Raw genomic sequence first — 238,754 nt, 5'->3', positions numbered from 1 at the left:
CCATGTGTAAATAAATAGGTTTTTGGTTAGATTTCCAGAGGTTAATAGTGTTTCTAGCTGAGATGCCACTCAAACCAAGAACTTCTAAATAAGTAGCCATTTCCTTTGAGTGTTTGTACCCCCTGACAGTGAGGTGCTTCAGCCCTTGGCCCCTCATTATTTTAGGAGAGCTGGAATGTACATGACCAGAAACTTCAAGACACAGTTGACTCTAGAGATAAAAGGTAGGGCGTAACAAAGGTACAAGCTGCAGGTGAAGACAAAATGATTCCCAGGAAACATGAACGTGTTCCTCTCAAATGACTGTGAAAGGACGACGGGGAAAAAAGGTAGTAGATAAGGATGCTACCATGAGATCACATATCACCCCATAACCTTCTCGGAGGTGTAGGATTTTGGTGAAGTTGCTCAGGACCACATCACAGGATTGGCTATTTAGGGCCTTTGAAGTGCCCTCCCAGATCCCTGGTCCATTCTTCCATGACAGCATACTTTGTTCTGGTTAATGGTTCAAGTTTCTGTGTTCTGTGCTATGCTGCAAGCCCAGTACTGCACAATCTCCAGCTACCTTTAAGGAGGAAGACCAACTCTTGACATTTGACCGAAGGCTCTACCGGTGTTGGCCCTGCCTACTTCTCCAGCAGAACGCGATGCCCCATTTCTCACCTCGCTGTACGCAGCTGAATCAGCCTCCTTTCATTCCACAGTCAGGCCATGCTCCCATGCTCCCCGCCTTTGCGCTGTACGCAGCTGAATCAGCCTCCTTTCATTCCACAGTCAGGCCATGCTCCCATGCTCCCCGCCTTTGCACATGCAATTCCCCCTGCCCGGATGCTGTGCTTACTCTCATCCCCATGTCTACCTCCTTCCACATAACACACATAGCAAGCAGCCAGGTTACATGCACCCATAACAACTGGTTTCTTTGCTTCAGCATCCTTGTCTACAGCTATAAACCAAATTGAGTATTTGGTAAATGCCAGTTTCTCCCACTAAACACATTCGACCATGGTGCTTGCATCATCAGAAGCTAGCACAACATCTCGCCTAAGAAAAAACAAATGATTCCCCAGGCCCAGCTCAGGCCCATCACCTAGTTGGGCTGCATAAGACCTTTTTCAATGAATGGATAGATTACTATGTGGGGTAACTGGAATTCATGACCTGTGTCGTTCCGGTCATCACATTGCCTCTCTGTAACAACATGACAAACCATGTACGGACCTTTCCTCTTTTCCAGCTAAGGATCCTTTTGAAATGAGAAATATCCAGACACAGAAAAAGTGAATGGTGAGGGTTTTGTGTTGGTTTTTGTAGTTGTTGTTTAAATTTTGCTTTGAAGGGAAGGCTAATTGGATACATGGAAAATGCCAAGAACTAAAACAGAAACTGCAGTGGGGACAAACTTTTTCCAACATGCTACCAAAGCCAGTTCTGAAAATTGTTCACTTGTGACATGTTTCCGGTGTCAAGGAATAGATAATGTCTTTAGCCTCTATTTCAATTGTTATCACCCTAGGTCCAGAGGAACTGTACTCCTTGGCTGTTTCTAGAAAGATAAAAACTGGACACATATTTCTGCAAGGCAGCATTGTTGACTCTGACTACGGATACTTGAGCCTCTGGGCAGTGGCAGGTTGGAGTTTCTATTATTTATATTTCACGTTAAATTTCCAGAAGGGTTGTCAGCTGTCATCTGGTTCTCTCTCCTCACTGTGATCTGGGTTTATAACACACAAGGTCTGGGGAAGTCACTGTCCCTGAGGATCGTGCTCAGGTAAGGAGGGTTTTGGTAGGTTTGGCCATCAGAATCATGTGACCCTGAGCACTCCTTACTCTTAGCCAGGCTCTTCAGAGAGGCCTTGCAAGAAGGGCCCCATTCAGCTGGGAAGAGAAGTTTTAGAGCTAATTCATTCATGCATTCAAACATCTTTGAGTCTGTCCCATTCAACAAACACCCTTTCAGAATCTACTGGGCTGGGACAAAATTCCCACCCTTATAGAACCCACTATCTAATGCAGGAAACTGATAAATGGGTTACTAATACAGTTATAGATGTGTTAAGTTTAATAAAGAAATAAACAAGATGATGAGATGGCCATATTCATAGGATTCCTTGTAGAAAAAGCCACAGAGTGCAACAAATGATTTTTATTCCTCCCTGTCTTTTTTCTCTTCTTCCTCCACTTCCTCACTTTCTTGCTTTCTTTTAAGGGATTTCACTCTCTAGGAGTTGGAGCCTATTCTCTTGACAGCCTCTGTCTGTGCTGCTTATCCAAGGCTAATCCAGTCCAGTTCTACAGACTGAGTAAGATAGAGAAACCTCATATACCCAGGCTCTGCCCTCAAGGTGTTTACAGTCTGGAAGAGACAGTCAAACCTACAACTAATTGTAGTAATGCAAAAGGGAGCCAAGCGCATTAAGTGCCACATTGTGGCTTAGGAACTAAATAAGTTGCTAACAGGCGGAGCAGACTGTTAAGACTGTTCCCACAAAAGGAGTAAGTGATAAAAGTTCATGCAGAAAAGCTCTGGTTATGCCAAATCCAAAGCTTCCTATTTGGGCACACTGAGTCTCTTCCACCAGTAGGAATTCCTCGAGACTGGGATCCCCAATGCCTGAAGGTCACTTTCTTTTCCCTCAAAAAGAGTGACATCTAACAAGAGCTTGCTGTTACTAGTGAATTCTCAGGACTTAGATAGAGGGTTCCTTGGCTCACTCAAGATGCCCTCCCATGAGAACATGGTTGGTTTGCAAAGGTAGGGAGAATTTTTAGTTGGTTGTACCAGACACTGGAAAGAAGAATGAAAGAGGTCATGTTTTGATTCAGCTATGGGAATTTTTACATATAAAATGAGCTTAACTCATATTTGCAAGTATGTGTATTTTGGATTACATAAGACAAAATTGTTCGAAATTACTTAAAGTCATCTCTTGGTCTTGAAAACCCCATTGCTGAGAGCAGGCGTATTTTTAAGACAGAGGAAAACATGAGATTCATTCATCTCATTAGTTTCCATTGAGCCATTTCAAACGACGTCTAGGAAACATATGTTGACAGCGTAGTGTCAGATCCACATAACAGTATCAGAGATAGGAAGGCCCCGCTATTTTGAGGTTGCCTTCTCCATTTTGTATTTTGTGTTTTTTTTTATGTTTTCCAAGTTCTCCAGGAGGAACTGGGACTCTATTGTCCTTATTTAACAATATTTTAAAAATAATACTGCTGTTTGTGTGTTTTCCTTTGTTTTTAAACTTTGAACCAATCCAAGATTCTTAAATAAAAAGATAAAGTCCTTGGTCTTTAACCAAGGACTTAATGTCCCCTTAAGGGTTGGAAATAGAGGCACGAAGGCTATATTATCCATTATGTTAGCTTAGCACTTACTATGCCCCAGGCATTAACCTCAAAACTTTACATGCTGTAGCTCAAAGAAATCCTCAAACTACAGTTTTGAGGTAAGTAGGTGCCAGGACTGTCCCCATGTTACAGAAGAGGAAATTGAATCTTCCAGATGTTAAGAGATACTTCCAAGTTCATAAACCTTGTGAATGGTGAACCTAGATTCAGTCCTACATTGACTGACTATCCCTCCCTTGGTAACTATCAGCTACAAGCATTCTACTACCAAGGCAGTTCAGCTCCTATCTCTTATTTCTACCTCTATGAAGTATGGTAAGCCCTGAGCATTGTCCTCTCTATACCTGAGAAAAGCGCTCTGCTGTCTCCAACCTCGTGTCAATTCAAGAGCTAAAGCTTCCATGAAAGTTCTCAGATCTCCTTCCTGATCTTCAAGTTAGAGAGATCTTCAAGATAGATTACATGTATAGGGTTTCTCCCTATCTTGGAAACAGATACGCCAGCCCTCCTCAAGCCTTCAGATGACCGCAGCTCCAGCCAACAGCTTGAGTGGATCTCTTGAGAGGTCCTGAGCTAGCAACATCCAGCTAAACTGAATTCCTTACCCTCAGAAACTGTGTGAGATAATACATGTTTGTTGTTTTAAACGGCCGTATTTGGAGTAGTTTGTTAATGAGCAATTGAAAACTAATACCCCATTCTATTCCTGGGATCTGATACCACAGAGCTGAACCTCTGACAATGAAAGGGTCACTATTGGAATAAACCAGGTTAAATAATGCATGTAGGGTTAAGCCATAGCTCTCTGAATTTGTTCAACTACGGTGTGACTTTGTCAGCGTGAGACACTCAATTCACACAGAATTATTTCCCCTCCCTCATTTATTTGTTCCCTACAGAAGAGAATGACTAATTATATGGGTATGAAGTTTAGAAAATTGGGGTTCAATTCCTTTGTTTGCTGTTTATTAGGAAGTCACTGGAAATTGATTTAACCTCTTTGAGATCTGATGCTTCAATATCAAATAGGGAGGGTAATAGTACCTTGTGGGGTTGTACAATTCCAGGGGCCACCTGGACGTCATAAGGATCCACTTAAATAATGCACATCAAACACTTAACACAGGGGCTGGCACCTAATAAGAACTCAAGTAATAGTACTATCATTATTATCAGTAATAAAAATTATCAAGTTTCCTGATACCAGTCAATAGAAAGTTTCTTTAATTCTAAAGGCTTGCCACCATTTAACATAATCCTGATAGACAATGTGTCATAACAGCTAAGTGTTCTAAAAATGTGTTCTACGCATGGATTTTCTGCATTAGAATTCTCTGAAGTGTTTATTGAAAATGCAGATTCCTAAAACGAATCTCAGAACCACAGAGTCAGAATCTTTGGAGTGAGAGTTGGGGAAGGAGCAGTGGAAATCTGCTTTTTTTAACAAGCTCGTGCAGCATTCTAGCGCTCAGAAAAGCTCCAAGAGCACTGTTGTAGAAGAGAGAAGATTCATCTCGAACTGAAGGGTCCAGGGTTCAAGTCTGATCTCTGACATTTACTAGTCAAAATAAATTAACCTTTCTAATTCTCAGTTTCTCATCTGTGAAGAGTAAGCATAAATCTGCCTTTCTTAGCTCAAAGAGCAATTATAAATATCAGCTGAGATAATAAAAACATTAACTGACTTGTATCTAGTGTGTACATAGTTGACATAGTTGCTATTCCTATTTTGTCTCATTGAAACTCATGACGGTTCTGTGAAGTCAGTCTTCCTCCCTGTTGAAGTTGAGAGCAGAGGTAGCAGAGGTTACATTACTTAGTTCAGGTCACACCATGACGGTTACTGCATAAAGCAAGGTCTTACGATACTAATTCAAGACGCATTTTTCATTCCCTAATGTTGACTAAAATCGAGGTGCCATGTCAATTTGCTGTTGCTGTGCATTTCTTTAACTGTGACTACTGCTTTGTTGTGTTACCTAGCCCAGAAGAAAGAGGCCAAGGGAGGGATTACGTTCTAATTGCCCAGATCACAATTATACATGCAAAGAGCAATAATTATTTTAATACAAAAACTGTGAGGTCATTGAAAATGCATTTCTTTAGCAATGACATTAGAGAAACTGTCAGTCTTGATGCGTCAAATAGTTCTAATTTGTGCACCATTAAACTAACATATCTTAAATTATGAAACTGATTACCTTTGTTCAGTTTTTCTGGGTCATTATTTTGTTTCTTCTTCATAGGGTTTATGCAAGGGAAAAACATTTGGAAAATTGTTTGTATCCCCTACATGCTCCGTGAATAAAGAAAAGAGCTTCAAATGGATGCTTTATATTTCTATTAGTAACATTATCTGCTACTATACTATGTGAATTGGCTGGATAGGTTTTCACTGAGTTTGGAAGGTAAGATTCTGAGATGGTTTTACTTAAACTATAGGATGTGGTGTACACGTCAAATAGATATTTGGGTGCTAAGGGTGTGGGCTCCAAGAAATAATCACACATCTTCCAGAGTAGCTAAACTGAGACCAAGGAGAAGCCTCTGTGACCAGGAAAAAGCAAGCCATATATATTCAATGCATTAAGCAGAGAAAACAAACCACTTTCAAATGTGAATACAGCCCTGAAGTCACAAAGTAACATACTGAACTGCCCGTGCTGATTTGAGATCCAGTTGATTCTCACATGGTAACTCTAGGCTGATAGTTCCAGGATGAGATCTATACTTAGCACAAGTGTCTTCGGTCAGATTCACGCAGGAGTAGACCTAGAGACAAGGATTCGAGTGCAAATGGCTTCTTTGGGATGTGTTCTCAGAGGCACTGGAAGGGAGATGGGCAAGTTTAATGCGGAAGGAAGCATGGAAGCTATACTAGGGTGCATGCATGGAAGTGTAGGATTTTTATGTGAGGAATTGTGGCTTAGTCATAATGGGATCTCTGTGACACTGAGTTGAACACACTTCAGAGTTACTGACCCAGGGAGCAAAGAAGCTGGAAGGTATTTATCCACCAACTCCCACCTATCATGGATGGTCCCAGGGTGTTAAGACACTGGCACGGCTGACATTCCCTGAAGTGGTCAGATAAGACTCTTGAGTGGAGAATGAGGAACGCTTGCAGTTAAATGCCCTTAGCTTCACTGGCTAGATGAAGAATTTCCTATAACCCAGAAGGCTGTGTCATGGCTAAGTTTTTGAGGGATAAGAACTATTATCAATTTGCTTAACTTGAATGATAATATCATTACTAGAGTAATGATCTCTACACTAGTAATGCAGCAATAGCCATTTATTGAGTGACTGCCATGTGATAGTTACCATAGTAGGTCCATTACATATCTCATTTAACCTACACAATCATCTCCTATCGAGGGCATTATCATTCACATTTAACAGATGGGGGTGGTGGGAGATTCGGAAAGCTTCAGTAACAGGCCTAGGATTACACAGTTGGAAAAGAAAGCCAGAATATGACCCTAGGCCTTTGAGCATAGGATACATCCTCTCCACATAGCAGGTTGTGCATATACATTTCTTTAATAGATGAATTGAATATCCATAAAGGGTTCTTTTTAACTTTTGACACTTCAAGTTGGTATCTTTGTTGACTTGCAGCTGTCTTGACCGTTTTCCAAACCTCACTTCTCACCTGCTTGTTTAACCTTCCTAGAAGGCTGAACTGTATTCTGTAATAAAATGCAGATACTTTTAGTCATAGATGAACACGTTTGTACCTTCTGTGTGTATATAAGGCCTCGGGAAATTGACACTGGAAATTTAGGGCCAGTCAAAGAGGCTCAGATACCCTATTACGGACTCTGTATGTAAACACAGTCCCCTGACTCTCTATGGCACCTTCCTTCCTTCAAGTTAAGCGAATGTGCTCCATTTAGCTTTATATAATATCTAGCTTTTTTCCTGTGCTGGTTCACAACAAAGATTATCAAAATTTAAGAGAAATACGTTGGCTCTCCAATAAGGTTTGAACTATGCAGATGTTGCTGGGATAGAATTTAAGAGATAAGCTGTTTCCTACCACAGGAAGCTTCTGCTACTCGTAGTGGGTTCATAGCTGAAAGATAAAAGTTCAAAAAAAAAAGGTTTGAAATGCTATGAAACTCTTTTCCTAATGCAATCAAGCTGAAACTCCCGGGTAACCTGGTCATAGGAAGAAAGATTCTCCAGGGTGATTCAGCTTTTAATCTCTAGGAGTCTCAGCCCCTAGCATGCTGTGTTCATCAACTTGAAGCCATAAGAAAATGAGAGTTTGGAATAGTAAACTGCATAACCACTTCTGTGTACCTCCCGCCCATCCACCCCTAATCCCACTCCCAAGATGCAAGAGGGAAACCAAGGCCATTTTTTCCAAATGGACCAATGTCTGAAATACTGGCTTCTATTTCTGAATAGCTCACTTCTGAGCTTGTTTGCCCAACTCTGTAGTTCAATTAATTTCACGCTTCAGGGATTTGTAGGCAAGTTGACCAGTCTAACGGCAAAAATGAAATTTTATTGGAAAGGGTGTTTGTTGGGAAAACAAAAGACTCAGGGGCTAATTTGGTAATAGGCTGTGGAGACTTTCTTCTCAGGTCATTGGTTCAAATCTAGAACATGCTTGGCAGTGACGGGAAATCATTACTATTTGATGGCTGCCTGACAGGTAGCCAGGAATCTGTTGGTCTCCTGTCCAGCAGCTCTCTAGGCAAAACAGCAACAGTGACAGGAGGAACACCAACAATTACATGGAAACACAGGAACTGAATTACCAAGTTTCTCCCTCAACAACTTGTTACTTAACTGATTAATAGCTTTGTCAATTTAACAGATAATGACCCACCAAAAGATTCCAACGCCTACCTCTTAGGTGTGAAATCTGAGTAAAACCAGGAAAAAAAAAAAACTGGAACATAATGAGAAATGAAGAACTGAAGAACAACAGAAAAAAAAATTACAAATCTTTCTGTCAATCAGAGACTTATAACTGAGCTAGAACATCTATACGTTTATATAAAAAAGGCCAAAAATCTTAAAAGGCCAGAACCGGTACCAGGAAAACCTGCAGAGACAAACCCCAAATAGAGTGACTGCGTGGAAAAAATTGGCAGATTTCTATCCAAAAGGTCCTTATGACACTTACAAGGCTAAGAGCCACGTACGGCTTATTATGGGAAGGTTGGCGCCATAATAATTTCGGCATAGCCATTCTCAGCTGGAACCAAACCACCAGATTGGATCTCCACAGGAGTCCATTCCTAATGCAAGCTGGGCCAGATAGTGAGAACTTGATTCTAAGCAGGGGAATTTCCTTATGTCCATGGGCTTAAGTCAAAACCTTTAAAATTATTTTAATGTCATTTTTCTTTTTAAAGGGACATGAAAGTACTAAGAAAATTTTAGGCCCTGAAAGGGTTTCTTTGGACTTCCCCTCCCTGCTTTTGTAATTGCCTTTTACGGAATGGAACTTTCAATTTATTCTGAATGTTTTACTCTGATATGAGCAACTTGACTCAAGCTTCATATTCTGACATGGGTTTCTTGTACTTCCATCTAAATAACACTCAAGACAATCACAAATTTGAGCTCAACGTGTGTTTATTCCCTTAGATTATAAACCAATGGAGTTTCAGAGAGGTTACAAGATTTATCCAACATGGCTGTTGGCCAAAGAGAAGAGTGTGCTACAATGACTTAGAAATAAATGTGTGAAGCCGGGCAACTGGTTATTTTGCAGAAAGCACCAGAACCTACCCATCTAAAGGAGGCTCATGCCCTTCAAAGTACACCGGTGAGAGACAGCGTGTTGGTTTCTATGTGGGTTACTGCCCCTGGTTTTGCTGCAGTGATATCATGAACAACCCTCCAAATCTGAGTGATTTACAAACACACCAGGTTTGCACGTTGACTGTGGCTCAGCCAGCCTCGGCCAGGCTTCACTTCACGCCAGCTCCAAGTGCCTCTCATTTTAGGTCCCAGGTTGCAAAGGCAGCATCTCATAGGGGAGTGTCCTTCCCATCGCAGTGGGCAGGATCAAGGAAGGCAAGCAGAAACACACGGAGCCTCTTACAGACTTGGCTTGAACTAGCTCTTGATCACATCCGATCACATCCCATTGGCCAAATGGGAAACACGACCAAGCCCAAATTGGAATGGTGGGTCAAGGGGAGAGAGAATGTTTGCTGAACTTTAATACAATCCACCACAGTCATATAATTTAAAGTCCTCTGCTGAAGAGTGATACTCTTTTATGACTTAGCATGTGTACTAACAACTCTAGTGCTAACATTCACGGAGCAACTTTCTGCTTAGTACAGGAATGTGCTAATCAACATACACATCCATTACACCATGTTATCCTGTCAACAGACCTCCAAGGGAGGAACTTACCCCCATTTGACCGAGGAGCAATGACAGCCTTGCGCAGCGAAACCCTGCACTTCAGCCCTAAGACCTGCACAGAGGACCTGGGATTGAAGCCCATGCATTCTAGACCCAAGCCTGCGCTCTTCTGCAGCCCCTGGCTCTGTGCTGAAGACTGGACTGGTGGGAGGAGGGCAGCAATCCCCCACTTATCGATGGGAGATTTGGCTGGGACCTTCCAACCAAAGCAGGCATCACTGTCACTCAAAGAAGGAAGGATCTATTTTGGAAACAATTGGAAGATGTTTGGCTAACAATGGAGGCTAAAGTGACTGATAAAATTTGGTAATCTCACTTGAGGTCTGAAGTGAGATGTGACTATAAATTAAAGAGGCTGACTTTATGTGCCTTGGTACCTGGTTTAGAAGAAAATTCTGAAGCAGTATCCCCATCCAGTCATCATCCGCTGTCTGCAATGGAGATTAGGAATACCTTTACTATCGTGGCTCATGCATTATTAATTGTATATAAAGGAATGAGTCTGCTACTCCAACATAAGTGTTCTGAAGGGCAACTCATTAATATTTTACATGTATTTGACAACTTTTAAGCATCCAGTACACACTGTACTATGCATAGGACATTAAAAACAAAAACAGAGACGGTGTCTGCCTTCAGGGAGCTTACAGTTTATAGGTAAAGACAGACCTTTGCTAGATAAGCACATTACTGGTCCTATAATTACAAGCTGGGTACACATTTTTTATTAATATCTGAAAGAGAGGGTCACAGTTCCAGGAGAGCATATAACCAAGATGAGGAAGTCTTCCATAAGAAGTGACAGAAATCTAAAAAAGGAGAGGGCCCCACATAGGTGAAATGTGTATGTGTGTGTGTGTGTGTGTGTGTGCGCGCGCACATGCATGGACTGTTTCTGTGACTGCGTCTGCATGTGTTCATGAGTGTGTGTTCTGTGCATGCATGTATGACTGTGGAATGAGAGACGGGGAGCATTCTAGACTGAAGAGACAAGATGTACCTAGCCCTTGGGTGGGATGAAAGGAGGACAGTGTTGTCATCCAGCAGGGCTTATGTAAAGGGCTGGTGCCTTGAGTTTCCTCTTTGGCTGGGACTCTCCCAAACCCTCTGTCATGCAGCTGCCTCTGAAGAAGGCCAATTGCCTGTAACTCTCCTTAACCTAAAACCAAGTTCAAAAAGAAAAGATGTCACCCCTACTAAGATAGTCCTCAGCATCTGCTGCAGTCCGTATTTTGCAAAGGGAGACACTCTACAGCTATGACAAATTAATTCCCATTGCCTTACAAATAATTCAGGTGTGGCTAAGGAACTGGACCCTACACAGGTTAGAAACTGCAGTAACAGAACCAGCCACTTGCCATCAGCTAGTGGGGTCAGTCCCTTGCTTAGGGCATTCAAAGCATGTTGCCAAAGGCTCACTATGTTCCAGATGCACAGGAGAGAGAGAAATGACAGGTGCAGCCCTTCTTCCCATTAAGGAGTTCCTGCCTGCTGGAGAAAACACACCCACAAGCATGCCACTAAATACAGTACACTGAGATAGGCTCCAAGAGTTGTGGGCAACACTAAGAAGAGACCCCTCACTCACATTACGGACTGGGATGTCAGAGAGAGATTCTTGGAAGAGTTGAGGGTTCAGAAAACTTACGGACAATTACTAGTAATTCACTAAGCAATGCAGGGGCACAGGTAGCTCTATCAGAAAGAACAGTAAGTACAACATCATGGAAACATGCAATAAATAAATAAATATCCATACGACACACACACACACATACACACACACACATGAAGAACACATTAGAAAACACAATATATCACAATATAAATTAGAGCATTTAGCCTGCAGATCAACATTTCACGTGGAACAAGTTTGTGAATTACTAAGCCTCTTGTTGCTCAATCTGCAGCAATATTGCTTTATGTTTTCCTTGCTAAAGAGCAACTGTGCTTTTTGCTTCCAAACTCATCTCATAAAGCCTCCTTAAAGTGCCACTAGAATTACTACCTAAACTCTTGTCTGAATATTGCATATTTTTGGAATCAGGATTGCATGCGTGGTTGATTTTGGTGTTACCAGCGCGGTTACTGTGTGTGTGTGTGTGTGTGTGTGTGTGTGTGTGTGTGTGTGTGTGTGTGTTTTCTGGGCTACAGTGTCCCTGAGCCCTAGAGGACTTCTGCACAGCACATAGCACCAACAGCTGCAATGGGCCAAATAATAGGATTCCTTACCTCCAACTCTCAGTTAAAAGTCATCTGCACCAAGAAGACTTCATCCAGCCAGGAGTCACCTTTTTTTCTCCTTTGATTGGCCATGGGAGGACTTGCTTCACTGTGTGTCCTATGTACATATATAATATCTCCTACTTGACTGGGGGATCACAGGGTGCCTTGCTTAATCCATTTGGGACTTAGTATAGGGTGATAATTACAGGCAGAGCTTCAAAGTTCTGCTACATTTCTGCCACCAGATTGCAGGCAGGTAATCTTACACGCCAAGCCCTGTGTTCTTCCTTTCAGAATGACAGTTCATCAGAAAATATCTTTTAGGCATTTACCATGTAGCCACTATTGTGCTAGAGGGAAAATAGACATAGATCTGGCATGGCTGATTAGAGAGAGAAAGAAAAACAGAGAGAGACAAAATAGAAGTAAATAATATTTGAAACAGTAAAGGGAATATAACTGAAGATATATTACAAATTTGGAAATTGTGAGAGAGTAAAAGAACCATTTTAATAATAATACATTTTAAAAAGTAGATTAAATAGACAAATCATTAGGAAAGAAAACAAGTTTGAACATTTTCTAATAGGAAAAATTTCCAAAACTTCCAATACAAAACTGAAGATTTCAAGGGGACTTGTAACATTAAGAACTGGATATATATATATTTATTTTTTAATTTTTGAATATATATATTGAATATATATAATTTTGTCATATATATTCTGATTGCATATATATAACATATATTTATACTCTGAGTATATATAACATATATATTCTGATTCAGTCAGAATATAGCTATATCCTATTTTATCAGATTATATATATCTGTATATAACAGATTTTATATACAAAGGGTATCTAAGTCTCTCTGTCTCTCTCTCTCTATATATATGTATGTGTGTGTATATATGTGTATATATATATATATATTTACACATATATACACACACACACACACACACACACATACACTGGTATATATGTCAAGCTAGTCAAGTAAAATTTATAGTTTAATCTTACCTATGAATAAAAACACAAAACAATCCAGAATAACACCTAGCAAATCAAGCCTATTAATGTGTTACCCCAATAAAAAATAATAGTAACAGCAGCAACAACAACAACATATCCTAGTCAAACAGAATTTACCATTGGAAAGTAAAATTAGTTTAATAATGAAGGTAAAAATATCAATCAATACTATTAATTATATTATCAAATTAAAGGAGATTACTTATAATCATCTTGATTGAAATGGGAAAAGAAAACAAAACCACAAATCATGATTTATTTTAAAAAATCAGTAAATTTAAAACAAGAAAAAGAAACAATGAATGAACAATTCTTATAATCTAAGGATAGAATAATTTTCCTAAGCTAACAATGAGTACCTATCCAAAACCTAGAGCAACCGTCTGTTCTTGACAGTTTAACTATATTATTGTTGCATTAAAATCAGGATTGCAATAAGGTTACTATTACACTTTCTGGCTGACATTTTCCTGGAGGTACTAACCAACTCTGTAGGACAAGAAAAAGAAATGAAAGATACAACACAGGGAAACAAAGATAAAAATCTGTAATTTTTTGCAGATGAATGGTTGTTGACAAGTAAAAATCCAAGAGACAATAGGCTACTTAGTATAATACAATTATTAAGAGTTCAAACACGTTACAGTCTGTAACTTAAAAAATGGAGAATGCTTCTGTATACAAATAAGTAGCAATCAGAATGTGTAAATTTAAGATATTATATTCTTAATAGCAAAATTCCATGCAATAAAATAAAATTTAGGCTACTGGGAATAATAAAATAATATAAAAATATGATAGATATGTGTCAAAGTAGATAAAACATTATTGAAGGACATAAAACAAGATCTAAATCAATGCAGTGATATATCATGCCCATGGTCAAAAGACATTGTACCTTTGGGATAGTAATTCCTTCAAATTATTCTATAAACATAATAAAATTTGAACAAAACTAAAGTGTTTGTGAAAGGAGTAGACACATTTTTTTTCTAAAATTTATTTGGAAAACTAAAATGCTGAAGAGGAATTTTACATCAAGTGAAAATGTCAAATGATTCAGTAGAAAGCATTCGGACAGAGACTCTCCAAATAGGGAGAGGGATTAATTTTGATCTCTGCTTCACTCAATATTCAATAATGAATTTCAGTTGGATTAAATATCTCCATATGAAATGCAAACTTTAACTTTTTTTAAAAAATTGAAGTCTAACTTATGGTTTGGCATGAGAAAAGATTTCTTAAATAAAGTGTAACAAGTAAAATCCTTAAATGCAATTTTTAAAATGTGAGACTAAACAAAATGTTAATTAAAAATCCACAAACTGGGGTGAGGCCAAGATGGCCAACTAGAAGCAGCGGCACTCAGAGGCTCCCATCAAAAAACCACAATAAGCATGTGAATCCTTCACCAGCAACCAAGGTATCCAGGTTCTCTCATCAAAATTGACTAGTAGGTTAGTGTGACCCATGGACAGAAGGAAGAACAGTGTGGTGTGGCAGCCCACGTGTGAGTCACTCGGGGCAGGGGGAGCCCTCTCGCCACAGCCAAAGGAAGCGGTGAGGGAGAGTGCGACCCAGATGGGGAAGCTGCTTTTTTCACAGAACCGTGCAATCCACAGATCTAGAAATCCCACGCATGAACCCACGCCACCAGGGCGTAGTGTCCTAACCCTGGAAGGCGCAGATTCTTACAGCCTCTCAGCTGAAATTGGGTTAAGCATACCGAACTCAGAGATGGGGAGGCTGGTGTACACTGCACTTGGGGACCTCCTCTTTCAGCTTTAGGGCCCCCCTCTGTCTCTGTATGGGGGAGCTTCTTCCTTCTGCCTTCTCCCTTCCTTCTGGTCTATTAAACTCTCCACTCTTTAAAACCACTCCATGTGTATCTGTGTTGTTTTATCTAAACCAGCATGAGGACCAAGAACCCTGGTGTTCCTCCACTCATCAGAGCCAAATCAGTATCAACAGCTGAATTGACCACGCGGAAGAAAGGGTATCAGAGTTTGAAGACCACCTTATTGAAATAAGACATACAGACAAGCATAAAGCAAAATGAATGAAAAGGAATGAAGAAAGCCTCTGAGAAATATGTGACTTCATTAAAAGACTGAACCTACGATTAGCTGGAGTACCAGCAGGAGATGAGGAGAATGGAAACAAGCTGGAAAACACTCTTCAAGATATTATCCAGGAGAACTTCCATAATCTAGCAAGACAGGTCAACATGCAAATTCAAGAAATACACAGAACAAGATTAAGATACTCCACTAGAAAATCCACCCCAAGACACACATCATCAGATTCCCCAAGGTCAAAATTAAGGAAAAACTGTTAAGGGCAGCCAGAGAGAAAGGCCAGGTTACCTACAAAGGGAAGACCATCAGACTAAGAGAAGACCTCTCAGCAGAAACTCTAGGAGCCAGAAGCGACTGGGGTCCAATATTCAACATTGTTAAATAAAAGAATTTTCAACCCAGAATTTCATACCCAGCCAAACTAAGCTTCATAGGCAAAGGGGAAATCAAATCCTTTCCAAACAAGCAAATGCTGAGGGATTTCATTACCACCAGGCCTGCCCTTCAAGAACTCCTGAAAGAATCACTAAATTTGGAAAGAGAAAACTGGTACCGGCCACTGCAAAAACACACCAAAATTTAAAGACCAATGACACTGTGAAGAAACTGCATCAATTAGTGTGCAGAATAACCAATAGCATCATGATGACAGGATCAAATTCACACATAATAATACTAACCTTAAATGTAAATGAGTTAAATGCCCCAATTAAAAGACACAGACTAGCAAATTGAATAAAGAGTCAAGACCTATTGGTGTGCTGTATTCAGGAGACCCATTTTACATGCAAAGACACACACAGGCTCAAAATAAAATAAAGGGATGGAGGAAAACATGGAAAGCAAAAAAAAAAAAAAAAAAAAAAAAAAAAAAAAAAAAAGAAAGGCATAGGTTGCAATCCTAGTCTCTGACAAAATAGACTTTAAACCAACAAAGATCAGAAAAGACAAAGAAGGTCATTATATAATGGTAAAGGGAACAATTCAACAAGAAGCGCTAACTATTCTAAACATACATGCACCCAATACAGGAGCACCCAGATTCATAAAATAAGTTCTTAGAGACCTACAAAGAGACTTAGGCTCTCACACAATAATAGTGAGAGACTTTAACATCTCACTGTCAGTATTAGACAGATTAATGACACAGAAAATTAACAAGGCTATCCAGTATTTTAACTCAGCTCTGGATCAAGTGGACCTAGTAGATGTCTACAGAACTCTCTACCCCAAATCAACAGAATATACATTATTCTCAGTGCCACATGGCACTTATTCTAAAATAGGCCACATAATTAGAAGTGAAACAGTCCTCAGCAGATGCAAAAGAACGGAAAAAATAAAAACAGTCTCTCAGACCACAGTGCAATCAAATTAGAACTCGGGATTAAGAAACTCACTCAAAAGCGCACAATGTCATGGAAATTGAGCGACCTGCTCCTGAATGACTCCTAGTTAAATAGTGAAATTAAGGCAGAAATCAAGAAGTTCTTTGAAATCAATGAAAACAAAGAGACAGCATTTCTGGGACAGAGTCTCTGGTAGATGGCTAAAGCAGTGTCAAGAGGGAAATTTATAGCACTAACTGCCCACATCAGAAAGCTAGAAAGATCTCAAATAGACACTCTAACATCACAATTAAAAGAGCTAGAGAGCTGAGAGCAAACTAATCCAAAACCTAGCAGAAGACAAGAAATAACTAAGATCAGAGAAGAATTGAAGGAGACAAAGACATGGAAAACCCTCCAAAAAAATCAATGAATCCAGGAACTGGTTTTTTGGAAAAACTAATAAAATAGTCAGAATGTTAGCAGGACTAATAAAGAAGAGAGAAGAATCAAACAGACGCAATAAAAAGTGATAAAGGGTATATTACCACTAACCCCACAGAAATGCAAACTACCATCAGAGAATACTGTAAACACCACTATACAAATAAACTAGAGAATCTAGAAGAAATGGATAAATACCTGGATGCATACACTGTACCAAGACTAAACCAGGAAGAAGTCAAATCCCTGAATAGACCAATAAAAAGCTCTGAAATTGAAGTAGTAATTAATAGCCTACCAACCAAAAAAAAGCCCGGGACCAGATGGATTCACAACTGAATTCTACCAGAAATACAAAGAGAAGCTGATACCATTCCTTCTGAAACTATTCCAAATAATTGAAAAGGAGGGAATCCTCCCTAACTGATTTTATGAAGCCAGCCTCATCCTGATACCAAAACCAGGAGGAGACACAACAGAAAAAGAAAACTTTAGGCCAATATCCCTGATGAATAACAATGTGAAAATCCTCTATAAAATACTGGCAAACCAAATCCAGCAGCACATCAAAAAGCTCATTCACCATGATCAAGTCAACTTCATCCCTGGGATGCAAGGCTCGTTCAACATACGCAAATCAATAAACGTAATCCAGCACATAAACAGAACCAAAGACAAAAACCACATGATTATCTCAATACATGCAGAAAGGGCCTTTGATAAAATTCAACATCCCTTCATGTTAAAAACTCTTGATAAACTAGGTATTGATGGAACATATCTCAAAATAATAAAAGCTATTTATGACAAACACATAGCCAATATCATATTGAATGGGCAAAAGCTGGAAGCATTCCCTTTGAAAACCAGTACAAGGCAAGGATCCCCTCTCTCATTACTCCTATTCAACATAGTATTGGGGGTTCTGGCCAGTACAATGAGGCAAGAGAAAGAAATAAAGCGTATTCAAATAGGAAGAGAGGAAGTTAAGTTGTCTCTGTTTGCAGATGACATGATTTTATGTTTAGAAAACCCCATCATCTCAGCCCAAAAACTTCTTGGACTGATAAGCAACTTCAGCAAAGTCTCAGGATACAAAATCAGTGTGCAAAAATCACAAGCATTCCTTTACACCAACAATAGGCAAGCAGAGAGCCAAATCATGAATGAGCTCCCATTCACAATTGCTACAAAGAGAATAAAATACCTAGGAATACAGCTAAGAATGAATGTGAAGAACCTCTTCAAGGAGAACTACAAACCACCACCCAAGGAAATAAGAGAGGACACAAACAAATGGAGAAACATTCCATCCTAATGTATAGATAGAATCAGTGTTGTGAAAATGGCCATACTGCCCAAAGTAAAGATTCAATGCTGTTTCTATCAAACTACCATTGACATTCTTCACAGAATTAGAATAAACTATTTTAAATTTCATATGGAATCAAAGAAGACCCCGTATAGCCAAGAGAATCCTAAGCAAAAACGACAAAGCTGGAGGCATCATGCTACCTGACTTCTAACTATACCACAAGGCTACAGTAACCAAAACAGCATGGCACTGGTACCAAAACAGACATATAGACCAATGGAGCAGAACAGAGACCTCAGAAATAGCAACACACATCTACAACCATCTGATCTTTCACAAACCTGACAAAAATAAGCAATGGGGAAAGGATCTCTTATTAAGTAAATGGTGCTGGAAAACTGGCTAGCCATATGCAGAAAACTGAAACTGGACCCCTTCCTTATGCCTTGCATAAAAATTAAGATGAATTAAAGACTTAAATGTAAAACCCAAAACCATAAAAATGCTAGAACAAACCTAGGCAATACCATTCAGGACATAGGCATGGGCAAAGACTTCATGACAAAAATGCCAAAAGCAATTGCAAAAAAAAAAAAAGCAAAAAAATGACAAATGGGATCTAATTAAACTAAAAACCTTCTGCACAGCAAAAGAAACTGTCATCAGAGTGAAACAGGCAACCTACAAAATGGGAGAAAATTTTTGCCATCTACCCATCTGAGAAAGGTCTAACACCCAGAATTTACAAGTAACTTCAACATTATTTCCAAGAAAATAACAACCCCATCAAAAAGTGGGTAAAGGATATGAACAGACACTTCTCCAAAGAAGACATTTATGTGGCCAACAAACATGTGAAAAAAAACTCAACATCACTCATCATAGGAGAAATGCAAATCAAAACTACAATGAGATACCATCTCAAGCCAGTCAGAATGGTAATTATTAAAAAGTCAGGAAACAATAGATGCTGGTGAGGCTGTGGAGAAAGAGGAATGCTTTTACACTGTTGGTGGAAATGAAAATTAGTTTAACCATTGTGGAAGACAGTAAGGTGATTTCTCAAGGATATAGAAGCAGAAATACCATTTGACCCAAAACCAAAGGAATATAAATCAACTACTATAAAGACACATGTACACATATGATTATTGCAGCACTATTTACAACAGCAAAGACATGGAACCAACCCAAGTGCCTATCAATGATAGACTAGATAAAGAAAATGTGGTACATGTACACCATGGAATACTATGCAGCCATAAAATGGAATGAGATCATGTTCTTTGCAGGGACGTGGGTGAAACTGAAAACCATCATCCTTAGCAAACTAACATATGGAAAGAAAACCAAATACCACATGTTCTCATTCATAAGTGGGAGTTGAACAATGAGAACATGGAAACAGACAGGGATACAACACACACCGGAGCTTGTTGGGAGGTAGGGGATGAGGGGAGGGAACTTAGAGGACAGGTCAATAGGTGCAGCAAACCACCATGGCACATGGATAACTATGTAACAAACCTGCATGTTCTGCACATGTATCCCTTTTCTTTTTAGAAGAAATAAAACAAAAATCCACAAACTAAGATAAATATAATTTTTATATTATATCCAAATATACAAGTCGTTCTGACATATTAATAAATAAAAGACACACTAAACAATGGGAGGAGGAAGAGGGAGTAGTTCAATGACAAATGAAATTCAAAGAATAGAAAACCCAAACATTGGATAAAAATATTCCCACCATTTTCCTTGTTGTCTTACAATGCCTTCTAGGACTTAACACCAAACACTGAGGTCTGTCTCTAGACTCGCTGCTGTTTCTGTGGTCTACTGCTGGTCTCTGCGACTTCATCACAATGTTTTGATACTCTAAACCTGTGCTGTCTGGTGATGGGTCACCACATGGGTCACAATGACATGTAGCTATTTAAGTTCAATTAAAGTAAAAATTAACTTCCTCAGTCAGTCTAGCTATATTTCAAGTGCTCAGTAGCCACATGTGACCCAAGGCTACCATATTAGAGTAGCATAGCTAGAGACCATCTCCATGATTGTAGAAAGCTCTGTTGGACAGCACTGCTTAAATGTATAAGTCTTAGTATCATTATAATAGAGCAAGTCTCCTTTCTTTCTTTCTCCTCTTTAAAATTGCTTGGGCTCTTTACTTTTCCAAGTAAATTTTAGAATAAGTAATCAGGGAAATGTAAATTAAAACAACAATAATATTCCACTCTATGGCAAGAAAAATGAATGCATTACATGCATCCAAATAGAGAGACCTGAACATAATGTAAATGCGTGAGAAGAGCAAGTCGCAAAGTGTGTGTGTGTGTGTGTGTGTGTGTGTGTGTAGGTGTGTAGGTGTGTAGGTGTAATGCCATGAAATAATTTAGATGAAACTTAAAAACACACCAAATAGCCATTCTATTTATTTTTCATGGATCATAATAACAGTTAATAAATATTAAGCATTTATTTTTTTCCAGGCTCTGCTCCAGACACTTTAAATGTATCAACATTTGATGATTGCACATACAGTTGATTTACTATCCCCTTTTTTATTTGACTGAGACAGAGCAAAGTTAAGCAACTTCTTCCAGGTTACTCAGCTAGTTGTTACAGAGTTGGAGCTGAGAGCCAGGCTGGCTTCCAAGTCTGTGCTCATAAACACGGTGCCATCCTGGATTCAGACCAAACGACACCAAACATGGAAAGGGATGTTTCTAGACGTGGAGAAAATAAAATAGAAATGGTCTTTGGGGCTTTACCTTCTATATAATATATTTTAGAGAGAGAAAGAGAAGAGGATCAGGGAGAGAGAGAAAGAATGGGATATCCAGCTACTCGGGAGGCTGAGGCAGGAGAATGGCGTGAACCCAGGAGGCGGAGCTTGCAGTGAGCCGAGATCGCGCCACTGCACTCCAGCCTGAGTGACACAGTGAGACTCCGTGTCAAAAAAAAAAAAAGAAAAAAAAAAAAAAAGAATGGTACATCCACAGAAAAGACAGGGGAAAATGTTAACATCGGTCAGATCAGATTGGCCAGTATATGGGGGTCTATCACTTTTTGTTTGAGTAAAACATAAAATACTTTTTAAATTAACAAGTTAAAAAACAAAGGTTATATTAATGGGTGGCATAAGGCTTCCCAGACTTGCTTTTGATCTGTAGTTTGCTAACTAGACTTCTATGTTGCCAAGCGTCACCACTCTCGCTTTGCAGAGTGAGATGTGGAAGTTGAAGGGTTTTTGAGGGGCAGCTGAGAGGGACACAGAACCAGGTGAAAGGAGAGACTGCAGACGAGGTGGTTGGGGTACACCAAAGGGAGGAAGCAGCAGCTGTAGGAGGAGTGGGGTCAAGGATGTTTACAAGAGACTTCCAGAAACCCTGTGGGGTTTGATGTAACCCCCTCTTCCGTTTCCCCAGGAAAGCTTCAGTCAAAGCTACACCACTTTCCATTTCTTCAGCTGTCAGATACGGTTTTCTTTTGGCACGTGGAGAAAAGTTGAGACTTGCCTCAGAGGGACCATGGCCTGGACAGCTGACCAAGTGGGTGCAGTCGTGCTCAGGGTCTATATCCACATAAAGTGACTCTTCTGGGTACCTAGCAGGCCTCTAATGTGGCATCACTGCATCCCACGGAGGTCTCTTCTCACCCGAGGCTTTCTGTCATCTGATGAGCTAGGTGCTCAGGTTTCATGCCCATGTCACTGCGCTCCAGTGGCTGCCAGGTAGCCTCTCCGCCCCAGCATCACCACAGAGAGGCTCTTTGGCTGTCGCCCTGATGCCCGCTCACGTGTGGGGCTTCTTGCACAATTGCTGTCCTGGGAGCAGACAAGTGGGAGTGGCAAGGTGGGGCCCACACGGGCAGGTCTGGGGCAGCTCAACCGTGTGAATGGCAGACAGCCGCCAGGCCTCCAGGAGCTGGGGAGCTGGGCTGCTGCAGGACCAGCGGGAAGGTGGGAAGGCAGGATAAGTTGGTGGTGAAAGGGCCTTTGGAGGGAGGTCCACACTGCATCCTCTGCCTACTGTGAGCAAAGGACCCAGCCCCAGCCTGCTGATTTATGGCTTCTCTTCTGTGAGCTCATCAGTGATTTTGGAGCAGGTTCATAAGAAGCAAATGCCTTGTAAAGGCACAGTCTAGCTCTGGCTCTGCCACAGCCTCTCCTGGGAGCGAAAGGAGGTTTCCCATTCCTGGGGCGTGGTTGGCCTGCACTCCCCTGCACACCAACAGCAGGCCTCACGCCACTTTGCAGAAGCCGGAGACAGAGCTGTGTGGCTGGGCTTCAACATGTGCCAACACGCTATTTACAAGGCGAGAAGCTCTGGAGGAAAATGATAAAATGTTGTTTTTTAGGATATTTTGCAATTACATTAAGCCCTGTGAGCCTCAGTGAAGAATGCAGCACTGTGAAAGCTTCCAGACCTTACCAGACAGGGATTTGGGGCCAGCTGAGAGGTGATACCACCTGTCATCATTTGTTCTTTCTTCTGCCTGGGCTACCTGCTCCCGGACACCTCTGTACCCTAGCTCGAAGCTTTGTCTCATATTTCAGGATCCGCGCAATAGGCAGGATCAGCTAACCTATAGAACACAGCCTCTGGGTTAGACGAAACTCAGTGAGGACTTGTCTTAGTTCAGGTCCTTGGTCCTTACATTTTCTGAGCTTCAATCTATTCATCAGAATGGAAGCCCTCCCTGCTTTGACGAGTTTCTAAAACTGGAAATAAGAGTATTTTCATGTAATTAGCCTTCCTCATTAAATCTGTTAAGGACAATCAAGGACATTAGTTAATTTCCAGTTCTTATAGTAGTCCACATATTGTAGAGTCAACCATGAATTGTTCCTATCAGTTTGTTTTATTTAGTTATGATTAATGAAATTATCGTAGATAGGCACATGTGTTTTTAAAGTCACTTCTATCTCAAAAAATAAATATATAAAGAAAGAGATGAACTACACACACACACACACACACACACACACACACACACACACATCAAGTAGTACTGTGGGAAAATAAATAGGCTCTAGACAGACTGACCTGGGTCCTACTAGTCTTTCTAACATATCTTGACTTTGTGATCTTGGGCAAGTTGATTAACCTCTCTGAATCTGCTTTTGTTTATTCTGGAGACAGTATGCACAGTGATTAAGGGCTTTGACTCTGGAAGCAGATGATCTAGGTCTGAATCTCAGATCCATTACACACTCACTTATTTGTACCTCCGTTTTCCTGGTTGTAAAATGGAAGTGAGACTAGTACTTATCCCACAGAGATGCTGTGAGGACCAAATGAGCAAATGAAAACTCACATGATATAAAGGGCTTAAATGGTTGCCTAACACATAGTTATTAAATGACTGCAACATGGGAATAATAATGGAATCTACTTTAGAGGGTTGCGGTGAGGATGAGATGAGACAATGCACGTGAAGTACACAGCTCAGAGCCTGACACCCAGGTGCTGGTTACAACGGGAGCTGTTGCGGCTGTTATTTTTCCTTCAGGGAAGGAAGCAGAGAAGTTGGACTATGCACAGGTCACACTGCACACTCCTGTGGTGTACTGAGATCCATTCACAATTCTACATCACCAGGATCTAGGGATATAGGGGGGAGGGTGGACACAGAAGCGTGGGAGGAGAGGTGCTAGTGTCCCGGGAGAAGGGTCCAGAGAAGGCCAGGCTCTGACAGAGAGAGAAGCTGCAGAGGCCACAGACAGCAGCTACCTGGGAGGCTGTGCTTATGCTGCACCCAGTGCAGGACCATTTTGCTGATCTCCCTCCTGCTGCCAAATGTTCCAACCAGAGCTCTTTGATCCACTGCCAGGCCTCGGGCAATGGAGCCAAGGTGTGTCTGGATTCATGCAAGGCCCTCGGGTGAGGGACTGTCGATCCCGACAGCCATGCCAGCGCAGGGCCAAGAAAGAATGTCCTGGAAGGGTGGGGATGGGTTGGGCTTTCTGAACCCTCCCACCTCAGGAAGGCAAAAGACACAGATCACAGGCAGCAAGGGGCTGCCATTTCTGATGCTTATACCCTCCACGGTGGCTACAGGAGCCCGCACCAGCAGTGGGAGGAGCAACATTCCAGAAGCTGGTAATGATGCACCTGGGTGGGTCCCCATGACCAGCAAGTGCAAAGCTCCCATTGACAGGATGAGAAAGCAAAGGCCAGAAGAGGTCAGGGAATTTTCCCAAAGTCCACGTTAAGGGAGGGTAGACCTTTCAGTCACTTCATAGTTTCATTTCTCAACCTTGGCACTGCTGCTATTTGGGGCTACATAATTATTCGTGGTGGGGTCCGTCTCATGCATTGTAGGATATTGAGCAGCACCCCTGGCCTCGACCCACTAGATGCCAAAAACACTTGGCAAACAAAAATGGGGTGACAAACAAAAATGTCTCCATGCATGGCCCAGTGTCTCCTGGGTGCAAACTCAGGCCTCAGCTGAAAACAAGCCTCTTGGTGAATTGAATGCTACAGAAACATTAATTGAGGTCCAACTGCATCCCAGGGGTCTAGGCTAGCCACGCACATGCATTATCCTGTTTAACACTGACAACTATCTAGGGAATAAAATTTCTATTTTCATTTCTATCTATGCAGCTTCTCTCTGCACCGATGCAGAAACTGTGCCTGCCAGATAGTAATGATCCAGCCGAGGGCACCAGGCTACAATTTGCAGAACTGGACTGAAGAATGGCTGACATAGCCAGCTGCAGTGGCTCATGCTTGTAATCCCAACAGTTTAGGAGGCCAAAGCAGGAGGATCACTTGAAGTCATGAGTTCAAGACCAGCCTGAGCAACATGGCAAGACCCCATCTCTATAAAAAATACAATAATTAGCAGGGCATGGTCGCACATGTCTGTAGTCCCAGCTGCTTGGTAGGCTGAGGCGGATGGATCATTTCAGCCCAGGAGGCAAGACTGCAGTGAGCCATGAGTATGCCACTGCACTCCAGCCTGGGTGACAAAAGAAAAAAAAAATAGAATGGATGATATAAACTTTATTGTTTACTGTGGGGTTGCGGTGGGGGGAGGCGTTAGTTCGTTCTTCTTTCTCTCAATACCTTTACAAAGTCTCTGTTTCAAAAGAGAGCGCAGATTATGCCTGCTACCCCAAGTCCTGAGTCAGAATTCAAAGGCAAATATGGTAGGGTGATGAGGCAGAAAGGACTTAGGCAGCAGGAGAGCTGTGATTGGTGGAAGGGGCAGGCAGGAAGAGTTTGGGTTTGGAGACACTGGTTGCTGAGTCAGAACTCCAGCTCTGTCATTGCCTGTGTGACTTTGGGCAAGTTACATGTGATTGTTGGAGCTTCCATTTCATTTGCTAAATAATTGGGATCATAATACATACAACGTGGAGTTGTTAGGATGTCACGAGAGAATGCACAAGAAGTAAGTACTCCCGAATTGAGCTATTATCTACCTCAAAGGATTACTGGAGAAATAGAAAAGGGATATAAAGAAACACAGCAAAGATGCTTCATAAAAGGTAATTATTATTATTGTTATGAACACCCTTTGAAATTGGTTATTCATTTTCTGAAAGCCACTCAAAGATTCCGTTCGTATCGCAGAAGAATTGGATAAATGATTTCTTTGATAAACTAGCTTTTCACCTAGGGGATCTGGTTTGCTGATCCTACCCAGATTAGAATGACTGAAAATCAATTTGATTTGACAGCTGTGGAGAAAAGGAAATGCACGTACTAACTGTCAAGCAACGCAGCTCCTCGGTGCGGATACAAAGCAAGGCACGGAAAGGGTCCTGCTGTCTGGGATCTTGCTGCCTGGTCACCCATCACGGGTGACAAGATCCGACCTCCTTCCTGCTGCACTGATGCCCCATGGGCCAGCAAATGCCCACCAAAGGCCAGGCACTGAGGTTCTGGCCTGTTTCTCTGCTTCTGGGGCCTGGCCTTGGAGACTCACCCTAGACTTGCAAACTCTTTCAAAAGTGTTCTTTGTTCCTATGTAGCACCCATAGCAATCACTCAAAGACAGAAATGACTGGGGTCTGAGAGCTGCAGCTGCAAGAAAGAGGAAGGGAGATGAAAGGAAATCCCGCCACCTGCTCCTTGCCACAAGAATAGATGACTCGAGCCCCTGCTCCCTTTTGGCCTCCCCTCCACTGAACCCCCATTTCTGGATTCCCATATTCTTCCAGGTCTCAAATGCTCCAGGCATGTCCAACTGCCAAACTCCTGAAATGAAACATCCTCTGAAGTCACAAGGCATAGATTGGGCCACTGTAGTCCTCCTGTGACCCCAGGAAAGGCCCCTGGCCTCCTCAAGCCTCAGTTTCCATGTTTGTCAAGTGGGGAGAATAAAGCAGCACTAGCACTGCCTGCCTCATGGTTCTACTGTAAGAATCATGGGGCAGGTTGAAGGCAGAGGGACTTCCTCGGCTCAGTGTGCCTTCAAGTGGGAGCTGGGGAGTATTAGCCATGTTCCAGAGCACTGCAAATGCGCTCCTTTAAGAGTAGAGACGCTACCTGTGGACCTCATTTTCACTGTCATTTTTCCATGTGTTCTGATTTTGTCCTATTTGCCACAAGAGAGGGATGGGGTTCTCACTGCGTCAACTCCACAGAGGGCTGTTCTCCCTGAGTTTTTAGCATAAGTAACCCAGGACCCAAATGAGGAATTTGGGTGTTTAGAGGTCCTCTTATGGGTTTATTTTGAACTAGCTGCTAAGAATAATCATTAATCATCATGAAATAAGTAAATTGTGGGATGCCGCCCATGCAGCCTGCCATATGGAGTTGCCACTGTTAGAAGCAGGATCTTCTCACAGCAATATCTGCCCCTGGAGAAGGACATCTGCCATTTGCCTTTTTTGTTTGTTTGTTTTATTCCCTCCTCTCTCTCTCTTTTATCTTCATATACCATCAGTTTCTTTCCTAATCAATAAGCCTCATGGACCATCTACTATTATCTCAGTTTGAGCTATTTTGCTTATTTTTTTTTTAGTACAAACTACCTGGAATTCCTACATACTACTTAGCCTATATTTAAAGCCAGATCCTTCTAAACATGCCCTCCAAGTTTGAAGAATATCCGTTCAACCAGTTTTATTTACACAAAAAGAGAGGCTTGTTTAATTTATAGGGATATGTATTGTAACTATCTGTCTCCACCCTAGAAAAAATGCTGTCCTAGACAGCCCTGGACAAGTTGCTGAACTGTGTTCCAAGAAAGTGCTAGTTACTTGTCATTTATTGAGAATACCCTTTGTTTAAAGAAAACTGAAAGCATACCAGGCATTGTGGTAATATCTTGTTTAGTCATCAGCACCTCCTCCAACAGTTAGGTACTATTATGATTCCATTTTACAGGTGAGGAAAATGAGAGTAGAGAGGATGAGACAATGAGAGTAGGAGGGATGAGGCAGGTTTCTCAGAACCGCAAGCTCATAAGTAAGAGCCAGGGTGCAAATCAAGGCCTTCAATCCACTTTCCAGGAGGCCTGCTGATGAACTCACAATGCTCTCCTACAAAAGGCCTGTGGGCTAGGTGCTGGTATTGTCCTCATTTTACAGAGCAGGGGGTGAGCTCAGAGAACCTTGGGTGTGATGAGTTGAGTAAGGAGAGATGAAAGATGCTCTTGAACCTCAGCACACAGAGGTGGCCTCCAGGCTTCAAATGGATACTTTATATTTCTATTAGTAACGTTACCTGCTACTATATTATGCGAATTGACTGGATAGGTTTTCACTGAGTTTGGAAAGTAAGAGTGTGGGATGGTTTTACTTAAACTATAGGATGTGGTGTACATGTGAAATAGATCTTTGGGTTCTAACATCTTTGGTACATGTGAAATAGATCTTGGGGCCTCCAAGACATAATAACACCTAGGACCAACCACCCTCTCAGCAACTGAAGAACACTTTGTGTTTGATTATGCGTAAGATTGTTTAATCAATCGCTTTTTTCCCCTGTCACAATATTCCACCTTCACGAAGTGTCTTTCATCTTGGATCTCCAAAACAGGAGTAAAAGCTGTAATTAGTTGCAATGACTGTTGTGTTTTTAATAGTTACCTGCTGTAATGTCCATTTGACAGATGAAGGGGCTGAGGCTTTGGGTCAGAGTATGATATGCTAAATGTGGAGATCCAAGACAGAAGCTAGCCAAGTTCCTCCCACCCTGGAGAGCAGGGCTCCCGGGAGCCCTACAGGAAGCCTTGATATGTCACAGAACAAAAAGCACCATAGATGGTTTCAGCCTGTCTCCTCCTGCCTTGAGGCAGGGCTCAAGATTCTTTCTGGATTGAGAAAAATAGTTGACTTTCCACCGCATTTTAAAACAGGTATAATTTGTCCATTCCACTAAAAAATGAAAGGGGGTTTAAGATTTAAGATGCTACTGCCGCATGTACCAACCTCAATTTGCTCGTGATTCATGATAAATCCTAAATCACAACCAGCTTTTATTGAATTTGTGTGTGTGTGTGTGTGTGTGTGTGTGTGCAGGGAGAGGTAGAGTAGGTTGACGTTTGGGAAAAAAATGAAGAGAACTTTCTCCTACTTTCAACTCTAAAAGAGCAAGATCCTCAATGCAACCCTGTGAGTCAAACAAGAGACACAGGATTTGTCCAAAGTCATTACTGGTAAATGGCAGAGCCAGGATTCAAACCAAAGGGCTTCTTCTAAAACTACAGCAGTGTGTGCAAACGAAGAAGAGAGGGAACCCTGGCTGAATAGCCGTTTTGGGGGAAGTCAGGAAGTGGAAACTCGCACTTTGGGGAGAAAAAAAAGCACTCAGCAAAAAGAAACAAGGTGTCTTCTTTGGAGCAAACTAATAAAAATATTTTAAAAATCAGAAGGTTTGTCATGGGAGTAGATCTACGGTCGCTCGACCCGTCTTCAGTTCAACTCCTAGATATGTACTGTAGAAAAACTCTTATTCACATCTGTTGAAAAACATGTACAAGAATATCATATAGTTGTATTAAGTTGGTGCAAATATAATGGTGGTTTTTGCTGTTACTTTCAATGGCAAAAACCGCCATTATGTTTGGACCACGCTAATATTTGAAAACAAACAAATACACGAAAACCAGGCAACTAGAAATGGCCCCTATATCTAACAACAGGACAATGAATAAATGGAATAGAACAGTACCTAGCAGGGAAAATAAATGAACCACATACAGGTACATGCACCAACATGAATTAAACCTAGAAATCTAATGCAGAGAGGAAAAATTGAGTGATGCCAGATAATATAAGATATGGTGACATTTTTACCAAGTTAAAAACAAGCCACACACATACACCTACAGTTCAGTGATATCTACCTGAAAAATACAACTTTTAAGAAAAGCCAGAGAATGGTAAACATAAAGTTTAAGGTAGTTTAACTTGATGAGGAAAAGAGAAAGGACTTGGGAAAGAAGTTTCACCGATACTGGTTTATGGTTCTTGAGACATTGTTTTCCAAGTTGTTTATATACAGTTTCATGACTTACATGTAGATTACATATATAATTGTATATGTCTCAAAATACATATTTCAAGAGAGAAGTTTCCTAGACCAAATGGCCCAAAGGCAAACTGTTTTATTCAGTGAAAATCGGTAAACATGAACTCAAGAAAAGTACAAGGAATATGATATATTTGTGGGGAGTGTTGATGGGGGCCGGGGGAGCATGGGGAGTGGAGAAAAATGGGAAAAAAGCAGGAAAGCTTGGAGAATAATTGTGTGTGTGTGTTTGTGTGTGCGTGTGTCTTGATTTTATTGATTTTATTTCTCCTTTCTCCATAAGATACTCTCAGTTGCTGATGATCTCTTCTTACACCCTGTAAAATATTTGGTTAAGGACCCATGGAAAAAGGGAGAAAATATAGACCTACCCTCCCCAGGACAAAATGCTTGTCCACCGTCAGGCTGATAAATGCACAGGCTGGAGGGAGAACTAAACGTGGTGTCAAAAACCCCAGAGTCTCATTTCTACTCGAAAAGTGTGACCAGGTGGGGGTATTCATGCCTTCGAATAAATGGGGCATCTAGTGATAAAATGTATGTGAGATCAAGTTGTAAGCTGTAAAATGCTATGTTTATATAAAGGTCACGGTGACTTTCACTAGACCCAGGATCTTAAGTTGTGTGCTTCTGCAGATAAAGACCCTAGCCTTAATTTGCTGAGTCTATTTTCCATTTCGTACAAGTCCCATTTTGCTATGTTTAGAAATACCTTTTTAGCTTTGAAAATCAGAGTTTGAAAGAGATGGAAATAATCCTCCCCAAACATTATGACTGAAGCTGTATCACAAAATATTATAATGAAAAGTGAAAAGAAAACTGTCTGGATATCACACAGATCTACTAGTGAATATCATAAAACACTTATGTTTGAATCGTAGGCTTCATGTGATTTTGAATTTTTATGTCAATTAGACAACCAGTAAAGAACACTTTAATAATTAATAATAATAGCAATAATAGCAGTATTGTTTGGTAATGCCAAGAATGTACCACACACACACACTGAGAAACTCCCAATATGACACCCTATTTATTTTCAAAGCTATATTTTGAGGTCATTATCAAGACCCATTTGCCAGTGGGGATTGGCAAACCCACAAAGTTAAATCAACTTGCCCAAGAACACTCAGCAATTAGAAAGTGGCTAAGCTGAGATTTCAACCTCAGTATGTCTGCAGATAAAGCCACTCACATTATAGCCAGGTCCTGATACGTAATTTCCAAAGATGTAACAGCCAGGAGAATGTGTCAGCCAAGCTGAGAATAACCCTATTTTATGAAGGACTTCAATGTATTTAACACATTCAACTACTCAGAGCAATGGATAAGCATTTGGGAGCAGCCAGCCTTCAGCTCCAGCTCTAAGAAGGGAGGGTCACAAAGCCCGGGGTGGAAGGAAAAAGCGAATCCATCCCGATTCCAATTGCCAAGCCACACAGCTCCGTCCAGAAACCCAGAGCTGCTACTATTGGCACAGGGTGTTCAAAAGCTGATGAGGCCTTAAAGGGAGTGGATCTCACATTCTTGCATCCATTGCCTTCCCTCAGCAAGTCCTGTGTGCTCCCTTTGAACTTATTTCCAGGTCTGGTGCTAAGGGACATGCACCGGCGCCCCTCCAAACCAGGCTTGGGCTAAGGTGCTGACCACAGCGCTTTGTGTTGGGTCCACAGCACACAGCCGTGGAAGCTGGGACTTCTAATAGGCACCTCATTGATGGGGAAGCTGTAATAGAGAGAAGAGGTTGCCAAGGTCAAGCAGCACGCAGGAGGCCGGACAAGGAGTGGGAGGGCGTCCGTCTGCTCTGAAGCTCATGATCTTTATAATACCACAAGCAATCCCTAAAAGGCAAGGGTTCTAAACTGGGGGAAACTGGGTTCTCAACCCAGGGAGTTTTGGTCATCATAACTCAGGTGGGCAGTGCTCCTGATGTCTAGTTTGTAGAGGCCAGAGATGCTGCTCCACATCCTTCAACACATAGGTCAGCCCCTGGCCCCAGCACACACACATACCACAAAGAACTATCCTCCCCCAAATGTCAAGAGTGCCAAGGTTGAGAAACCCTGGCTAAGTTGCTGTTAAAGAAACAGAAATGGGAGAGAGTAAAGTCCACCCTAGGAAAGGGGCCTAGTAATAGCAACTCGCCTGCATTCTAAGGACCCAGGCACTGGCCAAACCGACCCTTAGTAAATCTCTGTCATCATCTATGCAGGATTGTTTGAAATGCCCAGAGACAGCCGAGAATACCATTCCCCACCTTAAATCTCTTTCACAAGAGGTCTACAGCTTTGAAGAACTGCCAAAGATAGGGAGGTAGAGGCTGGGGGGCAAAGACGGGAGTGGAAGGGATTATTTATTATTATTATTACTATTTTCTGGATACCCAGAGCAACTAGGGACAGAGCAACACTGAGAGCACCAGGTTGAATCTCTAGGGAAACACTCTGCTTCCCCAGAATCACATCTCAGTGTCCAAAGGGAGCAGGGAAATGTGTCTGTGAAGGGTTAAGTATGTATCTTCTCTTGCTGGCGTGTCTCCCGGGCTAAATGAAGGCTGTTTCATCTCACATGGATATGAAAGACAAAGTGTGCAGATTGAAAACATCTGTACACCGAGTGAATGGACCACATGTCCACGGTGCCATGCCGGGGTTTAGCTAGATCAGTGCCCTTTTTGTTTGACTTTGGAAGAGCAACACAAATAAATACAGTAGGTTCCATTTAAACAAAGAACTCTGATCAATAGAGGTTTGTATAGCTTACGACCTTCAACCGTATGCAGAAATTTGAGGTAAAAATCCACAAATCCCAGATCAATTACCAGATTATTTACCCTCTTCCACCGCTAATGTTCCAATCTGCCTTGCATATTAAATAGCCAGGGAGGAAAAGGATTTATATTGCAGAGAAGAGGGAAGGCTGCATGGATTTATTAGCCGTGGTAATCAAAGCGTGTGCCATACGTTTTCTATATAAACACGGCCGGGGTGATTGTGCAAATCGGCTAAAATGAATTTTCAATTCCAAGACTTTTCAGGCAATGTTACCAGTAGCTTTAATAATCTTTTTCTATTTTTTGAAGGGGCGTTAACCATCTGCCACTAAACTGTTGCTGCATTTGGTTTGCCGTAAACGAAAGTACGTGTTTTGCGGGGCTCTTGGATGGGGGCACCAGGAGATAGCGGCTTCACTCCTTCTTATTCTCCTTGGTAGCCGTGAATCTTTGAGAAAACCCCTGCCCTGTGTTGCTCTGGGCTCAGTTTCCTGGGTATAAACTTGGGCTTTTACCCCCAGCACTTTGTCTGGGGTTACACACTGGCAGTGTTGCTGGGGCAAGTTGTATCATCTTTTGAAGCCTCTGTTTTCTCATCTGTGAAACAGAAAAAAAAAAGCAGCACTGTTTACCTGCTGGAATTGTGATTAGAAGTAAGTAAGATGCAACATATAAATGCATAGCTCACATCGGGACTACAGGAAGCGCCGCTCCACGGGCAGGAGCTACCGTTGTTCTTCTCATCACCATTATTATCAGTGTCCCTTCTCCTCTGAGGTCCTGAATTTCAGCATATTCATGATGATTTGGAACGGGCCCTCTGAGCCTAGGGCTTAGGGGAGCAGCTGGAATGAAGGAATGGAGAACTATTAGGGAGAGGAGTATGTAGTGCCACTAGAGAGGGAGAGAGAGGGAGAATTTTTTTTATCAAGTCATCCTGAAGACCCCAGCAAGGAAAGGCCATGGGAGCCTTCAGACCACTCCACATCCACTCCAACCTACCCATAGAGACCTTCTGGCTTGGATATTTGTTCATTGGTACCTATAGATCTACTCCCTGCAAAGAAATAGCTTGGGCGCTCCACCCATGACAACCTTCTATGGGATGCCGGTATCAGCGAACACAATTTCCACCCCACCCACTACACTGTAAGTCCCTCTGAGGGGTGGGGACCATGGTCATCTCATTCACATCTAATCTCTAGTCCTTAGCCCCATGAAGGATTCATAGTACATCTCAGTTTACATTTGTCAGACAAATGTGTTCTCTGGGATGCCCAGGAATGTCTCCTTTCTCTATCCTGGATTGTAGACTCCAACTTTCTCCTCTTATTCTCAGACTTCCTCATCACTCCCCTACTCTGGCCTCCCAAGCCAATCATGGAGAAAATGCTAGGATTTACCCTATTCTCTGTTTCTCTTCCATACAGCCATAATCATAGGAATGACAGAGGAAGCAATCTGTGCCTAGCCGTATTGAGAGCTTGACATATATAGACTCATAAATTCACATAGCAACACCATTTTTTTCCACATTTTACAAATAGAGGGAGTGAGTGTTAAGGAGATTATTCATAGGCTGCAAAGAGGCTGATAGGAATCCACATGAGGTGTGCTTGACTCAACTCTTAGGCCGGTGGCTCTCAAGCTTGGACAGCATCAGAATCATTTGGAGGGCTTGCTAGAACACAGTTTCCTGGGCCCTCTTTCAGAATTCCTGATTCAGTGGGTCTAGGGTAAGGCCTGACAGTGTACATTTCTAACAAGTTGGGTGGCGATGCTGCTGCTGCCCAGGGATGACTCTTTGAGAAACACTAAAGCCATCGTCCAATGGGAGACAAGTTCAATCACTGACTGTTTTTGCTTTTTTCTTCTTGCATTTTGAAAGAACCAAGTTATTTTCCAATCGTGTTCTACAATTCATCCTCAAGTATGACACTAAAAGTGAAATTCTTATTAACCAAGTGTTGTGATCTTCTCTAGAATCAAGGACAGGATAGTGAAGAAATTTCTTCTAACTTAACTAAGAGGTCTAATTATAGCAGAGGTTAGCCAACCTTTAAAAGAAATGAAGAAATAAATAGCAGAGGTTAGCCAAACTTTAAAAGAAATGCAGTTTCTTGAGTTGTAATTATTCTACATATTATAAAATGTGGAAAGTTATGGGTTGGGGGAAGGAGGACTAGAGGCTTGCATTCCTTAGTAATGAACTACAGAAGTAGTAAAAGCCCAAGTTAGAGTATTTTTTCCAATCTTTTACTCAATAAATATCCTGTCTCCAAAGTATCACAAATTCCAAATTAGCAGCGTGTGGATTCATGAAATCCATTCATTTCTCCATTCATGCATCCCACAAACATTTATTGAAGCCTCTATTCCATGCCAGGCATCTGCTGGGTGCCTGGCCAGGGGAGAGACACAGAGAGTAGGCAGTTCTGGGATGCTGATGTTAAGAGAAATAATATACAGCCCCTATCCTCCAAGAGCTCACAGGACTGTGGAAGATAAGAGTCATAAAGCAGATGTATGAGACTGCGCGTGTGAGTGGAAAGTTGGATAAGGGGCTTCCAGACAAAGGAAATTGTGTATATTTATGGAAGCTCTAGTGGACTGTGTTGGTGCTGCATCCAAATCCTCTGTTCCAGGCCATTCCATTCATCCCCCAGTTGCTGTGCTGACTGCTAAGGGCTCCATGTTACCTCTTCTTGGCCAGCTAGAGCCACTTGCCAAGGAGGTCACAGCACCCCCCTGCCCAGAATGTAGCCTGTTGACTGACTGTTTAACACAGGACTACTTCGGGGTAAGAGTCCTCTCCCAGCTGGACCAATTATTTGATGCAATTCTTACTCCAGAGCTTTTGCTAAGATTGAGCTAGAACTAGACTACAGCAGAGGCCACATCCTTGCTTAGCTCCTGCCCTGACCTCTTCTTCTTAGTAGCTTTTTTCCTACTGAACGCACATCGTCAATAAATCATGTACCTCAACCTAGCTCAGTCTCTGCTTCCACCAAGGAGGTGTAGTGGCTAACTGCATAGCCTCTGGAGCCACATACCTGCTTTTGTCATCCCGGGTCTGACACTTGCTAGTTGTAGGATTCCAGGTAAGTTACTCATCCTTGACTAGAGTTACCAATAGGAACCCAATAGAAACGATGCGTACATTTACCAATAGGTACCTCAGGCGGATCCCCCAATCCCCATCTTTTCTTTGCTCCATCCCTTTTAAAGAGCACCATTGTGTCTATGAACGTGTGTGTACACACATGTACACACACACATATGCACACAAACCAGCCAAAATAAGAAACAACAGGATCAACCAAGTGGCTTGAGGACCCGCAACATGGATGCCCTCTCCCTAAAGACTTAAAAGTTAGACTCTGCAGTGCATCCTGAATCTGATCTAGGGTTTTGTAACTCTCTGAAATGTTCTTTCTGGCATTCGAACAATGTATTCTCGGATAGGCCTGTAAGACCCATCTGTGTCAGTTTAAATGCTTTTAGAAATAAGTCATAAAAACAGCCGGGCGTGGTGGCTCCTGCCTGTAATTCCAGCACTTTGGGAGGCTGAGGCGAGCAGATCATGAGCTCAGGAGATTGAGGCCATCCTGGCTAACACAGTGAAACCCCATCTCCACTAAAAAAAAAAAAAATACAAAAAATTAGCCAGGTATGGTGGTGGGCGCCTGTAGTCCCAGCTAAGCGGGAGGCTGAGACAGGAGAATGGCGTGAACCTGCAAGGCGTAGCTTGCAGTGAGCAGAGATGCACCACTGCACTCCAGGCTGGGCAACAGAGCGAGACTCCATCTCAAAAAAAAAAAAAACAACAAAACAATAATTAGTAAAAACAAACTAGCTTAGCTTAAGCAATAGGATAACACATTTTTTGGTATCACACATATTGTTCAGAACTAGGGCAGATTCCAGGGCTAGTTGATTCAGTGGTCAATGATGTCAGCAACGCCTTGGACTTTTCTTCCATTTTTCTACTCTGTTATCACCAGTGTTGGCATGCATTACCCATATGACGTGACAATGAGGAGAACTGAACTTCTGTGTTCCCACTTGCAAGCTCCAGTCCTTTCATCTTTATGACCTATCCTAGGTCATGTGTCCACCCTGAACCAGTAACAATTCGCAAGAAAATGCCATGCACTGCTCAGATTAAACAAATCAAGACTTGCCCCTAGAGCTGGGGATGGACAGGAGGCAATACAGCAGCTTGACCAAGGAGCCAGAACACTGGCACTCAAATCATGCCTGTGACACTTACCAGTTTTATGGCTTTGTACATATCATTGATTTATCTGTTCCTTGGTTTCCTTATCTGTATAATAGATATAGCAAGATGCCAACTTTGCAGGGTTGTTCTCGGGATTAAATGAGTTAATAGATGCCGGGTACTCTGAACAGTACTTGTCCATGTGCACGGCATGCACAAATGTTAGGTGTCATGCTATTGTGTTGTGTCTGAACAAAAATGGGTGCTGACCCAGCAGTCCCATTACTGGGCATATACCCAAAGGGTTATAAATAATTCTACTATAAAGACACAAGCACACATATGTTTATTGCAGCATTATTTACAATAGCAAAGACTTGGAACCAACCCAAATGCCCATCAATTATAGCCTGGATAAAGAAAATGTGGCACATATGCACCATGAAATACTATGCAGCCATAAAAAAGAATGAGTTTATGTCCTTGGCAGAGACATGGATGAAGCTGGAAACCATCATCCTCAGCAAAATAACACAGGAACAGAAAACCAAACACCACATGTTCTCACTCATAAATAGGAGTTGAATAATGAGAACACATGGACACAGGGATGGGAATATCACACACTGGGGCCTATTGGGAGGTGGGGGGCAAGGGGAGGGACAGTATTAGGACAAATATCTAATGCATGTGGGGCTTAAAATCTAGACGATGGGTTGATAGGTGCAGCAAACCACCATGGCACATGTACACCTATGTAACAAACCTGAACGTTCAGCACATGTATCCCAGAATTTAAAGTAATATAATAATAATAATAAAAACCCTGGGTGCCAATAGGAAAGACAGGACAGCACGTGTTAGCTAGGTGACTGACAGTGTCTGCTGTGTTATCTCCTGTTCAGCTCAGCATTCTGAGTCACAACATCCTGACCATGTGGATAAGGTTTAAAAACCACTTTGTTTCTGAGATGGTTCTTGGTATTCAAATTACCTCCAAGCATTTGGAAATTGTAGCTTTTAGCCCTATTCTCAGTAACATTATCTCTCACCTGAGCTCCACCTGTAGCCCATCATTACGTTTCTCTTGAATTTGCGTGGGGGTGTCAGCTCCAGGAGACGCTACCTCATAACAGGGGGGCTGGGACCCACCCGTCTGCTTGTCTTTCAGGGCTGTGCCACCATGAAGAGGTTGTACTGGGCAGGCCCAGTTTGGTTTCAGAATCTATGAGAAGACAGACTAAGCTAATCATATGGTGCTATGGCAGTCCCTGAAGACAGAAACCCTTTCACTCTGGAGCTGTGGAGGCAGGAGTAAGCATCAGGCTGCCCCGGAAGAATGTTAGAGACAAGAAAAATCAGGACTGATTAATCATGGAGATAAAAGTATCAAGAGATGGTGGAAGTACCTCCTGGTGAGGCTGTTTGTAATGCCCAGTTTAGTTCACTGTCCACAGCAATCCTCAAGCTGGGGAACTGTGCATGGGGACACTGGAATGGGTTTCAGATGGTTGCTCAATTCCTTGCTAATATGCTTGTGTGTGTGTGCCTAGGTCTCTGGACTTTGCTAGTGGAAAGGGCTTCGGCTGCCAAGGGACTCTCAAATTTGGGATGTCCAAAAGAGGTTGAAATCTACCGTACTGGAGTGATCTCCCCACATCAGGAAATTAACCACCTCACTTCTGTGTTCATTTGTAGATGACTTCTCACCTTCAACAGGGGTATGTTAGCAAGCTACATCTCTCAGGTCCAATAATCCACCAACCGGAAGTCAAGGAAGCTCATCACTAGGCACCAACATGGGTCTATGTTTTGCATAAGGGTGAATATTAGTGAGACACCTGATTTATGTAGCCACCCAGGGTCCCATTTCTCAGGATTCCACCCACAAGTCACATGGAATAGCTACTCAGGTGTGGTGTGGCTATCAGAGTCCCTTACCAGTTCACACCCAGATAAATACAGAGATGGATAGTGCATATTTAGGAAATTTATTCGTAATTTGGCACAGTAATTTTATATCTACCTAATCTAATAGTTTTTAAATGGGGCTTGTATTTTGCATGTCTTGTATGTTTCATTTCTTCTAATTATTTTGGTTGTGTTTTATAAAATTATTATTAGTCTAAAATGCATATGAAATTTTTTTTTAAAAAACTATTTTTTATATAGTTTGGGAAGGATTAACCCAAGGAATCTTCACCAGTTTCCTGCAGTGAGCTAAGGGCACAACACAGCTCTGTTCTGGGACCTCTGGTCCCACTCCCACATCTTTTGGGCCGCTGTATGGGGGACAGGGGATAGATGAGCCTGAAGCAGAAACGCAAATGTGAACTTTCTTTAAAGGCTCCTGTTAACTTGAAAAGTCATAGAACTTGCACCACATTCCAAAATATATCAACTTTTGTTTTAATATAAAACCGAGTCTTTTTTTCCTTTATTTTCCTTCAAGACGTCAAACAAAATTTTAACTCCAAGGAGATGCACAAAGAGTTGTTAGTTGGTTAGCTAGTTAGTTAATTAGTTAATTAGTTTCATCCTGTGGTTTTATATGCCTTCAGAAACACCACCATACCCTCCTGGGGAATGGCAGTATTTGTTATTTTGTGAAGCAGCTTTGCAGAAGATATACAACAGTATTTAGGTCTCAATTTCAGATTTAAAAGTAACTTATATTCTTATAATATAGCAGTCAGTGTAGCCTTAATACATAAGAGCAAACCTTTATATAGCATTTATTATGTGCTAGGGAATATTATAGGCACCTCTTCTACATCAGCTCGTATAATCCTGAAAGCGCTCCTTTGAGACAGGTGCTATTAATATTATTGCCATTTTATAGGTGCAATACTGATGCACAGGGATGCTAACTCTCTTGCTCAAGGTCGCACAGCTAGTAAGTAGGTGGTAGAGCTCAGATTTCCACTCACGCAGCCTGGGTCCGGTTCTTGCTTAGACACTGGACTGAACTTCTCGTAGCCTTCCAAAAGGGGCAATCTCACAGGCTGTGTCAACTCAGTAAACTACTAGCTGCATGAAGATAATGCATTTGACCGAGGACCAAAGACTTATAGGGAAGTTACAGTTACACAGAGTTCTACGCTAGACTCTGCTTGGATTAAATTGATTGGGTTCTGAAAAAGCAAAATAACTTTTAATGCACATTTTGCTCCATATTCTGCTACCTAAATGATAGTCTCAAGTTGAGTTGAAGAGGAGAACAATTGTGTTTGGGGCTGTCCGGTTCAAGGCACCCTGGCTAGAGCAATTTACTGGAAAATTTGGGGCAATTTTATAGCCACAAGTAGACCCCATCATTTCCACTAAATTTTTTGGCCATGCCTTATTTAGTCATGGGTGTGAAGATTCAGCCTTTGTGAATTATCCACACGCCAACCCACATCAGCATTTGATTTGGTGTTTCAAGCATCCCATTTGGTTTTGAAATTAGTAGAAGAGGATGCTATTTAGGGGACATGTGAAAAAATATATAATCTGTCTTGTGTTTATGAAAAAAAAATTGCTGTGTTCTGATTAACTACACGTGACCCTGAGATATATCCCTGTGAAAATGACCTCCATTTGCAGCCTGATTTTGATTTGCAGGCTGTGGAATTAAATTCCACCTCATTGGTTTTATGTTTCTCTCACCGTTTGTCCATTCATTCACCAAATATTTATTGAGCACCAACTATAGCCAGACCCGATGCTAGGTGCTTGTGTGGAAGAAGAGGAGGAGACTATTCAGTGATGAATAAGACATGGTCTCTGCCCTTGCGAAGTTCATGGTTTTGTTAGAAAGACAGATATATACCCGTATAATGATAGTGCAGGGTATGTTCAAATCCCAGGCCAACACCTATCACAGATCCCAAATTAATTCATTGTTTAATAGCTTGGTTACTTTGGTCAAGGAAAATACCAGTTTACACTACCTGCAAATTAGTAACTGAACTAGTATTTATTATTTACCTACCTTGAAAATGAAAATAGTCGACTGAATGCCTATAAGGCTGACTTCACGATGTTGAGTACAAGTGGTGACATTTGTCTACTTGATATACTCATGTCAGAAACAAAGCCAACAAGCAAAGACCAGGAAGTATTTCTCTAATGCACCTGCATTTATCCCAGTCTTTGTTACTCCATTTGCTCCCGTCTTCACAAAACACTTCTATATCTATAACAGAATTGCCTTGTGGCAACAATCTCTGAAGATAGGCATTCTCATCTAGGGAGAAGTTAAGTGACTTGCCTAAGGCCACCCAGCTAATTCATGGTAGAAGAGAGCCCTTGAAGCAAGTCTTCTTATTCCAAGAACTGTGTCTTTTCTGGTTCATCGTGCCACCCTAATTATTTACTGAACACCTATTGTACATTCAGTATTAGACTCACTGTATGATTCGACGGCGTAATTTTAATATCCAGATGCTGGGTCTTCTAGGTCTCCTGGCCAGTTGTTTTATGAATGTAGGTTAACAGGCTATTCTATACCCAAGACAGGAATGGCCTTTTACATTACCACTCGTGAAGAACTCATTAAGGAAAAGTAGAAGCTTCCAGAGCTAGCTCTCTGTAGTGCACTCAGAGAGGTACCTTGCCTTCCCAGCCTCACAACTTTAAGTTTTCCTTCATTTATAAACCCATATGATTCTCTGGAGCCATTGGGGATGGTCAAACAAGACAAAACAAAACAAAGAAACACAAACTATTTTTTTCCCTTTTTTTGTTATTGGTTTTGACTTAAATGGAAAACTCAACTCAGCTTTTTGAAAGTCAAAGTGGCCTTTGTGTTTGGAAATTAACTTTTACATCCCCCAGGGGGTAGTTATTACTCACTGGATACTTTTAAATTTAAATGTGATCAATTAATTGATGGTAAAAATTATATTATGTAAATGCAAATTCAGAATTGAGTTTCGTGTTCACAGTGGCCTGAAAACATTTTAAAAGGTCAGGTTAGGCCTGAGGAAATTGGAAGTTTTAGTTCCTGCTATTAAAAAAGAGAAAAAAAGAACAAAAGAAAGAAAAAATGAGTTGGCAACAAACTCAGTAATGAAGACCGGAATTTTTTTTTCTTTTCTTTTTGACAATGTTATCACAATCTAACTGTACCATAGAAACTTCAATGTAAAGGAATCAGGCGAGCTTTTGATCAATGCTTTTTGTTAGAAATCCTACTCTACAAGCCTTATCAAGCTTATAAAGCTCATAAACACTGGAACCCCAAACAACTTGAGAAGATAGAAAGACAAAACCTGAGAGAGAAAAAAAAATAGAAAAGAATGGTGATAAAATGAAATTGAAGAGGGTTACACAAAAGACTCTGGAGCCATTAATTTTTATAGCTGATGCAGCTACTAATATTTTATGAGGTTTGGAAATATCAGTATAAAAAGCACCCTAATATCTGCCCTTGTTCTCTTTCTGTTGTTGTTTTTTTACAAAGATAAGCCCATCGTATTTGTACCTTGAACACGGCCTTATTACAGTTAAATATGGTAGAAAATGTTGTCTCATTGGAATCTTTCCAAGTCAATGTTTTCGTTTTTGTTTAGTTTGATTTTCCACCTTTTCCAACACAAATTCATCGACTCCTTTATGTGCCATTTCTTTCCCTTGTTGTTTTTTTTCTTTCTTTCTTTTAACTTATCAGATCTTATTTCCAGTTAAATCGCAGCAGGGTTTATGTTTACTAGCTTTCCTGGACTGTACTGCGTGCGATGTCTCCATTTAAATGTAGATTTTGACTTTACACTGGAGAGGTAGGTGAGAGCCTTTCCGCTGCAGAATTAACATCAAGGTGAAAATATAAGCTCAAAATAGATGCTATGTTTCCATAAGTAAAGCTGTGTAAGTCCAGTTTGAGTATTCTGAGCCATTTATTCGCAAGTTCCCTTGTACCCCATAGGGGAAAACATTGTACAAATCAGATCTATGTATTTATTGAGGCCATAACACAAAACTTTAGGTTAAGGAAATCAAATGCTGAAGGGTAGCCCAGAAACTGTTACAGACACTGATCCAGTTGCAGTGGGGGGCTCTACCCATGACCTTTGGAATTAATGATAAATAGGACTAAGAAGGTGTATTTAATAACTGTTCACATCTCTTTTCCTTCTTCAGGAGCCATTTGCACTATGAAGAGATGGAATACAAAATATATACTCTAAATAAAGCTTAACCAAGTGCAGAACATAAAGCATTTTGAATCATAGCCCCACCCACACACATTTTTTTAGATTAACTGCAGTAGATATCTATGAAATTCATTTTAAAGACAAAAAAGAAATAATATTTTACCCTCTGTCTTTTGCCCCATTTTATTGATAGGCCATTAAAGAGGGCAGCGAGAGAAGTTAAGTATCCATATTTATATCTAGATAACTTATACTGTGTTTCTTCTCAGCTATTCATGGACCAACCCTACTCCCAAATGACATGGATGTGGAGCTTTTAGCACCATCGAAATAACTCAATGAAAAAAGTACATAACTTTGTTGTGAGCTCTTCCAAAAACCTGCACCATTGAGCCTGTAAGTAAGTTGTCCTTATAGAAGCGTATCTTTTGATTGGGTTTATCAAAAACGTAGTGCCATGCTTCTCTTAATGACCCAAGTAGAACCCTAATCATTCCTTCGGGAAATGTTTCCTAGCCTAAATTATAATGTATATTAGTCCACTACCATGGTACAAACTATGTGGTCTAAAAACACTGTGTGTCCTCTGGACTCCAGTTTGCCCATTTGTAAGCTGAGAATAATAATAGTACTTATACCATGAGCTATTTGAAGAATAATGTCATTAAATGCAGGAAAAGGGTTGAGAACAGTGTCCGGTACAGATAAACACTCAATAAATATTGGAAATCCACTTACAAATACGCATGGATATGTGTAGATACAGAATTCTTTCTTGAAGACTTCAGGAGCCAGAGAGAAAGGAGTGGCTCTAACTAAAGTCAAGTATCATTTACTCTCCTGGAAATCTCGATTACAGGGGTGGAAAAGAACTTCCACAAACTGTAGGCTAGTGATAACTAAATGGTAGGAAAGTAAGGTCAAAAGCAGCAGACCCTGGCAGAAACAGGGGGGCAAGAAGTCAAAAAGATTTTAAAGAGGGCCCCCAGGTGCCTGACTTAGCTCACAGGCTCCGGGATCTTCGGATAAATTCAGGGCTAAGAAAATGAAGATGCCCTTACCACTTTGACAGCCTGACCAAGAATGCCATCCTTTGCACCTCATCTGGTCTAAATACTCAGTTTACAAATGCATGTTGCTCAGCATCATGTGTTATAGATGCTTTATGTTTATTCAAGAACTCAGTTTCCAGACATGCGGTTTACCGCAATAGACAGCTGTTGATACTCTGATCCCATGAGCATTATAATATGTTTTAAAATTGCGACACTTTTAAAACCAGATGTTCTACATAAATTGTACGCAGGGGGAGAAAAGAGAAAAAAAAGAAAGGGGAGAAGGAAAAGAGGACAGGCAGATCTGTCAGTTGGCAAAACACCGGAGCTCCTCAGGCTCACAGAAAATTCACAGCAAAACTAAAGTGAACCCCATAAAGCTTGTTCTGGGTTTTCTTCTGCAGAAAAGATTAAAGGAAAATTGTTTTAGCAGAAAGAAAGCTCCATCCTCAGGAAAGGCAAGCAAGGGAGCTGCAGCTAAGGGAAGGTAAGCCCCTGGCTCTGCTGTGGTTCTGAGGTTCTTGTCTCCAGCTGTTTTCCAGGATACGTGGGGTATGCACTGAGGACTTCACTGGTTCCTAATCTCTTCTGAGGTCCTACGGGTATTGCTCAATTTTACAGCCTCCACTTCTCTCCCAAGAGTTCCTTTTGGTTGGAACAGAGGCTTGTAGGGTGCAACATTGTAGGTATATGTTGTGAGGTCATGTGGTTAAGAGGAGGGCCTCTTCCTTAGACTACCTGGGCTCAAATCCTGACTCCACCACTTAGTGAGCTCCCATGGCTATATTACTTCATGTAAGTCTCGGTTGTCTCCCTCTGTAAAATGGGACCATGATGTCACCTCCCTAATAAGGAAGCAGAAGCATTTAGCATAGTGCTTGATGAACTGTAAACATCATATATTCTAGATACTTTATATGTAAGACCTTTTTACCAATTCAAACTACTTAAGACTGAGTTGCTTTGAGAGGAATTTGGCATCTTTACTTCTCCCCTGGAATAATTGTATAATTTTGGGTGTCCTCAAGTCAGTCCTGGAAATCACGAGTCCACCCAATTGGAAATGACCAGTTTGGAGAGAAGCGGAGTGGTAGCATGCAGTCACGGAAAGGCGGCACCATCAGACAGATCTGGGTCCTCACCCAGGATCTGCACTTTGCAAGCTGTGTGGCCTTTTCCAACAGCCTCAGCTGGCCAGGCCCTGACTTTCCACCTGAATTCTTAGGAATACATTTCAATCTCAGAGAAGGTGTGAAATTAAGAGGAGCCAATTCAGGTTAAGTATCTCGCATACAGTAGACACTCAATCACTTTTATTTCTCTTATTCCATCATCTACATGGCTCCTGAAAATACTTTTTTGTATATTTATCAAATAGCTTCTGCCCAAGTACAGAATTTATCAAATTATATTTCTATTTGCTCATATACCTCCTCTGCAAAAATAAATAAATAAAATAAAGAAATGCAAACAAAAATAATAACAAAGCAACAGCATCCGAACAAAATAAAACAAAAGTTTTAATAGATATACACTGACCCCTGCTTACCTCTCCAGTCCAATCTCATGATTCCACCCCATCCCGACCTCCTACCCAGCCACCCTGAAACCAGCCACCTCCTTCAAAACATCTCCATCTCCGTCACCCTTGGCCTTTGCATTTCCTGTCAGATTTTGGCCTCATACCCTTTTCACTGTTCATATCTCAGCTTAGACTTCAGTTCTAGAAAGCTTTCTCCAATATTTGCCTCATTTCTTTGTGTTCCCTTGATACTTAATTCTTACCCTCATCCCAGCTAAGAGTTCACTGTATTATCTTTTCCCGTTTAATTGTCTCTGTTATTGTACTATAAAACATTTGAACGAGGGGGTGGTGTCCTGTTCACCATGTTACCTTAGCATCCAGCACAATTCTGTTCCTAGAGAATTGAATAAATACTTGGTGAAGGTATAAATACATAAGCGCATGGATTGAAGTTTGGATGGATGGGTGGGTGGGTTAGTGGGTAAATTAATGACAAGGGAGGGGATGAATGGATAGATGGATAACTGGATAGATGAGTGGATAGATGGATGGATGAATGGATTGATGGATGAATGGGTGGGTGGATAGATGAATGGATGAGCAGATGGATGAATGGATGGACAGATGGGTAGATGGATGGATGAATGGATGGATTGATGGATGGTTGGATGAATGGGAGGATAGACGGATGGATGAGCAGATGGATGAATGGATGCACAGATGGGTAAATGGATGGATGAATGGATGCATTGATGGATGGATGAGAGGATGAATGAATGGATAGATAGATGGGTAGATGTATGGATGAATGGATGGGTCAATAGATGAGTAGATGGATGAATGCATGCATGGATGGATGGATGGGTGGATGGATGGATAAATGAGTGAGTGGATGGATGAGTGGAAGGATAGATGGGTGGGTGGATGGATGAATGGATGGATAGATAGATGACTAGATGAATGCATGGATGGTAGATGGATGGATAGTAGGTGAATGAATGGATGGGTGCATGCATGTATGGGTAGATCGATGAATGGATGGGTAGATGGGTATGTGGATGCATGAATTAATCACTTAGGACTGGAAAAGTGGGCATCTGACGTCAGCTACATTTTCTGTAGTTTAGTTGTAATGTCTGCCAGCTGAATGTGGCCAGGAAATCAACAGTGATAGTGAATTGACTATGTGATCAAATCTTTTCTTTGTGGTAACGACTTTCTCTTTCTGGTAAGTTCTGAAGTCCTCCGTGTGGCCTACTTCGCTGTCACAGGTCAGCTCTGCTTACTTCTCCAGCCTCATTTCTCATACACCGTTATCTCTGCTCCTCTTCATCTGCGAGGTCTCCCTGACTACCATCTCTTAGCCATATCCTTCTTCCACTTTTGCCCGCCTGACTCCTACTCATCCGTTTGGGCTGAGCTTCAGTGTAGCTCCTTTAAGTGAGTTTTTCTTGACCTGTAACCACCTTCTCCCTAAGTCTCCAAACTGGATTAAGCCTCTCTGTTATTTGTGCTTACACCTGCTTCTCATGTTCAACATAGCAGTTACCACAATTCTAATTATGTGGGAATTGGTGTGATTATTGGTTTAACGTCTGCCTCCTCAACTGCAGTGTGAACTCGAAGGACCAAGTTGATAGTATTCACTGCTGTAACACCAGGGCATTTCTGGGGTCTGGCAGAGTATGTACTTAAGAAAAAACTCTTATTGAAATTAATATTTCAGGGGTTGGGGCCTATGAATCCCATAATATTATTTCTAAAATGCAAAATTGGTAGTAAATGGCATGAATTAATATAAACGTACTAGATGTTTATAGCACATGTCCCCCTGGTCAGTCAAATGTGATTGATTAGTCACAGGGATGGCTAATACATGAAATATGAAATCTCAGATTTCATATTAGTTTTTCAAAGAAGTCCACAATAGATCTCCACCTTGGAAAAATGAAGTGAACATCCACCACTCTGGCATCTGAGAAAAGCCCATATTATGAAAGATTCTTGAAAACTATCAGGGCCCCTGTCCACAGTCCCAGACAATGTTGAGGTTTGTGTTTTCCATCTGTGCCAGATTCCCCTTGACAAAAGCGTCCTTCACAGCTGTATGTTACACACGAAGAATATTCTGGGTCACTTGAAGTCATCAATGATTCATGCCTGTGGAATCAATCTGTCACCAAGAAAGACATACATGGAATAGAGCAATGTGCATAACAGATTCCCTCCTTCAGGGAAGAAACTCTCCAAAAAGTTTGGGGGAGAAACAGACCTTAGTGGTCCACAGGACAGATGTGAACATCAGCCTCAGCCATCACCAGGGTGTCAGGAGGAGGGAGAGGAGAGGGAGAAGAAAGCAGCTAGCTCCTTTTAGAATGAGAGTATGCAACCCCAGGGTGACTAGATACCAGGTCACACACGTCACATAAAAGAGTCAATGACAGTAAGGCAGCAGGTGTTGTTTACTATGTGCCAGACACTGTGCTCAGGGCTTGCCAGGCATTCTTTATCCACTATTTACTTAAATTCTTACAATCACCCAGTGAAGGCTGGTACTGTTATTATCCCCCTTTGTGTAGGATCAAACAGAGCCTTCCTTCTTTTAATAATGGGGAAATGGAAGCAGGATGAGATTAAAGGTCTTGCCAAAGGCTACATAGTTACTAAGTAAGTAGCAAGACATAATTTGAATCCATTTCTGTGCAATACTAAAGCCTATGATCTTTCTTCTGTCTGCTATTATGTCTTGACCCATGCCAAAGTTTCTGAAACTCACAGAAAAAGGAAAGCTTTCTGGCAACTCAGCAAAGGCAATTATGAACAAACCCAGACTGTACTTCGTAAATGTGTATGTCTGGCTGGAGTGGACCGTGAGTGTTGGGGAGGAAAGTCAAGCAGGTTAGAAAAGGCTGACTTGGTCAAGGAGCATCTCAATACTTACAGATGGGTTCTAGCTTCCATCCTCTTTGCAACAGGGAGCCCGTGACCCATTCTGAGTGGCACTATGGTTTGTTAAGAATTCTTTTTTGGATTGAATTGTTACAAGAGGATAGAGGCAGTGAAGCCAGCCAGAAGGCTGTGCAATGACTTATTTGAGTAGCCCCAGACTCATCTGGTTATCCTTTCACAGAGAAACCCCTGTAATTGCCCAAGACTTTGGCATCAACTCCTCACCAAGACATTCAAGGCCATCTACCTCTTTAGCATTTTCTAATGGCTGTCCCGCCACTTGACACTTTAGACCACTGATCTTCTAGGTGTTCCGATTGGCTACACCTCTGCCCAACTCAAGAGCTTCATACATGCTGCTTCCTTTCCTCTAAAATACTCTGAAGGTTCTTTAGAGGACCAACTCTTATCTGTCTTATGAATCCTTCCAGCTGCAACATCAGGTGCGCTTCCTCTTTGGGCATCTTTCTGACCCTTCCCTTCTGGATGGCCCTCTTCTATGTATACCTACAATACCTTGACTTTTGCTTTCACCTCATTTATCGTCACTGTATTAGTTAATGAAATAAGTGTGCAGTTACCTCATTAACCTCCCTCCACCCCATCATTCTCCCTCTCTCTGTATTTCTTGAAGCTTTATGATGTCAAGGATGATGTCTCTCTTTTTCATTTTCATGTCATCTCTCCTTAGCACAATATTTGTTCAAAGAATGGATGAATGTGGTGAGGATTCAGAATGCTCAAGCTGAAATGGTGGAGTGGGAAGAAGTGGGTTTTGATTGGGATGAAGTGGGTTTTCATCAAGATGAGTGAAAAAGGAAGGGTATTGAGCCTGGGCTCAGAGCACAGCCTTTTGTTCCACAGCCAGCTATGGCCAGCTGCCAATCTCAGCAGCAGGAAGTAGACACTCAGTGATTAGCAATTAATTCACCTATTAAACTAGCCAACTATATGAAAGGCAGAAAGAAACACCCATAGCATGTGGCTAGCAGAAGACACCTCCAATCACCACTGCAGCCATGTCTACGTGCTTTTCGGTCTCTTGTCTATCTTGACTGACGTAGCAAGCCATGTCAATAGCTCCATCTTTTTGAGGTAGGAACAGGAATATATATGTTAATAATAATATGAAACAGCCAAATTGTCTCTTCCCAAATATCCAAATGAAGAGACACTTTCAAATCCAATAAAGGAGAACAACATTTCTTGAGTTGTTGCATGATAAAAAAAAAAAATCTCTCTGTTACCTTTGTATTTGAATGATAAAATGACTGGCTGTAAATTTTAGGTGTAACATTTTCTTTCCCTGAGGGTATTTTACACATTGTCCCACTGTCTTCTAGTATTGAATTATCACTGACATAAAGTCTGAAACCAGTCTAATTCTTGTCTCCTTATAGGTGACTTAACTGGCTTGTCATGAGATTCTCACTTTTTCTTTGCAACTTGAGAACTATGCCAAGATGTCTTAGTATTGGTTAATTTCTACCAATTTTTCCTGGAGCACATTATGCTCTCTCTTAAATTATATCTTTGAATTTTTTTCTATTTCACTTATGTTGTTGAATCCTTGCCTTAGACATACAATTGTGTTATATTTAATCTTTTTTGTCTTCCAGAGTCATTAATTAATTTCTAATCTCTTTTAATTATTTCAAACCGTAAATTCATAAGTATTATATTTTAGGAAAACATTCTTGATATATGTCATTAAATATGTCTTTTCTTCTAAATTTTTCTTATTTCTTTAGTGTAGTTTATAAATATCAGCTCTACATATTCTTAACATACATCAGTTACGTCAAATATGCTTGTATTACTTTATTCCATTGCTATCATTTTATCTTGAATCCCTTTTAATTTTTGCCTTTTACTATTATTTTTATCTTATTTATTTATTTATTTTGAGACAGACTCTTATTCTGTTGCTCAGGCTGGAGTGCAGTGGTGAGATATAGGCCTGGCTAATTTTTTCTATAATATATTTAGTAGAGAAGGGGTTTCACCATGTTGGCAAGGCTGGTCTCGAACTCCTTGCCTCAAGTGATCTGCTCGCCTCAGCCTCCCAACGTGCTGGGATTGCAGGCGTAAACCACCATGCCCAGCCTATTATTAAATTTTAATCACTTGTCTCAAGTCAGTCTTTCTGTTCTTAATAATTTGTCAGCAATTCTTCCTTTAGTGGCTTACAAATCGGTTTCCAAAGGTATTGACTTCTATAAAGGCCTTTTATTTTTCTCAGCCTTCCTGAGTTTGGCCATCCCATTTCTCATCCGTTTCTACTATTTTATCATTTATGTCTCAAGCCCTTATAGGTCTGTTTTGAGGTCATTCTCTGCTTAATCTCTTGGAAGAGTTGACTAGTGTGTATAGTTACTAATGCCTGGTTCCCTTGAGACAACCTTCTCACTGGATCACACTGCTTGAGAACGTCCTACCACAAGATGCAGGTGTCTTGATTTCCCACTCAGGGAATGGGGAGTTGGCAGGATTTGGATAGAAATACTATGCTCAATGACACAATCAGGACTGTCATTAGCCGAGATATGTACTAGAGCCTTCCTGAATGGGTACACCTAGACCAGCAGCATCAACACCACCTGAGAGTTGTTAGAAATGCAGATTCCCAGGTTCCACCCCGCCAGTCCCACAATATCCAAGTCTGCATTTTAACAAGATCGCCAGGTGATTTAGGTGCACATTAAGGTCTGTGAAGCCCTGTCATAGGACACTACCACAGCAAAGATATTGCTTTAGAGATTATTCACTCCTTTCCTAATGTCCTTAAAAAATGGTTTTTACCTACACTCTGTGAAGAATGTCTTAGAAAGACTGCTCTCAGCTGAGAGAGAAGGCTCGTGACTGTATTTGAAGTTCCAGAGTTTGTTGGTATTTTTCAAAGTGTGAAAAGTTGTCAGCTGAGATTTACTGCCTATTTGAAGGGGAGAATGGCTGCCTGAGTGAACATGCTGATCAATAATTCAAATTAAGAAATCCCATTTTTAACACTCACACCACACCAAACTGATGGCTGGGCCCATGTTGTAATTATTACAAACTTCAGCTATTAGAGATTCCACTCTGATTCCTGTAGCCAAGAAAAGAGAAAGATGAGAAAAGCCACTCTGCTTCTCTTAAGACATTGTGCTACTTTAAGACATGACCAATGGTTGGTATTATCCCTGCAGAAATCTTTCACTGTGGGCTGTATCATATTTTTAAAAAGTATGTACTGGGTCTTCTTTAGTGAAGATGGAGGCACTGGGTTGAGAGTAGAATATGAAGCTCACAAACACAAGAGACTGCTTCCTGAAGATCCAAATATATCTAACATCCTAAATGTGGTTTTGAGGTGCTCAAATCTCTTGGGCTGTGATTTGTTTTCTGAAAGGACAGTTCAAGAGAACATGGTTTTGCAGGGCACCATGAGAAATGTGAGTTACACAAAAGAAAGCGCTTCCTCACAGCATAAGACAGAAATCAATGAGAGGTTTGTCTATGAGTGCCTCAGCTTCAGGAATGTCTTTACACACCTAATGGATGGCCAGGTGCATCAGAAGGATATTCTCACTGGAGGCTGAAGGATACAGTTGACGACCTTCAGAGGTATTTACCAATTTTTCTGAATTGTAGCTATGTGACAAAGCCAAAATATTTTCTAAATTTTTTGAGAAAACATAAACCTGTGGTTCAATGCTTGTAACACAAAATTCAGAATGTTGATTCCACTGACTTCAGTACCCTTTTCAGAGGAAGTGGAGAAATTGTCCATGAAAGTAGAGTGTCCTTTTGGTATCTTAGAGTTCACTGCTTCCCAACCTTCAATCCAATTTCTCTTTCTTGATTCACACTAGATCCTCATACTAGATTAGGGTCCAAGTAGTGCCCATATTCTTAAAAGTGAGATGATGTAAAAGTGGGAACATTATATAATTGAGGACCTAGTATGTTTCAATCCAATTACAATGAAATTAGACCATCCTCTAGGATGGTCCTCTGATCAATTAAAAATAAATGGGATTGAAGGTTGGGAAGCATACTAGAGCCTCAATTATACAATGTTCCCATTTTTATATCACCTCACTTTTAAAAATGTGGGCACTGCTTGGATGAAAACCTTTAATTCTCTTAAGGGACTTGGAGGCAGATACTGTTATTATCCTGTTTTATGGATAAGATAAATGAGGCTCAGAGAAACTAAGTCACTTCCTCAAGATAACTTGCCTCAACTTCTAAATGTCAGAACTTGAACCCAAGCAATTTAACTCCAGATTCAGAGCTTTCAGTCACTACATGAAGCTGCCCCTCAGCTAACAGTATTGAGTGCCAGGTGCTGTACTATGTTTTTACATTGATAAGAATAGAATATACAGGTGCTGAGAAGGTCTGGAGTGGAGCTGGAGGAAAAGTCTTGAGAGTAGCCCTTGAAGAAAGTTAGGAGCCCAGATAGGCATAAAAGGTAGAAAGCACCATTATCCAATATCCTGTCATAGTAGTAGTTAGACGTATTTAGATACTACACATATGCTGGCCGTATTCATGTTCTGTATATCATGAGGAATGCTTTCGTCTGCAAGTAACAGAACACTTGATTCCAGAGGTACACACACATGAAGATTTAGTGTTTCCTTGTTGCATGAAGTCCAGTGGTAGGTAGTATCAAGCATTAGTCTAATATAATGGTTCTCAACCAGGGATAACCACCTCATCCCTATGGGACATTTGGCAATGCCTGCATGCATTTTTGGTTATCACAACTGGGGGATACATGTTTTGGTTGTTGCTAAATGCTACTGGCATCTAGTGGGTAAATTTCAAGGATGCTGCTAAACATTCCACAAGGAACAGGACAGCTCTCCAGAACAAGAATCATCGGCCCAAATCTCAATAGTGCTGAGGCTGACAAATCTGGATCCAGTAGTAAATATCATTAAGGCCCATCCCTCTGCATTTCTCTTGGCCTTTGCCTCATGGCCTCAGATGGGCTGCTGAATCACATCCTTATTCCAGACCAGAAGATAGCGGATGGGAGAAAAGGTACCTATCATGTCTTTGTCTTTTCCATTTTTCAGAAAAAAAACTGCCATCTCAGAACCCTGAGAAGACTCCACTTCTAAATGATGGCCAAAACTGTGCCCCGTACCCCCCCCCCCATAGAGAATTTGGGATGGACAATGTCCTGCATAGGATCTTGCTGTCCCAAACAAACTCAAGGTCTCTTAGCAAGGAAGAAGACTCCTGAGCATCCCACAGTTAGTGTGTGCCATATCAGGCCAATGTGTTAACTGCTATTCTTCATGAATGCAGATGATTCTTTTTCCAATCAGCCCTGGAGAAGCCATACAAAGTGCAGTGACCACACCCACTTTAATGGTGTTAAAGCAGGCTCCTAAGTCTGCCAGCACCTCTTTACCCACATCCCCCCAAAGAAAATGTTTTTAAAGTGTCTTTTCCCATTGATAAATCATCTGAGCAGAGACAGATTGAATTATTTATCTGGACTCTGAAAATCAGGATGGTTTATTCTCAATGCGGCTGCAGTCCAATTTTAGAAAATGTATTTGTGGAGCAATAAATAACAATATTACTCCCAGCCTCCTTTTATTGCTGTTTAAGTCATTCATTCAACAAATATGTAATGGGCTCTGATCATTAGCACTAGGCTTGAGTACATATCATAGATATGGTAAAACTTCTAGAGTATAAGCTTTTTGAAAGCAGGGATTGTATTATCCTAATATCCATCATAATATCCCCAGAGCCTAGCACACCAAATGGCTTATGGTCAGATTGAAATATATTTATTAAATGAACGCATGCATGCAGCATTATCTTCAAGAGGATTATATTCTAGTTAAGTTGGTGGTGGTTACAGAAAGTGTATATTATAATAATGTACTTCGTTTTTTTTTTGTTGTTTTTAAGACAGACTCTTGCTCTGTCACCAGGCTGGAGTGCAGTGGTGTGATCTCGGCTCACTGCAACCTCTGCCTCCTGGGTTCAAGCGATTCTCCTGCCTCAGTCTCCCAAGTAGCTGAGACTACAGGTGTGTACCACCACACCCAGCTAATTTATGTGTTTTTAGTAGAGATGGGGTTTCACCATGTTGGCCAGGATGGTCTCCATCTCCTGACCTCATGATCCGCCCACCTTGGCCTCCCAAAGCGTTGGGTTTACCGGCGTGAGTCACCACACCCGGCCATATTGCATTAATATTTTAAGAACATATGGATAATTTCATTTAAAAAGATAAACAATTCATTATAAGATTTTCACATTTCCTCCAAGTTCTACCAACTTGTGAGCCTATGATTTCGGTTCAATATTTCTGACTTGAACGAATATCAAGATATGCTTTCTTTTGGAGGTTTCACCACATACCAGAGACAGAGGAGAAAAGAAATGGTCGATATTCAGACTGCCCTCAGAGTATTTTACAGAGGCTACCTCTCTGGGTAAATCAGAGGAGCTTCTTGCTGCCAGCAAATGTGCTTCCATTTCTTCTACTTCCTGCCCTCCCACGTCACCCTTTTCAGCCTCCACATTCTGGCGTGGCATTATCCAGGAAGCTGTAACCTTCTTACTGACAGCTGAAGGTGGGACACAGCCTGGATTTCTCACACAAAGCTTCCCCCTGGGGATGCTTTTATGACGTCCTTTGTTGGGGCAGCTTCTGTGGAGGAGGGAACCATAATTCTCTCCAGATTAAGAAGCAACATGCAGGTGTGAGGAAGGCTCCATTGCCAGGGATGAATTCACCAAGTGAATGACTCATGACTCAGATCCAGCCTGGTCACTTCACAAAGTTCTTTGTGGACCATGTGGCCTAGAGAAGAACTGCTGTCACTCCCCACCCCTGTATATGCTTCTGTCAGCACACTGATGAGACTGTGGCGCTGGGGTTTATCAGGTCCATCTCTTGCTGTTATTTGTGAGCTCTTTTGTTCATGTGTTCATCCCACCCATATTTATTGAGCACCTACAACGCGTTTGCTGTGCACTACATGGAATGAGACAAACACAGGAGTCCCTGTCCTGATGAGTGTTATATGCAGGAAGGGAAGGCAGTGAATGAAATACTAGATTGTACTAAAGGGCAATTGGAAACACAGGTGCACACTTGGATGATATTGTTCTCTGGCGACACTTAACAATAGGTCTGGCTTATGGACCAACTCAGGGTAGGCTCCACGAGAAACGTGTGAGCCAAGGACAGCGAAATCATGACAAAGGCTGTCTTATTATCTGTCTTGTGTCTCTAGAGCCTAGTAGGATACCTGGAACAAAAAAAAACATGTGTGTTAACAGGACTAAATAAATGACTCTCCCACCGAGGTGTCTTCTGGATCCTGCTCCAGAAGGTGGAGCTGAGACCTTCACCGTTCCCTCTTCTGTATCTAGAGGCCTCCTCACCCACCTTGTCTTGCACAGCATTCCCCACCCTCTGCAGCGATGATACTTTGCAATCACAAAGTGAATCATGTCACCCCTGCACAAATCTCCCTGTGCTTCCCCATGGCAGGTAGGGAAAGCCACCTCTTTTGAGCTCTCTCTTTCCATAACATAGGTCTTCTTCTGGATTCCTGAATTCGTCACACATTCTTTCTATTGCAACTTTGAACATGCTGTTCTCTTTGCCCTATGCCCTTTCCATTTTTCTTCACCCAGCGAACACCCTTGCATTCTTTCAGAGCCCAAACATAGAAATCCTTTTGGTTATGCTTTACCCAACTCATCTCATCATAGGTAGGCTCCCTGAGGATTGCATCATGACTGTTCATGAACCTTGCATTTCCACTAGTCTGTGGGAGCCTTCTTCAAGAATGCAGGCATTATTTTAAGAACCTTTGTTTCCCCAGCACTCTGTTTAAAAGGCCAGAGGGACTCAATGAATATTTCTAAAATAAATTGGGCATTTTTCACTGCCTTCCAGAAATATTCACTATAAGACACAAAATAGTAAGCTTTTTGTTTTCTAAAAGTGGTAGTTACCATTACAAGCAAATTTTATTGTTATTTATGAAATGTAGAAAATGCTTTTTAGGAGCAGCATTTGGCTTTTGTTTATACTTTATATGCTGTACTTCAAAATGAATATTCAGCGTGGCAGTGCCCATGCCAAGGCTTCTTGCCTAGAGAAGATCTTCCAGGTGTCTTTGAGGATCACCAAGGCAAACAAACACATTTCAAGAGCACCTTATAGACAGTTACCCTTCGTCTCCCAAGAAAGTTCTTGCCAAAGGCTTTATTCTCCAACATTCTGCTTGAAAACTGAAGTAGGAGCAATTGGATTGCCCTTCTGAGTGACTTTCTCAAGAAGATAAGTCCATAGAAGTAAGCAAGCCCCAACCTCACTACTGAACTAGTTTGAGACAGCCCTAGAGAAAAGATCCCCAGAGAATGCATCAATTAATTTGGATATTTTCTTTATTGGTTATCAAGAAATGATATGCTATGTATATGTACTGTACTGTGTATCACTGTGATCATTTTGCAAGGCCAATTTATCATTGCCATTTGCACCTTCAGTGGAAGGATGCTGTCGCTGCTGAGCCCAAAGTTCTAATGAACTTAAACTTTACAATAGCTACAGGAAATTAAGCAATGTGATTTCAGAATACGCTATCCCATTCATCAAGTTAATGCCAGGGTTCCATGGACAGGATGTTCAGGGATTGATACATCTTTTGAAGCATGTAGTGACTCAACAAAAATAACTTTGATAATTTATATAGTTGACCATGTATGACACATATTTGCCTGAAGTTTCCAGCAAGGTAGCAAAGAAGTTGTTTTTGTTTCTGATTTTAAACCCACTCCACTTCATCAGAGAGTTATTTGCAAACAGAACTGTTGCCTGTTTCAAGTGGCAATTCACAATGTTTTCAAAATGTTTTCCAATGAAATTGGAAGAAAGAATTATTATTTGATGCTGAGATCACTTTTTTTCCTTAGGTTTAGACAAGAGCCGTAAGAAAACTTAAGAAGATTGGTGAATTGGGATTAGGAGAATGAGAGACTTTCTCTCACTAGTATTGTTGTGTCGTAGTCATTTTTAATGCCCCAGATCTCAGGACCATCATCCATAAAATGAAAAGATCAGATTGAAAGGTCTTAGAGTCTCACTTCCACTCTATCTGATTATATTTCAAATGAGGGTAGTGACAAGATAAAAAGTTACAAGTTGAATAACATAACTTCCATCCACACCATGCTTTCATCCCTTGTGAGAAAGGGTGGATAAAAGTCGAGCCTAGTTAACTCAACCTAGGACTCTCTCACCACTATAAGAGAGTGAGAAATGTCTATCCAGATCTTTTGTCCATTTTTTCTGATTGGATAATTACATTTTTTTTCTATAGAGTTGTTTGAGCTCCTTATATATTCTGGTTATTAATTCCTTGACAGATGAGCAGTTTACAATTTTTTTTTCCTATTCTGTGTGCTATCTCTTAATTTTGTTGGTTGTTTGCTTTGAGGGGATGGATACCCCATTCTCCATGATGTGATTGTTTCACATTGCATGCCTGTATCAAAACATCTCATGTACCCCGTAAATATATATACCTACTATGTACCTATACACATTTTAAAAAATTAAAACAAAAAGAGCTTGTAAAAAATGAGGGAGAGGTGCAGAAGATGAATAGGGAAAAGAGCTATCTGTAGTTTGAAAGCACTAGGCTGGGGCTAGAAGGCTTGAATTTGAGTTTTGATGTCCCCTTAACTCTTTTTATCAGCTTTGGTTGCTTCGTCCATCAAAAAGGCATCTATCACCTCCATCCTCCTTGTCTTGGGATGGGGGAGGTTCTATGAGCATTAAATGATGTAACAGACCCGAGAGAGCTAAACCAAAAATGATAATCAATTGTACACATGTTAAGCATTATCACATTTATTAAGCTACAAGCTCCACTGACTGTTTATGCCAGAGTTTACCATGGTGGGTTTTTTTTGGTAGATATTTGCTGAATGAAATAATAAACATATTTATTCCAAAATCCGATCACTATTGGGTGAAGAAGACTATTGGTTGTGATTGGGGGATGAGTTCTCCTGAGGATGGTAAGAAGAAAAAAACTGGACGTAAGAGTCAACCCACATGCAGCGGTGGCAGCCCTGGTGATTTGGGGAGTATAGTCCTTCAATCCCCCAGAACGGTGATTCTTCCCAAGCTACCCCCAATAAACATGCTAGCTATGTAAAACCAGTGTGCCTGTTATGCAAGCACTGCTTCTTGGCTTTTCTAGTGCTTCTACAATAGTTGCTGTATGAGCCCTGAGTTGCTCCTGCAAAATTCTGAAGCTGCCAGTCCCCAAAGGGTAGTAGTCCCTTTCCTATTACTCAGTGATGGATCAAGGAGCCTGCCATGAAATCTTCCTGGTATTCTTTCAAGAAAGTAGAGATGGGGGTATATAGTGGAGGCCCCCTAGGATCTGAACTGAAGAAGCTCTGTGATAAGAGACGGAAGGGTGAGGAACTCCTCATTTACCTATAAGGTTCAAGTCACAACTCTAGGGGCATTCCCTTGACTTAAACAGTACTTCCACCTTACGCTGGGTGGCCTGTAGCATTCTTTCTGTGGCTATCGTCCTAGATAGAGGGGAGGAATTATTTTGAGTGTAAGGAAGGAGGTGGCATCACTCAGACACCACCAGACCAGAAGTCCTATTTCATAAAAGGCTTGGGCGTTCCCTGTGGGAGCTCCCTCTGGACTGTGATCCTGTGTGAGGAGAGACCCCACTTCCTCATCATGGTAAAGACCCAAGAGCAAAGCCAAAGAAGAGGAAATGACTGTGGGTCATATTCAGGGTGGAGTACAAACAAACAAGCTGCCCTTACCCAAAATGCTACACATTCCAAAGACAAACATTCTGTTGTACCTTTTTAGAACCTTAGTTTAAAACTGCACATGTTTTGCTGTTGAAGGACTAATTACTTGGTGACCAGAAGGCATTTCTGTGCCTATTTCTTTAAGACTTGATCCAATCCAGGATAAGAAATGAAATAATATTTATCACCATCATGTTCACATGAGAATACCTACTTTGAGTGCTTGGTGCAAGTCAGGCCATTATAGCTACTTTACTGGCATTGTCAATGAGCCTTGCAACAATCCTGAAAAGTAGATATCATTATCATTTTACAGATGAGAAAACTGAGGCTCATTTTGAAACACGGTTTCTCAGCCTTAGCATGACTAATATTCTGGGCTGGTTAACTCTTCGTGTTGGAGGCTGTGTTCATTGTAGGATGTTTAGCAGCATTCCTGGCCTCCATCCAAGACTCTGGGAATGAGTTTCTACTTTTGCTGTTGATGTAAACACCAACCATTTTGTATAAAAATTACACTTTAATAAAGCTGTTAAACAAAAAAGCAAACAAACAAACAAAAAAGTCACTAACCAGGTAGCACTGTTGATCTTTGACAAAGAGGGTTGAATCTAAATTGTGTTGAAAAAATGTAGCAATCAGCATTAGATAATTAACCCAGTGACCGGTTTTTTGGTAAATTTTGAGCCAAATTTCGCCTTATTATGTTAGCCTCTTGCTGAGATTCATATACTAAAACCCTTAAAGAGGATCTCAAATACCAGAGTGATCATTTTCATCAAATTCCAAGAATTTGTCCAGTCTGATTCCGCTGGTGATAATGTTAACAATATATCTTTTAAGAGTTCCAGGCATGAATTATTTGCAACAGAAGTTTGATGGCAATAGCACACATTATACATTAGTTCTTAAAGCTGAATAATGGAAGGCTTGTGCAGTATGGGTCGATAGAATTTGGATTTCTTCAAATCATTTTCACTTTGCTCTCCCACTAAGCAGGCAGTCCTTCTGTGAGGTCAGTCCACTGCTGTGACAGCAGGTTAGTGCCCTCACCTTCTGCAATGCAAAAGAAACAGTGATACACCCTTATTTCAAGACCATGCCTTCTGTGTCCCAGGCACCACCCCCAGAGCTCTAGAGAACGGTTAGTAATTAATTGATGAGAGTTGGTTTTCCAGACACGTTAGAACATGTGCTCCTATTGCTGCTTGGGTAGGAAGAGTTGAAGTGGAAAAGAGGATGTCAGATAACACTCTCTTTGCCTAAAGAAAAGGAAAGGAAAAATATATCAGGGTAATAAGGCTGAGAGGGTGATAGTCACTTCTGGAGTTCCCCTAAATGATCGTGACTTTCCCGCCCTTTACTTTTTACATATTTTCCCCCGTTCTCTGTCCACCTCTGCATCATCTTACTCTCCATCTACAGTAATAGACTTTTCCCTTGGGCTTCCAACAGGTTTTTTTCACTGCTAAATGCCTAGCACCTGGAATAGTACCCAATATATAGTAAGTGCTGAGTAAATACTTTGGAATGACCGGAATGTATGTATCTTGGATAGGATGAAAGGTCTGTAAGTTGATACAACATGTCTCCACTTCTGCATGAGAAGAATGATGGCATCCACTTCCCCAAAGAAGGATTGGAGTGGTTCAATTGGATATTGCTGTCTCCTCTGGACCAGGCCCTATACCAGGCTTCCCATATGCCACTGGCTTGTCCATAGCTTGGGCACCTTGGGATGAGGGGCTCTGCCCTTGTGTAATTATCTGTGTTCTAATGGGTGAGATGCAGGCCATCAAATGGCACCTTCTGCTTAAGGACCAACCTTGGGGCATTGTTATATGGACATGACAAGCATTCAGATATTCTGGACACTTGTTTAGAACTCCAACAAATTTGTATAAATCATCTATTTTGTGCTCAGCACTGTGCTAGTTGCTACATATGTCATGAGAATAGAAAGAGTGATTTAAAAATGTTTCCTAGCCCGGGTGCAGCGGCTCACGCCTGTAATCCCAGCACTTTGGGAGGCCAAGGCGGGCGGATCATGAGGTCAAGAGATCAAGACCATCCTGGCCAACATGGTGAAACCCTGTCTCTATTAAAAATACAAAAATTAGCTGGGTGTGGTGGCACGCAATTGTAGTCCCAGCTACTCAGGAGGCTGAGGCAGGAGAATCGCTTGAACCCAGGACGCAGAGTTTGCAGTGAGCCAAAGTCACGCCACTGCACTCCAGCCTGGGAGACAGAGAAAGAGTCCTTAAAAAAAATAATATATAAATAACAAAAAATGTCTCCTAGGCAAGAAGGGAGGATTAGAAAGGAACACAAGGAAACTTCTGGGAGTGACAGATATGTTCATGGTCTTAATTTTGGTCATGGTTCCATGGGTGTATTCAAAGGTCCACACTTATAAAAATTGTACCCTTTAAATGTATTCAGTTTATTGTACCTCAGTTACATATTAATACAGCTGTTAAAAAATGAAGTAAAAAAGATGCCTTCCAAAATGGTGAGACCATTGTTTGTCGGGATGAATGCTTTCATACCTCTCCCATTCCATAGTGTTTGTTTGAATGTTGGATGAGAACAACCTTGGTCTGAATTATAACTGCTGGGAAGAATGGGCCAAGTCAAACAGATGCTCTTTAATAAGGAACAATGTGAAACTTCTTTTATTTGTGACTGAAAAGCTAATGACACAAGTATGGGATTGGAGAAAAATGTCTAAATACAGAAAAATACATAGAAGAGATGGAGAATGTTTAATTGACAGTAAATTCAACAGTGCACTCTGATTGCCAGAAAAGAAAAAACAGTCAGATTTTAGGATGCATAATCTAGAAGAAGGAAGGAGATCATTTTGTTCTCTTGGGTTCTGTATTCAGCTGGAAGATTGTTTGTTTCTGGTGGATCATGAATTAACAGGGACATTTGGGTAGGATTTTTAGAGGAGACGAACCAGGATGGTAAAAATAAAAAGATTTAAGATAATGTAGCATGAGGAACAGTGGAAGGAGCTAAGAATATCTAAACCAGAGAGTGCCTTCAAGGACCTGCCAACTCCTGGGGGAAGAATACTTGGCAGGTGCCAGGCACCCTGTGAACCATACATCACATGGCTTAAATCATTAACCCTGCAAAACAAGCCTGTGAGGGAAAGTGGGCTCAGTGTAGTCATCAAATATTTCTGGCTCTTCACCTTCTGGGTCATGTTAGGATTGCAGTTTAAAATCAGGCATAGTTGAGTAACTTTCGTTGGCCAGGAAATGTCAGTGCACAATTTCTGGGTGGAGTGCCTATCAATACAGAGTCACCATCAGTGAGCTGGCCGAGTGAAGGTAACAGAGGTCAGGGCCTCACCCTAGCCAAACTAATGTAAGACTTTTCTTCTTGGTCACTTTGCAAGCCAGGGATCCCCTGACAGTAATGCTCGACCTGGTCCTCACTCAGCCAAAGCTGGCATGCCCCCACTTGCCTGTATTATAACTTGTACCCACCTTCAGTGGTTCCTGTGCTCTTGTACCATGCCCAAGAAGAATGAGGATATGCTGGACATTGAAGGGTGAGGAAGGCAGAGAAGAATTTTATTGAACAATGAAAACAGCTTTTGGTGGAGAGGGGACATGTTGGTGGTGGCCCCCCTACCTGAAGATGGGAAAGTTCCTCTGTGTGGCTAGATCCAGAGCCTTTCATGGACTCAGAATGGGGGGTGCATGCTGATCGGTTTGTGAATATGTAGAAAAGGTTAAAGCAAAGACCACTCAAAGTTGGGCATGACAGTATAGAAAACCAATTAGAAAAGGTTAGGTGTATATGAAATAGGTGAATGGCAGGGACCAATGAGAGAAAAGCACACTAAACAGGAAGACAAGTTCTCAATCCAGTCGGAGGATTTAATGTGGAGCTTGGCTTTCAGGCTCTAAACTGTCTTCGGCTTGGAGATGGAGTTTCACGGGGAACCTGCCCCTACCTGCCTAGGCATTTGGCTGCCTCCTGTCGCTATCAAAACTACAAAGACGAGGTGTTATTTAAACTGGTCATTTAGAGCTACTAAGAGTTACGATTGTCTGTTACTGCAGCAGAGCAAAGCTCACCATGATTGACAACTGATGGTAACTTATATCTTCATATTTTGAGCGAGTAAGTAACTTGCCTAAAACCTGACATTTGTTATCCCGCATTTGTTAACCCTGGGTGGGATCGATTGCTTGGCGGGTGACACTATAATGACCACAACCAAGTAGGATTTAACAAGGGTATTCTATTACTTGCAAAAAGTGAAGAGGACACTGCGAATAGTTCCCAAAGCGGCACCTCCCCCAGCAAAGGTGAAAACAGGGCTTTTATTCAGCAGGTTAAATGAGTCATTGTATGTAGAGGTAGGGTGAAGGCAGCACGCATGCTGTCGTAGATCATGTTTCCACACACATTGCATGAATAGAACATGGTGAATAAGCTCCTCTCTGAGCAGGGTTTTTAGTGTGGCAGTGAGGAGCGTTGGCCAAAATTCATCTCCACTTCTGGATTCAACCAGTTTTTGTTTTTTCCAAGGCTAAGCTTCTTCTTGGAACTTTCTAAAACAACAACAACTCAGGGAGTAACAGTTACAAGTAGATACTTTTACACAGCGCGTTCCCAAAAACCCAGAGACCCTGGGTTACACTTTCAGTCTGTGATGAGTATTCCCATGAATCAAGCTACAAACTGCATGCACTTCATCAAAGGCTTCATTTAATCAGTAGTCCTGAGGGCAGAAGAAGGAGCAAAACCAGAAGTTAGAAGAGGTCCAGTTTTTGGTTCAATGTTAAGAAATCACTTTTTAACAACTGCAGTTATCTGAAATGGAAAAGGTTGCTTGGAAGGTTTGTATCTTTCCATCTCTGGATGTGCTGAAGGAGAAGCTTTCTAGCTTCTTTTCTGGGACGTGGTGGTGAAAATCGAAGCATTGATAAGGTGTTTTTGCTGAAAGTCTTGTTAGTTTCCTTCCAGCCCTGATGTCCTAGGAGACTGTACCTCTTAAGTGGGAGAGATTCCCAGAGGGCATTTCATAAACAGGTGCTGACTGCAATAAAACATTCTCAACTAGAGTGGAGAGAAGGGCAGTTCTTTGCAGGGTCTAAGTAACTGGTATATTGAATCAATGCTGATTTCCTATGCACCCTACATAAGTTCAGCAGAACCCAGCTGAGTCCTCAAATATTAATTGCCGGGAATGACTTGTCTGCTCTAAGGAGTGATGCATAGCTTGGGGTCCATCTTTATTGAGTAATATCACCCACAAGCAAAATACATTTATTTCTTTTTTTTTCCCTGACCCCCCCCCCCCACCCCGCCCCCGCCACACACACACTGCCCCTCCTCATGCCAGGTTAATAAACACCAGCGTTTTGTTGTGAGAGGCAATTCTCTCTGCATTTTAGATTCCGTCTTCTTTTGGTGGGATACTAAGACCCATGCTCCCCCAGACTAAAACTCTCAGCTACATAAATCATAGAGCAAGGGGATTTTTATGCAAAATAAAGCACTTTCCATGCTTTTTCCCTTGCAATGATTACATGATTTTCCCCTGAAACCGAACAATGTATGTTTCATAAATAGATCTCTCTCTCTGTAAGAAAACCTTGGAAATAGATTATTTGTTTGGTTTGCATTTTGTTTCCCAGTGTTGCAGCAACCAGAAGCCGGTTCTCATAGACACACCACAAAGAGGAGGAATGAGAAGGGCTGGAAGTCATCAAAGAGCCTGTCCTTTACTTAGGGACTTGCTGTCTCTGAATGGCATATTGCTTATTATAACTTGGATCGTGAGACAGTCAGAGAGTGTTGAAAGGGTCCATTTCTAATCCTGGGGTGGGGGATAGTTCCCAAATTATTGGTGAGAAAAAAAGGAAGAAATGTATATTTTAACATCTGAAATTTCATAGCATTTCTAAGCAGATGTTTATTTTTAATAACCTCATGTCATTTTTGAGAAAAACTAAGAAAGTTTAACATTTGAGAGGTATTACCAATCTCTGCAGAAGGTACCAAACTATAGGAAGTCTGTGGCATTCTTCACATAGTAGCACGTGTTAAATACACAGACTGTTGAACAAAAAAGACAATGCGGATCCCTTTGAAAGAAATGATACATTTAATATCAGGGTTGCAGGTGGTGTTCGATTGCAAAATACTTCTAAAAGGTATTTATCCTCCATTTCAGAGAACACCTGTGGTGCAGAAGTCCCCTCCCACTGTCAGAGATGGAGATGTAGATTACATCTCCTGGCTCTCTGACTTAGCATGGCCAATGGCCATGTGAGAACCAGGGCTCCATGCCCAACTTCTCTAAAGAGACTAAGTCATTTGATTCCCAGGACAAAGGAACTCCAACAGAGTGGACACAGCCCAGCAGGGAAATCCTGACATCACACAAAACAGAGACAACCTCATTCTTCTGGAATGTGAGGGGTTTAAAGGATAGCAGAGTTGAAAGTTTTTAAGTATCACTGAGAATATGGTAAATAATCTGATCGCCTGCAGTATGTGAAACATTTGATGTGAATTACAGGTGGGTTCATTTCAAAAGATCCTCTATGTCTCAGGAAGGTAATATAGCCTCGTGGCTTCAGATCCTGGAGCTCTGAATGTCAGACCTCTTGAACTCAAATTGCACTTCTCCTACATGGTACCTACACGATAACTTTGCAACAAAATGCTTCTTTGAACCTCATTTAACTCATCTGTAAAATGGAATAAGAATGGATGATTGTCAGAATGTACACAATTCTTACCTGATAGTATACACATTATGGTCATACCGTCAGCACTCTCATCAGTGCAAAAATAGATTTCCTAAATATTTTGACTGGCCATCCTTTGCTATGGCAGTGACACTAAGTTGAGAACCCATACACATTCAAAATTACAAAAATTCTAGACATGGGAATAAAAAGCATCCAGGGTTTAAAGCCTGAGTTCTCGAGTTCTCTACATGCAAGTGCATTAGCATGTGTTTTGACACGGATGTTAATTTTAATGCCTGTGATTGAGAGAAAGGGCAAAAAGCAGGGCAACTAATGTACATGGCAAGTCCAATCCCTGTTACACAGCATGGTTAGCATGGTTTTGCCTTTCCATCAACTCATGGCCAAGTCCCTGTGCTTGACAAGCCTTTGAGAATGCAGGGAGGGATTCCAGGACCAAGACATGCTGTCTGGTTGTTCTTGATAAAGGGTCTCTTGGAATGGGGCGTAACTCTAGTATCTGCTATCCGAACCCTCCTCATTCCTTGCGCCATACTTCAGCTACCTCTGGCCATAGCATTCAGGCTACTTTCCCTTCACTTCCTGGACTACACGTTTTAGGAGCAGCTGAAGGGTCTAGGTATCTTTCTCATCCCCAGTGTACAGAACACCAGCAATGTATGTGTGTGAGTGTCAATCGTTAGGTGCGTAATGAATGAATGAATAATGAAACATTGCCTTTCCCTATTGTTGAACACAGCAAGCCATATTACATGTATTGATTTAATTACGTCTTTTTAGGCAGCACGTATATGCTGGTTTTACTTGGTGTCATATCCTCAGGCTGAACACAGTGCCTGGCCCATGGTGGATGCTTAATAAAGGTTGTGTTGTGAATGAATGAAGGAGTGAATAAATGAGTAAACCATGGACTGGCTCAATAAATATTTAATGTTCTAGGCTAAATAAAACATTTGCCATCTGATGACTTGGGTAACTTGGGGTATATGCATCAGCTTATTAAGTATATGGCAAAGAATCAGTCATTAAGCTTGTCTTGTTATAAAATAGGATTTGAGGGCTGCAATAAATGCAGAATTATGCATGCATGAAATAAAACTTTGGTTGTAGGCTTTCTGTAGCAATTCCATTCATCTGAGTTCCATCCTGACTTGAGGGTCTTTTTTTCAAAGCCTGTTTTGATTGTTTGTTTGTTTGTTTGTTTTGTTTTTTCCATTCCCCATCTCAGAGGCAGACCTGTAAATGCCAGTATATGTTTTTCGTAAACGCTTTCTCACAAAAAGATAAAAATAAAGCATGATCGGGTGTGTGATTATTTTCATAGACACAATTCAGGCTTTATTTTATAAAGCAGAGAATGTACAAGGGGCTTATCAAACACAAATGTCAGGACATCCCTAAGTGTTGGCAAGGATGTGAGAAGAACTGTCATACATTACTGCTAAGAATATAAAATGGTAAAACTACCTTAGAAATCTGTTTGTAGTTTCTATTAAAATGAACCTTACAACTGCACTATAACCCAGCAATTCTATTCATAGGAATATATACCCATATATTTGCATATGTCCAAAAATACATATATAAGAATGTTTATAAATGACTTACTTATCTTAGCCAAAACATAAATAGATGCGGTGTTTCCAGAAAATGGAATACCATATAGCAATTAAAAAGAACAAACTACTGGTACAACAGTACTGTCCATGTATAACTTAGTCTGGAAGAATCCCACACATATTTTGTTCAGTTAAAGAAAGCAGACAAAAACTGTATGTGTGTATGTGTGTGTGTGTATGTGTGTGTGTGTATAAATGTACACATATATACTTATATATGTATATATATGTGTACATACATAAGTATATATATATACACTCTTTGTTATATGTATATATGTATATATATATACACACATATATAAAACATTCAAAGACAGGCAAAACAAATCAATGATGATGGACATTTAAATAGTGGTAGAGGGAAGAGTACAGTGGTGGAGGGAGGCACATGGTAGCCCTCTAGAGAGTGGAAATGTTTTCTATCTTGCTCTCAGGGATGTGTACATGGGTAACCTGTCTCATTAAGTTGTATACTTAAGATTAGCATACTTTACGTACACCTGGCTATAGGTATATTACTCCTCATTTAAAAAACTAAATAAATAATGTCACCTGGACCAGTGGCTCACACCTGTAACCCCAGCACTTTGGGAGGCTGACGCAGGTGAACTGCTTGAGGTCAGGAGTTCAGGATCAGCCTGGCCAACATGACAAAACCCCATCTCTACTAAAAATATGAAAATTAGCTGGATATGATGGTGCGTGCCTATGATCCCAGCTACTCCGAAGGCTGGGGCAGGAGAATCCCTTGAACTTGGGAGGTAGAGGTTGCAGTGAACCGAGATCACACCACTGCACTCCAGCCTGGGTGACAGAGTGAGACCCTGCCTCAAGAAACAAATTAAATAAATAAATAAATAAATAATGGCAACAAACGTCAGGATACTTTTGCTATACCAAAATTGCTTAATTCCTTCTTTCATAACTGCAATCTTCTTCTTGGTCCAATTTAAATAACAACAAATGGCCTTGGTTAGATTTCCTAGGTGTTACGTTAACAAAATCAGTTCATCTACTCTGATGTTGGTAACATGGACCTGTTACTGCAGAGGACAGTTGTCATATGCTGCATCTAGCTTTGACCCAGTAGCCATGTGACTTGGGTTGGTATTTTGGCTTTGCTGTATATTATCTATGGGACCTTGGGCATGTCACCTTACCCTATTCAAGTCTCAGTCCATTTATCTAGGAAGTGGGAGTAATATCAGTATAACCTCATAGGGATGAAATGAGAAAATATATGTGAAAGTGGTTAGCTCAGTGCTTGGCACAGAACAAAATTTACCTAGCCATGGTATCGAGAGAATTAATACCAGTATTTGTGCTAGCATAAAGAGCAATTGCAAAGGTAGTAACAGAATTACTAGAGTCACATTGACCTGTGCAGACCATAGCCTAGACAGCTGTGTTTTGAGCTACAAGGATCACAGTGAGGGGAATATGAGTGCTGGTAGTTCTAATGATATTGCGGCCATATCATGTCAAAATGGAAACCTCCATTCTGGCTGGGAAAAAAGGGAATGTGGCCTGTAAGATATTTGCTCCTGGATCTGGAACAGCCCATAATTAAGGTAGGGCATTTATCCATGTTCCTGGTGTCACCAGACCCCAAAATAAAGCCAGATGTGCCATGTTCCTGCCTGCACCCCCACCTGTGGTTCAGTGGGCAGATGGATCACATAATTCTCCATAATGATTCTCCCCCAGTGGCTGCCACAGGACAGTGTGTGATTACTGTGCAGAAAAGGAAACCAGGGGTTAAACCTTGGTGGAACCCATGTCTGGTTAGATCATTTATGTTGGTAATTACTTTCCGTCACCACAATGGAGTGTGTCTGGTTGTTCATTATGGGAAAAGTGATTTGCTGTGGTGTCCACATGGAGAAGGCTGTATGACTCATAGGTTGGGACCCAGATCAGGGAATGACAAGTCCTGGATAGGGCTGATTCAGCCTGAGATGTTGCCACGTTTCCTGACAAAGCTTTAACACTCAGAGGTAAGAAAGGCGTGCACTCAATTAGCACTTAGAAGATAGATGGATGATTCTCCCAGCAGGTCGTACCCTTAGCAACAGCAATGGAAGCTGCCTTTTGTGTAGTACTCACTATATGCTAAGCACTTATGTGCAGTGTGGCATGATGACCTCGCATGGTCATCTATTCTGTCTGTCTAGGCACAATTCATCCCCACTTTAAAGATGATGAAATGAAGGATTATAGGAATGAGGTCAAGCTTGTAGGTAACAGAGCCAGATGTCAAACTCTATCATGCAGGATTCTCAAGTAGGTGCTTCCCAAGAGGACCTGGCTGACTCTTTGAGAGTCTAAACTTCTGCTGGCTCTGACTAGGCTCTATACTGAGGCTCTCCTTAAGGATGATCAGATTGCTTTACTCAAAGGAACTTTGTCTGTATTGGGCCAGTTATCCTTGTCCTATATATCAGCTCTCAATCTCCAAACGAAACATTACATTTATTCATGCAGGGTTGTAAGTTGATGGTGGCTTCTGGATTTTTCCAAGAAGGCTGACCACACAAAGAAAAATCTTCAGGAAAACGCAGATTCAGAATAACTCAGCTTTTACAGGTGAAATCTCACACACATTTTTAGATTCCTAGAAGATCCTAAGATGGAAAGAAGAGATATGAAACCTTACGTTGGCTCCACCGAAACACAAGCTCACATCTCAACGCACTAAAGTACCACAATAGTTTGACACTAAGACAGTATCCAAAAGCTTTGATGACAGAGCCCAATAAATAAAAGTAGTTACAATTGGCTCTTATGCCTAGTATACAAGATGTGTTCAGTGAAGTGTAGTAATTGTTTGTCATTCTGTAAAAGATAGATAGGTATTAGTTTTTATCTTCTGCAAGTGAGCCAAGAGCCTTCTTAAAATAATTCAGCTTCCAGACAAGACTCTATCCCCCACGAGAGTCCCACACACCATTTTGCATGGAGGGTAGATTCCACCTTTGCCCATGGGCATCAAGTTCTCCTGGACCAAGTTGAAACCCACTTCTTCTACAGAATCATGGGAGCAATGTGTCTTCCAACCAGAGGATAGAATCAAGCTCTTCTTAATGATATGGAAGACTGGAGGAAAAAAACAAATGCACAAGCATTTGATTGAGAGGAACTTATGCCTAACTTGCAATGGAATTTATTTATTCCCATCCACTCTGGGGCTGCTAGGAGCCACTGTGGCTGGCTGGTGTAGGGATATTCTCCACCAAGCCATCTCCAGGGGCTGCAGACATGCACTCACAGAAACAAGTTGCATGCATACAGAGGGTGCTATGGTGGCCTGAGATTGTAGCAACTGTGCATTGAGAGACACTAGAAGTTGAAAAAATGGCAGGCAGGGGTGAGTTGCAGTCACATGTCCCAGATTCACATCTGGTTAGAATATTTTTAGCTCAACACATTTCTCGTCACTGAAACTGAGCATGAGCTGTCACATACATTTCAAGATAGGGCCAGACTTGACTCTGTTTCCTATTTTTCAGCAGCTAAAGGCCCATACTTCAGAACTCATTTGGGTGATTATAGGAATGATGAAGTCATGACAATTTCATCATCGGGAAGGCCTGCCATGTCTTGTAAGTGATTTGATGTTTACATAGATCGGGCTTGGAAAATAATAAACTCTCAGGAAAGATATGGACACATCTCCCTAAGTCACAGAGAAGAAAATGCTAATTGCAAGGAAGAAACCAAAGCAATGTGTCCCCAAAGTTGCTCTGTGGAAGCCCAAATGTAGCTACCTTTCATGAAAAGACAATGGATGCCTATCATAGCATCATTTTAGAGATCCTCAAACTATATCAGCAAACAAAAGGCTCTGAAGTCCAGCAGTTATAAAACCTTCATGGCAGGATTTCCAAGTCTTTGCTCATGAAAACGTTTTTTTGCCCAAGGAACACCTATTACCTGGAATGACTTCTAGGAAATGCTGGGCAACAAAATGGCTTGTGTTGTTGCAGACGTCCAGAAAAATATTTTCTCCTAATTTGCAAGTCCTTAGAGGTGCCTCCCAAACAAAAGTCCTGCTGAATAGATTCTATCTGGCAATAATTAGTTCACACTGATTTTCAGAGAAAGAACCAAGAGGCTGGAGTTAAATCACACTCAAAAATAAAAGAAATCCCACTTCCGGGTATATCCCAAAGGAATTGAAATCAGTATATCAAAGAGATAGCTGCACATTAACGTTCATTGCAGCATTATTCACATTAGCTAAGATATGGAATCAACCTAAGTGCCCATCAACAAATAAATGGATAAAAGAAATGTGGTCTATATAAACAAAGGAATACTATCAGCCTTTTAGAAATAGTAAATTCTGTAATTTACAATAACATGGATGAACTTGGAGGATATTATGCTAAGTGAAATAAGCTAGGTAAAGAAAGACAAATACTGCATAATCCCACTTGTATGTGGAATCTAAGAAAGTTGAGTTCAAAGAAGAAGAGAGTAGAATGTTGGTGACCAGAGACTGGGGAGGGGTGTGGGTGGGGAAAAGGCAGATATTGATCAATGGGTACAAAGTTTCAGTTAGACAAGAGGAATAAGCTTTAGTGATCTATTGCACAGAATGATGACTATAATTTTTAAAAATGCATTGTACATTTCAAAATTGCTAAAAGGATAGATTTTCAATGTTTTACCAAACAAAAAAATACACATGTGAAGTGCCAGACTTGGTAATGAGGCTCATTTTATTACAAGGTAGCCATATCAAACTATCATATCTTACCTTATACATATATACAATTAGTATTTGTAAATTAAAATAAATATAAAAAAAAATGAATGCTTAAAATATGAAAGAGAAGTTCTCAACTTTCTTGTGATTGCCATTCAAGTTCCTTTCTCGGAAAGGAAGTCAAAACTCCAGGTAGAAGGCCAGCTGCAACCTTCAGAAAGTTCTAAGCAGGGCCTTGGTCACTGACCGTGGTTCTAAAGTTGGAAGAATAAGTTTCTAAGTCCTTTTTCCTTTCTTAACTTCAGTGTAACTTCTAACAACTTCCTTAACCTCCTCAACCCTCCCCATCCTGATCTTTAAAATGAGAAAAATACAGTAATACCAGCAGCACCTACTTGTTTGATTCTCATGTGGATAAAAGGAGGCAACAGAAGGAGAACTGTGAGCCTGTTGTTAGCATCCATCCAATCCATGGTGGCTATTAGGACAATTGGCCATTTGTGTTACTCTCCAGTGTTCCCATAGCAAGCTGCACTGAAACCCTTTAAATGGTGAAACTTCATTATTTTTTTCCAGGGCAATGAAGAAGGTGGCAGCCAGACTGAAGGGAAGAGGGGCTGCAAGACTTGGAGTTGGTGATGGCAACCCTGGAGAGGAAAGGAACATGGCCAAGAGGTTGGGATTCATGCTAGATCAAGAAGGAAGAACCCAGAAGCAGCCCAGAGGCTTCACAGCTACATAAGAAAAAAAAGGGGGCCAGGCACGATGCCTCATGCCTGTAATCCAGCACTTTGGGAGCCTGAGGCGGGTGGATCACGAGGTCAGGAGTTCGAGAGCAGCCTGACCAACACAGTGAAACCCTGTCTCCACTGAGAATACAAAAATTAGCCAGGCATGGTGGCACACGCCTGTAATCCCAGCTACTCAGGAGGCTGAGGCAGGAGAATCCAGGAGGCGGAACTGCGGTGGGCAGAGATCACGCCACTGTACTCTATTCTGGGTGACAGAGTAAGACTCCATCTCAAAAAAAAAAAAAGGATGTGACTATTGCCAAAACCAACTTGTAAAACATCACCATGATATGTCACCAAGCTACCTACGAGATGCTGGGCATACCTTCGGTGGAAGAAAGAAACAGCTATACAACTTTGGGTTGCTTCATTTTTCTCTTGCATTTCTAGTTCAGGTTGGTTTTGGTGTTCTGTTGTTGTTGTTGTTTTGCATTCCAAAAAAAATAAAAAATAAAAAGAATTGCTATCATGTGAGCCTATGGGTTTTTCAAGAATATGTAGCCTGCTCATTGCTTATATTACATGGGGCCTGGGCATGCAAGCCCGAGTGAAAGGAGTACTCACCCCTGCTCAGAGTCCACGAGGGGTGCTCAGATGGGCACTTGGGAGGTGGGTCGGGGCTTCACTTGTGTGTGGGTTTTCCATGGTGCTGTAACAAATGATGAGAAACTGGGTGCCTTTAAACAAGAGATGGAACCGAAGTGTCGGGAGCTCGTGCTCCCACTGAAGCCTCCAGGCGAGAATCCACCCCGGCCTCCTCCAGCTTCTGGTGCTCCTGGCCTCCTTTAACTCCAGGCAGCATCACTCAAGAACACAATGAAAATAGTATTATGAGACCCATTTTACGAATAAGGAAATTAGAGCCCATATTGATTAAGCAATTTGTAAAAACGTGCATAGATGTTTAATGGTGAGAGTGGAATTTGAATTCATGCATGAGTGGCTTTAAAGTTCGTACCCTTAAGCACTAGTTCAGCTGTTCTCAAACTTAAATACGCATAATAATAGCTTAGGGGAACTGATTCAACATAGGTTTCCAGCCTCAGAGGATTTGGAATCACTGGTATGGAGTGGAGCCTGAGAATGTTCATTTTAGCAAGGAAGGTGATCTTGGCGTGATTCTTAAGAATTACACTCTGTACAGAAAGTTACACTGCATGCTAAGCTCACGCCCAAAGTAGGGCGACCAGCTGTCTTAGTTTGCACACAGAAAGTCTCTCATGCCAGGGAAACTGGGATAGCTGGTCACCCCGCAGGCCTCACTTGAACCTACACAAAACACTTTTAGCACAATGCCTGGCACATGGTGGACCCTTGAAAAATATTTGGGGAATGAATGAAGGAAGGAAGGAATATAGCTCCCAGTGGAAGCCTAGGGTTGACTGGCTTGGCTTCCCTGCAGCAAGAGATTTGAGGAAAACTTCAAAGGCTAACTCAGAGGGACAGCTTCGCCTGCTGCCCTGAGGAGCTGGTCACAGCCTTGGAAAAAGTGGTACCTCATCATGTTCCCATTTGTGCTGACGTGTGCAGGCGACGCTTGTCCTTAATGCAAAAAGAAAGGAGAAGAAGGCTGCAGTAAATCTCTTCTGTCATGATTACTCTTCCTGCCTTTTCACTGTCTAAACCCTCTAAACCCTCAACCCTCCCTTTTCCCTTCTGCAGAGAGACCTGTCTACTGAGCAGTGGGAGGTGAGGGAGGGACCCTGGCATCGGGAGAATGAATTCCGTTCACGCTCAGCCTCTGACCCATTGGTGCTTCTTCTTGGCAAATCAGTGAACCTGTTGGGACCTGAGAAATGGCACTGAAAAGCTATGGGGATTGAACTCCTTTCTTTTTTTTTTTTTTTTTTTTTTTTTTTTTTGAGACGGAGTCTCGCTCTGTCGCCCAGGCTGGAGTGCAGTGGCGGGATCTCGGCTCACTGCAAGCTCCGCCTCCCGGGTTCACCCCATTCTCCTGCCTCAGCCTCCCAAGTAGCTGGGACTACAGGCGCCCGCCACTACGCCCGGCTAATTTTTTGTATTTTTAGTAGAGACGGGGTTTCACCGTTTTAGCCAGGATGGTCTCGATCTCCTGAACTTGTGATCCACCCGCCTCGGCCTCCCAAAGTGCTGGGATTACAGGCGTGAGCCACCGCGCCCGGCCTGAACTCCTTTCTTATGTCACAAGGTTGGCCTGTGGTATGTGCGTGTGGACAGGACTATGCTAAACCAGCAAGGCTCAGATAATAAAATGCAGTTCTCTTAAACATCCATTCATTCATCATTCCCTTATGCAATGGGTGGCTTGAAGGCCGTGTTCAGAGCTAAGGCCAGCACAGGGCTTTTGGAATCTTACTAGTTCAGAACTTCTGTTCCTTGAGGAAGACTAGCATGTAACAGATAATCATATAGACCAGATACATAATTATAATCATTACATCATGACGTGTACTAGAAAAAAAAAAAGACAGATTCATCAGACCACCTAATATGGGGACCTGACCCAGTCTTGTGGCTTATGGAAGATTTCCCTGAGGAAATAACATTAAGATGAGGTCACAGGTTGAGTTGGAATTCGCCAGGTGAAGAAAGGGTGGAATGGCATTCTAAGACAAGGAAACAGCAGGAGCAAACACGTTGTTACAAAGGATAGCACAGTTTTTCAATCCATCCATTTTTTTATGTTTCCCCTCTTGCTCCCTCTCTCCCTCCTTGTCTTGTTCTCTCCTTCTCCTCCATGTCATTCTAACATCTTTCTCGTTTTACTTCTAACGTGGTCAATATACATTCATCTGCTTACTATTGGTGTTGTTAAACAGATATTATTGCTGGATCCCCAATTGGCACAAATGCTGTGATGGACTTTCCTTCCAAATTTCCATCTCTAAGCATGCCCCAGCATAAACACTGGCATTCAGTGGTGTGAAAGAAAATACAAGGCCACAAAAAAAACTCCTCATTCCATTGAGTTTTGCATTACATTGCAAATCACTCAAAAACACTATTTCTGGTACTGACCTTGAAACAGCTTCCGAGGTGTCTTGGGCTGCTGGTGGATCCTGAGGTCTTCAGGTGGGCAAGGCAGCCACAGTTGAGTTGGTTCAGCTTGCAGATTTGGTAAAGAGCTTGGAAGACATTTCCCCTGGAGTAGAAACAAGTGGCATCCTTCCAGGAGAAACAGAACTCTTTTCACGTCGTTCGCTCTGATTTGTGCTACATTAAAATAAACCTTCAGTGTCAGCTTCTGGTGCGAGCCTTAGGACTCTTCTAAATGCATCATCTTCACAAAGACATTTTCGGTGTTAATCAACAGAGCGCCATGGATTTGACGCTCTGGTATTGGAGTACAGGTTTTGCAGTTATTTATTTACTGAGAGGGAAACAGAACAGTGGTTCCATTTGCCACTCCTAAATTTATTGTCAGTCCTTCTGCGTGGGGTAAAATTGTTAGCCGTCTTCAACAGCTCTCAGAAATAAGCATTCCAAATATATTCGCCTACTGTACAAAGATGTGCTGATGCCACTCCTTGCAATTTTGCCAGAGAGGATGGGAAATAGTAGACGTAACTGGTAGGAAATCAATCTTGGGAAGAAAACAAAAACCTAGGACTTTTGCAAAGGCTATGAAATAGCAGGAATTGCAAAGGTGCTTCCTGGCACAGCCTACTTAAAAATGCCCGGGTTAATCACTACAGGCATAAAACAGAAGAGAAGGAGTGTTCCCATATTAACACAGTGGGAAAGGGCAATAGGATGAACTTTCTGTGTAAGATGGTCCCAACCAATGATCAACCAATGGGCCCACCAGCGCTTCCATCTGCATCCACTACCTGGCAACTCATACCCTTCTCTCTTCTCTGCCAAATGAAAGAAAAATGGTCTGATACCGGCCAGAAAATTAGAATTGTGTAAACTGAAGCAATCTGGAAGTCCCCAAACCTTTCTGCCCGAGGGAGAAACTTCCCAAAAACAAACAGGAAGTGGAACAGGGATTTGCAACTATTTTACCACCCAAGTCAAAGGTGTGCTGGAGTAGAATTGCCCCAGGTCACGGGAGCTGATTGGAAAGATCTCTTCCCAACTCAGCATTCAGTAACCTCTTATCGGCAGCGTGAAATCGGCCATGATTACCAATCAGGACTAAGCTAATTTATCAGCACACTTCTGCCTAACATCTACGGTTATCCACTTCCTACCCCTAGATTATATAACTATTTATTCATTCATTTAATTCATATATATTGAGCCCTTATTAGGTGCCAGCCCTCTGGAATAGGAAATCCAGTCCCCATTTTACACATGTAAAAGCTGCAATTCAGAGAAGTGAGTTGACTTGTCCAGAAACACTTAGTGCCAGCCCTCTCCCAGGCACTAGGAATACAGGATGAAAAAGACAGATTAGGTCGCTGCCTACGTGGATTTTAGATACCATCCCCTTTAAAATCTGCATTTATTATATAATTATTCATTTATTTTTCATTTTTAAGAAATGGCATGAAAGCATGTAAAACTGCCCAGTGGAACTTCCGATCAGTTGAAAGACGCAATGTGGTCACAATGAACTAAAGTCCTGTCACAAAAAGTAAAGGCATTTTATATGGCTTTGTGGGTGTTGAAGATGTCTAAGTGTGTGTCTGATTTTCGTTCATATTGCCAGTCACCAAAAAGAGTCATAGATAAGCCCTCGGGGTAGGACTCCGAGTTTCCATTTTATACATGTGAAATGGGAGCGGTTACACCTTTAAGAAGTGGGAAGTGCCAATATCACATCTTTAGGAAGTGGAATGGGAATAGTGATTGACACCAGAGACCCCCAAAATGAGGCTACATATTCCCAGGTAATTTGTAAATTAAAAAGTGCTTTAAATTGTCACCACCGATTGCCATAATTATTAGCGGCTGGCATTGTTATTACTACCACCTAAAAGCATAAGGTCTTCTAATACCAAACCTGATCCTGAGCTTAGCTTTCTAGAAGAAAGAACCAATGTTAAATTTTTAGGTGTTGCTGCCTCCATAGCAGCCCTCCATAGAATTTCCTGGAGTGGTAGGGAGGCGATGGGGGAGAAGGGGGGTTAGACAGCCAGGATTTTCTGAGGGCCAGTGCTCTGCAGTGTCTGAGATGATAAGCAGACGGAGATTCCATTAGCACCACTGATCCAGCATTGGGCTTTAGCCAACAGCAGACCCATCACGAGACCCCGGGCCAGAGATGAGCAACAGCTGCTAGAAACCGAGGCTTCTCTCCCCATCCACACAGTAAACCACTCTTCCTAGCGAAACAAAATGTTCTCATTTAAAATTATTTATTTATTTTTTAAAGAAAGCCATGCGAGGCATTAAAGTTGTGCTGAAGTTGGTTGTGTTCAAAAACTCCACAAATGATAACAAATGTTTTTATTTTATTTCATCTTATTTTCCAAACCATATGGATGTGCCAGCTCAATGCATCACCGCTTGTTTATGCCACAGCAGCTGTCGGCACCCTGATAATGCTATATAGCATCACTCAAGTGCAAATTGCCAAACCAATGGAAATCATCTCACAAATTGAAAAAAAAATACAAATGAAAATAAAACCCCACTTCAAACAAGATTCCAACTGTAAACTTCTGCAAGAAAGAGTGTTGGGTGGGGGCGGGTGGTGTGTAGAATCCTATAAGTAGTTTTAAAATTCAGTATTGTTTTAACCAGGATAAAGTGTGACTCGTCTGGTTAATCACAACTAGTATTTGACCTTTACAAAGGTACAATTTATGTTTCATGGCCAAGTGCAATTTCGTGTTTTCTTTTTTTAATTATAACACTATGATTCAGAAGTCAGCCGCAAGAACAGAGTTTGGAAACTTGATTCCCTATAGGTTTTAGGCACTTTTTATGTATTTATTTGTTTTGACCATGAAAAAGTAACCACTCATGACAGGGGTAAACAGCCAAAGACACACATCTCCGCCTGGTGTCCTAGAATCACCCGAAACCTTTATTAAAGTCAGTTCACATGTCCAGCCCCTGCGTCCTACATAGATGAGAATAAGTTAAGCAGAGGATTACACTACAAAGAAAAGTCCTCCAGCTGGAAGGAAGCGAGCTCTGAAAGAACACATAGAACGTTGCGCTTGTGTTTGGCCTCTGTGAGCCAAAATTCTACCTGCTGGAACTTCCTTTATTGTCAATATTTTATGCTTTCATGCTGCAGACAGCTAGAAAGAAAGAGGAAGAGAAGTCATAGGCACAGCCCTTCAATGCAGGAGGCACTATGCATGATCTCATTCAATCCCTGACTTCAGCGATGTAGGCAAGATTTTGCCCATTTTATAGATGCAGAAATGGAGGCCTGGAGTGGAGAAGTCACTTGTCCAGGGTTGTTGTGAGTTGAACTGTGTCACCCAAAATATGTGTTGAAATCCTAACCATTAATACCTGTGAATGTGACCTTATTTGGAAATAGGGTCTTTGCAGATATAATTATGATCCAAGTTAAGATAAGATTGTACTGGAATAAGGTGGGCCCTCAACCCAACGTGGCTGGTGTCCTTATAAAAAAAGGAGAAGAGACACACACACAGAGGCAAATGTCATGTGAGATATGGACATGTACAGAAAGAAGAGGACAGAAGGACACATGTGAACACCATGTGACAATGGAGGCAGAGGTTGGAGCAATGTGTCTACAAGCCAAGGAAAGCCAAAGATTGTTAGCAACCACCAGAAGCTAAGAGAAAGGCAGGAATCAGACCCTCCTCTAGAGTCCTCAGTGAGAGTGTGGCCCTGCCGGCACCTTGATTTCAGACTTCTAGCCTCTAAGCTGTGAGAGAATAAATTCCTGCTGTTTTAAGCCACCTCATTTGTGGTAATTTGTTATGGCAGCCCTAGGAGATTAATACAAAGGTTAATATGGTTCAGACATCTTACAATGGCCGGATATCTTTTACTCAAAATGAGAAAGAGAAATACTCTTGGCTGGGAGCAGGGGCTCACACCTGTAATCTTAACAGTTCAGGAGGCCAAGGCAGGAGAACCACTTGATCCCAAGAGTTCAAGACCAGTCTGGGCAGCATAGTGAGATCCAGTCTCTGCAAGTATTTTTAATCAGCTGGACATGGTGGTACTCTCCTATAGTCCCAGCTACTCAGGAAGCTAAGGCAAAAGGACACTTTGAGCCCGGGAGTTTGAGGCTGCAGTGAGCCATGATCCCACCGCTGCACTCCAGCCTGAACGACAGCGTGACCCTGTCTCAAATAAATAAATAAATAAATAAATAAATAAATAAATAAATAAATAAAATATATAGAGAGGAGCAATTTCTATGCAGGAATTTTGGTGCATTTCAAAGAATTTCAAAGATAAAGGAGAAATATATGACAGGGAATGGGAGAATTAAGGAGCATTCTCCATAGCTGTATTCATGACTCGGTATTGAGAATGCCTTCTCCATGCCACGTGTCTCACCAGGTATTGAGGATTCAGAGCTGAGTCCATGGGCCCTGCCTTGGAGAGCTTAGCGTTCGGTCTACAAGGCTGGGTAGTACTGGAAATGCCAGTGATGGATTTTACAATGCAGCGAGGCACTGGAGGCATTCTCACTAGAGAACTCACCTTTGCATTAGACTTAAAAGGATGAACAAGATAGTGCATGATGGAGAAGGCATAGAAAATTGCCAAGCAGATGGAGCTCTTTGAGCAAAGGCCTAAAAGCAGAAGGTTGCTGGGTTTAGTAACAAAAGAAAACCAAATTACAGAATTCCAAGCTAAGTTTGAATTTCAGATAAATCATGAGTTTTTTTTTAGTATAAATATTTGTTATGCAATAGTTGGGACATGACTTATACTAAAACAGTATTCATTGTTTATCTGAAATTCAAATTTAATTTGGCATGCTATATTTTCTCTGGCAATCTGATTGAAGCATGAACAGGAGCATTGTGTCCAGAGAACCACTAAGGGTTCCATATAACAGGGGGAAAGAACAAAAGTGGGCAAAAGTCTGGCAGGAAAAGAATCTGAAACAGCAGGGGAAGACCAGGTCTTGAAACGGTTTCCATGCCATGCTATGGCAGTGGAGAGACAACATTGTGGTTAAGAACCTGAACTCTGGTGCCAGAATGCTTGGGTTTGAACATCACCTTCACTGTTTACTCATGATATAAACTGGATCCTCAGTTTACCCCTCTGAAACTGAGTGATAAAATAGCATCCAATCCAGACCATTGCTGTGGCAAGTAAATGAGTGGGTACATAGTAAGCATTCGGCCATGTTAAACTGCTTTTTTTGACACTGGGCACATGCTCATGTATAAAAGCAAGAAAGAAATGCTTCTATCCAAATCAAATTGTTATCAGAAGTTGATAGACAAATATTGAGAGCACATACTGTGTACTTGGGATACAAATGTTTATGATAAATTCTTTGCTCTCCAGAGGTATGCATGTGTTTGGATACAAATTACCTAGAATATCAACTATGACAGTAGGTTCAATTATTTTTAAAGTACTTGTTGCCAGCTATGATTTGTTGGGCACTTTCTACGTACCAACTCCACAGCCAAATGCAATGGAGTCTATCAACTCTGACAAGCTCTTTACAAAATTATCTGGTTTAATTCTCATAAGAATTGAGTGATGTTGGCATCATTATCCCCAATTTATGGATGAGCTAAACCAGAATGGAGATGGAATCGTAACAATAGGAGTTTGGATGCCAAACGTCAGTGCAGGCAGGAGCTGAAGACATCTTCTTCTTAATAGAATGGGGGATGTTTAAGGCAGAATTTGATGGGTATGTGGAATTAGATTAGGTGACAGGAAGGGTGGTGATTGAGGAACAAGTGCAAGTAAAGATCCCTGGCAGTGATTCACGCATTGGGGTGGTGAGGCAGCACTGAGGAGGAAGGTTGATTGATGCAGAAGCCACGTGTTAGCAAAGAGAAGACTGGCATCTTTGCAGGAGGGCCTCCATTGGCAGGGTGAGTGGTTTTCTGTGGCTCTGGTGATCTGCTGCAGGTTTTACAGAGAGGACAGACAGACTGGATGCCTGAGCTAGTTCTAAATGACAATCTGGAAGCAGGGTGGGAGCCAGAAAAGTCAACCTCTTGCCGAGACTCATCCCTGGCCAACGGCTTTCTCAGGTTGATTTATTTCTCTGGAACCAGTCTAGCCAGTGTGGGAGCTCTGGATTCACTAGCAGTGAGCCAAACCTGTGAGTGCCCAAGGCCTGATATATCTACTTGCCCTCCTCTCAAGGGATGTGACATCATCCAAGCACCAGAATGGGTCATTTTGATAATGCGCTACCTGGCGTCATTTGGCAAGAAAAATCCTACCAAAGAGAAACTGCACCCCAGTCCGGGGACCTATGAGTAGTGGGTTTAAGGAATGAAGAACCGTTTTGCTCACATGAGAAATATGTGGGTCTCTTCAAAGGCAAAATGGTTTTACAGGAGGATAGCGTTCTTTGAAATCTTAACATTTACTTAGCAAACAAGGTTTACTCCTCATTGCATGTTGCAGTTCAGATTTTTTCCTGGGTTTAAGACTTAAACCAATTAGTGTGAACACATAAATCTCCATATTTTTCAACACATGTTTATTCAGTGTCTATTTTGTGTTAGTTTATTGAGTATCAATTTTATGTCAGGCACTATGTTCGACTTTTACATACTCTTTGAACATTAGTACATTCTCACTTAATCCTAATGGCACCAAGAGTTAACCCTATTTCATAGATAAGAAAACTAAGATTCAGAGAAGTTAAGGGACTCATCCATGATTAACTAGCCTGTAAGTGACAGAGCACAGACCTTGAATACAGGTCTCTTGACCCTAACCCTTACCTTTTTACCCACTTTTTATCTTTACAAAGGATTAAAAGACAAATAATGTTCTCTATTTTCTAGATGATGAAAGAAGAGAACTATAGCCTGATTTTTTATTGACTCAGAGAGACAGAAAACCCTCTCAGAATATCCTGCTCTTCTGAACTCTATCAGCTTAGAGATTCATCCTGAAGTATTCCTATTGCCAAACACATAACACACATACACAAACACACACACACAACTGAAGCTATAAAAACATCTTTACTCTTCAAAGGGGTCCCGGAAACAGCTTGAAATCAAAGATGCCAATCTTTTAACACTTTGTCCTAAGAAAATGTGGTGGGTAAAAATCATGGCAATGGGTTTCGGGTAGTGAAGTTAACAGGTGTCTCTTACTCTACATAGTAATTTCTTTGCTAGAAGTTGCATGTAAATTGATTCTTGCTTAATTCGATGTGATTTAAAATTCACTTGCAAAACTTTAATTGAAATTAGTTCTACAGCATCTTGGTTTATAAGATGAATAGTCCTTTTGTAATCTGTGCATTTACAAATTGTGATTCCTTTAAATTGTGTTATAGGAAACCTGTGACTATCTATCTGCTAGAGAGGTTGATCATTTATTTTTTCCTCTTCTTGGAAACAACTCTAACTTAAGATTGGTCAATCTCAAAACATTAAGAGATGTAAGTCTTCTAAGTCTCCATGAGGCACGTAATATAAACTCTTTTAAAAAATTCACTTGCAGTTAGGTGTAGACATTCCAAGTTCTTGGGTCTCAGTGTTCCCATCTAAAAAATTAGATTAAATATTCTTTTCATTAACTTATATTTCTGTCAAATGCTCTCACATCTCCCAGGCTCTCTAAGTCAGAGTTTCTGGATACAGAAGTATAGCATAGCCTAGAAACGATGAAGAGACTCCTTTTCACACACATGAAAAACGATAAATTCTAACTAGGAAAGAGAAATGATAATAAACAGATTACTGGAGCCGCCTGTTTGCAGAACTTTTATTATTCAGACAAGAATGTCAAGCTGCATAGAATTCACTCATCAGAGTCCTTACTGCAGACTTAAGCTGCATCCAGAGAGAGCCAAAGAGTCCACGAAAATAGCAGCCATTCAAAGATCATCTCCTTTCCTGACAAAAGCTCTCACCAAATCAGGTGCAACAACAATGTATGTCGACATAATAAAGGCCATATATGACAAGCCACACCTAGCATCATGTTCAACAGTGCAAAGCTAGAAGCTTTTCCCCTCTAAGATCAGGACAAGACAAAGATGCCCACAGTCACCACTGGCATTCAGTGTAGTACTGGAGGTCGTAGCCAGAATAGTTACACAGGAGAAAGAAATAAAAGGCATTCAAATCAGAAAGAAAGAAGTACAGTTGTCTCTACCTGCAAAGGAGCAATAATTTGGGGGTGGTAGTGCTAATGGTGATGATGGTGATAAAACTGATGATGGCAATAGTGGTCATGGTGATGGTGATTTTGGTAGTAATAGTAGTCATGGCAATGATGATGTTGATGGTGGTGGTGGTAGTGATGATGATGGTGCTGGTAGTAGTGATAATGGTGGTGGTAATGATGATGGTGGTAGTGGTGGTGGTGATGGTGATGGTGGCTGTAATAGTTGTGGCAATGATGGTGGTGATGATGGTGGCTGTGATGGTGGGGATGGTGGTTATAATAGGTGTGACAATGGTGCCAGTGAGCATGACAGTGCTGGTGGTGGTGGTGATGGTGGTAGTAATGATGGTGATGGTGGTAGTGATGGTGGTGATGGTGATGGTAGTAGAAATAGTAGTTGTAGCAATGATGATAGTGAGCATGATGGTGGTTGTGGTAGTAACGGTGATGGTGATAGTGGTGGTGATGATGGTAGCAATAGTAATTGTGGCAATGATGCTAGTGATGTTAATAGTAGTGGTGGTGGTGGTGATGGTGATGGTGGTAGTAATAGTAGTTATGGCAGTGACGGTGGTGATGATAATGGTGGCGATGATAATGATGGTGATAGTTGTTATTGTGGTGGTGATGGCAGTGGTGATGGTAGTGGTGGAGGAAATGGCATGGAAACTGTTATTTTAATAGCCTTGGAACTAATACATACTCTCATTCACTGCCCTTGATTCAGCTTCCACTCTCCCAACACTCAACCTCTAACCAGCATCCTTCTCTTGGTGTCTCCATACAACAACCCACCTGATATAAGTCTATCTTGTCATCTCCCTTTCTCGTTATTCCTCTTTTCAAATCTAATTCTCCAAGCAGAGACCTGTCTCATCTGCTCCCACTGAGTCCAAATACTTTATTAGTGCCCCTGTATTTCTATTTCTGCCATGTGCACTATTTTTTCTTCTCCTTTTGATCTTTTGAAATGACTTCATTGATTCTACCATCTTTTATTTACTTTCAGACCTGTCTTCTGTGGATACCATCATATCGGAACAGTCTTCTTCTTTTAAATGGTCTCCAAAATTATTTGGCTATATGGTGTTTCTTTGGAATAAGTCCTAAAATGGCGAAATGTTTTCTCTTTCTGAAACTTAATGTCTGTCATAAAGGCCTTTATGCACTCCTAAAAGCTCCCCTCTCCAGTTCCAGAAGGCATCTGGACTGGCGTAGTCCACCTGTCATGATATTGTGCTAAGAAACTATTACTGCTTACATATTCTCCTTCATGTTTTCTTTTCTAAAACAAATAGCTGAACCAGTTAGAGAATCCTAGCTCCTCCAGTACATGCAAAATGCCCTTTCTACTCTCTTCTATTAACCGAAGTTTCTTTGGACTTGGGTCTTCTCTTATGTCATGAGTTTATACCAATACTCTGTGAATCTAGGTTTAGCATATACAGTTGTTGTCTATGCCGCACTGTGATCTTGCATATGTTAGATTCTCCTCATCCAAAAATCACTTTTAAGGATGGCTGTTGGAGTAAGAAGTCAGTGGGTGACTGAATGAGCAAACACTGATTCAGTGCTGTAGACCTAGCACAATGGTCCGCATCCATTGGGCACTCAGTATTTGTTGACAGACTGACTGATTGACTGAATGAATGAATGAAAATGAGGAACTCAGAAAGAATGAGAAGACATGTTCCAACCATTCTCCTTGAGATGATCAGAAAAATTGTTACAAAGGAGGTGAGGCGATTTGCTTTTGGTGGCTAGAATTTGGATTGACAAAGAAGAAATGGATAAGGTGATAGGGTCCCTAGGAGGAACAAATAGGATATGAGGATGGAGGTAAGAAGCAAGTCTCATCTCTTTCCATGAGAATATTTCCAAATACAGTCTCCTTCTCTTCCTCCTTTTTCTTCTTCTTCTTGGATAATGGCTCTTTTCACTTCTTTTTTTTTTTTTTTTTGCCTTTTATGTATTTATTTATGATTGTTTTAACTTTTATTTTAGGTTGAGGTGTTTATGTGCAGGTTTGTTATATAGGTAAACTGCTGGTGGTTGGCTTTGGTGTACATATTTTGTTGTCACCCAGGTGATAAGCATAGTACCCAATAGGTAGCTTTTTAATCCTCACCCTCCTCCCACCTTCCACCCTCAAGTAGGGACCGGTGTCTGTTGTTCCCTTCTTAGGTCCATGTGTACTCATTGTTTAGCACCCACTTTTAAGTGAGAATATGAAGAATTTGGTTTTCTGTTTCCTGTGTTAGTTTGTTTAGAATAATGGCCTCCAGTTCCATCCATGTTATCGCAAAGGACATAATCTTGTTCTTTTTTTATGGCTGCATAGTATTTCATGGGATATATGTGCCACATTTTCTTTATCCTCTAATCAAATCATGCCAAGGCCACTGACTCCTAGAAGGTGCCTGGAGTGAATAAGGTGGCTCTAGCCATTTTCCCGTGGTTTCTCACAATCCACCAGGACTCAGCCGTCACTTGCCTGGCCACATGCACAGTGGTTCTCAGGGGCCACTGTCAGTGTTTTATATTCCCACAGTCTCTGGCCCCATTAGCATGGTGACAAAACCTCCACTGTTGGTTCCAGGTGGTGACCCCTTTTTGGTTTCTATCACATTGCTAAGCTCCTGAAGAACAGGGAACCCCCGGCAGAGAACTCTTCTCTTCACAGGCTAAGGGAGCAGAAGTTGGTGAGCAGATTAGCTCGTCACTCAGCAAGGCAACAAGGAAAGAGCTTTGCTGTCTGTTCAGACCGAACGCACCCAACTCATACTGTCACACTGAAAGTTTATCTCCCCAACTAGTTGTACATTCCTTAGAAGCAAGGACTCTGTTTCTTTCAACTCTGTACTCCCACAATGCCTAACACATGGTTTGAAAACAGTAAATATTTATAAGAACAAATTGGTGAAAGCTTATCCCTTAAGCCGGCCTGAAATGAGTCATCATCAATGGTGCTTAGGATGATACGGTATTTGAGACTACAAGCTTTGGACCCAGAGGGACCAGGGGTTATGTCTTGATTCTGATCCTGTTGAATGACCTTGACCTTGACAAGTAATTACAATTTTAAGTGTCAGCTCCCTCATCCACGCAGTAAACACACCAGAACCTACCTCACAGGGTCAGATGAGGATTAGATAAGACAATATACTTAAAATGCCAGATAGCACCTAACATATATCAAATGTTTAGTAAATATGGCCCACAGTTATTCCTTATGTTATGGCTTAAATATATAGAGTATAATCCAGAAATACCCATAATAAGGCCATTCCCCTGTTCAACTTCACAAAGATGCTCAAGATCAAGGCGATCTAAGATGACAGACCCAGCAGAAATGGAGGTCCCAAATGATGATCTTGAGACCTCTCAGACAAGCAGAGGTGCAGGGAAAGGTAAAGTACATGGAGTCGAGATCTGAAAAAATAAGAAACTTAGGCCCCTCTTAAATTACCTTTACCCAGCATTAATCACAAAGGATGCAGCTTAAGGTCTATTTTTACACCAACACTAGAGGTCATCGACAGTGGACATTTCAGATTTTTTTTCTCTACTTCTCAAATTACTCAGGACTCAAAGTGGAAAAGACGACCTGTTGGTTTGCTGACGGGATATTTTAGGCAAAGTCATGGGGCACTGACTTTTCTCTCCTCAGGACAAAGTAAAGTGATGCTTTGTCAACCACCTGGCCAATTTTGTTGCTGTCGACAGTGGATCCTAATAACATGGTCGGCAAAGTAGGCTGGGGGCTCCTGTGTGATCTACTTTAGCTCCTGGATTCCCTATACAAGCTGTCTCCACTGATCAGATATAATCGAATAATGGCTGAAATTCTGCATCTCCGTGGGCCCTACTGGCCATTTCTTTATGACATGACCAAATTGGCCATAGCGCATTCAATTTGTTTTAATGGCCAACACAGATGCAATTAAGCGGATTGACTGTGCAGTGATCCAAATTGTCCATTAAGAAGGTGGCCGAAATAACTGGACCAAAAGCCTGTATCCCCCATCCACTTATTTTGGGATGTCTAGACTTGGCCACACCTTTAATTTTCTTAAAACCCCTGTTAACTAGCTCTGTTTAATGTTGATGCTACAGTGTTTTTGAGGATGAAATGAAGCAGGTTTGAAAAAATAAAAAGATATTTTTAGGGTTATTCTAAACCTTCTGATCTGAATAAAGTAATAGGAAGTAAGCACCTCATTCGAGCTCTGAAGATTTACAAGGATATGAGAAATTAAAGGCATTGGTGCAGATTGCTACTAATACTCGTTTTATGAGGAGGGATTTATCTTCTCACATTAGCAGCCCCCAAGGTTTCGATCTGTCTATATAATATGTACCTGCATTTGAACAATTGACAATTGACTTCATCTGTTCCTACTTTGCTAATTCAATCTGTGAAGAATAACTACTCTTGCAGGAATTTTAAAGATGAAAAACACATCCATTATATTATTGAATACAATTGATCTTTGAGTACCTGTGTATGGTAAGATATATGCATTTGATTCCTTTGTACAACTATCAGACAGTCTATATAGGCAGTCTCATTTATTAGGTAGAGGCAGAATGTGTCTGCTAAGGTATTTTCAACTAGATACTTAGCAGTACAAGACCAGTTATTGCTAACAGAAATAGGCAAAAAAAAAAAAAAAAAAAAAAAATGAAAAAAATCAATCTGATCTATCTTGAACTTTCATGTTTAAAGTCTCCATTTTCCATTTCAATGAGCATTTTTCTTTTATATATGTGTCATCAATAGTCATGGGCAAAATCCAAAAAGAGATGCATCAAAACAGAGTAACAGCAAATAAATAAATGCATCTCAGCTGCCTTCCAAGCAATATATTTCTCCCATCATTTGCTATAATTACTAGTATCTTAGATCAATACTGTGTTTTTTGACTTTGAAAACACATTTTCACTACAATCTCATTTTATTCTCCAGGACTTCTTCTAAGTCAGGCGTGGCTATCCCCATTTGGCTGATGAGGGAAGCACAGCAAAACTGAGGGGCTTACCAAGATTACATGGTAATTAGTGGCAAATGGAGGAACTAGGGCTGCTGCCTTAGAGCCTTGGTCCCCCTCCTGAGAAGGCAAGGAATGCTCTGTAGTCACACTGACTATCTAGGCCCAATTCTCTTATAGACTCAGAGGAGGATGGTTCATCTCAACCATACTATCCCCAGTGTCTCAATTCTCTTGATCCCAAGCACTTTTCTCAGAGGCAATATGGTGTCATGGTTAAAAGTGAAGTATCTGGATTCGAATCATATCTTCACTTTTCTTGGACATAAACTAGAGATAACAAAAGCACCTACCTCATAGTGTTGTTCTATACTATCTCCTGACTGGGCTTATGAGTTCTCTCCTGTTGACCAGTCTATACTGATTGGGCCACTATGAATACCCAGCATTCAGTAAATATTTGTTGAATGATTAAATGAGAAATAAACAGGATGAAAATGTCAACCGCCTGTCATATAGTCATAAATACTCTACAAATATTCGCTATTGCTAATAAAAGTCTTTGTAATAGATTATATCAGAAAGACGGAGCCTTAGTTTCTTTATCTCTAAAATGGGCTAAATAATATTGCTCTTTTAGGGTTGTCAGAACTATTTTAGAAAGATCTATACAGGGTGCCTGATATGGTATTTAGTCTTAGTGCTGCTGAGCTGTTATTATTACTGTTGGTGCTGGTGGTATTTAAACACTTTGGGATCCCTCTAAGATTTTACATATGTAAAGAAAGTGAAAGTGGAAAAGAAGCAATTCAAAAAGGCTATTAGTCATTGGGCAAAATTAAAAGAAAGAGGCATCAAAATAGAGTAGCTAGCAAATAAATAAATATATCTCAACTGCCTTCCAAGCAATATATTTGTCCCACCATTTGCTAAAATTATTAGTATCTTAAATTGATACTGTATTTTTTTGAGTTTCAAAATACATTTTCACTGCAGTCTCATTTTATTCTCCAGGACTTCAAAGCGTTCACCATATACCACATATTTAATGTACAGCACAATAACTAGTCTATGTGGAAAATACCTGTTTTGCAGGTTACAGAAGCTGAGGCTCAGCCCTGTGCAAGGTCATGGCCGATAGAACTTGGGTGCCATTGTGCTTTTCTCCAAAATCTTTGATTTTTTTGAACTATATGTCCCTCGACTAGTGCTCTTGCCCTTCCCCATACTGAAGCATATTCTTCTCTAGGAATTTAATGCAGAGGCAAACTTTGAGAGCAGAGGCCATGTGAGGCTATTGTAGTTGCTCCCCCATTGGTTTGCAGGTAAGGCAAGGACTAGCATCAAATATCTGACATACAGCAGAGGCACAGTAAATATCTGCTGGATGATTAATAAATTCCTCCTTATCTGGGAAGAAGATCAGAGGGGTAGAAGTCTCAGGGCCTCCTCACCTGCCTTGGGTATCAAGCAAACCCCAGAGGCTCCATGAGAACTCAAGACCACAGTGGATCTCTGTCATGCTATTGCTACTGCAAACACTTTTCAGGATATATTTCATATTTTCTCTCAATTTAGAACGAGAGATTTCTTTAGCAGCCCTACATTAATACCTTCCCTTCTGCTCTGCCCCACAGCTCCAGCATTCAACAGCCCCCAGTAGACCCCATTTGTAACACACGGCAAATTTAATGATACTTGCGAAATATGAACCACCTCCTCAACTCTTCTATTTTTTTTTTATGGTGACACAATTAGCCAGATGACGAAGCTCTTTAAAATGAAAGAAAACACTAAAAAAATATTGATTTTTCTACAAAGCCATAATATTAAAAGTATCATTCCAAACTGAAGTGGGGACTAATTTAGAGGCAATGCATAAATCTAAAACTATCTGAGTATGGTGACAATTTTTTTAAAAAGCCTTAAAAAATTACATATATGGAAACTTGTCTATCATTAAATTACTTGGTTTGGATTTCCACTAATAAAATATAAGGACTTGTTACTATATTAGGCAAGTCACTCCCATTATTAATTTGTTAGATAAATGGCTCCTCTATCTTGCACCTTTAAATGAAATGGAATTCACTAATCCTAATTGCTTTGCCTTCTACTGGAATTTTTTCCCATTAGTTCAGCATGTTTTTTTTTTCTTCTTCTTCTCTTTTCCACTTGAAGAGGGGAGCCTTCTTCAACTTAAAGCCTTAGGGTATACTTTATGGGTTTATTAATTATCAGGTATTCATCAAAGGGGTTAATTAAGCAATAACTTTCTATTGACTGCAGTATACAAAGAATTAAAGGCTTGAATTCACCTGCTGATTAAACACCTAGTGACCGTGCCTTCATGTTCCTCCCTGTGGTTGGGTGAAATAAAAATCTTTGACCAGTTCTGGTCATGGGTTGCAAGGCCACTCAGGAGGACAGTTAAAACCAGTTTGTATTTACAACTCACGCTACCTTGAGATTGCCCAGAAAGAGAAAGGACTTCTGCTTCTCAGGGTTTCCAAGGAGAAATTTTGTCCCTAGCATCTTTGGCAAGAATCATCATTTTTTTCCTGCAGCATGCTTTTCAGCAATAGAAGGTGAAGGATGATTTCCTTCCCCATCTCTGAGGAGTTTTATAAAATTAAAACAAGTCAACATAATAACCCCACAGGGGTGATAGTAGTTTACACACCAATCTTGGAATTTTTTGAGATCATTTCAAGTTCAAGGTACATCTAAGCTTCATGCCCAGTGGTTGCAATTCTCCAGATCAAACTAGTGACAGAGGCATATCATACTTTCAAGGAAGATGGGCTCTTTGAAGACTGACCAACAACTCATCAAACAAGGGAAGAAGGAGATGAGTGTTCACTCAGAAGTTTCCACAAATTCAGCTTTTAGGAGGGAATAAAATAAAGCAGCTTTAAAGTCATGGTCTTCGGATGTGCTAGGATGTTCTTCTGAGAAGAGAAAATAAAAGCACAGTTCATGAAAAACCCATTCAACAGATGCTTCTGATTCACGGCCAACCCTACCCCAAAATTATGTGGTGATAGGAAGAAACAGAAAACTGCGTCCTTGGGTCCCCGGTATCATCCTTTCCTACTCCTTCCTTTTCCAGAATAACTCAAATGTGATGGTACTTTATCCAGGAGGACCTACAGCATACAGTAGGGTGTTCACAAACATGGATATGGAATGATTTGCACTTGGATTTGAGCCACAGTTCTCCCATTTATTAACTGCGTGACCTTGGGCTGGTTATTAAGTTATCTGAGACTCACACACATACAAGCCCATTCATTCCACATAAAAATTTCATAAGGTAGATATTTCTCTAGTTTCCATATAATTGATGAGGAAATGGAAGAATAGGGCATTTAAGTGGATGATCCAAAGCCACTCAGCTATCTCAAAGGTTGAAATAAGATCAAATAAGACGCATGTAAAATCTTTGGCGCAGGACTGGTCCTACTAAGCACCTGATAAATGTCAGAGGTTGCTATTATTATTACATCACTCTTGTCAACTTAGCCATCTTTTTCTTAGCTAAATATACTCTAAAAGAAATAGGTACATACAGGGTAACCATATCTTTTTTTCTTAAAATGTAACAGAAATAAATCTATTAAGTTTTGCATGTAATTTTGACCTCACAATACACACATACGTACACACACACACACAAATGCACGCATACCCACACAACTAATCTTGCTCATAACTCTGTATTTTATAAAATGTGCAAAGCATTGCTTTTAATGGCAAAAAACTGCAATTACTTTTGCACCAACCTAATATCAAAAACACGTAGAGAATCCATTCTCTGTATAGGGAGATGTACATATATAAGACCACATAAAACTATTGCAATACACACCCTCGAGAAATGACATCATGGTACTCACAGTGGAGAACAAAAATCCATATGCTATAGTGACTCTCTTCCAAAGAGTACAGTATAGAAGGTAGGGGACATGAGTTACTGTACAGTGGGAAAACCTGGCAAACAATACTTCAGCCAGGTAATCCAGGTCAATGGCAACAATTTCAAATCATGTTGATAGTATGTGCCCTTGATGTGGTGTGATGAGAAGGGCATTTTACCTCTGGAGTCTTTCTCCCAAGATCCCTTAAATGCAGTTCAATCATGAGAAAGTCATCAGAAAAAATTCCAGTGGTGGGACATTTAGAAAATAACTGGCCAGTATGTCTCAAAACTGTCAATGTCATCAAAAGCAAGGAAAGTCTGAGAACCTGTCCCAGCTCATAGTAGTCTAAGGAGATACAGCAACTAACTGGAATGTAGAATATTGGATTGGATCCTGGAATAGAGAAAGGATATTAGGGGAAAAAACATGGAAATCTGAATAAATTAGGGACTTTAGTTAATAACAATGTATTGATATCAGTTTGCTGATTGTAACAGATGCGCCACACTAATATATTAATAATGAAAACTGTGTGCAGGGGGAGGGAAACAGGTAATATGAGAACTCACTACTATCTGCCCAATTTTTCGGTAAATCTAAAACTGTTCTTAGTTTATTAATAAAAAATATAAAAATAAATTTTTAATAAACTTCAAGAATGCGTATAGCAAACAGAGGCCTGCCTTACTGCCCACATGCCAAGCTCTCACTACCATGACCAGGTTAAAGGGGGGCCCCAGCCAGCCAAATGTTCAGGAGGAGAGTTCTTTTGCATGTTCATTCACTCCCTGAGACTGGAGCCCATCTGGCCAGTAGGAGCATCCGTAACCTAAGGGTACCTTTGACATTGGAAGTCCCCAGAGCAAATCTTGGTACCTTCTGAGGAAGGCGGTCCTTTAAGGACAATGCTGGGGACATAGTGAATCCATGACTTCCAAAATCAAGTCTGTGTCCTTTGGTCAAACCTCCCTTCTCCATTTCTAAGTAGGTTGGAGAGGCTGAGAAAAGAGGCAACACTCACTTATGCATTGAAGTATCCTAAAAATATGTATTAACTGGTAACCCTGTGTCAGTCTCTGATCAGAGCAAGTGCCTCGCTTCAGGGAGCTTAAAGTCTCCTGAAAAAGAACAGGGAGGTGGCCCTAATACAAGGTAACACCAAAGCTCTGCCTTATAAAAGACCCCAAGACAATGATCTGTGAAGGGCAGGACGGGATTATAAATCCCCATGTGCACTAAAGGGAAGGGTCTAGAAGGTCAATGTTTAGATATGAGGTCGCAGTGGTGCACAGACCTGGAGTCTCTCCCATGAGCTTGCAGCCCTCTTTCTATTTGCCTTGTCCCGTCTTTCCGGGATAAAGGCAAGCCTAAATTCAACATTTAAGAGAACAAAAGAGAAGCAGTGTGACCCAGAGACTACAAATGTTTTTCTTAAGCAACCACAAGGGACAGGCTGTTTGGTGAGCACACTCACCAGATGGCTGGGGCTCGTCAGCTGCTTCCAATCAAATCTTGCACCACTGAGTTGGTGCATCCCACACACTCAGCAAGATTCTGCTGAGGTGGGGGGGAAAAACACCCTATTTTCTCCATACCTAGAAAGTGTGCTCTTGGGGTTTGCAGGGCAGAATCCAAAACTAACAAGAAAGTATCAGGAGAAGGCAAAAGGAAACTGAAGACAGCACCCTGTTCTGGGCCATGTGTTTTGGTTTAAGTTTATGATTTTGGAGTAAAGGCAAGGAGAGAAACTGGTTCTTCAAGTCTGTGTGGGCAGAGAGAGGCAAGAAAGGGTTGGAAGAGGAGATGGAGGGAGCTGGCTGGGAAGAGATTAATGAGAAAGAGGGAACAAGAAAGAAATTAGAACATCTAAAGATAATTTGCAAAGATCACAAGGTGCAGAAGCTCAATTTATGACGATTAATATTATTTTGTAAATTAGATCTTCTTTACTTAATTTCAGATATGGAGAAAAACAAAGGCTGAATTTATTCATTTATATATAAATATGAATGTTGTACATATGGATATATATTCACATGTGTGCATATAAATATGCAAACATACAAGTATATACACACATATATATAAAATAGGAATTTTGGAAAACGCACCTTAGTGGAAATTTTAAAATATATATCCAATACCCTACCTCCTTAAAGACCAGAATGTTTCCTTTTAAAGAAATGACTGTTAGAACAAATGTTCTTCCATGAAGGGGTTTCAGTGAGGAATGAGATGCAATTCTAATCATTGAATATGATGATGTTTGACTTTTAGCACCTCCCTGTCCATGCATCCACAACAAAATATAGCTCCTGAGTTTAACCTATAACCTAGACAGCACATTGGGCTTTGGAACACAGAACTCCCACAAAGATTCCAGTAGAAACAAGTGGACATTAAAATGCTGCCTCTAACAGACACTCCCTCTCAATCTGTCTCCTTCTCAATCTGAATGATGAGCTTTTCAGATTTTTCCTAGAAACAGAACATCTTTTCGGGCACCGGAACGATGCTTGCTGAATTGGACACCCCTACATAGTTCATAGGCTCTAAAACACAGGGAATTGCAAAAACACCCAGGTTTGCTGAGGACATTCAGTGTCATGTAGGTATGCACACCTTGCCACGTCCTGGGGCCACCAGGCTTGTTCATACCTGCTTATCCTTCCAAGATGCAAAGCAGGCAGATCTGTCCCTACGAGACACTTACATAAAAGAAAACGCCACACTCTACCTGGAACAGAACACATGCCCCATCCCAAGCTATTCCAGACAGCAGGGATGGAAGAGGCCTTATTGGAGTTCAACAAAAGGCTTAGTTTTTGCCTTCTTCTCCTTTTCCTCCACTAAATCACGGGAATATAAAAATTAAGCCGAGCAATCTCTTACAAATGCAAATAAAAATTATCACTTAGATTATATACCTCCTGCTATCCAATGCTTCTTCCAAGCCCAGTATAAAAGCACCATCAGACAGGATTTGAGCACTGGACATGCTAAGGTTGAAAGTGTCTTAGTATGGCCGGACACAGTGACTCACACCAGTATTCCCGACACTTTGGGAGGCCAAGGTGGCTGGATTACCCGAGGTCAGGAGTTTGAGACCAGCTTGTTCAACATGGTGAAATCCCGTCTCTACTAAAAATACAAAAATTAGCCAGGTGTGATGGCAGGCTCCTGGTAATCCCAGCTACTCAGGAGACTGAGGCCTAAGAATCGCTTGAACCCAGGAGGAGGAGGTTGCAGTGAGCCGAGATGGCACCACTGCACTCTAGCCTGGACAGCAAGAGCAAAACTCCATCTCGAAAAAAAAAATTGTCTTAGTATGAACTGGACACTTGTATGTATGAACTGGAATATTAAACTGGAAAGAAGAAGAGTGGAGAAGAAGGAAGGAAGAAAAGCGCTGCTCTTTCCTTTACTCAGGATGGAATACTGCCTTCCAAATTGGTCAACTTCTCTTTGCCCAGGAGTGGCTGGAATCTGTGTACTTTTACCACCTATGGTTTGATGGTTAGAAATCTGTCCCTAAAACTTGATCAGTAAGCTATAATTTTCCCTCTCCAAGATTGCTCCATTGTGTAGAGATTTTGCTTGCTTGTTTGTTTGTTTATTTGTTTTAATTCTGATGAGATGCTAAAAATATCATGGGACTCATTGTTGACAAGGGTTGCTAAGTGTTTCTAAATCAGGATTTCAATGGATTTTGCTGCCATTATATGTGAGCTTTCTCTGAGAAAGAAGAAGTATGATGAAAAGGGCCAGGATGCAAATATACTATCCTGTTTATTTTATTTTAATTCAGTCAAGACTTTCCTCAGTCTTTTAAGCCAGCCAAAAGCATTTTAAATATTACAAGATCCCAAGTATCTATATTATCATTCATCAGTGGGTTACTAGCCCTTCACTAAAGTGATTCATAGTATATAATAGATGACCAATAAATATAGACTTGGAGGAAAAAGGGGTGACTGCATAAAAGGATGACAGAATTAATGGTAAGTGGTTTCAAGGTTCTGGCTAGTTCTTTCTCTCTTCAATTCATCACTCAAAACTCTATTTCCTAGAAAAATGCACAAATTATACAAGGTGAGCCTGATTGTAGGCAATCTCTAGGCTGTCTCTGGCTTCTCTCCCACAAACTTTTCTTAAATAACCTGTCAGAGTGCTTGCTCCTGGTTTGTACAGAGCATGTAAGTTGCAGGAGTGTTTCCAGACTCCTCTGATCAGAAACATCACCTGGGATGCTTACTAAACACACAGCTTCCCAAGTTCCTCCTATGGATTGCAACTTCGGTTGCACATTAGATTCAACTGGGGAGCTTTTAAAACTCCTGATGACCAAGCTGTCTTTCAGACCAACTCCAGCAGAAATTCAGGGTGTGGGATTCAAACATCAGGAGTTTTAATGCTCCCCAGGTGATTCCCGTGCGCAGCCCAGTGTGAGTACCACCGTAGAGACTGTGAATCAGCAGATCTGCTTTGAGACCTCAGAGAATGTGCAACAAACCCCAGGTAATATTTGCCAGTTTCACCTAGAACCAAATGGTTTAATCAACGAAGCCATTTGCTAATAATTGTTTTATTTTTTATTTTTTCTGAAACGCCAAGCAAATCATTAGACTTATATTTTGGCTAGACTGAGATTTTTAGTCGACATCAAATAAAATTTAAATTGGTCCGCAATGTCAAAGGAAAGTAACACATCATCACAATAAAGCCTCAAAAAACTTGAGACAAAACTGAATTAAGAGCAATTAATGACCCAAAGTTAGCTTAATGATGACCATAATAGTTAACTTCTGTTTGGTAGGACAAGACTCATTTCTTTAATCTATATTGTCATTAAAATGGGCTACCATGGCACCATGATAATTTGAAAGGTTTAATATTGCTATTTAGGAATGAAGAATAACAGAGTTTACATCTTGGCTAATCCATTAACAAGTTGAGGGACTCTATGCAAGTTACTCCACGACTTTGTGCCTCACTTTCCTCATCTGTTAAGTGGAAATAATGCTGCCTACATTCTCTCAATATTATCCAGAAGATTCTCTTAAATGAGATGATATAGACAAAACAAGAGCAAACAGCAACCACTAATACATACTGGTAACCTTCCCTCGTGACCCCATATGGTTATTTATTAAGTCAATAACCTCTCTTCACAGGAACTGATTACATAATGTTTTATGGTATTTTTCTGTTCGTACAGAAAAGCAAGAAAGAGCCCTGGGTCAGAAGTCGGGCAAAGTGGATTCTAACCTACATATCACTACCACCTAGCTGTGTAACCTGTAGTAACTTAGCCTATTTCTCAGGGCCTCAGTTTCCCTCAACACCAAATAAAGTGCTCCAAAATTTGGAGATGGTTTCAAAGCCATGTCAGAGTCCCTTACAACTGCCACAGAGTGTGATTATCTTTGTTGGTAAACTAAGTGTCAGGGAAACACTCAGGCTTTCTTCTCATTTATTTCAGACTTTCACGCCATTGGTGATTTACTGATCATTTCATCTCTTAACTAAGAGAATTAGATCAACATAATCCAGAGAATAAAAACTAGGCCAATCTTTACTAGAAAAGAAGATTCAGATTTCAGGGTAACACAGATGGAAGAACATGTGGCTTTTCTGCCAGGCCCAGTGGAAGTGTATTCAAGGTTTGTTCCCTCCAGGGATAGCCGGCATCACACCAACCTCACTCACAGTCCAGTGTTTACAGGCACTCGAAAACCTCCTAAGAGTGTATTTCATAAAAGCAGGGCCTGTCCAAATCCCCTGTAATGTCTCCAAAGTGAAAGGATAGAGTCAATAATCAGGACTGTATCTGTGTGTTGTAAATGCCCCAAACCTCTATTCCCTCTCTGAGTTCTCACAGGCACGTGTGCATGCACACACACACATAAACACAGCCATAAATATATACACTCCCATTTAATAGACTGGAGATTCAAATTACAGTTATAGTGTCATAAAACTATCTGTAGGGTGTGTGCAGAAGTCTAAGTGTGTGTGTGATGTGGGTTGGGGTGGCAAGCTTACAACCTTCCTCCTTCCCTTGAGGTTCGACATTCTCAAAACGTGAGATTCCTCTGGGACATTTAAATAAGCTGTATTCATAGGGGCGGCTACATAATTTGCAGACCCAGTGCAAAATGAAAACACGGGACCTCTTCTTCAAATCGTATTAATAACTTCAAAACAGCAACAGCAGAGCAGTAAACCAAGTGTAAGACCTTCTAAGTACAGAATCTGTGCATTTGGGCTGGTCACACACCCACAAAGCAAGCTGGGGTTTGAGGATAACACATAGAGAGAGTCTGGATTCGATTTTTGCAATATACACCATTTCTTTAGGAAAGTTCAAACTTTCCCTCTGAAGGCTCTAATCTAAGTCTGCTGAATGAATTGACAAGAAATTAACAGGAGAAAAGCCATAACAAAGCTATTCAATCATAGTTTTATGTGACATGGGAGCCCTCAAAATGAAGACCGCAAGTCCCAGATAAAAATAGATACCCCGGGTATCTGTTTTTACCCGGGCTTAAGTTTGATGAAGCATGGATAGCCAGGTAGAAATAGGGTTAGACAAAGAAGAGTCTGATCTAATAGCAAGAGACTGAGGCAGAAAACCCAGCACGGCCTGTCTGTTCAAATTTTTCTTAGCTTCTCTATGTAGCACGTCTTCCTCTCCAGTATGGGGCAGGACCTACAACCCACAAGGTAGGTCAGAGAATTTCTTTATGGCCATTTCTGAAAAGTGCTTGCAGAGGTTCCTGGCATCATGAAACCAGAGTGTCTTGGGAATCAGACTGGCTTGGGTTTGAATCCTGTGTAACCATGTACTAACAGAATTTCTCTGACACTTCCACTCACCATTTTGAACTTCAATTTCCCATCTATTAAATGGAGACAGGGCAACCCACTCTCCGAATTACAATTAATTAGAGGATTAAATGCAATAAGGCATAGAAAGCAAACAAAATTCGAGGTCAAAGCCCGGTACATAATAAATGTTCCAAATTGCCCTTCATTTTGGGCACAGATCTTGCAGATCAGTTCAAACAAAAACACACTATATATTAAAAGTGAGGCTATTGTAATTGAAGACCAAGAGAGATTCGGAAACCTGACAAATCGTTTTCAACCTGTCCGTTCTTTTGCCTCTAATGAGACTTCTCCTTTGGGTGGGAAGAGATGACCTTCTGAAAAGGCCCTCCGTCCGCGTCAGAATTTGGCGACTAAAGCATGCATGAGCTGGGAATGGTGACAAGTTGCAAAGGGAAAGGGGGAGGGTAGGCAGGGTAAGAAAGAAAACTTAGGGCTGGGGTGTGAAGGGTCTCTTGGTTTGTTTTCCTGGCTGGGACAGCGAACTTCTCCGCAGCCAAGTTTCTGGAGCGGGGCCGGCCGCTTCGCGGCTCCCATTGGTCCGGCCGCGGCTGTTGCTAGGCGGATGGACCAATGGCGCGCGAAGGGCGTCTGGGCTCCTCCTCTTCTGGGCCGCGGCTGGAGCCCGGGAAGCGGCGGCGTCCGCGCTTCTCCCGGCGGCTCTTTCTCTTCTTCTTTTTTTTTTTTTTTTTTAAGGCGGGGCGGGGCTGGGGGCGCGGCGTCGCGGAGCTCGGGCCGGTGGAAGGTTTACCTGCTAGGCTCGTCCCACCTGTGTGGAGCTCCCATCGCCCTCCAGCGTTGCGCAGCCTGAAGGGACAGGACGGACAAGCGGGTATTTTTTCCCCCTCACGCAAATGTGTATTTTGTGTTTTAATAATTTTATCAACTCGGTGAACTCTCGCGAGAGCACTCGCTGCGTGTCTTGCCTCTGTCGTCCTTCCCAGTCTCTAACCGGCCCCTGGGCCACCTCTCACAATTGAGCCCCCAGCCCTTGAACACACGCACACACGCACACACGCTGAGCTACCGCCAATGCTTGAGCCCCCAGCCCTTACACACACCCATACACGTGCACAAACACACACACACGCTGAACCAACTTCAACACTTGAGCCCCCAGCCCCTAGAGAGAGACACACACACACACGCTGATGCGGGAGCATTTAGCACAGTTTCCTTGCTGAAAAAGCAGGACCTCGGTTTAGAAAATGGAAATTGCCCAGGAGGAAAAGAGAGCTGAGATATATGCAGCCCCAGGTACTTAGGGTTAGTAATAATATTGTTAATAATACTATCGTTTCTGAGGGGTTTCTACCAGATACTGTGTTGAGTAGTTGCCATGCTTAATCCTATTTAGAGCTTGGTGTGCCCATGGGTAAACAGAGGCACTGAGCAGGGGAGGCAGAAGCAGGACTGGAAACTGTCTGTGTAACTTTGGAGCTCTTGGTTCTATCCACTTACTGGTGTGGTTGCATGGCTGTACAACTGCCCATGTGGTTATGGCCCCCATCTGGGGATAGGTCTCAGTAGAACCTACATCGCCAGGGCTATGCCAGCCTTATGCAGTCCTATGCATAACTACCAATTCTCAGAATGAGCATGTTTATCACCCTTGGCCCATCCTGCCCCATCACTGTATTTAACACTTGCATCTTAGGTGGATCTTCCTCAATAATCCTGGAATGAGTAGAAAAGACCCATGTTCTGTGTGTTTGGGGAACATCTTATCTTCATCCTGCAACACACATCCACCTCGGCAGCTTCCCCTCAACTAATGTGGGAACCACAACTCAGAGAGGAAAGTGACTGGATCAAGGCTACTCTGATCAAAGCTGGTCACTTCCCACATCTGTGAGACAGCAGAGCCAGTTCTCTGCTTGGTGAAGCAATTCCGTAAAAGCATTTCTCTAACAAGTGACTGCAGACTTCACGTGAACTCAGCTGCATACTGGAAGTCACTGTGATTCTAATTTTATGAAGAATTATCAAGTTGAGCATATTTAAAACTGTGTGGGGCTTTTTTTCTTATACAGTTTCCTTTTTTCTTTTTTTCAAGGTGCCTCCTTCTAATTCATCTTCACCATTGTGGTTGTCAATATGGCATGCAGAATTATCCCTCTTTCCAGGTGAGGACGCGGAGACATGGAGACACATGTAGCCCAGACACATAACAACACAGTAGGCAGGCCCAGTCTTGGAGCACAGATTCTTCCTCCCCCTCCCCACACCTTAGCTAGCTTCTTTGCTCTCCCTGAGTGCCTATGGCTTACAAGTTATCCATTTACAACAAAAGGTTGTTTATTCAGAATGTAGGGACTGGGAATACAGAAGCCAAAAAAAAAAAAATGAAGTGAGAAATGAAATCCCTTCTGTTTTGTTGTTTGGAAACTGCCTGGGAAGTGGCCTGCCAGCTAGGAACAGGGTTGGCTGGTGAAGAAGCCCCTGGCATGACATTTTTCTGCTTAGCAGATGCCTGTGTGCCACCCTCGCCCTTGCTCTGAGCCTGGCAGTCAAGGGAAACGTGTCTGTACTCACTGTGCTATTGTCTAAAAGGCTCAGCAGAAAGGCCCCAGCTAGCTTCCTTCTTCCCTTCGCAGCAGGAGAAGACCTAGGCATGCCCACCTCCTACCCTAACAGACAGCACCTAAGAGATGGTTCTTTTGATAACTTAAAGGAGATATTTTTGAACGTCAACACAAGACAGTATCGCCCAGCAAGGGAGAGGTTTTCGACTCCACCCATCCCCAGAGACTCACTTGGTCTCAGAGAGAGAGTACTGTCTCCTTTCCTTAAATCCCCCTAGCTTAAAAAGCCTAGCCAGAACCCTGCCTATAATCTTTCGCCGTAAAGTTTATCTTCTAACTTTTCTTTAAAACCTATGGAAAATAAAAATCGGGATTGGAGCAAAGCAGATTATTCTGTTTGCAGAGGCTGATATAATTGCTGGCTGTTTTCCCTGGGATCGCACTGTAACTCTTTAGGCAGCCCTGAATTTTAAAGGATGTTTGCAAAGCAGCTTTCTTCCTGAACACTGTCCTAAATCCCTCCTGTTGTAACCCTCCACTCCCTCTGTTTGCCCGGCTTTGCCCGGTGCAGTGAGACGCCTATCCACACAATGGTTTGTCTCTCCTGCTTTCAGTTTTCTTTTCAGCCAACAGCCTCACAAGCATTCTTTCTCCCTTCTGCAAGTATTCCTGTGGAGTGTGTTCTGCCTCTCTGCTAGACGCTGGGATATAGGGAGCCAACACAGACAGGGCTTACAGTCAAGTGGGAGAAATAATACCCAAACTTTCACAAACCCCAGCTTAACACTACTACAAAGATGTATGTTCATGACACAGTGACAACATACGCTAAAGGGACTTAAACCCAATTAGAGCAATCAAGACAGGCTTCATAGAGGAACAGACCTGTGAGGTCTCATAGATAGACAGAGGGTAGAAGTTGGAGATGAGAGTAGATAGAAGTAGAGCTAGCACAGGCAAGTGCCCTCTGCTGGGCTTCGCATCTGCCCTGAGAACAGTTAACAGAGCCTGTTCAGGCCAATCCACTTTCCATGGATGGGAAATTACTTTTTATGGAGACTGGTAAAAATTAGCTTCTCTAAGAACACTGGTCTTTCCCTTGAGACAAGAAATTGGGACCATATGTTTAGGCCTGGTCTTGCTAGGTGGGTGTACAGCTCACCAAAAGAATAAAATCAACACATTTTTCACTGCTTCCATAATCAGGGAGTGGGAACGTTGGAGTCCTACTGATTTTTGCCTTGGCTCAGGGTAGCTTATATTATTGAGAAAGGCTAAACTTTCAGTGCTCCTGTATTGAAAGAGTTCAGATTCAAATTTAACTGAGATTTATTAAGTGCTGACTAGGAACCTGGTATTTCCTAAGTATTACCCCTTGGAAGCCTTACAAGAATTCTAGGAGGTAGAATTTTTCAACCCCTTTTCACAGATGAGAAAACCAAGGACTAGAAAAACCCCTGGATCCTCATCCCAAGTATTTGTCATGGATACATAAGAGGATAAAGTCTTCTTTGACAGCTCACCAAATGAATGTTTTATGTCACAGGCTCACAAAATGTCAGGTTCAGACAGCATTTCATACAAACATTTTTTTTTCAATTATTTGCCACTGTTTGATCTTTAACATCCTTGACATGTCCAGCCTCAAGTTGAATCTCTCTTCTCTTAGGAAATTCACTGCCCTTTTGATGAAGCCAGTTTGACTTTCAGATCTTTGATTGTTCAAAAAAGCTTTTAGCCTTCAGACTTCCAATTGGCTCAAACAGGAAACATAACCATTTTAGGAATGTTGTGGATATAATGTTTAAGCAAAGGTAATGGGCCTAAACAGAATCAGGGTACTAACAGCAAAGCTCATTACTTGGTGATTATGCCAATTTTGCAAATAAAGGAAGAACTCAGAGTAACTTCATAAACACCATAATCTAAGTGTTTAAGAATCCCTGAGGGCTAGGCTCATCTCCTCTTGACCCTACAACCTCTCCTGCGTTCTTGGGATTCTAAATTGCAATATTAAGTCATTGAATTGACCATTCTTCTCCATGGCCTAACAATGGAAATCCTTCTATACCTAATACCACCAAATTGCTGCTCTGAGGTTTACCTTTCCACACTTCTATGCTGGGGTTGGAGCAGAAAGGGCCATGAAGTTGACATATTCGGAGCCAATGATGAGCCAAACCTAGAGTCAGTTTCCTAACTCCACCGGCAACCTATGTTCTGCTTCATGTTGCTTCTCCAGTTGGGTGCTCCCTTGATAGATACCAATTGGATTGCACCTGTCTTAAGTATCAATCACAGCAGTCCCCTCCACCACTACCAAATAGAACCTCTCTTAATTCATCCATCCATCCAGCAAATATTTACTGAGCTCCCACTATGTGCAACAGTGAGGGGGTGAAGTGAAAAAGCAGCCCTGTCTCCACTTTCATGACATGTGCAGTTTTGTGGAGGAAAAAAGATAATATTTAAAGGGCAAGTAGTGAAATGCCAAAGTCCAATGATTATGCATAATCAGATTTTCCCTTCAAAAGTTTATCTTTGGTTCCTGAGAATAGAATGGAAGACAGAGAAGCAGACTTTAATCTCAGTCCGTTGCTAACAACATTGACATTTTATGACCTTTACTAATTTTTTTCAAGTACCTATCAGGCTGTGAGGTTATTGTGTATGTTGGCTTGTTTACCACTTGATGATCTTCCTTTACTGCATTAGAATGAAAGTTCCATGAAACGAGGAACTTTTCTAGCTTACTCACCTCTGAACCTCCAGCCCCTATCAGAATTTCTGGAACCAAGTAAAAACATCATCAGATTTTTTGAGCTAACACATGACTTTCTCCTTAAACCTGACTGAGGCAGGAGCGCTAGAAGCAGCTCAACATCCAGGTGAGCAGGAGTTTCAGCAGGCAGCTTTCGCAGCCCTTACCTATCTGGAGCTTCCTGCTGCCATTTTGTGTTATTGTCATTCCAAGAGCTCTAGTTTACTCTTTAGCAATTCCTTGGGGATTTGGAGAGAAGGCTATTTTTGTTTTAATAATTTAATTACTGGTTAATTATTACATCGAAGTTCAGAGATAACTTCTTGAGTCTGCAACTGAAAACCTTTTTTTCTACTTTCTCTCCCTGACCATCCACCCATCTCTTCCCAGAAATAGGTGCCTAACATAAAACCCATGTACTTGGCAGCTGGTCATGGAAGCATGTGAACCTTATCCCATGCTAATCAAGGAAGGGAGAAATGGAAAACTTGATCCCCAGGTGGCTTCATAGGAACCAAAAAAAAAAAAAATAGAGGAGATGCTGGCATTGTCCAGTGCTGATAACATTTTCCTTTTTTAAAACAATCATTATGTTTGTGCTTGCAGCATGCTTTGTAATCACTTCTGATCACCATTCTTTACATCAGCACAGCATTTTATCCATTTTGAGGAAGCTGCAGTTGAGGTCAGGAGTGGATGAGGGCCTTCTCCTTGAGATAGGACAAACAGCTCTAAACCTGGAACAGATCCACATCCACAAAAGTCTCTGCTGTCCCTGCTACCATTTCCTCCAAGGGTTAAATCTCCCACATGATCAAGTGCAAAGGGGAACATCCACTTTCTGAGTAGGATTTGCACATGAAGAAAGAAGCAGCATCTCCAGGAAGTTGTTGTCAGGGCTGGAAGCGGGGGCTATGCTCAGAGCCCAACATCCACCCCATCTCTATAGTGTGGCACTGGCAATTAGGGAAGTTGTCTGTCATCCCCAAATCCCAGACTAGGAGGGGGGCAGTTAGATGTCACTGGAGGAGACAGAAGATGGATGGTCCTGGGAGGTTCCTCTGTCCTATCGATGCAGACACACCCGTCTCTCTGTCTCATTGCTTACATCACCTTCAATTTGACCAGATGGACATCATGGGAGGATTTTCGTCTGGATCAGGATTCTTAAAACACTAGCAAAAAGAGCTGGCTCTTGGGAGAAATGAGGATGGGGCTATTAGAAGTTGGGAGCTGGGGCCATTAGGAAGCAGCCAGGCTGTGTGGAGGCACAGGGGGATTTCTGCTCAATAATGGGAAATGTGAACACAGGTTAGTGCTGTGATTACAGCATCCTGGAGCGGGGGCCTGAGAGGCCAGGAATAGATTATGACTCACTCAAGCAAAACGTAGGGGAAGGGACTAAGGTTGCCCCTCCAGAATCTGAGAAAGGCACCCCTGTGGGAAGAGATATTCCACTCCAGGGTGTGGATGGGAAGGGTCATTTCAGAGCATCACACTGGAAAGTGGCACGTAAGTATTCGTGGACCTGGGAGAACTAGACCAGATTGGATCAGTTCAATGAAAGCACAGAACAGAACTCTTTAGAGAGCTTGTAAAAGCATCTACTAGCCCTGGAGTGGCAAGATCACTGAATTGTGGAGTTTTCACCCTGTTTCTGGGGGGTAATTTGGCAACATACATCAAGAGCCTGGGGGAACAGACTCAAAAACACAGATTTATTCCAAGAAAATGTTTAGATATACACATAAAGATTTATACGTAAGAAAGTACATCCGTGGGATATTTATGTGGGTGAAAAAATGACAAATAATCTAAATGTCCCACAACAGAGGAAATTACTTAATCAATTTCAGTGCCTTCCTACAATGGTACTTAGCAAACCTTTAAATATAAAATTATGTTTTCAAAGCAATGTTAATGACATGGAATAATGATTATGACATGCTAAGTAAAAAATGCAGCTTACCTTATGAAAGCGAATTGGATATAATCCCAATTTAATATAGGGAAAAAAAAACCCAAAAGGAAATAGGCCAAACTGTTAACAGTGTTTATCTGTATGTAGCAGAACTAGGGGTAATATTTTTAAACGGTGTTCAATGTTTTCTAAAGTATCTACATATTAATATAGATTGATAAGTATGTGTGCATAACTAATATATATATTAAATACACATTAGTTTTTCTCCGCTCCTTATCTTTCTTGCCCTGCTTATTCCTCTCCACACCAATGTTCACCACTTGACATACTATGTACTTAGTGGTTTATTTGCTATATTTCACTCTTTGCTCTTTTTGTCATCATAAAAATTAAATATTCTTAAAATATTTTAGAAGAATAATTGTAATTGCAGGAAGGCTAAGCTTTCCCCATTTTTATAACTATGACAAATCGAGACCAGGATACAGGATATATTAAGCTTATCCTTTGTCATGGGGGCTGCTTAATGACAGCCATTAGTTTCAGTCCCAAATGGGGAAGTAGAGTAAGAGGCTACCCCAGCAGTAGAAAGATAGGATCGATGACCCCAGAGTAGAAGCTCTGAACCCTGCGATTCCACTAGGAAAAAGACTAAGTCCTTAGGATATAAATTCCCAACGTAAGACCAGTAGGTACCAAGGGCTGACTGAGGCAATGAGAATTTAGTCAATTCATCCACAATGTCCAAGTTCTCCCCTGAATGACTGTTGCTCCAATCACAATCGACCCGTGACACGTTTTGCTTGAAGGCAGGAGTTTAGATGTTGCATGGTATACTGAAAAGGGTCAAATATATATGTTGATTTAGAATCCTGATTTCAGTACTTCTTAGCCATGTGACCTCACTGAAGGTATTTTAACTGCTGTCCTAATCCTTAGTTCCCTCACCTGCAAAGTAACACTAATCTCCCTAAGTTATTTTAAGTATGAAATGAGACTATAGATAAAAGTTCTCGCACAGGGCTGGGTATAGGGTCCTGCCCCAAATTCACCCTGGCCACTGTTCTGAAAGTCTAGTTTTCTAAGAACAAACCCAATCAGTAATAGCTTCATACAACACATATCAATCTCCACATTGGCTTAATCATGATTTAATGATTTCATAATCTCATTGCAGATTGTAATCAGGACATAACGGGATCTTTGAGCAGGGAATTCCTCTATTTCAGTGTGGTGTGGGGACCCCCAACATCCCGACTCCCAGCAGGGCTTGTTAAAATAGGGCACAGGTTAACAGTGAGGAGTTCCTGGCCTCACTGGACATGTGAGTCACAAGGTCTAGGGGTGAAACCAGAGAATCTACACTTTTAGAGGGTCACCAGGTCGTTCTTTTGCGCAATAGAATTTGAGATCCACTGCAACTAATGTTTCCAAGAACCGGTAGAGGTGCTCATGACCTTTTTTAGGTCAAGGCACAAACTTTGCATCCTTTCTCCTCTTCCAACCCGTAATTGTTTTTGTTAGGGTGATGTCTAAGAGAGTGGCCTTGCAGAAAGAATACAGTCATTTTCCATGTAGTATTTGCGATCCTTCGAAAGATTCTTGTTCAGTGGCAAAACTGTGACATGCTGAGCCTGGCCTTGCAGGGCTGTGGTTAGCCATACAGTAGTCCTGAAAGTCCAGGGTTCAACATGGGTTCATACAGGCTGTGCTTTGGTTTCAAGATTTGTACAAATGATCTCACTGAAATCAGAATCAAAGAAAGAAAAGATTTATCTTCATTTTCATAGCTCCCCACAAATTAATGTTTTTCTCTGTTTCACCATATTTCTTCCTTGCAGGCCTTGAATACTTAAGTTTTATAAATTCATAATCATTACACTGATATGCTTCTGAGATACGGGTCTTTTAATTTCATGATCAATATTCTTTCTGCTTTCCCTTTTCTGGTGTTCCTCCCACGCTATAGAATTTCCTTGTAATAATTAATTCTTAACCTTTATGAGACTTTGCAGTTCTCGCAGCATTTTCATGCCCATTATCTTATTAACAGAATAATTTATTTAGATAGCTTTGTTCCTTCTCATGAAAAGTATCTCAACAGAGATTCACCCAGCGAAGTGCTTAGAAGCATGAGCTCTGGAACCACAGACCCAAGTTTAATTCCTGCCATTTAATAACTGAGAGAATTCAGACAAGTAATGTAGCTTCCCAGAACCTGTTTCTCTTGTCTCTACCATGTAGGTAGATAATCACAGTACCCACCCAAAGTGTAGGATGAAACGAGATAATCACTTGTAAAATGCTTAGCGTGATGCCCAGCATAGAGTAAGGGTTCCATTAATGTCAATAATTATTGTCATTATCATTGTTATTAAAATATTAGATAAAGACTTTTAATGACTATAGGAAGTAAGAGGAAACTAACTTCATTTGACCGGATGTGACCCCCAAATCTAGCTTACACCAATCCAGTTTTCAGCCCAGAGTTCAGGAAAGAGAGGACAACATTTTAGGCAATGCCCATCACTGATTGTTTGTCTAAAGGAGAGATTATGATTCCATATTGTAGAAGTAACAGCTTCACCTGGGACAGAGAGATAACTTTTGAGTTTTTACATCAGACTTGGATATAGCTGGTTAAAATTAAATCCAAATTTTTCATAGCTTAGAAATGTTTGAAACCTGCTTTTCATAGTTTTCACATGGTTCTTTTTAGACTGGGTATGAGAATGAGGAGAGGGGGTTCTTATTGCCAAGTTTCTCATGGGGAAGCATGTTCTTGCCGGCCCCAGCAAACTTACTTGGTTCCAGGAGTTCAGGCCCAGGTAAGCTTTGGACAAACACCTGAGGCTCTGGGAGGCTTAATTGAGATGAGCCTGAACTTAAATGTTTTATGAGGTACGCCCATTGCTAATTTTCTTGGCCAAGTTTGAGTCTGTCTCACTCCTGCTAGCATCTGACAAACTCAAGTCTTCACCATGAAGCCTTGATTGATTTCACCTTACTGTTTCTTTGAGCACAGTAGACTGTGTGTCTGTGTGTGTCCTGGGCACCCAGCACTGAGACCTGCAGCCTCCTATCCTTTCAACCTGGGAGTCATTACTGCCTTTGTGCAACTTGTCTGGAAGTTCCAGAAAAGCCAGGCCTCATGTCTTCTATAGCAAGGTCCTCAAGGACAAGACCAAATTCTCTCTCAAATATAACAAGTCTGGTGAACAAGGGAACGTGAAATCCAAGCATCTTACCAAGCTTCCATGTGACTTGGGAGCAAAACAGCCTGTTTTATACAGGAAGAAAAAAATACCCCAGCTAGATAAAGCCCGTGGGGGTGATCTGAGAGAGAAGCCAATTACTCTACTGAGATTTGCCATCTCTTTTTGGTTTCAACAAGCTTCTCCCCACCTAAGTTCAGAGTCATCTGGAAAGCTTTTTCTCAGCTACCTCCAACCTTCAGACTGTATATCCCTCAGTTGATTTATTTTTTGTTTATATCAAGGATCACTCATACATATGCCGACAATATTATCAGAAAACTTACACCCAGAAAGCTTGAGTGGAACAATACGTATGGGTCCATGCAATTTTCAGAATGTTTTTCAGGCCAGCAGGAAACAAACTGAAAAGGCACCAGCCAGTTAGATAACAGCACACTGACATTTCACTCCTACATGTGTATTGCTGTTTGGAATGTTCTAGATATTCTAGATTAGTTATGTTCCAGCCAGAAGAAGAATCAAAGCCTAGGAGCTCAATGGCAAACATTCAATATGGGAAACCATATCATAAGGTACAAAGACATTAAAGGGTATGAGGAAGCAACCCACAGATTTGCAGCAGCTAGATTCTCCTAGGGCTGGAGAGACAAAAGGATGTGTCTTCCTCAAAACTCAAAAGCCAGAGCTGTGTGGCAGCAGCTTGGATGATAGAGGCTTTCTGGGTGGAGCTGGAATTCTGGAGGAGAGACAAGCATTTGCTGGAGATGCTGATCAGAGCATAACAAGAAAAGGAAAAATATCCTGACTACTCTCTTTCTCTCACATTCCCACTGCAACCAGTGGTTCCCATTGGCTAAAGCCAATCAGGAGCCAGTTCCTAAAGGAATGGGGGAAATATAGTTTTCAGGATTCAGTTTTCCCAAGGAATAGGTCTAAAAATAGTCAGTATACAGCCAGCACACAGGTACGACCAGTGCCATTGTATGTAATTTTTATACTTGTTACCTAAAATCAAAGTTACCGAAGAGCAAAGTACATTTTTTTCTTTTTTTTCCTTTTTTTTTTTTTTTTTGAGATGGAGTCTCACTCTGTCGCCCAGGGTGGAGTGCAGTGGCACGATCTCAGCTCACTGCAATGTCCGCCTCCCAGGTTCAAGCAATTCTCCTGCCTCAGCCCTCTGAGTAGCTGGAATTATAGGTGCCCGCTACCACGCCTGACTAATTTTTGTATTTTTAGTAGAGACGTGGTTTCGCTATCTTGGCCAGGCTGGTCTTGAACTCCTGACCTCGTGATCCACCCGCCTTAGCCTCCCAAAGTGCTGGGATTACAGACGTGAGCCACTGCGCCCAGCCAAGCAAAGTACATTTTCAAGTGCATTAGTATGTGTTGTCTCTATATTACTATCTTCACATGTTGCGGTAGATACTTTATTCTCATATTGTCAATACCTAGTGCATACAGTAAAGCCTCCATCAATGTTTCTGATTTAAGAAGGAACACCAAGTCTATGAAGAGCACATTTTTAACTCTAAGGAGAGACAGCAGGAACGTAGGTGGTGAGTGGACTCCTGGGCTGACGGAAAGATTCCGTGAGATGTTAGATTTATATATGCCTCATAAGTGTAAGGCCCAGACAAATACACACATTGTCAGTTCTCTTTGCTCTGTGTGTGCCAGTAAAACAATCCAACATCTTCTTTTTTTCAGGGTGATGTTGACACATGTCAAATACATTAACATTCCTATTGAAATGACTCATTTACAGGGAACAGTCAGCTCAGAAGGATAGGAGGGGAAGAGTGAGAAAAGCATTTTACAATTGTTCAAGATTTTATGAGCAGCACGTCTTTTGTTTTTTGTTTTAAAGACGGCAATCATGGTATTACTGTTATCATATCATTATTTTACATCATCACGATGGTTGTTGCTGTAATTTGTATGTTGCATTAACTGCACCAACTTAGAAGTCCAAAGGAGGTCACCGAGCTAGAAACTGGACGTGAGTGACAACACCTCGCCTGCCGGGCTGCTGTAGCTCCCCACGCTTGCTAGGTTCTCTCTCTTCCTTAGTATGTCGAAAGTGGCGGTGCCCTAAACCTTCTCTGGCATCTGTGTGGCTCCTGCCCCGTCCTCCTTTCTCTCACACTCTGCTGAGACCTCTGCTCACCCTTCTCAGGTGGGTGCTCATCCCACGAGGATGAACTCTGGGGTTAGGTTTTGGGGAGCTGCCCTCCCTTCCCTTCAAAGCCTCCTCCGCATAAAGTTAGAACTTTGCTGTTGATGTTGCTTGGTTGAGTTGCGTTTTGTTTTTAGGAATATTTGACTGTATCTGGGGCTGTAAATGAAAGGAAACAAGAACCTATCCATTTTTGCAACTCACGGTGAGCCTGTTTAGAACACCCCCACCCTAGGCCTAGACCCTTCCTCATGAGGTCTTCACAGAGCTGCCTCGCTATGTGCATTCTAAACTTCTCCATGCAGGGAGAGCAGCTTCTCTCTCTAGGAAATAATCTCAAGCATGTCTTAGTCCCAGAGTCCATGCCTACTCACCATGGGATGCAGAGGCAGGGAACTGTGCTTCCTGCATCATGTTTAAGGCCAGCTTTCTATCTCTCCTAGTATTGACGTCAATCCTGGATGATAGACAATGGGGATTTCCATTGTCTTCAAGAAAACACGTCTCCTCCCCCATCGTCCTCACCTGCCACCCACACATACACACATAACGCTAAATAGGTGGTCAGAATGCACTTGTCTGACATCCAGGCAGTTCTCCAAGCCTGAGCCGTTAAATGTTCAAGAACTCTGCCCATAGATTATCAACACAATGGTTTAGGGTGGTCTTTGACCAGGATGGTCGACTTTCTGTTTTTCACCATGCCTTTTCAAGATGACAGGAGCATTCACCAGCCATCTTCTGCCTTATACATTATAACAGAAACACACTAATACCACCAAGGACAAGCCCTGGTTCACAGGCACAGTGCAAATGGAATCTCAATGGAAAAAAAAAATTCCACTTCTGTTCCACCACAAAATATTGATAATGAAAACAGAGCTATGGCTCAGCCAAACAGTCCATTTTAAGTTACCAAACTTCTAAAAATGTGTATTCAATTTCATGACTCCTTACAGGTTTTCCCCAAGGACCCTGGACAATGCTGGTTTTTCCTATGTGCACCACCAAAGGGCCTATCCAGGTAATTTTTCTCAGACGAGAAAATAGGGTACTATGTCCCTAAAGGGGTAGTCATGTTTTCAGCAGAAAACTGCTTGCAGATCTGAAATGATAGAGCTTCCAGCTTTGACAAGACCTAGGCAAGGACTTGAAGGGCAGTTTTAGTCCTGACACTTATACATCACTGTTGCTCAAGTCTGGTGGCTTCAACAAGTGGTTACCCTGCTCGGTAGTGACCCACTGTGGCCGTTGGCCCTGTCTTCACTTGATTTACCCATCGCATGCTTCCCCACCTCCCCCTCATATGTACACGCCATTGCAAGGCCTCTGCACATGTGATCTAATTTAGACCAGCTGCCTTCCCTGTGTTAGTCCAGATAAACATACCCCAGGAAAGTGCTCCATCAACTTGCCCGTGTGAGAAGTGCAACTGCAAATCAACCTCTCAAGCCTGGAACATTCTCTCCTGTGACATTTGATATGTCTTTCCTGCTTGAATGCTTTGGGTTTTTTGATGTTGTTGGTGATGATTTTCTGTATATAGCATCTTCCGTATCTGTGCCATCTCTCCTACCAAGAGATCACAGGATCTTCCCTTGAACTTCAGCTTCAGCTACTTGGAGAATAACTGTCTATTTCTTAGAAACCTCTGTAACCCCTACACTGAAATCTTTATGTGCCATAAAGCTTACAGTGGAAGGAAACCCATTACAAAGAAATCCTGAAAATTTTGTGATATTGTTTGACTGTCTTTACATGATGCAACAATAGACAGGGTTTTTAAAAAATGGATTTGTGGTAGAAAGCAAAAGGAGAGGGTGTTTTTAGAAACTGTGACTCGCCTTGAGAAACTGTTCTTCCACACAGTCAACTCTGTTTTGCTACCGTCTTGTTTCCCTGGGATTGCAGGGTAGGTTTCGCTGATTTCAAAGCCTCATCTCTTTTCACGTTACCACACTGCGTACCATTTAGTTGAGCAGTTGTTTGACAGCCATGTCTTAGTTCTGTGATGCATCACTCAAATCAAAGTTTTGAATTCTGTGGTCAGTTTACCCAGAAAAACAGCCAGGAACAAACAGCCTCAAACTACCCTTCCTTCCTTCCTTCCTTCCTTCCTTCCCTCCCTCCCTCCTTCCTTCCCTCCTTCCTTCCTTCCTCCCTCTCTCCCTCCCTCCTTCTCTTCCTGCCTTCCTCCCTTCATTTCTTTTGTCCTTCTTTTCTTACTCCCTTCTTCCTTCTTTCTTTTGTCCTTATTGTCTTACTCCCTTCTTCCTTCTTTCTTTTGTCCTTTTTTTTCTTTATTTTGTCACTTTTGGTAATTTACCTGGGTATCTTTTTTTTTAATTTTTATTTTTTATTATTATTATACTTTAAGTTTTAGGGTACATGTGCACAATGTGCAGGTTAGTTACATATGTATACATGTGCCATGCTGGTGTGCTGCACCCATTAACTCGTCATTTAGCATTAGGTATATCTCCTAATGCTATCCCTCCCCCCGCACCCCACCGCACAACAGTCCCCAGAGTATGATGTTCCCCTTCCTGTGTCCGTGTGTTCTCATTGTTCATTTCCCATCTATGAGTGAGAACATGCGGTGTTTGGTTTTTTGTCCCTGCGATAGTTTACTGAGAATGATGATTTCTAATTTCATCCATGTCCCTACAAAGGACATAAACTCATCATTTTTTATGGCTGCATAGTATTTCATGGTGTATATGTGCCACATTTTCTTAATCCAGTCTATCATTATTGGACATTTGGGTTGGTTCCAAGTCTTTGCTATTGTGATTAGTGCCGCAATAAACATACGTGTGCATGTGTCTTTATAGCAGCATGATTTATAGTCCTTTGGGTATATACCCAGTAATGGGATGGCTGGGTCAAATGGTATTTCTAGTTCTAGATCCCTGAGGAATCGCCACACTGACTTCCACAATGGTTGAACTAGTTTACAGTCCCACCAACAGTGTAAAAGTGTTCCTATTTCTCCACATCCTCTCCAGCACCTGTTGTTTCCTGACTTTTTAATGATCGCCATTCTAACTGGTGTGAGATGGTATCTCACTGTGGTTTTGATTTGCTTTTCTCTGATGGCCAGTGATGATGAGCATTTTTTCATGTGTCTTTTGGCTGCATAAATGTCTTCTTTTGAGAAGTGTCTGTCCATATCCTTCGCCCACTTTTTGATGGGGTTGTTTGTTTTTTTCTTGTAAATTTGTTTGAGTTCATTGTAGATTCTTTACCTGGGTATCTTTCAACTCCTATCAAAACTTAATTTGCTGTCATCTTTTACCTAAGCACATGAAAATTAATCTTCTCACAGAAGTGGAGACATCTGTGATTCATTTCCTGAGCTTCTCCAGCTCCTGTCGAATTGCTTTCACTTCACCTCTGTCCCTACCAGCCTGAGCCCAGTCTAGGAGAAACCTTCAAAATCACCTCCACAAACCTTTTCTCTCCTTTTTCCTATGAACCCAAAATATCAAAGGCCTTTCTAGAGAGAATGGCCATTTTCCCCTGTGTATGCCTATTGTCCTTAAATGATTATTTCAAACGTGCCCTTTAACTCTCAAAAGTGTCCTGATTTTCTGACAAATTATGCAGCCACTCAATTCCTAAGAGATCTTTCAACTTGGCTTAGACCCCAATTTCATGGCTTGGGGCAAGCAAGCTGAAGCCCTCCCCGGGATTTCCCAGAAATCCCTGGGTTCCTGAGGTTCACTCCCGCTTGCTTCTTTGTGCCTCCCTGAATTTTCTTTTTCTCTCCTACCAACCTGGATACAAAATTCAGCTTTCATTGCATGACTCAAAATCTCCACTAATGTAGATCTTATAAGCCTTTTGATATACTTTATTTAAATTTTGAGAGAGTGCTGGGAATAGCCACATTGTGGTTTATAAGCCCCTCCCAGTTGATGTTTCTGGTCCTCTCCCACTTCCTGGGCCTCAACCTCCCTATCTCTCCTCCTCAGCTCAGGAGCAATAAACACATTCCTGTCTGCCCCCTACAGAGCCTTGCTGTTCATATCAAGCCCCTAGAGGCCTCAGCTCATATCCTAAGTACTTGCCAAGAAAGTTTTCTAAATAACTTGTTCTTCCTGAAAGAAAGCCTGGTGAATTCATTTTTCATCATGTAATTAAATCTAACTACCTAAATACATTTGATTTCATTGTACTTATCTTGGTTGTCACTGGCATGTGGACAAGAGTAAACTTTGGCAGAAAATATGGGAGAAAAGAAGAAGTGATTAAAACTTAAAAGAAAAAAAAGGCATGGTACAGGAAAAAGGAGAGGAGAGGGAAAGAGAAAGAGGGAGGAAAGGAAGGAGAAAAGGAGGGAGGGAGGGAGAGAAGGAGGGAGGGAGAGAAGGAGGGAAGGAGGGAAAGCAGGAGGAAGAGACCCTTTGTTCTGCAGTTTAAGATGTTATCCTCCTGAACAGTGATTTTAAAACTTTTCTGTGAGTAGGTGTTCCTGGGAGTGTTTGTTAAAAGTTTAGATTTACAGAGTCTCACACTCAAAGACCTCGACCTGGTAAGGCTGACAAAAACCATGCTTTGAAAACTGTTCTGGAACATGCCTAAGCTTAAGGGAGATAGCAAGGTTATATGAAACTAAACACAGCTAAATCAGAGAGGATCACAATTATTTTTTCTTTCACCAATTTATTTGAACTCTACAGAGATCATCCTGTCAGGCTTGATACCTCCTTTTAGCCTTAGAATATGAAGTCATCTTGAGTGACAAAAATATAGAACACAAGCATTAGAATATCAAGGTCCTTTGCAAATCTGACCTTAGTTTAAACAATGTACATATTAGCCTTATCCAGTATCTTTGTAAACAGACACAAAGCCAGATCATCCAGGAGAGCATTGGCCAAATTACTGGGTTGTTTACTGAGCTTCTTTGAAAGAGCATGTCAGGGAAATATTAAATAGTACATGGAAAGTACCTAGTATTTTGCCTGAAATCAAGTATTATTATGTTGGAAAGGACAATGATTTTTCTGATGGAGACAGCGAATGACAAGCTTCTCAGCACATGATGTCCAATGTATTTAAATGATATCCTGATTATGAGGAGTGTCCCTAGTCTAAGTGGGTGGCACTGACAAAGTTGACATTAGCTGGTTTTGAAGGGGCCATCACAAAGGCTTTATGTGACCCTTGCTCTACTTGCATTCCTTCTGCAGTTGTCATCCAAGCAATTGTCCCCTGCTCCTTCATACCCATGCTATCCCTGGCTCCCTCCCTCCTTCATTGCAGAGCTGCAATGGGGCAGACAACACAGGTGATCAGAGCTCACCAGTCAAATACGAGGAACAGAAGACCATACCCATAAAACTCAAAGACCTAACACATGGGCATCAGAATACAACTGAGAAAAGAAACCCCACAGTAAAGAGTCTGTATGAAATTAGTCCAGTGCGCATTGTGAATGCCTTGGAAAACCTTCTTGAAATGGACACTTCCTGGTCTGCCATCTTGCTATCTGATTCTCACCATACCCCCAATGCCATGTCTAGCTCATAAACTCTGCTTTCTTGGTTTTCCCGTCTTTGCTTTCTACTTAGAGCTGGCTTCTGTGCTACATTCTTCTATATATCTGCCCATAAAGGGGGAAGATCTGTACCCCTCAGCCAGAGAACTAAATTCTCTTTTAAGGAAAATCCAAAGACTCCCAATAGCATTGTGATAAGTCTTCTGTTGATGTGTTTTTGTCTCCACACCTCCTTCAAGGCTCCTACAGGTTTGTTACCTTCATTCTCCAGGAAGTGGAGAGCCTCCTAAGACCTCCCTGGGGGTCCTTAAGCAGATCCCCTCTCTCAGTTCTCACAAGTGTGAGAGATCACCAACTCTCGTTATTTTAAGATAATAAAGTCAGGTGTTGTTCTTCATGCAAAAGAGAGGTTGAATGTCTTATCTGGGGCCAACCAGTGACTTTGTGCGAGATCAGATCTGGATGAACAACAGTTCTATAAAGGACCCGTACAAAGGTCAGCTCTCCCTGTATTCACTTCTAGTCTCCTGGTACTAAAAACAAGTTTGAGCAGGATCTTTTTCACAGGACCTTGCTCACTCAGAGGCCACTGGGCAGATGACTTCATCATCTTTCATGTAGATATTAAATTTCAAAATCCCTAAGCAATCATATGGGAATACTTATTTTGAGTCTCATAATTCATTGCACATACATTCATAATCACAAAGAGAAATTTCAAAAAACCACTTTTTGGTGTGAACTGAGCTTGATATGTTTTGAGCACTATCTGATTCACAAGAGTTACTTAAAATAGATGAATGCAAAATGATGTACCCTCCAGAGGGATTTTCATACTGGCTTGCTATATAGCTGTTTGATAAACTGGACTTGCATTAGCATTTTTGGGGTCATATTGAGAGGGCTCAAAATATACCTATCCTCATGACATGGGCCCTCCCCTTGACCAGGAGTGTGAAAAAATGCACCCACAGCCTCCATCATAATGTTTAACTTGACTTGAGATCTTTCCCTCAATACTGGGGATAGTCTAATGTGACATATCTGCAATTAAAGGGTGATGTCAGTTGACACCATGCCACAGAGACCAGTTAAACATTGTTCCTTAGAAAATAAGAGCAGGATTCAATCCTAAAAAACATTGGTAGTAGTCCAGAGACTGAGTCATTTGGCGCACTCGGAGCGTCTCAGCTAGCTGGAACACGTCAAGAAGCACAAGCTCCCTTCACACCATGGAAGCAGGAAAGCAAGAAGTAGGAAAATGTAATTTCAAAATAACATACTGTTCTAGGCATCTACTATTTCCCTCACAATTCAGGTCTAATCTTATTCATGGGTATTAACCCTGGTACTGCAGTTCACCACCTCTGCTGGGTGGAAAAAGTGAAGAGCTGCACTTCTATATTCTTTCCATATTCAACACAATGTTAGGTGCTTGCATTTTTTTCTCTTCTTTGCTTCTTGCAAAAGAGCTGGGAATTGAAAGATTAAATCTACTTTGATTTATGGGCACCTCCCATTTTGATGGGAATACTTGGAATGTACTATATACTTGTAAAATAAATGACTTAATGGAAACTTAAAAGTGTACCCAAGTGACTCTGTGCTCATGTTTGCTGGATTGAAATTTCATGCAAAAATAAAGATATCTAGTATGGAAGAGAGATACTATGGCTACCCCTCTAGGGGGAGAATGCAGTTAACTTCCTGCAGGAGTTTTTTTATGGCTGATGTAGCGAATTACCAAAAACTTGGTGTCTTCAAACAACAGATTTATCATCTTAGAGTTCTGAAGGTCAGAATTTTAACATGGGTCTCACTAAAATCAAAGTGTCAGCAGGACTACATTCCTTTGAAGCCTCTCAGGAGAACCCATTTCTTGCCTTTTTCAGCTTCTGGAGTCTACCTGGATTCCTGGGCTCATGGCCCCTTCCTCCATCTTCAAACCAGCAATGGTGAGTTGAGTCTTTTTCACATCACATCTCTCTGTGATCATCTTCTGCCCTCTCCTCCATTTTTAAAAACCTTTGTCGTTAGATTGGACCTGCCTGAATAATCCAGGATAATCTTCCTATTTTAAATTGAGTAGATGAACAACCTTAATTTCATCTGCCATCTTAATTCTTTGCCAAGGAAAGTAACATAGTCACAGGTTCTGAAGATTAGGGCATGGAAATCTTGGAAAAAGGGCACCATTTTGCCTACTGTGATTTCCAACTTATCCTATGAAGTAAATCATACCACGTAAATTCCAAATGCAAAGGAGTTCTTTTCCATCTGTTTTTCTACAAAGAAAAACAACTGAAATTGGCTTCATACAACAATTACATGACTAAACTTCCAGTTATAAATTTATAGTAGAAAGAGAAAGGTGTTTTCTGATAATGCATTTTGGTTAAGAGCCAAAGAGTCTTCACTAAACATTTGCTGAAAATACTGTTATAAACAATGACTATTAAAGTTAAATAGTCATCAAGTTAAGTAAAATTCAATTTAACTTAAATATTTATTAGGAGTGAAAGCCAACATAAATGTTGAAAACTCAAATCCTTATTTCTCAACTGCCTCCTCATTTTTCCACAATGTATTTCTGGCTGTTCGGAGGTAATTTCCTAGGTTTTATTAACCTGTAACAGAAGCAGTTTACAGCTGAATCCATGCCAGAGAAAAACTCATTTGCAACCCGATGTCGCAGCATCCAGGGCCAAAGGGATTGAAAGAAAAAAAAAAAGCATGAACTCAGAAAACCTAGTTGCCTGGAAGCTGCAACGGGACTAGAAAAAGAGGGCCACCCCAAGAAATGTAGGTAACCTGATCCATTAGCAACATGTCAGCTTTTCTTTGCTAAAAATTTCCAGATAAATACAGTATACATTTAAAAAAATTATTAAGTGACTAATTTATGCCTAGCATGGTTTCAGCTACTGAGAATACAGTCATGCTGTGAACAAGGAAGACCAGGTTTCTCCCTTTGTGGGGTTTATATTCTTGTAGAAGGTGTTAGACAACAGAAATGTAAATGCTGAAAATAATAAAACAATTTAATTGTGAGTTTTAACAGCTAGGTCTCTGTCTCTGTCTCTCTCACACACACACACACGCTACTAAACCCATGACACAAATGGAATCATTAAGGAGAATTTCATACAGGACTATTCATAAAGGTATGAGTAGGTCCACAGTGGACAAAGGAAGGATGGTGCAGTACCCCAGAGCTAGCAATTGCAGGGAGCTGTTAGCAGAACCAGGCTTGAAGGAAAGGACCACCCGATTCAAACCCAAACTTCAGAAGCAGCGCGTCCTTAATCCATGGCAGCCCAGGAGGAAGGGGACTGGGGACATCATTATTCTGATTCATACTCCTATTGCCTGACTGCCCTCCCCCAGCTAAATCCAACTGGAAGCCTGAGATTCAGGGAACCCACTACTGCAGTCCATAAGGATCAGCCTCCCTTGGCACAGAAGAGGATGGGGAAAGGTGGAGCCTGTATAGCTAGATGAGCAAACCAAAAACTTCCAGCACGTACTGGTATGTGGAGATGCACTGGAGTAACAAAATGGGGTCTGGTTGGGTATGGGATGGTGCACTGAGATTATTTAGGCGGAGTTCAAGAAAGATTTCTTTTAGAGGGTGACATTTGAGCTGTGGCCACAAAACAAGAAGAGGCCACCAAGGTACGGTAGTATGGGCAAAAAGGACCAAGTGCAAATGCAAAGGACCTAAGGGAGGAATGAACTTGGTGTGTTGAGAAGGGAAAAAAGTTCAGTATGGGTGTAACCTAGTCAGGTAGGAAGCAAAGTGTAGATGAAGTCAAAGAGATAGGTGGCAGCAATGTCAAAAAAAAAAAAAAAAAAAAAAAAGCCTTGTCTTAGGTTGGGGCTCGCCATAAGAAAACCACAAGATGAAGGTTTGAGTACAAACAGCTATTTGGGAGGGCACAATAAGGTGAGTGGGAAGTGAGAGAGGGAGGGGAAAGATTCCAATTAAGGGTGTGTTATTGACCTGGCTACCATATGGGGCTCAATCCTATGGGGCTGTACACAGCACGTTGCACACTGCTTCCTCCGGAGAGAAGTGGGCTTCTTACTCCTCCACCCATCTTAGGCTCCCTAAGGAGCCTAAGATTAAATTTATTTGTACTTCCTGGCTCTTCTGAAGAAGGCACAATCCCCAGGTGAGGAGTTGCAGGTGTTTGCAGTGGGATGCTGCTGGGCAGGTGTGATCAGGAAGGGTAAGTGCTGGATGACAAGGGTCGGGCACCCTCAGAGTCTGCTAAATGTCTGAAAGTCATTTGGACTTTTTCTAAGTGTGACGGAAAGCCATCAGAGGTGATAAATTATTCACATTTGCTCTCTAACTGGGCTGAGTCATTAGAGTATAGGGGTATGAATGGGTTACTTTTATTATTATTGAGATATAACTCACATACCATAAAATGTACACTTAAAGTGCACAATTCAGTGCATTTTACTGTATTCATAGAATCATGTAACCATCATCACTATTTAACTGCATTATGTTTTCATCACCCCCAAAAGGAACCCCATACCCATTAAGTCATTCTTAAATGGTCATATGGGGAAGATGGTTAATGATGGTCTCAGTGTCCATAAAGGAAATATTGGGATAGAGAAAAGAGTATTGGCTCCTGAGTCAAACACCCGCAGCTTTTATTACTGTACCTCTTTCCGGCCCTGTATCTATAGCATGTTGCTTCCTTCCCTGACTTCAGTGTTCTTATATATAAAATGGAGGTAGTAGTGTCTCGGTGTTATAGTTTTTCTGACAATTGCAAGCACTCTTGTGAATAAGAGTGCCTGCCCCATAGTCAGCTCTGACGCACTTTAGATGCTATAATCATCACATGTTATATACAAATTGGGTTGGGGATGTTTGCTTCAGATAGGAAAGACAGTCCCACGAGAGTGTAAAGTCCTATGTTTGGGAAGAATGTAAGACTTAGAAACAAAAGAGTAATAATAAGTTATAAGGGAAGTTTTGGTGAGTTGAGGCAGGAAGCAAAACTTCCTGAGAAGGGCTGGTTTGGGGTGCTGTTTGGAGTGTTGTCTTCCAGTCAAGAAATACAGAGATAGAGTGACAGATAGCAGCAACCCCAGGCAATATGGAACTTGCACACCCGAGACCAGAAGTTGCTGGTGACCCATGGAAAATCACCTAGCTTTGTCACAGACAAGGTGAGCTCAGAAAAAGTGCTCTGGCCAGGGTGATGGGGAAATGGACTGATATTAGGAAGAGGTATGAGGTCACTCAGGGAGCCAGGGTGGGGCAGGGCGTGACTCAGGAGGGAGCTAAACTCAGTAGCTGGGCTGTTTACCTATCATTTATAGGCCCGCATGTATCCCCTTCCATGAGTCTAAATACGTGGCTTGGCCAAGAGTGGTGTTGCAAATGAACTGACACTGAAGAGGGGGAAGGATACAGAACAACGTGGCAAAAGGGGTGACGTCTACTCCACAGCACTTTAAAAGCAAACACAAAACTCTATCCCCAAGTCAAGGAGTAAATACTATCAGTTTTTCTCAGATGCTCTGAGAATATTGTAATTACATCAAGTTCCCATACCTCTGACTACCACAAATAATCAATGACACTTATTTATAGAGTCCGTACCAACTTTATCATGCCCTGCCCACCATTCTGGGAGCTTGTACAATAAATGATTCATAGTTATGAAGGGTACCCCATTTGGCATATGGGAAAACTAAGCACAGAAGTCTAATAAGTTGTCCAAATTCTAAATAGAGCTGGGATTTGAACCCTCGAAGTGTAACTCCACAGCCTGCACTCTTTGACACCAATGAAATATCAAGATGGGAGTATTTATCTAAGAAGTCACAACACAACAAGGTGGACGGTGCCAAATTACCCATTTTTACAGAGACGCCAAGATGTTAGACTCTCATGCACTCACATTTTCTTCTTCCTCCTCCTCTTCTTCTTCTCCTCCTCCTCCTTCCTCCTTTCTCCTTCCTCCCCTTCTTCCTCTTCTTCTTCTTCTTCTTCTTCTTCTTTTCCTCCCTCTTCTCTCTCTTCTCCCTCTTCCCTCGTCTCCTTCTCCTTCTCCTTCTTCTTCTTCTTCTTTCTTCTCCTTCTTCTCTTCTTTTCTTTCTGGTTAATTCCTTCAGTGTCCTAAGTACATAATATAATATAATTGAACAACAGAAATAGAACCTACACCCTGGAATGTGGGCAGTAATAAAAACACCAAAATCAACCATCCACCCTTCCATCACGGCCTCACTGGCTCCTCCTGGTGCATTCTGGAGCCTACAAACCAAATTAGGAAACCATTCACTTCTCAAGGCTGAAGCTCACCCCTTAAGAAAGACCTCAAAGAAGAGACACAGGAGTAGAGATGTTGAGCAAACATTCAACAACCCTGCTTTGAACGCTCCGTATCCCCTAGCTGGAAGCTTTACAACATTACACCAATTCTGAGGCAAGCGGAGACGGTGAACATGTACCCCTGAGGCTCTGGGGACATCACCACTAACTGCCATAATTTTGGCAGTTTCATCACATAATCTGACAGTCCCAGTTTCAACTTCAAAATCTTGCAGGTTTTGCATTCATCTTCATAATGTGGCTATAAAGTTATTGTTTAACAGTGAAGGTGCAGCTGGGCGTGGTGGCTCACACCTGTAATCCAAGCACTTTGGTAGGCTGAGGCGGGTGGGGCACCGGAGGTTGGGAGTTTGAGACCAGCCTGACCAACATGGAGAAACCCTGTCTCTACTAAAAACAGAAAATTAGCCAGGCATGGTGGCACATGCCTGTAATCCCAACTACTTGGGAGGCTGAGGCAGGAGAATCACTTGAATCCAGGTGGCTGAGGTTGCAGTGAGCCAAGATCATGCCACTGCACTCCAGCCTGGGCGACACAGCGAGACTCCGTCTCAAAAAAAAAAAAAACAGTGGAGGTGCTTTTTTCCAAATGGCCTGGGATTGGGTTGTGGCTCCAACAATTTCAGGTTGAATAGATATGAAATTTAATTTCTCTATGCCTCAGTTTTTTCCTCTTTATTAAATTATAGAGATGGTATAATGTTGTTGTGAGAAAAAAGGTAATAAATACCTGAACCCCGCTAAGATCAAGGTCTGATGTATAGTAAGCATTCAGTACATGTTGTCCTTTATATATTTACCCAAGAAATAGTAAATAAATGTTAATAGAGACTTGATACTGTCCTGGGTTTTGGAGAGACAGCAATTTTAAAAAATTGAAACAGTTAAAGAAAAAGAGTCCCTGTCTTCCTGGAGCTTACAGTCTAGTGGTAAGAGATTATAATAATCTCCGATCTCATGAACAATTTAACAGAATGATGGTGTTTTATATTTTTACTAATAAAGCAGCCAGCCTCTACCCTCTTAACTTCTCAATCTTCTTTGAAGATTGATAATGTAGAAGGATGCCCAAGTTTTGTTTCCTGCATTCCCATACTTGCTTGCTGTCTGCCTCCATTTAAGGAGCCGGGGTGCTAGGGGACTTCGGTGAAGAACAGAATCTCTACTAAGTGCCTCAAGAGCAGGATCACGGGACCTAGAATCAGACTGCAGGGCTTCAAATCCTCACTCTGCACTTTCTAGCTATGGGACCTCAAGCAAGAATCTTGACCTCTCAGTTTCCTCATTTGTAAAATGGAAACAATAATAATAATACTGATAATACCTATTATATATCCGAAGGTTGCTTTGATTACCAGTATTAATTCATTTTGCAATCACCAACATGATTGCAAAATGAACCAATATATGTAAAGTTCTTAGAAAAAGTTTTGGCATAAAACCAGTTCTCAGTGTGTATTAGCTTCTACCATTTTAATTATTATTGTTTTTATTATATATCATTATAATTATTTTTATATATTCAATGCTAACCATGAAGTGTGTACTTAATAAATCTTTACTGAACTAAATAGGAGATGGTGCCTGGCATGGAGATACTCATGGTCTAGTGAGAAGAAAGACATGAGGATAACATACAAACATCCAAAGCAAGCTGATGAGTGCTAAGGGTGGCCTGAGCCAGCCAAGGCCAAGCGCACTGGTGGCACGATTTGCCTTCCCTCCCCACGGTTCATGCTTTGTCATATATTGAGAAACCAAAACTTGTGAAAGTCTCCTTCCCAATTCAAGGAAGACTCAATAACTCATCTTCCCACATCAGGGAAGATGATGTGGGAAGATGAGTTATTTGTTTTGTTTTGTTTTGTTTTGTTGAGATGGAGTTTTGCTCTTGTTGCCCAGACTGGTCGTGCAATGGCACGACCTCAGCTCACTGCAACCTCCACCTCTTGGGGTCAAGTGATTCTCCTGTCTCAGCCTCCTGAGTAGATGGGATTACAGGTGTCCGCCACCACACCTGGCTAACTTTTGTTTTTTTTTAGTAGAGATGGGGTTTTACCACATTGGCCAGGCTGGTCTCAAACTCCTGAGCTCAGGTGATCTGCCCTCCTCGGCCTCCCAAAGTGCTGGGATTACAAGCGTGAGCCATCACTCCTGGCCAGAAGATGAGTTATTATTTCAACTTATGTTATAAAGTGTGATAAATTTTTTATTATGTATTATATAAATTGTGATATTATTTAACAAATTGTGATGAATTTCATATAATATAAAATTTACCGTTTCAGACAGTTTAAAGCGTACAATGAAGTGGTTTTTAGTATATTTTTGATGTTATACAATCATCACTACTAATTTCAGGACATTTCCATCCCCCTAAAAAGAAATTACTTACTTCGCAATTACTTCTTCTCCATCATCCACTGGCTACTACTATACTATTTTATGTCTTCCTGGATTCATCTATTCTAGACACTTAATATAAATAGATTTATACAGTTTTTGGCCTTGTGCATTTGGCTTTTTTCACTGAGTAAAATGCTTTTAAGATTCATCCATGTTGTACTATGCATCAGTGCTTCATTCCTTTTTATGACTGGATAATATTCCATTGTATGGATAGTCCACATTTTGTTTGCCCATTCATTGATTGGTAGACATTTGGGATTTTTTCCATTTGTTTGGTATTATGAATAATGCTGCCATGGCATTTGTCTACTAGTGTTATATGGATATATGTTTTTATTCTTTTGGATATATATTTAGATGTGGTATTGCTTAGTCATATGGTAACCCCATCTTTAGGTTTTTGAGGAAGTGACAAAATTTTCCACAGTGGCCGCTATATTTTACATTCCTATCAACAGTGAATGAGGGCTCCAGTTTATCCACATTCTCACCAATACTTGTTATATTTCTTTTTTCTTTTTAATTATAGCTATCCAAGAGACTGTATACTGATATGACATTATAGTTTTCATTTGCATTTCCCTGATGATTGATGATGTTAATCATTTTTTATGTGCATTTTAGCCGTCGGTATACTTTCTTTAGAGAAATTCCTGCTCAAATCCAAGTCCATTGCATGTATTTTAATTAGATTGTCATTTTATTGCTGAGTTGTAAGTGTCCATCATAGATTCTGGATTCTAGACCCTTATCAGATGTATGGTTTGAAAATATATATATTTCCTTCCATCTGTGGGTTACCTTTTTTACTTTCTTGATACTATCCTTTGATGCACAAAGTTTTTAATTTTGTTAAAGTACAATTTATATATTTTTTCTTTTGTTGTTTGTGCTTTTGGTGTCATATTTAAGAAACAATAACATAATCCAAGGTCATAAAGATTTATATCTATGTCTCCTTCTAAGAACACTATGACTTCCGTTCTTATATTTAAGTCTTTGATCCATTTTCAGGTTCTTTGTATAAGGTGTGAGGTAGAGGGTTCAAATTTATTCTTTTGTCTGTGCATATCAAGTTGTTCCAGTACCATTTGTTGAAAAGACTATTCTTTCCCCATTGAACGGTCTCAGTTACCTTGTTGAAAATCAATTGACCATGGATATTTAGGTTTGTTTCTGTATTCTCATTTCTATTCTGTTGATCTATATGTCTATCTCTTTGCTAGTACCACAAAGTTTGATTAATGTAGCTTTGTATTACATGTTAATATTAAAAGTGTGAGTCCTTCAACTTTGTTATTCGTCTGGACTTCGGTTATTCAGGGTTCCTTGCATTCCCATATGAATTTTAGGATCAACTAGCCCATTTGTGCAAAAAAAAAAAAAAAAGCAGTTATAGTTTTGATAGCAGTTGTACTAAGTCTATAGATTAATTGGGTACTAATGTCATTTTAACAATATTTTCTAGTTTTCCAGTTCACTAATATGAGATGTGTTTCTATTTATTTAGGTCGTCTTTGATTGCTTTCAAAAGTGTGTTGTAGTTTTCGGTGCATAAGTCTTGTACTTTCTTGGTTAAATTTATTACCAAGCGTTTTATTCTTTTCGATGGTATTTTAAATGTAATTGTTTTTTAAATGTTGTTTTTGTATTGTTCATTGCTGGTGTACAGAAGTAGAGCTGATTTTTATATTAATCTTGTATCCTACAACTTTCCTAAACTTGTTTATTAGCTCTAATAGTATTTTTTATGGATTCTTCAGGATTTTCTCTACATAAAATCATGTCTTCTGCTAATAGAGATAGTTTTGCTTCTCATTTCAATCTGGGTGCTTATTCCTTTTTCTTACCTGACTGCTTTGACTGGAACTTCCAGTATAATATTGAATAGAAGGTGGAGAGAACAGACATCCGTATACTGTTTCTTATAAATAAAATGTCCAGTCTTTCACTGTTAAGTATGACATTAGTTGTGTTTTTTTTTTTAAATAGAAGCTCTTTATCAGATTGAGGAAGTTCCCTTCAATTCCTAGTTTATTGTGTGTTTTCATCATGAAAGGTGACAGATCGTGTCTGATTCTTTTTCTGCATCTATTGATATGATCCTGTGGCTTTCTCTCCCTTTATTCTATAAATATAAGGTATTACATCAATTGATTTTTAACAAACCTTGCATTCCTTGGATAAACTGCACTTGGTAATGATTTATAATTCTTTAAATAGGCTGGTGGAGTTGGTTTGCTAGTATTTTTTTGGGAATTTTTGTGCTAGTGTTCACAGGGGATATTGATCTATAATTTTCTTTTATTGTGATTATTTGTCTGACTTTGGTACCAAGGTAATACTGGCCTCAGAAAAAGTTCAGAAGTGTTCCCTCTTTTTCTATTTTTTGTAAGGTTTGAGAAGAATTGATGTTATATTTTTTAAATGTTTGGTAAAATTTACCATAAAGCCACGTGATCCTCAGCTTTTCTTTTTTAGAAATGTTTGTTGGATTGTTGGTTGGTTTTAATTATTGACTTAATATATTTACTTGTTATAGGCCTATTCCGATTTTGTATTTCTTCTTTAGTCGGTTTTGATAGTTTGCATGTTTCTAGAAATTTGTTATATCCAAGTTATCTAATTTGTTGGTATACAACTGTTCATAATATTCTCTTTTAATTCTTTTTATTTCTGTAAGGTTGGTAATGATGTCCCCACTTTCATTTATTATTTTAGTCATTTGGATCTTCCCTTTTTGCTTGGCTAGTCTAGCTAAAATATGCCAATTTTGCTGATCTTTTCAAAGAGCCACCTTTTTGTGTCATTGATCAGGGTTTATTTTTGAAGGGAGGTTTTCACTTTATAATATCTGCTTGCAATTTGAGGGAGATTATATTGGTTTCTGCAATCACAAATGTACTGTTCTCTAAAGTGCAGTGTTTAACAAGTGATGTCTCTGTATTTGATGAATGGAGTAATACATGTACTGACTTACAGAGAAAATTTTCCCCCTTTTGGTTAAATGATGTTGGCTACATTCTGACAGATGAAAACTTGAGCAGTTAATAAGGAGAAATTATTGCTAAGGACACTGAAATGTGTTACAATCATTTTAGTGCTTATATTTTCTGCCAAAGATAAGTTAAACCAAATATAAATCTGCAAATGTAAACAATTACTTTATGTCATCTTATTCTCAAATTCTTCCTCAATTTTTTATTTTTTATTTTTATTTTTATTTTTTGAGATGGAGTCTCGCTCTCTCACCCCGACTGGAGTACAGTGGCATGATCTCAGCTCACTTCAATTTCCACCTCCCGGGTTCAAGCGATTCTCTTGCCTCAGCTTCCTGAGTAGCTGGGATTACAGGTGCCTGCCACCACGCCTGGCTAATTTTTGTATTTCTAGTAGAGACGGGGTTTCACCATGTTGATCAGACTGGTCTTCAACTCCTGACCTTGTGATTTGCTCTCCTCGGCCTCCCAAAGTGCTGAGATTACAGGTGTGAGCCACCGCGCCTGGCCAATATTTTATTCTCTAGGTACAGCACTACCTTTTTTTTTTTTTCTTTTTTTGTTTTTTAACAGAAGGCCCATTTCATCTTATCCCACAAACCCATAGAAATCTCCCTTTGGGAGGTAAAACCAGAAAAGAAGTCCTGACAAATAGCTACACGGCCTTCCCTTTTCCAGATCTGAAACTTTACACAGCCTGTCTCCTCTGCCTCATGACCTGATCTATATCTAGCAAATTCCTATCCATTTTCTTACATCTTTCAGAATAGAGAAGGGTCAAGAATGCTGGACTTGTTTTTGCCAGAACAATCTTTATGAAGAGCATAAAGCAGGTGGACCTTGATCTACTAATTGCAGAAAAGCAAATACATGGTCTTGTGCACGAGGCAGGTCAGTCATGCGTGAGTGATGGTCTGGGCAAAGGGTTAGTGACAGGAAAAGCTGAATTGAGAACCAGACATCACAGGATAGCTCAAGATCTGAATATAAAGTCTAAAATGACCTTCACCTCCCTGCCAGATACACACACATGGGTGCACGAACACGTGCCATACACAAGTACACATACAGACCACGAAGGCCTTCCTTTCAGTCACACAAAAACATATGACTACCTGTGATCTGAAACCACTTTCTTTTGCATTTGTCTCCAAAGGAAATGGAAATGAAAGCAAAATGGAAGGACGTGAGGTCCTTATCCTTGGAGATCCTATGGAGTCTCCACAGACATTCCTTGAAGAAATCAGGTATGATGGATGCTAATGCAGAGCCTGGCGTTTAGCAAAAGGGAGTCCTACATTTCGTGAGCTGGATTATGTGTGTTTGTGTGTGTGTGTTAGATCGTCTACATAAACAACCACCAGCAATTCCTCCCATTCCTGTACACTCATGCCACTACTTCTATCAAGAATAGGAGTCTCCTTCTCTTGAATCAAAGCTGTTCCTGTGATTGTTTTGACCAACACAGTGCAACAGAAGTGATACTGTTTCTTGGGAAGCCTGAAAGTTTTCACGTTTGCCTTTTGGAATCCAGCTGTTATTGAAAGAAGCTGGATAGACTACTTAAAAAAAAGAGAGAAACAATGTGGAGAGAAAAAACTCATTTGCTTACTTCTATAAGATCTTAGGTGGTTTGACTTCTTAAAAACATGGCTTTCAATTTGAAATAAAAGTAAAATAGCTGTGTCTGTTAAGTGCTAGATAGGGGTGCAACTGCACACTGGTCTGTGAAGTCATGTCTGCATAGCCTACACACAGCTTCCAGAAATAGGCTTTCAAGACTTGGTTCAAGATGCCCTTAAATATGTCTTTGTTTTCAGGATGATGAACATAATGTTTCTTAGAGAAGCAGAAAGTCAACACTTGGGTCACATGTTCATCTCTTCTAGTCTTGAATACTTCTTTGTATGGGGAGCTCATCAGCTTCCAAAGCAGAAGTTCTACATAGAGACTACTCAAATGTAGAGTGAAGTTCCAACAGAATTCCAGCAGAGCCACAAAATCAATCCATGTCTCATGCGCATTCCATTCTCTGTTCACACTAATCACTCCAAAGGAGAATTAAGGGACTAGGCAAAACTCGTTAACTTTCTCAGGTCCTCTGGGTAAATGTCAAATGACTGTGAAAATGGGACTCTAGTGAAGGAGAGAATGGGGCTCTCTGGAGTCTGACTCATTCCAGCTAAGAAGGTTGGGACTTTTGAGGAGGATCCAGGTTCCTTGACTTATTTATCCAGATTTATTCCATTCTTACTCATCCATTTGCTCATTGCATAAACATATATCCATTATTGATCAAGTGCATGCATTGGGAAGTATCTTTAAATACATTAATGCTCATCTTCAAAACACTGTACAGAGTAAGTATTTTTATCCCTTTTACAGTAGATTCAGAGAAGGACTTTGCAACAGTCACACATTTAGCCATGGCCAGAGTCAAAAATCTTACAAGGTCTTTGTATTTCAAAGCTCATGTTGACTCTGTTACCCTTGTGTTACCCAAGTGACATTAGACTGAAACATCTAGTTTCACCTATATTACAATTTGCTTATTTAAAAAAATTTACTCACTCTTTATAAATAAATTTATTTTAATAAACTCTACATGGTTAGCAAGAGAAAAATCATACATCGTTTTAAATATCATAGCAATATTACTGACCACAAATGGAAAGGAGCAATGAAAATGAAGCTGAATTGTTGGGTTTTGGTTAGATAAGAGGCATTTTCAAGGGCTTGAGCCTGAAGTCTGTTCTCACTGTTATAAAGGGAAACTAGCAAGTGGTACCCAGAGGTATTAGAAACATATTGACACACAGCTGAGACTTTTCCCCCCTATTATTTAAATGAGGAAGAATAAAAGAGAATTCAAAGGGCAATGAGTTCTCAACAGGCGTTAGCGACCTTCCTTTTGTGCACCTTCTAAAACCACCCCCATATCACTGTCAAAGAACTGCGGCTGTGTACGGTGTTTCTTCTCTCAAGAGTGCCTTGAAAGATCTTGAAGAGACAGACAAAATCCAGACAAATGCCATGCAGTATGAAAAGTATAATGTCATCATGCTCTCCAAACTTTTTGATCACGAACTCTTGTAATAAATTTTTGAACCTATGCTCTCTACATACATTTATAGTCCCCCTTTTAAAATGAATATATGTGCAAGGGCATGCCAGTATTTTACGCATCTTGTAAAGCGAACAAAAGTATAATTTTTTTACAATAAATATTTTTTTTTCCCAAATTACTCAAAAGAAGGCCATGAGTTGTCCCATTTGGGAGACTACGGGTTAAGGTGGAAAGTGTAGGGAGCACAAATGGAAGGCACCCAGCTCACCAAAAAAGATGAAATGGAGGCTCAGACAAGGCTCTCTGATGGGGGGTTCACATGAAATGATCCTAGTGTCAGCAAGATAGACAATTCAGAATAGAAGGGGCCAACCCAAGTGGGCATCCATACACATATACACAGGCCACAAATGAGGGAGTAGGGAAATGAAATGGTAGAAAAAGGGGAGGAAAGAAAGCAGAATCAGTTCCTGAATGGCTTTGCAAACTGAGCTGAGCCAAGAGGCAATGGGGAAACGTTGAAGGGTTTTAGCAGGGAGCAATCCAAGCTCCAGAATATCTTTCCTCCATTCTCAAAAACTCACACATGGGTGCACAAAGCCACCCTCACCCTTACACAAACAAGGAAAAGAACTGCCTGCCTACCAAATGATTAAATTCACAGCAGTCATTTCTGCAGTCATTCAGCACACATTTATTAAGTGCCTACTATGTGCTATTTGTAGTGGGTAGTCAGAAGCGAACAAAACATCATAGAGCTTTCAGTCATGTGGGGAAGATAGACTAAAAGGAAGTAAGTAATCAAATTCATTCATAATCAAATTGCAGAAAGAAATAATGTGACTATGAGAGAATGGGAATAGCAATTGGCAGTATCCTGAGGTGAATGAAAGGGTATTCATTGAAATCCTTTCATTGAATTGAAGCAGTATCCTGAGGTGGGCTTCTCAAGCAAGGCCTCTGGGTAGGAGACGGGTAAGCCAAGATAAGAGTGAATTAAAATAACCAGTCTGTAAAGGGGTTGGGGAGGAGTTGTCCAGGCTCTAGGAATGTTTTAGATGAAGAGACCATGAGAATACAAAATCTTTGCATAGGTGGGGAAACAAAGAAGCCTGGAAAGCTGAATTAGAATGAGGGAGGATGAGATCACAGATGGTTTTATAAGATGGGCAGAGACTTGATGCCCAGGAAGCAATGGGAAGGCAATGAAGGTGATTGACTGGGAGGAGTGAGTCTTGCATTACATTTTGACTTTAAAAAATGTTTTTAAAGAGATGGGGTCTTGCTATGTTGCCCAGGCTGGCCTTGAACTTCTGAGATCAAGGGATCATCCTGCCTTAACCTCCCTAGTAACTGGGACCACAGGTGTGCACCAACACTGTGCCCAGCTCACATTACATTTTGAATAGCTCCATCTGGCTGCTGGGAGGCCTGGTGATTTTTGTTGCTGGTCTCCTTCAGGGGAGCTTGCTTGGCAAAAGGTGGTAGTCATAAATGAAGAGACAAGTAGACATTTGAGTAATAATATGGACAGAACTTGGTGATTGTAAGAGTGAAAAGAGTAGAATTTGGCAAAAGATGCAGAACTCAAGCACATGATGTCCAGAGAGCCCAACTGCATAAAACAAGGAGAGCCTCAGCCTGCAGACAGCATGGGGGCAGGACTGTCTCATGTCACAGCAACAGGGCATCTCACTGCTTCTGGAAGGAGACAAATCTCTCAGAGGATCCGGGGTGTCCTCAAGTCCAAACTCAAAGGGTGGCTGGTTACATTTTTCTTTGTCTCCAAAAACTTATGCATGCTTGATGCTGCTTTTCAAAACAACATTGAAGAATTAAAAATTATAATGAAATCTGGAAATGTGGTACTGATCAGGGGTGTTTTCTTCCTTCATCACTGGGGTCTGGAGTGACTCAGAGAGAGCTCAATGCAGGCATGAATTATCTTTTCCATCAACACTATCGCCCATAAGGAAGCCACATCTGCAGCACTACTCACCAACCAGTTTTGGGGACCACCTGGGAAAGGGGTGGGGGGGACTCCAGCTGATTACTCAGGACAGACCACCCTTTGGTAGGAACTGCCCCCAGGAAGCTGATCTAGCCCCCAGTGTTTGCTTTTTCCTTTGTTTTCTTCTTCTTGCTTCTTCCATTGATCCTAAGTGAATAGCAGTGCTTTGAGCTCTCTTGGAGAAAAGGGAACTGGCATGTTTTAAATAAGAAAGCACTTGCTGCAACCAAGTCCCTGAGTTAGTGACTTTACATGGCTTATCTGATCAGAGGTTCACAGCAAAGTTCGATGTGGGAAGTATTACCCCTGTGTTACCAACAAGAAAAATGAAGTTCAGAGATGTCAAGAGAGGTATCCAAGGGTGTTGCATCTAACAAGTGGTAAGGCCAACAAGACCACAGATAATAAAATCAACAGTGTCCGTTTTGATAGTTTTACCATGGGCTAAACCAGGGTTTAAGTGGTTTACACACACCTACCTAAATAATCCTCACCCTCAGTCCTCAGTAGGAGGCAATAAGGAGGAAAGACCCCCTATGAGGAAGGTGTTCCTATTATCCCCATAGCCCGAGGTCATCCAGATAATAAGAACTGGGATTTGATCTCAGCCATTCTGGGTCTTCTCTCTGCCCTAGATTTGCTCAAATTTGTGCCCTTTTCATTGTACAACTTTGCACACAGAATCACTTAGAAGACAGTAATTCTAAACCCATTATGAGGACCTCAGTGGGAGTCAGGAATGAGAGATAATTAAAGAAACACTTTCTATAATGAATGTCACATGGGCCCACTGCCTGGGTTTGCATATGTTTGCATATGTCAGCCACATGGGTACATTTCAAGGGACAGATAGCATGAAGTCTTGGAGGCTTTTCATGTTTTTATGTGTGAGCTAGAACACATGGTTGAAGCTTTCTGTCCTCAGTTCCCTCAGTGTTAAAAAGAGGCTAATTTCTTCTACATGAGATATATCCATGGAAGTGTTTTATAACATCTAGCACATAGAGGCATAGACACACAGATTTCAGTCCCTTTCCCACTTCTAAGGAATCAGTGTGTCAAGAAAAGAAAAGTGGAGGAGAAAGAAATGGACACACAGGTTTTCTTTGGGTTCAAAATGGAAACACTTACTGAAGACACAGTGCCTACAAGGGAATTCAAAATGGAGATATAAGAGAACCCAGAGGAATCAGGCAATGATTGTGATAAGAACAACTAGAATAGCAGAAGAAATATTATAGTGAAAGAATCTCTTATTAGTCAGATTGTAGGGAAACAAAGGGTCTGGCCTGCCAATTTTTTTTCTTTTTTACAATCTGCATATGCCTCACCCAGACACACGTTAGGCCACCCACAACAAGTATAATAGGCTGTCAGGCTAAAGAGAATCCCTTCTGGGGGGTATGAGTTGGACACCCAGATGTTTGCATATTGACTTATTCAGAGTAGAGATAAACAGGGACGTAGAAAGAGAATGTCCCCAGCCTCCACTGGGGAAAACTGGCCACTGAGCAGCATAGACAAGAGGAAGGAGTAAAATCCAAGTATAACATGGGAAAGAAGATATTGCAGAACAAGAAACCAGGAGGGGAGAGTGTGGAGGGAAAAGACTCAGGGATGTGAGGAAAATGAGTGAGGTGTGCAGGATTCAGGGTGGGTTTGGGAGGGTATGAGTTTTGCGGAAAAAAGATATTAAGGAGTTACTGAAAAAAAATGGGATAGAATTGTAAATTCTCAAGAGTTTTCCCTTTGAGTCAAAATGAAGTGGTGGGGAGCAGGGCATTTTGTGATACCCGTGATTACTGCTCAGTGTAGGATGTCCTCAGGGTAAGGACTGTGTTTCATTTGCCTCATGGCCCCTGCTATCCAGCAGGATGTGGACACACAGTTGGCGCTGTTAGTGCTGAATGAATCAGCACCTATGGTAGGAGGGGAGTCATCTTGATCCATGGCCCCTGCTATCCTGCACCATGAATGCAGGGAGCCCAGAATCCCAGCAGCAAGGTGAGGGTGGAGGTGGTTGGGTGGGGGAGACGGAAACCCCCCAGTAGCCAGTGCTGTGTGCTGGAAGGAGAAGCCCTTCATCTCTTTGCACTGCCCACAGGCACCCAGTCAGCTGAGGGGCGAAGCTGTGTGCTCTGCACTAGGGCAGGAGAAAGGAGGAGAGGTAGTAGTGGTGGGATGTTCTCTCTCCAGGGGTGCTGAACCTGCCCAGACCTCTCTCAGTCTCATGCCGAACCAGACTATGTGGCTTTCCATCCCTTCTCCCTCCCACAAATAGATCCTTTTGTTTGCCTTTCTTTTAGTTTTCTCAGAGTCAACTTGGACTCCCAGTGGTCAGTATGGGCTCACCAAGATGTTAGTCTAACACTATCACAGACTAGAGTCAGGGCAAAGACTAAGGGCCAGTACTGAGTCCTCATTATGTACCAGACACTGTGCTAAGGGTTGTACGTGTCTTCTCTAGGCTTCATAATAACCAGAAAAGATGTTGTCCAAGTCCATGATGAATTGCATGAAGATCAGAGTAGATTCACAGCTTGCTCAAGATAACCTCGCTAATAAATTTGGTCTTTCTGGCTCTTAAATCTCCTCCTATAAAACCACGTGGGCATTCAGCCATTTTGATATTAGTTTTCGGGGTGGTGATGGGGTGATAATGGTAGGGATGGGGAAGGTGACAATAATCATTTCTATTATTTTATCATGATAATACTGACATAATTATAGATGAGAAAACTGAGACTCAGAGAGGTTAAATCATTTGCCCAAGATCACAGAATTGGTAGATGCATCCTTAAAATACACCAGAAAACTACTTAGAATGTGCCACACTGCTGATACACAGACATAAATAGAGATTGAAGAGTGGAGGGTGATGGGTTGAGGTTTAAGGCATACATTTTCCTCCTACACCCAACATGTTGCATTCAGACAAATTACTTGTCTTTATGCTAACCAGTAGTTAGGTATGCTGTATGGCCTTACTGCAGCCATTTTTGGGGGCTGTTTCCATGTGTATTTATCTTATTCCACCACCTTGGGATCTCACCGTAGTGGGTTGGAAGGGAATGAACAAGTCTGCCCAGAGACCCAGCTTGGAGAAGAACCCTTGGTAGCAGAAAGTAAATCTCAGCCTTTTAATATCAGTTTTCATTTCTTATTGATCCATTTTATTTTCCTTTTATAGAAGAGGAGCGCCCCTGCAGTCTAGCTCATCAGTGGACCTTTAAATGTTTCCTATTGATCTGTGAAACTATTGTCTCGGTCTGCATTACCCCTTTTGGAGACACCCTTTGCTTTTGGGTCATGTTCTGTATTTAGCTTGCCTTCCCAACATGGCTTCTTTTCTCAGAGCAAATAGTAGACATCTTGTGCTCTAGCTTACAGATTGATCTGTTGTGGTAATGCTGCTGACACCTGTTTTGGGGCTCCAGGACATCTTCAATTCTGAAAAGCAGTGGGCAATGTTGGTAGAGGGGTGAGGGTGTAGTGAGGACCCAATGGCCTCATTCCAAAGGAATAAAGTAAGGTTAAAAACAAGAACTGCCCTTTAGTGAGCACTTTCTCCTTGCTTCATCCTCACAACAACCATGGGAAGAAAAGTTATACAGATGTAGAAACTGAGGCTGAGACATATGTAGTTGTTTGTGCAGACATACTCAGCTTTGAATTGTTTTTCTAGAGCTTGTCTGTGAAATCCTTGTCTCCAAGATGAGAATCATGATAGAACATTCTAGGGGCATTCTAAGGTTCCCATTAGGTGATATATCTGAGGCCCTTTATAGAGTGTCCAGCACAGAGGGCGTACCCAGTAGATACTTGATGAACGAAAAGATACCTCTTTCAACCCATTACAACAAATTATAAAATTCATTTGTCTCCTCTACCCCCGTCATTAGAGGGAAATCCATTATTCTTTCTAAAACTAACACTTTCCATGAAGCGTATCTTCCAGATTATTTTTTTTTTTAAAGTATTTGAAAATAGCTAGTTTAGTGCCTGGCATACAGTAGGTGCTCAATACATGTTGGTTATTTCATTTATTCTTCCTCCCCTGGCTCCTGAGAAACTCTATGACTCCTGTCTCCAGCATCCTCAAATTTCCTTATCGTTTACCTTCAGACACAGTCTTCCTAACGTTCTTTTTTTTCTTTCCAACTTTTATTTTAGGTTTGGAGGATACAAGCACAGGTTTGTTACATTGGTAAATTGCATGATGCAGGGGTTTGGCATATAAATTATTTTGTCACCCATGTAATGAGCATGGTACTGAATAGTTAGTTTTTTGATCCTCATCCTTCTCCTGCCCTCCACCCTCAAGTGGGCCCTGGTATCCATTGTTCCCTTCTTTGTGTCCACGTGTACTCAATGCTGATCTCCCACTTACAAGTGAGAACATGTGGTATTTAATTTCTGTTCCAGCTTTAATTCACAAACACTATTAACCTCTCTCCAATATTTTTTTCAGCCATACTCCTTGAGCCTTCATCAGCACAAACTTTCTTCCTCACAGCTCACTCTTTTCTTCTCAGCTCCTAGGAATTGCCTCTGACTTCTCCTAAGCTCCTATCTCTTCAATGTTCTATTGACCTATTCATTTCTTGACATTCATACTTGTCTTTCTCAGCCTCTCTCTTGCCTTTTATAATGTTCGTTATCCCCTCTTCCTTGACAAAGTGCTCTCTTCTCTTGGCTTCTGGGTCATTTCATTAGTTCATTCATTTATTCACTCACTCCACCATTTCCATGTGCCTTTGTGTGCTATAAGAGGCACCAGAATTAAACATAGCAACTATTCAAGGAGCATTGAGATACGATGGTATACTCTGAGCTTTCTTCTCTCTTCTGCCCTTCTGCCTTCTGTCCAACCCTGAAGGATCCTTTCAGCCTCCCTACAGATGTCATCTCTGCAAAGACATCCTGATCATCCTTAGACTGGGACCATTGTTTCTTTTTGTCTTCACTGTTCCTATTCATTCAGCTTACTTCAATCATTGCCTACATCCCTTGGATGGAAATTCTCTAGTTTTGCTTCCAGCTCACACTGTGTGTTCCTTAGAGGTATGGAATAGGCAAGGCTTGATAAGCATCTACTGAGTTCAATGGAATATTGCCAGTAACTCCTTCACTTTCTCCCTTGCTTACTCTTTTTTGTTCTGTTCCATAAACGGAGACATGTCTTGAGAAGTTCAATCTTTGTCTCTTCATGCTCTTTACGTGGTTTGTTTATTATAAAACAAGCTGGAAAAGACATACTCTATTTATTCCGTTACGGTCTTCAGCTATTATCTTGTACACAACCATACAAATAGAGTCTTACCATTCTTTCTGACCTTGGCCCTCATTTTCCAGGGCAGCACTCATACATCCTTTAACCAGGAATCTTCACCCCGGTCAGTTGTGTCTTGCATTCATTTCTCAAGGCTGCTATAACAAATTATCACAAATTGGGTGGTTTAGAACAACAGAATTTTATTCTCCTGTAGCTCTAGAGGCTGAAAGTCTGAAATCAAGGTGTTGGCAGGGCCGTGCTCCATCCAAAAGTTCTAGGAAATAATCTGTTCCATGAAAATCTCCAAGCAGCTAGTGGTGGCCAGAAATCCTTGGCATTCCTTGGATTGTAGCCATTTCACTCTGATATCTGCCCTTCTTACCTCTGTCTGTGTCTGTATCTTTACAAGGACACTAGTCATTGGATTTATGGATTTATTACCCACCCTAAATTATTATGACTTCATCTTAATTTCATTATATCTGCAAAGACCCTATTTACACATAATCTCACATTCTGAGGTTCTGGGAGGACATGAATTTTGGGAGGACACTACTCACTCTCCATTCTTCAATCTATCTTGCTACCAAAATCACATTACCCAGTCACTGCATGGTCATATCCTTCCAGGCCTCAAAAAGCTAAAAACAACTTTGCATGTTCCCACTTTCTTGACCACCATAAGGTACCTAAGCAGTCTGTTTCCCAATCATAGTGCACATTAATTTTAAGTACTTAAAAGAATTATGACCCTGATAAACTGTAAACTCTATGGGAATAGAAATCTAGTCTGCCCTTTTTATTCCCATTTCCAAGCATGCTGCGCAGCTTGTGTGTAGGTGTTCAATTGCTGTCTCTTGAATGAAGACGCGGTGAGTTGAGCCTCAGTTTCAAGTCCTCTACCTGACTTCAAAGAGTCCTCTATTACCTGTCACTGCACCATCAGCTCCCGTCAGCATTTGCTGAGCAAAAATTAGGTGCTCTCAGTAGATACTTGCTGGTTGATGGATCAATCCATCAACCAGGTTTCCTGCTCTGAAGCGTTTTTAATCTGGGTCTCCAGAGGGGTGAGGTAAGGGGCATAAGAGGGGCAAAAGATGGACAGTAGAGACACTTGATCAGCATTCCCACCTTAGAACTTCTGGGACTTGCGCAAGGTTTCAATTTGCCTGAGAATCCACTTGTAGTCCTTCAAGGAGAGATAAAAACAATGACCTTTGGAGCCATGGAATGTGGGGACCAGCACATGGACATGAAGATTCATATGAAGAGTATGGTATGAATTAAGATTCACGTTTCTCTGCAGAGAATGTTGGAGAAAGGCAGGGTGCTGACTTAAGTTGGAGAGATGCCAGTAACCTGCATTCTCACCTGGATCACCAATAGGTCTGTGCCAGTAAAGAAAGTTTGTGAAAGTTACACTGGATGGCCACACATCTTCTAATACACACCACCTTGGCGTGACTTGCACCTGGGTCTTTAAAAAATGATGTTCTGAGACTCTGGATGAGGTTGCCCCTAGAATGAAGCTGAGACTAGTGGAAGCAGCTGTTTCTGATGTAGCTAATCTTTCTGTCAGTTGGCTTCTGCAGAAAATGTTAATGTCTATCTAGGATGATTACAAAAAAACAGAAAGAGCAGAGGAGAGGTTGGGGTACCAATCACTTTACTGTGAAATTTGGTCATAGGCCATCACAATTGTTACCCACACCTGAGTCAACTCCCCTCCCCACCTCTACCCCAAGCTGATGTGTCCTGAAGCAATGAACTTCAGACATCTAGTAAGTCAAAAGACATGTGCATCTACTGTTTTATTTTTCCGTGTTGGTTTTTCTTTTGTAAGTGTCCTAAGTCACCCATCCTCTTAGCACTTATTTTTTTCAGGGATTACAGAACTAAAGCTGGCTTTATTTTGTTTCAGTTCCCTTGTATCCATTTCAATAGAATCACTAATACCACTCATTTTCAGATTTTGTGTGCTTAATAGATTGGGAATATGAGGTCATGTGTCCAAAAAGATAATTATCATTCTGGGCAATGATTGAATGGTTTCATTGTCCTCAAAATATACTGCAGGCAAAAACGACTTTTGTTATGGCATTACCTGATGTGTGTGTGATTCCCGAAACTTCACATGACTCAATTTGCCATTCTAGAATAACAAAAAGTTAACTTTGCTACAAGGAAAGTGGAATTTTAATAGCAGATACGTCTGTATTATCAGGAAATGCAAGCTATGCAAAAATTGTGTTCACTACTAGTTTATCAGATCCTGGTGAGTGAGAGTTTATCACATGTGCCTATAAGTTACTGAATTTATTTATTTCCAAAATTCTCATCACTTGGAGCTGGAGGGATGAGCAGCACCTCCCCTGGCTTTCTGTAGTAAGAACATTGGTTGACAACACTTCTTTCACAGCCTCTTTTACTTCCTGGAGGCAGAGAGAGCCTCAGCTTTGTGCTCTCCCGGTGGAATGTGGATGTGAACTGAGGTCACCATTCCCACAACTCTTTGAATCCCAAAAGGACTGACATAAAGGATTCTTGGAAAGAATGTCCAGCTTCAGGCCAAAGCAGGAAATAGGAAATGCCAAAGACTAGGTGCATAGATTAAATCATGACGAGCAACCTAGAGCTTTCCTTTTCAGTATTTCAACTCATCATGTTGCTGCTGAGCTCAACATGGAGGTGCCAAGAGTGGCCCCACTTAGAGGTCTGCCTCATCTGTGTGGCTGTGTAGCTTCCATATGGCTCCAGACTTCCCACTGCTTCTGACCTAACCACAGCAGCATCCAAGACAACAGGGCACCATGGACAGGGTTTATGTTGCCATCTCTGGCCAAGCATGTTTCATTCTCTATTTGGTTTCTATCTCTTCAACATCACCTTCAACTCTCATCATCAATCTGCATCAATGTAGAGTTAATCTTCAATAATAATCAAAGATGAGACCAATCAGTCAAAAGACTGGATGTAGAAACTGAAACTTTTGGGTATGAGTCTCACTGCCTCACTTACTAGGTGAGTGAACTTAGGTAAGTGACTGAACACCTCCAAGCACTCACAATCCTAAATGTCCTCCAATAGAAAACAGGTAACAATACCCACCTGACACAAGCTGAGATTCAAAATGCCTGTACCACATGCCATAATCCAGGGGCAGGGTGGGAAAACCACCTTTGCTGCTGGAACTTTTGAACCATGTGCTCTCATTGCAACGACAATCTAAAGTAAAATTGGCGAAGCATTTTCTGCACTATCCGTATGACCCTTTATATTTAAAGAACTGCCATTGCATTTTAATGCCGATGGTTGCAAAGAAAGTTTGCAAGATCTTATACTAATTTGTTTGGCTCTACTAGCGAAAAAGGAATAAAAGGGAAATAAATTTAAAATTATGCACTGTTGTCAAATCAATGCCAAGTAACATCATGATGCCCAGTATAAATGGGGAGCAATCATGGGACACTTGAGTCATCATACCACGTGTAGGCTTGGTGAATGGAAATGTCCTGTACAGCAGCATTCAATACCGCTTTTGCGTAGTAAGTTTTGAATCAGTTTCATCAAAACTATATCATCTGTTGCATTTAAGTAAAATTTATATAGCTTTGTTTGCATTCAATTTATTAATTTATTTTGTTTTATAGTTTCGTAACAGCAATAAGCATTGGGAGGTAAAACAGAATTTTGCTTTCCAAATATTTTTTTAAAACATCATACTAAAAAGAATATGTCAGATTTTATTCTGTACTTTAAGTGGAATCTGTGTGTAACTAAATTGGGGAAGCATTCTAATAACATACTTGAACTTCTACATAGTAAATCACCCAGAGAAGATACATAAGAAATGCTGAGTTTTCTTTTTGGAGGTGTGTGTAATGGCAGTGTATCTTCCACATGGTGAAGGATAGGAAGGATAAAAAAAATGAATAGTCATAAATCTGTCTATTCATCACTTTTTATGTGCACCTAGTAATATGCTAAGGATGTTGCTTAGATTGCCTTTCTAATCTTCATAACTATTTGAAGACATAGGATATTCTCCATTATATTACATTGCCTTCCTGCCTTCAAGGATCTGACAGTCTACTCAGGAAATGACTCATGCATAGAAATCATTCATTTGAGGTTATGAATGTTAAATGCTAAAAGAAAGGTACGTGAGAGCTCTAAGAAGAGAGGGATCTGTCAGGGTGGGTTGTCTGGAAAGTTTCATGAATTGAGGGTCAGATATGGATTGATAGCATTGCAGGAATGTTCCATCTGTCCCTCCAGACTCACTGTTCCCCTTCTGCACCCTCCTCTGAAACCCCAGGAAGCACCTTTCATAGATGATAACAACAGTTTCTCTTGCTAACTACCTGGTTTCCCTTTGGGCTCCACCAAAGGGATGGCATCTTCTTGTTCCACAGAAGCTTGGAAGAAAGTTTTCTCCTTTCAGAGGTCATCTTCTTCTGGAAGTCTCTTAGTAGGTTTCATGGTCAGATCACTAGTGGGACTGGATGTCTAGAATGGAGGGTCCCGTGAGAGTTCCACAGCAGTTTCAAAATGATTTGCATGGTGTTGCTTTTCATACATTTAGCCTCTAAGCTGCGTGCCAGGCAGAGGTGTATCCATTGGTGTCCCCTCAGGAAATGCAGCTTTATCATGAGCATGTAACATGGGCACATAAGATAGCCGCCTGCCAATATCAGAAAGTTGGTTGAAATCAATCAGAGGAGAAACCAAGCCAAGATCTTGGCAAAAGCATGAGGAGGTCACAGGAGTGTGGGAAGACAGGAGTCAGGCTATTTATTCCTTGGCATCCCCCTTCTTGACAAGTTGGCTGTTCTCTCTACTGAAAGCCAGAAGCTTGGGGGGGAATGTACCTCCTCAACCCCTATCCATGCCACTGTATGTTATTTATTCCTCAAGTCCCGCCCTCACCTCAGTTAAATATCCCTTTAGTAAACTCTCCTCCCACTGCCCAGTTTTTGTATGTATCTGTTTTCCTCTACCCACTGCCTGATACACAGAGGGATGGGGTGATGGAGACCCCATACCAGGGATCTCAGGTGGGCAGCGCGTGGGGGCTTATCTAGGCAGGTACAAGGTGTATGTTAAGGTGCAAAGGATGGTGAACACTGAATAAAAATAATAATTATTAGTATTGGCATTTGCAAGCCTGCTTTTACCTAACTGGAAACTAGAATCTTTAGCTCCATAAGTTTGAATCCTGGAGAGACCAGAGCATTGCTACTTCCATTTTCCATAGGAGGAAACAGAGTCACTGCTTAGACCTAAGGCAGTTTAGCTATTAAATGGCAAGGTCAAAATTCAACTGAGGTTCTATCTATCTAATTCTGTCTCTGGATGCTCATTCAGACCTCTTTCAACCTCTCAGTGACAGAAACAGTCTGATGAGAATAAGATAAATACGTGGCTCAAGTACCCAAGTAAGTATCCCAGTCTCCGTTTAGAGGAGTTAAAAGGAAGAAAAACCTTAAACCCACCTACCCTTAGATCACAAGGGTCCTCTCTGAGGCCACCCTTTGGAGGAAGGGCTAGTGGAGCCATCTCTTTTGTACAAGGAACTTCCTTGAGCTCCTTTAAACTGCAGAAAGCACCCCGCCATGTTAACTGGAACGCCCTTTCCAAGTGCAGCCAGAATCAGATTTTAGAAACTCTCTGGGCTTCTCTGAGTTAATAACTGTCTATCTTGCACCTGGCTGGCCTGCACGCCTCTGGGTCCTGAACTCTGGCCAGCAGCTATATCTGAGCTGGGGCCCACCTGCTCCTTGGAGAGTTGAAGCCTCCAGAATGAGCACGCATTAATGTGATTTCCTTGTGGTTAGGATGCTGAAAAGGCCTAGTGTGGCTCTAGAAGAAAATCATGGCATCAGGCATGCAGACCTGGCAAAGAATGTGCTGGAAAACCTGGCTGTGTGACAAACTTTTAGAGAAGGGAAGAACTTGCATCAATAAAATTTATTGCATTTTTAAATGTTTTTACATGTTTGTTATTAAATTTCTGGGAAAGATAGTACAGTTTAGCGAAGGGGGTGAAAAACACTGTCCCCCATCTTGAGTATAGCCTAGGAATATTTTTCTATATTTCTGTATAAATGCATATACACATTTTTTATTGTAAAAGTGTACATCCTGTTTACTCAAAGTGGAGTCCATGGACAGGTAGCCCTGGAATCACTTGAGAATCCACTGGAAATGCGTAATCTTGGGCTGACCCCAGATTTACCAAATGAGAATTTTAGCAAGATCTCCAGGTGGTGGAAGGGCACATAGACTATAAAGCTGAACAGTGTCCAATGGTGTGAATGTGCCATGAATAATTTCATTAATCTCCTTTTAGCTCGAAAAATTATGCTTTGTCTAAATTTTCATGATCACATGCTACAATACAGTGAAAAGTGCTACAAAATAGTCTTTTCCATTCAACTTTGTACAAACAATAATGATGGTGATCACCATTGTTACTATGATTTATTAAGTGCTAATTACTTGCTAGGCCCTGTGATGAAAGCTTTACAAGAATTCTCATCTCATCCTTATCATGGCCTCCTACAAAGGGGCTATCTCTCATTTAGAAGTGATGTTACAGAGGCATATTTTAAATAAAGTATTTCAAATAATTATGATATTTTAAATATTGATATTACTATGACCGATGATAACGGTGATAGCATGTATTGGTCACACGCTACAGAGACTGTAGTAACTGCTTTATGTTCATTTTCTAAATCTGAACTTCAAAGGCTGAAGAGGCAAGTGTTATTAAACTCTCAAAATCAAGGTAAACAAGCTCAGAGGTTAAAAATCTTGTCCAAGGTCACATCTCAAGATCACAGTAGAATCCCAGTCTGGATGTGGGCTTGCCCGTTCCTCCACTCTCAGTCATCATGGTGCAGGAAGAGGAATGTGCTAATTTGCTTTCAGTTCTTCAGTGCATCCTTGGGGCCTCACCTCTCTGTCACTGTTGAGCTCCTAAGCAGGCCATTCTTCTCCCCAAACCTTTGTGTGTGAATAGAGAAGGGGATTCACTATTCACACTGCACTGCCTCCTTGGGGGGATGGGCTTAGAGAACAGAGGATTTGTTCCTAATCACACATCTCCACAGCAGAGCTGCAGGCATCGGAATCCTCAGACATTCAGACTGGCCAGCCGTGTGGCAAATATCCCAGGACTTTGCTGGGAACAATGGGCACTGAACTGCAGGTGACCCGACCTGCTAATCGCTGCCTGATTACCAGCTAATCAGTGCCTTGTTTGGGACACTGAATCCCAATTCCCTTTGGACTGGGCTGGGCCTTGGCAGACAGTCACCTGGTTAATGTGGCAGGGGCGAGGCAGAGGGTCATGTGCTCCAGTGCACGGAGTGGCCAAAGGCCGCCTTTGGGGAAATGGTCACAGGGTCAGTCTCTCCCTCTGATCCTGGGCAACTATAACATTTGTCAACAGCATGGAAGTGAATCGAGGTGGAGAAGTAAAGGCCAGTGCCTCTTTCCTGAAACCTATGGAAAAAAACAAGTGAATCGACCTTTAAAGGCACAGAGAAAACGGAAGTGTTCTTTTTTCAGAATTTCTCAAAAGAAAATATCATCTGGGAGGGTGAATTAACCACCGTCAAGAATCCCATAGCTACCACCTCCATAATCAATATCATCACCACCTCATCACTCTTATCACTTCTGTCATGGTAACCATCACCCCACCCCTATCCTCACCATCACCACCACCTCCACCACTACCACTACCATAACCATTACCATCATCACCACCAGCAACAACGCTTCTATTTCCACCACCACCCCACCACCAGCCTCACCACCACCACCACCACCACCACACCACTACCTCAACAGTTGCCACCCTCTCTCCTACCATGGCGTCCACCACCACCACCACCACCACCACCATTACCACCAGCACCATCACCATCATGATCATCATCATCCCTCTCCCACCATCACCATCACCACCACCACCACCACCACCACCACCACCATCACCATCATCATCACCACTGCTGTCACCATCACCACCCCCTCCCCACCATCGCCACCACAATCACCACCACCACTATCACCGTCACCATCACCACTGCTATCACCATCACCACCCCCTCCCCACCATCACCACCACAATCACCACCACCACTACCATCACCATCATCATCACCACTGCTATCACCGTCACCACCCCCTCCCCACCATCACCTCCTCCACCGTCATCACCCCACCCCCACCTCCACCATTACCACCACCAGCACCATCATCACCATGCCCTCCTCACACCTCCCACCAACACCATGTCCCTCATCACCACCATCACCACCACCACCATCACTACTTCTGGCCCTGCTGCCACACCACCACCACCACCATAGTTATCATTACCATTACCAACACTGCCATCACTGCTACAACAATTACTACCACCATTATCACTATTATCACCACCCACACCACCATCACCAGCACCACTTCTACCACCACCAACACCATCACACCACTATGAGGACAACCACCTTCACCAGTTACTTATCATCATTAATTTCACCACCACCAAGAGCAGTGAAAACAATACCATCACTGCTGTTCCCACCACCATGACACCACCACGATAGCTGCCACGCCGAACTCACATTGCCATATCCCAAGGAAGCAGTTTAGAGTAGTATTTTTAAAACACTGGTTTGAGAGTCAGACCAATTTAGGATCTATTCCAAGAAGTACTAGTTGTTTGAGTTTAAATAATCAATTAACCTTTGAAACTTAATTTCCCCCCCACAAAAAAAAAAGAATAGAAACAGTAATAGAGCCAGCTCATAGGAATGTGGCTCATACTGAACATTTAACACAATGTTTGACCCATAACTCAATGAAAGTTCACTATCTTTATGATCATTATTTCTGCCCCAACTCCTTTTTAATACACAGCTGCTCCCCTAGCATTTTTGCTTGAAAATGGGTGAGGAAAGGACAATTTATCCCTTTATTTCTAAATGTCATGGGACCCTCTAGGCTGCCTGACATCCCTTAGAAGCGGGGGTGTGGTCATGGCAGTATGAGCTGAAGAAAGTTCCAGATTTGGACTCAGCTGTCTGGGTTTGAATCCAGATCTGCTTTTTAAAAGCTCTCTGACCTTCAAAATGTGTCTGTCCTCTCAGAGACTTCCTTTTCTGAAAAATGGGGAATGATCATCTTTTCCTTGAAGCATTTGGGGAGGATTCTATGAGATAAGATAGAGAAAAGCCCCAGCAGATGATGGGCAGAGAGTAGGTACCCAATGCATTGAGTAGACTTTGATTTGCTGGTATTTCAGTTTTGAATAAATAATTATAAGGAAGTGAAAAACGTATGCACTGCTCTAGAGAACCTTCTACTGGGGAATAAAATCAAGTCTTTCTCTCTTCCAGATGGAGCTGAGCCTGACACTCTAACCGGTTCTCTGGGTGTACTGCAAAGGTCTAATAAAAGGCACCTTTGCCCGGTTGCTTCAATTCTAGGAAGCTGTTCAATGTTTGACTATATTTCTCCATACTCATTTGAAAACAGTTCATCAGGTTAGTTCAGTTGAATTATTGCTCCTTGGGAGTTTTCCAAACCCTGGATTTCCTTCGGAGAGAGCTAGATTCTATTCCATTCTTGGAATTCAGCTCCTTGCCCTTCTCTGTGACCCCGGATCGCGAATGCAGTAAAAATAAAAATATCCTGCTGCCTCCTGCACTAAGAAAGGACTCCCTGGCCTCCTGCTTAGAGATGGAATCTCATCTCTTGGGATTTTCAGAGCAAGAATGTTAGACAAGCTGTCCTTTTTCCTTCTTCATTTCTACATTTTGGTCACCGACATTTTGGTAGCAGACACTAGCAATAATGGGTACTCCTAAAAGTATATATATGGTAAGAAGAAGAAAGGGAAAAAATATTCTATCCAATCACATTTGGTTCCTCCATACCCTGTATGAAGTGTTACTTAGTAGATTTTGTTAACCACGGTGAAAGAACTTTCAGCACAATTCCATCCATGGTCACTTAGCACAGACTACATATGGGGGAGTTAAGGGAGGCAGTGAAGAATTCTGAACCCACATAAACAAATTCCCTAGAATTAACTTTAGCAAATGCAGCACCTGGCTGGGGCAATTCTCAGATCTCCTAGGGAACACCAGGACAGGTAGACTGTCAGCCAGAGATGCAGTGTTTCATGTTCTGAGTTTTCTTTCTTGTAAAAGTCTAGATTCCACTACCAAGTAAGAAAGAAAGGATGCAGGAAAGAAAATTTATTAGCAGGTAGTCCACAAAGTGTCTTTCGAATCGTTTCAAATTTCACTTCCACCTCTATGGTCTTGAGTCCTTTGTCAGGGTGGACTGACCCCTCGAATTCCCCACCTACCTCTGGATAGGATCTAAAGTCTTATTTGAGCCAATTGCTACATCAAGGGTTTTATTGCCATTTAATTCTCCAAGCAACCCTGATTGCTTTGCCTTTTCTTATTTTTTTACCCAGTACTGCATTTTTAAAAAACTTCACACTCTGCTAATCAGTGATTCCAGATAATTGCTTCTAACTGCCGCATGGTATTCCATAAAGGGCACCTCTTTAATTTACTTTCCCATTTCTGCAGCTAAGGACCCCCTGGTTGCCTCTGTGGCCCAGCAATCACAGGTCTTGGCTGCATGAAATCCTCTTAGATTCCCTCTTCTGGACCCAAGGACCCAAGTGGGGATTCTTTGGGATATTCTGAAAGGGAACTACTGATTCTAATGTACATGGATGCTCAATTTTTGTGAGCTTATTCTTTAGATTGGCTTCACTTCTACAATCCTAAGAGCTGGACGTGAAAAGTCATGTGTTCTGACATCTTAGACTTGGCATTATCCAACTTGCCCATTTTTACCAATCTGATGAGTATAAACTTATAGCTCATTGGATTTGGTTTGCTTTACCCTGATTTTGAGCTTTGTATTATTATGTGAACCATTTGGATTTTTACCTCTGTGATTTACCTGTCATATTCTTTGCCTCTGTTTATTTTTGCTTGTTTGTTTCTTTTTTTATTTTTATTTTTGAGACACAGTCTCGCTCTGTTGCCCAGCCTGGAGTGCAGTGGCGCGATCTTGGCTCACTGCAACCTCTGCCTCCCGGGTTCAAGCAGTTCTCCTGCCTCAGCCTCTTGAGCAGCTGGGACTACAGGCACACACCATCGCACCCAGCTAATTTTTGTATTTTTAGTAGAGACGGGCTTTCACCATGTTGGCCAGGCTGATCTCAAACTCCTGACCTCAGGTGGTCCGCCCACCTCGGCCTCCCAAAATGCTGGGAGTACAGGCGTGAGCCACCATGCCCAGCCCTTTTTCTTTTTATTTCTTTTTTTTTTTTTTTTTTGATAGGGTTTTGCTCTGTTGCCCGGGCTGCAGTGTGTGGTGTTATGCTAGTTCAATGTAGCCTTGAACTTCTGGGCTCAAGCGATCCTCAAACCTCAGCCTCCTCAAGTAGCTTGGACTACAGGTGCACACCACTACACCCGGCTAACCTTTTTATTTTTATTTTTGTAGAGACTGGATCTCACCATGTAGCTCAGGCTGATATTGACCTCCTGGCCTTAAGTAATCCTCCCACCTTGGCCTCCCGAAGTACTAGGATTGCAGGTATGAACTGCCATACCCAGCCCTTTGCCCCTATTTCTGATGGATTTTTTGATCCTTTTCTTGTTAACTTACAGGTTACCCTCATATATCCTATACTGGCTGTTAGTCAGTTGTAAATGTTGCAGATATTGTGTTGCAATTTTTCAATTTTTAACTTCATCTTTACAATCTTTCATTAAAAAGAAATCCTCAACTTTTGTGTCATCAAACACTTTTTTTTTTTTTTTTTTTTGCTTTATATTTGGTAATTTTAGGTCTTTAGAAAGTTTCTCCCCACCTCTAAGTTGTAAAAATACTCTTCTAAATTTTCTTTTGTTAACCATATAAGCTTTCCTCTCATACTGGATATCCTATGCATCTGGAGTCCACGTTTGTGTACTATAGAAATATAGATGTTATTGGGCCGGGCGTGGTGGCTCACACCGATAATCCCAGCACTTTAGGAGGCCGAGGCGGGCAGATCACGAGGTCAGGAGATCGAGACCATCCTGGCTAACACGATGAAACCCCATCTCTACTAAAATACAAAAAATTAGCCAGGCATGGTGGCTGGCGCCTGTAGTCCCAGCTGCTCGGGAGGCTGAGGCAGGAGAATGGTGTGAACCCAGGAGGCGGAGCTTGCAGTGAACCGAGATTGTGGCACTGCACTCCAGCCTGGGCAACAGAGCGAGACTCCGTCTCAAAAAAAAAAAGAAATATAGATGTTTTTGTTCTCCATATGGTGAGCCAATTTCTCAATACCATCTACTAAATAATCTAACCATTCCCCATGATTTTTAAGCCATGTTAAACATATTTCAAGTCCTCATTTATAAAAAGGCCTGTCTCCTAGGCCTCTGTTCTGTTCACTGGTCTCTGTTCTCAAGCCAGAAGCAGACCAATTTTACGATGATGGTTTTGTAGAAGGTTAACATTTTGTAGGATAAGCCCCTCCTCCATATTCCTCTTCTTCACAGTTGGCCTAGCTCTCTGGGGGGACTTTACTCTTCTGTATCCATTTTAGCATTAATTTTTCTGTGTTCCACAACAAAAAATTTTAAAAAATACATCCAGCTGGAGTTTTTTTTTTTTTTGCAATTTCATTGCATCGCGTTTTCTTTTCATCCTTTAAATAAAACAAGACGTTTTTCTTCAGATGTTTTTCAGGTGTAAGCTGAGTCTTGGATATGTGCTCTCATTTCACATTGTAAGTCAAGGTGAAGGGTGTAACTCCAGTGAGGGACACTGGCACTTTTCTCCTGACCAGCACTGTCCCAGGGCACCCAGGAAGCCTTAGCTTTGGTACTGGGTTGGGATAGTTCTGTTAATGCCTGATCCCTTCTTGAGTAATGACTCTGCTCAGGAAACTGTGCCTCAGGGCTCAGATTTCCCTCCATTTAAGCTTGTGGCTTCTTGGCCTGGAGCTTGTTTCCTTCCCAAAATGTTTGTTAGTGCAGTGGCTTTTTATGGCACTTTATGGAAAAATTAAGGGGTGGGGTTGATGACCGTATTCTGCAAATCAGCCCGTCTTTAACCTTCGTTTACTGGAATTTGAGTCCTCTGCATACCTTGTTAGCAGAAAAAACTTCAAATATATTTTTTTCCATCCAAGCTCACAATTGGAATGTTCTTTACCTCTTAACTCAGGCCAGGACAAATGTGGCCCAGGTTCTGAAAAACAGCCTCTTATTTAAAAGGCTTGTACAGCAGCCTTCGCATAACATTTACGACTGCAGTTATCTACACATGGATCTAGAGGGGGCCTGGCCTGTGAAAATCAGAGGACAGAGGCCACTTCATCCTGCAAATTGCTCAGGCGGGCAGTGTTGGTGAACTCAGCCCTCACTCCCCGGAGCCCCTTTCTAGCTTTAAAATCATTCCTGGGGAACTATTGGATTAGAAAGGAGCCATTCAGAAGGTGGCAGTTTCTCTGCTTCTGGAAAAGGGGGTTAGGAGACTTAAGATACAACCCAGTCTCAGATAAAGGGTGGGAAGTCAGAGATATTGGCCGTGGTACTAGCAGAGGAACAAAGGCCAAAACAAGGTCTTCCAGACATGTCATGTTTTTCTTAGAACTAGGGCCTATATTACACACAAATTTGAGATTATCTCCGACATTTATCTAAAATTAACTGTGGTTTTCAAAAGAAAAACATTTAGGGGAGGATCAGATAAGAAGGAGGCCTATTTATAATACTTGCCACGGGGAGGGAAAGGGAAGAGAAAAAGCAAGAGCAAGAGCAAGAGCGAGAGCAAGAGAGAGAGAGAACGAGACAGAGATCCTTAAAATGATACTGAACATTCTTGCGACACCATAAGCCATAACTCTGACTCTCTTTCCCTGCCTTTTATGAATAACAGAAAAGAGAACTTTTATCCTGATCCGCTGTAGTTTCTTAGAGAAAATCCTGCTCCCAAGTAGAATGCTGGATTTCCATCTCATTCTAGTTATAGTCAGAATTGGGTTACAATCATTCTGAACCACTGAGTGTGGCACAAGTCAAAATGTTTGTTCCTAGAGATTGAGATATTAGTCAGTGATGTCTGGCTCTGAAATGGTTATTTATAGATTGGAACGACCTGGAGCAGCCAGCAGAGTGACAAATGAGGAAGAGGACAGAATCTAGCTGAAGAAGCTCTGGAAGATACCATTTGAAGTCTTGAGTGCTTGAACTCACAAAGAAAGCACATGAGTACACACTAGCACTTGAGCTCTTCATTTTAAACAGAATAAAGAATGTACTGCTATTATTGTCATTTTACAGATAGGGAAATTCAGACTCACCAGGGCTACTCAGATACAAAGAAAATGAGCCAGAATTTCAAGCAAGCCTGAGCTTAGAATCTACACTATTTTTTTTTTTTTTTTTGAGACATGGTCTTACTTTGTCACCCAGGCTGGAGTTCAGTGGTATTAGGTTGGCACAAAAGTAATTGTGGTCTCTGCCACTTAAAACTAGAGCCCGAAACTGCAATTACTTTTGCACCAACCTAATGCACTTACCAGAGCTCACTTACGCCTTGACCTCCTGGGCTCAAGTGATTCTCCCACCTCAGCCTCCCAAGTGGCTGGGAATGTGGGCATGCACCACCCTGCCCGGCTAGCTTTTCTTTCTTTTTTTTTTGTGGAGACAGGATTTTGCCATGTTGTCCCGGCTGGTCTTTAACTCCTGAGCTCAAACTATCCTTCTGCCCTGGCCTCCCAAAGTTCTGGGATTACAGGCATGAGCCACTGTGCCCGGCCCAGAACCTATGCTCCTAACTGCCACACCAATTGACCTCTATTCAGCCATTTTTATTTCTATAGCACTTGGTATAATTTCACTTTGCACACAGTATCTATAGATAATCATTCCAGGGCATGTAATCGTCATAAGATTATTTATGTTATTGCATGTGTATTACTGCATGTAATCTTCATGTGTTATTGCCTCTAACAAGTTATGTATTTCCATGTAGTCTTCATAACTGTGTATAGAAGACCATTTTAGAGATGGAAAACTGAGACTCAGAAGTGGTAATTGTCCTACTGGTCAGAGATTTAGCCAGGGTTTGGATTGTGGAATGCAGAGGACCACTTACTTTTCACTAGACCATAAATGCTCCTCACCACTGAGGCATGTCAAATGCCAGATATCTCCAGGAACCTTAGGCTACGTCTCCATTGTTTTTGCTTTTTCCCCCCTTAGACACAGCTTGGCAAAGAACAAATGATCCCAAACACCAAACAGCACACTTGGAAACATTTAACCCGCATACTTTCAGACTTTCTGGCATGGACCAACCTCTTGTCTTACCTTTGTTCCTGGCCAGAAAGAAATGGCATGAAAAGATGGACAGTTTTTATAACCTCTTTGAGCTCTAAACCATGTTTCCTGTGCACTTAGGAGATCTTAATAGAAACCAAGTACTTCTTTTAGGCATCTATACTCTTAATGCCGTAAGTCAAGTCAAGTACCCAGGTGGTTAAGATAACTGTACCAACAGAAACATTTTTAAAAAATATCCTAACACAACATGAAGTGACCATCGCGAATTCAAAGAAGCAGGCATATTTCTTAAAGGTTGAAAAGAGGTGAGTCTTTCACAAGATTCTAGCTCAAGGCCATATTTGCACAAGTATAGTCATTCCTCTAGCAAGGTTTTGTTTATCTGGCCATTAAAAAAAATTAAAACAACTTTTACTTTCGGCTGTTTGAACAAGAACTGTTTTTCCAGCTGTGCAGTCTAAGGAGGATACAAGAGGCCTGGTTTGGTTATATTTTTTCCAGAATAAGAAAGTTTCCTACACAATTCTGCTTGGGCTAAACTGCATACAGAGCAGTTTATTTATACTGTTTTATCGCACACCTGTTTGGATATGGGCTATTTTCTGGTATTTAAACATACCGTTTCTTGCCAATTGCTTTATCTTCAGAGTCCTATGGTTTGGCTGCAAATGTTTGTTATTAACTCAGAAAGAAACACCAATTGCTCTATGAACATTATTAGTGAGGACTAAGATAACTTAATTGTTACTTACTTCAAACATGTTATCACTGAAGAACTTTATCCCAGAAATCCATTCAAAATAAGGTAGAGGCCATTTCACTATACTTAAAGGGAAAAAAGGAGTTAACAAAGCCTTTTTGGAATACAATCTTTAATGAAACACTGTTTTTCTAAAAAAAGCCACCTGCTTATTTTGAGCTAGTATGTTGCAATGGAAGGAAAACATTGCCATTCTAGTCAGTAATGAGCTATTTTACCCACTAAGGAAGTTCTGGGATACACAGATGGCAGCCTGAGAATTTGGGCAAAAGCCCTGACTCCACTCACATGACTTTCTCTGAATCACTTAAACTCTAGGTACTTCTCTTATTATATCAGTAAAATGTGGGTCATAATAGCTATCCAGTAATTAGATCGTTTAAATCAACCCATCAATATTAAATAGCTATGATGTGATAAAGTTTGGTCTTGGCCTTGGGGTATAGAGATGAATGAGACAAAGTCTTTATATCTAGAAATTCACATTTCATAATGCTGCACATAGTAGGCCTCTCTTCTGTGTTAGGGGAATCTGAATATTTATGTGTAGATTCATTAGTAGCTAACTATAAAGTTAAAACGGAACCTATAGAGTTGCAATCTAACTGTTTATGTGAAGGGGTTAGTTTTATCTTGCAGCTAAAAAAGCAGACTAAAATACTAACTTAACAAACTCTATTAGTAGTCTATAACTGTGTAACAAACCATCCCCAAAGTATAGTGGTTTAAAAAAATAGGCACTTACTGCTCACAGTTTCTGTAAGTCAGAGCCCTCGGGTGGTTCAGTTGGGTGCTTCTGCCTTAAGGTCTTTCCATAGGCTGCAATTTGTTTGCTGGCCAGGGCTGCGGTCTCATCTGAAGGGTTAACTAAACGGAGATCTTCCAAGCACAGTCAAATAGCTGTTGGCATTGTTCAGTCCTTTGTGGAGGCTGCTGTACTGAGCACCTTAGTTCCTGGCTGGCTGTTGACTGGAAGGCACTCCCTCAGTTTCTTGACATGTGTGCCTCTCCATAGGGCAGTACATAAAGAGGTAGCTAGTTTCCCTGAGTAAGAGGGAGTGAGCAAAAAAGAAACCACATTCTCTGTGTAACCTAATTTTAGAAGTGACATTTCATCACTTTTTCGATCATCTGTTTAGCAGAAGAGAGCCAGTAGATCCAGCCCACACTCATGGGGAGTGGATTACACAAAGACAGGACTATCACAAGGCAGTGATATCTGGGGCCATCTTAGCGGCTGCCTACCATACAAATGGAAGCTACAATAGGTAAAGACCCATCAGCAGCCTCAACCCTATCTCAGTATAATGGGGTTGGTTCCATAGAGTCTCCACTTTCTGACACAGCGGGGCAGCCCCCTCCACATCTCCATGAGAAGCTTCTGTTTCACTTGCAGGGCAAATCTTCTGGGATATAACCACAGTGACCTCCCCTGAAACCATTTCATGGGGGTTTCTTCAAAGAAGAGCCATCTCTACACCTAGCAGCTCCCATCGTATCCTGAGATGATGGCATTGGGATAACACAGGCCCAGGCCTGTGGTCCTTGGGGTCTTCTTCTTTTCCTCTCCCTTCAGCATGGATCTCTTTTATCTTTTGAAGCCTCAGTTGTAAAATAGAAAGGCTGGACAACTTTTACCTCATGGAGTTGTGAGGATTAAATAACACAAGCAGTTAACAGAAGTGCATATTGAGTATTTCAGGTTGCAGGTCCACTATACTCTAAAACTCGCCCCTGCTTTCTGGATTTTAGAATGTTACCAAAAACACAAATAATCACTGCTCGATAACATGATTATGAGACAAATAATCATAAGGCAGAAATATGAGCAGGGATTATATGGGCCAATCAGAATGGATTTTGGCTGTAACCTCAGATCAGGGGTCTGAAAGTCCACTATGGTGCCAGAGAATAAACTTTTAGTTGCTTGATTTTGGAGTAATGGGGAATGGGCAAAAGGGAATGTTCCAAAGAGGGTCCGTGTGGTCAGGGCTTGGCACTGGGGGCTCAGAGCAGTAATAAATCATCAACAATTACAAAAGTATTGTCTTCAATGTTTTAACTGGTAAGCATACAGTGAGGGACACAGTTTTACTGATTGCCATCAGCTCTGAGAATGGGCATCGTAGAAATACAGGGGGAAATGACCTGACTTGTTTGGAGGATTTGAGAAAGCCTTCTCTGACAGAGACTTTAGCATAAAACAGGAAGATAAGTAGAGGTTATAAAGGTGAAAAGAAGGGGGAAAAGCATTTTATAACATGGGAACTTCCTGTGCAAAGACCCTGAGACTAGAGAAGGCATGACATATTCCGAGATCCGTGGACAATATGGGTACACTAGAGTAGGGAGGACAAGAGACAGACTGCGGCGACTCTAAGTCACAGGAAGGATTTGGACTTTGATTTTACAGGCTCCAAAGAAAACAAGCCACTGAAGGGATGTAAGCAAAGGCATGATAGTATCAGCTTTTCATTCCAAGGGATCATTCCAGCCAAAGATCCCAGCACATAATCATTGTAAGAATTATTATAATTTTTCCCTCTTTCCCATTGCCATTGCAAACACAAAGACACAGTTAGTTAAAGAACACATGGGCTCTGCTGCCTGCCCTCTTGGGGAACACAAAGTCCCTGCACCTTTGGATTCAACCCACCAAAGTCTGGGTCCAAGTCTCCAGAATTAGTCAGGTAGCACAAATAATAGAAATCCTATCCCCAATCCCTGCTGCCCTCGTTTGAGTAATATTTTAAAGGTTCTAGCACAAATCCTAATGTTATTTAGAGAATTAAAAACTTGATTGGGCCGGGCATGGTGGCTCATGCCTGTAATCCCAGCACTTTGGGAGGCCAAGGCAGGCGAATCACGAGGTCAGGAGATCGAGACCATCCTGGCCAACATGGTGAAACCCCATCTCTACTAAAAATACAAAAATTAGCTGGGCATGTTGGCACACAGCTGTTGTTCCAGCTACTTGGGAGGCTGAGGCAGGAGAATCACTTGAACCCGGGGAGAGGCAGAGGTTGCAGTGAGCCAGGATCGCACCACTGCACTCAGGCCTGGCAACAGAGTGAGACTCTGTCAAAAAAAGAAAAAAAAAAAAACTTGATTGTGTGTAATAAATCTTGACATAGCATCAGTGAGGACAGGAGACAGATCTAGCATTCTTGTAGACCAATATGCCATTCACGACACTTACGATATTTTCTTTAATCTCTACCACATCTTCTTGAGGGTAGAGTTATCATACACACTTCTCAAATAATTAAGAAAACAAGGTTCAGAAAGATTGTAAAATCCAGGACACTAAACTAGTGAATGGATGTTTATTTCAAAGCTCATTTTCCCACTTGGAGTAGAGTTTTTCTCAGATGACATTGGTGTATAGCCCAGTTTCTCAGCCTCGGTACCATTCACATTGAGGGCTGGATACTTCTTTTTTTGTGGGGAGCTATTCTGCACACTGTAGGATGTTTAGCAGCGTCCCTGGCCTCTACTCACTAATGCCAGCAGCATTACCCCCATATGTGACAACTAAAAAGATCTCCAGATATTGGCAATTTTCCCATGGAAAGAAAAATCAAGCCCTGGTTGAGAACCACTGGTATAGAATTTACTCCTCCAGGAAGGTGTTTAACTAGAGATGGCTAAAAATGGTGCATTTCACTGTGTTTTTTCATTGGCTAAATCAGGTCACATGGCCAGAACCAACATAAATGGAGCAGGGAAATACACTCTTCCCACAGAGAGGAACTGTAGGTCATACAATAACAGGCAACGATATATAATCTTCTTACAATACAAATAGTTGGAAAAGATAGTAAAATTACTGATTTCAGGTGTGATTCATGCTATAAGAGAGAGTATAGTGTGCTATGCAAATGATATCAGAGAGAAATAGACTAATCTGGATGGTCAGAGACATCTCTGAAGAAGGGAGTTTTAAACTTAGACCCAGAGGATAAGCCATTGTTAACCAGGCAAAGGTCAACTGTGCATAAAGGTAGTGTTTCTGGCAGAGGGACAAGCATGTGTATAGGAAGATGTAAGTACCTATGATGATTTCTCCAAAAAACTTAGTGGTCTCAACCAAAAGTCCTGATTTCCATTAAAATATGAAAACAACTATTATTAGTGGTGTTATTTGTTTAATATTAACTGTGTGCCAGGGAGTGTGATATAAATAATATGGAGTCTTGGCCACAAGATGCTCACAGTCTAGTTAGTTGGGCAGTAAACACACCACTAAATTGTCAGCTAGTAAGATATATCAGAGGAATGCACCAGGAAGTGGGTGTGTTGGAAATTTGGAGACTGGCTAGAGACTTGTAGTCTGGGGAAGTAGAGGAAATAGAGCTTTAGTTTAACTGGAAGGCTGGTGTATTAATTTGTTCTCACACTGCTAATAAAGACATACCAGAGACTGGGTAATTTATAAAGGAAAGAGGTTTAATTGACTCACAGTTCAGCATGGCTGGGGAGGCCTCAGGAAACTTACAATCGTGGTAGAAAAGGAAGCAAGTAAATTCTCCTTCAAGTGGTGACAGGAAGAAGTGCAGAGTGAAAGGGGAAAAAGCCCCTTATAAAACCATCAGATGTCATGAGAACTCACTCACTATCACGAGAACTGCATAAGACTAACAGCCTACATGATGAAATTACCTCCCACTGGGTCCCTCTCATGACACCTGGGGATTATGAGAACTACAATTCAAGATGAGATTTGGGTGGGGACACAGCCAAACCATATGAGTTAGGTAAAGATTCAAAGAATCAAGGGAAAGATGACAACATTTCTGATGTGAAAGGTAGCAAAAGCAAAGATGGGGGAAATGGGCTGGAAGGAGACCTGTGAAGCAAAGAAAAGAGTCTAAGAAGGAGGAGAAAAAAATTCAATGAGAAGACCACTGGCAGGTTTAAGCTGTAAATGCCAGTCTAAATTTCAGGGTTGAAGCTGATGGGTGACAGCCAATGGAGAAAAAGGAAGGAGACTTACAAAGTAAAAACAGTGTGTTCTAGGACCTGCCCCTCAAAGTGACATCCACGAACCACCAGCCTCAGCATGTGAGATTGCCAGATCTCAGGTGACCCTGCAGAGCAATGAACAGGGAATCTCATTTTCACAGGACTTCCAGATAATTCTAGTGCTTGTCATAGTTTCAGAAACACAGCACTTGAAGATCAATTTGAATAAATTAAAATAAGAAAAGATGAGGGAAGCAAATGAAGTGTCTTCTGCAGGCTTTTAGCATGAACTTCTAAGGATCTTGTTTGTGATTAACCAGAGACATGAGAAGAGACAAGTGGTAAGGATGAAGAATCAAAAAGGCCTGATACCTGCACAGTTAGAGTAGATAATGCACAAACAACACACAGGGTGGGCAACTGGGGGAAGGAGGAAGAAGAATGCTGGAACCATGATAGACGCAGGGAAGTCAAGGACAGGGTGGCATGGAGGGCAGCTGATATTTGGAGAGAGAGTAAACAATGGCCTTTTGAACACATTGATGAGAAATTTCCAGGACAGCCTGACCACGGAGGTCTTCAAATGATGTCATGGAAGATCCAGTGGAGGGAAGGGCAGCATGCATTCCCCATGAAGGGAGGACCACTCTTTGGGTCTCCACTCTATTTTCAGTTCCTACAGCAGTATTGGGCATAGAACTGGCACTTAAAAAAAAGAAAAAAGTCAATCAACCAGGAAGGGAAGGGTAGAGTGACGCACAAACCGCCTGCCTGCAGGTAGCCTTGGGAGCTTGTTATAAAGGCACCTCCAGGACCCACCCAAGCCCTACTACTTCCCCCTCTCTCAGGGTAGACCTTGAAATATGAACTTTTACCAAGCTAAGAGATTCTGAGACTTTCTCAAATCTGAGGCTTTCAATTATAAAGACAAAGAAATCAAAGCAAAGGAAGACTCAAGATAACAAATTTGGATGATGCCCACCAATAGGAGAACGAAGCGTTTAATGAATAAAGAGAAGTAAAGTGAAAGCAAAGGTGGCTAAAAATGATCACAATCCATTTGGATCTCCTCAGCATTCAGTATCTTACTTTTTCTGTAATGCATTCATAGTTGTATTGATCCACTTCTTGGGGGTAATAAGCTCCATAAGTTTGCTACCTGGTAGAGAAAGCCTTATTTAATTTTCTTTTGAGCACCAAATGAAATCTACCTTTATGAAATAAGTTTGACATGCAATGATTAAGCTCCTAGTGTGTACAAGTTGCACTGAGGTCAAGGGATATAAAAATTAGTAAGATTCAGTTCTTGCCATGGACACACCCATTGCCTATGTGAGAGACTCACAATAACAGCAGCAACAACAACATCAATAGTCCAAGTGCTGAGAAATGGTCAAAAGGTGGATTGTGTGAGGGCAACCAAAGCATCACGGAGTAGTGGAGTAAGCCTCTTCAGCAACCCAGGAAGGCTTCTTGGAAGTGGCAGCACACGAAGAATAAGCAGGAATTTGCTAAACAGAGAAGATAGGTACAGAGAGAAGAGTTTGGGAGAGAAAGCTGAGATCTGATCCCTGTGGTCCCTATGGGCATTTGCCCATGGTTACTGGGCATGATGAACCCGGACAGGCAGATGAGGATGGAGAAGAGGACTTAGGATTGTGGGTGGAGCCCAGCAGACTCCGCCTGTTGAGAGCCATCAAGGTGGCACACAGGTGGGGCTGGGAAGAGGGCTGCCCCTTCCTCCCACACCGCCAGGGCCTCCAGCCCAGTGTCTTGGAAGGCAAAGCCTGGAGAGAGGGAGTGAGAAAAGCAAATTCTGGCACCCCCGCCCTGTGACTCACTCTTGGCCTTTTGAGCTCTAGCCTTTGCCGAGAAGCCTGGAGGTGCTCAGGGAAGCTGCTGGGAAGTGAGGCCTAGGCTGGCCAAAGCCCTCCTTTTCCGTCCGACACACAGGGACAGGCAGTAGACAAATGCTCCTGAGGCTCTAAGATGCCATCAATTGCAGGAGAAAGTCAAGGGACATGCATGCCAGCTGAGGCTGACTGAGGGCTGAGGGGTCAACTGTTATAAGATGGGGAAACTGAGTCTTAGTGAAGGAACAGAGTTGCCAAGTCCATACAGTTAGATCTGAGCCAAGCTTGCAATCATTTCCAGGCCTCCCAATATGTATCCAGTGTCTCAAAGAGCATCTCCTTTTGTGAAATGAGAATAAATGAGGCTAACATATGAATTCAGGCTTCAAGCTATTTTGGTTGACTGAATGGTTTATCCCAGAGGCTGGTAAACTATGTCTCATAGGCCAAATCTAGACATGACCATCTATGTATTGCCTGTAGCTGCTTTCACGTTGCAATGCCCAGTTGAGACTTTGCAACAGAGACTATACTGTCCACAAAGCCTAAAGTATTTACCGTCTGGCCCTTTGGAGAAAAAAAATGTGTCAACCCCTTTTCTAACTCAATGCTTCTCAGATTTAAGCATGCCTGAGAATCTGGTAGGGAACTGATATGAAATAGTTGGTGCATTTACAGTAGGACCTAGGAATCTGAAGGTAATAAGAGTCTTAGGGATTTTGATGTAGATAACTCAAGACCACTCTTTGAGAAACTTTGGCCTATCGTTGGCTCAGGAGAGGCAGGGCTGACTCTAGGAGCGTCCTGGGCTTTGGGGACCAGGTCTGCAGTTCAGGCTACACCAGGTAGGACATAAAGGCTTCTTTACGGACGTCCAGAGCTCCTCCAGCTTCCACAGAGAAAAGCCCCAGCAGGCCTCTGCAGGGTTACTCACTTGGAAGGCACAGAGTACTGGCCACAGAGGAATGAACCTCTCTTATCAGCTATGTGGCTCTGGTGGAGGCATTTTCTCCCTGGGCCTTAGCATTCTCATCTGTAAAATAGACCACTCAAATCCTATTTATTCAGATGTCTTTCTGTCCTATGGTTGCTAATCTTTTTTTTCCTTTCTTTCTTTCTTTCTTTCTTTCTTTCTTTCTTTCTTTCTTTCTTTCTTTCTTTCTTTCTCTTTCTTTCTTTTCTTTCATTCTTTCTTCTTTCTTTCTTTCATTCATTCTTTCTTTTTCTTTCCCGCTTTTTTTTTTTTTCAGAGTCTCTGTCACCTAGGCTGGAGTGCAGTGGCGCGATCTCAGCTCACTGCAACCTCGTCTCCTGGGTTCAAGTGGTTCTCCTACCTCAGCCTTCTGAGTAGCTGGAAGTACAGGTGTGTGCCACCATGCCTGGCTAATTTTTGTATTTTTAGTAGAGATGGGGGTGTCACCATGTTGGCCAGGTTAGTCTCGAGCTCCTGATCTCAAGTGACCCACTCACCTCAGCCTCCCAAAGTGCTGGGATTACAGACGTGACCACCATGCCCAGCCCAGCTGCTGATCTATTATAGTGAATGACACACTAATACCAATGTCGCTGACATCCCCATAACGTTGGCAGAGTACCAGGAAGTGACGATGTGACTCGGCATCTGCTTTCTAACTCCTGGTCTCAGGGGCCAACAGACCTCATGAAAAGAGACTAAACGGAAAGTTGGGGAAAAGGGAAAGTTGTTGAGAGAAAAATGAATAACCTTCACTGCCAACAAGCATTTATTCACATAACTAACCATTAGACAGTCATCTTTTGTTGAGAACATGTGATAAACCTTGTGAGCATAAAGAATTACTACTGGCTCTGCATTGAGGGGCTTATCGTACTGAAGAGCCATAATCATTTTGGCATTTACAATACCCATGGCTTTAATTTGGCTCAGTGGTTACAGAAAAGAGAGGAATACTAATGTGTTAATTTGAAACACTTAAATGTGTTCAATGTTATTTGTATTAGCTAAAAAAATTTGTGATAACTTATACACCGAACGATAGAGGACTGGTGTTTAACTAAATGAAAAACTTTCAAACCATAGAACCATCAAAAATTACATCTACTGTGAGGTCTCCAACATTGGTGTTTTACTGACACTGGGAACTGGATCATTCTTTGTGGTGGGGAATGCCCTGTGTATCATAGGTTGTTCAGCAGCAGCCCTGGTCTTGAACCACTAGATGTCAAAAGCAAAACCCCTACCCACTACCTCTAATTAGTTGTCACTAACTGTAACAATTAAAAATGTCTTTACACATTGTCAACTGTCCCCTGGGGGATAAAATTGCCCCTTGTAGAGACTTATTGGTCCACGGAAAATTTTGAATCATCCTAGAAATTACATACACTAGCATAGGCAAGAAAAAAAAAATGAAAACTAGGCATAGAGTATGATCTTCTCTATAGAAAATAATAGTAGAAGGATGAGGAAAAGAGAAAAGAAAGGGGAAAAAGGATAGAAGAAAATGAAAAACTTAGTGACACAGAAAGGACTGAAAGGAAATAGCCCAAAAGCTTAAAAATAGCTGCTTCCAAGTGGTGAGATGATAATCACTTAGATGTTTCTATAAATGTTCTGAATATGATTTCAATAAACAGGAAGAACATGTAGAGGAAACAAGTTAAAATACTGAGAACTTGCACAAAGATAGATATTATTTCTGATTTACTTAGGTGTTACTTATATTAGCTACAAAAATTTGTAATCACTTACACACATTCAACAATAGAGGGCTGGTGTTTAACTAAATAAAAAACTTTTGGCTGAGGCGGGTGGATCACTAGGTCAGGAGTTCACGACCAGCCTGGCCAATATGGTGAAACCCCGTCTCTACTAAAAATACAAAAAGTAGCCAGGCATGGTGGTGCCTGTAGTCTCCGCTACTTGGGAGGCTGAGGCGGGATAATCGCTTGAACCCAGAAGGCAGAGTTTGCAATGAGCTGAGATCCACCACTGCACTCCAGCCTGGGCAACAGAGCAAGATTCTGTCTCAAAAACAAACAAAGAAACATTTCAAACCATAGAATTATATGTAACCATCAAAAATTACATCTCTAGTGAGGTCTCTCAACATTACCGTTGTACTGACTTTGGGAACCAGATAATGCTTTGTAGTGGGGGCGGCCATGTGTACTGAAGTTAAAAGACTGAGAACATGCACAAAGATAGATATTATTTCTGATGTATTTAGTTATTTATATTAGCTACAAAAATTTGTAATAACTTACACATCCAAAAATAAATGTAGACTGAACCACTAAAATCCTATTTATGCAAGTATCTTTGGACTTCACGTTTCTGAAAGTTGCGTCTTCGTTCGGATCTATCTGGGGCTTGGTGTTGATGGGCCCATGTCTACGCTGTGGAATCTCACCGGCTGGGAGGACATCTTATGGTTCTACTCACAGGGAGGTTTTAAACTGAGACCCATAGGCTAAGCCATTGTTAACCAGGCGAAGGACAACTGTGCATAAAGGGAGTATCTCTGGCAGAGAGACAAGCATGTGTGTGGGAAGATGTAAGTACCTTTGATAATTTCTCCAAAAAACTTAGTGGTCTCAACGAAAAGCTCCTATTTCCATCAATAAAATATGAAAACAACTATTATTAGTGATGTTATTTGTTTAATATTAATTGTGTGCCAGGTAGTGTGATATAAATAATATGCAGTCTTGGCCAGAAGATACTCAGAGTCTAGTTAGTCGGGCAGAAAATACACCCTTAAATTGGCAGCTAGTAAGACGTATCAGAGGAGTGCACCAGGAATTGGGTATGTTGGGAATTTGGAGACTGGCTAGAGACTTGTAGCCTGGGGAAGCAGAGGAGATAGAGCTTTAGTTTAATTTGAAAGTTGGTGTATTAGTTGTACTGACAGGGGAGTTCTCCCTATCCTCAACTTACAGTGAGTTTGAATAAAGTCACATTGATCTTAATGTAAACTTTTGCTCTTTCATCTCTATTGACATATCATAGAGACCCTAAACCTTTCTAGAATTTGCCCCAGTAATTTCTGAGAGGCTCCAGGAGATGTCCTATGGGATCATCAAGTTGTCCTTGGGACTCTGCCTAAATGCTATTGATGATCTTCGTCCAGAAAGACATTGGAAGATGGCACCTAACCCACAGTATTGTTGCCTCTTCATGCTCATATCTGCACCAATGCTGCCTCCTCCAGCTGTTCCTGAGGCAGGTAGGCCCTGAGATGCCATACTACTTCATGTCGCAAAGCTCTCATGCTTCACTGCCTGGACCAGCTGGTAGAAAAAAAAAAAAAAAAAAAAAAAAAAAAAAACCTCTGATTCTGACTCTACCGTCTTCATCCATAATTCTTGAACTCTATATCAGAAACTGACAAGCTTTTTTTCTACTCTAAAGGGCTAGATATTTCTGTCTGTGTGCACTACATGGTTTCTGTTTCAATTATTTAACTCTGCCATTGTAGCATGAAAGTTAGCACAGGCAATACATACAAAAATGCACATGAGTATGTTCCAATAAAACTTGATTTGTAAGCTGGGCACGGTGGTGGATGGCTGTATTCCTTGCTACTCAGGAGATTGAAGAGGGAGGATTGCTTGAGCCCAGAAGTTCAAGAACAGCTTGGGCAACATAGTGAGACCCCGTCTCAAAAGAATGAGAAACAAAACAACTTTATTCCCAGACTTTGAAACTTGAATTTCATAGAATCATTTCCTGTCATGAAATTGTATTATTTTTAAAAATGTCTAATCATTTAAAAATGCAAAAGCAATGATTCACTCATAGGCCAAAGTTTGTAAGTGTTAGGTGTCAGGCTAGATTTGGCCTGAGAGTCATAGCATACTAGCCCCTACTCTAATGCAAGGGGAGATGCCAGAAGACAGACCAAAAGGGGAATTTGGATAGGACTTGGTGGGAAGACTGGAGCAGAAAGATAGCATGGTTCATTGGTTCATGTGTCCATTCATGTAATGACAATTATTGAGAACCTACTATATAGGTGTCAGGTACTCAATGAAGTGCTAGGGTCAGAGTAGTGAGAAAGATAGCAAAGGACCCAGTGCTCACCAAGCTTACTATCTATCAGGAAAAACAGACTTTGAATCAACATTTAAAACTGTGCTGGCCGGGTGCAGTGGCTCACATCTGCAATCCCAGGACCTTGGGAGGCCGAGGTGTGTGGATCATGAGGTCAGAAGATTGAGACCATCCTGGGTAACACAGTGAAACCCCACCTTTACTAAAAATACAAAAAATCAGCCGGGCATGGTGGCGGGCTCCTGCTGTCCCAGCTACTCAGGAGGCTGAGGCAGGAGAATGGTGTGAACCTGGGAGGCGGAGCTTGCAGTGAGCTAAGATCACACCAGTGCACTCCAGCCTGGGCGACAGGGTGAGACTCTGTCTCAAAAACAAACAAACAAACAAACAAACAAAAAACAAAAAACTGTGCTAAGTGCTGTGAACAATTCCAGGAGTCCAAGAAAACATACGTGAGGGAGAATACCGGAGAGGTATTAGTTGTCTATCACAGCATAATAAATTACCATGAACTTAATGTCTTAAAATAACACATGTTTATTATCTACCAGTGTCTGTAGGTTGAGAGTCCAAGTACAGCTTAACTGGGTCCTCTGCTCAGGGTTTCACAAGGCAGCAAACGAGGTGTCCACTGAGCTGCATTCTCATCTGAAGGCTTAAATGGGGGGAATTTTTACTTCCAAGCCCTTTTGAGTTGTTGGCAGAATTGATTTCCTTGTGGTGGTAAAATTGGAGGTATTGGCCTTTCTTGGCCATTGACTGGAGGGAACCCATAGGCCCCTAGGGCAGCCCACAGTTCCTTGCCCCAGGGACTTCTCCATCATGACTATGGCCACTTACATTATCAAGCCCACAAGGAAAGTCTCTCTTTGGGAAGACCCAGTGTCTCTCTCAAAGGCTTTTACCTGATTTAGTCAGGCCCAGAGGGGCAGGATAGTCTTTTAACTAACTAAAAATTGATTTATTTTGGAGCTTAATTATATCTGCAAAACCTTTCACCTCTGCCATATTCTATTGGCCAGAGGCAAGGCACAGGTCTCACCCAACTCAAGAAGAGGGGATTACACAGGCTCTGAATACGAGGGCTGGAATCACAGGACCACCCTAAGGTCTGCTCACCACAGGAAGGGAAGATTTTTCATTGAAAGCATTATTTATTTTTGGACTGATAGATGAATATGATCTAGCTAGGTGAAACCTAGAGGGAACAGAGTTCTGGGAAGAGCAAACGGTGTGCGCAAAGACCCAGTTTTGAGGAGAAATGGCAATTCTGCAGAGCTGTAAAAAAACCAGTTTAGTAGAATGGCTCTCATTTCTGGCTGTATACATCACCTGAAGAACCTCAAAAATAGTCATTTTTAAAAAACTATTTTAAACCAATAAAATTGTAAAGTTCTTGGCTTAGGGTTTGGCAACCATCTTTTAAAATTTTCCCTAAAATCTCCCAAATTGTCTCTGGGTTGGACAGGGGTTAGGGGCTGCCCAGATGTTAGGAACAGAGAGATAAGCAACATTTCTGTTGACTCAGACCAAAAATTGCTCAGTGAGATTTCTCAAAGAATGTAAAACAGAACTACCATTCAACCCAGCAATCTCGTTACTGAGTAGATAGCCAAAAGAAAATGAATTATTCTACCAAAAATACACATGCACGTGTATGTTCATTACAACACTATTCAAAATAGCAAAGATGGAATCAACTTAGGTGCCCATCAGTTGTGGACTGGAAAAAGAAAATATGGTATGTAACATATGGAATACTATGTAGCCATAAGAAAGAATGAAATCATGTCCTTTACAGTAATATGGTTGCAGTCAGAGGCCATTTCCTAAGCAAATTAATGCAGGAACAGAAAAATAAATATCACATGTTGACGCTTATAGGTGGGGGCTAAACACTGTGTACTCATGGACATAAAGATAAGAACGATGGACACTGGGGACCACTAGAGGAGGGAGGAAGAGAGGGGGCAAGGTTGAAAAACTCACTATTGAATACTCTGCTGACTATCTGGGTGACAAGATCAATCATTTCTTAAACCTTGGCATCACACAATATAACCAGAAAACAAACCTGCCCATGGACCCTCTGAATCTCAAAGGAAGTTGAAATTGTTTTTTTTTTTAAAGAAAAAAAAAAATTTCTCAGAAGATGCAAAGAACAGCTCCTTGCTGTTTTCAAAATCCAGACATCATTTAAATACTCATTTAAGGAAATCAAATTCATGTTATTTAGAAAGCAATATTTTCTTTGGACCAACAAAGCTAGACTTTAATTGGAGACGTGCAGCACAAGTTTTGGCAGAGTTGCCCAAGGTGCTCTCCATTATGGCCGTCTCTGTTTTAAAAATATACAATCAAGCCGGGCACAGCGGCTCACACCAGTAATCCCAGCACTTTGGGAGGCCAAGGCATCAGGATTGCCTGACTGAGGAGTTCGAGACCAGCCTGGGCAATGTGGTGAAACTCTGTCTCTACTAAAATACAAAAAATTAGCCGGGTGTGGTGGCATGCACCCGTAGTCCCAGCTATTTGGGAGGCTGAGGCAGGAGAACTGATTGAACCCAGGAGGCAGAGGTTGCAGTGAGCTGAGATCATGCCACTGCACTCCAGCCTGGACAACAGAGTGAGACTCCATCATATATATTATACGGATATATATACACATATATATGTATCTCCAATCAAAATGTACTTAGGTTTTACTTAAGTCTGCATTTGATTCAAGAAGCTGTGTTTGAGACAAAAGATTCAAAAGCAACTTGCAAATGAAACTTTGATTTCAAAGCAATTAGTATGTATCACTCACTGACTGTGTGTGAAGTACTTTCCTGAGCATCTTTGTGTAGAATACAGTATTTAACACACACAATAGCACAACAACAGCACAAAGAAGATATTATCATTCCTACTTCACAGGCAAAGAAGAGGAGGCTCAAAAAGTAATTTGTGCCAGGCAAGGTAGCAGATGGGAGAGTTGAGGAGTTTTGGAAATAGGCAGTGTTGATGTTCTTCAAATCCTGGGCCCCTTTCTCATGGCCTTTGTGAGCTTAGAGAAGCTATTCAGTCCGTTTAGTTAAAAATCTTCATTTGTTAAATAGACAACAATAATACCAACCTTCTAGCATTGCTGGGAGGATGAACAAGGCAATCTTTACAGTCCTGGGAAGAAAAGGTGAGTTCTGTTTCTTAGTATTCTTCTGACCTACACCTACACCAAGTCATAATAAACAGATTCAGGATGCCTACCCCACGTTCTCAATTCCAAGTCCAGTGGACTTTGCATTGAGTAAAAGCAGAAGTACATACTCTTTAGCAGTTTTCTAGGAGAAAGTTTCTCGCCCAGGTAAAAAGGAAGATGATTATTCAAGTACCCTCTGGAAGTGGAAATATCTTTAATTTTTTTCATCCCTAAACATTTTACTTAGAAATCGAGCAATCTCACAGATTTAAGCTTAAGAATCAACTATGAATTCTTTTATGAATTCATAGTCTTTTATGACTTCTTCTGTGAGACTCAGATTTTTCACAATGAGTTAAGATAATGATGGCTACTGGATTTTTGTTTATTAGTGGTGCAATCATGGCTCACTACAGCCTCAACCTCCCTAGTAGGTGGGACTACAGGTGGTCGCAATCACACCTGGCCATTTTTTTTTGTTTCTTTTCTTTTTTGGTAGGGACAAAGTCTCACTATGTTGCCCAGGTTGTCTCAAACTGCTGGGCTCAAGTGATCATGATCCACACCCTTGGCTTCCCAAAGTACTAGGATTACAGGCATCAGCCATTGCGCCCAGTGATGCCTACTTGTAAATATTTTTGCAGCTCTCTAAACCCAATGCTCATGCAACTCTGACTTAGCTTGCTGTCTGGATCTTTGCAGTTGCTCAGTAAAGAGTCTCTGTTAATATAAGAACCAAATAATAAAGGGTGCATCAAGGAAAGTGGTGAAGGAGATTTTCCCCAAATTATTTACTGAACCGTTCCACTCATTAGTCCTTAAAAAGATGACTATTTTGATTCTCCTTATCTAGCACCCACTGCATGATGTGAAAAGATGTTAAACATAGTGAGACCCTGCATTATATAAATAACACACACTCTAAGGTTTCAGCCCACAGTTTATTTTAGGTCTCAATCTTCAGGTACTTGGCATCCAAGGTCAGGTATACTGAAAACCATTGTCCTTTCACCATGAGGCTGGAACATGTCATAGAGGAAGGCCTGTCACAATCATTATTAAATTGTCTGTTCACTCAAGCCTGGAGTACATTCTGAGGTTATGTTGCATATCACCAGCCCATGGCCAAGGATAGCCAAGCTCAACCCTCCCTGGCCCCCCTACCAGACCCAGAAGATTCACAGTTTTGCAATTTGAATGGCCCAAGACCTTTGGGCCATTGCATAGACTGAGTTTCCAACCCTGAATTCTTGCTTTTGACTCCAGTGCTATATTGGGAAAGTTATCTTCTAGAAAAGCAAACAAAAAGAAGGCCGCTTGACTCCTAAGGGTCATTTCCGAATGCATGTGTAATGCTCCAAGAGCAATGGAAAACAGCTGTGGAACTCCAGCTGCTGCTTTGAGTAGTAAGAGGGAAACCGCCAGGCTTGCGTGGACTCCCTTTGGTAGCCACGTATCTCAAGTGGCTTTTGTTTTTGAATGATAAGATAGTGCATGTGCTTCTTAATTTTTAAAATTCCATGTCATCCGCTGCACCAGCAGAAGCCCTGGCAATCTGAACTCTAAAGGACAGCTCAGTGCACCAGAAGTTGAGCCAGTGTTGGAAACATTGCCAAAGGATCTTTGTGGGTTTCTCATAAATATTGGAGTGCACAGATGATGCTGAAATAAAAGGAAAACAGATAATCCAAACTACCCATGATAGAACAACAACAAAAAATCTTTTAAGATTCCAGAAAGAAACCCTTACAATTATATTTCATTTTTTAAAAGAAATATGAAAGAAAATGACTTCCTCATTTCTTAGAAGAGAAATGATTGCAAGCAAGATATAGAAGAAACTGAAAACATGTTTTGCTTAGTGAGTATGCCAACTGTTGGTGAGAAAGGAAGGAAAGAAAGGAAAGAAAAGGAGAGGAGAAGGAAGAGAGAGTGAGCAAGAAAGAGAAAAGAAGAAGAAAGAAAGAAATAAGAAAAATAAAAGAAAGAAAAGGAGAAAAGAGAGGAAGGAAGGAGAAGAAAGAAAGAAAGGAAGAAAGAGAAAGAAAGGAGGGAAGGAAGGAAAGAAGGAAGGAAGAGAGGGAAGGAGGGAGGGAGGAGAAAGAAAAGAAAGAAAGAAAGATAAAAGGAAAAGAAAGCAAAGAAGAAAAAGGAAAGAAAGAGGAAGAAAGAAAAAGTGGAAAGAAAGTGGGAGGAAGGAAAGAAGGAAGGAAGGAAAGAAGGAAGGAAGGAAGGAAAAGGAGGGAGGCAGGGAGGAAAGAAGAAAAGGAGAGAGAGAAAATTAGAAAGGGAGGAGGAAAGGGAGAGAGGGAAGAAGTGGGGTTGCCTTCTCCACTAGATAGAAGAGGCCCATTAATTAGAGACTATGATACTTTTAGGGGTCCACGTCAATGTTTTAACTTTATTTTTCTTTAAAGTCAGAAGAAAAAAGTGAATATAATAATAAATATGTACTATTGAAGCCTACCTGTATCATATTTATTCATATACCAATGCTTTCATGAAATGCAGTTTTTAAATTTATTTATTGGAGAAAGTGACCCGTAAAGTGCCCAGGGCCTACAAAAGTCATCACAGTCTTAGGAAGGAGGAAAGGGGAGGGGAGAAGAGAGGAGGGAACTGGGGGCAACAAAAGAAGAAAAGCTAGAAGGGAAATACGGTAAGATTGTGAGATTTTGGGCTTGGTAATAATGGTTGCTAAAGATTCTTCCAGTGGTAGCTTCTAGATGGTTATCCAGTTGGAAAACCTGGTTTGGAGACTTGAATGCAATTACCTAAAACTGTATTTTAACTTTCCGGTGATCATTAATGCACTGGGGAAAGAGTTACAAAGGCAATAAGTTACTTTTTTTTTTTTTTATACTTCAAGTTTTAGGGTACATGTGCACATTGTGCAGGTTAGTTACATATGTATACATGTGCCATGCTGGTGCGCTGCACCCACTAACTCGTCATCTAGCATTAGGTATATCTCCCAATGCTATCCCTCCCCCCTACCCCCACCCCACCACAGTCCCCAGAGTGTGATATTCCCCTTCCTGTGTCCATGTGATCTCATTGTTCAATTCCCACCTATGAGTGAGAATATGCGGTGTTTGGTTTTTTGTTCTTGAGATAGTTTACTGAGAATGATGATTTCCAATTTCATCCATGTCCCTACAAAGGACATGAACTCATCATTTTTTATGGCTGCATAGTATTCCATGGTGTATTAAAGACTTAAACGTTAGACCTAAAACCATAAAAACCCTAGAAGAAAACCTAGGCATTACCATTCAGGACATAGGCATGGGCAAGGACTTCATGTCCAAAACACCAAAAGCAATGGCAACAAAAGACAAAATTGACAAATGGGATCTAATTAAACTAAAGAGCTTCTGCACAGCAAAAGAAACTACCATCAGAGTGAACAGGCAGCCTACAAAATGGGAGAAAATTTTCGCAACCTACTCATCTGACAAAGGGCTAATATCCAGAATCTACAATGAACTCAAACAAATTTACAAGAAAAAAACAAACAACCCCATCAAAAAGTGGGCGAAGGACATGAACAGACACTTCTCAAAAGAAGACATTTATGCAGCCAAAAAACACATGAAAAAATGCTCATCATCACTGGCCATCAGAGAAATGCAAATCAAAACCACTATGAGATACCATCTCACACCAGTTAGAATGGCAATCATTAAAAAGTCAGGAAACAACAGGTGCTGGAGAGGATGTGGAGAAATAGGAACACTTTTACACTGTTGGTGGGACTGTAAACTAGTTCAACCATTGTGGAAGTCAGTGTGTCGATTCCTCAGGGATCTAGAACTAGAAATACCATTTGACCCAGCCATCCCATTACTGGGTATATATATACCCAAATGACTATAAATCATGCTGCTATAAAGACACATGCACATGTATGTTTATTGAGGCATTATTCACAATGGCAATAAGTTACTTTAACTCATCCCATGTTTCCTGGTCTGTATTGTAGCACATTTGTGGCCTTAGATTACCTGAACCCTTTAAGTCTTTTTTTTTTTTTTTTTTTTTTTTTTTTTTGAGATGGAGTCTCGCTCTGTCTCCTAGGCTGGAGTGCAGTGGCGCGATCTCGGCTCACTGCAAGCTCTGCCTCCCAGGTTCACGCCATTCTCCTGACTCAGCCTCCGGAGCAGCTGGGACTACAGGCGCCCGCCACTATGCCCAGCTAATTTTTTTTGTATTTTTTGTAGAGACGGCGTTTCGCTGTGTTAGCCAGGATGGTCTCTATCGCCTGACCTCGTGATCCGCCCGCCTGGGCCTCCCAAAGTGCTGGGATTACAGGCATGAGCCACCGCGCCTAGCCGTCATATTTATGATCTTTAAACTTTAGGGAAGCTGAGGGCAAAGGAAAATTTTCACCCTCAGAGGAACAGACTTCCTTTTTCTAATGTTGTAAATTACTAGGTCCAATGCTTCGTTTCCTGAGTAAGGGATGGTTGCAAGTTAAGGAACTTATAAAAGCTCTGGCCTTCCGGGGCATCTCTCATCCTTTGACACTTTTTAAATCTTAATTTTCGAAATCCTTAGTCCAAGTAGTCACCGCCAAGCCTGGCCTCCCCTCTTCCGCTTGCAGAGGGGGCCGCATGAATTCTTTGGAAAACTGTTTCTCTGGGGTCCATCTAGACCTTTACAGACTGAATGCAGAAAAGAAGAATTTACTATAAGAATGTGTCCTTCTGAGTTGGACTAGAGTACAAAATATTACCACGAAACTCAGCTGAACCATTTGATTCACTGGCAAATATTTAGGTAAGTTGCTCTGTGCCTCAGCTTCCCCATTTGAAAATGTGACAAGCAGCATCTTCTATGCAAAATGATTGTCAGGATTAAAATTAACTTATGTGTATGAAGCATTTAGCACATGCTTGACAAGTTTTGGATGCCAATTAAATGATGGCTATTATCTTTACTATTGTTATTTAATTTTCATTTTTTCTCAATTATTAAAGAGATGATACCTATTGTACAAAAATTAAAAGTATTGAAAAGTGCAAAGAGTCAAATCAAATAGAAAATCACCCATAATCACTTCACCTAGAAGCAACTAATTCAACATTTTGGCATATCCCTATTCCACTCATATGTTTGACAGCATTTTAGATACAAACTATTGAAACTAATAGGAGGGTGCCATACAAAAATCAATTGTGTTCTTATTTATCTGACATCACATAATTACAAAATGTATTTATTAAATCGGGTGTGATTTATAATGGCAACCCAAATGTGTAGAGAAAAAAACTAACGAAAATGTACACTTTCTGTGGAAAAAAATAGAATATGTTACCTTACGTCATAAAAAAAATCAGTATCTGAAGATGTAGATCATAGTTATGGGTGATCAGATTATAAACTGACAGTTCTTCCCAAATGAATCAATATTTAAATTCAAAGTAATTCCTATAAAATCCCAACAAGGAACTTGAGAAGATAATACTAAAATTTCACATGAGAGATAAAAGAGGCTGTAATAAAGAAAATTTTGAATAAGTAGAAAAAACCAAGGGACTTACCAGGTATCAAGGTAAGTCATCATTATAAGGTGAAAATACAGACCAATGAGATTGAATAGGAAACTCCAAAACAGATCCAAGCATTTATGGAAATGTAACATAGAATATAATGGCCATAGAAATCAGCAAAGGGAAAGTGAACTACATAATCAATAGTCCTGGTGCAGCTGGTTTTCCAAAAGAAGATAAATAGAACCAATCACTTTCTCACTCCATGCACAAAAAATTATTCCAAATGGATTAAGACCTAAATGTGAAAATCAGAACCAAAAATGTAGTGGAATATGTAGAAGAGTATTATCTTTATGCCTCGTAATAGTAGAGTTCTCAACCATTGCTCAAGTGCATTATTATTTCTTTAAAGAAAATTAATGATAACTTTGCCTTTATTAAAATTTGAAAATTCCATACAACAAGATAAAACAAAGCCAAAAGGCCTCAGAGAAGATATCAGCAATCCACTATCTAAGGGCTGATATACGGAATATCTTACAACTAATAAAGAAATGCAAAGAAGGCAATAATAAAATGAGCAAAATTTATGAATGGACAAGTGTTAGAACAGAAAACCCAAAAGACTAATGCGTGAGTGAAAAGATGACCAGTCTCACTAATAACAAAGAAAATCAACACTAAGATACCATTCCACACACATAAGATAGTTTAGAATTGAAAAGTCTAACAATACCAAGTGTTGGCAAGAATGCAGAACAAAGAAAATTCTCATACTTTCTTGTTCAGTGTGTAAATTTTTAAAATCATTTGGGAGAGTAGTTTTGCAAAATCTAGCAAAATTAAAGATAGGCATAACTGAGACCCAGCAACTCCCAGGAATATGCCCTGGAGAAAGCTTTGTACATATGTATGATGTGCAGGTACTGGAATGTGTAGTGCTATAACCTAAGATGTTCATAATAGCCAAAAATGGAAAGCCCTGTAGACGTGCATCAATAGGAGAATAGATACATTAATTGCATATTTATGCAGTGAAATACTCCTAAGCAGATAAATCAACTAGAAATATATACCTATCAAAATGAATTGATCTGCCAAACATAATAGTACATAGAAAAAGAAGACTATAGGAAGTTGTTGGTTATGTAAAATTTCAAATATAAAAACAACACTATTATGTTGTTTATGGGTATTTCTATATTTAGTAAAAGTATAAAATTATGAATTAGATTAATAATCAGCAAATTCAGGGTAGTTGCTTCTGAGAAGAGACTGAGAAAAACAGAATGAGAAATTCAGTGGATTTCAACTGTCTGTAATAATGAATCATTTAGGAAAAAAATGAATGTGAATATGGCAGAGAAAAACATTTTAACAAAGTTGAGTGATGAATGCACTGGCTAAGTTATATCATTGTCTGCATTTTTCTATATACTTTAAAGATTTCATAATATGACAAATATTTTTAAAGCTTATAACTAATACCTATTGCAACTGCAGTTAAAGGAATAAAACCTAACTGTTCACAAATATGCCAAATGAAAAGCACATTGGTAAAAAAAAAATAGTAATAATAAATAAAGGTCTGGAAGAGGAGTAACTTCCCAGGGAGGGAACTGCTAAATGGAAAAGTTGAGTTTTTCTTCTTGACTGGCTGATATCTTCTGGAATTTTCTTGTATTAAGTGTCAAGCCATTTGTACTCGGTACCATGATGTGGGGAAACCTGGAGCCACAGGCATCCATGCATTCTGCATTTCCCCCACCGGCACCACAACCAAACACAAAACAAAAACATTTGGACCATGACCAGCAAAGCCAGCATGCACCAGGTAAGAGGTAAAAATGCAAAATATACCATGGTGTGACCCATGTTTGCTCAGTGAGATCTGGCTCTGAACTTCCCTGAAGTCAAAACAAAGAGGAAAGCATGGCCAATCCCAAGATTTGCAGCATCCAACTGGCAAAATCAAAGGGCTTATCAGGAGAAGTACAAACATTTCAGGAGATTAGAGCCCCAAAGAAAATTCTCCCTTGTTATGATAAAGATAAATAGAAAATGAGAAACAAAGCCACCTATCCAAGAAATAGCTTAAACACTGAGCACTGAATCTGCTCCAACAATACACACAACTTACTGTCTACACTGCGTGACTTGTATGATAATGCATACATTATCATGACTTTCCTGTGCCGTTGTCTTCACTAATGACTTCACTACTCAAGAGGACTTTTGTCCAGGCATTGATTGTTCATTACAGGAACTTCCCCAAAGACCTAGCCACTCTTCCCTTGAAAGCATCAACAGACAACTGGGGCCCTAAGAGCCTTTGAATCTTTATTGTTTCCCCAATACTTTAGGTAGAAAGAGGATACAGAATGGGTGCTGGTATCTGTTACTAGGTAACAAGTGTCTTCCACAATTTTAAATTGTATTACTCATATCAACAATTGGCATTCAGTGGGTCCTAAAGATTTTGCATTTATTATCTCATTTAATCATTAAAACATCTCTAAATGCTTGGTACTGATATTTTTCCCATTTTACAGATATAGGAAAGCCAAGGCTCAGACAGATTAAGTAACTGGTCCAATGTCAGATAGGCAGTAACTATCAGAATCAGGACTTGAATTGGATCTGTGTGCCTTCAGTGTCTCAGTTCTATAACCAATATGCTTTACTGTTTCTGTTGGAAAAAATCAAGTCTATACCACCAACAACTGGTTGATTCTAGACTCCATAAAAGGAAAAGGCATGGCCCTTTCTCCATCTTGAAAACTAGTTCCATGAGATAGCTATTCTGAATCTGACCCTGTAGTTCTCTGGGCTTTGTGACTAGCCAATGCCCCTCTTTAACACAGCCCCCTCTCTCCCACTCCATCCCAAGAAGAAAGCATGGCCTTTGTGATATAAGCTCCTGGAGCCCCCTCCATGAAAGCAGTGCTGGGTCCACAGACCCAGCCCAGGGACCATTTGGCGGGCTGAGCCATGTGGTCATGGGCCAAGGTTCACACAGGAGTGCAGAGTGATTTGCAGTCAGTTGGGAGTGATTACACAGTGTTTCTCATCGATAGGCAGGAGGGAGCCTTGATGGGATAATGAGATGCAGCTGATGGAAAATCACAGCTGACTGTCGCCAGTGAGCAAGCTCGCACAGCCCTACAGTGCTGCAGTCGAGTCCTCCCCACTGCAAAGAGCAGGAGAAAAATCTGTGGAATTTTAATACTAAGCCACCCCACAGTGCCAAGGGAAATTGACTGGAGGGTCCACCAGTTGAGTAGCAGATAATTGGGTAAGAACAGGATAGAGGGGATTCCTCTGGACAAACCACAAACCCTGCCAGGATAGGGCTCCAAATAGCTTTCCTAAAAAGAGAGAGCAGCAATGCACAGGCAGCCCCTGGGAAAGGGCTAAAATGCAGGGTACTAACGCATGGGGCCCCTTTATCTTGCCTGGCCCCAGCAAAACAAAAAGAGTTTCTTTGCCTCCGTGCATTACCTGTGCAGGGTTAGAAACTGCCAAGGAGTGTTTTCCTCACTGTGCTCAATGAGAGAATCTGTTTAAGCTATGTTTCCATAGATCAGTTCACTAAGGGCCAACTTGAGCCCTGTTTACCCTCCTGTAGTCAACGAAAGACAGCTGTTTGCTTAAATTGAGGTCTCCTTCTTCCATGACAGTCATTACTGCCTCCCCAGTTAGAGATAATAAGCTTGAATTTCCCAAGCAGATGTGAGTTGCTCAAGTCTTGACTATTCTTGTAAAGGCCATCCAAAACCCAGAGTGATGTTCTCGAGGAAGGTACTATAAGACTAAATCTTCATTACCATTCCCAATGGACGTACAAAGAGGTCCCTAATAAATAAACTTGCTGAGTGGACAACTCTGGCCCAGACCTTTAACCCCATTTCCTCACATAGCATTTCTATCGCCTACATTTAGGCTGCGTTGCCCCTGAGCAACTCACTGGACTCATTCATAAGAAAGGAGGTGGAATTTGGCCAATCAGTGCTTGGCTAGTGATTGCCTAAATAAACAAATAGTGCAGTTAGTTAAAATGAGTCAAACCCTTGGTTAACCCATTCAGTTTTGTTTTGTTAAGAACTTACAATATTACTTTTTTAAATTAAAGACTTTTTTTATTGTGAGAAAACTGTACATTCAAAAGCAGTTGTAAGAAATAATGCAAAGAGATTCCATGTAGACTTTACCTCGTTTTCCCCAATGGTAACATCTTGCAAAATTATAGGGTCAAATCACAACCAGGATATCGACATTGATACAATTCATTGATTCTCAGATATGCCTTGTTTCGCTCATTTGTTTTATGCAATTTTGTCTTACAGGTAGGTTCCAGCATCCAGCACCATGGTCAAGGTAGGGAAGAGTTCCATCACCACAAGCATGCCTTGGGTGCCTTTTTTTAACCCTCCTCCCTGACCCATCCCTAACCCCTGGCAACCATTAATCTGTGTTCTGTTTCTATAATTTTCTCACTTTAAGAATTCTATATCAATGGAATTGTAGAGTATGTATTATTTCAGAATTGACTACGTTTTCACTTAGCATCATTATCTGGATTCATCCAAGTCGTTGCGTGTATCCATAGCTCATATCTTTTTATTGCTGAGTAGTACTCCATACTATGGATGTACCACAGTTTATTTAACCATTCACTTGCTGAAGAACATCTGGGTTACTTCTGGTTTGGGGCTCTTTTGAATGCAGTTGTTTTGAATATCCACGTTAGGTTTTTGTGTAAACATATATTTTCATTTTTCTGGGATAAATATCCCAGAGAATAATGGTGCGGTCATATGACAATTACATAGTTAATTGTATAAGAAATTGCCAGACTGCTTTTCAGAATGGCATGGCCGCGTTACATTCCCACCAGAAATGTGTCAGTGATCCAGTTTCTCTGCATGCTCACTACCTTTTGGTGTTGTCACTATTTTTAATCTTAGCCATTCTGATAGGTGTGTAATGATATTTCACTGTGGTTTTAATTTTTACTTACCTAAGGGCCACTGATGTTCAACATCTTTTAATGTGTTTATTTGCCATCTGTACACCCTCTTCAGTGAAATGTTTATTCATATATTTTGTGAATTTCCAAATTGGAATTGGATAGCTTGGCTTTTTTTTTTTTTTTTTTTTTACTGCTGACCCATCCCACTTTTCCATTTATTGCTAGAGACAGAAACTAAAATCCGTGGCTTCAGGCTGCTAAAAGCCGAAAACAAAACAAAACAGAACAACAACGACAACAACAACAAAATAAGGTGTGTTGGAAAAGCTTGCATGAGTTTACATATATCCTCTCACTTAATGATCACAATCCTGTGAGTTAATTTGTGTTTCCTTTCTTATGTTACTGTAAGGAAAAAAGCTTGGAGAAATTGTGTGCCCAGGGCCACAGAACAAGAAAGTTGCAGAGATGGAAACCCAGGTATCTTGACACTATAATTTGTCCTCAAATGCCTGTATTATAATGTCTACGTGTGTATTGTTTAAATTATTTGACAACATGAAGTCATGTCTTTTGTAATCACACGCAAGAAAATATTGCTGAAAATAACTTAATCTTGTAAACCTGTAAAAGAAGAGATATGTCCTCTCTTTGACTAGCTTAGCTGCAATGTCAATTTACCATCTGTGGGGGTGAGTCTGTGGTCTATGTACAGCCTATGGGAATGTTCCCTTTAGGACATTTTGCCCATAAACGAACTTCTAAAATTTCTTGAATATTCTAATGACTTACAGTCTCTAAAAAGAAATCTTTTTTTTTAAGTATATAATTTTTTTCCTTAAAATGGATTTGGCTGCTTTCTAATAGCTCCTGAGAATTAAATGGTCTCTACAATGTCTCCTCCATATTCCAAATAAACAAGTCAAAGCCCGAAAGCCCTGTGGTGGGACATGACCCAAACACACAAGTCTTTATGGCCTAAAGTCACCTTGCCAGAATGCACTGAAAGACAAACAGAGAGCATTCTTTAAATATTTCTAGTTTAAGAAAAAAAAAAAAAAACCTTATTTTTTTTAAACTAACAAGCCCCTAGAAAGAAAATAGTAAATAAATGAAAAAGTAAATCGTAAATAAAATGTACATTAATTAAAATAAGTAAGTATTCGCTTGACAAAAAACATCTCCAGTAACCCAAAATCCTGCAAATGAAAGAAGTGGGGGAGTGGGGGCTTGGCATAAATATTCCAGAGCTCTTCCTCAGTCTCTTTATTTCATACTTTTCTGATCCGCTGACACCTCCCCACATACTCAAACCTCTACAAAAAAAAAAAACACTAAAAATTAAAAAAATAAAAATAATAAAAATAAGTATGATTATTTTTCTAAGGGCTGTTCATTCTACCCTGGAAATATTTCTTCTATTACTAACATCCTTTCTGTTGTGATGACCACTAACTTAGTTGGGCTCATGTCGCTCGTTTCCTTCTGGATTCTTCTAACAATCTTCTCCTAACTCCAGTTTCTTTCTTCTTCAACCCATCTTACCCAGACTGCCATATTAACTGTCACAAAACACAGCTCAAAGACCTTCAGTGGCTCCCCACCACCTGCTGATGCAAGTATAAACTCTGCAATTTGGAATTTAAGGATATTGAAATAATTATTTCAATCTAACTTTCCCTACTTTTTCTCCCACCTTCATTCTGTCCAACCTGGGGGGAGAACCATTTCCAAGCTGACCTTGCTATCTCTGTGCCTTTCTTCTAGCTGAGCCTTTAGCCTGTGCTGTCCTCAGGGAACATGTGGCCATTCACTGCCTTCTTCAAAGCCATCAGAGCCCCTCCTCCGTAGGATTTTCCTTTTCTCCTATAAGTCAAGACCTGGAACATTAGCTAATGGTAATCCTCAGTTTAGCATAGCTGCCTGCAAAGATAAGCATTCTGAAGGCGCTCTTAGTCTAATCTTAACAATGATATGAGTTAGGCAGCGGTGTGCTGGTAAATGTTTAACAACTGGTTCTTGGGGGAAGAGAGGGAGACAGTAAATGCATATATTTGCATACATACATTTATTGTAACTGTTGTTGATATAAAGGACACAAAGCCCCCTTACAAATAATAATGAAATATTCAATACTCCTTTTTGTAAATTCCGTATAGCCCCTCGATTCTTAAGGAATATTTTGTTGTTTTTTGGTCAAATAATTATATCTATAGCCAAACTGTGGTTGCAAAGGACAAGTGAGGATAATTCCAGCATAAATATTTGTTGATAATTTTGTTTTCATTAGTGAGTAAGATGAAAGTGAAATGTGAAATGCTGGAACTTCACTTACTTATTAATGACATGAGTGAATTCTTTGCTAGCTTAGATAATAGCGATGAAATACTGAAATAATATTTGCTCAAGTTGTTATTTGAAATACTATATTCTTAAAGTAATAGTTGCAGACACTACACAATTTTATGGTTAATTTGCATCATTAACATCATTTCTAACACTTACTTAAGTCTAGAGAATCAAAATAGCAATGAAGCCCTGATTTGCCTATTTCCATGGTGTAAATATTTCCATCAGCACTGATGTCAAGCTACTAACCTGGCATTACTGAACATGGAGGCAAGAAAAGATGCACAGCAGCTCCCTATTACATAATATTTCTACTATACAGATATAATAGATGTAAATAAACCAAAGAATATAGGTACATGTAAAATAGTTAGAAAGTTTTAAGTCTTGAGGATTTATTACCTTTGTTTTAATGTGATTGATTTAATGATAAATTTGTATAATGTAATCCTTAATTATGACAGTGCTTAATAATTGGCCTGAACATTTTCTGAAAATTTTAACAATCAGCTCTCATATTCCAGCACAAGCCAGCCCCAGCATCTCACTGGAATGAGAGATTATTAATGTCCATTTTACTGATGAGGAAACGGTTCTGTAGTCCAAACACAAATGTGTCGATTGAGCAAATAAATCTATATGAATCAAAATTATTTCACCAGTGCTCCAGCAACCTGAGATCCTGCTCATATTTATCTTCTTGATCTCTGTATCAGTGGGCCCAGCACGGCAACTGGCTCAGGGGCAGAGCTCGATCGATTCTTGTCAACCTTGCCCTTCCTTCCCTATTCAGCTGTTTATAAAGAAGGCTGACCTACAAACTTATTTTGGTGAGAGCATAGGAAAGATCTATTCTTGAGCAGTGAAACACAACTAGCTTACCCCACTCCATTTTCCAGGTCTGACCTAGCTCTGTGACCTCAGCCCGCCACTGCACTCTAAAGCTCAAAATGGAAACCACGTGATACAAACAGAATAAGAGAATAATTACAAAAGGCTTTTTGTAAACTGTAGAGTACTGCATTCTAGGGATTTGTTCTTTTGAAAGAAGAGAACCCATGGTAGAGGTGGGAAGAAAGGTTTTCTCACTTCTCTATAGGTATCCATATCTCTTACTAAAAAATATATTGACTCTGGACAAGATGGGAGAAGCCCTCCCACTATAAGCAACTATAACAGTAGACAAAAAATATATGAAATAATTATCTCCAAGCACTGTTGCAAGCAGCAGTGCAGGATTCCATTGGCTTTCCACCTGGACACACTTTTTTGTAATGTAAACTAGGGAGAAGGATCTAGAGCAGTACAATCTAGCTCAGCTGGGGAGACTGAGATGAGAGTTTGGGGTCATGATGTTTTTGTAACATGACATTACAAAATTATGTATACATTAGATATTTATTCTGGATTCAAGATAGACCAATGTATTTTAACATGACATAGTATGAAAAGTTTATTGATATGGTTTCAGATTCTGCATTGCAACTAATCTCACTAATTTTTTGATGATACAGTTGCTTTTCATAAAAACATATTTTTTATGTGTAATGGGGTTTATAATTGCCATTTTAAATAACTTAATAAACATTTACAATTTTCAGTTCTAATTTATAATATTTTCAACATAGATAAATACAATGCACTTGAAGGGCCACAAGACAACAGTATTTGACAAGGGCTTCCCTAGAGTCAAGGTTATTCTAGACCTCTAATGGAGTTTAAAAGAAGGGTTGAAAGGATTGCACTGACCTGAAAGTAAGTTAACTGCCTAATAGGACAAAATTCAACACTTTATTAAGATTTTATTAGGAATGATTAGGAAATTCAGACACTCAAAATTTAGTATCCATACAATCCAATATCCAACCAAAAATTACTAGACATTTGAAGAACCAAAAATATGTGGTCCATATCTAGGAGAAAATTCAGTCCACAGAAACAGACCCCAACAAAATGACAGAGATAATAAAATTAGCAAAAGAAGAATTTAAAAGAGTCACTATAAATATGTTTGTATTTAGGATTCTCCAGAGAAACAGAACCAACAGTGTAGAGTTTTATTATGATGGATTGGCTCACGTGAGTAGGAAGGGTGAGAAGCCCCACAATCTGCCATCTGCAAGCTGGAACCCCATGAAAGCCTGATGGTCTAGTTTCAGTCCGAACTTGAAGGCCTGAGAACCAGGGGAACCAAGAGTGTGTCCCAGCCAGAGTCCAAAGGATGAAGAACCAGGAGGTCCAGTGTCCAAGGGCAGGAGAAGATGGATGTCCCAGCTCAGGAATAGAGACCAAATTCACCCTTCCTCCGACTTTCTACTCAGGCTCTCAACAGACTGAGCGATGCCCAACTGTATTATGATGTCAATCTTCTTTATTCAGTTGACTGATTCAAATGCTAATATCTTCCAGAAATACACTGAGAGACACGTAGAAAAATGTTTTACCAGCCAACTGGGCATTCTTTGGCTGAGTCAAATTGACATGGCCATGCATGGTGGCTCATGCCTGTAATCCCAGCACTTTGGGAGACCGAGGCAGGCAGATCACTTGAGGCCAGAAGTTCAAGACCAGCCTGGCCAACATGGTGAAACCCTGTCTCCAATAAAAATACAAAAAAATTAGCCAGGTGTGGTGGCATGCACCTGTCGTCCCAGCTAATCAGGAGGCTGAGGCAGGAGAATCACTTGAACCTGGGAGGAGGAGGTTGCAGTGAGCCAAGATCACACCATTGACCTCCAGCCTGTGCAACAGAGTGAGACTCCGTCTCAAAAAAATACAAACAAACAAACAACAAAAAAAATTGACACGTAAAATTAGCAATCACAATGTTCACAAGTATAAAGGAAAAGAATAATGTAGAGGAAACATAAGGAATCTCAAGAAAGAAGTAGGCCGGGCGCCATGGCTCACACCCGTAATCCTAGCACTTTGGGAGACTGAGGTGGACGAATTGCTTGAGCCCAGGAGTTCAAGACCAACCTGGACAATATGGTGAAACCTCATCTCTACAAAAAAATAAATTAGCCAGGCATAGTGGTGTGCACCTGTGACCTGTGGTCCCAGACACTTGGGAAGCTGAAGCAGGATCATATGAACCAGGAGGTTGAGTGTATTGTGAGCCAAGCTCATGACGCTGCACTCCAGCCTGGGCGATAGAGTGAGATCTTGTCAAAAATAAGAAGGAGAAGGAGAAAGAGAAGAAATAGAGGCTATAAGAAAAAAATAGAAATTCTGTAATTTGAAAATACAGTATCTAGAATTTGAAAATACAGTATCTAAAAATCTAGAATTTGAAAATACGGTATCTAAATTTCACTAGTTAAATTGCTAGATGGCTTAATAACAGACTGAACACTGCAGAAGAAATGATGAGAAACTTTAACACAGAACAATACAAACTATCCAACATAAGGACAATAGGAAACAAAGCTGGAAACAAAATGGAACAAATTTTCAGTGACTTGTGGGACTGTATCATGCAGTCTAATATACATGTGACTAAAGCAGCAGTAGGAGAGAAGAGATTGGAGCAGAAAATACATGGAAAAATAATGATGGAAGTTTTTCAAAGTTTTTAACGTTCACTAAACTTTAAGCAGGATAGCCAAAGACACACACACACATACACACACACACACACACACACACACACCCTAACCAAGACACATCATAGTCAAATTGCTAAAATCCATGATACAAAGAAAATTTTAAAAGCACCAGAAGAGGAAGAGTTAAAACAATGGGCCGGGCGCAGTGGCTCACGCCTATAATCCCAGCACTTTGGGAGGCCGAGGTGGGCGGATCACGAGGTCAGGAGATGGAGACCATCCTGGCTAACAAGATGAAACTCCGTCTCTACTAAAAAATGCAAAAATTAGCCGGGCGTGGTGGCGGGTGCCTGTAGTCCCAGCCACTAGGGAGGCCGAGGCAGGAAAATGGCGTGAACCCAGGAGGCAGAGCTTGCAGTGAGCCGAGATCGTGCCACTGTACTCCAGCCTGGGCGAAAGAGCGAGACTCCGTCTCAAAAAAAAAAAAAAAAAAAAAAAAACAAAAACAAAAAAAACCGAAAATACACACTATATAAGAAAAACAATAAGAATATCCAAAGTATTTGTAAAAAAAAAATGCAAACTAAAACATAATAAAATGATGTCATTAAAAGGCTGAAAGAAAAAAAAATTTCGACCTAGAATTCCATATTCAGTTAAAATACTCATTAACGATTAAAGAAACGACAACAACAAAAATTTCAGACAAATGCAAAGTCCGATAATTTTTCATCAGAAGGCCTGCACTCTAAGAATATTAATGAAAATGTTTCAGGCTGAAGGAAAGTGACATTAGACAGGAACTGTGTTATGAATAAAGGAATGAACAGTGTAATTCTATAGGTAGATATAAATAAAATACTTTTATTATTTTTTAATGTAATTTAAGGCTTAAAATTGACAACAATATATTTCAGTATTATCACAGATTTAGAAGTAAAACATACAACAATAATAACAAATAGTGGAAGGGGATAACAAAAATAAACTGTGCTAAAGTTCTTACATTTACATCAAGTTTTGTAATAGTATTTGAAGGTATGCAATGATAAATTATACATGTATACTGCAAATATAAGGAGAGGAACCTCAATAAATATATATATACACATATATGTATGTACATATGTCTACATACATACACATGGAAATTAATAAATAAAACACTGAGATACAGATAATAAACCAATACAGAATACAAGGTAGAATACTAAAAAAAAATCTGAAAAAAGTACTCATTTTATCCAAAGAATGACAAAAAAGAGAAGGAAAGAAACAAATAGAAACAAATATCAAGGTGGCAGGCTTAAACCCAAGCATACCAATTCTACACAGAATGTAAATGGGTTCAGCACTCCAAATGAAAAATAAAATTTAACAGACTAGATGGAAAAGAAAGACACAACTATATGTTTTTTCACTAAAGATACATTTTATATATAACGACATAAGCAAGTTAAATATAAAATAATAAAAATAATATGCCCTACAGCTAGGAATTGTAAGAAAGCTGGAGTGGCTATATTGATGTGAGACTAAGTAGATGCTAGGACAAGAAATTTTTCCAAACATGAAGAAAGGTATTTTATGTCAATCAATAGGTCAGTTTACTAAGAAGACATAACAATCCTAAATCTGTGTGCTCCTAATGACAGAGCTTCAAAATACTTGAAGCAAAAATGACAGCACTGAGTGAGAAATGAACAAATTCACGATTATAGATGAAGATTAATAAAGGCATGTAGACAGAAAAATCAGTTTAGCCTATCAGTGAAATTGACTTAGTATTTATAGAACACTGTATCCAACAACTTCAAAATATATAGTATTTTCAAGTAGGCGTGGAATAGTTCTAATACAAGGTATGTGTGTTGGGGCACGAAACAAGTCTCAATGAATTTTTCATAATTAAAATCTTACAGAGTATTTCTGTGGCCAAAGGAATTAAACTAGAAGTCAATTACCAAAAAATCTGGAAAATCCACAAATATCTTGAAATCAAACAACACTCTTGAAAATAATGCATAGGTCAAAAAAGAAACATAAGGGAAATCAGAAAATAATTAGAACTGAACAAAAAGAGATCACAACCCATCAAAATTTGTGGGATGCAACTAAAGCAGTGTTTTTTGTTTGATTGTTTGTTTGTTTTGAGATGGAGTCTCGCTCTTGTCACCCCGACTGGAGTGCAGTGGCTCCATCTTGGCTCACTCCAGCCTCCATCTCCCAGGTTCAAGTGATTCTCCTGCCTCAGCTTCCTGAGTAGGTGGGATTACAGGCACACACACCACACCTGGCTAATTTTTGTATTTTTAGTAGAGTGAGGGTTTCACCATGTTGTCCAGGTTGGTCTTGAATTCCTGACCTCATGTGATCCTCCCGCCTCGGCCTCTGAAAGTGCTGGGATTACAGGCATGAGCCACCGCACCTGGCCTAAAGCAGTGGTATAAATAAATTTTTTTAACTTTTATTTTAGTTTCACGTATACATGTGCAGGTTTGTTCTATAGATAAACTGCCTGTCACAGGGGTTTTGTGTACACGTGATTTGTCACCCAGGTAATAAGCGTAGGACCCAAACAAGCGTAGTTGTTTGATCCTCACCCACCTCCCACTGTCCAACCTCAAGTAGGGCTGGTGGCTATTATTCCCGTCTTTACGTCCATGTGTACCCAATGTTTAACTCCGGCTTATAAGTTAGAACATGCCATGTTTGGTTTCTGTTCCTGCTTTGGTTCACGTAGCAGAATGGCCTCCAGCTCTATCTATGGTGCTGCGAAAAACATTATCTCATTTGTTTTTATGGCAGCATAGTATAGGAGGAAATTTATAGCTTTAGGTATTTCTATTAACATAAAAGAAAGATTTAAAAGTGTGGACCTAAATTTCCACTATAAGAAACTAGAAAAATAATAGCAAATTATACCTAAACTATTCAGAAAAAAGGCAATAATAGAAAGAGTGGAAATAAATGAAAAAAATGGATAAACAACAGATAAAAATCAAGGAAACAAAAGATTGGTTCCTTGAAAATATTAATAAAATTCATAAACCCCTAATTCCACTAGTCAAGAAAAAAAGAGTAATCATTTACTAGCAATATAAAGAATGAAAACACTATAAACACTACCAACATTAAAAAGATAATAAAGGAATATTGAAAGAGCTTTATACCAATACCAAGACCTATTTCTTAAAATACACAAATTATTAAAACTGATAGAAGAAGAAATAGAAGTTTCAAATATTCTACATCTATTAAAGAATTTCAATTCATAAACACCTATCACAAAAAAAAATCAGGTTCAAATGGCTTCCCTGGTAAATTTTATTAGGCTTGCAAGGAAGAAATAATGCTACTCCTACATAAATTCTTTCAGAAAACAAAGGAAGAAGGAAAAATTTTTACCTCATTTTATGAAGACAACATAACCCTGATAGCAAAACCAGACAGACATTATAAGAAAAAAAAAATCTTCATTAACATAGGTTGAAAAACAAAAACCTTTAACAGAATACCAGGAAATGGAACTTGACAGTATTTTGGCAACCAAGAGGATAATATATCATGATCAAGTTCAATTTGTTTTAAGAATGTAAGGTAGGTTTAATACTTGAAAATACAATACACCACATTAACAGAATATAAGAGAAAAATTATATAATTATCACAGTGAATGCACACTTTAACAATGTGTAAAACCTGTTAGTGACAGAAATTCTTAGCATAGTAGGAGTTGAAGGAAATGTTCTCAATCTAATAAAAGGAATCTATGGAAAATACTATAGCTAACATTCTACTTAAAATAAAAGATTAAGTACTTTTTCCCTAAGGTCAGGAATAAGGTAAAGATGTCTTTCCTCATAAATTTTATTCAACGTTTTACTGGAGGTCCTAGACAGTGCCATAAGACAAGAAAAATAAAAGCCAAATATATTAGGAAGGAAGAAGTAGATCTACCTTTATTAGCTGATGACATCATCCTGTATGTAGAAAATCATAAAGAATGTAACAAAGTGCTACCAGAGTGAATAAATAAATTCATTGAGGTCACAGGATACAGTCAATATAGAAAAATAAATTATGTTTCCATATGTTCACAGAAATCAATCTTAAAATAACATTTTTAAAAATTTTTCAATAACACAAAAATATAAGTAATATCACAGAATATAAAATACTTATTGGAAAAACATATCAATATAACAGAATAGAAAATTCAGAAATAGACCCAGACTTAAATGGTTAGTAGATTTTTCAACAATGGACCAAAGCCATTTATTGGGGAAGGAATTTATCTATATATAAAATAGATGAAACTTGACTTATATCTCACACCATATTCAAAAATTAATTTCAGATGGTCCATGGGCCTCAATGTAAAAGATAAAAGTAAAAATCTTCTATATTGAATCTCAGAGAATTTTTTCACATCATTAAAGTGATCAAAAGTTTCTTAGGAGACAAAAAGTACCTACCATGAAGGAAAAATAACATGGCAAAAATGGACTTCATTAAAATTAAGCATACCTACCTTTCAACATACAACATTATAAAGTGCATATTAAGACATACACGTTGAGAAAATAGTCAAAAGACTGATACTCGGCAAGGCGTAGTGGCTCACGCCTGTAATTCCAGCACTTTGGGAGGCCTAGGCATGTGGATCACCTGAGGTCAGGAGTTTGAGGCCAGCCTGGCCAACATCATGAAACTCCATCTCTCCTAAAAATAAGAAAATTAGCTGGGCGTGATGGTGGGCACCTGTAATCTCAGCTATCGGGAGGCTGAGGCAGGAGAATCGCTTAACCCCAGGAGGCGGAGGTTGCAGTGAGCTGAGATGACGCCACTGCACTCCAGCCTGGGCAACAGAATGAGACACTGTCTCAAAAAAAAAAAAAAAAAAAAAAAAAAAAGACTGATACTCAAAATATATGAATGTATAAACAACCCTTAAACCTCAATATCTGAAAGATAAATGACTCAGCTTCTTTAATGAACAGGAAACTCAAACCAGAACTTAATTTTAAAAATACTCAAATGGTCAAAGGCACACGAAAAAGTGTTCAACATTAGTCATCAGGAAAATATAAATAAAACCATGAGATAGTGTCATGCACTGACTAGAATGGCTGAAACAAAAGAGATTGACAGCGCCAGATGTTGCTGTGGACCTGGAAGGAGTGCAAAATGGTAGGATCAGTTGGAAACCAGTCCAGCAATATCATAAAAGTAAACATACGCCTACACCAGGACCCAGCAATACCAGTTTTATTGTGCACCCAAAAGAGATGAAAGCATATGTACATAAAAAGACTCGTACAAGAATATTTACAGAAGCTTCACCAACAATAATAAATAACTATACAGAGTTCAGATGTCCATCAAAAGGAAATGAATAAACAATTAGTGACATATACATACAATGGAATACCATACAACAATAACATGTAATAAACTATGAAACATGCCACAACATGAATACACCTCAAATACTGAACAGAAGCAGCCAGATATGAAGCAGTACTCTGTATGATCCCATTCAACTGAAGTTTTGAATAGGCGAAACTAATCTCTGATGAAAAAAAATATGGCTTAAGTCATTTTTCTTCTTACCACCAAGAATGCCAATGTAAAACCCTTAAATACACACACGCACACACACACACACCCCACAACCTTCCGACAGATGATACCAAATGTGACTTAGACTTCTCCTTCACTGAGATGCAGAAATTTGATTTTTCCCCCTGCTAGTACAGAATCCTATGTACTCAAGAATGCAAACTGTAAATCAATACCTATGACTTAAAGGTGACATTTCAACAATTGTACATCCTGGAGCCTCTCAGGATCTCAGGATCATTTTGTTCCTGTCAAATATCTAACTTTTTAAATAATTTATGAGCATTTAACTCCACTTCTTACAATTCCAGGATGAACTTTCTTCATTTTAGATGTGTATGTTGTCATTCAAAGAGCCAGTTATTTATTCATTAAATATTATTGAACAAGTACTATGTGCCAGGCACTAACTATATTGTGCAGTGTGGATATAATAGTGGAAAAGGCAGTCACAACCTAGACCTGAAGCTTACATGGGGAGGAAGAGAGAATAAACATCAACTTAGGGGTTGTACCGATAGTTGTTCTTTTTTTTGTTTGTCTGAGACAGGGTTTCACTCTGTCACCCAGATTGTAGTGCAGTGGTGTGATCTCTGCTCACTGCAACCTCTGCTTCTTGGGCTCGAGTGATTCTCCAGCCTCAGCCTCCCAAGTAGCTGGGACTACAGGTGTGTGCCACCAACGCTCAGCTAATTTTTGTAGAGACAGGGTTTTACCATGTTGCCCAGGCTGGTCTCGAACTCCTGAGCTCAAAGCAATCGGTCCGCCTCAGCCTCGCAAAGTGCCGGGATTACAGGTGTGAGCCTGTGCCAGACCTAATTGTTAAATTGTAATTGTAATGATTGTTAAAAATAAAAAGAATTGGACAGCGTAGGCTTCTTATGTGAACATTTACCAAGAAGGCATGATCTTGTCTTAGATGAATGGAGTCAGAATAGAGATCAAGGAGTGCTTCCTGGAGGAAGAAGCTTTTGAGTTGGGCTTTAAGTGTGAACAAAAATGTATTTGGAGGGTGCTAATATTTAAGATGCCATGAGAAAACCCCACATTGAGGAAAGCAGAGATACAGTCTGATGAAACTAGCAAGGTCTGTAATAAGCAGGGCTGTGTTAAGAATTTTGGCTTGATCAATAAATAAAATCAGTGGGGAAGCTATTAAGGAATTTGCACTATGCAGGGATATGACCGTCTGGTTACAGTGTGTAGAATAGACAGGAAAGTATGGGTACAAGCAGTGGGGAGACCAGATTGAAGACAATAATAATAAACAAGTGTTCCTATTAATTTCCAAGGAGAGACGTGCTCTGAAGTCCATAGACTATCAAGATAGAGCTAATTTGGGACTTAGATAGTCCTACTGTGAAGAATTAGCAAATACATGGCACTGCTTTGTGGACAAAAATCAGAAATCTAACAGGTTTAGCAGAAAAAGTGAAAGAAGAGTGAGAAGAAGAGGATATAAGAATAAACAGACCCAAGAAGATGGCCTCAGAAGACAAACACCTGGGATAAGCTATGTGCCAGTTTTTCTTTTTAATTTTTATTTAGATTTAGCAATTAATAAGAGCTCATTCTGCCTCAAAAGTGCACCAAGGGCTTTATATTTATCACAGAACTGGAGGTTTAGGGAGGTAGAGTAACTTACTCAGGGTTACAAAATCTGTAGGTGGCAGAGACAAAACTTGAACCAAGGGCTTTCTAGTGTGAAATGTTGACTCCTCACACTACATGATGGTCCTCTTTAATGGTTACCTCCTGCCCTTGGAGTTCTCCATTACTCCAAGCCCATTATGTTTGGAACGATTCTGAGTTCTTCTATACTTCACCATGGATACATGAACCTTAGCCCTAATGGAGCCTTAGAAATTGGCCGGGCGCGGTGGCTCACGCCTGTAATCCCAGCACTTTGGGAGGCCGAGGCGGGCGGATCACTTGAGGTCAGGAGATCGAGATCATCCTGGCTAATGCAGTGAAACCCCTTCTCTGCTAAAAATACAAAAAATTAGCCAGGTGTGGTGGTGGGCGCCTGTAGTCCCAGCTACTCAGGAGGCTGAGGCAGGAGAATGGCATAAACCCGGAAGGCCGAGCTTGCAGTGAGCCGAGATCCAGCCAACAGTGCGAGACTCCATCTCAAAAAAAAAAAGAAAAAGAAAAAGAAAAAAAGAAAAGAAAAAAAAAGAAATTAAGTAGATCAATCCCCTAATTTTATAAAAGGATAATGTGAGATTTAGGGAGATGCTGGTTTCCGCCCAGGGCCCCTCAACAAATATTGGCAAGTGAGGTACAGAACCCGTAGTCTTCCATTAAACCATACTATTTATTCAGCTGATCCATCCTCTTTATAGATTTGGGGATTTGGCAAACCCCAAATTATACTGTTTGTAAGTCATACTGAGCCTGGGCTAGCCTGATAGAGAAGGGCACTTCTCAAGCACTGGTCTGTAAACAGAGTAAACATCAAAATGACTTGGAGAAAAGGAGGTTTAAGTCTAGACAATTATTTTGTTTAGTTCCCTTCTCCAGTGGGAGGAAGAAGTATTGCTTTATATATATAAACATATTTATATATATACATATATATAACATATAAACATATATATGTTATATAATATATATATAATGCTGAACATTTTAGAACTTGTAGCTGTACTCATTGTTTGTTCATATTCCTCAGGGAAAAATACCTTCTACTACTGCAAGAATGATTATTTGGCTACCTACAACTTCAATTTAGATAGGAAAACTTAATTTCACAAACATTAAAATAATAACCTCCATTAGGTAGAACACTGCACTAGTTAATATTTCCAAAAGGGAAATTTGCATTATTTATGCTTTAAATTATACATCGATACCCAAAAGAAAGCACAAACTACCTAGAAGATATTTGATGATCTAGCCTTGTGTAATTAAATGCAATTAATTTGCAATTATTCCACATTCTGGAACTATTCGAATCTCTTGGCAATTCTTGGCAAAGAAGCATCCACACCGATCCCAACTGGGAGAGGTCCTTTCTGGGTAGGAGGGACCCGGATTTGGCAGCAGCAAACTTGAAACTCAAGGGAGACTCTTCATGTTCCCAAAGGAAGTCCTGGGGCACCATGCCTATGGTGAACAAGGGTGCTTGTTCAAAATGCCAAAGTGTGATGATTTTAAGAGGATTCTCCTCTTTCAATAATCTCTGGGTACACTTGGAAAGAAATTTTACCTTCTGTGCTGTAATTGAATGGATTTTTTATTTTTAAGATAAAGAACATTCAATTTTACAACTCTAAAAGGAAAGTCTACAGGCTGCTTTCTCTAATTCAATCCTAAAGCTCTTCTCTTTGATGAGGAGCAGATATTGTTTAATTTCTGACCCACCAATATGTCTTCCCAGCCTATGGAGAGACGGGGGTGCTCTGTACTTCCTTCCTGTTTACCACTGTAACTTCTTCCCTGACTATATTCTCCACTGTGGAAAAACTCAGAGTTGTGACTAGGAAACAAAATTCCTGGAGGTATTTAAAAAAGAAAAAAAAAGGCAGGGTAATGCAATGTGTGGAATTTGGATTAAGCCCTGAAATGTTTTTAATTCCATCTCCACTGTTCACTATTTGTGTGATATTAATGAAGTTAAATAACTTCTCTGAACCTCAGTTTCTCCACTGAGGTAAAATTCTTTCAGCATTATCATGATGATAAAGTGAGACCCCTACAATGTAATAGGTTTCTAGCATAATCCCTGGCAATGAGTTGAATCCCACGATTATTCCTTCCATTAAGAAAAAAAAAATATTTGAACCAACCCCCATGTATTATTTCACAAACCCAGAAGAGCCCATTTTATTTTAGATAAGACACTGTGAGAACTTAAAAGGAAAGATAGGGAAGAAGTTTGAGATAGGCTTTGAGCAAAAACAAGAGACAACCAACAATAACAGGGGATTTGCTATAATCATTTCTGGAGATCTTTGCTGCATAATGCGGGTTCTTCTTGCACAACAGCCAAACATGAATTTGACAAATGAAATGACTGTTTTGGTCTGTGGTAGGTCAGAAAACAACAGTAGACCAGAAGGCCGTGAAGGGGATTTAAATTGGGTAAATCTTTCAACCTCTTCTGACAAGTTCAGTAGAGTTGGCCTTGATAGAAACTGCCAACAGTAACTTCTCAGTTTCCAATATCCCCCCACACCGGTGGACACCTGGGATGTTCATAGGCATTACTGTGTTTGTTTTGGATGTGGAAATACGTGGAAATAGAATGAGATCTTCCCGAGATTCTTACACATAATCGTTTCTTGAATTTCACTAAATTGTGGAGTAAGGTTTATTTTGGAGCCTGCAACCCCAGATAATGAGGTCATAGCCCCAATTTAAACCAGAGACCAAAGCCAGACTTTTTTAGCTTAGATGTAACACATTCAGAAAACACACAGAGAGAGAGAGCAGATAATATATATTATGTATTTATTAGAGTCAGTAGTTTGCTCTTATTTTCTTCCTTTGGTTTCCACACACACCCTCAGAATGCCTGCTATCAATCACACCCCTTAATAGTGACAGACATAGATGTGATCTCAGGGAGTAGTGCACTTCTATTGTTTGATGATGAGGAATTGGGCTGTCCCCACTCAACTCCATGATAGCAAGATGAGGAAATCAATGCCCAAAACAGGAGTGAACAGCTCCCATAATAAAACTGAAGAGGGACTACTGCTATTAATAATAGTTAATCATTAATAATAATGATAATGATCATAATAATGACAGTAGTTGGGCTGCTTACTGAGCACATTCGAAGCATCGTGGTGAGAGCTTGCAGACATTTTATTGTGTAATTCTCATAATAATCCATTTATTGTCACCATTTCACAGATGAGGATACTGAGGCTGAGAAGGTGGTCACATCACTGGAAAGTAATGGGGAGGGAGTTAGAACTCCTGTCTGTAAAGTCTTTTAACAACCACATGGGTTTAGGTTAAGGATAAACTGTGAGCTCCACACATAGTCACTCCCTCATTCCAGAGTTATTTATTGCATGTTGACCCCATCGCTGGGACTAGGATAGATGGAAAGAACACAAAGATGAATTAGACTCAGTGGTTTCTCCAGCATTGCAAATGAGGCACCTGTGAGGAACAGCTGGCAGCTGGTGTGGTGAAGAAGCTGTGAGAGGTTGGGAGCTGTGGCTGAGGTGATTGAAGCAGTGGGCCAGGCTCCATTAGGGAGGATCTTGTGACCGCAGCTGTGGAAGTTCACCTGTATCCTCTGCACATGTCAGGGGTTTAAGTCATGTTGAGGCAGAATTGGATTCAAATTCTAGAACAGTATCTGACTCTAGATCATGAATTAGTCGGGAAGGGTCCAAAATTGAGACAGGAAGTCTATTTAGAGAAGCACTGGAATGGTCCAGGCAACAGAGAATAAGGGCTTGAGTTGTGGCCACTATAACTGAGACAGTGAATTCATAAACTACTTATGAGGTTGAATCAGCAAGACTTGTGAATATTGGGGATTGGTTAGATTTGAAGAGGGAAGGAGAGAAAGGATTGCAGTAACTCTTGTAATATGGCTGTAGGGACATAAGATGGTCCTGAGACCATTCCATCAAAGGGCAGAGTTTTTGAAGGGTGGAGAAGTAGAGCCATTAAAAGGGAGTTTACTGTTCCTCTCTGCTAGCACCTTGATTTCCTGTCCACTCCTGGAGTCCCACTTCATCACTGTTCCCTCAAAAGTCCAGAACTTCATGAATTAAAACAGAGGCTTTTCTCTCAACTATTGTAGTTGGTCATAATCCAGCTCCATAACCAAACATGACCCTCATCCTCAGAGGAACCAGGGTTGTACAGCCAGACTTTGTCTCCTACAGTGCTACCTGTTTTTTTCCAGCTTCCAAGTGCTGTGGTCTCTAGATAGTTGAGTCATAATTTCCCAGGATGGGAGGTGGCACCAAACACCTCCTTTTTAATAAGCTACTTTTAACCTGCCTGTGTTGACATTCTGCCTTGTTATTCATAATAATGTATGAAAGTTTCATTTGGAGTTTGCTTTACCACTGGACTACCTATAACAGACTAGATTTTGGGCTAACTCCTGATTAGCCTGGATAGAAGCCATTTTGGCATGGTATTTTCATGGGAGTTTGGAGATTTAATAGTTCAAATACCTGCTCTCTGTAGACTCTTAAGACCCTCAACATTTCAGTCCATGGAGTCTTTTCTACTTACTCTCATGAATGAGAGCTGGCTTGGTGCACACCTCTAAAATGAAGACCAAAACTTCTAATAGAATATCTTTGCCCCCATTCCCTAACCCTGTACCAACCCAGATAATTTTGTTAGGCTTTCTACGTGACCCCTTGTCTTTTGCTTTCCTCCTCCTCCTCAGAGGTGAGTCCAAACTTTGCACAAAAGAAAAAGCTACTAGGTGATGTCCAGCAGCAGAAAATAGACCTTTAACATGAGCTGTGGGGAGCAAAACTTAATGGACTGTACTCACTCAGAACTGCTAGAGCCTGCAGCTACAGAATTTATAGAATCAACACACACACACACTGAGCTGCATTGTAACACATACAAAGCTATCCAGAAAGAAACTTAGGGAAACTGACAAGTGTAACTACCCAGCTCAGTGACTCCAAAGGATCAGGATTTACAAACTTCTGCATCCCCCTCACAGTCTATGTTCTAGCCCCAGTGAGCCACTCTAGCTCATACCCTGGGAATGCAAGGATTTCTTTTTCTTCCAAGTATAGGCATGCACTTCTCCCTTTACTAGCTAACCTTTCCCTTTTTCTCATCTAAGTTTAAGAATAATTTATTGGGAGAAATATTCCCTGATACCTACCAGTTAGATTAGGTGTCCCTGCCCAAGTTACAAGTATATGTGATATGTTCTGGCTCTGTGTTTCCACCCAAATCTCATCTTGAATTGTAATCCAAATTGTAATTCCCACATATTAGGGTAGGGACCTCATGGGAAGTGATTAGATCATGGGGGTGGTTCTCCCATGCTGTTCTCTCTCCTGCTGCCATGTGAAGAAGGATGTGTTTGCTTCCCCTTCCACCATGACAGTAAGTTTCCTGAGGCCTCCCCAGCCACACAGAACTGTGAGTCAGTTAAATCTCTTTCCTTTATAAATTGCCCAGCCTTGGGTATTTCCTCATAGCAGTGCAAAAATCAACTAATACAATGTTGTAGTGCTTTCTTTCCCTGTATTCCAATAATCATTTTACCTTTCTGTGTGACTACACTTTAAACTTAAGGGCCACAACTCTCATCTCCATATCCCCAGCAGTTTGTACATGTACTGCATACAGTACTTAATAGAGATGAAGATGGTAATGAAAGAATAGGAGGTTGCCTCTGCTCAACGTTCTCACTCAGCATGAAAACAGGAAGAGAATATAACCTTCTTTCTGACAGGCCCACTCTGTTAGGTTTTTCTACTAGGGTGACTCCAACCAGGACAGAGAAACAAGCCTTATCTAGCACTTCCGCAGCCGTGATGGGCTCTTCACTGTGCCCCCAAAAATATGACTCTTCCAGGGTCTAGGAAAACACTGACTTGACAGAGAACAGAAAGCTCAAATTGGGTATCATGAGGCACACCTCAAAGAAGACCCAGGCATTACTCCTGCAGATGCTGAATGTGCTTTTCAAGCCAACACTTTGGAGAGAAAGCCTCACCACCACCTCCTGTCTCTTCATGTTCTGCACTCAACCCCTGGGACACCATTGCCCATTTTACAAGCCAGCACCTGCATACCTCCTAGGCACCAGCCTGTTGGTGCAATCCTGAAACTCACTGGACTGGCTGCCCCAATCTCCTCTAGTGACACGAAGTGTGCCATGTCTTAAAGATGCCCACCATATGCCAAGTTGAGAAAATGGGAAGGTGCATTCAGATTTTAACTTCCCTGTTCACCCTTTTTCTGGCGCCTCTAAACCAGGGTTCACTAATACTGCTTTACGTGCAAGTTTTCAAAATCACATCTGTCTCTTTCCTTGATTGTGGTGGCGGGAATTCTTTCCCCCCTATTCAGAACTCTCCCAATACTTGCCTCTTTAATTGGAGAACACCCTTCAGGTTTCACTGTAGTCACAGTACAACATCTTTGATATTAAAGGTCAGTGCAAAAATCATTGCAGTTTTTTACCATTACTTTTAATGGCAAAAACTGCAATTACTTTTGCACCAACCTAATATTAGGGTCTGCCTCTTCTCTAAGGCTCTTGAAGGCACAAAACAAGTCTTACTTTTCCTTATCATCCTGACAGGAATCTAGTACCAGAGGCTTATACATATTTGGCAAGTAGTACATATTTATGAAAAGAAATGGAGTGAAATTATCTGGAATGAATGGATTCATTAAATGAGGCATGGTTTGGCACACCACACATCTGCAAAAGAATGCAATATTCAATAAGCATTTATAGTCTCTTTGATTCTTTTTGATGATTTTGATGCTAATGTGCTTTTGATTCAGTAGTAAATGGAAGCAGAAGAAATGCAAATGCACATAGAAATTATTGTGAACCGTGAGAAAATCACTAGAATGGCTAAAGAGAAAAATAACGACAGCATCAAATGATGGAGAAGATGTGGAGCCACTAGAACTCTCATACATTGTTGGTGAGAGTGTAAAATGGTAAAATCACCTAGGAAAATTGCTGAGTAGTTTCTCAAACAGTTAAACTTATATCCACCTAACGACCTAGCAATTCTACTCTCGGGTATTTATCCAAGAGAAATGAAAACATGTAGGTCTACAAAAAAGATCTTATGAAAGAATGTTCATAGCAGCTTCTCTCATAGCAGGGAAACACTGGAAAGAAGCCAAATGTTCATCAACAGAAAAATAGATAAACAAGCTGTGATATATTTATACAATGGAATATTACTCTGCAAAAAAGGAATAAATTATGTGCATAAAACAACATATGTGAATCTCAGAAATGATATACAGAGTGAAAGAATCAGACAACACAGAAGAACATAGTGTACAATGTCATTATATAAAATTTTAGAATTTCATAGAAGACTCGCCTACAGTGACAGAAATCAATTCAGTGGTTGCTTCTGGGGTGGAGAACTGACTGGAAATTGGCACAAGGGAACTTTTTATGGTGAGGGAAACGTTCTGTGTCCTCGCTGGTAAATGAGGTTACACAAGTATATGTGTTTGACGAAATTTGAGTCAACAGCACACTGAACAGCATGTCATTGTATGCAAATTATACCTCAAACTAAGAAAGTCATTTTGGATACTTTGTCTCTCAAGTCTCAAACAAAGAGAAGCCTAGATTTTTAGGGCAGAAAGAAGCCTGAGTAAATCCTAAGGTCCCACTCACTGTGTAGATGAAGAAACTGAGTCCCCAGATGGAGAATTGACATGTTCAATATCGCACAGAAGTAGTGGCTGAGGCAGAATGAGAACGCAAGGTCCTTAATGTGCAAGAAGGTTGGAACTTCATCGAGTGATCCCTTAGAATGGAAATGCTGGGAATTATTACAATGGCACAAAAGTAATTGCGGTTTTTGCCATTGAAGGTAATGGCCAGAACCACAACCACTATTGCAACGATCCAATACTTCACCCCTACATTCCCCTTGCTTAGATATTATCAGTTAATTGTCCTAATGTGCCCTTGTACCCACCCCCACCCTGCTCAATACCATTCTACAACTCCTTCTTATGGTATTTCACCAAGGTGGATGATTTCCTAAGCTTTAGCTTCATGAATACTAGGGCAGAGCTAAACTAACTAGAGTAAACTAGAGTTGCATTCTCTCTAGATACAGGAGCTCTAGGTTTTAGGTTTTAGGTTATCCTAGGGCCAATGCAGAGACCCAAAAAAGAAACTCAGTGACTCAGAAGAAAGGTAGAGAAAACCCTGGTTGTCAGAAACCAGGAAAAACATAATAGGATCAGACACAGAAGCCCAGGCTGCTATAGAGACTGGCCAGAGGTCACTGAGTTGGGCAGGAAATGGAGCAATGAGAGGAATCTGCCCATTCCCTCCCATCACCCATGCAAACGAGGCTGGGTTACTTGCTCTATTCTAGACAGTCTCTCTCTTACCAGACAGGCTCCTCGTGGTGACCTCCCATCCTATTGCTGGCTCTCTGCTCTTTACTGCAACCACATGTCACTTGGATACCCCGGAGAGCGGCAGGAAAGCATCAACCAGGTAAGATGTGGTCCCCAGACCCATCACCTCTCACTAAGGAGAGGGATACTGTTTAACCATGACACTACTCTGAGACAAAAACCTAAATTTTTACTCATAAAAAATCAGTTGTGAATCATCCCCCTGTGATTTCAATTCCTTGCATGTCAGCTTAGGAGGGTTGCTTCTGGGTACTGGCTGATTTTGCTCCTTGGCTACTTCTTTTCAGATAATAAAGTCCTTGGTAGGGCAACCACCCCTATCTCCTTCACTATGGACTCCTGTATGTCCACTCTTACTGAAGGGACAAATTGTGGGAAGGCAGGCCATAAGCTCCCAGTTGAAAGCTCTCTCTTGAAGAGAGGTAACCAGCCTATCAGCTGTGGAAGACATTTTGTAAGCTTCAAAGGGCCATCTCTTATACAATACCAGACACTTAGTAGATGTCTTTTAAAAACCATATTATTCCAGTAAAGAATGAGTGAACATTTGCCTTCTGGAATCTGTGGCATTGTATCTGAGTGTATTCTGGGAAAGAAAGCAATTCTGCTTTGGAGCCCGGTCAATCTGTTTCAGGGCACACATTGCCATACTGCCCATAGATATAGAATGTAACTTCTCTGAGCCTCAGTTTACTCATTCTCTATATGAAAAATAATAATACTGAACTTAAAGTAGGGGCTTGTAGCCTGGAGTCCATGGATCCTTAAGGGTACCTTAAGATGCCCTTAAAATTGAATATAATTGTCTATATATATGAATTTTTATGAGGGAAAGAATTTTAGATTTCATCAGATTCGTTAACTAGGTCAGTAACTTCTTTTAAAAAAAAAGAGAAAAAGAAATCACTGTGGCCTTAGATATTTTTGTGAAGATGGAGATAACATATGTAAAGTGCCTGAGAAAGCTAGAACGCACTGCAGCAGCTGCACAATCATCTGGCCTGTGCAGCGAGCTTTCTGAGCTTCGGAATGGGTTATTCCAACTTTTATGAGTCTGCAACCTTCAAAATACGCCCTTTGAGTGGCCATCTAGGTCATTCGGGGCAAATTCCTCATTCTCTTCTGGACCCAGTTTGTTGTCTATAACAAAAAAGTTGTACCTGGTGTTCGCCCGAACCTTGCAGATGTTAACATTCTGACTCTGTGCTCCCCACCTTCGATGATAGGAATAAAATGCAGGTGAGCATCAATGTATTTAGCTGTGTTTCATTTTCCAGAGGGGTTAAGGAGAGTGGCCTCTGCTTTTTACTTCCAAGAGAACTTAAGTTGGTTACTGGAAGTCAACTTCAGTGCAAAGAAAGGTCTGGGAACAGGGTGTGGGGAGGGCATTCTCAGGATTGTGCAAGGAGCAAAGCAGACCAGGGCCTTTGGGTTTCTCCTTTGAAAAGAGGTGATGGAGTCAAAATCCCAGGTTTTGGAGGAGCAAAGCAGTTCGAAGGGGCGGAGTGCAGGTGGGTCACCACTTCTCTGCTTCTTCCAATCTCTCAATCAGCTGAAAAGGAAACTGAGATAAACACTCATGTTTGGAGGGCAAACCACCAATTTGCATAGATTTAGGCAGGAAAGAGCCCTTTTGGCTCTCTTCCTCTTTGGCTTGCTTCCAAAGGCTCTTGAAGAGCCTCTCTCATGTAGACCCCTACGTTAGGGTAGACTTTTGAACCCACCCTCTGGTTGGCTTTGGGGGAAAGAAGACAGGAGTCTGAAACACCCATCCCATGCACTTCACAGTTATACCAAAGACCTGGTGTGAGCATTTGGAGCAAATGCACTGAAAACCCACTCATCCTTGGCTAGTTCTTAGATGAGTCCATTACCAAGCCAGGCAGAATTTCTCATGAAAGGGGGCTCTGGGTTATCCCAAGGAGTGGGTTCTCCATATGGGGGCTTTAGTTACTTATCTGGTTTACACATTAGCCCACCTCAAATTTCACAATTCCCCAAAAGGAGTTGAAACATGACCCATTGCTGTGGTGTGAATATGGTTGGTCCCCACCCCAACTCATGTTGAAATGTGATCCCCAAGGTGGCAGCGTGGTGTCCAGTAGACAAAATTCGTGGATGGCAGGAAGACTACAAGGAAATCAAAACAATGAAAGGACCAGAGTCTGATCATATTTCTCAGACAGGAATAATGGCAACATCTCATTAAAATTGATGCAAAAATAGATACAAAACACACCTACTTTGATTTAGAAGAAAAAACTAAAAACACAAAATAGGTTGGAGAAAAAAAGACCAAGCAGGAACATACATGGAAAAAAAAAAGCCAGCAGTGTCCTAGTCAACAAGAATGATCAATATAAAGCAAGGGTGATGTCTGGCTGATGAAGAAGTCAATACAGATTTGGGATATATTAACAGAAGTTGATGTTCCAGTGCAACAGAGGTGTTCATCTTGTCTTCCTCCTCCGTGGTCAGCCCAGCCCTAAAGTCGGACCTAGTATGAGAGAAACTGCCTAACTGGCTCAATAGTACATTCCATGATAGGGACAAAATCAGAATGAAATAAATAAATTTCTGAAATTTGGAACCTTTCCACCTGCAATAGGTTAACAGTCCTACCCTCAGAGGTCTCTAAGAATAAACTGAGTGACCAAGGCCAGGCCTGGTGGCTCACACCTGTAATACCAGCACTTTGGGAGGCTGAGGTAGGAGGATCACTTGAGTCCAGGAGTTCAAGACCAACCTGGGCAACATAGTGAGACCACATTTCTACAAAAAAAAAAAAAAAAAAAATTAGCCATACATGGTGGCAAGTGCCTGCAGTCCTAGCTACTTGGGAGGCTGAGGCAGGAGGATCACTGGAACCCAGAAGGTCAAGGCTGCAGTGAACGATGATCACACCATTTCACTCCAGCCTGGGCAACAGAATGAGACCTTGTCTTAAATAAATAAATAAGTGACCATTTTGAACAAAATATATTACAGGAGAAATTCCTAGAGAAGTTGGATATGAGAGATGCTGTGCACTTCCAGGGTGCTATGATTCTCCACTCTTTCTGTGAACCTTAATGCTATGGACAAGTAACAGAGTGTCCTACTAATGCCTTTCATTGTGTTAAGGCAGGTTTAATTGCTTGTCAAACCAGTTGGTTTACCGGATGTCAAGCCTCCCTGGGGAGGCAAGGGTTGTGCCAAGTTCTTTGCCATCCAGATGGTCAGGGCATGGAGTATTCCCTGGAGGGACCTATCCTACCCCACCCCAGAAAGCTGCTGGACCTTGGCATGTGAGAAAACCTGGGCCCCTCCAGATTTATATGGTGAGGGAGTGGGAGCTGCCCCACCTGCTGGTCTGGCTGCCTGAAGTCCCATCCCACACAGGTTTGATAGCTCCCTAGGAATAGACTGTGGCATGGGCCCCAAAAGTTGTCTGGTAGAGACACTCATATTGGGCACAGTCTATGCCAGCCCACCCAGGCCTCACAGCACTTCTCTGGCTCTGGTGTTTGCCGTATCCTGTCTGCTAGATTGTGAGGTTCCCTAGGATAAATATAGATGAAAAGCCGACTTCCTCTGGGAAGCTTTCCAAAATTAGGCCCTCCCCCACAACCCCAGACGTGAGCTTCTAGCTCCAAAATCCACAGTATGGGTTTTGACTTCTCTTCTAGCGGAAACCACTTTCTAAGTTGAATTATAACTGTTTACACGTGAATCTTATCTCTTGCTCTCTTACTTGTTCATTCCATTCTCATTTTAATTTTTTGTCCCCAGCACCTGTGTGTTGTCAATTTTTAAATCCATTTGTTCAATAATTTACTCATTCATTCAAAAAATATTAATTGAGCACATATTCAGTCTCTATTCTCATTGAACTGTCTCACAGTCCAATGGGTGAGGTAGATTGTAATCAAGTTGTGCTGTATAATAGGGAGGGAGGGAGATGACGTGCTGAGAGTACAGAATATTGAGATATGACCCAAGCAGGTTAGGGAAGACTCCCCTGGGCAGAGGAGAAGAGTGAGTAGGAAACAACTGGGCAAGAAGTGGGGAGGAGTGTGTTCCAGGAAAAAAGGAATAGCACGTGCAAAGATCCTGCAGTAGGAGAAGCCATGGTATCTGCTGGAACACGAAAGAGCAGTAGTGTGGCCAGGGCAGGGAGGAGCAAGGGGAAAGGTAGGGCTGGAGAGGAAGGAAAGGATGAGTGATCAATTGGATGACTAATTAAATTCATGATTCGATGAATCAATGAGTGAATGAGAATATTCCCTGCCCCTTCACTGGGAATTATGTAGGAGCGTTGGTTTGAAAGCCAAGAGAGTGGAGCTCCCGTCACCTTTCTACCACTAGCTCCTCTATGGTATGGGATTAATCGGCCCCCTTTCTGAGCCTCAGCGTGTTCATCTGTCATAATGATAGAGGAGGGTATGGTCATTGCTGTGATGTTTTCTGTTACTGTTTACTGTGGATGCTGCTTGTAAGGTTTACTACAGGAGGTGCTGATGGAAGCTCTAAGCTTCTACCAGATTTCACAAAAGCGGATGCCTCCCAAGGCTGTGCTGGTCCCATAAATGCATCTAGCCAGCTCGGTGTTAAACAGCGGGGTTGATGTGCTGCCTCATACTTGCCTTGCACAACACCCTCCCAGGTAAGGCAGCACATTCCAGATCCCATTGGTCTGCAAGCTGCCGGTCAGGGCATGGGCACTCTATGCAGTGACATGTCTACTAAAGAATCGTCTGAGAATGAACTCCTTCAGGCAAAGCAAATAAAAATTAAGGTAAATTAAATGTTAGAAGTCACAAATCATGTGAATAGGAGGCTCTGCTGCTTCTGCACCTTAGGACAGAATGACCTTGGTCCCTGCCTATGATGCAATCTTCCCAGAGGTCCTGTCCAGACACATGACTGGCCCTCAAGACAGTCATGCATTCTGCCCTTTGTCTCCAAATGCCACTTTCTGGCCCTTTCAGCCATTCACCAAACAATTAGCAGTGGTCCTGGTGTGCCACACCCTCTGCAAAGAACCCTTGGCAAAAGACTTGAACTTGGTCTTGCCCTCCAGGAGTTTCCAGTCCAGTGAGGGGGACAAACAAGTCTCCATCTACAATGGAATATAGCATGCAAATATCCTATAGAAGTTCACTCATTCATTCTCTCAGTCAGCCAACAAATAGACACCGAGAGCCTCCCTCATGCAAGACACTGTTTTTGCTCCAACAGAGCTTGTATTTCAGGTCCCATTTATATATACATGCATTATATGAAGCCTTAGATGGTAAGATGGAGAAAAATTCAGCAGAGAAGTAGCATGGGAAGAGCTGAGACAGAGGCCAGGATGTGATTTTGAATAGGACAGCCAGGGTAGGCTTTATTGATAAGGTGACGTGAGCCAGCACAGGATGCCAGGGAGCCTGTGGACAACATGTCTACATAATGGGGAGCAAAGTGCTATATGACCTTTTGTCCAAGGATCTGCAGGAGGCAGAATGTCTCTTTCCTCTGCTGGTGTAGAAGGGACCAGAATGATGAGGGCTAAAGGTCTAGGATGCCAGCCTGGCTTTCCTTGGGCCCATGACCACTTGGTGTAATTGAATTAAAGAAAAGTCTCAGAGCTCTTCAACTACTTTCTAACCCCCTACCTAATTGCATGTAGGTCTAACCGTCTGAATCATAAATTAATATATTCCTGTAGTAGACAGACTAAAGGTCCCCCAAAGATCGTCTCATCCTAAACTCCAGAACCTGTGAATATGTTATATTCCATGGTGAAAAGAACTTTGCAAGTGTAATCAAGTTAAGGGTCTTTATGGGGCAATTATCCTCAATTATCTAAGTGGGCTGGATATAATCACAGGGTCCACATAAGAGGGAGGCAGGAGGGTCAGAATCCGAGGAGGAGAGGTAATGTCTGAGGCAAAGGTCAGTGAAGTGCGGGGCAACAAGCCAAGGAACTCGGGTGGCCTCTGCAAACTGGGAAAAGAATGGAACTGATTCTCCCCTGCAGCTTCCAGAACAAACACCGTCCTGTCGACACCTTGATCTTAGCCCCAGAGACCCATTTCCAACTTCTGACTGCCAGAAAGGTAAGATAACACATTTCAGTTATTTTAAGCTGCTTAATTTGTGCTAATTTGTTACAGTAGCAAAAAGAAAATAAAATAATTACTAGATTATTTTCTTTGATAAAAATACACATAGCAGTTTACAGAACTCTGGGTCTCTTTACAGATGACAATTCATCATTGAATCCCCCAAAAGCATGCATCAAGGTAGGTACTATTAGTTTCCTCATCTTGTCGATGAGGTCATTTAAGCACAGAGAGTTTAGGCAATCTGCTTAAGGTCACACAGCTCTTAGTGGCGTGGCCAGGATGTGAACCCAGGTTGTCTGGCTCCAAGGGTAATGTGTGCCTGCTCCCATTTATTTTCTTACACTGAGCTTTGCGAGCTCTACAAGAGCCTTGCCTTTCTCAGGCCTGGACAATCACCTGTGCTGTCTCCACAGGGGGATTCCTCCCCCCATACTGCTGGGTCCGTGGACAGCCTCTCAAGCCACCTTATCACTTATCCACAGAAATTTTTTCTCCTTTAAAGAAACCAAGCATCACCAAATCAATATTGAAACATATATCTGGTTTCCATTTCTAAGGGAAAACATAGAAGTAAAGAGGTCATCGATCTTTCTTTTTTTTTCCAATTTTATAATGTAACCCAATATTTTTATAGAGATACAATTCACATAACCTTAAATTCACCCATTTAAAATGTACAATTCAATGGTTTAAGCATATTCACAAGGTTGTGCAACCATCACCATCTTCTAATTTCAGAGAATCTTCATCACACCCCAAAAGGATATCCTGTTCCCATTAAGTAGTAACTCCTCATGAACCCCTTCTCTCAGCCGCTGGAACCACGAATTTACTTTCTCCCTCTATGAATTTGCCTATTCTGGCATTCCATGTAAATGGAATCAGACAGAATGGTGTAGCCACATCAGGTTTTTCTTCTGTCCTAAGTAAACCTGCCTGGTTGATAAGTGAACGTTGCACGTTGTTGGGTTGTGCACCACAAGTCTAATATTCACCATTTCTTCCTTCACCCTCCGTTCCATTGTCAGTTTGCCATTATTTTGTGGCTCCCTTTGCGTGGGCATGTTTGTAAGCTGCTCCAAACCCTTTTTGGAATTGGGCAATGCGAGAATACATAAAAACATTGATTCTCAAATCAACCAATAATGAAATTGAATCCTACAAAATGTGGCTTTTGTGTCTGGCTTGTTTCACCTCCTAGCATGTTTTCAAGGTTATTCCATGTGGCAGCATTAATCAGGACATCATTCCTTTTTACAACTGAGTGATATTCCATCATGGGCCATAACATGAATGTGTTTATCCATTCACCATTTGGGTTGCTTCCACCTTTTGGCTATTGGGAATAATGCTGCTATGAACATGTATGCGATCCGTTTTATTGTACCTAATTAGAAGGGATTCCAGACAAGATCCAGTGGCTTCCAGAGAGCTCTGCTGGCATAGAGGCCTGTGAGCAATTTGCTCTTCTTACACTCCAAGTCTCTGCGGTGAGATGTCAACACCCCTTTGGAATGTACCCCAGGGTCCAAGAAGGAGCAGTGGGTTCATGTGCAGAGACTACATTGTCCTTTCCCGTAGGGGAAGTGGGAGAAGATTCTCCATCTAAAATACAAAGGGTTTCATGAAATGAAGAAACTTAAACTTGCAGAGGGAACCACTCCAAGGAGCCGAGTCTCATGCTAACCTCTCTTTCATGGTTATTTTTGATGCTAGATCCACTGAAATGCATTATGCTGCATTGATATATGGGATACACAGTTTATATGGACTGCACACATTAAGCAAGATACATACATATTTTAAATGTAATATGATATGTCATTATGACTTTTTTTGTTTTCAGGATTCGCTTTGAATAAAATTGTAAAATACCTCTTAGGAGGGGTTGGGGACAAGTAAAAAAAGTTATGTCCAAAAGCTCCAGTAATCAAAGGCTTTGGGTACATGCTTTTGTCAATAATTTTAAGAGCTATTAAAAGCATTAAAAATAAGAAAGGACTTCTGTTACTTGGTCACCAAGAGCTCTTCCAAGTTCCTATCTACACCAACCCTGACTTCTCGCAGCCTCTGTAGAGGCATGTACCCCATGCCTTAACGTGAAGCCACGAGTCTCAGGCTATGATCTCACCTCCTTTGTCCAAGCACATCCCAAAGAACATGTCACCCAGCAGCGTTTCCAGTGACAGCAACACAATACAGGCATTTCAGTAGCACTTGGAATAAATGTTATTTTCATTCCAAATGCAGTGGTGGGAATCAGAGAAACAATGGCCTTTTCCTGCCCGATGATACAAGTTAAAAATATTGCCTGCTTCTTTGCTAACTCCCATCTTAGCCCTGCACATTTAAAAATACACCCGTCACTGGCTCTGCATTTGAAAATGTATTTTGCATCTGATAATTATGATGCATTTAAAGGGCAAAATTAGAAAGCACAAAATTAGGCTGCCAGACTTAATTAGCCCATTCTTTTTTCTAATGGGTGGAATTCGGGCAACCGTGGGCTCTAGGGGCACAAAGACCCCTAATGGGCGTAGTGGAAATTCACCCACATCTCTATAAACTCAGTCTCTCAGCGAACCAGATCAGGGGGATTAACTGCACAATGAGAAATGTGAGACACACAAAACAAGACAATTACACCCTCTTGTCCTCAAGAAAACGATGTGAGTGCAATTACAGAGTAATCTATCAACAGATAACAGAGGACCACGCACGTGGCCTCCCAGAGGCCTGATGTAATCACAGTGGCATTATGGGCTTATAGGTAAAGAGACGAACTCCGAGCTTGACGTGACAAGTTTTCCAGGATAATTATCACCCGTACCTGCCTGCATGTGAAGACCCATTTCCCGCACCAGCTCTGACCTCGCTGAATGATTACTGAAATGCCTTCCTGTGCACACTGTAACTGGCCACTGCTCCCAAGGACCATAAGCTCTTCACAGAGGGGTGCACTGAGCTGGCCAGGATAGGACTGGAAACTTCCAAGTGCCTTCCAAGGCTGTCCACTGTATTCTCTGAAATCTGATTCCGCGTCCTTGATAAAGTTATCTTGACGGCTGGCTGCGTGGAACTCACCCTGTACCCAGCCGGGTGGATCCGTCCCCAGCATTCAAGGGGAAAGTTCTGTCTGTTCAAGTTGCCATGGTCCTTCGCAAGCCACGACAGGCCATGGGAAGCCGAGTCGAGGCGCCGTGATCCCAGGTATGAGTCACCCTGGTGAATCAGCTGTGTCCGTACTATTTTTTTCAAGCTGTGGTTTTCTTTATAACAGAGACTGTGTTGTTCATTTTGCAGCCAGATCTAGAAAGCTTCTGTATGCTGAGAAAGGAGGCCTACTGTACTATGTCCACTAGACGGAACCTAAAAGGTCCGCCCCTGCTACAGGCCGCAAGGAATGTTCTGAAACAATCCATGGCACAGCTGCAGAGCTATGGAAGGGGCCTGAACCCTAACTCTCAGTACCTGGATGGTCTCTGGCAAGACACTGCACCTCTCTGAGGTAAAACCCTCAACTTGTAGAGTTATAAAAATTCATTCATTCAAGAAAGTGGCTTTCAACTAGGGGCCATTATGCACCACCACCCACCAAGGGGACTTTTTGGCCATGTTTGGGGACATATTTGTTTGTCACAAGCACTTTCTTTACCATTCTTTTTTTTTTTTTTTTTTTGGGATGGAGTCTCACTCTGTCGCCCAGGCCAGAGTGCAGTGGCGTGATCTAGGCTGGCTGCAACCTCCACCTCCCGGGTTCAAGCAATTCTCCTGCCTCAGCCTCCTGAGTAGCTGGGACCACATGCACGCGCCGCCATGCCTGGTTAATTTTTGTATTTTTAGTAGAGACGGGGTTTCACCATGTTGGTCAGACTGGTCTCAAACTCCTGACTTCATGATCCACCCACCTTGGGCTTCCAAAGTGCTAGGATTACAGGTGTGAGCCACCATGCCCAGCCTTCTTTACCATTCTTTATGAGGCATTTGATATTATAGAAAAATCCTTTAAGTCACTAAACAGTTGGTCAAGATTCAGACCTTCATTTTTGTTTCAAGATTTTTATACAAAATGTATATGATCTCAAATTACATAGACCGGGATGTAGGGGAAAGGAGGCAAGTAAACTATGGTCCGCTAGAGTCACTATGTCAATGTTATATTTTTTAACCTGGTTAACATCTCTTCATGACAATTTTTAGCTATTTCCTTCCAAAGAGCCAAAACAGGAGAAATACGAGAATAGGTTGCTAAAAAAGGTATAATATATTTCAGTTTCTAAAACTTAGTAATTGGAATTTTCCCAGTTCTGGGCAGCATTGCTTTACCCAGAGTCCAGTCTGATGATAAAATGGTGGCCTCAACCAGGATTCCCGAGAGAGAGAGAAAGAGAGAGAGAGAGAGGGAGAGAGAGAAACATTCAGGAGCTGCACACAAACAGGCAACCTGCAGATCCTCAGAAGAATGAGAAACGTTGGAAGGTTTGGGTAGGAATCTCTGGGGGCCTCTTAACTCCTTGCAGAGGCACCTTACTTCTACAGCAAACACAGCTCTCTTACCCCTTGTATCTGTAACACCCAAATCCACAGCGGACAGAACAAAGAGCGTGGCGATTGTCAGGGAGGAAGAAAGAAGAAATTCAGCAAAACCCCAGCATGGGATAAACAGAGCCCAGGCAATGCTGAAAGTTTCCCACATGCCAGGTTCATACAGTGCTTGATTGACCATTCAAGGGAACACAGCTGTTATGGGGGAGGGGGAGGCAAGGTAGAGCCTGAAAGAGGAGGAAGAGGACTGTTTGCAGACTAGACTATTCAATTGACTTGGAAAGAATTCCCCTCATGCCTCCCTGCATAAAATAGTTGTCTATTTCAGATGGATTACTGCAAACTCCCAGATAGAGCCCTTAAGTGCTGTTTACACAGTGAGCTAATTGCGGTAATGGAACCCACCCCATCTTGTTCCTCAGCTTCAGGCCAGTTTCCCTCATGAGCTTCCATAGTAGCAGCCCTATTTGTGGATCTCTCTCTCAGCCCCATACTAGGAGCCTAAGTGGGAAATATGTAATTATTCACTTTATGGCTATTGACGCCTCCTCCAGTGCGACTGGCCATCACCACCCAGGGCTTTCAGGCAGCAGGGATAACAATCAAACAGAGGGGGTCTGTCTGGAATCAGACTGACCTTCATTCAGGACAGGGCCTGGGGCTCACCATCACCAGAGCCTTGCCTGTAGAGGTCCTGGGAGTTTGAGTCTGGGTAAAGTTCATATTGTGAGACACGTCTTTCAGTAGTGGTGACTGTTCCGTTGGTCCCTGGTGGTCTCACTTTTTTCCTAAAATTAGAAGCAGGAATAATAGCCCATAGTGTTCCTTTAAATAACTCCGTATATCTTGGTGAAATGCACCTGTCACTGCAGTTGAGGCCAACCAGAGTCCCAGTGTGCATGCACTGTGACCGTTAATCTGGGTGTATACAGCTGGAGCTTGCTCATTGATGACTCTCATTCAACAGACCTCACCTTTTATAATGCCTTTATCCCATCAAGCCCCCATCTAGATCCTATTTTAATGCAACAACCAGTTTCTCCTACCCTGAGACTTTGGCTCCTGTATTCATTCCCGATTGCTGCTATAACTATTAACCTCAAATTTAGCAGCTTGAAACAACACAAATTCATGCTCTTACAATTCTGGAGGCTAGAATATGAATGTGGGTTTTACTGAGCCGAACTCAAGATGTTGGCAGGGCTGTGTTCCTTCTGGAGGCTCTAGAAGAGAAGCCATTATCTCACCTTCTTCAGCTTCTAGAAGCTGCCTGTTAGCCCTTGGCCTCGTCCTCCATCTTCAGAGCCAGCCATAGTGGGTAAGTCCTTTTCAAATTACATCACATGACTCTTTCTTCTTGTGCCCTCCCTTATATTTTTAAGATCCCATGTGATTACATGGGGCCCACCCAGATAATCCAGGAGAACCTCTCTATTTTAAAGTTAGCTCAGCAACCTTCATTTCATCTGCAACCTTCATTCCCCTTGGCCACTTAATCTCCCAAAGGATGTGGACATCTTTGGGAACCATTATTCTGAGTGCCACAGTTTCTCTTCTGAGAACGGTTCTTATCTCATCCCCTCAATTTGGCAGTTGCACAAATGACTTCTCAGGTAACAATTTTTCTAAGATAATGTTGGATCTTGGGACTTTCCTGCTCTCTCTCTCGTGCGCGCACGCTCTCTCTCTCTCTCTCTCACACACACACACACACACACACACACATCATCATCATCATCATCATCCGTTTCAGCTTCCCATGAGTGGACCAGAACTAGCATGTAAGCTCCATGAGGACAGCTTTGAACTATATTCTGAGTGCTTAGAACAGCACCTGGTATACAGCAAGTGCTCAATAAATATTTATCAATCAATCAATTGGAAGAATACATTTCAACCTGGAAATGGTGTGACAATATCATACGTGGGCCCCAGAGTCAGAAACGGAGTTGATTTCTTGCCTAGTTACTTAGCAGTTCTGTGTCTCTAAGTGCGTCACAGTGTTCCCATCTCTCAGGTCAGGATAAAGTCACCTGTCTAATGTGGCCGCTGTGAGGTGAGAGCATGCTTAGTGGGAGCCCCGGGGTGTGATAGCATTGTCCTTGCCCTAGTGGTTACCACTGTGGATAGGAAAAGAGACATGTAGGCAAACAAGACCCTCAAATGTTAGAGGTGCTTTGAGAAAAATGTGTTGAAAGACAAAGAAGGAAATGGCGAGTTCAAGGAGACTTCACAGACATGTGGAGACTGGAGCCTAGTTCTAAACAATGAGTAGGTGTCAGAAAGCTGGGAGAAAGCAAGAGGCATTCCAGGAAAGAGAAGGGCATGAACAAAGGCTCAGAAGCATGGAGCCACCTAACCCATTCAAGGATCAGTGGGCAGTTTTATAGGATTAGAACGAAGGGGACAATAGTTTGGGGGGTGGGGGTGACGTGACAGGTGATAAGGCTGCAGTGGTGTGGCAGGAGGGCTTGTGACTGAGCAGGTCCTATGTGCCCTGCTAAGGAGCTCCAATAGCTTAAGATGGTGGTTGACAAGCTGGGTATGCCTCAAATTAGTAGCACCAACACATGCATGGTTTTTGATTCTGTGCTCTCTCTCTCATTCACACAAACTGACATGTGCATGAGACACATACAGTGGTTTTGCAATAAATCCATACACCTGGGACATGCACATCTATCGGATGCACATACAACCTGCCTACTAGGATGACAGATGCATTTGGGGTCCACATCTTGTATACATACGCATTCACGGTCTGAGCACACACAGGAGGCATCAAGAAGCACACACATATAGGACATATATCTATGTGCCCAAAACAAATACATCTCTAACCATGTGGGCAAACATGCACACACACAGAGGGCACACACTCAAGCATGCATGTTCAATGTACACACTGACCATGCACATACGGGCACACACACCATCACAAAACACACACCAAGGGCACTAAAGGCACAGGCACATGAAGAAAGGACACCATTACTCTCCATGTGTACACACAGGATACCAATCATGCACACCTTCCCACATGCTTATTAAACATACCCACACTTACACACACACACACTGAACGTACACTCACACCATTCACATGCACAAACACACACACACATGCAGAGGGCACACACAGTGGACCATACCAAAATGCACGTGCACAAGCACACACACACACATCTTGACCATGCACACACAGACTCCTCATTTCTTTCTGGAATGTGTCTGGGTTCCAGGCAGGCCCTTGTTTGGCCTGAGGGAGGCTGTGATTATTCTCCCAGCCACAGCAGGCAGGGCAGCTCAGAGACCTGTTCTGGATTACACAGTTCATATCTACGTCCCTCCCCGTGAGTAAGGGTGGTGCAGAAAAGGAGTGCCTTAGCCGCTCCTTGCACCCGGCTTCTATCTCTCCCTACAACCCAGCCCCACTGGAGTCTTTGCAGCCTGTGACAATGGGATGTTATCCAAAACCATTGCTGCGTCTTTTGCAAGAGTTCCCCATGTGAGACTCACTGCCTATCCTTATCCCTCCCTTCCAAACTCAGCTGGCGGGAGGCCAAGCCATCTCTGGGGTAGGGGGGCAGAGCTAAGCACTTGGCAGCTCCTAGCACTGTGAGGCCCTCATCAGCCACTCTCCCAGGGGCCCTGTTTGGGTGCTGAGCCCAGCCAGCTCTGCAGCTCTGCAGGAAGGAGTCCCCTGCAACATCTGCTTGGCCTATCTGGGGCTATTCAAGCACAGCTTCCTCTTCTGCCTGTGCTTATCTAGGAATTGGGTTCCAATGAGCCAGAACCTGGTGCTTTCACCTGAAGTTTTTTTTTTTTTCTTCCTTTTTTTTTTTTTATTATATCACCTGAAGTTTTGACAAGTTATTGTTTCCTGGCAGCAGCCAAGATGGAGCTGTGACCTCCATCTGGGTTAATGAGTGGAAGACTCACCATGCGCCTACCATGTTGTCCCAGTTCATTGTCCTGCTCCAAGGCGCTAATAAACAAGGTTACGCCTCATATTGGTTGCACAGTCTCCTCCTTGGAGACCATTTCATACCCTCAGTCAGAGCAAGCCTCAACAGATGCAGACCAAGCCCCTACTCCTTGCTAGAGAAGGAGAAAAATGGCAACGTCAGTGCAGCGAGCTGTCAGAGGGATGTTAATAAAGTAACTCAGATGTTCTCCATGGCCCCCACTCCTGGGAGATTTGGTTAAAATTAGTCCAAAACCTAATTCCACAGACTTGCAAGAATCCCGAGCTGTCCCCAGAATTGCTGTGAATTCCTCCATCTATTCCTCACATGTCTCTTAGCTTTGGAGCTCTGAATGCACCTGCATGTGGCTTCAAATTCCACCCCCATCAAGCTGAACAAAAACCCATTACTTAAAAGAATTTCAAAAATAAACCGACTTGTCTGAAACACTTTGAGTTCAGTGACTTTACTGAAAGGTTTGTGATCACAGGAAGGGGTACATCACAGGGGCCTGGGGCTGGTCTTCCTGTGTCCCACCAGCTTCAGTCCTGCACTCACCTCCCATCTTCTTCTTCCTTCCCTCTCTAGAGTAACTCCTAGTTCTGTCCCCCTCTCCATGGACTTTCTCACATTCAGGTCCAGGAAGATTGGCTCCCATCACCCATTCCCAAAGAGACGTTTTTAAATATTCTCCTCTCCCAAAAGTGGGTGTCTGCCCTTAAGAAATTCTCATAACAGCTGCCAAGAAAATAAAATATTCTCTAAAACATCACATTATAAAACTGCGTGTTCACCAGAGAAGTTCCTCAGACAAAGATGAATAAACATAGAAAAGGGAACTCTGGAAATGAGAGTACTTTCAATATTAAGAAGATGCCTAGCCGGGCACGGTGGCTCACATGTGTAATCCCAGCACTTTGGGAGGCTGAGGCAGGAGGATCACTTGAGGTCAGGAGTTCGAGACCAGCTTGGCCAACATGGTGAAACTCAGTCCCTACTAAAAATACAAAAATAAGCTGGACATGGTGGTTGGCGCCCGTAATTCTAGCTACTTAGGAGGCTGAGGCAGGAGAATCACTTGAACCTGGGAGGCAGAGGTTGCAGTGAGCCGAGATTGTGCCATTGCACTCCAGCCTGAGCAACAGAGTAAGACTCTATCTCAAAAAAAAAAAAAAAAAAAAAAAAAAGACCAAGATACCTGAGATAGCTGGCTGCTAAATGCAGAATTAAATGAAGAGAGAACTCAGGAATTGGGTGTCAAGACGGACTCTTTTTTGCCCAAGCATTGGTGAGACAGATGAAGCAAGAGTCAGAAGCTCACACCCCAGATGGGCCCCCAAGAAATTTCTCTCCAGCCAGGGTCTGACATCTTTGTTCCATGTTGACAACAAAGGTCTGAGCTCCAAAATCCACCCCCGCCCCCGAGTAATTGTGGTTTCTCCAGGCCAAGAGGGGTGAAGACCGGGCAGGCACAGGTTACAGGGCTCCTCTGAAGAGTTGACTAGCGGCCATTCATAGGCAGGAGAGCTCCTTCTCAACAAAGTCTGTTTGTTTCCCCCAAGAGCCTGGAGAGTCCGTGCCAAGAGAGAATGACTCATTGGCTCCCAGGCCTTGCCTCACTCTGGGAGACACTGAGCCAGGCCCTTCTCCCCAAAGAGCAGCAGGGCAGCCTCCATCTGGCTCCAGGCCGATGTGGGTGCTACACAGTGAGCTTAAAAACTCAACATGGAGAAGGGTCCAAGTGCGAGTCTTCCAGCCTCACCCCTCATGCAGGATTCCTGTGTCCATGCGTGATGACTTTCTTCAAGGGTTCAAACATGATCAGTTTAAAAGTGAATGTGATTCCCCTCCATAACCCTGCCCATCTGGAAATCTTGAGTCATGGCCAAATTAGAATGCAAAAATGTAGAAACTAATGTTGGGTGCAAAACAGCCTTTGCAATATTTTAGAAGCTTCCAGAAAAGCTTTATCCACAAGAGAAATTTTTCTTCAGAGCAGTAAAAATCAGTTATTGACACAGGTTAACGTAACTCATCAATGAAAAACTGGATACAAATCCAACTAGTTATCCTAACAGCTTCAAACTCATAGTCTATTATATTAAGATTATACTTGCTACTGACCTCACAGGATGGTTGTAAAGAGTAAATAAGAAAATGATGACTACAGAGACAGGCCGAAGCAATGCTCTCAGTAACTTACAAATATTATCTGACTCCATCCTCATCATCTCCGTCACAGGTCTCCAGAAAGTGCAGGAATCTTTAAGCCACTTTGAGGAATCTGAACCTGGAGAACTCAAGTGGTTCAAGTTCACATAACTAATAAAAATCATATTAATGACTGGCACCGTTATCACGTCTGTTATCCCAGCACTTTGGGAGCCTGAGGCAGGCGGATCACTTGAGGTCCGGAATTCAACACCAGCCTGGCTAACATGGTGAAACCCTGTCTCTGCTAAAAATACAAAAATTAACCGGGTGCAGTGGCAGGTGCTTGTAATCCTAGCTACTCGGGAGGCTGAGACAGGAGAATCGCTTGAACCTGGGAGGTGGAGGTTGCGGTGCACCAAGGTCACGCCACTGAACTCCAGCCTGGGTGACAGAACAAGACTCAGTCTCAAAAAAAGAAAAAAATTAACGCAGCAAATAAGTAGGAAGATAAGATAGCAAAAGGTGAGCCCCACTCAGCGACTTAGAGATGCAAAAATGTTTTAGTGGCCAGTGCTTTAGAAGCACATGTATTAACTGGCAATGAGTATGCTAATTATAAAGCTAGCTTATCAGTTCAGTAAAAACTGTTTCCACAGGTCCCTCGTCATATCAGCCCCCAGACAAGGTATTTCCTAAACAGAAAAGTATAAATCTGCAGGTAATCTTGATTAGTTTTTCTTATGCTTCCTCCCAGGAAGAGAGATGTCACCTAGTCATTAAAAAAATAAATTTATTCAGCGCCTCCTTTGGGCCATGCACTCTGTTGGAACTGGGAATAAAATCAGTGATGGAAAGAGACAGAACTTACAATTCAGGACAGGGTGTATCAACCTCAGCACTGGTGACATTCTAGGTTGGATCATTCTTTGTTGGAGGACCCTGTTCTGAGCATTGAAGGGGTGTTTATCAGCATCCCTGGTCTCTAGCTACTAGATGCCAGTAGTGTACCCCAAGAGGTGACAACCAAAAATGTGTCCAGAAATTTGTCAAATGCCCCTAGGGGGCAAAATCACCCCAATTGAGAACCACTGCTGGAGAGGAGGAGAGTCACTAATCAAACACGGACAGTTGTCTGCACAGGGAACTTGGAGGACCAGCCCCAAACCCAGTTTTTTTCATAGAAGTGATCTCTAAATGGAAATACCAGCCCTAGCAGAACTAGGCAGAAGAAGTAGTTTGGAAGGTGGGAGAGATGCGTCTTGGAATCATATCAGAGGCAGAGGAAACAATGAGACCCAAGGCAAGGGGGGAAGTGTGATTCTGATTTGGGGTCTGTGTTGTTTAACATATGTATCCATGCTGTAGATAAAGACCAAAGGCAGCATTATTCAATGAGCATTTGGTGCAACACAGAGAGAAATGTATTTCAGGAGGTTCATACAAGCTAGAACCATGGGCCAAAGTTATAATGCACTAACAAGATCAAATGCAAACTTCTACACTATGTGCTCCCCCAAATCCAGCCATTAAAGAAAGGAACCCTTGGCTGAAAGTCAGAGGACTTTTAAAAGGCTTTCAGTGGAAATCAGTGGATCTCATACTCATTCATGCATGAGAAACCTCTGGAGGGCTTCTTAAAGCACAGATGGCTGGATACCAACCCCAGTGTTTGTGATTCCGGAGGTCTTGGGAGGAGCCAGAGAATTTACATTTCTAACAACTTCTCAGGTGATGTTGATGCTGCTAGTTTGGGCATCAACTTTTGAAAACCACTGGTATCAGCTTTAGTTTTCAAAGATGTTAATGGCAACAAGGTCACATAAATAGAGATAGGGTGTCTAGTCCAAGAAGGTGAGAACCTCAATACCAAGAGACCACACTGGTATGCCAGGAAGAATGCTAAGCATCACGTTTTAAGGGATCTTTGGTAAACCAAAAGATGTCCAGAGAAGAGTAAGAAAATGTGGGGCATTTGGCCTAGAAAAAAAGAAGTTATGAGAAGAATGTGGGAGCTGCCTTTAAATAGCTGAGGGACTGTACCGTGAAAAATGGATTTGATTCCATTTTTATTCTCCAAGTTTGACCATAGTAACTCAAGATAGGGACAGCCAGCGAGGGTAGGAGCGACAGGAATAAAGGTTTGAGCTCAACATGCAGTGGAATCTTGTAACAATTGCAGCTTTTATGCAGCACTATTCAATAGAAAAATAACATGAGGCATACATAACAATTGTGTAGCAGCCATATTACAAAACGTAAAAAGAAACAGGTGAAATTAATTTTAATAATATCTGTTATTTAACCTAATCCTTCCAAAATGTTGTCTCTTTGACATGTGATCGGTATTAAAATTATTAATGAGAGAGTTTACATTCATTTTCTTTTTGTAGTCAGTTCTAACCTAATGTGTGCTTTACATCTTTAGCACACCTGCATCCAGACCAGCCACCACTGTTCCTGCACTCCGTGGGCAGTGGCCACAGGTGGCTTGGAGCTCCAGTATTAGACAGCGAAGCGTTAGTGAATCAGCCAGCATGAAACAAACGATTCCTCATTCTAATCAGTTGCTCTGTTCTGTTACTGACTTTGGGATTTAATGACATTGGTATTCCCTTTATATATTCCTATTTTAAAATGAATTCTCTATAGGTTTTATGTATATTTTGAGAATTTTATAACACGTTTTAAGGTATCTAGAGAAAACCTGGGACACCCTAAATAGAGATGGTATCCGAATTCTTTGCTGTAAGTGACAGGAGGCTCTATCCAACTTGGCTTAAGAACATAACAAAATAATTCATTGGTTCTCAATTTGAAAAGTCCAGCAGCAACACTGGCTTCTGTCTTGGCTTGGCTGTATCCAGACATATCAATTGAGTTACCAGGGTCTTCTATGGCTCCAAAATTCTCTTAATTCTGTGTTTGCCTTCATTCGGTGGATCCCCCTGACATAGAAGTATGGCCACTGGAAACTCCAGCCATAAATCTTATGTACAGTGAGCATTCCCTGTAGAATAAGCTTCTTTTTTCACATAGTTCCAAAGAGTCCCAGATTTGAGGCTCATTGGCTTGAATTGGCAGTGCACTGATTATCCCTGAATCCAAGCATTGTGGACTATGTACTTGGTCAGGGTTGAGTCACCTCTGGAGCCAGGATTCTAGAAGGTCAGACTCAAGCAAACCTCAAGAATGGGGTAAGAGGGATGGGTTTCCTAGAAGGAAGGGAAGGGGGAATGAATACTCATTCACTAGAGATGGGCATTAATGACAGAGGACAATGGGACATTTTGTCCTGGATTATGACAATTACCCTTTGAGGAGATCCAGTTTTATCTTTACTGCGAAGGCACTGCTTGGAATTTCGTAGATGAGGAACTCAATTTAAGGCCGCAATCTTAAGTATTAAGGTCACAATGGGAGTCTTCTTTTGCTTTGGCAAATCTACTTGAAGAAGCCTTGTCCCATGTGGCTGAATGTAGGTGACAGACTGAGATCAGAATTAGCCCCTGGAGTCTGAAAACTATGTTTAACTTTACAAAATTCTCAGAAAATATAGAAGAGTGAAACTTGGACCAACTGGGCTGCAATATATTCTTTCCCTTCCTTCCCCCAAACAGTGAGCTTTCAACCAAGATGGTGACTGATTTTGCACGAAAGATCTCTAGGATCAAAGATGTGAAAAGTCTGACAAGACTCAAAGTCTGACTTTTTCAGATCCCAGAACACCCAAAACACAAACAGGATGGTGCATTTCATCTGAATACCTGCACCCCTTGCTCACAGGCATTCTTTGTACCCATACTCATTTACCCACTAATTTCCTCCCACTGAGTTCAGGTTCCTCACAGCTATGCACTTTCTCTGCTCACAGATACCTAAGTGATTCTTTAATTCATCTAATAATCTAGACAGGGTCGTGGGCTGATGCTTGAAATCCTTATGTGTGTAACAAATTTGGAGAAAAACAGAGGATTCCAAAAATTGAAAGGATCTTTAGGGGCAAGGCATCTTTTGTTATATAAAATATGATACCTTCTCTCAAACTAAGATTGCTTTACAAATAGCAGTGACCAAGAAATATTAGTTACAATCAGGCTGGGTGCGGTGGCTCACACCTGTAATCCTAGCACTTTGGGAGGCCGAGGCAGGTGGATCACCTGAGGTCAGGAGTTCGAGACCAGCCTGGGCAACATGGCAAAACCCCACAAAAATTAGCTGGTGTGGCAGCGCATGCTTGTAATTCCAGCTACTCAGGAGGCTGAGGCAGGAGAATCGCTTGAACCTGGGAGGCGGAGGTTGCAGGGAGCCCAGATTACGCCATTGTACTCTAGCCTGGGCGACAAGAGCGAAACTCTGTCTCAAAAAAAAAAAAGAAAAAGAAATATCAGTTTTAATCTGGCAGAGTTTCTCTGCAATACTTCAGTTTACACGCTTAATTTGTGGGCTCCCATTCATCCCTCTGGAGCCTTCAAACTTTGTTGACTCTTCCCCTCAAAGATCTCCACTTACTGATTTGTTTGGCATTTCACCTCCTCTCTGCACGGACCTGAGGCTGTGGGGCAACATAGCTTAATGGAGTTAGACCATCGTGGACTAAAATCTCAGCTCTGCCCTTCTTTAACCATGTATCTAGAAAGTTCTTAAACTTGTCTGGGTCTCAGTTTCTTCACCCATAAAGAAAATAAAAATCTTGTCTTGGGTTGCTTTTTGAAAAGATATGAACTAATGTATGTAAATTACATGGGGCACAAAGTTATGTTGCTCAATAAATAGTAACATTGTAATTATTATTACATTGTACTCTGGTTACTTGTTTATAAGTCCATATTCCCCATTAGAGTCTGGGCTCCTCTAGGGGAAGGACTGTGTCTTATTAAATTTTATGTTTCAATCCGGAGTGTTAAGAAATACATGTTTACTGAAATAATAACATGAATAAATGAATGAATGCATACAGATGAAAACACAGTCCACAGCCAATCTCTAGGGAACAGTGGCCCTACAATAATAATATTATGTGAAACTCTTTCATTTTCAGTTGAATATTGAGCACCATATTAGATTGAATCACACGGAATGTTTCTAAAGAAACATTGTCCATGGTCAGTGTGGGCGACTTCACGTGATTCAACCTCATTAAGAGCTATAAGTCTTGAATTAATTTTCAGTGTATTCCAGATATCACCACATGATTAATTGTATTAAACATCTTACTGGTCCACCTCCTTCCAACCACACTGAGCAAGCAGAGACTGAAAATCAAAATAACAGTGCTTGTAAATGGAAAATGCCTGCTTGTAAATCAAGCTGTAAGTATCACAGGCCCTGAAACCTCACAGTTGGCTTTCTGAAATTCAACCCCTTCCCCATACCCTGTTTTAGAACTAGAGGACCTACCTGTGTATTTTCAACTTGAGAGCAGATGCACGCTTATCCGACACTGCAGTCTACTAAGCAGCATCATTTCAGGTATGTTTAAACCTGAAAATTTGACTCAGGCAGTGGGCATCCAAATTATTTCTCAGCCCAATTGACTCAGAGGCAGCCCGGCTGGGCCAACTCCCTTATAAAAAGTAGTCTCTTACTTGGATTCAAAAAACTCCTTCAGTGCATGATGTTAATCTCGTCCTAACCATATTTTGTAAATACAAAGGCTGGTTCAGTGGTCCCACTGAGACCTCATTTCCCAATAATGAGGAAAATGGCATTTACAGGAAGGTCTGAAACTTTCCTTTAGTAGCCTACATTTTTTCTAAGTCCCGTATGAAACCTCCATGTGGGCATGACTAATGGATCCACCTAATTAAATTTTTACAGCATTCCATGGCTGGAGTGTCAAATGTTTGCCTCCAGCTTGAATCCTCGTAACATTGTCAAATAAGTCTTCCCCCCCATCCCCCTCCCACACACACCTTTTTTAGGGGCTGTGGGCTGCATTCCAATGTCATATGAAATCAGGATTTGCTTCATGAGGATGAAGGCATGGATTGCCAAGTGGTTTTGGTAAGCCAGCCTACCTTCACCTATTTAGAGAAGTTAAAAGAAGCAAAAACAAACTAAGAAACAAAAAACACAAAGCAACAACAAAAACCCTCTCCAGCCAGGGTAAATTCTACATGAGAAGTTGAAAAGGTCATGTCTTATGGACAAGGAGATCATCATTGTTGTTTACAAACCCTTGCTGCAAAAGAGCATAGTCTGCATTTGGCAAGATGGAATTTTAACTCTGAAAGCGTTCTTGAATTCAGTGGATTCTATGGTCTTCGGAACAAAAGGGATTTGCTGAGTGTCATCTATAATACATGTTTTGTTGGTTTTTGTTATTTCATTGGTTTCACAGAAGAGACATGCAATCAAACCATTTGATCTCTCTTTACTAAAAGGTGAGGGTTTATCACAAAATGGGTTGATACTTTGAGAATGTGTCTAGAGTTGCTCAGCAAAATGAAGAAATAGAATCCAATTTTCACGCTGAATGACTCTCAGACTCAGCCAGGTCACTGCCGGTTCCGGGCCGCGTGCTTCCCCACTGACCATCGTAGAACATGTTGGAGGTGCCTTCTTGAAGATAGATGCTCAGAAAGGACATATGTCAGTCAATCCCTGCACACTCTCTAAGCCAGAGATTCTCCAAGTGCCGTTCACATCATCTACATCCAAACCACCTAGTGAGCTTGCTGAAATGCAATTCCAAATCATTTCAGTCCTATTCTCGAAGTGGAGACAGAGACTCCACATGCTTGTCAAGGTGCTCCCAGGGAAACTCCAGAGTTTGGGGGTCCAGTGCTCTGGGGTTGCTGGAAAGGTCACAGCCAAATTCCAAACCCACAAGGGGGCTGAAGTTGCAAGTGGCAATCAAGTCATGGAGTAACTGAGGCCAGATGGAGACCCTTTCCAGGGAACCAAGCCACAGGCACAAGGCAATTGTTGTTTACATCCAGTCTTAAGGTCTCTGTGGACACACAAAGGCTCACCCCACCCCCAAAAGACCCCAGAGATGATTCTTCTAATCCAAGACTGCAGGAATTAGTTGTAGTAGTGAACCTGCTTCCGATATCTATCTTTTACTCTCTCTTCCCCTAACAGTCCCACCCCCTACACACGTACTCACAAACATACTTGGGCAAACACTCAAATGAGTCCACTTGCACAAACTTGCACCTACCTGCTTGACAACATATATGTTTGCAAACATACCTGTTGCCCACATGGTGTAACAGAGAGATACTGTACGTTGGCTCTTCCTGAGACAAACTGCCATCCTATCAAAAGATTTATCTTTTTAATTCATCTTAGGAAAAATCACTAACCATAAACTATTCAGAAAATCATATCCCTCCAAGACCTCCATCCTAATGTGAGAATCTGCTAACTATACAACCAATGAGTGACTAGAGTCACAGTAAGATGAAATTGTCAGACATTTATGATACAACCAGCAGGATTCCTTGGAGGCCATTTCTCCTGGTCCTGATCCTGGGATGAGCCCAGTACCATACTGGACAAAACGATAGTGTATAATATGGTCAACTCAACAGTCGTTGAAATTGGGTGGCCCTACAATAAATGTCTTCAGCTTCATTGGCTGTGTGACCTAACTGATCCTCAAGGTCCTTTTCTATAAGCATACATTTTATAAAGAAATGAGACCACCTGGGAGACCACATAGCTTAAGGTGCTAAGACATTCAATAATAGGTAGTGATTGATAAATTATTGGCCTCACGGAATGCCTGCATTCCACAGATTTTAGATTCAGCAAATTCTCAGTTTGAGCCTAGACTCTTCCACCCATGCGCTGAAAACTTTTCTGCAAGTTTCTTGCTCTCTCTAAATGTCAGGCCCCTCATCAGAATGAAAATAACACCACTACTGAACTCACAGAGTTGCTGGGTGAATAGTCATAAGAATTTATATCAGGCATGGTGAATGCTTAGAGATGGCCGGCTTCTTCTCGTGCTCCAACTTTTTCTCTAAAATGGAGAACATCTTATGGAAAGAAAAAGTAGCTACTTTCCCCCTAGGGGAAAGCAGTAGGCCAGGAGAATGGACAGAGGCAATGAATTTGTAACTGTTAAGAGAAAGGTTCATTCCCAATAACACAGGTCACATAATGGTCTTTCAGAGAAAGCCAATCTCTGTTTCCTGTGTCTAGGCTGCAGGAAATCTCACCTTGCCTGTGGTCAATCTTGGGTCAAATAAGCTCCGCCAAAAAGAGAAGGGATTTTTCTCCTTGAGCTGGGGGCACTTCTTTTTGAAAGGTTTTGCTTTCTTAGGCAGGTAACCAACAGGCTTTTGAATTTGGTAAAATGTCTTCAATTGCACACGTTCAAAGAGGCAGATGGGTTTTTAGACCTCATAAGTTTTATTACTTCTTTCTTCTGAGCTCTGTATCCTTAGGCAAGTGGCTAACCCTCTCTGAATCCCTGTTTCTTCATTTTGAAAAAGTAGGAGCTCTATGGAGGTCTCTGAGTCCCTTCAGTTCTTACTCCTGGGCACAGAGCCAGCATTGTCTCACTCTGGTGCCCCCAGGTTTAACTCTGGCCTTGTCTTGGGTGAAGGACATGTTAGCTGATTGGACACCAATGCTAGCCAATTCCTCAAAAAGTTAAACAGAATTACCATAGGACCCAGCAATTCCTCTTCTAGGTATATATGCAAAAGAACGGAAAACTGGTCTCCAAACAAATACTCGTACACAAATATACATGATACCACTATTCGCAATAGCTAAAAAGTGGAATCAGCCCAAATGATCATCAACTATGAGCAGATAAATAAAATGTGGCCTATCCATACAGTGGAATATTATTCAAATATGAAAAGGAACAAAACACTGACGTGCTACAACGTGAAGATGAACCTCAAAAACATTAAGCTAAGTGAAGGAAGCCAGGCACGAAAGGTCCCATACGGCCGGGCACGGTGGCTCACACCTGTCATCCCAGCACTTTGGGAGGCTGAGGCAGGTGGATCACCTGAGTGCAGGAGTTTGAGAGCAGCCTGGCCAACATGGTGAAACCTTGTCTCTACTAAAAATACAAAAATTAGCTGGGTGTGGTTGCGGGCACCTCTAATCCCAGCTACTCGGGAGGTTGAGGCAAGAGGGTTGCTTGAACCCAGGAGAAGGAAGTTGCAGTGAGCCAAGATCGTGCCATTGTACTCTAGCCTGGGCGACAAGAGCAAAACTGCACCCAAAAAAAAAAAAAAATCCTGAGTAAGATTCCATTTCTAAGAAATAGTCAGAATAGGTAAATCCACAAAGACAGAAAGCAGTTCAGTGGTTGTCAGGGACTGAGAAGGGGCAATGAGGCGTGACTGCTTAATGTCCAAAGTGTATGGAGTTTCTTATGGGATGATGAAAATATTTTGGAACTAGATAGAGGTGATGGTGGCACAACATTGTGACTGTTCAAAATTCCACTGAATTGTACACTTTAAAGGGGTCACTTTCATGTTACGTTAATTTTAGTTCAATTTAAAGAGAAATCCCAAATCAACACATAGGTGTTTTTGATGCCAGAATGAAGAAAACAGAAGTCAGTAGTTGTCAAAGCACTGATTAAAAATGTGCACCTTGAGGGCAGGGCAGTCCCCTAAATCTCTTTAATTAAGACAAAGAAGACAACAACAGCGGGGAAATAGCAGTTCAGCAGATAAATAGCAACCCAAAGACATGAGCCTATGGCTTCCCAGCAATGGTCAGCTGCGCTGATTTTTCTAGAGTGAAGTTAACATGTTAAGTGTGCAAACACGCTGTGGGTTCCTTTGTTTCCCCCTCCCCGACCCTCTCCACCAGCTATCTTGGCTTGGCACGCATCCTATTTTCCGAGCGGCAGCTGTGCACAGTTGAATAGTAAATCAAACACCCTAAAACACTGTTGTTTTAAAACAATGTCTCAGATTTCCCAGATATTTCATTTCTGTTTTTCTTCCCAACACCCCTTGCCTCAGACGGCACTGATAGTAAACTCATTCAGGTATCGAGTGTGCTGCTATCCTGTTCGGAGGGAGTTCATGGGTGAGTTAAGAAGTGGTTTCAGGGGGCAGAATTTACAGGCAGAGTAAATTTCAGGCTGATCCTGTATGTTGTTAGAAAATATGTTTTGAACAAATGCTCTAAGACAGGAAGGGTGGGGCTTTCTCAGAATACCAATCACCAACGTAAGCCCCAAGTTTCCAAGGATACTGGCCCTTCACGCCCTTGGTTCTGCAAACCACTGGGCAAAAGTCTTTGCCTGTGGCTCCCAGAAAAGGTTGTGTGGGATCCAAACTCACTGTCCAGAGGGTGCAGTTTTCCTATGGAAAGAGACAAATCATTGTGCTGAAGGTTTTTCTCGAAGGGGTAGTTCCTGGTTTCCTGGCAAATCTCATACACATGTACACATAAACACACGCTAATAAGCCCTGGGGTTACGGGTGCCCCAGCTCAGCCTCCAGTTCTTTTTTTTTTTTTTTCTTTTTCGAGATGGAGTCTCACACTGTCACCCAGGCTGGAGTGCAATGGCACGATCTCAGCTCACTGCAAGCTCTGCCTCCCGGGTTCATGCCATTTTCCTGCCTCAGCCTCCAGAGTAGCTGGGACTACAGGCGCCCGCCATCCCGCGCAGCTAATTTTTTTGTATTTTTAGTAGGGACAAGGTTTCACCATGTTAGCCAGGATGGTCTCGATCTCCTGACCTCGTGATCTCCCCGCCTCGGCCTCCTAAAGTGCTAGGATTACAGGCGTGAGCCACCGCGCCCGGCCAGCCTCCGGTTCTTAAGTCAGACTTTCTTGATCTTGGCATTATTGACATTTGGGCTTGATCATTCTTTGTTGGGGGTGAGGGGGGTTGTTGTGGGAGCTCAGAAAGGTTAGATGACTCACCAAGTCACAAGGCTATTAAGTCACAGAGCTAATCATATATTCACTCAGCAAACATGTCCTACCACTTTCTGTGTGTTCAGCATTAGCATAGGCACTGCTAGCCAGCAAATATTTATGAAACAACCACAAGGTGTCAATACTATGGATACAGGAGAGAAGAAACTGTAGCTTCTCACTGTGGAGGAAACAGAAAGTAAACATGCAAACCAGGGTTTCTCAGCCTCTACGCTATAAAGGCTTAGAATTTGCTTGTTCTTTGATAAACGGGGCTCTCATGGGCATGCTAGGATGTGCACGGACAGGAGGGAAGTTTGGCAGCATCCCTGGCCTCCGCTGATTTCTAGTAGCATCTCCCAGTCTAGATAACCAAAAGTGCCCCTGGGCATGGTGGCCTGTGCCTGTGGTGTCAGCTACTTAAGAGGCTGAGGCAGGAGAACTGGTTGAACCTGGGAAGCCAAGGCTGCAGTGAGCCATGATTATGCCGCTGAACTCCAGGCTGGGTGATAGAGCAAATTCCTGTCTCAAAAATTTAAAAACTGAAAAACTAAAGTGTCCCTGGACATTGCCCACTGTCCCCCGGAGGGGCAAAATCAGCCCTGATTAGGAACCACTGACATAAAGAGAACTTAAGAAAACAAACTTCAAATGGAATGGAGTTGTCTAACAAGAGTGGGCGTTCTGTACAGAGATTTTATTCCAGAGATGAATATTCCAGGGAAGGAATATTCAGAGATGGGAGCTGGCCCCTGGAGTATGATCAAATCGACCCAGCTGAGAAGAAAGCAGCAGTATTTTAATCCATAATTGGACTAGACAATTTACCTGAAATTTCCTTATTGAATCACTCATTTAATGATAGTGTCCTCGCAAGATGATAAAGTCCCAGGCAACCAGGGACTTTGTGGACCTGAGTCACTGCTGTATTCCCAGAGCCTACAACAGTGCCAGACAGAAAGTCCTGGACTTTGAATGGTTTACCCATTCTGAAAATACCCTTCAATGTATTTCAGATATCACCGCATGATTAATTGTATTAAATATCTAACTAGTCCACCTCCTTCCAACCACACTGAGCAGGCAGAGACTGAAAATCAAAATAACAGTGTTTGTAAATGGAAAATGCCTGCTTGTAAATCAAGCTGTAAGTGTCACAGGCCGTGAAACCTCACAGTGGGCTTTCTGAAATTCAACCCCTTCCCTACACCCTGTTTTTGAACTAGAGAACCTGCCCGTGTATTTTCAACTTGAGAGCAGACGCACGCTCATCCCACACCACAGTCTACCAAGCAGCATCATTTCAGGTATGTTTAAACCATGAACTTTACTCCTGTTTCCTTTACCTTCTCTTATTTCTCCATCTTTGTCTTTCTTGCCTTTTCTCTCTTTCCATCCACACCAAAACATATGCACAAATTCTCAAGCACAAAAACAAAACCATCACTGCTCTTACAAACAAACACACACATACCCACCAACACACTAGCAGGGAATTCAAAGTCAAGACTAAACACGTGTCCTTGACTCAACGTTCTGAGAAACAACACCCATGCAAACCCAACAAGAGGTCACCAGGACACAGATCGTACCAGAAACATCAACGGGCCTGCCAGGCTTTCAGCATTTCTTGTGATTTGTCACAACTTGAGGGCTTGGTGTCCTCACTGCAAGGTCACTAGAAATTCTGTGTCCAAACTAAGAAATCGTGTCATGCTTTGCATTCAGAGTAATGCACATTTGCAGGGAAAAATAACCTTCAAAGTTCACCCCCTCTACCTCCAAAAAGAAACAACCACTCTGGCTATGGAGCCCGTAGAAAGTGGTTCCCAGCTCTTGGCAAGATTATTAAAGGCTCGCTGAGCAGGCAGAGACGCAGTTCAGAAAACATAATAATTTATTTACCCAGATAAATTTGATACTTGCTGCATAAACTTGAGGGCTCTTTCTTCAACACTTTATATGCTGTACTATACCCAAAGGACTGTAACTGTACCTTTAGATTGAGGAAAGTGATTGGGAAATAGCAAACCAGACAAATAAATAAATTATATGTATTTGTTTTTGTAACGTGCTTTTCTAGACATGCCACAAGGCCTCTCTACAGTAACATGTGCTTGGTAGCCTGAAAGAAAAAGCAACCCCTTGATCTGAAAGAATTGAACTCTTATTCATTTTCCTCCTGGGTGGAAGTGAACACCTGTCCATCTGCCATTCTTGGTGAGCAGAGAAAGTTCAGACCCTGCAGCCGCCATGCTAAATCAAGGTGTCCATCCCTTTTCCCAAACTGCACACAGAGGAACCTTAAAATTAGGAGGCGAAGTTCTAGAAATGCATGAATTCAGACCCCAAACCATATTTGGGTTTGAGAAGGTACCAGAACTTCCATAGAAACTGCAACTATCCTATGAAGAGGACCGAGTCTGGGATGGGAGAAGAATTTAGCCTTCTCCCCAGGGCCAGCTGATCTCCTGTGATGAGAAGTATTTCAAATCAGGCTGTCTGAGTTCAGATGTGCCAGGGAAGTCAGACTCCTGTAGTCTCCGAGGAACCCTTTTAATTTTCAGTTTATTTTGCCCTTCTTATTGAGTATTTAGTATGGGTTGTGTTGTTCTAAACAGTTTACTTGACTGTAATCCTGCCCAAAATTTTAGGAGGTACTATTCTGTTATCCATGTTTTACAAACAAATAAAACCTAGGGAGTTTAGGCCCTAAGTGATGACAGTGGAATTTGAACACAGGTCATCCTTCATCATAGCCAGCACTCTTTCAACTACAGCTGTGTCTCCTAAATGCACTTTATTCACCATGTAGGGCATTCCCAGTCCCTCAATGGCTTCAGTCATTGCCTCTATAATAGCCATGAAAAAGAATTCAATGTCCATGCCAGCTCCAGTCTGTTGGTAACAGATGCCTGAATCATTGTGCATAAGCAGCCAGGCACAATGAGACAATAAAATTCCACGATTGATTAGCAATGTCTGCTATGGGTGCAGAAATAGCAATTAATGGCATGTATGCTACCTGTTTGCTGATGACTGCCCACTTTCCACTGCTAGCCAGAACTTTATCTTCTGTTCTCCAGAGGCAGATTTTCAACTACCTACTAGATGTCACCACCAGAATGTCCCTTGGGCATCTCAGACTCCTCAAAGCTGGCCTCTTCTCTCATGATTCCTAACCAGGTTTGACAAATATAACTATCCACACAGGTTTCTTTTCTTTTCTTTTCTTTTTTTTTTTTTTTTTTGAGATGAAGTTTCGCTCTTGTCCCCCAGGCTGGAGTGCAATGGCACGATCTTGGCTCACTGCAACCTCCACCTCCCAAGTTCAAGTGATTCTCCTGCCTCAGCCTCCTGAGTAGCTGGGATCACAGGCGCCTGCCACCATGCCTGGCTAATTTTTGTATTTCTAGTGGAGACGGGGTTTCACCATGTTAGCCAGGTTGGTCTCAAACTCCTGACCTCAGGTCCACATAAGTTTCTATGCTAGAAACCTGAAAGCTGAGCTTAGTTCTTCCCTCTCCTTTATCCAGTATGCCAATTGATCACACATCTTTTCCATTCTACTTTTCAAAAATGTTGAATCTGCTGTCGGCATCACATTCCTACTCCTTGGGTCTACGATAGAACCTCATCTCTACTATTGCAGCAACCAAATAGCGAGTAGAGCTCCTGCCACCCAGTGTGCTCTTCCACTGCCAAGAAATCCTTCTGAAATGCTAATCTGGGTATATATTTCCCCTGCCCAAATACTTTTATGACTTCTTTAAATTCCAAACTCTTCAGCTGACATGTAAAACCCTTCACAAGGGAGGCCTAATTTTAACCATGTAGATATTTCCCATGCCCCTCTGTTACCCAACCCATCATATGTTACCTGTGCTTCAATAACAGAAACCAGCTTACTCTATCGTGCCATCATCACTCAACCCTGTGTGTCTTTGTAGAAACTGTTTCCTCCAGTCAGAATGCCTTCCACAATTTAGTGATGCTTTCTAGACATATCCATGCCCTTGGCAAGCATGGGCCAACAGTCGCAGATTATGTCCTCAGCTCTAAGATGTGCTGTCTGAAGAACCCAGTGTAGCTATATAATGCCCATCTACAGAGGAGCTGGGCCTTATCCAGGCCTGTCCTTTCCTGAATCCTCTTGCAAAGCAGCAGCCGTTAGGACGAGATTCACAGGCTATGCGTTAGTAAGTAGAAGGTACCCTTGGGATGGTGTTTCCATGGAAGTTGGATGGTGAGAACCATGACTCTTGGCCACCCCTGACAGTGTCAGTTCCACTCCAGGCACCTCAGCTGGTGGATTTTTGCACCAACTTACAGCTGCCACTGCATTTGGCCACACCTTTTCAGGACACGCAGTTCAGTGCCAGCCTCATAGCCAGAGTCATGATATTTGGCTCTGATTCATGACTGTGAACTCCTCAAGGGCAGGGACAAGTCTGACAAAACTTTACCCTCCCATCATAACTGATGTAAGGCAGACATTCAAGAAATGGTTGTTAATGGATTAAATGGAGTGAACCAGAGAGTAGATGAGTCAGTCTCAGCATCATCCCTTATTAGCTGGGCGGTCTTGGTCCAATATTTTAATCTCTCTATGCCTCAGCCACAAAAATGGGATCATAGTAATGCCATATACTCTTGCATTCTTCCGACATTGTTATCAGTAGGTAGAGGATAAATGGATGGATGAATGGATGGATGGATGGATTAATGTTCAAATAAGTAGATGAATATTCATGTTGATGAATGAGTGGATTAACAGATAAATAAATTATTTGAAGGGTTTATATTATCATATAATGAATTAAGAAAAATATTCTTGCATCACTGCCAAAAGCCACCATCCATTCATACACTAAATAGTGACCTAACCTCAGGAAACAACCAAATAACAGTAACATTTGAATCCCCAGGGATATCATGAAGGCTTCCTCTGAGCACCCGTTTTAACTAACACCCTTTCCCGAGAAGAAGAGGGGAAGGACGGGAGGAAAGGGAAGAGGAAGAAAGGGAAGAGGCTGGGAGGAGACAGCAGAAGAGGGGAGGAGAGGGCAGAAGAGAAGGGAAGAGGAGAGAGAAGTAAACATGCACAAACACACAGAAATGACTTAAAGCCCAGCCTTCCCATCAGGTGCTTGAAGGTGCTGTCACTTCAGTCTAACCATCTCTCACCTCCAGGCTCCCTGGGAGCAGTCTACAGGCCTGAGGTTTGGCCTTGTAGAAGGTGCTGAAGACAAGATCTGGAGCTCCCAGCTACTCTGCTTTTATTTAACCTGTCATCTCAGTAGCACTCATAGGCAAGGGCCGCCTGGTGGAGAGATGCCCAGGAAAAGGAGCCTCCCCCTGAATCCTTCTCTTTACCTGTTAGAGGTCATCCTTCACCCACCTCAGATCACTAACCCGTGGCTAAAAGGCCTGGCCCACCTGAAAACCCAGACCCTCCTGCTGGGAAGCTATGTGACCCCCAAAACTACGGCCCCTCCCCGGCTCCGCTACATCAGCTGAGTAATCTCCCCGCGCATTCTGACACACAGCTGCAAGAGATGAAGACTGTACTGTTGATAGATGAAACTTTGGATAAGATTACATGGTTTTGAATATCTTGATGACATATTTGTCTAAAAAGTCTTTTAGAGGACAGCCTAATATAAATGCACGGAAATGTTTCTAATGACTAGCATTTGTCTACAGACTTCGTTGGAGAAATTAGCATTCATGTGTCTCAGGATGTCATTTGCATTTGTATGTGGGGACCAACTTTTGAATAATCATTTCTTCCAGCCCAGAAGAGTTAACTATTTACTCTGAACACAGGCTGGTTTCCTTCCGAGGCGATCTGGTTGGATCTATGGTATCCAGAAATGAGTAATGATGCTCTGGTCATATAGCCCACTGCTCCAGGACCATTAGAACCTTCTAAGACATCCTCATATACTACTTGCCTTAGCAAATATTTACTTGGCTTTCTTCTGGCATCATCCACCTACCTGGTGTTATCACCTCCCCTGACCCAGCCAACCTAAGGTCTTGCTACAAACTCCAGACCCACTAGGTTAAAGTCTAAGGTCTATCTAGTTAAAAGTATACTTGGAATTCTCCCGATAATAACATAGATGCCATTAAAAATCCATGGAAAGCAGCTAGTTTACGGAGGTAGCATATATCCTATTTCCTGTGTGTTTTCTTAGAGGTCCATTGGCAGAGTCCAGGGCAATTTTCCTGGTCCAATTTTGCAACAGATAGGAGAAGAAAAGCTCCAAATAACACGGTGCAGAGCTGTTCTAACAGGGCTCCTGTGTGCTCTGTGATGTCTGGGAAATGAATTAACCTCTCTGGGTATCAGTTTCTCATCTATAATTTGAGGAGGTAATTTCACCTAACACCTAGAGTTTTGAAGATGAAGGGTGATCACGTATGTGAAATGCCAGGGTTTGCCAGGCAACAGACATGCTATAAATGTTATTTCCCTGCCTGACTCCTCGGCATTTCCTAGTGTTCCATCAGTAACATGCCTGAAAGCAAGTTTGCAAATAGCAAAAAAAAAAAAAAAATGATGTGCTGGTTTCAGGGTAAGATTCATTTGGGAGAGTTTGTGGAGGGCATTTTTATTGTTAGGTAGCTAGACAGCCCTGGGATTCCTTCACTGTGTGAGTTCTGGGTCTCTGGTGAAATTCTCCTGTGCATTTTCATTCTCCAAGGTCTTGCCATATGTCAGAAGAAACCCCCAGACTCTCCTGCCTAAGTGCCTTACCCTGGAGGGAGAAGGCTGAAGTTCAGGTGAGACCCACAGCATGGCTCTGCCCCAAGACCCAGCACCATGCAAGGAGTTGGCATTAGGTGAATGCTCAGCAAATGAATCTGTGTGTGAGCGTGGAATCCTGATGGCACCACGCAGCCTCTTAAAATGTGGAGCAGGAATGCCGAGGCTCTCTATTCCAAGAGATAAGTATCAATAACAAGAAGATGAATGGCAACAGCAGCAATAATCGTACATTTCCAGAGCCCTTACTCCAGGCCAGACTTTGAGCTGAGGGCTGGACAGTGCCATCTAACTGAAACACTACTGGCCCACAGCTGTCACCTCCCATTTCCTATCCCAAAGGACACTTGGATGTGAAATGGAGAGGGGGTTTGGAAACCCTAGGATTGTCAGTCAAGGATGGTAACATCCAGGCATCTCCATCGCTGTTCCTTCCCCTCAGCATACCCTGTCTCTGTCTTGTTTTGGAGCATGATACACTTCAGGTGTCACCCACTCTCTAGTATCTTCCCCAAACCCTCAGATTCGGAGGAAGAGGGGATTCTGTGCTTCCAATTGTGGGTGGATTCAGCCTTTTAGAGACTTCAAGAACTGGAAGATGAAAGATGGTCACCCTCCATGTAATTAAACATAGAAACAAAATCAGACTCAAGAGAAGTAAACAAAATCCAATGAAGTTCAGCTTTTCCCACGATAATGACTTTGATTTGTGTTTTAAGTTGCTGTCAACAGAGCTATTTGGAG

General features: G+C 41.4%; 4 long non-coding RNA genes across 5 annotated transcripts, besides 6 other annotated features; 2 read left to right on the top strand and 2 right to left on the bottom strand.

Annotated features, from left to right (window-relative positions):
- Positions 25,961 to 26,080: an enhancer, noted in NCBI's record as "active region_11162". NCBI's record gives its function as "activates an Ori minimal core promoter by ATAC-STARR-seq in GM12878 lymphoblastoid cells {active_cell/tissue: GM12878}" and the evidence as "EXISTENCE:reporter gene assay evidence [ECO:0000049][PMID:35858748]".
- LINC01228 (long intergenic non-protein coding RNA 1228) lies at positions 44,216 to 73,531 on the top strand. The gene is made up of 2 exons (NR_170199.1): positions 44,216 to 44,378; positions 72,857 to 73,531. It is a non-coding gene; the product is annotated as a long intergenic non-protein coding RNA 1228 (long non-coding RNA).
- LINC01229 (long intergenic non-protein coding RNA 1229) lies at positions 70,023 to 100,895 on the bottom strand. Of its 2 annotated transcripts, none has more exons than NR_104660.1 (4): positions 100,839 to 100,895; positions 73,636 to 73,875; positions 72,676 to 72,927; positions 70,023 to 70,193 (listed from the first exon to the last, which is right to left on the bottom strand). It is a non-coding gene; the product is annotated as a long intergenic non-protein coding RNA 1229 (long non-coding RNA). The 2 variants fall into 2 exon arrangements; NR_104661.1 differs by lacking the exons at positions 70,023 to 70,193; positions 100,839 to 100,895 and adding exons at positions 74,568 to 74,613; positions 76,069 to 76,117 and having other exon boundaries at positions 72,276 to 72,927.
- Positions 100,549 to 100,747: a silencer, noted in NCBI's record as "fragment chr16:79804516-79804714 (GRCh37/hg19 assembly coordinates)". NCBI's record gives its function as "represses an EF-1alpha promoter that drives an FKBP-Casp9 reporter gene in an ReSE screen in K562 erythroleukemia cells {active_cell/tissue: K562}" and the evidence as "EXISTENCE:reporter gene assay evidence [ECO:0000049][PMID:32094911]".
- Positions 100,575 to 100,624: a silencer, noted in NCBI's record as "silent region_7738". NCBI's record gives its function as "represses an Ori minimal core promoter by ATAC-STARR-seq in GM12878 lymphoblastoid cells {active_cell/tissue: GM12878}" and the evidence as "EXISTENCE:reporter gene assay evidence [ECO:0000049][PMID:35858748]".
- Positions 100,745 to 100,794: an enhancer, noted in NCBI's record as "active region_11161". NCBI's record gives its function as "activates an Ori minimal core promoter by ATAC-STARR-seq in GM12878 lymphoblastoid cells {active_cell/tissue: GM12878}" and the evidence as "EXISTENCE:reporter gene assay evidence [ECO:0000049][PMID:35858748]".
- On the top strand, positions 100,834 to 150,054 carry MAFTRR (MAF transcriptional regulator RNA). Its single transcript, NR_104663.1, has 6 exons — positions 100,834 to 100,919; positions 102,144 to 102,213; positions 113,651 to 113,715; positions 120,090 to 120,152; positions 131,129 to 131,219; positions 149,745 to 150,054. It is a non-coding gene; the product is annotated as an MAF transcriptional regulator RNA (long non-coding RNA).
- Positions 146,281 to 195,405, bottom strand: LOC105371356 (uncharacterized). Its single transcript, XR_001752268.2, has 5 exons — positions 195,158 to 195,405; positions 183,731 to 183,856; positions 157,232 to 157,530; positions 156,479 to 156,551; positions 146,281 to 147,837 (listed from the first exon to the last, which is right to left on the bottom strand). It is a non-coding gene; the product is annotated as an uncharacterized LOC105371356 (long non-coding RNA).
- Positions 157,603 to 157,732: an enhancer, noted in NCBI's record as "active region_11160". NCBI's record gives its function as "activates an Ori minimal core promoter by ATAC-STARR-seq in GM12878 lymphoblastoid cells {active_cell/tissue: GM12878}" and the evidence as "EXISTENCE:reporter gene assay evidence [ECO:0000049][PMID:35858748]".
- Positions 162,733 to 163,232: an enhancer, noted in NCBI's record as "H3K4me1 hESC enhancer chr16:79742031-79742530 (GRCh37/hg19 assembly coordinates)". NCBI's record gives its function as "activates a minimal SCP1, AML or CMV promoter by ChIP-STARR-seq in primed H9 embryonic stem cells {active_cell/tissue: H9 hESC(primed)}" and the evidence as "EXISTENCE:reporter gene assay evidence [ECO:0000049][PMID:30033119]".
- Positions 195,406 to 238,754: the final 43,349 nt, after the last annotated feature.

The sequence above is a fragment of the Homo sapiens genome, chromosome 16 (genome assembly GCF_000001405.40).
Source record: "Homo sapiens chromosome 16, GRCh38.p14 Primary Assembly".
Lineage (NCBI taxonomy): Eukaryota > Metazoa > Chordata > Mammalia > Primates > Hominidae > Homo > Homo sapiens.
This window is presented reverse-complemented; position numbering and strand designations above follow the sequence as displayed.